We start from the raw sequence: 288,358 nt of genomic DNA on the forward strand, positions 1-288,358 counted from the left end.
CTAAACATGTCCATTTGATTCAACTATTTCAAGTAGATGTCATAAAAATAATGAATATCATAGATGAATTTGAGGATCGACCAAAGCTTTGGTTTAAAGTTTGACCTAATTCTGGCACTAAAAGGCAACTAAATATCACATAATACCATGGTAGTTTCATGCTATCACACTGGACAGACAAGGGAAGGGGTGCTACAAGGGTGGGAGTTGCCCAGTTTTACAGTACAGGAAAGAAACCTGGAGACATCTCATATTATTAGAAATTTGCTAGCTTTTGTTTTTTTCCGATCCCACTTTATTCAAAGCTATGTGTCCCTAAGGGCTGCTACACACTAGAGGATAATTGGACCAGTTTTAGACCCGATTTGCTGCTTCCGACAATGGCAGGGTGTTCCATACTGGAAGTCACTCGGTGCCTATTACCTGAACAAATAATCCTGAAGTGTGAGGGGTTTACAAAGTATTAGGAGCGATTAGGAGAGATGGCATTCATCCAACTTTGGATGGAGCGGCTCTCATATCTAGACATATGACAAAGTTAATTAGACAGTCCACACCATGACAGTCCAGAGTAGAGACCAGGAGGCAGAGTTGGAGCCTTACATGCTTCTCTGCGCTTCTATTAGAGCAGTCACCCTAACAATATCCTATAGAAACTGTATCTGCCCCCGACCACCTAAATTCATTAAATCAAAAGTAAACAGGAGAGGAGTAATACATTCAAACCTAATACAAATTAATACAACCACCATGTCAGTACCAAAAAATAGAAGGATAAAATGTGGTTTATTAAATATCAGGTCACTCAATCCAAAATCCCTACTCATTAATGATCTGATTACTGACCATAGGATCGATTTACTATGTCTAGCTGAAACCTGGCTGCAAAAAGGATTTAAATGAAGTGACACCCCCCACCCATACTAATACTCATATTCCTCGAAGCACAGGCAGAGGTGGAGGGGTCTCAGCAATCTTTAAATCCAACCTATCTATCAACCCTCGACCTAAAGGTAGGTATAACTCATTTGAAAATCTCATCATCAGCCTCAGACATCCAAGCCTGAAATCACATAAACCAGTTCATCTAGTTATCAAACATCGTCCACCTGCCCCTTACTCAGAGTTTTTATCTGAATTCTCAGATTTCTATCTGAGCTAGTTCTTAGGACAAATAAAGTTATTATAGACGTGTTTTCAACATGTAGATGTTGCCAATGACACCATTTAATTCATAAATAAACTCAATCGGTTTTACTCAACATGTGAAACAACCCACTCACTGTTTCAGTCACACTCTTGATCTTGTTCTGACATATGGCATAGACATTGAACATGTAATAATATTTCCCCAAAAACCTATTCTGCCCGACCATGTTTCAATTACATTTGAATTTACAATTATTGTCTACACTGATTCTGGACAGAAATTCTAATAAAGTCTGTGTTTATCTGATAAAACTGAACAAATTTATTTACAAAGAATTGCTTCCTTCTACACTAACCTCACAGCCATGTGTCATTACAATACAGGAAAGTTATCAAAACTTCCCTCATACACTAGTTGATAACTTTGTTAACAGTACAGCAGCCTCATTAAAAACGACCCTTAACACTGTTAAAGGTAAATAAGTAAATAAGAGGAGATTAGCTCCATGGTATAATTTTCAAACACGTGTTTTAAAACAGACACCACGGAAGCTGGAGAGGAAGTGGCATTCCAACAGCCAAGATGAACCTCCTATTATTCTTTATTAATAGAAGAACATAGGAACAACCCCAGGTTCCTCTTCAGCACTGTAGCCAGGCTGACAGAGAGTCACAGCTCGACTGATCCATCTATTCCTTTAAATCTAAGAAGTAATGATTTCATGAACTTCTCTACAAACAAAATTATAACCATTGAGAAAAAAACCTCCTCCCCATGAATAGCACAGATACCTTGTCTAGTACAGAAACCATAGAACCACCCGGAGCACCAGATTTATATTTGGACCCCTTTTCTGAACTGACTTCACTAGTTTCATCCTCTAAACCAAGAACTTGTCTGATAAACCCTGTCCCAACTAGTTTTTCCCCCAATTGAAAGTTTCATATTAAATTAGATGAATATGTATTTGTTAACCAGCTACGTACAGTAGCACAAGCTTTTAAGGTAGCGGTAATTAAACCTCTGCTTAAAAAGCCCACTCTTGATCCAGAGGTTTTAGCTAATTATAGACCATATCAAACCTGCCCTTCATTTCCAAAATCATTAAAAAAGCTGTAACTCAGCAGCTATGTGATTACTTACAAACTAATGGTTTGTTGGAAGACTTTCAGTCAGGATTTAGGATCCATCACAGCACAGAAACAGCACTGTTAAAAGTTACTAATGACCTTTTCATGGCATCAGATAATGGACTTGTCTCAATACTTGTCCTGCAGGATCTTAGTGCAGCATTTGACACCATAGATCATAAGATTCTGTTACAGAGACTGGAACAACATGTAGGGATTAAAGGAACGGCATTAGGCTGATTTAAGTCATATTTATCAAATAGATTTCATTCTGTTAATGTTAACAATTGACTCCTCCATGCACACACAAGTTAGTCATGGAGTTCCACAAGATTCTGTCATTGGACCGATACTCTTCACTTTATATATGCTCCCTTTAGGCAACATCATCAGAAAGCACCATGTACATTTCATAGTCACGCAGACGAAACCCAGCTGTACATATATGAAGCCTGATGAATCTAATCACTAAGTTCAACTTCAGGAATGTCTCAAGAACATCAAGGCCTGGGTGACCCAAAACCTCTTACTTCTAAATTCAGACAAAACTGAGGTAATTGTAATTGGCCCTAAACATCTCAGAGAAACACTGTCTGACCAGATAGTCAGCTTGGATGGTATTAGCTTGGCCCCCAGCTCTACTGTGAAGAACCTTGGAGTTATGTTTGACCCACATATAAAACAAGTCTCTAGGAAAGCTTTCTTCCACCTGCGCAATATTGTGAAAATTAGGAACATAATGTCTCAGAAGGATGCTGAGAAACTAGTCCATGCATTTGTTACCTCTAGACTGGATTACTGTAATTCATTATTATCAGGATGTCCCAGTAAGTCTGTGAAAAGCCTCCAGTTGGTCCCTTTCCCCCCGCCCTCCCATAGTCTCTCTCTGTTTGTCTCTTTCTCTCTCTCTATCTCACTCTCTTTGCAGGTATCTCTGATTTACAGAGCTGGAGGATTCAGACAACAACAATCATTAATAACATCTTTACACTCTTATTGTTTTCATCATAACTACTCAGAACTGAAACCTGATGGTGCACAACTATTGCTGGTCTCTCTCTCGTCTCTCTAATACAAAAATAGTGTTAAAGCATATAAGAAGGCCCTCCACATAGCAAGAGCTGCCTACCACTCCAAATTAATAGAAGAAAATAAAAACAACCCCAGGTTTCTCTTCAGCACTGTAGCCAGGCTGACAGAGAGTCACACCTCCACCGAACCCAGTATTCCTCGATCCCTGAATAGAAATATCTTTATGAACTTCTTTAATGATAAAATTCTAACTATTAGAAATCAACCATCTCCTGCCCTCAAGTGGCACTAATACCCCATCAAGAATAGAAATCTCAGAAACTGCTGAGAATCCTACCGATTATTTAGACAGCTTCTCTCTGATCAGCCTTGATCAGCTGACCAAAATAATCTCATGTTCTAAACCAACAACTTGTATCTTAGATCCCATTCCTACAAAATTACTTAAAGAAATTCTGCCCCTAATTGATAGTACGCTACCGAACACAATCAATCTGTCATTTTCATCAGGATATGTACCACAGTCCTTTAAACTAGCTGTAATCAAACCCCTTCTCAAAAAATCCACCCTAGAGGTTTTAGCCAACTGCAGACAAATATCCAACCTCCCCTTCCTGTCTAAAATCCTTGAAAAAGTTGTAGCCAATCAGCTGTGTGAGTTTCTCCAAGAAAGTAATGTCTATGAAGACCTTCAGTCGGGGTTTAGAGCCAATCACAGCACGGAGACAGCCTTGGCAAAAGTCACTAATGACCTTCTAATAGCTTCAGATCAGGGATTTGTGTCTGTCCTCGTTCTGTTAGATCTTAGTGCAGCATTCAACACTATTGACCATCAAATTTAATGACAGAGACTAGAACAGTGGTGCGCACAGAGTCATCTGTGCGCACCAAAGTTAACCACGGTGTTCCACAGGGCTCTGTGCTTCCACTAGGAAACATTATAAGGACACACTCTGTAAATGTCCACTGCTATGCGGATGACACCCAGTTATACTTGTCAATCAAACCAAAACAGTGTAATCAATTAACTAAACTTCAAGCATGTCTCAAGGACATAAAAACCTGGATGATCTGCAATTTTCTCTTATTAAACTCAGATCAAACAGAGGTTCTAATACTTGGCCCTAAACACCTTAGAGATACATTATCTAACGATATAGCTGCGCTAGACGACATTGCCCTTGCTTCCAATGAAACAGTCAGGAACTTGGGAGTGATCTTTGATCATGATTTGTCCTTTAATTCTCACTTAAAACTAATTTCTAGGACTGCCTTCTTTCACTTGCGTACATCCAGACTTGATTATTGTAATTCCTTATTATCAGGCTCCAGCAGTAAATCGTTAAAGACTCTGCAGCTTGTCCAAAATGTTGCAGCACGTGTCCTGACAAGAACCAAGAAAAGAGACCACATTTCTCCAGTATTAGCTTCACTACACTGGCTTCCGGTTAAATCTAGAATAGAATTTAAAATTCTCCTCCCCACCTTCAAGGCCCTTAATAATATCAATCAATCAATCAATCAAATTTTATTTGTATTGCCCATATTCACAAATCACAATTTGTCTCATAGGGCTTTAACAAGGTGTGACATCCTCTGCCCTTAACCCTCAACAAGAGTAAGGACAAAACTACTAAAAACCCTTTTAACAGGGTAAAAAGAAGGTAGAAACCTCAGAGAGAGCCACATGTGAGGGATCCCTCTCCCAGGACGGACAGAAGTGCAATAGATGCCAAGTGTAAAGGAGAACATCAGCAAGATGAGGGTTTTAGCAGCATTGATTAGGCATTGATCCAGGCTTGTCTTAGACCTGCTCTTAGTTATGCTGCTATAGGTCTAGAATGTCGGGGGACACATGACACATGGAGCTTCTCTTTCCAGCTTCTCCTTCCTCTTCTCCATCCTTATCACATCAAAGAAATTAATCCACAGATCCAGGTCCGCGGCTGCAGCCACATTGTGGATTATGATCTGTGGATCGTGTATAAGAGATCGTGATCATAATGGTGGATCCAGTATGGCGGATTCTGTATCGTGCTAGCTGATCGTGATAATAATGGCGGATCCTGTATCGTGTTGGCATCTGATAACAGTGGTGGACCACGATTGAGGTGGCAGCTGATGGTGGATCCTGATGGTGGCAGTGGACAATGACTGTGGACTATAGTTTTTCCTTACTCTTGTTGAGGGTTAAGGGCAGAGGATGTCACACCTTGTTAAAGCCCTATGAGACAAATTGTGATTTGTGAGTATGGGCTATACAAATATCAATTTGATTGATTGATATTGTTTCACCTTCTGGTCTCCTTGATGCACCACGTCTTCATTAAAATCTTCTGCATAAAACATCAGCTGCTGCCTGAGTTCACCAGCTTCCAGAAAACTTCCATTACAGTACTCACCTGCCCCCACCTGCCCCCTGCCTTTTTAAGGAACACCAGGCACCGCACATCAGCTAGACAAGTCCATTCCTACTGTGAGGTATTGGTGGTAACAGCATCATGTGTTTATCATTGGCAGAAACAGGCAGACTGGTCAGAACTGAAGGAAGTATAAATGCAGCCAACAACAGAAGAGAGAAACAGTACTCCACATCATGACATTAGGAGTGCACATTATTTGACACTGTGTTGATGGTTCACCTGCATTATAATTAGTCACTATATAGCTGAGCAAAAGCCCCATATTGAAACTAAGAATCTGCCCATTCCAGAATGTAGAGACTTACCCAGGAAGGTGGAAGCTGTAACACCTGCCAAAAGTGTTTCTACAGAGAAGGAAATAGTTCTGTCAATTGGTCCATTGATCCAATCCGAGCGGGCAGTTAACATTAGACCCTTACTCTTGTCTGCAGCAGCAGCACTCGCTGAAACAGCTGAAATGGTTTCTGAGTAGACATCACTGAGACTCAGCCATAATGATGTAGTTGAATGTTTCATTAAATAATTAGTAACAATTGGCAATTCATTTTAATAATAAAAAAAATTAAAAAAAACACTACTTACTTCACTTGAGTAGAAAAATGTATATGGTACTTTTACTTCAGTAAAATGTTTTGAGTACTTCATCAACCAATGGCCAGAAGTGTGTGACGTATAATGTGTCTTCGACCCCAGTGCAGAGTTATGAGAGGGAGAAGGCACAGACCTGTGGAGGGGAGACTAAACAAGGGAAGGGGGAAAACAATAGGGTCACAGAGGAGCTGTGACAACGTGTCATTAATGTGGAGGTGTATAGCAGACCCTTGGACTTTCCTATCTGAGACATGAGTTCATGTTCTTACAGCGACATGTTATTCATGTTCACCTTTTTAATCATTACTGTGATCTTTGCCTTACCGTAATTTTGATGGTGGAATCATGGATTCATTGTTTTTCATGTACTGTCATACATCAGTTAATAGCAGCCACCCCCCTTTCAAGAGCACATGGAACTTCAGCTGCTTCATATCATTTATTTGAAATAAAAAACCTTGAAACAAGATTGTTTCTAGTACAAATGCATATCAAGATTTAATATGCCCCATCAACCATATTCTACACAATTTCTCACCACTTTCCTTCGTTTTACCATCACACCTGTTCTGCTTGATTGTTCAGGTGGAGAATTAAACAGCACATTTAGAATGGACACTTTCAAAGAGTTTACCCACTCCAGTAAATCCTCCTTCCTCCTTCCTCCTCTGCATGGTCTACAACAAGCACTGTAGTATTAGTCTAGAGTATTAGTTGGCTGATCATACCCACCTGAAAGGATAACCTGTAGATGTCATTATAGACTTTAAATAGTCTTTTCCCCTGCAGCCTGACATTAGCCAGGAGGAAATTCAGTCCTTTTCCACCCACAGAGACATTCTCTTATGTTAACATGAGACACTTTCTGGCTGGACTAATACTTGTAAATCTCACCTGACATGTTAGCAATGGATGGAAAGGACTGATTCAAAAGTTTAAAAAAAAGTGTTTTTAAACCTGTCCATTGATTTGTGTGTTCGCTTGCTTATTTCATCAAGATTACACAAAAACTACTGAACAGATTTCCACAGAACTGGGATGATGGGACATTGGCCAAAAAAGAACCCATTCAATTCTGTCGCACATCCAGGAATCTTGTATCACTTTCTTTGATGTGGTATGATGTTTTCTTCTTTTTCTTCTTTTTACCTTTTTACCAAATTCCCAGGGAATAATGATTGAATCCTGATGAAAGGACTGATATCTGAGTCTGTGCAATTTGGTGAAGTTTGAATTTAAGTGGACTGTTGGGTATTGGTGGAGGAATTCACTCGACTGATTGCATTGCCTGTGGATTAGATGTCAAAGACTATTTTTCTACTTTATAAATGTGGGTATGCAAATGAATGGTACTTAAAAAACCTTTTGGAATCGTTTGAGTAATGCTGCTACACAGTTGCAGACCTCTGGAAAATGGATGTGTATGTTGACAGACTTTTAGCAAAGAGTTGTGTGGACTTTTGTGGATGTACTGAACGGATTTTAAAAAATGTTGTAAGGACCATTTATTCACAATCACATTCATATCCAAGGGGCCCATCTTCAAAAGGTCTGTAATTCCAATCAGTATAAAGCACTGCTGCAACAAAATGAAAGTTGTGCTTTGACTTTGAAGAAGTGATTATGAAATTGTCGTTGCCATGATGGAGATCTGCACCTGTCACAGGTAAATCTGTCTGACAGTCTGATACGGGGAAATAATAACAAAAAAAAAAATATCGAATTGATTTGGTGGCAATTTTGGCCTGCAGTTTGACCCAGTTTCCGACCATTGCTGTAGTCTATCTGAGGACGTAGAAAAAGACATTTTCAGCTGACAGTAAGCCCACTGCCCCGCCCCCATTAACTACTACAGAGCACATTAAATATATTGTGTGTCCAAATTGCAGTAAAATCTGCACTACACTTACTATGGCAATTGGCATTAGACATGCCAAGTTTTAAGTCGATTAGATTAGTGGTTCTCGAGATATGCCTTCCAGATACAGACAGATAGATGTCTGTGGAATTAGTAGGTAAATGCTCTACTCATTTCCTCTTTTATACATGCTTGAACCCGTGTCCCCTCAGCTGTCTGTACATAGTCTCTCCCGTCTCTGTTCAGAGTATTGCTCTTCCTGCTTAACAAGAAAACAACCAGGCATAAGATGATTATCATCAGAAGATAAATCTCTTTGGCATTTATCACTCTCTTTCTTCTACCTTAGTGTATTTAACTATTCCTCCACCATGACATCCTTTTTTCCAAAGTAACAGATGAAGCCTTTCCCCCCAGTTGACAGTGTCACACTGATGAGCCAAAACATTATGACGAGCATGGTCATGCTTACCTGTGTGCAGCTATGCAGGCTCAGATGCCCTTTTGTGAGTTTTCCGTGGCATAGCAGCCATTCTGTCTGTTTAGGCCTCTGTTGTCCTTGGGCATAATGGACGCAGCGGTTTGTGTTTTTTCCCTCTTCAGGCCAGCATTGATAGTTTTTCACCACTGCTGACCAGGAGCACCCTGTAACCTTTGCCATATTGGCGCACCAACCCAGTCGTCTGGCCGTACGGATTTGACCCTTCTCAAACTTGCTCAGATCTTTAAACATGCACATCCAACACTGTGACTGAGAACCATGTGTTCAATAGTTTTACAAGGCATCATGGACCTTGACATGCACTGTTTTTATGAATAATAAAGATATTCACTTCATCTGTGAGGGCTCATAACGTTTTTGAGGGTCACATAGAAAAGCCTGATGTGAAAGTGACTTGATACATATACATAATGTATAGTTTATATTGAACTCATATTTTGGTTTTGTTCATGTTAAGTTTTTATGGAAAATATTTTTACCAGCAAAAGAATGTGAATGAGGATTTCCTTCTGTATGAACAGGATCAGCAGGAGGCACCATTGGTGACGATTCCTCCCCTGAAATGTCTCCTTCCCTTTGTTTAGCTTCACCTCTCAACAGTGTACTCAACACGTCAGTGTCACACAAACACACGGACAACGTACTGCAGCAGAGAACATCTCTGATTTCATTATGATCATGTACTGTACTGTCTCCTAAAGACTTGCTTGTTCATGTCACATGTCTGTGGTTTTACTTTTCTAATGCAACATGTAAAACTTAAAGTCACTTCTTCAGTGAATATTAAGAATACAGGGATAAGGACTCATCCTCTGGTTCCATAAATGCATCCATCCAATTCCTCGACATTAAAGAAACATTTTTGGTGAGCATGTTTAGTGGACTGAACTAAACCCCAGAATGCAGAGTACCACACTGCAGGAACTAAAGTAAATGTTACATAACGAATATCCATATCCAACGGCTCTGCTTGTGTTTCCACTTAGTGTTAATTAATCAAGCAGATGTGACATCACATCACTGAAAGGATGACTAGAACAAACAAAAACCCTTTCATGTCTGGGATACAACAAAAAGCCAAACATTGTAGAACACAAAAAAAAAAAAAAAAAATTAAAGCAAGAATGTATGACAATAAACAATTGGAATGCTGAAATTCACACAGAGATTCAAAAAAAGTGCCATGCACTGACGCCTTACAAACAGAACATATAAAAAAATCATCCCGTTTTTTGCCCCCTTAGTAGCACACATCAGAAATATTCTGGTGAGCGAGAGCGAAAATGAAGAGGAGTAACTCAGCATCAACATCAAGTCCTGCAGTGAAATAAGCTACGTTTCAGTTTAAGGTTCTACTTCCATTTTGCTTGTTACTGCACAGTGACTTTTCCTTCAGTTCTCATTCCATCTCAACATAGTGTTTTTGGAGCTGTCTCTAGAGTAGGATATACAGTAAGTAGCTCTTGGCAACAGTATGTCCATAATATTCAGCCAGTATCAACTGGCCTACCAACATTCTAACTTGCCAACCAGCTGAAATCCCAGACTAAGGCTGAGTGTATATAAAAAAGCCCCAAATACTCCCAGTTTAGCCAGTCTCATCATCTGACTACTCTAGTTTCTTCAAAACAGAGTCGACGGTATTTGTAGCTCTATTGCCACATCATCGGATTTCAGAATTTCAATGTCAACAACTAACTAAATAAAACCCAAGTTGTGATTTTACATTGCTGTGGGGATGATAGAGATGATGAAGATCTAAAATGTTATATCAGAAATACAATAAACATCATTTTTTGTATTGCCTTTGCATGTATGCATTTACTTTGTTTACTATATGTTAATTATATGAAAATGATAATTTAAAGGACGATTAATTAACCATTTGCATTAAATAACTGGTTTTAATTGCGGCATGATTTCTCCATGCCACAGACCATTTAGTGAAGAGGTGTATTGCATTTTTAGTGTGGTCTAGCAGAGGCCAGCATTTATGTATGCATATACTATGAGGGAGTACAAAGGAAGCTTCATGAAATGTAAAGGAACTGTCAATGGGCTGTGACCATGGGCCAAACTTATCTTCACAGATACAAGCTGATGGCTGCCATGACAGTGTCTGATGTTAACAGTGTTGTGTGGGCCAGCTGTCTGGGGGGAAACTACGACCTGACATTTAGAAACATTCATGGTTGAAATGTTTAATGTGGCATGGAACATTCATGTCACAATGAAAAACAATTGAGTTATCCAAGGCAAAAGGCTAAATAATTCTCCTTTAAACAAGTGTTTTCATTCAGTTGTGGCAAAGTAAATGGAATGGGAACTGCATTTATATCAATGATGTTAAAATTATAGTGGTAGATTACCACACCAATTAATAAGTCATTGTAGTTGTGCTTTCTTAACAGTGCAGGCTGTAAATACAGATGGATGACACACCTCCACTTCCTCTTACCCTGAAAACATGAAGCCTAAAACCATCTTGCATTGGTGATGTCAGAGTCTGTACAGTAGTGATTAAGTGGATTGGTTGGATTGGATTGGATTCCACAGACACACCCACCTATCGCTATCTATCACATCAATCAATCAAGTCGACCTATTTCAGCTGTCAATCATGACGTCTCTGTTTTTATATCATCAAAAAACTAATTCAAACCAAACCCCAAAAAACATGACCAAAAACGACCTTTAAGTTCATTAACACCTTCTCTAAAATCTGTAATTACACAATAAACTGGAACAAATCCAGTATACTCCCACTTCCTGAAGACGCCTGGGACTCTGCTGGACAGAACTCATCCCTTCCACTTCGCACAGGCAATATTAGGTACCTGGGTTTTGAGATTTCCTCCAGGCTGTCAGAGTTGTTTCCCCTTACACTCCATTGTTAAAAACAGTTGAAGCTGACCTTGAACATAGGTCAGTGTGATAAGAACTGCCTTAAATGACAGAAATCATCTTCTGGAAAAATGTATTTCATGTGTACTTTGAATAATCTTGTTCGCTCCATGTCCCATCTGCTAACAGGGAGGGGGCCGGATTTAAGACCTATACTCTAGCCAACCACCAGGGGGCCATCAAGATGTTCTGGCTTCACTTTTGGGAGCTGTCATGCCATCCATCTTTACACACATAATTGATTGGAACCAATAACAAAAGTGTTTTAACGTCAAGCACAGTAGCTCCTGGTGCACAGAGCACTTTTTGCCACAATGTCCGGCTGCAGCTGCACTTACATGCAGACCATGTGAACATGTGACAGGTAGAAAACTTGCTGCAGACTAATCAGAGACGACATCTTTAACAAATGCTGTGAGCAGCTGTAAGGACTTTTTCATGGTAAGACATTTACACTTGTCACAGTAGGAAACAACCTGCTGTTCCTGATAACATTGATAATGGCTGTAATTTTTTCAAGAGTCCCAGTGTTAATTTCATATTTACACCTTTGCTTTTCCTACCATGACAAGTCAAAATATCATCTCTGAAAAAAGCTTGAATTAGAGTTTACAGTCGCCCATTTCTCCATCGACAGTGACATAGTTATTGACAGCAAATAAAATCAGCAAAGCTTTAATACAAAAGTCATTTGTCTGTCTACGAACATTATGTAATTACTTTTGTAAATGGACTGTGCAGTGTTGTCCATGGCACTCACAAAGTTGTGTACAAGCTGATGGGAGATCTGTGGTCCATTACCACTCGTGACATGTAGTTCTAACTGGGAAGTGAGATTTGCAGACTGATGCTGAATATCAGTCAAATAATTGTTATGTTAATTTCCAGTGGACATTCTAACAGAATATAAATCCTTAGTGAAAGTGAGCCTGTGACATGGATGGATTTGTAGTCCTGCTCTGCACGGAGGTTTTCAGAATGGTTTGACATAATCCAAAATGTCACTTTTTCTTACTAAGTAAAGGTGAAGAATATTTCAATGAGTACACAATATACTACCATGCAACGACCACACATGGACACTCTGGGACATGTGCACTGTTCAAATACACAGAGGAGACATCTAAAAGACAGCAAATTAAGGCTAGGATACACGGGTAGCATTTGGTAGCAATGGCGACTGGCAGTTAATGCCAATAAGACAGACATCTTGCAAAACTCTCAAAAGAGTTACGGATAGTTATTACAGTGAGTGTTTCAGTGAGGAATTGTGTTTAACTTCTCACTGACAAATCTGTTTCCATATGTGGGGTAAATCTCGACATATCACAACTAATATTTCAGCTGACTGGTTTCTAAACCTTTCAGATGAAAAGCTAACACATGTGTTTGACTGCCAGCCCCCTGTGTGCCCTGCGTGTCTTATCTCAGTGTAAGGCTCTTTGCCTTATTTGATTGCTTCAAAACGTTACCCGTGTAACAGTGCCTCAAAACTTCATACAACCCCACTTTCACCCCTCAGTAAAACATTATAACAAAGGTACATTTTTCATTTACAGCAACAATAAACTTTTTTTTTAATGAGCAACCTTTTGTGATAGTTCTTGACTGCCAAATGGGATTTTTTTTCCAACCCACTGGAAAGGGCTAAATTCCCTTTGTGATTAAAACCTCTAATCTCTATCATCCATCCATTCTTTGAGTCTTTGTTCTTGCCATTTGTTCATTATCTCTTTTTCTTTCAGCTTTGTTCTCCTGCAGCTTTATTTTCCTGCAAAAACAGATTCAAAAAGATTAAAAGAAATATGGATTATCTGCATTGAATACTAAAATATAATACATTTTATTTATACAGCAACTTTCATACATAAAATGCAATAAAGTGCTTTACAATAAAATCAAAGACATTAAATAAGAGATCAATAAGAACACGTTAGCAATGAAACAAAGGCTCAGAAGAAATAAATAATAATAATAATATAAAATAAAAAAATAAAGTGAGTTGTATCAACAGAAGAAGCTTGTCTGATGTGTGGTGGGAGTTTGTTCCAAACCTTTGGTGCATAGCAAGAGAATGTTACTTCCCCAAACTTTTATAGTTTGTTTTTGGAATATTTAGCAAGCCCACGGTATGGAACATATTCCGATAAACAGTCCGAGATGTATGAGGGTGCTGTACCATTAAGAGACTTCAAAACAAGTCAAATCATTTTGAAATCAACCCTCAGTGAGACTGGAAGCCAGTGTAAAGACGCTAAAACCAGAGTAATGTGATCTCTTTTCCTATTTCTCGTTAAAACCCTGGCTGCTGAATTTTGTACAAGTTGAAGTCCATCAATGGATTTTTTCGGTAATCCTGAATAAAGTGCATTACAGTATTCCAGGAGAGAAAGTATATAAGCATGAGTCAACTTTTTGGCATCTTCTAGAGTGAGGTATGGTCTTTCTCTTGCAAGGTTTCTTAAGCGATAAAAGGCAATCTTTGAGACATTGTTTATGTGAATTAACATCTAGTTCTGAATCAAGTATAACACCCAGGTTCTTTACTTCTGGTTTGTTTGGATGCGGCAGACTTCCAAGTTTGCTAATAATGTTTTGTATCTGATCATCAGTACCAATTAAACACATTTATGTTTTATCTTCGTTTAATTTGAGAAAATTGTTGCTCATCCATTGTTCCACGCTGAAGAGGCAATTTATAACTTGGTTTGGAGCATCAGAGTCATCTGGCGCTACAGATAGATATCATTGAGTATCATCACTGAAATCAGTCGCGTGTTCATGATTCATAACTAGGAATTCATGCAACTGTTTAGATATAGACTTTTCCAGAATATTACTAAGGAAAGGCAGGTTGGAAATGGGTCTGTAGTTGTTCAGTATAGAGGAATTTGTTTGTTTAAGAAGGGGCTTTACCAGAGCTGTTTCAAGTGCATCTGGAAAGATACCTGTTTCTAGTGAGCAATTTAAAATGTCTAAAAGATCGACAATAAAACTGTCTAAAACCTCTTTAAAAAATGTAGTGCATGTACTAGTGCAGCGCTTGTTCAAATTGTTCCTGTCAGTAGCCTGATGGGAGACTAGTGGCAGCAAAGTTGATAACATTATTATTTATGACATCCATTTTTTCTTCACATCAAGCAACATTTAGGGATGTTCTATTAGGACACTTTGCTTCCTGGGTCCTCCGAAATACACCTGCCTAGTTTGAAATTGAACATGTGAGAGAATGATATTTCTGGATTTATTTAAGATACTATGCCGGATTTCCTCCCCCAAAAATGAGTAGATTCAAAAGTGAGCCCTCTCAGTCACCACTCATGGCACAATAGAATTGAGTTGCTGTGTATTTATGTGCCTGTATTTTCCTGTTTTCTCTTTATTTTGCTGTGCTCAGGACTTTTCTGGGCTGCAGCATTTTGCCAGTGGGTGGTAGGTCCCTGGCCAACAACAGCACACAGGGTGAGAGGGTGGGACTTTATAAAAACATAGCAACAAGGTTACATTACTATCACTGTCTCTCACTGCTGTCTAGGTCATGGATTTATAAAGAGCTGCAGGTCAAAGACTTTTTGACAGAGGATTGAGCTACACACATGCAGACGCCACATGCACAGTTGTGAGGAATGTGTGTTTCATCTAAATTGTATGAATTGTTGTTTTCTCTACCCTAGAATGGGCCCTTTATGTTTAAATCATTTATATTTACATCGATAGCGAGTCCTCTCTACAGAGGCTGCCATGTTTGTTACAGTAGCCCAGACCGGACAAACTAAACAGCCTTTAGGTTATGAAAAAATGTAAAATGCAAAAGTCTCTCTGTAGAGCCAATATTTGGTTTGTCCATTCTGGGCTACTGTAGAGACAAGGTGGTGTAACATGGTGGACTTTGTGAACTTACTCTCTATGTAGATATTAAGTGCTCATTCTAAGTAATGAGAACACAACGCTTATTAATTTCAGGTGAAGTACTGAGGTGTAACATTCTAAATAATATTCACTATAATTTGTCAGAATCAAATAATAATATCTAGTGTATGCATGCGTGTGCATGTGCGTGTGTGTGTGCTCACCTGTTAGAGTGGTTCAGGGTAGGCCTGTCTTGGGTCATACGTCATATCTTGCATGTAGGGCTCATGGAGGTCAGGGTCTAGCGGCAGGGTGTCCAGAGGCAGATCCGTGTAGCCATAAGAAGGGTAAGCGCCATCTAATTCTGAGACACAAAGACAGATCTGGTTCAAATAAACATCTTGTGCTGATGCAATTGTGCATTTCACAGTTTGAGTAAATAATTACACCACAACTATAACTGTAACTCCCTGTCAAACCACATTATTTTTTTTACATTTCTGTTTTTAAACAAAAGAGACACACAGAGGCTTTAGAATTGCTGGTATAGCCACACAAGCTGTTTCCCCCTGGTGGCAGACATACATTTTAGAGGAATGTTAGGTGTGTTTTGCCTGTGGGAGGAAGCCGGAGTACCCAGATATGGCAAGAACATGCATACATGGTGAGAACAGGCCAAATCCACGAAGAAAAATCTGTATTAAAACCAACAAACTTCTTGTTGAGACGCGACCTACTACACCACCATCTGACGGCCATCTGTAGACACATCCCTCTATTTGATAGAGCAGAGTTTATTTTTAGGATTTTTTTTATCAGCACAGTAATGAAAATTGAAGGAGTCAGAATAGTTTTACTAATAAGATGGATAGAAACATGCTCACAGCAATATAAAGTCCGGTTTGGTAACCAATATGTAACAAAAATAAATGTGTTTATACGTGGTCAAACTGGCACCATTACAAGTTAAATGAGTTATTTGCATCTCCTAATTGCAGTTTACCCTTAGATGTACAGACAAATGGATGGACATCAAAGATGATAACATCTACAGAGGTGTAAGTGACCCTGAATGATCTCACTGTGTGTTTCATGTGGCTCAAGAGCGAGAGCAGGTTGTCTACAAACCAGATGGTCAGCTTTTTGATCCCCTGCTCTTCCATTCCATGCTGTAGTGTACTTGGGCAAGGCACTGTTGCATTGCACTGTATCAATGTATGTGTGTCAAAGGGTAAATGGCGAAACTGTGCTGAAGTGCTTTGAGTGGTCAGAGCAGAAAAGGGTTATATACATACAGACCATTTACCATGTTTGTGTGTTCAGAGACATCACCTCGCCTCAGCATCTTTCCCTCTCCTGCGCACCCCTCAGGGGCTTTTGTCTTTCTCTTTTGGCTTTGACCAGGAACACTGTTGATACAATCGGGAACGAGGCCAGACTAATAAACCGGCTGTTTTGTGCTTACCCTTTGTGTCTGCCAGCTGAAGACACCACAAGGAATAATGAGATTGGGACTCATATGTTAGGCTACAACCAAAGGCTGAACGGGACATCAGCCATTGTTGTTGAACTATAATTATAGCAAAGGACAAAAATGTAATTCTTTTTTTACCTGACTCTCATGTGTTGAATAAAAATGTATCTTGTAGATATGTAAGTAGAGATAGTGCAACTGAACAAAATGAGACGCTTAATGTCAAACTGATTAGCTACGAACATGCAGTATGTTCTGGTGCACTGGCAGTAGAAATGTATGTAATTTATTTTCTTAAATCTTTCAGCTAGAAGCAAAATAACCCACATTTGGTCAGGTTTTCCATCTTATCCAGAGTACGTATGAACCTGACCTCATTGTGACATATTTTGTGTAGAAGCTGGAGGTGTATGTGGAGGTCTGACTGACACCGAACAAATGAGCTCATTTGGTGCTGACAAGTGCACTAAGAAATCAGCACCTTGCACTGAACTCTATTACAACTACTGATAGTTTGACAGCTTTCTCTCTCTCTCCCTCCCTGTGTGTGTATGTGTGTGAATGAGAGAGAGAGAGAGAGAGAGAGAGAGAGAGAGAGAGAGAGAGAGAGAGAGAGCTGCCAAGCTATAAGTGGTGGAGAGAACTACTGCAGTCGTTTAAGAACCCTTTTTATAATAAGAAGTCCTTATTAGTCCGGCAATGGGGAAATGCAGGCTTTTCCCTCCTCTGTTTAAACAACTTTCCTTCACTTACTTTGTCTTCTCCCCTCTTTCCTATGATCATGTTATTTTTACCTCCTCCATTCCACTCTCTAGCTGTCTCTCTCTCTCTCTCTCTCTCTCTCTCTCTCTCTCTCTCTCTCTCTGATAAATACTTTTTTGATATTGGTTCAGTAAGTGTTTGTAGCATCTCCCTTTCTCTCTCCTGCATGTAGACACTCTGTGTTGTTTTGTCTTAATGACAATGTTGTATTCTGGTTTTAGTCTTAATGTCTACACATTGTGGTTTACCACTCTTTGTCAACTCATGTCTTTGTGAGATTGTGTTTTGTTGGTCCTGCTCTGAACTTAAAGAAATATAGTAAGATCTACATATGATGGTATTTCAATTCAATGTATCAGAGGTACAGGAGGTTCGCCTCCTCAGGAGGGTCCAGACAGTTTCAGGAGAGTGAATGGAGGTGAACAACTATAAACTAGTAATTAAATGAGCTCAGATTGCATTGTCTAAATGTGCAAAACAATACAGTAGTTTTGGTGAATTTTACCTCGTGCCACTATTCCAAAATTAGAAACGAGTCACTGCGTTAGTACAGATCTTCTGTATTTGGCATCCAAATACCTAAGCTAATAAACTTAGGTGAATTTGGGTGAGCAACTTTTAACAAGGTTTGTCTAAGTACCCAAAGTCTCAGACTTTGACAAACCCTGACAAATATCCACTGCATGTTTTATTTTATGCTGCTTTACCTCTCTATGTTGAAACTATTCCTGAGACTAGTTGAGTCAACTGTATTGCATTGACACCTCTCTGAATAATGCAATGGAATTCAAGTGGACCCAATAAATCTGGAATCACATTTCAGCAGCAGCATCTATTTATAAGTAAATAAATATGATTAGCAATGTTATAATAATGTCAAGGGGCTTTGTTTTATGTCTGCTGGAGCTTCCTGATTCAACTGAGATACTCACAAGTCAGAAAGAAATACTACCCCAACGCCTTTTCCCCTATCAAATATGTTCTGCCAAAAAGTGATTATGCAGCATCTTAAAGCTTTATTGCCCAATTTATAAATCATTTATGTATTATTTTTTATTTATTACTGGTACCGATGTGTATATGTGTTTGGTAGCCTATATTTCATATCCTTTTTTAGATTTAAAAGTTATACTGTAATTCATATGATTTTCGGATGGGCTTTATTTAAATATAAAGCAAATAACATTATTACTCTGTATTATTTTACATTATGCCCTAGATTGTAACCAATCCACTTTTCTTTTCTTTTACCAGTTTAGATATCTTTATGGTGCCAATACAACTCCTAAAAGCTGGCATGACACACCCACTTTCCATTGCATCTCTTTAATGGCTCTCTCTCTCTGTGCTTGTCATTTGGGGTTTGCATGAGAGCCTCCCCTCTTGTGCTGGTAACATGACTGCGTCACATAAAACACAAAAGTATCACTTAGATACATTTTTTCCTTGTCTAAGAATAACCAAACAATAGATGTTGATGCTTCATGCATAACTTAAAATGAGCATTTCTTAAATTAAGGGTTAGTTGGTGTTTTTGTGGTAATGTATAAAATAATAATATAGTAATAGTATTAATCAGTGACATTCAAATACAGATTTGGATGTTGAAGCTTTATTTTGTGCATCTTGGAATGATGACAATACTTCATTTGATTGTAAGGATCTTTACTGATGATGATTTCCGTCTTACTCTGTCAGACACACATCATGCAGGTAAGCCCCTTTGCGTTTGTGTGCGCCTGCGCTTTTGGCAGAAATATTAATCCGATCTATCTGTATGTGTGTAGGCTGGGTGACTGTTGTGCATGTTGTTGTCCAGCTTTATTGTAATATTGTTTTTGTTGTTATTTAGTTTGTTGCTGTGGCGACAACACTTTCTCCCCTTGGGATGTCTGTCTAATGCGCCTGCGTGGTGGGTTTGAGGATCTTGCTGTTTATGGTGAAGTTGTGAGGGCTGAGAGAAAAGAAGACGCAGGGGGCCTCTGTTAGAGGAAAATAAGGGAAGCACGTGGAATCTGGCCGGATGGATAACAGCAGTTGTGTTGGGAAACGTAGTAGGTGGTTGCGTATGCTAAATTGTAACATATCCTGCTGAGAGTAGATAGTTAACGTTTTAAGGTCAATTAGCAAGATTCTCAGAATTAGCAGTAACTGTGTCTTTAACTGGGGAAAGTAGCAAACATCCCCAGGGACAGATTATATCCGTTTTAGATTAGGTCATGCTTAATACTTCCAAATAAAAATGGGACTGTTTGTGGTCTATGTTCTCTCTGCACAAAATACAGTTTATAATACATGTATATATTTTATATACAATGATTTTTCCAATGTCTTACCATGATGTTCTCAGGTCGTTACTTGAAGAGAACATTATTTCGATGCCAACTGAAAATGGCAAAAACTATGAACCCAAATAAACAACATTTTCTTTTACTGTTGGTTGTGAAGGGAGATCACCACACCTGACATGGGTCCTGTTCAATGTGTGACGAAGACCCCACCTGAGTGCAATGTTAAGTCTGTGTGTGTGTGATTGTATTAAAACAGTGTTCTAGAAGTACTTTCCTTTAAATCAGAGAACTCACCATCAGTTAGGTAAGTTGGCTCCAAGGGAACTGCAGTATGGGCCTGGAGATAAACAGATAGAAACAGACATGAACAAAATAATGTTCTCACATCGCTATGGCAACAAAGCACACATGTCAATAAAGTAGCGCCACAGGGGACACGGTGGATTGGAGACAGATATATACACACACACACACACACACACACACACACACAAGCAAACCTTGCCAACCAGCAGAGAGCCACAATTAGCTGAACAAGTGAACAATTGCCATAACTCCCACAAGAAAACACATGTGCATGAAAAACTTGGGGCCATTTGATGAAAACTGAAAATGTTGAATCATAGCAAAACCAACAAAGAAATGAATGAATGTCTCTAGACCAAATATAAATGGAAGTTATGAATGAACAAATGAATTAAGAAAAACCTCACTAGTTTGATTTAACTGTTTTACAAAGGGAAACAAACAATCTGGCAGAAACTCAGAGTATGCATGGGTCTAAATTAAGAATATAAATGATGAGGAGATTTTGGGGTCCTGAAGAATTGACCTTTGATCATTCTTATGGGAGCTATAATGACAGAGGAAGGTTTTAAGCCATGATGGTTGAAGGGGATTTTAGAGTACTGTGGTGTCAGGGGGTGTACTGTTTGAGAGGTTATTTGTGCCTTACCTTGAGTGGTTTTTACCTCAGATTATAACAAAAATATATATATATTTTCACAAAACCACTATTGGTACTCAATTATTTTAGTTGAATACAATATAGGCAGCATGGTGGCGCAGCAATCTGAATTGTCACCACACAACAAGAATGTTTTTGGTTGGAATCCAGGTTCAGCCTTTCTGTGTGAAGTATGCATGTTCTCCTGGTGTGTGTCTGGGTCTTCTCTGGGTACTCAGCTTCCTCCCACAGTCCAAAGACATGCACATTGAGGCTAGGTTAATTGGAGATTCTAAACTGGCTGTGGGTGTGAAAGTGTACGTCAGCCCTGTGATACCCTGGCAACCTGACCATGGTGTACTCGCCTCCTGCCCAGTGTCAGGTGGGATTGACTCCAGCTCCCCCACCACTGTTAAAGGGAAAGCATTATACGGTATGAATACAGATAATATAAATGGATTGGTACTATCTCAGGCTTTGGTACAGTCTAACCTTGTCCCAGTCAAGGTTATTCAATTAAGGATTTTTTAGGTCTGCTGTGTTTAGCTCAGTATCAGGATTCATCTGATATTTTACACTGGGCCAAAGGGTCACTTGTCTTAAGCGTACAATGATGCAAAATAGATCAATGTGTGTGTGTGTGTGTGTGTGTGTGTGTGTGTGTGTGTGTGTGTGTGTGTGTGTGTGTGTGTGTGTGTGTGTGTGTGTGTGTGTGTGTGTGTGTGTGTGTGTGTGTGTGTGTGTTAGGTGCCTGATAGAATAGTGAATGTTTGTATATGGGAACAGTCAGTCAGGTTTACAGATGCTGGTCTCTGTGAACAAGTTGTATTGTTAAGTTTTCCTAGTTGGGAAAGGGTTTTGCTGTTTTCCTTTTCTTTTCAGTTATTTAATTATCAGATGAAGGATATAGAAGTTACCTAAGCCCCTACACAATTATGGCTCACCCACGCAGTTGTTTTCACTTGCGTGACTAATTAGACATCTGCTGCCTTCAAATGGCATCGTGCCGTGTCCACAAGAAGACACAATTAACCACTTGAATGCCAAATATACTGTGTACCCAACTTCCCACGTTGTATCTACAGGCTCATAAGTTCCATTTAAAAGCTGCAGTCCCCTCAGAAATATGTGGGTGTTTGGTACTGCTAGTGGCAACAGAACATAGTTAGTGTTTGGCGTCCAGGCTTTGACTTTCTCCAGATATGATTGCATAGATAAAATGGGGAGTGATGAGTAAACATCTTTTAACCCTGTGTCAGAGCCTACAGGGAGATGCTGGAGGTGCTGAATCAGCCAGGCAAACAGGCAGCTAAACCTCTCGATGAGCTTCTGGCTTCATAATCCCCCCTGGTTCATGAACATTTGACAAATGTGCAGACTCAATTGCAGGGATGAGCAGGAGATGGTGAGGCGAGGGGAGGGATGAAGGGGGTTGAAGAAAGGGATGAAAGGGTTCGATTGAAGTTGTGGAGGTTGAGACTCAGGGAAACGGTATCAAAAATCTTGGGGCTGCTCTTGCACCCAATAGTAAGACGGACAGCAAAGTAGTAGGCACCTCTCCAAGAAACACCAAAGAACCACCAGAATTCTGGGTTAATTGGCAGAACCTTAAAGACATTGGTAATGTCACTTTAAGCCAACCAGGCACGGTGGCTGGCAAGATCGATAAGGTTGATGGCGTGGTGTGATGGTTGCGTAATGCATGGAAAAACAGAATAAGAATGTTGATGCTTGGTGTAGTGGGTCCGTGGGGAGAAGACATGTCTATGATTAGTCTCTTCTTTCCGGAGAGTTTCCTGGTGGGGATGATGATGGGGCTGATGCTGTAGACTGGGAAAGGGAGACTAGTGTAAGGACCTATCATAAAGCCATCATTGACTTCTTTGGCTAGGAGCCTGTCCATGATGGAGTGCAAACGTGGTGGATTGACAGATGGCTGCGTCGGAGAGGGGGTGAATATGGATGGGGAAGATTCTAAGACTACTCATTTGGTCGTCGAAAAGTTTGCTGTCTGAGGGGCTGAGAACCAGCTGTCCATGATGAGACAAGTTAGAATGCCTAGAAAGTCTAGGTCGACAGAACTGTGACTGTCGTGAGAACTGAGACAAACGAGAGAGAAGGTTTAGTTACGCTTATGTAGGCATGCACGTGTGAGTTAATAAGGCATATGTGAGTGGATCAGTGAGGAAGAGATGGTGAGCTGTGGTCTTGTTCCTGGAACCTCAATTATAATAACTCCATTTACGGAGAAAGCAGTTGCTGGTAACATGTAATATTCAGAGATTAGATTGGTTTGCTGTAGGCTCCTCTTTCTCTTCGGTTGTTTGGACCAATAAGGACCTCTACTTGGATATTTCTCAGCTGTAGAATAATTTTTATGATCCATTATTTGATATAAGGGATGCTTTTTTTCAAGAAGAAAAGGAGACTTTCGTTATCGGGACAAATATAGCTCTATGGTTTTAAGTGTCATAAGCATAGCAGTGGAAATCAGTACTCTGCCTATTACCCCCTGTGGTAACACATGACGTCCATACAGTGGTTAGCCCAGAACAAAGCCTTGTGGTACTCCTTATGGAATATCTGTTTTGAAATGAGACAAATCAGTTGTCATTGTGTGTCAGGTAGGACTGAAACTATTTTAAGTGTGTGCCTGAGACCTCCACCCTTTTCCCAGTCTGCCATTGTTGTGAATGGTAATTTAGGAGAATGCACCAAGTTCTCAAAAAAATTAAAAAAATTAAATAATAGAAAGTTGTTTTGTATTCACATGAATTTGATATCTGCATACATTTTTTTCCAGAACAGGTTCAGTAGTAGTACATACACAAACACACACAAACACACACACACACACACACACACACACACACACACACACACACACACACACACACACACACACACACACACACACACACAGCCTTCTTACCATTTCCCATGCGGTAGGGTCATGTTTAAAGAGCGAGTGTGTTAGCTCCACAGACACTCTCTTCCTGTAGTCTGAACTCTTGTCCTCTGAAATTCGGAACAGCACTGCTGCAGCATAGGTGGCTACAGGGAGACAGTAACATAACAGCCATATAAGCATAATTCTGTAAACAATTTTTTTTTTTAATATATGTATTTATTTTGCAGAAAAGATGTACTGAAATAAATCTTGTTCTTCATAATGATTATAAAAGTCTGAATCACTTCATGAGGAAAGTTAAATAAATATCCAGCTTTACTTCCAACAAACTAAAATGAAAGAACAGAATGACTTCTTGTCAATAACACATTTTGCTACAAGTAAATGTATTAATGTATTAATAATAACAAAACAGTTTTACAATATATTTTACAAAAAGCAACCCAGGCCAGGTCTTTATGGAAGAGGATGAGGACCACTTGTCAAAGAAATAAGATAATTCTCAGGATTTGGTCTTAAATGACTAACAAACCAAAATTAACAGTTTGGACACAAGGCCTGTCTCACAGTCTGTGCTCGATTTCATCCCAGAGATGCTGGATTACCTCTGTGATGAGATAATCCCTTTCTAAAATACCTTATTTTTAACAATGCATTTAAGATTTGTCTTAATTGGAACTAATGGGCCAATGAAAAACAGCCCATGACCAATTTGTGTTAAAATTCTTGATTTTTTATGAATCCCCCTATCACAAAATCAAGAATTGACTTCTTGGATGTCATGAGACTGCTGTATTAACGTGTCATCTGATTAAAGCCCAGCATTTGGGGTACCCTGCGAAATGTAATGATGCCACTCTGGTGGATTTTCAGGATTACAAATAGTACTCAATTTGTACCCTTTCATACTTGAACTGTGCAGATCGTGTAGAAGTTCTATGAGAGCTGGATTTTCCAATTTCCCTCACTATGACTTCCAGCAGATGGCAGTCACAATTCACCACGATACACCTTCTCAGCTTCACCAGCAGCCACACAGGTGTATCTTTTCATTGAAACTAAAAAGAGAAGTGTGCTTGGCCTCAGAAAAAATAAATAAATATGTATGTCGTTTTAAGTCTCTTCCATTTCAAGCCTCTTTTACTCTGGATCCTGAGTCTTTTATACTCCTAGTTTTTCAAAAAGTGTTTTGTATAAGTTAATACAATTTCTGAAAAATTAAACAGCATTAAAATCCATTTATTGATATATATGCAAAACTATTCAAAATGCATAATAGTGGACAAGCTGTGAGTTGACATGTGATGTACCTATTCCTTCGTTGCTGGAGTGCAGCAGCTCCATGAGTGGTGCTGAAGCTCCCTCTGCATCAATGAGCTCTGCAGACTGTTTGTCCAGAGCCAACTCACACAGGACGCCCGCAGACACTCGTTTCACGTTCTCCACATAGGAGTACAGCAGCTGGGCACACACACACACACACACACACACACACACACACACACACACACACACACACACACACACACACACACACACACGCACACAAACACGCATTCAGATCATTGAAAGCATTTTTAAAAAGATTTCTTTCCTGTCAAAAAACTTTAACAACCACAGTCTCTGTGTTTCAACCAAGCAGGCATCAGGCTCACGTAAAGTTCTGTCTTATTATGCTGTGTTCAATGAGATTACATATGAAGTCAATGCAAAAAATTATGCGATTTCGTGTCGCCTGGCAGGTGACGTGAAATTTATGTATAATGACTCAACGCAACAGATAGAAAGATTCAATATTCACATCATTTGCTTGAGGGCACAGCCACAGACGACAATGTGAAGCAAATGTTTCATCCACTGTCAGCCAACACAGCAATTGAGCCCTGTGATAGCCCTGGTACCTGTCCAGTTTAATGTTTCTCAGTCAGAGCGATAGAGTAGCAGAGTGATATCCTGCAGCTCCCCAACACTCTACGGAGGATATGATTATATGCATGATGGATGGATATAAGTGCAATAGTTAATGCATCTGAACTATGTGTATGTATGGGTCATGCTCTAATGTTCCAAAACTGAGATCTGTGGACAACAGTGGCAGAAAAGCAACAACTCAGTGCTGGGCGTGATGCTTGTTGCAGGACATTTAGCATAGTCTTGTTACTTAAATGTGCTAAAGATGTGGTTAAAGGAATGAAAATGCTGGTTCACTATATTGGATTAATTTGAAACTAGGATGGCCCCTAAACTGATCCCTGCTGTGTGTCTGTGAGGGTGGAAACAAGCTGACTCCTCACTTCCATGGTGCTGATATAACATCAGCAGCCTGGCATTGTCTCATAAGCATTTTGAGTTTACCTGTACAAACAGTGGTATGGTTTGCATGCTGGCGATGTCTCCTCTGTTCATTGGGTCTCTTGCTAGAATGTGGAGTGCTCCTGTGCAGCCCTCAACTATTTCCTCCATGCGAACACCATCCTGGAGACAGAGAGAGACAGAAAGACAGAGGCAGAGATGTCAAGGAGAGAAATAAACCAGTTGATTACCAGTTACCATTCACAAATCTGCTAGATTTAGACTGAAATTGTTCTTTTTCACTCTTTGTTAAAATTTTCACTTCCCCACATGGAGAATAAAACATGCAACCTAATGGCACCTTTATGGCTACAGATCAAATTGCACATAGTTCAAAAGAGTAATTTATGATTTGATGTGTTTTCTGAGCCTGACCTGGAAAAGTCAGTATAGATGAAAACATGACAGGAAACAAAATAGAGATTTACGTGGGATACAAAATACAAGATACATCTTGAGATCACTGGAGAGGCAGTGTAAAAGGCTGCTTTTCCCCTCATTCTTAATTGAGTGTGAGCTTAAAGACATTGATAATGTTTAATCCTAATGGTGTTAATGTATTGTCGCTGTAATTCTGGTTTTATATTCTACACACAGCCTCAACCATTGTAGTCATTATGGTAAATGATCTGTATTTATATGGCGCTTTTCTAGTCTTGACGACCACTTAGGTATCACGAAGCATCAAAAGACTGTTCTCTGTCCCTCCTGATTGAAAAGTCAAATAACTGAAGAGCAAAATATAACTACTTCTGTCTTATCTATACATATTTAAATAGATATGGAGGGATTTCCCTCAGTCATACACAGAAGTGAAGTTATCTACCATTGTCAAAACATCCACAATAATGATTGTGTTTCTCTTTCATATAGTTTAGTTCAGGAGTTTAGCCGTCAGTATCACCATGGCATCATTACCATTTAAATTAGGAAGCAATCACATCATTCACTTTCTTCAGTTCATATATTCCCTTCAGTCTGTTGCAGGTTAAAAACTTTACCCACCCAATGTAGGTCAGCAATGTACATAACATTAATAATAATCTTATCTGCAGTAGAATGTTCACATGGTGATTGCTTGTGTGGCTTTCTGTTACCTCCTGTGCCTCATGGCTGAGCTGACAGGTGAATTTGTGCGTGTGTGTGTGTGTGTGTGTGTGTGTGTGTGTGTGCGTGCGTGTGTGCGTGCGTGCGTGTGTGTGTGTGGACTCCAAACCTGGTATGTCTGCTGTGTCGAGGAGGCGTGTCTCTGCGTGTCCTGGTGAGCCTTCAGTAGCAGGTTGACCAATCGAGGAATAGCACCTGCCTCCCTCAGTGGCGCTTGATTGGCTGGGCACAGTGCCAGGTTCCGGATCAAACCAACTGTGGCCTGGGGAGAGAAGAAGGATCAAAGAGCTCTCTCAACAGGATGTTCCACACTGTATGTGGGTCAGCTTTAAAGGCAACATTGGATGTGGTCCTCCAAACGGCAGTGCTACCTCCTGTTTGGAACCCCAGCAAACTGCACTCATGTTTACCAAACAGTATGTGATGCTTTATATCAAAGGGAAGCACAGGGAGGAGAGGGAAAAGATCCAACCGTTTTCTATGGAGGGAAGCTCACTTGCTGCCTAGGAGACAGCTGGGTCCTCTCCCAGCATATGGGCTGTCTCACTGCTACACCAGCAAAGTGTTCAGAAAAGTTCAGATTTTACTTTTCAAGCACATGCAAAGTCTATAACCCTGCAAATATTTGCAATTTTACTGATGCAGGGAACAGCATCCGTAAAGGGCACACTGAGAAAATTCCTAAAATGTAAATTACAAATGCACTCCTGATGAGAAGGGGTTTATGTGAAGCTTTCTAAACAGTTTCTGGTGCACAGCCTTGTTTTTAGGACCAAATATTCTCATTAATTTACTAGTTACATACTTTCTTCTCTCTCATCCTCATTCTCATTTGCTGAAAACATATCTACATTAAATCAGCGTATACACATTGTTGCATACATGTGCTGTGATGTTGGACACTTTTCATACATAAAATGCAGCTCAAACTGCTTTACAATCAAATCTATAAAATCAAAGACATGAAATAAGAGATCAATAAGCACATGTTAGCAATAAAAAAAAAATACGAAAGAATAAAAATAAAACAGATCAAATTAATTAAAAGCAAGATCTTAGAAATAGGTCTTGAGTTGTTTCTTAGAACTATCAAGAGAAGAAGCTTGTCTGATGTGTGGTGGGAGTTTGTTCCAAACCTTTGGTGCATAGCAAGAGAATGTTGCCCCCCCAAACTTTTATAGTTTGTTTTGGGGATATTTAGCAAGCCCACAGTATGGAACATATTCTGATAAACAGTCCGAGATGTATGAGGGTGCTGTACCATTAAGAGATTTAAAAACAAGTCAAATCATTTTGAAATCAACCCTAATGTGATCTCTTTTCCTATTTCTCGCTAAAAACCCTGGCTGCTGAATTTTGTACAAGTTGTAGTCCATCAATGGATTTTTTCGGTAATCCTGAATAAAGTGCATTACAGTATTCCAGGAGAGAAAGTATATAAGCATGAGTCAACTTTTTGGCATCTTCTAGAGTGAGGTGTGGTCTTACTCTTGCAAGGTTTCTTAAGTGATAAAAGGCAATCTTTGTGACATTGTTTATGTGAATTAACATCTAGTTCTGAATCAAGTGTAACACCCAGGTTCTTTACTTCTGGTTAGTTTGGATGCGGCAGACTTCCAAGTTTGCTAATAATGTTTTGTCTCTGATCATCAGTACCAATTAAACAAATTTATGTTTTATCTTCGTTTAATTTGAGAAAATTGTTGCTCATCCATTGTTCCACGCTCATGTACCGGAGTCTCATGTTGCATATACCTCTGATGTTCTGGATTTTGTTCATTGCATCTTTTATGTATCTTCTGTATGGTTTGTATGTATAAATCTCAGGCGTGTACAATAACAATGTGTGGTGTAACATGTAAGGTTTGTTTTTTGTGACCAGTCTTGTTCTCTTTGACGAGCACCTGGAGGTTTTAGGTGAAAAAAATCTGTATTTATGTTCTTGAGTCAAATTTATTGTTTCCTCATGGGTGATAATTTGGCTGATTTTAGTTTCAGTCCTCCAGTGACACTAATATATCAAAAACTAAATTGTGACTTTTGGATCAACAGCTGCAGCAGTCCAATGATGCCTTAATTCCAAACAACAAAGTTATTTAATAACTTTTGGCCCAAATCCTGTGCTTATACAGTCAGTGAAATTGTTGTAAATGTGTTTGGATGTCCACTCTGCAGCTGCAGGAAGGGTGTCATCTCTGAGAGTTTATGAGTCCATTGAAAAGAATATTGTTATCTGTGGTACCTGAACAAAATCTCAGACATTTATGCTGCTATTGTGAAATTAAAGCAAATATCTGATCCTGGTATTGAATATGTAAAGTTTAAACTGAAGATAGAAAAATAAACATAGGGCTGAAAATGTAATGGTTCATTATCATGACGTGACATCTGGGATGTAAAAAAACATTTTAAACATTATGAAGTAGCAAAACGTCCTGTTTCCCTCACTGCTTCTCCCCCCCCCCCCCAATCTCTCCACCTCTCTCTATAAAGTTCCTTTATAAAGTCACATTCTCCATTTCTCTATTCCACATCATTAAACACCAATACCTCACCTCCTTAATATAATGTGTTGGCAGGTCTGTCTGACTGAGTGGGAGGAATGCGTTTGTGTGTGTGTGCGTGTGTGTGTGTTTATCAGTTCCCACTCTAATCCCACTTCAATGGGAACACGCTTTAAAGGGTCAGTGGTTCGATTCCCAGCTCTTTCAGTCCACATGCTTGAAGTGTCCTTGTGCAAGATAGTGAACCCCAAATTGCTTCTTTTGATTTTAGTCAAGCAATGTGAAGGGAGTCAATTGTCTTTTTTAGCGAATTTACCTGTTTTCAAACCCACATGCAGTATATAAATTATTAATTTTGGTGTAAAAAAGGGATGTGTTGTGTGATGACTACTACTACTTGCCTGCCTGCTTGATTTTCTCTCCTACTTGTTTTGCAGACACCAGCATTTTGCTGGTAGGTGGAGCAGGGTGGGTCATCTGTTCATGTCTGCCCATCAGGTGGGGCAAGAGGCATAAAGGACCGTTTGGGAAATCCACACAGACTCACCAACCTGATATCTTTGTTATAAGAGGTGCTGTCTGATTTTAAATATCTTAGAATCATTCTAGATTCTATTTTAACATTTCAACAGCACATATAAACAGGAGTACTGGAGATGTAGTTCAGGATCTCAAAAAGAAAAAGGAGAAAACTAACAAAGCCAGCAGGAGAATCAGACATTGGAACAAGTTCAACAACGACAGTTCTTTGTTGCTGACATGGCGTTACAATGTGAAAAGTGATTAGCTCAGCCAGGCTCTTGTTGTTTTAAAACACACAAACAACCACCCCATTATGATATAACAGTTAACTTATGAATGGCTTCTAAATAGCCTGTATGTGCCCAGAACATACCAGTGCTCTTGGTGAACTCAGTGATACTGCAACTCCTGGGTTTTTAGGACTTCCCATAGTGGTGTTTGTTCTCTGCCCATCAGGATACTAGACAATGATGATAGCTCACCTCGACCTGTCCTTACACGCAGGATCAAACCAAGGGTGTTTCCACAGATTTGAGATTTTGTCTTACATATAACAAGTTCCATTAACCTATATTCCACCTGAAATTAGATAGACCTTTTAGCTGTGGCTGGCCTCTCTGGTTTGGTATTGTTGGTTAAACAGTGATGGAAACCTTGAGGAAGACTGCAGGTGAAACCAAACTTAAAAGGTCTGAGGACCTAACCTGACCTAATTGGCTTTCCTCAGACACTGAGCTAAAATGGTAGCATTATGACTGGGTCCTTGTGCTGTTTCATATTAGGATCCACTGTAATTCGAAATCTGATGTTAGCATGAAAACCAAGGGTGTTTCCACAGTAAGAGTGTAACCATAATAATAACAAGCTGGATTTGGAGATTTGAGGCACCTAATTAATGACAAAACTAGTTAATCTGCAACTCAGGTTTAAGAGCATGCAAACTTAGTTTCTGTCTCTCTTTTTGCATGATCCAGATAACAACAACAATTATTTTGATTATCAATATTATTATGATTGTGTTAATATTCTTTTTATTAAAGGAATAGTTCACCCCAAAATTATAATTCAGTCATTATCTACTCGCCCCTATGCCGATGGAGGATCGAGAGAAGTGTTAAATTCTCTGTTTTATGTGTTACTCAACTTTTAGTTAAAGTGTCTCTTTTCTTCCCCTCTTTGGATTCTGTTCAGCTCGTTTTCTCTTTCACTTTTTCCCAGATTTCTCCCATTCTGGCAGCCAGACTGTGAGGATTTTGTGGCGATGGTGGTATTGTGGTAAGCATAGCTGCCTTCCAAGCTGTTGACCTTGGTTCGATGCCCAACATTTTGATTGTTGGGATCAATAGATTCATCAGATCTCCTATACAAGTTGCTTTACATGACAATAAACTCTTGAATCTTTTCACAATTTAAGAACATGCATGTTATGCTTAACTGAATCAATGAGGACAAATTCCGAATCCTCCCCCAAGGACTCCTAAGACAAAAGACTCACATAATAGCAGGATGGGTCTTCAAGTCACAAGTATCAACAGCCATTCACACCTTGACTCAAACAAACCACTAACTGGTGGCCTTTGCATTAGTGTTTCAGAACTGAAGCAACATAATGGGTTAGAAGTGAAACGTCTTGAAGAAACACAATCAAGTCCAGATGCCTAAGTTAACTTGCACAACTTATGAAAGTTAGCATAGTACAAAAAGTGTATAGAATTAAATTATGTAAACGATCCACATAGTTGGGTGCAAACTTAGCTAATTTCCACTTTTGGGTTCAATCTCTGGTTGCTACATTATTTCGAAAATAATAGAAAAAATTGCTTTAGTCAAGTTGTCTTGGCCGAGTGGTTAAGGCCATGGACTAGAAATCCATTTGGGTTTCCCCGCGCATGTTCAAATCCTGTCGACAACGGTAGACTGCTTTTCATGTCCATTTCTTTCATTGTTTAGAAACAGCAATCAACCAATGGAGACATGACAATACAGCTGCAACACCTGAGCCGATACGAGACGGTAAGTCTGTTGTTTCAAAGACTCAGTTATTTGCTCCATTGCACTGTACTTCGTCATAGCAAATTCTCATTGCTTCCACTCAGAGTTTATGTAGACATGTGTTCACATTCAATTCTCTGTTTTATGTGTTACAGAACTTGAGGTGGTTTGTATTTAAAATCCAGGTGACGGATGGCTAAAATCCTTAATCTCAATAAATGATATCAGGGTAAAACAACCCTAGTATAAGACGTACAGCGTAAAAAGGTAACTAGAAACTAGATAAAAGTAAGTTTTACAGGAGAGTGACCGGCTGAAAGACATGGGACGCCATCTTGTCATGCTGTGTTCCAGCTCTTTAATACAAAAGAAATTTGTGCATCAAAGGGTTGAATTTAATATTTGTACAGTGATTTAAAGGTGATTAAAAAAATATAGAGATATATATCATGTATCGTGATATAGGCTAGAAAAATCCCGATATTCATTTTAGGCCATATCGACCAGCCCTAGCACAATATCTCGTATTCAACTTTTGTCAGTCAGCCCTGTAAAGACTCAGAAACTGCTGACAGGCAGGCGTCTGAGACTTGTGTCTGGATTACACAGACTGGATACTACAGTTGCACTTATGGGCCTCTAACTCCTCACTTTTAAATGTTACACTTTGTCTCCAAGACACGCTGTCCTCTGTCAATGTCTACTCGGGATGCCTTCAGCCACAGTACAGCTGTGGGCTCAGACGCTGTTTAGCAAAATAAATAATGTTTCATGTTCAATGTTTCATGTTCATGAGGGGGGGGATAAAGAAGACTTCAACTGCTACTGATATGCAGCGACTATCATACATATCTGATCAAATTCATTCTGAAGCATATTTGTAATGTCAGATATGCGTAAGATGGACATTTGGGAAAATGAAACAAAAATATTAGTTGAATCTACGAGATCCTTGAAGAGCTTCAGTCTTCAAGTATTGTTCATTTTACTTGAGTTAAAACCAACCAGCTTTGTATCTACAGTGTCTCTCTAGCTGTCTGTCAGTTTGTCTATCGAGGGACACAGCATGCCAGTGGTTATTGCCGTAGCTAAGGTGTTCTGGGAGTGGAGCATGATGAGGGATGTGTTTTTATGGTGTGGTGCGTGACAATGCATGTCTCTGAGTGCTTTTCTGGCTTTTTGGCCAATCAAATATTTTCCTTTCCTTTTTTCCTTTCCTTCAAACACTCCGAGGCATATTAGACTACAAACCAGTGCCTTCCTCACCTTTACTACAGGCCAGTAGTGTGGCTGCCCCAGCAGCTTGACGACAGCAGGGATACCATAGTGCAGACGCACAGCATTCTGGGCCAGCTCTGCATCTTGGTGTCGGGATGTGAGGTGACGCAGGGCACAGACCGCCGGCTCAGCAACGTCCTCCTTCTCCCCTGCTCGGAGCACAGCATGGATCAGTGCTTCCACACCGCCATACTGAGTCACGAGAGTCTGAGACATAAGAAGAATAAGAAGAAAACAACCTCTTATGTGAAATGCAGCAGAAGTGCTGTGAAGCTTCCTTCATGGCATCGGTGGCACATACATTCATGTCAGAAAACATGGATTAGTGGGAAGACAAGTATATTTAAATGTGCCTGTGTGTGTGTGTGTGTGTGTGTGTGTGTGTGTGTGTGTGTCTGTCAAGACGATAAAGTCCTTATGAGGAGAAAAGGGAAAGCTGAGGTTAGTTGATCGTAAATCATTACCTTAAAAGTTGAAGACATTTTTTAAGGGTTGGTCATAGACAAGTAAGTTCAAGTTAAGGTGAGAGTAAGTCTCCCGGAAATGAGTGTATGGCTTGTGTAATGTTGAATCTAATGTGCTCTGAAGTGATGAAGACCTAACTGAAATCAGAAAGTGTACAAACAGATGCATGTTGTGTGTGTTATCTGTATGGGAAACACGTAAAAACTTTATTTACGAACACAATTTCCCATAAGTCCCAGACCATTGTAGGCTAAACATCCCAGCTCAACAAAAGAATACATTGGTGAGTCAACTGTCTAAACCAGTGGTCGCCAACCCATCTATCGCGATCTACCAGTCCATCTCTAAAACCTTCACTGTCGATCCCCGAACTCTCTGGACTCAGGCTGAGGTTTGGACGCAGATCAGCTGTGTGTCTGTTGTCTGTTGTTCACACGCGCAGTGTGTCCGCTACTGGCAGCGGAGCTGCAGGTTTATCGACTGCATTTCCTTGAATACAAGTTGGATTATGTACTAAACTAAATGTCAGGACCCCACAGTATGAAGACGTGCATCTGTCAATAACAATCAAAGCCAAAGAAGAAATTAATGGATTCAGAAAGTGAAACGCTGGAGTGCTTTTACTTTGAAACGGGTTCTGGAAGTGTTGTAAATACGTTTGTCATAGACAGATAAACATCGTGGTTCACTGCAGAATAAACAGAGAAAATTATCTTTCACCTGAGTTTTAATGTTTGTTTAATGTTTGTCACAAACATAAATGGTTGCAACACTTTCTGTATGCGTTTCAAAATAAAAGCACTCCAGCGTTTCTGTTGACCGAATCCATTCTTTTGTTTAAAAAGGTTTTTTTATTGTGAAATATTTGCAGGAGCAGAAGATGCACAGCTTCATACTGTATAGTACTGGTATTTATTTGAGTACACAGGACTACTTTTATACAAGGAAATAGTTATATTTATTGCCATATTCAAGGCAAAGCCTATATGTAAAAATATTGTGCTGCAGTAGCAGAATATATTGTTGAACTGAAGCTAAATATTGTGCATTGAACAGATGCTGTAAATATAAATTGATATTAATGTGAATATTGTGCATTGAAAAGATAAAGTTGCACAACTGCCTTTCTTTGTGTATATTTATGCTCGTACATTCAGCCTTTAACAGAAAACGTTTGGAATTAAAACGTGATCTTGGGCTCACAAAGTTTGGGGGCCACTGGTGTAAACCTATTTTAAGAGCAGAACAGGAGGACTCTCCAGTCAGCACAGATTACACATTACTTCAGAGTTCAGTGTTGGTGAATAGTCAAAGTTGCAGTAAAAGTACTGATGCATCTGACGCCTCTAATGATGAGCTGTAGTTTTGCGGTCACAAAGTACTTGTACAACTTTTTTTTAATTACACAGTTAGTGCCGATTCTTCCTAGAATACGTCGGCGGTTTAATGCCCATGGTTTAATAATAAAAACATAATTGTGGTTACCTTGTTGCGTGAATTGTTACAGGTGAGGTTGGACAGGATGCCAGTTGCACAGGTCAACATGTTGACATCATCTGAGCCCAGCTGGGTGACTAATATCTGCAGCAGACCATCTAACCCCTCCTTCGCAAAGGGACCAGAAAGAGTAGGTATTAACACAAATCATAACAATGCAATCAGTGTATTTTTTAGATTTTTCAGATGACAAAAATCTGTGAGAGAAAATTTGAAAATTTAATTCAGTTGTCAAAAGTCATGACAGCCTTATTGTGAGCTCTTGCAAAGTGTACTAGTTTTATTATACCTGGTATATACTGCAGAGTGATATAGTGATCAGTATGTAATCATTTCCTTTCCAGAGCAGAACCTTTCAATCTGGTATTGAAGTCATGCTTTTGATATTGATTATTTTGATATTTTTCAGCAGTTCCATGGCAAGGAATTTTACCTTTCCAAATAAATTGAGAGTTGGTTTTGTTTACAGAGTAAAACTCAACATCTTTTCAGATTTTGTAAAACAAACCTGATAGTAAAGTTGATAAGGTATAGTGAAGTGATTCTTTATGCATTTTGGGCTTCTTCTTTTCTGCATTTCCAACAGCTGATCCCGAAGGACCATACATCATAATGGCTGCTTCCATTAATGACAAAAAATTCAATACAAATTCAATATAGCCAACATATATATAAACAGCGACGATACATCTTTCTTTGAATCATTCTTCTCTACACTACAAGAACCAAAAAACATCATAATTGGCGGAGACTTCAATACGGTAATCAATCCCACAATCAACCGTTCAAGCACAACTGGTAATCAAAGAAATTGGCACTCAACAGAATTATTAAAACAACATGAGAGATTTTGGTCTTGGCGACAGTTAGAGAATAAGAAACCCATCATCTCGAGAATATTCATATTTCTCTCCACTACATCAATCATTCTCCTAGATAGACTTCTTTCTGATCAGTAATACACTTATAACCCAGGTATCTGAAACCATCATACATCCAATCATTAGCGACCATGCACCAGTATCCCTCACCCTAAATATGAACTTCCACCACTACAAAACGACCCAGATTTGACTACTTTTATACAGAGGGATTGGGCATCCTTTATGGAATTGAACAACTCCCCAAAGATTAAGTCGTCAGTTCTATAGGAAACAGGCAAAGCAGTAATCTGAGGACAAATTATATAACTCTCAACTAACAAAATAAAAGGAACAGGAATTAGAAAAAGATCTGGAACAAAACAATTGAACAACCCTCACACATGTACTCAAACAATCATTATGAACTAATACAAAACGAGCTACAAGATATCAAATTTCAGTTAGACCAGATTATCAACCAAAAAACACAATTCATGGTCCAACAACTGAAGTATGATCATTTTTAACATCGCAATAAAACAGGTAAATACTGAACTAATCATTTACAACATAAAAAAAGAACAAGCAACAATCCCAGCCATTAAGAAATCAGCAGGTGAAACTACCCAAAACCCACAAGAAATAAATACAATCAACCAGAAATTTTACAGTAATCTATATTCTTCAGACAATGACCCGGACCTGTCAGACATACACTCCTTTTTTCACAACCTCAATTTATCCAAATTATCCCAAAAAGATGCAGATAACCTTGACACCCCATTAACATCAAATGAACTACACAAAGCATTACTTCAGATGCCAAATAATAAATCCCCCGGACCCGACGGCTTCCCACCTGAATTTTATGAACATTTCTGGCACATACTATCCTCACTTTCCTACAGATTAACATTAGAAATACAAAATACAGGCTGAATCCCTTCGACTATGAATACATCCGTCATATCAATTCTACTTAAACCAAATAAGTATCCAACTCAACCTACCAGCTACCGCCCTTATCATTAGTAAATACAGACTTAAAAATCATTACAAAAGCCTTAGACATCAGATTTTAAACAATAATTTCCACTTTAATACATCTGATCAAACAGGTTTTATCAAAAAAAGACACGGATCAGATAACGTACGCAGGCTATTTGATCACAACAAACTCAGATCAAAACAATCATTGTATCACTAGACGCAGAAAAAGCATTCGATCAAGTTAACTGGACATGTTTATTCAGTACACTCCACAAATTTGGCTTTGGGGAGTCGTTCATCCACTGGATAAAGACCTCACCTCACCCAAAGCCAAGGTCACCACAAATGGAATCACCTCAAAGGTTTTCACACTTCACCGGGGCACCAGGCAAGGATGCCCACGCTCTTCTTCATTAGTAGCTCTCTTCATAGAACCACTTGCTGCAGCCATATATCATAACAACAGCATTAAAGGAATCCACACCATTATTACATTACATCACATTTCATTTAGCTGACGCTTTTATCCAAAGCGACTTACAATAAGTTCATTCAACCATGAGGGTACAAACCCAGAACAACAAGAATCAAGAAAGTACATTTTCTTCAAAAAAACCAAAACTACAAAGTGCTATAAGTAAGTGCCATTTAAGTGCTACTAAATTGTTAGTTTAAAAATGTTATTCAAGGTATAGTCGGAAGAGGTGTGTTTTTAGTTTGCGACGGAAGATGTGTAAACTTTCTGCTGTCCTGATGTCAATGGGGAGCTCATTCCACCATTTAGGAGCCAGGACAGCAAACAGTCGTGATTTTGATGAGTGTTTAGCTCGCAGTGAGGGAGCAACAAGCCGATTGGCCGAAGCAGAGCGGAGTGAACATGTTGGGGTGTAACGTTTGACCATGTCCTGGATGTAGACTGGACCCGATCCGTTCGCAGCATGGTACGCAAGTACTAGTGTTTTGAAACGGATGCGGGCAGCCACTGGTAACCAGTGAAGGGAGCGGAGGAGCGGAGTAGTGTGAGTGAATTTAGGTAGGTTAAAGACCACAAACCTCCAACATAAAATCACGCAGATGATATTTGACTGTATTTACAAGACCCTTTACCCTCACTAAAATCCACATTTAAGCTCATGAAGACCTTCTCTAAAATGTCTAATTACACAATAAACTGGAACAAATCCATTATACTCCCACTTTCCGAAGATGCCTGGGATTCTGCAGAACAGGATTCATCACTTCCACTTCCCACTGGCAATATTAGGTACCTGGGTATAGACATTTCCCCCAGGCTGTCAGAGTTGTTTCACCTTAACTACACTCCACTATTAGTAGAAGATGACCCCCGGTACCTCCCACCCTCACAGGACAAACAACTGTCATAATGAAAATACTTCCACACATTAACTATCTTTTCTCAATGCTACCCATCACACCAACACATAAATGGTTCAAATATATTAACTCTCTCATTACACATTTCTATTGGAAAAATAAAAAAGCTAAAATCACAAGACACGTCCCCCCCAGTGTTAAAATACGGTCAAATTGTCCCCCCAAACCAAATGAATTGTAAACTGGCCGATGAATTATAATAATTAAACTGTTGGTGCTGTGACGAAAAGCAAAAAAGCACCGCCGTCCTAAATAGTAACTATGAAACTTTGAATGATTAAGGAATTACGGTGCAGTGCAGCTCATATACTGTTTCTGGCAGCTCTGCATGCGGTTTGTCCAATATGCCTTTTCCACCAACGCAAACCAGGTTCCAGTTCCGGGCTGGTGCTGGTGCTGGTGCTGGTGCTGGTTCGCAGTAGCACTAATAGCGGACATGTCAATTCTGGTGTTCTCTGGTGAATGCCAATCGAGCTGCTTGGTGCTGGGCTGTGAGCACAGGTCCCACTAGAGGACGTCAGGCCCTCATGCCACCCTCATGGAGTCTGTTTCTGAAAGTTTGGTCAGAAACATGCATCATTCTGTAGGGCTCTGGCAGTGCTCCTCCTGTTACTCTTCACAAAGGAGCAGATACTAGTTCTGCAGCTGGGTCGATGCCCTATTCTACGGCCCTGTCCAGCTCTCCTTGTGTAACAGCCTGGTATCTCCACCGTGGTCTTGAGACTGTGCTGGGAGACAAAGCAAACCTTCTTGTGACTGTTCGAATGGATGTGCCATTCTGGAGGAGCTGGACTACCTTGGGGTGCAGGTACCACCTCATGCTACTGTGACAAGGACACTAGCAGAACACAAAACTAGAGAAGAATCAGTCAGGAAGGATGAGGAGAGAGCAATTATCTGTGGCCACCACATGGAAAAACTATTTCCTTTTTGGGGGGTTGTCTTGCTTTTGCCTCTCCATTGCACCTGTTGTCACTCATCACCTATATACAGTATATATACACTCACCGGCCACTTTATTAGGTACACCTTGCTAGTACCGGGTTGGACCCCCTTTTGCCTTCAGAACTGCCTTAATTCTTCGTAGCATAGATTCAACAAGGTGTGGCGTTTAAACGATACTCAATTGGTACTAAGGGGCCCAAGTGTGCCAAGAAAATATCCCCCACACCATTCCACCACCACCACCAGCCTGAACCGTTGATACAAGGCAGGATGGATCCATGCTTTCCTGTTGTTTACGCCAAATTCTGACCCTACGATCTGAATGTCACAGCTGAAATCAAGACTCATCAGACCAGGCAACGTTTTTCCAATCTTCTATTGTCCAATTTTGGTGAGCCTGTGCGAATTGTAGCCTCAGTTTCCTGTTCTTAGCTGACAGGAGTGGCACCCGGTGTGGTCTTCTGCTGCTCTAGCCCATCTGCTTCAAGGTTCGACGTGTTGTGCGTTCAGGGATGGTATTCTGCATACCTTGGTTGTAACGAGTGGTTATTTGAGTTACTGTTGCATTTTTATCATCTCGAACGACTCTGCCCATTCTCCTTTGACATCAACAAGGCATTTTCGTCCACACAACTGCCGCTCACTGGATATTTTCTCTTTTTCGGACCATTCTCTGTAAACCCTAGAGATGGTTGTGTGTGACAATCCCAGTAGATCAGCAGTTTTTGAAATACTCAGACCAGCCCGTCTGGCACCAACAACCATTCCACATTCAAAGTCACTTAAATCCCCTTTCTTCCCCATTCTGATGCTCGGTTTGAACTACAGCAAGTCGTCTTCACCACGTCTAGATGCCTAAATGCATTGAGTTGCTGCCATGTGATTGGCTGATTAGCTATTTGTGTTAATAAGCAATTGAACAGGTGTGCTTAATAAAGTGTCCGGTGAGTGTATATTTTTTTCTATTTTATTGCTGCAATGCTTTATATTGAGCTGAATTGTGCTGAAAGCACCTATATATTAGCCGCACATGTGAACAATCATTTCACTTTATAAAAACATTGACTATAAAATCTTCAGGCAGATGAACCAGATATGATAACTTTCCTAACTTCACTCTGAATCATAGACGATATATAAACAGCTCAGCATACAAATTAAAAAGTGACAGTATATTGTAGAACTGTTTGAGGAGCAATCACTAATGACTAATAATGATTCATAAGTAGCTCCAGAGCATAGTCAATGGCCAAAACATCTGCCTATCCCAAACAGGCAGGTTTATAACAGGCCCTGCCCTAGCTCTAGACATTTTGTGTGATAAAGCTGCTGCCTTTCAACAGGGACACAGTTCCTTGCAGTGCTTGGTTAAACATGAGTCCTGCTTTAGTAAATTATGTTTACCAATCCCTTCCCCTGAGAGTACTCAGAAAGAGAATTTTGTACCACCCCGTAAGCTGTGCTCATATTTACAGTAGCTCCAGAATCTCACCATCAATGCAGGATGAGGAAAATACAAACAGAAGCAGCACTTGTGAGACTAGGTTTTTACATTGGCCGACTGGGAAGTCTCCATGCAGGGAGAGAATGTGATAAAGTCACTACTTCACAGGGGCACTGATGTGCATCATGGTGAGGTGGGCGGCTGCATAAAGGACTGGTGTGTCACGCAAAGATAGAGCAGGATATCACAGGGTGTCGTGGTGCTGGTAGAGGTTGTAGGAGCATTCATTATAGTAGTGGGCAAAGCAATACGTGCCTGTTTAGTCGCAGCATCTGACAGGTTCCGGAGTGTCCATAGACAGTTCTGGATCAGACGCTGACTAGAACCTGTAAGGTGTTGGCCCAAAGCTTGCATTCCACCTGGACACAGATGTAAGAATACAGTTACATACTTTACAAACATCTATACCTGAGGATCTACACTCATGTTCAGTGATGTGGACATACCAGCCTCCACTATGGCTGGCTTGTTGCTGGGACACACAGACAGTACTTTGAGAACACGGCTAGTGGTCCATAGTAGCTTCTCATAGTTGTAGTTCCTCATGATGAACACCAGGCCCTCTGGGCCTCCATTGGCAAGGATGATTAGCTGACAAGAAACAGGAAGTAAGAAGTGTAATTATTAAAAAAATAGTGGACACAACATGGGTTTCCTTCCCAGTGTTAAGGTCCTATCCTCACCTTGCTCTCCTGGTTGCCGTAGGACAGGAGCTGCAGACAGTCAGTGGTGATGGCCAGGAACTTGGGATTGCTCTTTTTTAGTAAGGGAACCATTCTTTGCAGGCCATCAGCCAGACGCAGAGCCATCTTGGCTCCCTCTTGGTGGAGCAGTAGGTTGTGGAGGGTGGTGATGGCGTAAAACAAGACTGATTCCACTGGGGAACTGAAACAGAGAGAGAGAGAGAGAGAGAGAGAGAGAGAGAGAGAGAGAATACAACTTAATTAACAAAATAGACCTAAACCATGGAAATTTCCATAAAAGTATGAGGGAAGAACACCTTTTTGGTATTGACACTATAGAAGGACAAGTCTTGCACCGTGTAATTCTTATTCAATCAAAGGTTTTCTGTCTGATCAATCGACCATTTTGTGTTAGGTTGTGTTATATACATTAGATTAATTACAGTGCAATTTTACAGACATTTGTGATCCCCAGGGGATGAATCCTAACAACTTTGAATTCTTTACTTCTCAGGAGTTTGATATTTGTGATTTTGAGCCTTGGATACTGGATGGATTGGTATGCATTCATGTTCCCCTCAAGATGTTTTAATAACTTCGGTAATCCTCTGGTGACATTTCACCTGGTACCATCCTCAAGTCAACCTTAAAGTTGATTCTGTATTTAAGATTAGAAGAGAAACAAAACTGATATCATTTCAATCAACCTCAGCTGCATGTGTTCAGAGAGTAGGTCAGATAATAACTAATATCCCATTTACACCCAACATTAAAATGTGTTTTGGGGGATTGGACTGCGATCAGATTGAGGTTGATCACATGAGAGTAGGTGTAAATGCAGCCAAATGGATCTAGGGCCTATTTAGATCTCCCAAACCACCACAGGGTGGTCAGGCTCACATTGTGACCATATTGAAAACAAATGTAAATGCATTTGTGTTAACGTTCAAACAACGAGTGGGTGGAAATAATAATGAGCAATGTAGCAGCAGCCGTTAACCAGTAAACACAGGACACAGTCCTCTCCTCAGTTGTCAGCAATTCAAGAAATTGCGGATAAAGCGAAGACGAGACTAATCCAAAAGAAAACACAATAACACAGCTTCACAGATGGTCCACTCGTTGGCTTTTTTCTAGGCTTTACACATTCCCACCAGAAACGTATCTGGACTTACCACAAACAATACAACACCATGAGAGATATAGCTTCACAATTTTTCAAGTCATCAATTCAATTCAATTTGATTCACTGCAGTTTGGTTTGGCTCATGTCTGTGTGTACAGAAAAATGAGACACCCATTTTAAAAAGACAAAGCATCAGATATGTAGAAATAAAATAAAAAGACTGTTGAAAGAATGACTAGAACAAACATCAAGTAAAAAGGCTTCATTATGTAGGAGGTTGCAGAGAGTGACAGTGGCAAAGAACAAATGCAAATGTGCTCAAAAATCAAAGAAGTGGAGACAGAGTGTGGGAGTGAGCATTAACAGGCAGAGGTAAAGAGGAACAGAGGGAGAAAAGCTGATGGCATTAATACAAGTCACACACACTAACCTAGCTGGTTTCTGTGAAGCACTTTTAGGTTTAATTTATTCAATTCTTTCAATTTCTGTGTGAATTAAGCTCCAAATCAATTAGTGGTATGATTTATTCTGTTCTGTTAAGCCCCTGTGTAAGGGATTAACTCTGCCTGCCCGCATGTTTCAAAGGCCCTGAATATAGTGTTTAAAGTGAAGGCTAGACTCTTAGCCTCATTCGTTACTGTTTTCAGATGACCTCTAATTGCCATATCGGAAGCTGAAAGCTTTCAATAGTTTACCATCGGGCAAAACGAAAAGTTTACATTTCTCCTCCACTTCGATCCTCCATATACTTTGATCAGCAACAGAACTCTGCACATGTTTAGAACTTGGCTTATTTACTCTGTCCCCTTCTATCATACCTGTGGCTGCCTAAAAATACAATGTTCCAATAGGTCAAAATAATCTGCTTGTACAGACGACCTATGGGGAGGGGATCTCTTTTTTTTTTTCTGTTCTAAAAATATATTTTCACAACTAACCCCAAAAAAAATACAGTTTATGTAAATATAATCATTATAATTAATATAACAATTATGAACCAGATTATCAGATGAATTTGCAGCACCCTTCAGTATTAGCTCTTTTTTTATCTGTACTAAATTTCTCTATCCTCATCTTCCTTTTAAACTGCATTCATCGGGTAACCAGGAAAACATGAACACTAATGCTTCTCTGTTACTGCTCAGATTTTTATTAACGAGTTTATCAAACCAACTTGTTGATTATATGTTAATGATCGGTTTAGAACATATTTACTACCCCCATCAGCCAAAAATCTATTTTAGTATTTAAGCCATTAGCACGTATATTCTTTATAACAACAAAATACTACTTCCTCACTTTCTACTTCGAGAGAGAGAATTATCAGCCCAATCTGTCATCGAAATGACGTATATCTACCTCAGCATGCGGACCAGTGCAGGTATCCCTCCAGACTTAAATATGGCCAGCAGTCCCTCCCTCTGGTGTGACAAGCTGTGGAGCACGCTGGCTGCACAACGGGCTGTCTCCATGTCAACTGCTGTTGTCATGGCGCGCACCACTGCACCCACCATGGTCGGAGACTGTACTAGAACCCGCCGACTTGCCTCCTTTCGGGTCAGCTGATTGACTATCATGGCCGCCTTGTTCACCACAACCTAGATGTGTGAGACAATAAATTGGTAAGCTCGAATATGGGGGTATGTCAAATTGTGATACAAGTGAGATAGTTGTGGCAGTGTACCGGATCCTCATCTGCCAGCAGCTTGGTGAGCTCTGGCACTGCCCTTGTTGCCAACTCAGCATCATCCTGGTAGTTTATCAGGTGGACGATTGCTGTCTTCAGCAGCTGAGAGGGCTCAGCCAGTCGCTGCACGTTGCTCTGCTGCGACGGATCTGATTGGAGTGGCATGGCTGCCTCTCCCTCCACCAGGGTCTCTGGGAACATTGCGGCCCTGACTCGCTGAGCCCGCGTAAGCGAGTACTGAGCTTCTAGATCTGTCAGAGGGAAAGGGAGACAAAGAGAGAAAGAATCACAAAGTGAGAATGTGTTACTACATCAGTGAGTTTACAGGAAAAAAAACCTTGGAGTGTTAAGAGATGAAATTTGATGTGTGGCTCAACACATCAAACATTCAACAAATGTGATATAATCTGACTATTGCTGAATTTAGTTTAATCTAGACTAAACAAACTGCACATGCTTTAGGAGCAGCAGTAGCTACAAACTGGTTTACAATTTAGAAGTGTCTTTTTTTTTTTTACCTTGTCTCCCAGAGTTTGAATACGTTTTTAGAAACCGTCATTACTAACCCTTCCACTCTGACTATCTCCTTAACGCTCGTTACAAACTAAAATAGTCGATGCACAACGGCTTCATTCATGGAGATTCCAAACAGAATCCTGTCCTGACTCATAAACCTCCCTGTTATATGTGACAGGGAGAAGTTTGGAGAGGTTCCCCTTGCATCACATCTCAAAGAGATAATCACACAATATCTTCTTTTATTTTGTGGCTATTAAAAGTTCAAATAAGTTTAAGATATGATGCAGAAAATTAGGATAACAAGGTATGTATGTAGTGTCTTTAGGCTTTAAAGGTGATAAAGCTTTGGAATAATTGCTAAGATGAATTGAGAAAAATTCATACATCTGCTACTGAACCTGGAGGGTAGGGTGACTTTTATTACTTTCTAACTGGGTGGTAGATGATACGTCTTGTTGAGCCTCAGGTGCTATCACCATTAAAGAGGATTGTAGTCAGCCTAAAGAGGAATATTTGTTTGATAGATGACTCAATGATCTCAGAGCTGGTAAGAGACCTTATTACCCTCAGCCTTAGAGGGGGATAGTACTTGTGTTTGAAGAATGTTTCCCTGCCAGCAACACTATGTGCAGTATTTTGTGTACTCAGATGTCTGTGATTGATCCTAGAATAACGTAGGACTCACACATGCATTTGAGGCTTCAACTGTAAAAAGGAATTATTGTATTGATGATGGCAAATTATTACCACAAAACCATTTGTCCCACTATCCCAGATGAGTTTGTCTTAGCATTTTATTTTGTTGGTTACCATCAACATTTTCTGATTAAATCGAGGTCCATCCTCACACATTACTGTATATGCCACTATATATTCACCCTGTGACTATGAACTATTATGACTCTGGACTCTTTTGACCTTTGCCTCTTTAATGAAGAGTGTTTTCATTTTGATTATAGATTTGTTGTCAGTTTTTGCCTGTACCTTTGTTTCCCTTGTGTTTGGATTTGTGTTTTCTCCCTGAGTTCTGTTTCCTGTTGTATTTGGTAGTTTCTGCTCCTTGTGTGTTTTCCCACCTTTACTTCCTGTCCTGGTCCTGTTTCCTGCCCCTGTGATGGTCTGCACCAGTTCCTCATGTGTTTCACCTGTGCCCGATTCCCCCTGCCTCCTCTGTGTATATAAGTCTCTGTGCTTCCCTTGTCTGTCTTTGTCAGTTCGTCATTATTCATGGTCGCCTCACCACCCGTTGTCATTTCTCCTTCATCACCCCTCGCCTGTAAGTTCCTTCGGTCTCCTAGTGTTCCCTTGCTTTTTCTGTTTAGCCTTTTTTGAGAACTTTGGATTCCAGTGCTTTTCTGTTTATGGACTTTGGGATTTTGTTTGTTCTGTAAGAACCTTGCTTTTTTTTGTTTGTAGAGTTTGTCAACCCTGCCTCTAGTTTTCATGTGCATTTTGGTTTTGTGGATTTTACCTGCATTAAAGGATACTTTTTGCCTCTGCATCTTTGGGTCCACCTGCTTTAACCAAACTTGACAGTTATTATATAATGTATATTACACATTATATCTGTACACCATTTGGAGAGTGGGGCCTTTCTCATTCCACACATACTCCCTTCTCCCTTTACAAGCAGTACCCAGGGTCAGGTTATAGATAAAGGGCCACCTACCAGTACACTGTAGTGTCTATACTCAGGGACTTTCATATCTAACTCGGATGCCTCAGACAAAGAGGTAACACCTTCAACTCTTTTGAGTATTACACCAGTGGCAAGACGTAAGGACACAATGTGATTTAGGAATGCATATTTTAGGCTTAACTATCCAATAAGATGCGAACACCTACATGTAACATAGAGAGTGACAGCAATTCTAGTCATTCATGGATGATGTGCTGTTGGAATGGGTGACACCAGTAGAGGGAGATATATGGGGATGCTGTGGGAGACATGAGGAGACTTGGGGGTGACAATTGCTCATGTTACTCTGTTAGCGTTGTTATACTGTTCCACCTTCTGGTCGCCTTGATGCATCAAGTCTACATTAAAATCTTCTGCATAAGACATCAGCTGCTGCCTGAAAACGTCCATAACGCAGACTATACTTAAGTATTGTCTCCATACAAACTACTAAAGCTATAAGTTAGTTTGTATTGTTTTAAAGGGGACATAGCATGCAAATTCCACTTTGTTAGTGCTTCTACAGGTTAATGTGGGTATCTGGCATGTCTACCAACCCAAAAAGTCTGGGGAAAAAACACTCACGCGTTTTGTTATAGTTCCTCTAAGTCAGAAACGTCATGCTTGAGCGACTCGATTGAGCTTCCTGGGTTTTGTGTCGTAACAAGGTACTGGAAGTCTCCCTACATGGTCTTGGCCCACCCCCCACCTCACCCCCCCGTCCCCCCACACTCGTCATGCCGGGTTTACACCGGAGGCAGCGTGGCTGCGAGGCAGCGCAGCGCCGTTCCCAAGCACGCAGCCGCCTGGCTGTTCACACGGGACGAGCATTTCTCCGCTGGTCAGCCCGCGATTCACTCACATGTGGCATTTGTCTGGATCGTTGGGACTGGGAGGCTGCAGCAGCTGCTCGGGAGCGACCGCTCGCTCTCCCATGCGTGAGCTGGAATTTGTGTCAGCGCCACACAGCCAGCAGTGTGGAAGACTTCCGCAGTGTTCAGCGCTACTGTAACCCCCAAACCCCGACATTCAACGGGAGAAATGCACGTCCCGTGTGAACAGCCAGGCGGCTGCGCACTTGAGAACGGCGCTGCCTCGCAGCGGCCAGCAGTGTGGAAGACTTCCGCAGTGTTCAGCTCTACTGTACGCCGGGTTACAGTAGTTACGCCGGGTTACAGTAGTTACGCCGGGTTAACACCGGACGCGGAAGCGCCGCTGCGAGGCAGCGCAGCGCCGTTCTCAAGCGCGCAGCCGCCTGGCTGTTCACACGGGACAAGCATTTCTCCGCTGGTCAGCCCCATAGACTGTATATATAAGGTCAGCCCGCGATTCTGCTTTCTCCGCTTGTTGTTGTACCCGTTGAATGTCGGGGTTCGGGGGTAAATGATGGTCTTCATAGCCCCCCCCCCACCCCTCTCTTTCTCTCTCTGTCTGTCTGCTTGTGTGCTTGTAGTGGATGGGCAGAGGGGGACATTTAATTATGTGATTGGGAAAATTAAAACTCCAGGACAACAGAAGGGGAATACAAAGTATGGGATGCATATTTGATAATTTATATCATATTAAATATGTAATTTATATCGTTTAAAATCATGGAGGGAGAGGGGGAGGGGGGAGCTGGCTCATTAGCATTTAAAGGAACAGGCACTCAAAACAGGTCACTCTGTGGAGGGCTGTTTTATACAGGGTAAAAAGGGTGCTGTTTTAAATGATCCTTGTGGTATTTTGACCAAAGTATGTTACAGACATTTCATTAAGACCCCAAGGAACCATATCAACTTGTGGTAAAATGGGCATGCTATGTCCCCTTTAAATGAATGCTGGATTTCTTTGTTTTAACGATACCCATCATGCCTTCCCTGGAGCAGTGGAGAGAGGCACTATGTTCTGTTTATTTACATTAACAGTTTGTTTTAGGTAATGATTGAGAGTTTTGTGCTAGCTATGCATGCAATGATAGACACTGTTTTCTCATGAATGCTGTAAATATAATCATTTTGTTGAAGTGCTCTGTTACACACATCTATTTTTTCCCCTCTTGAATGGTTTTGGTGTAGTTTTTCCTCACACTAGTCCAGGGTTAAGGGGAGAGGATGTCCCACCTTGTTAAGCCCTATGAGGGAAATTGTGATTTGTGAATATGGTCTATACAAATCTGATTGATTGTATAAGGCTTGTTTGTAATTACAGTTACCTGTACATTTTTCTAAGAACATGAGACACCGGACTGAAAAGTGTCTTCCTAAATTGATTCTTCCACAAAAGAAGAATGGCTTGCATCCAATGAGACAAACTGTGAACCTATTGTCCCACTTGACAGAGATTGAATTAAACAAACTGACTGACTGTTAACATTTTTATGTCTTTGAAGACACAGAAATTTCACTACCTCCTACAAATTGGCACTAAATCAAAAAATGTTGGCACTGGATGGGAATAGTGAAATTATTCAATATGGACATGACTGAAACAGTCGATCAGACCCAAAAAGCTTAAGCAGTGATTCATATCACCGTTTATTCCATTAACCAGGTCCATGGAAAAACACAGGTGATTGTTAGGCTGATATATTGCTTTTTATCTAGATTTTTAAATTTCTTCAGGTCATAACTTGAAAATGTTACTCTGCAGTGAGCCTAATCTATTGTTTTTCTTTAACTGCAAGTTGTATTGATTCTTCAAATTACTGAGAAATTTGACTTCCCTTTTTTGTTAATGTTTGTAAAATATACTTTTGTTTTTTGTCATTTATAGGAAAAAACACGGTCATTGATATTCCATGAAAAATGACAACATAAATGTGGGGAAGGTGCCCAGCTGTGGGTATTTCTGACAGCATGCTAAAAAGAGATGTTTGGTCAACAATGGCACCAGCAGCCTGTATCAGTTGCAGACAGTGCTCAAGAAATGGATGTTCTGGAATAAGTCTTTCCTCGGGGGGGGGGGGGAATGATTAGAATGTGTCTGGGAAGCAAAGCAAGTAGTCCCCTCTGTCTGGAACAGGGATACAACAGGCTCACCTGTCCTCAAGGTTTAAAATAGCATGTCATTTTGGATTCAACAATGAGGGAAAAGAGACATAGGAAAGCCCAGTTGTCAAGGGTAATCCCACCAGGACTTGTGAGAACATTCAGAGCAACCATGTGTGTTTCTCTCCTAACTTGTAGGCGTGAATGTGAATTGTTCAGTTCCCAGGAGAGGGGAGGGTTATTTTCCCTGACAGCACCATTTCTGACGGTTATACAATCTCTGGAATATTCTGTAGAATGACAGGTGGTTGGCCTTACAATTTATCCAAATGTTTTTTAGGACAGAAACTACTGTACTTCTTTATTCAAACCTGTTTCCGTGTACTGAAGTATAGCAAGCCTCTTAATTGGTCAACAGAAGCCTGAGGCATTGTGAGTTGAAATTATCAGAGGGTTTAGAAAGGAAAAGTTGCACTCTACCACAATCTTTACGGGCCTTGGCTGCTTCCTTACTGCTGATTGAAATGTGGTGCAGTGTTTTTCTGTTCTCCCACAGGTGAACCTCTCCTCCAACATACGCACCTCCAGGGGATTCCTCCTGGAGCGTCGCCCTGCACCGCCCACTGGCTTTAGAATCCAGTGTTCCCCGGTTCTAGCTGGCTCCCTCTGCAGTTTGCCGGCTACCAACTATACGCCTTAGTCTTTGTTGCCGAGAGGATAAGAAACCCTGTGTGATGTTGCCAGGGGCGGCTGGAATTTAATGTGATCAGTCCGTCTTGGTGCTTCTCTTTTATGTTAACTCGACTGTGTGTTTTTTAACGGTTGTTGACTTGATCTTACTGAAATTCTATGAAGGTTAAGTAGCCAGGCACTCGCTCTGTGATCCAAAGGGTTCTTGTTGGGCTATAGTTTAGTTTATTTATTCTCCTTACCTGATTGTGCACCTAGACAGACAGGACTTTACTTTGTTATTTTGTTGTGGAGCGTCAGTCAGGGGAGAAGGGACTGGGCGGGAAGGGGCTTTGCTTTTTAGTTGTACCTGCCGCCCCACTAACCCATTGTTCCTTCAATGCTGGTTAGTATTGCTGTTGTGGATCTTAATTTTCACTATTACAATAAAAGGCTACTTTGCTAGGTAACATGGGCGCTGTGTTGCTTCCCTTACTGGGAACTGCTTACTGGGTTGTAACAACAATAATGCTGGTTTATACTCATTAACTACAAGGGGCTTTTCACACAATTCCTCCTTACAAAGTTTGAATGTCTATATTTCAGACAGTCCATGAGTTAGTCAGTTCATTTCAAGTTTACAGTTTCTTTAAAGACAATTATAAGCTTGCTCACTGATCTGGGGGGGTATTTAGGTCTTTTCTTATTAACAGAAACTCTCACTATGAGGTTTAAGCTTATACCTGCCCTCACTGGCCCTACTCACTCAAGACATCACACTTGATCTAGTTTAATATTTTAGTAAAAGTATAAAATTTACGTTTGTTGGCAAATGACTAACCTGTGAATGTCTGTGTCCAATATGCTGAAAATGTGGAGGCTATTTTGATCTGCAGTTTGACAGAGTTGCCGACCACTTGTGTTGTTTATCCAAGAATATAGAAGAAGACATGTTCAACTTGGTCTGCAGGCCGAAGACCCACTGAGTGCAAGCCACTGTTTTCCTATTTATTCCAATATTGTAATATTGACTATATCGCAAATCAAAATAAAAAAATCACTGCACCTCCTCAGACCATTAAGAATACACATGACAAGTGTGGTGAAGTCAATAAGATAAACAGTTCATGAAATAGATTCCACATACATACATACATACAGACAGACTGACGTTTGTGGAATTAGTGGATTTCAGATGAGCAGTAGTTGCTTGTAACTCAGACCACAGATTACAAACTGTGCTACTTAAAGGCAGGGTTGATCATTTGTTTCAGAAACACATTTTATCTTATCACGTCCTGATAGCCACTAATAATTAAAGTCATCTGAACAAAAAGGCGTTTGTGGACCTCAGGTCAGTGTACCTATCTCTCACTAAACGACCTGCCTGCTACGCGCATACTACCTGTGCTCTCAAAGCACATGACTGGAATCTCAATCAATCACAGTGTACAGCATACACTGCTGTAGCAGAGACAGTAGCCAGAAGTAAGCAAGCGAGTCACAGAAAAGTCTGCTGCTAGCAGATGTCAGACAATGCAATATGGGCGTATGCTGACAATACTCAGATCTATTCACAATGTCTGATTTTGTACATGTAAAAGGTCAGCTAAGTTTTTAAAACGGAAATCTTTCTCTCCTAAAGAAAACACTAGTATTGAAGAGTCTGAAACACCAGCCCCAGTTTTATTTGTAAAGGTGGTTTAGGTCTGTCTGCTGGTTTATCGTCACTTTCAATATCCGACTTTAGAACGGTCATTTCTATGGTAGAACCAACACCTTTGTTACCATGGCTACTGTTGCAGCTACACCTGATAAGGACACCAATGAATGTCCAGGTGCAACTATGATGCTGCGTTGCTTTAAATGTTGACAGCAAAATGAATTGTGGCTGGTTTGGTGTTTCCAAAGCTAAACGAGGTGAGTAAGGAAGCATTGAAGCTCCCTTCCTCTTCATTTAGACAATTCAACCACTTCATATTATGGCGGTCAAACAATCCATTGTAACGCACCCAGAAAAGCGCTGCAATATTGAACAGTATAAAACAAATAATGTGCATTTTCGACATTAAAGCATGTAAACCTGTTTACATGGCAGAAACCAGGCAGAAATTGTTTCAAAACACCGTATAAATCGTGCAATCTTCTTGATAATGGAAGATCTTCTGTGCATGTGAGATTTTGGATTCAGGACTGTCAATTTGCATTATCAGAATATTCTGACATCAAGTACTGGCACCATGGATTAAGACACAGATGAGAACATTTATAGTCTTTATCCTCTCCCAGTTACTTTGACATTTACTAGTGTTGTCAGTTTTATTGCTGGTTTGACAGATGATTTAGTAAGCCTGAGGCAGAATCTTCTTCAACCCAAAATATGATGATGATTTTATTTCATTTTCATTAGAAATTTACTTAAATAGTCCTTTCTTCGGCAGTGTTGATAGGCAGCAGTATAAATAAGCGAATTACACAAATTTATCATCTCTGTGTAGGTTCTGCAGGATGATTGAGAAATTTCAGAGAGAATATTATAGTTATATATTATAGATAGTTCAGTTGTGTGTGTAATGAGCGGTTAGCGGGGAGAGAGAGAGAGAGAGAGCAGGTGCGTGACATGAGACTAGCGACTGGAACAGATCATGAGAAGTTAGCAGTTTAGCAGTGAACTAGCATTGAAATGTGCAGTAGGGTTAGGTTTAGGGTTAGGGTTAGGTACCCTATTGATACCCTAATTGATTAGTGTATCAATTAGCATCTGCCCTAATCCCGAAGCAGCAGCCGCAATAATTTTGCAGCAGGAAGCCGCTATATTGTCCTGGCATTTAGTTGGATACAAAGCCCAACTTTTATTTGAGGAATACAGTCGTTACATAACATTGCAGCTCCTCTGCAGACACGCAGTGAAAGCGATGCCTGTGTGGACAACAGAGAGACTCATCACAAAATGATACGCAGCATAATTTTTTTTCAGATCAATTACTTTTGTTTTCATAGTCGTTGGAAGCTACAATCGTAATTGAAATTCAATTAATCGCCCAGCCCTACTCCACACTTACAGATGACATGTTCAGACTGTATGCTCATAACTTTTGAGCTATAAACAATTGTCTGTAAAACCAACCAAATTATTATGGTTGAAAATGTCTGGTCGCTTTGGCTTTGACTAGGACCAACAGACTGTCCACATTTTGGACCAAAATCATGTTTGAAAGTAGATTGCCTTGGTACAAAGATGAAAAATCCCTGTCAGCTTGACCTATGTCACCTGTGACAATTTAGTGTCATCTAGTAGCCTATCCTGTGTGGACAATCACTACACCAACACTGCAGAGGAGTAGTGTGTGGAAATATTTTGGGTTCCAAACCGCAAACGACAAAGTAAGTAAAGATAAGGCTATGGTTATGCAAAAATGTCAAGTGGTCAAACCGTCTATTGGAGTGGGCTACCTAATGATAAAAGAAGATAATCAGAAACTGGTAGAAGGTTTCCTACAATCTGGAAAGTTTTTCGAAACAAATTACTTATAACTAGTTGATGAAGCATTAAAAATAATCTAACTATGAATATAATCACTAATTACCAATATTTGCACGTGTGTAAAGAGCCCCAAGCTTCCACAGTGACTATTCAGCCGCCCTGGGCTCAAAGACACACCACAAAAATTTGATATGTCTATACCATATCATGTAGAGTGTCATGGTTTTGTCTTCAGACTGTTTATTTCCGCCTCTTTATGAAGAGTGTTTTCAGTTTGATTATTACCTCCTTGTGTTTCATGTATATCCCTGTGTTTATGTTTGTATATGACCTGTTCCTGTGTCTCATGTTTTGCCCTCCCTGTGTTCTGTTTCCTGTTTTATTTTGTAGTTTCTGCTCCTTGTGTGTTTTCTATCTTCACTTCCTGTCTTTGTCCTGTTTCCCGCCCTTGGGATTGTCTGCACCAGTCCTCATGTGTTCCACCTGTGTTCCATTGCCCCTGCCTTCCCTGTGTTTATGAGTGTCTGTGCTTCCCCTTGTCCTTGTCGGTTCTTTAATGCCTCGTCTCTTGTGCTTGTCGTCCTCTGCATCATATCTGTCTCTTGTAAGTTCCTAGTGTTTTCCCCTGTGTGCTCTTTGTTTTTCCAGTGTAGACTTTTTGAGTTCTCTCTGTTAGACATTTTTCCATTAAAAGGACACTTTTTGTTTAAACCTCTGCCTCTGCATCTTGGGTCCACCTGCTCAACCAAACCCTGACACAGAGAGCGAAATGATCAGCAAAACCAAGCACAGGCACATTGTTGTTATCGAGAACAAAGTCATGGCTCCACATGAGAGGAACTGTAGTGAGGCCCTCTGCTGAGTTCGAATATTTGGCTCAGTGAATAATTTGAAAACATGTTCACAGCTGTTATTCCATTCCATTTCATGTCAGTTGTGTATTTTTGTGAAAGTAACATCAAGAAATTTAAGAGAAACACAACAACAATCACAAGTCATGTCTGAGTCAAACCTTCCTCCTAATGGAGCACTGAGAGGCAGCTGTGAAGATCACACCCATTCATTACATGCTTCTTCAGGTGTAATGTCCCCATCCTTCCAACGATGGGCTGTTAGAAGAGTTCAGCTTATTATTAACTAATCTATAACAAACTCCTGGTTTTTCTTTCTGCAATTTATAACAATGTGGCATTTCCCCCCCACTCAGATCAGTTTCATTGACATGCTTTGGCTTTACAGGAGTCGAATCCTCGGCCCTCAGGAGAAACTCATTGATGTGTAGAAGCCGATTAAAGAAATCGATAAGAACCTTTTTCCAACTTGATGATTCCTCAAATTGAATGAGTCAGAAATTAGCATGTTAGAGCTTCTGTTTATTATAATGGAATATATTTAAGTCCTGAGGAAACAGTGGTTTGTGTAATTGTGAGTAATACGAGACACACAGTGTCATATGAGCCGCTGTGAGAACAAGGAGAACAACCTGCATCCAACCCACTTTCATACTCATAATAATGTGCAGTCACTTGTGTCACTTGTATACATAACCTTTGAAAGGCCAATGTAACAACAGGACCTGTAGCTCCTTTAATCCTCAGACTTCATGTCAGTTTGAAGTATTATAACAAGCTTCTTGGATTCAACTTCAGTTACAGTAGGTGTGAAACAGGACAGAACTACATCATGTCTCCCTGTGGGTAGATACTAAACCCTCTTATTCCCTTTTCAGCTCACCTCACAGGTTGATTCTGATAATTCACAAGAAATTGATCCGACACACTCATCATTCATTTAGCATCAGCCAGTCAGGCTTTAGACACTCCAAAATAGATATGTACAGCATACCTATGGCAGCTGGTCAATACGGGGCACTGGGGCACCTACCGCTCCAACATCCTGGGACAAAAAACCCTGTATAAAAATGTTAAACATAATTTTATTATGTAATAATCGTTTACTCGTACGATGCTCCTGGTAGACCGTAAGCGCCTGTGAACATTCAATATAAGTTGTTTTCAAACTGTATTTGGTTAATTTCGGTTTAAGTACATATACTTCCTGGTGTGGAGTGCCGGCCAAATTGAAGTGAATGTGGGTCCCTTTAACTTTTGGCAACCACGGGACCTGAGGCTGAACTTTAATCGGTTGTTGCAGATTTTCCACAGGAAGCAGCTCTCTGCACCCCGGACACTCCCACTTTTATTCACAGCAAATAGCTTTGATTTACATTTTTTTTTTATCGATTTGTCGACCTTCGAAGCCGTCCCAGGAACATCCGCCGTCACTGAGTTACTTTTGCTGCGAGCTGACCGGCAAACATATGGCGACTTCAAGTGGAACTGGGGCCAATCTGGTATTTTCTTTACAAAAACACCCTTTTAAAAGAAAAAGAGGATAAAGGAGCTTGTTTCGGAACGACCCGATTTACAGATTCAGCAGCCGGCAAGTGATGAGGACGAACTTATAGCCGGAGCTTCTCCCACTCTTATGAGAAACAGAGGTGACTAACTGGATGTGGTGTAAGTAATGTCCGTTATTGCCTCACCTGTTTGCTGTTTCAGAGTGTCGGCACACAGGTACTGTGGACAACGACGGGGGCATGAGACCTAAAACATCTCCTTGAAAAATTAAAATGGCATGAAAGTTGCCACAGTCACTTAGACACAATGGGCCTCATTCAGAAACAGTGCATACGCACAAATCTGTGCTGAAACCATGCCTACGAACGTTTGACGCACAAATCTGGGATTTATCACCATGTTCTTACCAAACATTTTTTGCAGAGTACGAACAAATTTCGAACTTCCTCAGAAAAGTGCGTACGCACAAATGAAGGCCCAGTTTTCCTAAAAAAACACATCCCCTTTAAACTTAATGCATATAATATAAACATTTCAATTATTAAGATAAAAAAGGCTTTAATAGACAATTTAATTTACTAATGCATTGACCAAATGTATTAACCATGAAAATTACACACTTTCATCCTCATCATTTGTTGTCATAATACAAATTTTCAACTTTACCATTTAAGATAGTTAGTTTAGAATAGAGTATATAAGAATGTTCATATTGAAATGTTAGTTTGGGCTTTTGTTAAATTGTTTATTGGCCTATAATTGATCGTTCACTCCCAACAATTTCTAGTGCCATGATATTATGCATCTGTAGCTCATTTTAACTGATTAATTGGTAGCATGAAAATGCCTTATTTTTTTATTGAAAATGTATACTGAACAAAGTTCTGAAATAATTCACTTTTCCTTATTAGTTAATCCTAATTTGTCTGAAGCCAATGCCCACACACACACACACACATATTCAGTGCACTTATTTATTTGCAAGGACATCCATCAACTGTTTCAGTAATGTTTTCTATTCCTGTCGTAGTTTCCTTCACTGCATCCAGGAGAGCCAGCTGATTTTGTACAATCTCATCGGTTAGGACACAGGCATGCTGACGAGACTCCAGGAAGGAGGCCTGGGGAGTGGGAGGTCGTTTGGCGTTAGCAACTGGGAGTGAGAGGTCTTCTGCGCGTCAGCCTCTGCTCCTGCGTCATCCATGCCTATAAATGATATTGTTTAGCCCAATTAATTAACTGTTACAAGCAGCAATGCTTTGTTCTGATTTAATTGTATTTGTTAGTTACAAAAGACAAGAAATTGCAAATATCTTCTTAACAATTATGAAATAAAATACCTCTGGGTGACGGTTCTTGGTGGATGTCATCTCATCCCTCATTCCTTGAACAAATTCCACTTAATGATGACTGTCCAATAATAGCTGCAGCCTCTCATCCTGTCAGATCTGATGTTCCTTGTCCTCCTCCTGGTTCCTTATTTTTCTTCTGTTCTGCGATCGTATTTTAGCATCAACTTTGATGTCAAATCCTTTTTTTTTACTTGTGCCACTGACCGAACCTCAGGGGACACAGCATTCAGTGCCTCAGTTATTCCAGCCCAGGCTCCAAAACATCAACACTCCGGAGGACACGCTACAAAACGTGGGATTTTTCTGGCTTCCACCTCCAACACAATTATTTGAATTCCTGCTTGTCACGATGTAGAGAGCAGGTGGACCCAAAAATGCAGATGCCAGGTAGAATAACAGTGTCCTTTAATTAAGGCTAAGGTTCTTAGAAAGAATGACGAGAGGGTGAAAGACGACGAACTGACAAAGGGAGGCACAGAGACTTATATACACAGGGGAAGCAGGGTTGATTGATCACAGGTGAAAGGAGCAATAACAGGGGCAGGAAACAGGACAAAGACAGGAAGTTAAGGCAGAGACACGCAAGGAGTAGAAATTTAGTAGATTGAAACAATTGGACACAAACCTAAACAGAAGAAGACACAGAAAAAGTCGATAAACAAAGAGTCCAAAAACAAAAAAATGGAAATCCAAAAACTCTTGGTCTCAGAGTTAATGTCTAGAGTCGTGACACTTCTTTTGTGAAATTCTTCAGTTTTTTCCTTTTGGGGCCATCTCTTATATCTACAATTTCTCCGTTCAGCACATTGCTCCCTTCATGAGACACCAAACCCATGTGCTTATATGGAGAAATAGGCAGTATGCTAATAGCAGAGAGCGGACATGCACCTGTTCATTTAAAATGATTCTGATTCACAAACATAGGCATGGTGGTGAGAACAAAATTGTCTGGTGCACATGTGTCATGAAAGTTATTTAATGCGGAGAGTAAGAACATTTCTGCGCACATATTAGTGAATGAGGACCAAGAGGCTACATTTTTGTGGCAGGCTTAGCATTGTTCAGCAGCTCAATGAAGGAAACAGGATTTGCAAATTGTGTGTTGTGTTGTCTTTGTTGAGTCTGGCTTCAGTTTGTTCTCCCCCCAAACCAATACAAATAAAAAAAACATGCACACAGTGGGTTAATTCACTTGGTGCCTGCACAAATGAGCAGATGAAACACGGTGAGTGCGGCTGACATTTTGGGCCGCACAGAACATGCATGAGAACATTTACTGGCATAGGAAGACTGTGAAATGTGTTGTATGTTAACCAGACCCTTAGGGCTACAGGGATGCAAGGGAGCGTAAATGGCCTGGCCTAACAATAATCATGATATTTTTGTCACAGAAATCCCATGAAAAATCTAAAACAAACAATGCATTAGTCTCTGGCTCTAATGCATTTGCAGGAACTATTTATCCTCATCTGGTGCTCTGTAGATTTTTTGTGTGTATGTCACTCAGTGCGGCGGGGGGGGGGGGGGGAATCTAATAATTTATGGCAAGGCTTTGACATATAGACACATTACTTGTTACTAGGGTGCATTTATTGTTGTTTCTTGTCTTGTTGTGGATTTGGTTGATAATAAAGAAATTCAACACCCTGCAAGAGTTAGACTTAAACCCTTTGTATATAAAGAGAGCTTTGGGAGCTAACTAGTGCCACCTAAGATGTGGGATGCTGTTGTCAAATTATCATTAGCACCACTCTGTCAAAATAAAGTTTGAAGGGAACATGTCTGTGAAGATCTCTTCCTGTCAGGTGACTAAGAGAAAGCAGAGCATGACAGAGTAAAATGAGCATAAAACACAAAGAGTCTTCATATTTACTGTGATGGATTATCAGGCACTGTGGGAACTGATTTCATAGTGAAGACCTATAAGAGTAGTAGTAGCAGTAAAGGTTTTGCACTGCAGGAGGAAAACAAACCATGCAGAACTAGCTTTACATTACCACTGTGTTAATTACTAATATTTGTATCACACCCTTAAAGCTGCGCTACCAAGTTTTTAACAATTTGATCAAATCAATATCAGATTCATCCAAATCCATTCAGTACTTTCTAGATTAATCGTGTGTGTTGGATATACAAAGAGTTACACCACTCTTCCTGGTCTCCCTCTCTTCTCCTACACCCTCCCCCATTCACACCCATCTCTCCTCTCATCCCAACCTATCCAGGCAGATGGTTGCCAACTCTGAGTCTGGTTCTGCTAACCCGGGCACCAGTAAAGAGAAAGACAGTGGCAAGGACTGACATAAAATAATACAAACTAAAAGACTTTTGGTGGAACGTCTCACCTGAAGGGCTCTCTAGGCCACTAGCTGCTGTGTCCCCTCCTCCTCCAGCAGAGGCAGCGGTGGGGGCAGTGGTTGTGCTGGTTGTTGTACTGCCGCGATACTTCTTACTGCCACTGTACTCTGTGCTGCTCTCATCATCCCGTACTGTGGTGGCTCCTGATTGGATGCCAGAGTCTGAGGCGTAGTATGTCTGCTGCCACTCGGCCACCTTCACCATACTGTCCGCCTCACTCACTGCAGAGAACACCACAGGGCTGATGTCAAACACTGGTGATACGAGAACCACTACTACTGTCACTGCTGCAACTCACACTATGACTGATCAGAGTTTGTAGCAATGCTGCCAGTCCTACCTCTACAACTTCTACTGCTAATTGTACTGGTAGTGCTCATACTGCACATCTGCATGTACTGCTTCTACTGAGTAGTAGTACTACTGCTACAGCTAGAGCTACATCTTAATCTACAATTTCTATTTGTACTTGTAACTATTCCTACTGCGTCAGTACTAATACTCTCACAGTCTGCACTACAACTGATTATTATATTGCTTGTACTAATAATTCTGCTACTTAATTTTAATAATAAAAAGCTAAGTTAACGAAGTAGGGGGCTTATTCTGCCATTGATCTGCCATTAACATATGTGTTCATGTGTCAGAAATGTTTAAAGTAGGTAACAAATAATGCAACACAGCACTCACTTTGCATGGACATCATCTCTGTCCACTGGTACCACTTCCTTCACAGACTTTTGACCTGTAGAGAGAGAGAGGAATCCTTAACTCTGCAAACATGATTGCACTCAAGATTTAGTCTAATAATTTCTGGAGGATTAAGGCTTTGATCAGGGCCTTCAGCTGATCTGTACTCATGGAAAGTATTTTAAGCCTTTTTATTTTACTCATGTAAAGTTATTCTCATATAAGAGATCCTGTATGTCTGTACTAAGCCTCATATGGGTCCAGCAGTACTTTACGATTGAGAAGTATGGGAATTCATACTGTATATTACAGCCAACATGTCCAGTCAGTATGTTCCAGTATGTTGATGTCAGTTGCAGTGTTACTACTGCAGTAATTAAGATAATCATTCAAATGACTGATTATAATTTATTAATAATGAAGTCGTTTAGTGATCTTTGTGGTATTTTAAAGTGTTATTTTTGTCAGTAATCCCTGTACAGTTAGCAGGGTATAACATGTAAAGACCCTCATAAACTTAAAAATGTTTGATAAGAACATCCTCGCTACGGTTTCTGCATTGGGAATAATGTTTTTTTCATGACACCAAAAAGTGCCTGAGCAGCAGCTGCAAGTTGCGAATGTCAGTGATGTGAAGCACAGACAACTCGAGAGAGCACACTTATCTAAGTCCCAGGAGCCAAGGCCACATGATAGGTCAAAGCATCCCATCTTCCCTGCCAAAAGCTCTTCACAGAACTCACTGCCCTCTGGGAATTCACACTAACACTCAGAAAAAGAGGAGGTGTGTGTGTCTGTGTGTGTGTGTGAGTGTACATGTCTGTCTATAGTTATGAGGGCCAATTTTGTTTCAATATCACCATTGTGAGGACATTTTGGCTGGTCCTCACAAATTCAATCGGCTGTTTGAGGGATAAGAGTTAGTTTATGGTTAGGGTTAGAATTAGGTTTAGGTTAGGGTTAGGCATTTAGTTGTGATGGTTCAGTGTGCATGTGTGTGTGTGTGTGTGTGTTTTATATGTGTGTTAATTCATACCAGATAATACAACAAACATCCCACACAACTATCACTTAAACTTACTGAAATAACAGCTCTAACTCAGAATGTAATGTATAGGGCACCACTACACATAAAAGGTACAAACTGGACAAGTTGTCATTCTAAGGGTTCGCATATAGAGACAACAATGAGCAATATGCTAACATTTTCAACAACAACCATTGTTATTGACGATATATTCACACTAGTGCGTGCATGTGTGTGTATGTGGTTTGCCAAATGCGCAGGGTCGCACACCTGTATCAGCGAATGCAATTATGGAAGAGCAATGAGGCCTTCACTGCTCTGTGTGCAAATAAACAGGGACTTTGTGTGGGTGGAGACCTAATGATGTTTTTACTCAGTCTGAGTTTACGGATGTGTCCAATGACACTGTGTGGGTGCGTGTCAGCATGAGAGTCAGAGAGAGGGGAAGAGAGAGAGCGCCGTCAGGAGGGGCCGAGTAAATACATGAATGTGCATATGTGAAGAAAGACTTGACCCATTTAGGAGAAGAATCAGTCATTATGTGGTGATCAGTGTTGATTTTGTGGTGGTGGTGGTGGTAGGAAACAAAACAACTTAAGAAGCATAAAATACATTTGAACTGTACCGTGATGCCAGACCACTCTGCTACTCTGAGGTTCTCTCTCTCTCTGCTGTCCTTTTGTTCAGCGTTTAACTACAGTTAATAATATGCAACACTTCCGGCACAGAAGTTGCCTGATCAACACAGCTCATTAAATTACATGGAATCCTGTGATGTGTCACCTATTTTTATTGAGCATTGACTTTGGGGCCATTATCGAGCGATTAAAAGATGTGAGTGGAGAGTTGTGTATCAATAGGTGTCTGCATATATCATATTGGTAACTGTTAAAAAAATGTGCTAGTGTATAGCGATTCGTTATGTGTAAACAACTCTGACCAGTCAAGTCATCAGTTACCACTCAGATCTGCCTCCCCATTGGCTGTCTCTTGTCGCTCATGTGACATTTAATTCACTTGACCTGCATGTGTTTCAGCCTACTGACCGAAGCACCCACTGTTTTTAACTGCGGTCAAGTTGTTATTTGCTTCTCTGTGGTCGAAACAAGCCCCAACTAAAATTTGAAGAGCACTCTAGTTCTGACCTTTATTTAAAATGTATTGAAATGACCCAGAGCTAGCTTACATGCACGGTTAGCAGCTTTATTCTGTACATTTTCTCACTTTCCAAAGAGTATTGCAGCATTAAAGTCTTACCTGAAGAAAGGCAATGGAATCTTAATTCTACCCAAGCGCAGTATTCTGTGCAGTACAATTTACAAATCCAAAGAAGTTGGATTTGGCCACAGTATGGTCAATTTAACTCTGGCCCTACCATCACCTATTGTCAGATCCTGAATGTTAAAGCCACAAAGTGCTTCTGCTCTACTTTGAACTATTATTGTTTCTCCTGCTCTCCTTATCAGCCAGACATCTGCCCGCCTGCCTGCCTCTCCAGCCACACTCCGCACACCAGTAAGTCCTCACTTCAGCCAGTCCAGTCACCATCATTCACAATTTTACATTGGGACGGCTGTGGCTCAGGGGGTAGAGCAGGTCGTCCTCTAACCACAGTGGTACTGAACCCCAAATTGCCTGTGATGACTGGGCCATTCTCATAGAGACAGTGCTGCACATAATGAATGACAAAAACTGTACTGTAAAGTACGTTGAGTGGTCGTCAAGACAAGAAAAGCGCTATATGAATACAGACCATTTCCAATGCACATCACTTACACACTCTCGACACAGGGGCAATATGGGTTTCAGTTGCCCAAGGACGACCCGCTCTTCTTCCTGAGCCAAGGCTGCCCCAGAGGTGTCAGAGAGAACCAGAATGCTTCATATATCTATTTAAACTGTGAAAACTGTCTTCTCTGGAGAAGAGGCCCCAGGAAAGGTCCAGCTTTACAGCCATAATCCATTTCATTCCACACATGATATTACCCTACACTAAATCAAGAAGGTTAAGCCCAGTGTATAGTTTATATTCATGCATATTTTTGAGGGATGTTGAACCTGATTTACCTCAGGCTGTGCGTTACCTGCATTCATCAAAGGGTGTGGGGACAACTTCTTTGATCTGAAGGTTACGAAAACTAAAGAATTAATTATAGATTACACTGCAAAGATGTAAAAATCGTACAGACATATAGAAACCTTGGGACAGTGTTTGACTCACAACTCAAATTTGCTGAGAACACCGACTGTATTGTCAAGCGGGGACATCAAAGAATTAATTTGCTGAGGAAGCTAAAATCTTTTGGTGTCTGCAAGAACATTTTATGCATTTTTATCAAACTTTTATCGAGAGCCTTTTAACATTTTAATTTTTGTGCTGGTTCCATGGGTTGTCTGTGAAAGACAAAACCTGTTTAAATTCTAAATTACATTGTTACGGTATGCTCCAAGACCACTGTTCTGTTCAGGGAATTCTCTGTATCGCGCTGTATGTGCACATGCACGAAAAACAAATCATTATGGAAATTCCTTCATTCTATCTGCCATGGGGCTACTAGCTGCTGATAGTAGTCAACCTGCAGACATCTAAGTCACCCCGTATATCATGTGAATTGTCTTCTTCCTGAAACTATTGTTCTCACCTGGCTCCTGTTAAACAGAGCACTTCTCACTGACATGTTGATGCTGATGTTGATTCATTGATTGCTCCTGTTTTGTTTTGTAAGTACTGTCCAACTGCAGTGACACATTAACCCCTGTTCCTATGCCCTCTCTGTATCTGAATATTTCAAATGGACCAGGAAAAATGGCAATACAAGTGTAAATGTAGAACAGAACAGAAATCTGAATGGCTCCATTCAAATTGGCTCCATCAGAGCAGAGCACATCAGGACATGGTCTGGTTCACATTTCATTTCTGGAACTTCATGGACAACTTTCATTATAGATACACACATGTAGTATGGGGAGAGACAGAGTCATATAAACTCTAACAAGCTCCCAGCCAGAATTGAACCTGGGCAGTCACATGGTACACATCTTTACCACTAGCGACTTAGAACACATGTGACCGCACTCTTAAGAAAATCTAAATCAAGTCAGATAGTTACAAACAAGTGCTCCCTCTCCCCATTTATAGACACAGTATACTCACTTAAGATTTGTTAATGGAAAAGATACAGATGGGGCTAATACTACAAGCAAAAATGTGGGATTTTAACAGCAGAATTCATACCAAAGATTTATGTTTGATCTCATGCAACATATTAATTTCTATCATGTATGTTGTCTAAATGTGTGCACTTCATTACAAATTCATCATTATCGACTCATAAACATTCATCATGACAAAATGTTTTGACATATTTCTAAATCCTGTGAGGGACACTGACTGCCAGGCGACCACAACTATATTTAAATTGCTCCACTAGCAATGGATAACTTCTTATACTTCAAGTATCCTTAGCCTAGTCGCAGCTCTTAAAAGTAGCCTAGTTGCCTTCATCTCTCTCCGTCTGTCCGTCCCACCATCAGCCAGCACACTGGGGTGTTTTCCGTGAGGACATCGCAAATCACTTTAGACAGCATATTTACAGACAACACCAGTGCAACTTATCGAATCTCCCTATACTAAGACCCAGTCACAATATGCAGGCTCCCTTGTCCAACCAGATAAAGTCAATAAGTGCAGCAACAGTATTGCAGGTCGCCCACATATAAACACAGCCAGTTGTGGAACACACAGGTCAGAGGTACTGATAAAGTAAACTGAGAGGTTTTTTTTGTAAATCTGTAAAATGTGATTTGTGTCAAGTAAAGGTTACCTCACTGGGTTTCTAGCTTTGAAATACACAGACACACCTGCACTTCCTACAGAAGTCTGCACCTAGCAATACAAATTGAGGTGATAGTCAGTATTTATATGGTGCTGAAAAGCCTGTTGTGTTTGGTTGCTTCTTCGTGGCATGTTGTTTAACTAACGTACCGTGATGTTACCATACTGTGCAATTTCACTGGAGGTTGAAGTGAACCACCATGATGTTGTGGCAAAGACAGGGTTTGCTCAGGTTGAAGACTATCTGAACGTTATATGATACAAAGCAAATGTAGTCCTTATTTACTTTAAATGTCACACACTGTTGGTATTATAACATGTTAGTACCACAGAGGATTTGAACTCAATCTCTGTACCTTGACTACTACATCTGTCAGTATGGTACATTGGATGTGTGCTACAGCTGTCAGTTGACTAGATTGGATGCTGTTCACGTATTTTGCACTAAATTGATGTAGTTTCACTGTTAGTCCCTCTGAGGAATAGCACAGAGAAGTGGTCATGGAAGAAAAGGTAGCAAGACAGAGACACATGGCCAAACAGCACTTATTAGTCAGTACACTGCATATCTGCTTAACAACTGATATGCTCTTGTAAACAAGGAACCTAAGTCAAATAACATAATATCATTTTCCCTACTCCCCTTCATATATCTGTTAAAACTGTAAAACATGTCTTCTCTGGAGAACAGATCCCAGTAAAGGTTCAGCTTCACAGCCATAATCCATTTGATTCCACATGTGTTCACAAAACCTTCAATGTGGTGCTCCATGCACCTTCCTTCTTTTCACCAGCCAGCTCCGTAGGACAGTGGGCTGCTTGGCTTCTTGAGCAGCCTGTCAGTGAGGTGTAAATTGGTCTGTGCCTCCATATGTTTGTTGGAGTCCCTGCCTAATTAAAACTGAACAGACTCTGTAGGATGTATGAGGAGTTTAAATGTCATGGAAAGTTTTCTCACGGGATGCTGGAGCATTCCCCCATTGCTGTTTATACAGCAACACTAAGTCTATGAAGGAAAGAACTTTGAGCTGAGGAAAAGGAGAATGCAAGAAGAAGAAAGGAAGGGAGATGGACGAACGGAAACAGGCAATAGTCAGAGAACAGATGATGATGATAATGATGATGTTGATGTCGGAAGGAAGATGAATGAAACAGGTTAAGTAAGAGACAGACGGCAGGTGAAAGTGAAAAAAAACATCCTGTAAGCTATATGTGGGTCTGTATCCATTTGTGTGTGTGTGATACGCTGCATTTGTGGACAAACTAAATACTATTCAATAAAAGATGCCTTGTTGGGGCAAAAGCTGTCTTTGCAATTGGGTAAACAGATGTTTGTGTGAGTGGTTAAAGTCAGGGTTAAGTTTCGGGTTAGGGTAAAGTCAGGGATAGGATCGGTTAAGGGTATGTGTTATGTGTTATAGTAGGGTTACGCTAAGTCAAGGAAATTCATTAAAGTCTATGCAATGTCCCCTCAAAAGTGATGTGCGGCAACTAATGTGTGTGTTTGGTGTGGCTTAATCCCTCATTCTTGTTCTATTAGTGATTTGGCGATATACAAATGAAACCGAACAAATTTAAATAAACTTCAAATAAATGAGCACTTTTTTACTGAAATATATAATATATTATAATATAATTACCAGGTTACGCTGGTTCTTGCTGAGGGGTTAGTGTAGGTAGTTCCTTCTTGATGCACATACACAGGCTAAGAAAGATGATGTGATAATCTGGCCCTTAAATATTAGAAGAAAATAGGTATAAATATGAGATGATCTTAAATTTTGAATGCATAAATCTGTTTCTTTTACATAATTATACTTGGCTGTACAGGAATTTCATATTATATGTCATTGTAATATTGTTACAAATTAGAGTATTTCATTGTATAAAAGGTTATTCTTGAGCTTGGGGTAAGGCCATGTGACAAAATGATCCTAATTTCTTCTCAGCTTTCAAGCACATCTTCATCAGTAAACACAAGTTTCATCATATGAAATAAGTGTGGAAAACTGGTCAGTTGATGAGGGTACTAAAAGCCCTCAACATACTATGAACCCACTCACACAGTTTCAAATCTAAGCATCACTAACAAAATCAGTGGTGAAAACTCTCCAACAGGAAGCACATCTTCTCATTGTGGAGGAGGAAGGGGAGGGAGGTGCAGCAGTTATTTTCTTACATATAAAAATGTTCCTGTTTGAAGTAATCCTACCTGAAGAAAGTCCTCTAAGCTGTGGCTAGCCTCTCTGGTTTGGTATTGTTAGTTTAACAGTGATGGGAACCTGAGGAAGACTGCAATATCAATGGCAATTGTATTTATATAGCACATTTCATTCAAAAGAAACTCGATGTGCTTCACATTGAGAGAATACATTAGGTGAGTAGAGTGGTCGTCCTCCAACCAGACGATTCTGAGGTTCGATCCCAGTCTTCCCCATCTGCATGCTGAAGTGTCCTTATACAGATACTGAACCCCCGAATTTCCCCGCATAGAAAACGTGCTGCCCATAGCTGCACTGTATGAATGTGTGTGTGAATGGGGGAATGGCAAAAAACTGTAATTTAAAGTATTTTGAGGGGTCATCAAGACTAGAAAAGGGCTATATAAATACAAACCATTTAGCATTTTACATTAAAACTAAATAAATAAATGTATATAAAAAAGCAGATGTAAAAGTGTATACTATAGCAAATACAAAAATAGTATACAATAAAGCGAACAACAAATGCATCACACATTCATGAACTAATTAGACATACAACATAACACTCACAACTCACACAGTCTTAACTCACAATTACACAGCAGCTGAACAGGAAACATGCATCACAAATGGACAGAAAGTCAGGCAAAGGTCTGAGAGAACAGAAATGTTTTGAGTTTGATCTTGAAAGTTGACACTGTGGTGAGGGACCTCAGGTCAACAGGCAGCTTGTTCCAGAAAACAGGACCATTCTAACTGAAGGTGCCTTGGCCTGACCTGAATCTGATTCTGGGTACGGTATGACTAAGGGTCATACCTGACTTGATGCGGGTTCAAGAGTTCAGCTTTCCTCTGAGCTAAGATGGTAGCATTGCTCCCATCAGACTGGGTACTTGTGCTGTGTCATACTATGATCCACTGTAATCAGAAGCATGACAATCAAGGATGTTTCCACAGTGTTGCCATAATAACATGCTGGATTTGGAGATATGAGGCACTTTATTAATGACAAAACTAGTTAATCTGCAAGACAAGAGCATTCAAAAACAGATTTATAAACTCAGAACAAGATTTAAACACAAATTCCTCATTGAGTCTGTAAGGCCATGTTGAAATCATAAGGGTGCTTCTTAGCTATAGATCTTACTTAACAATCAAAAGTTTGAGATTTGTATTCACATTACACCTTGTCTTTGATTATGAGAAATGAATTATTTATACCTGTTATTTACCATACATTTTATATATCTATATATAGGAGTTGGGAAGTTGGATTGATAACTGAAGAACATAATATCTTTCCGAGCAGGCACTCTGACTTTCTTGGCGACAGATGGCAAGAAGAGCCAGGTTTAGATATTTGTCCAATAGAGTGGCTCCACATGAAGAATTATGGCATGTGGCCACTGTGACATGGGTAGATTATAATGCTTCTTTTTGCAACGACAGCTGAGACTTGGTGATGGAAATACAACTGTTAAATTGTCAACTTTCTGTACTGCGCATTGGCCTGGTCTCCCTGATGCATCCCATATTAACAATACATACAAGACATCAACCATCTCCAGAAAAAACGTAATTCCTTCACCCACAAATGTACAATACGGTCCACCTGCAGAGCAGCCTCCTGAAACAGCCTCCATGTTAAAGCTCAGACTTTACACACAAGACTGATTAACATACAAAATTGTACCAACAATGTTATCATTAGTTAAGGGTCTAGTGTATTTTGGATAAAGGTACGTCGTTAGCTGGAATTTAAAAGTGGAAAACTAATCTATCATCTGAGTGCAGCAATGGAACATTTTATTGAAATGGAACTTTGAATGTGAAATGATGAGAAGAGAGAAATAAAAAGTGAGGATATTAGTCGTAGTTCAGGAATAAAATCCTGATCCTCCTTGACGGCCCCAGACAGGGCTGTCAGACGGGGACTGGGTGGCAGCAGCTGGTAGTTCAGCCTTTTTCACTAAAGTTAAGCACCTGAGCTTAGGGCATCAGAGCAGCAACAGCAACTAATGGAATGAAACTGCTCTGTGTCTCTCTGCCCCTACGTTTCCATTACCTCCCATTGCAGTTTGTTTTGTGGCTATGTGACTTAGAGACAAGAATGACCCCTAATGCCCACAGCATCTGGCTGTGCCATTTCTCAGCTACGCCTCAGTCAACATTGTAATGTCCACTTTTACCAAAATCAGTTTATTCAGCATAGAAAAGCATGTACACAGAGACACAAGGCCACACAACATGTGGACTGGAGGTATGGGGGGATCAGAAACTAACCTCTGGTTAGAGGTTGAAAAAGCTCTGGTTAGAATATAAACCACACAGAGAGAATGTGAGATGTCTAATTGTAAATTGTTCCTTCTCACATTATGTGTGTGTAAATGGTCTGTATTAATATAGAGCATTTCTAGTCTTTATGACCACTCAAAGCTGCTCTACTTCCTGTGGGTCTGTCTGTCTTTTGATGGTGTATCATTGACACTATGGGGGAAATTATGGAGCAGGTTCCACGCAACATGTTTCCCAACTCTCCCACTTGGCCAGTAGATCAGAGGTTTACAGGCCTCTTCCACATTTTAACAGCTTCAGCAGCCATAAAATAAAAACAAGTCTTTCTCTCTATATAATTTAATAATTACAGTGGCCTGTATTGCTGTCTACACATTTGGCACAAATGGGAACAATAAATTAGTTGCACCTTTTCAGGCACTCTGTGTTTTGGAAGTATCTAACAGCACTATTATCTGATGCCATTCACTGCCCATGATGTCGTCCGCAGATCCAGGGCCGCGGCTGTGGCCACATCATGGATTAGGATCTGTGGATCACGTATCAGAGATCGTAATGGTGGATCCAGTATGGCGGATTCTGCATCGTGCTGGCTGATCGTGATAATAAAGGCAGATCCTTTATCGTGTTGGCATCAGATACTGGTGGTGGACCACGACCGAGGTGGCAGCTGATGATGGATCCTAATGGCGGCAGTGGACAATGACTGTGGACTATAGTGGCATCCGATCTTGATGGTGGATCATGATCTTGCTGGCTGCTGACCATAGACTATGATTACAGCAGGACTGCTCGATACATAGTATTTCTCCTCAGACACTTGACCATTAATGACATTAATCCACCAATTCATTGACCTTCAGTTATACTTCAAAATGTTTACCCTTATCAATGCTGCTAAAACCTTTATCTTGATGATGTTCTCCTTTACACGTGGCATCTATTGCACTTCTGTCCGTCCTGGGAGAGGGATCCCTCACATGTGGCTCTCTGAGGTTTCTACCTTCTTTTTACCCTGTTAAAAGGGTTTTTAGTAGTTTTTCCTTACTCTTGTTGAGGGTTAAGGGCAGAGGATGTCACACCTTGTTAAAGCCCTATGAGACAAATTGTGATTTGTGAATATGGGCTATACAAATAAAATTTGATTGATTGATTGATTGATTGATGATGTCACGTTGCTTGTTGACACTGCTGCCCATGTTGTTTTAATAGAACTCAACAATATTGAACATCAGGACTTTAGTCTCAACACAAGAGACAACTGCCTTTAAAAAGGTGTTCGCCCAATGCAGTTACTGAGCATCCATCTTTTCACAAAGAAGAACATTCTCAAAGAGGAGTGAACTTCTAAAGGATGGATGTGGGATTTGGAATCAGATTTCCATAGTATGTATGTTGAAGGTCTTTCACTGGACTGGACAAACAGTGACTGGTCTATCAAATTGTCCTGCATGTACATTTTCTGGGCCATTGGTTGTGTAAATAATTTTAAAAACTTGATTAAATAAGTAAATTTAGAGGGAAAATAAATTAGGATAAAGTCACATATTAACAAGAATAAAAACGTTTTTGTTGAGGAACCACATCATTTCACCTTTAGAGGTTGTATCAACCACATCACATCGCAGATGCCATTGTTTGCTAGGCCCCTCCCAAAGCTGTGTAATACATGCCCACACTGGATCCGGCTCTGCTGCAGGTGTCTTCCTGTTAAAAGTGAGTTTTTTCTCTCCCCAGTCACCAAGTACCTACTCAATGTGGGAGCTGTTGTGTTCTATTACAGCTTCATTTATTCATTCATTCATTCATTCCTACCATAGTATCCAATTCATTTTTGGAATTGTCAACTACAAAATGCCTGTTAAACATTTTAATGAGAACCTAAATAATGTTGTTAACAACTATTTATCCCAAAAACTTCACCAGAACAGAACACAAATGTTATAATGCAGAGTTTACTAGGATCATAGCAACTGTAAAAGTAAGAAGTATTCCAAAGTGACCTCTTCCTCCTCCCCATGTTCATTTTTTCCTCCTGTTAATCTGTGTTTTTTTGTTAGTTTTTCCCGACTCTCTCTTGCAAAGGATGTTGCACCTTGTTAAGCCCTCTGAGACAAATTGTGATTGATTAATAATATTCTGAGTTCTCTTGCCAGTTGAAAATGCTCAACAAACCTCAGGAGGAAGGCATCCTAATAGGACGCCAAAGCTCCTATCAAATGGACGTAAAAGCAATTCTACTCCCAGCTCCTTCCAGGTGTCTGAACTCCTCATTCTTTCCTTGAAGACAAAATGCAAAGGAACCTTTATCGTAAAAGATATACGGATCATTTCATCTTTGAATTGCTCCTCTCCATCGATACTCAAAACAAGGCACTTATGCACCTTTAGTTTTCTGCCACATATACAGTGCCTTGCATAAGTATTCACCCCCTTTGGACTTTTCTACATTTTGTCATGGTATAACCACAGATTAAAATTTATTTCATCGTGAGTTTATGTAATGGACCAACACAAAATAGTGCATCATTTGGAAGTGGGGGGAAATATTACATGGATTTCACAATTATTTACAAATAAAAATCTGAAAAGTGTTGAGTGCATATGTATTCACCCCCTTTACTGTGAAACCCCTAACAAAGATCTGGTGCGACCAATTGCATTCACAAGTCACATTTGCAAGTCACATAATTAGTAAATAGGGTCCACCTGTCTGCAATTTAATCTCAGTATAAATACACCTGTTCTGTGACGGACTCAGAGTTTGTTGGAGATCATTACTGAACAAACAGCATCATGAAGACCAAGGAGCTCACCAAACAGGTCAGGGATAAAGTTGTGGAGAAATATGAAGCAGGGTTAGGTTATAAAAAAATATCCAGAGCTTTGAACATCTCTCTGAGCACCATAAAATCCATCATAAGAAAATGGAAAGAATATGGCACAACCGCAAACCTACCAAGAGGAGGCCGTCCACCCAAACTGAAGAGTCGGACAAGGAGAAAATTCATCAGAGAAGCAACCAGGAGGCCCATGGTTACTCTGGAGGAGTTGCAGAGATCCACAGCTGAGGTGGGAGAATCTGTCCACAGGACAACTATTAGTCGTCTACTCCACAAATCTGGCCTTTATGGAAGAGTGGCAAGAAGAAAGCCATTGTTGAAAGGGATCCATAAAAAATCCCGTTTGGAGTTTGCCAGAAGCCATGTGGGAGACACAGCAAACATGTGGAAGAAGGTGCTCTGGTCAGATGAGACCAAAATTGAACTTTTTGGCCTCAATGCAAAACGCTATGTGTGGCGAAAACCCAACACTGCCCATCACCCTGAGCACACCATCCCAACAGTGAAATATGGTGGTGGTAGCATCATGCTGTGGGGATGCTTCTCTTCAGCAGGTACAGGGAAACTGGTCAGAATAGAGGGAAAGATGGATGGAGCCAAATACAGGGAAATCCTTGAAGAAAATCTGATGCAGTCTGCAAAAGACTTGAGACTGGGGCGGAGGTTCATCTTCCAGCAGGACAATGACCCTAAACATACAGCCAGAGCTACAAAGGAATGGTTTGGATTAAAGAATGTTAATGTCTTAAAATGGCCCAGTCAAAGCCCAGACCTCAATCCAATAGAGAATCTATGGCAAGACTTGAAGATTGCGGTTCACAGACGGTCTCCATCCAATCTGACTGAGCTTCATCTTTTTTGCCAAGAAGAATGGACAAACCTTTCCATCTCTAGATGTGCAAAGCTGGTAGAGACATACCCCAAAAGACTTGCAGCTGTAATTGCAGCGAAAGGGGGTTCTACCAAGTATTGACACAGGGGGGTGAATACTTATGCACCCAACAGATGTCAACTTTTTTGTTCTCATTATTGTTTGTGTCACAATAAAATTTATTTTGCACCTTCAAAGTACTATGCATGTTTTGTTGATCAAACGGGAAAAAGTTTATTTAAGTCTATTTGAATTCCAGTTAGTAACAGTACATAATGGGAAAAAGTCCAAGGGGGGTGAATACTTATGCAAGGCACTGTACCTGTAAACCAAAGGGCATGCTGGACGTCACATTCTGATGAAGACAGCTACTTTATCATTATGCAGTCCTGACATTATAAATCTCTTTGGTTGACCCTTGTCTTTCACTGTCTGCTATGTACTTTTAAAGGCTGTCCTTTTAACACCCAAGTACTGAAACTAAAAAGGGGCCAGCATTTCTAAAATCTCTTTCCACAAGACTACTGGTACCAGGCATTACTGTGGCAAAAGTAAGGCCTTTTAAAACCACAGTGTGTTAATGTGGATGAAGTGTGCCTTGGTAACAGAGCCCATTCAGCAGTCTTGCCTTCAGGCCTGCTGGGCCCCCATGACAAACCATGGAGCAGCGTTGTGTTATGGGGAGTGTTAAAGTGACACCTGCTGGGCCTGCTTTTTAAAGCTTCGCCTCACGGCTTGCTTCCATCGGAAATCCAGCTTGTTGAAAATTCAAGAGGAGGCTGTTAGAATGACTATTAGCGGCTGGATAATGCAGTAGGAAATGAGCAAGAAACAATGGGAAGTTGTACCAATCAACGTGAACATGCATATTTTGTGGCAGCACGGACAAAAATGACAGCAACCAAAGGTGATCCAAGCAGCCTCACTAATGATGGTGAAGTGGTGCCTTAAATACTGTGCCACTGGTTAACCTAAGTGGAAGTTACCATTACCAGGTGGTCATTAATTCTTAGTATCTGCTAGTTTTTTTTTTCAGAATTTTATAAAGCACTGGAAACATCATATTTACAATAGATATACACTACTGCAGTTAATTCACCCAAAAATGATATCCCCGCATTAAAATACAATAAATAGAAACAAACATCAACTTTAACCACACTTGAACGATATATGTAGCACACATATTTACACAGATGCACACACATTTAACTTTGTTTATCAATTCTGCATATATCAGGGCTCCAGACTGACTTTTTCCTTGGTTGCACTGGTGCGCCTGACTTTTTAATTTTTGGTGCACCGCCACATATTTTAGGTGCACCCAATATTTCACTTTCAGCGTCGCTTCCCATAGACATAGATACATAAATCCATATCTAATTAGGTAAACTATTGTAAGCAGGAGTAAAGGTATAGAACATTTTTTTATTTTAATCACTCAACAAAAACTCAACTTGTTAAAAATTTTGTTAAAAAACCAAACAAATGTAACTCCAGCTAAAGGATGCGGCAGTAGACGATTTCACACTCTTTCGGTGAAATGTCTGTGTCTCCATCAATCATAAATGAAATGTACATGGAATCTGCAATCTTGAGAGACGTCTTTTTTTTGTTTGATGAGTCAGCGATCACTCCGATGAACTGGCAGTGTCGTTGGCGTAGGTCGGTTTGACATTTAACCCGTTCTTTTTAACGAGTATTATCAGTGATTTGAATTTAGTGAAGGCCAACTCCTCTTGCTATATTGTAAGCAGTGATAAATTTGATCGTCATTTCTGATTCCTCACTTGTTTGATTTGCTGCCTGGCGCTGAAACGCTGCTGTGAGAGGAGCTGCTCGGCCAGCGAGGCACCTGCAGGACGACAGCTCGATCACTGGTCAAACCTCTGCACAACAAGTCACAAACAATAAATAATGACTTGATAGAGAAGTGTGCAAATATGCAATGTGCAAAATGTTCTGTGCAAATCCTGCTAATAAAGTGCCAATGCTGTTATGAAAGTGTGAAGTGTCGTATTTATGTGCAGTTAAAATATTTGTTAAAGTGCAATTAGTACAAAACCCCAATTGTGCAACAAGGCATCCGCCTCAAGCTACTAGTAAGGACGTTCCCTTCGTTACAGAGGCTCTTTGATTGGTTTTCCCATTTCCCAGACAAACTTTGACTATTTCTGTCTTGCCACACACACCAGCTAATCACTAATCTGAGTGCCCTACCTCAATCTGTGCTTTTATCTAACCCCCAGCACTGATGTGAATCTCTACCTCACCACCTCCAACATCAAACTCCTCTCAGAAAATACTGCAGTGGGATGCTAATCTGTGGATAATCAATCCTCTTTCAAACAGGGATTCATTCACACAACACAGACGCACAGAAAAACTGTTGCCGTCACTGCAGCATAGAAATGCTGAATTCCAAATAGTGTTTCTGAAAAACACCATTACTATTAGGCACCGTCTCTTTTGTTATTTTGCAGTAAAGTGCTTTATTATGAAAACATCGCAATTCAGTGTGAAATGAAAAGCATCAGAAGGGTGACGCCTACCCTGCGTGTACTCTGCCCCAATCCTGCAATGCTAACTCTTTTCATATTCGCATAATACCATTTCATATTGATGTCATCATGATGATTCAATCTACATAAGCTTAAGGTTGTGTCTATAGTGGGAATACCTGCATCCTAGAGGATATAATACAGTACAGCCTCTGTGCAGCACACATGGTAACAATTTGTAAATGTTGTTTTGATTATGATATATTATATTACGATATGTGAAATTACATGAGTTACATCTACATAAAATTAATGATTCTTCCCCAATGTGACCTATTTCTGGTATCTTATATTTCTCGAACACAAAGTGTGTGTGTGTTGTGTGTTGTGTGTTGTGTGGTGAGTGAGTGAGTGAGAGACGTTCTGTCCTCTGGAAAACTCCGGGTCATAAACCTGCTGAAGTGCAGATGTAACAGGGAATGTCAATGCTTGGATCCTACAATACACATTTTCTTCCTTGTGTCTGAAGACAGGCTTTAGAATTCATGTTTATTAGTCATACATGAACAATTTAATTCAACAAAAGACTAACAAAGCCTATTTCTGCTTTTTGTTTTCTTCAAGGTCAATATGCCTCTCTGTTCTTCTTTGCCTCTCCACACACACAAACACACACACAGAGCAGTGTGAGAGATGTGACTTGACACATGGACCCTGTCAGCTCGATTGTGATGACCCACAACACCTTATGTTTGTTGTTGTCTCTGTGTGAATCATCTGCAGAGCCAAATGGGTTTGCTTTTGAAAGGAGCATGCACAAACGCTAGTGTACACTTGTCAAGTGGTTATTTGTGTGTATATACTGTTCATGCATGTGAGTGTGTGAAAGTACTGATACTAGGGATGTACGATATATGTCGGTCCGATATATTATCAGCTCGATAATTGGAATTTTATATTATTATTTATTTATCCAAATCAGAAAGCCTTACAGATAAAATGTCCGATAAACACAGCGAGCCTGGTCGCGCTCATGATGTCATACATCTGTGCCTGTCCATACCAGCGTGATGTGTTTAGGTCGGAACTGAAAACTGCATCGCCATTGTGGACGTTTTTTCACACTTTCTGAGAGCAACTATAGTATTGCAATTTGCAACAAAAATTTTAAAACTACCACTCTCATAAATCATTCTAGAGTCCGTCATTGCAACGATGATGTATGGCGAGAATACGAGGCGCTTGCATCCAGCATTAGAGAGGGAAAAAAGGCCAAAGCCAGTGTCAGTGCAGCAGGTGGGAGCGGGCCCCGACCGGGCCAGCAGATGCTCCCTCAGCCCCGTCTTCCTCTCCGCCTGCCTCTGGAGAGCCTCCAACCACCGCCTGCTCTCCGCTGCCTGCTCCCAGTACGGGGCTACGAAGTCCTCCGCCAACCGTACCAGCGCCATCTCCGCTTGCCGGTCCACGTCTCTGGCTGTGTGGAGTCCCACATTGGGCGACACTGTGGCAATAGACCATGTCACCGGGGTCCCACACACAGCCAGAAATTTTTTTAATTAACCAGGTGAAAACATAAACTTACAAACTCTTAAACATAAAGCTGCTGGCGACTAGTTTTGCAACTCAGTATTTTGTCTGAATTACAATTTTAAGTAAAAATATTTAATTGAAATTCTTTTGAAGGAGAAATGTCCCTCCTCCACCTAAAGTTGTTTGAAGTTTTCTGATGTACTTCACTAACAAACTAAATGTCGCTCTGAGTCAGAACGGTTTTAGTTGTGTGAACAATGGAATATTAATTCATCCATATTTGCTTACTATATTTTGCAATTTTACCCTCAGGTGTGCACAAACTACAGGCTATGAACTTCTTTTTAAGAAACGTGAAATTATTATAGGTAACGGTATCATATCGACCATGTGAAGCATGAAATTATCGGTATCGGCAGGAAAAATCCATATGGTGCATTCCCTAACGGATACATCGATCTTTGTGACGGTCACTCTTCTCTGGGATAGTGCAAAAATACTGTGAATATCTTTGTCTCAGTGCAAGTTATTGATCATAAAACTACGTAACATCTTCATATATATGTGTGTGCATTTATCGTTTATATCGATCCCTGTTTTGTTTTTTCATTTGTAGACTTTATATGCAATGCATATGTGCCAAGTCTGTTTGAAGATACTGTTGCAGTGTTTGTATATTAAATGCAACACTCAGAGAGACACGCAAAATTCTGTGTAGCTGTGCAATGACAATAAAGGCCTTCTATTCTAAATGGTCTGTATAAAGCTCTTTTCCAGTCTTGATGACCACTCAAAGTGCAGTTTAACCATTTACACATTCACACACACGCTTGTACAGAGCATCTAAGTGTATTACATTCTCTATCATACATCACTCGTACCCGCAGCGCTTTCTGCCACCTCTCCACCCTCACTCTGTTGGACTCAACTCTCAGGGTTCTCTCTTGTCAATCATAATAAACTTGTTAAATGTTCCAGTACCATGTACCAGGGTCCAAATTCATACACTATGACAGAAACATCCTCCTTATACCGATAAAATGACAAGGATAGCTTATAAAAGGTAATTTATGTACTGACGTTAAAACAAATGTTCTTTTGGAGAAGCTTATTTTAGAATGGCTGAACCTTTCGTGCCCCATCTTGCCTCTGATTAGTTTCAGAATGAAGAGTGATGATTTGTTTGCCTTGATGTAAGAATACCATATATACCAGCCCTCCCCATAAAAATGACTTTTGTTACCTTCTGTCTTTATGTGTTAGCAAGCTTCCTTTGTTGTTTTAAATTTTTCCCATTCAGAAACGCTGAGAGGCTATGCTGTATTTTCATGCAAAGCAGCACATGGTAGCATGTAAAAGCTCTAAATCAAACTGATGAAGATTGCTAACATTATCGGGTCATCATATTAAGACTGCTATGTAAGACAGACCATCATTACACCATCTTCTATGTTTTAACACAGCAGCCTCACTGCAACTTACTCACATACTTAAGAGTTGCTGTTAGAACATGTAAACCCATAAATTGTTGTGAATGTATTATATGTACATTCAAAAGCTATCAAGCTCCTCTCCTGTGGAATCATCTCCCAGTTTCAGTTCGGGAGGGAGACACCATCTGTACGTTTAAGAGTAGGCTTAAAACCTTCCTTTACGATAAAGCTTATAGTTAGAGCCGGTCCAGGCTTGTCTTAGACCTGCTCTTAGTTATGCTGCTATAGGTCTAGAAGGTCGGGGGACACATGACACATGGAGCTTCTCTTTCCAGCTTCTCCTTCCTCTTCTCAATCGTTATCACATCAAAGAAATTAATATCTCATCAGTACATGTTACTGACTTGACTTCTTCCCCGGAGTCCCTTTGCCTTATCGTCCGCAGATCCAGGGCCGCAGCTGTGGCCACATCGTAGATTAGGATCTGTGGATCACGTATCAGAGGTCGTAATGGTGGATCCAGTATGGCGGATTCTGCATCGTGCTGGCTGATTGTGATAATAATGGCGGATCCTTTATCGTGTTGGCATCAGATACTGGTAGTGGACCACGACCGAGGTGGCAGCTGATGATGGATCCTAATGGCGGCAGTGGACAATGACTGTGGACTATAGTGGCATCCGATCTTGATGGTGGATCATGATCTTGCTGGCTGCTGACCATAGACTATGATTGCAGCAGGACTGCTCGATACATAGTATTTCTCCTCGGACACTTGACCATTAATGACATTAATCCACCAATTCACTGACCTTCAGTTATACTTCAAAATGTTTACCCTAATCAATGCTGCTAAAACCTTTATCTTGATGATGTTCTCCTTTACACGTGACATCTATTGCACTTCTGTCCGTCCTGGGAGAGGGATCCCTCACATGTGGCTCTCTCTGAGGTTTCTACCTTCTTTTTACCCTGTTAAAAGGGTTTTTAGTAGTTTTTCCTTACTCTTGTTGAGGGTTAAGGGCAGAAGATGTCACACCTTGTTAAAGCCCTATGAGACAAATTGTGATTTGTGAATATTGGCTATACAAATAAAATTTGATTGATTGATTGATTGAAAAGAATTAGTAAATAATAAATCTACAGATAAAAAAAAAAGGCATTAGATACAACTGTATTCTACAGCTCCTAGCTAATGCAATGCTGCGCTCAAACGTTCATGGCAGAAATAATAGGCTTTTACCAGGAACAAACCTGTGACAGTTTCAGGTCGAGAGGCAGCGACTGGCCTTCCTCTTTGATTTTGCATCCGAAGAGAAAGCTGGGCTAAGAGCCTTCAACATTGGACTGACAGAGACGAAAACAGCATGTGATCATTTCTTCATCAGAATCATGGCTGAGCGATTAAGGGAAGCAGAATATCGGCCTGTATCATTGGCAGCGAGACATAAGAGGGTTTCAGACAGACACACAAACACAAACACATGAGGAGATATAAAAGAAATGAATAAGAAGATAACTTAGGGAAGGGCAAATAAAAAGAGAAATAGCTGAAGAATTATTTTTAAAAAAATTTTAAAAAGGGGAAAGGAGAGAAGAAAGAAAATAGTACAACAGTAAATTTACTCTCAGCTACTCCACAATGCTGCTGTCCTGCCTCCTAAAAATTCTGAATACAACTAAAATGTAGAGTGTCGAACATCAGACATGAGACAGACACAATAATCACCTCTTCTTCTTTTCTTTTACATTTCAATTTCCTTTCATTTTTCTCTCCATGCAGTTCATCCTTTCCTCCATCTGTCTTCAGCCCTTCTTTCTCTCTGTAGCACTTTCTCCCATTAGCTCTCCCTTCCCCACTGCAAACAAGGGGAACACATTAAGATGTGCATCGCCACTCTATCATCAAACCACATTAGCACATTTTCACATGTCATTTACCAAGCAAATGATACGACAACTGCTAGTGACACATCACTGCTGTCGTGGAATAAAGCTTCAGTTTTCCATTTTTATAAAACCATGTTTGGAACAGGTTTCTCAGCAAGCCAGAGGTAACATATCATGTAGGTTTCAGTTTACAGCAGCAGAGAAGCAAAATTGCAGCTTTTTTCTGTCACAGCAGCAACACTTCCCCCAAATCCCATCACCTTGCTGAGGAGAGATTTTGATATGTATGCGGGATTCATAACAAAAACTGTGAATAGCTGTGATAGGAAGTCTTGTAGGAGGACTCGGAATTAAAGCTACAGTAACTATATTCTAATATTTTGAAAATGAGATGGTTTGACAAATATATTGTCTATCAGCGATTGGCTGAGTCCATCACTGGTTGTTTTTTGGGGGGAAGGGACATTGTTAAATAATGGTCTGCCTCCTTAAAAAAATCAAAATTGATTTGAATTGATATTCATTCAAACTCCATCATGACTCCTCTTGCTGACTTTTCTCTCTCACTGTCTCACACTGACACACAGACACCAACAGCCGACGTCTCTGACCCACTCAGTTTAAACGTTGTGCTTCTCAGTGACCTTACGTCACTTTGTTTGCTGCCCCTAAATCTTTCTTCAAAGATGCATTCACTCATTTATTCAGCACCTCCTGACTCCGCTTGCTCTATTCCTCTTCCTCTCTCACTCTCGTACTGACACGCAGACATCGAGACACACAAAAATACAGTGTCATCGGACACATCTGTAAACGCAGACTGGGTAAAAACAACATCATTTGGTCCTCACCAACAGCATACAAAGAGGGAGGAAGTAAAATCCAATCATAATTGGTCACAGCTCTTTCATAATTGTATCCCCTTATACTGGCATGCGCCCCTGCGTGCACACACACACACACACACACACACACACACTAGCATGTATAAATTATCCTTTGGTGGCCAATTGGAAAAATTAAGCATATGGCTCAACACTAGTGCATATTGTAGGGTTAGCAAACAAGCTGGACTACTTTCAGTTTTTTGCCTGTGAAAACACCAGTTGTGTAAAATAAAGTAAAAATGTTTGAGTACAATTTTTAGGTACTTACATTTTCTGCAACTTTATATTTTTACTATACTTTATTTATTTAATACTAATTGTAAGTTACATAAAGACTGGACATACAACTAATGGTCGACCAGCTACAGAATTAAAATGCTGCTTACATGTTATTGCATTAGAATAACACAACAATATAATAATATAACACTTTGAGTATGGGTCTTTTATAAGTTAAGAAGTATTTTTTGTCTAGTATTCTACTTTTAGGGTGGGGGCACGATAGGATGCACTTATACTATTATATTATATTATTATATTTAAATCAACAAAAAATGACATGCCAAAAAGTTTTATTAGAGCCAATGAAACTTGTTTCAGCAACACAATGTATTGTATTATGTGCAGGTGTAAATTTCTTGCAGCAAACAGTTGTTGATCAATGTGCAATGTTATTGCTATAGCATGATAATTCTTCAGGGTTCCAAAGTCCTGTAACATAAATAAGGCACTTTAAAAAAAACAAGGTCCTGTGTTAAGCACTTTGCCTTGTTTTAGTCCTTAAGCCTTTTGGCCTTCAGACCAATGGATCTATTAGACAACATCTTGGCTTATTTTTCATATTTTCATCAAAATACTGGCTCTTACTTTGTTGTACCAAAAGCAGGAAGAGATAAGAAAACGATTAATAATTTTGAAAGATTGGTTTTATGCACAGTTAACTCTACAGGTTTGATTAAATATATACCAAAAAAGTTAAATATGTTAGAAATCGATTTCTGACAGTGGATGCACCTTAATCTTAGCAGCAGTTTTCTCAGATTTCACCCAAAGTCTTGTGTAATTCATATGTTTATGATTATTCATTGTTGTGTATAAGCTTCCCCTTACTAAAAGTAAGAATAAACCAAAGTCATTTACAAAAATGTGACCTTCAGGATATTTTTTGAAGGGAGACAAATAAATGTTATGGCATTAATGAAATGTAAAAGCAACAGTATCTCCTTCCATGTCAGTGAGCTGAATTGCTGTTGGACAGGAAGAAAGGATGGAAGGAGACAGTGCTCTAACAAGACATGAAAGCTGGAAAGACTGTGGGGAGGAAGAAAATATCATACTGTAAGGAGGATGCATAAAAGGAGCATCAAAAACATATGAAGTGATGGACGGCAAGATTGATGAAATAAATGATGACTAGAAGGACAGATAGAAATATAAAGGAGGTAAGAGGCTGAAAGAGGGACAATGGAAAAGACAGGGAGCATCACGTCTGTTCAAGATCTTTGGTAACTGGATACTTATCTTGTTTTATTTGAAAGCATTGGCCTATTATTTTTCATATGTAATCATGGTAATTTCTTATCTTATCTTATATTTGGAGTCAAACATAAACACATTGTTCTAATTTTGCAAGAAAAACCCGTTTTTATATCATGCCTCAAAAAGGCATCCAGTCTGGTTGTTGTGATTTGTGATGTGAATCATATGAATGAATCTCAAAACAAGGAATAAGTTAAGATTATGAATAGATTTTATGGCAGTGAGCCGGTGGTCTAAACTTCTACTATCAAAGAATATAGATTGAAAAACCCAAAATTCAATGTGATGTCGAGGTGAAGGTGCAGAGGAAAATCTGGTCAGATATTTTGACTGACATTCATTATGATTGGTTATTTTTTCATCTGAGCTACAAAACTGATTGAAGATTTTTGACATAATTCAAACACACAATAGAACTGCAGACAATTGCATTGTTATAGTTATGGCTCCACTCTAAAAAAAAAAGAAGGTACAGCATTACCAGCTTCCACATATTCACAGACAACCACAGTCTAGAATTGAGTGAGCTAATTAGGAGATGGTGTGTGTGCTTGCATATATGAGTGTGTGATAATAAGTGTGTATCAGTGCATATAGAAGTGACAGCCAATCTGACTTCAGAGCCTCTGTAGTCGAAGCTATCATCACCCACATCAATAAGAATGACAACATCAAAACACGGCTCCTGCAGCTCAAACCTCAGGGCATCTTCTCTCACTAATTAACTTCGCTGTTCAGGGAAAACACTTTGCATCTAAATTCAGCAATGAAGACGGATTATGGATTAACTCATTAGCATTGAGGCACAGGAGAGGGGCTGCTCTGTAACTGTAGACTCCTAGATCTCAAGTCCCTGAAAGGTTATGGATATTTGCTGTGCAGGCTCTTAAACAGCAGGCCTGAAAGCTAAATGTTTATCCTGAGGGTTTTGCTGAGAAAAGCCAAGGCGGTCACTAAAATCAAAGTCGTTTGTTCCAATAAATATGACCAATAAACCGATCAAGAGTTGAATGTGGAATAATAGAGTTACATTTTCAGTGACAAACAAATACAGTTTCAGAGCCAATAAATTCAATGTCATAATGTCACATTCAGTTTCAGTTTTATTGGAAACAATGAATTCAATTCTAAATGATGTTTCCCAGTTTTCAATTAAATTATTCACGTTGAGCAATTCAAATATTATTTCAATTTAGTTTCTAGGAACACATGCCCATAGTTTAAGCCCCATGTTTAGTTTGAAAAGGGAATGGGACTTTGGGAATCTGTCCCATTGGTCTGAAGGTATGTAAAGCAGCTCGTGAACAATTTGCAATTGACTCATCGCAAAGTCAAAAAGGTTTAAATTTTCTTTTATCATTCTCAGCAATGTCAGAGCTGATCCATTCTGACTCTTCAAACCTTGATGTGCACTGCTTCACCAGGTCTTAATGAAAAAGTAATTCGAAGGAAACCTTACATGCAAATGCTATCTAAAAAAGATAGTATCTCAAGTCTGTAAAGCAACAGTTGCAAATGCCACCTTGGTTTTGGAAGTGGACAGATTAAGTTAAACTTGAGCTCGTTGGCCACAATCACAAAAGTTAGTTTTGGGGAGAAGCATTGAGTTAAAAAGAACAGCTCGTCAACTCTTCAGCATAAGATGAAAATATTTTAATTGCTGCAGCCAGTGGCACAGGAAGAATGATAACCACTAAAAATCCGCAAATTCTGGAAGTTTATGTCATGGAGTCATCAAGAAAATGAAAGTGATCCATCGCAGACCTCACAATCAACCACGAAATACAATTAACACAAGATGAAATGCCCTCAGTTCCCTGACTTCAAAATCTGTGGGTAGATCTTAAACATGCTGTGTGTGCAAGACTAAACTAAAAATACCTTACAACTTGAAATGATCAGCAAAACAATTAAAAATCATAAATCAACAAGAAAAAGCTCTGGAAAAGCTCCTACAGAAAGTGTTTTGTAGCTGTCATATCTGAATATCAGATATCTGCATTGACGTAGCATGGTCCAAACCTGTGCACATGCCAGAACTAGTTAGGATATATGACATGAGTAGCTGGAAAAACACCAAGGGCTGAGAAGATGAGCTCAAGAACATGTAGAAAGTGAAGTCAACAGTGGTGCCAATGGTCTTCGGAGCACTCAGCTGTAACTCCCAAAACTGGGAAAGTGTCTCCATCAAATTCCAGGAAGAACATCTGACATCTTAGTCCAGAAGAGCACACTACAAGGAACAGCTATGATACTGTATATATATATATATATATATATATATATATATATGTATGTATGATAAAATACAACATTTCGGTCACGTAGCTCCTTCGTGTATGAACTTACACAAACGAAAAATGTATACAAAAGGCAGGGTTCACAGTGATAAAAACGACAAATATTGAATATGTAAAAGGCTACACCTTGTGGCTTAAGACCCCTAGGGCTGAGGCCTGTCCAGGTTTTTTGCTGACAATTGCGAGCCGCCTCCGTCTAATTTTGTGCCACCTCTGCCTAGTACAGTTGAAACTGCTAATGATCCAGATTTTCGGGGCCAATTTGATGTCTATAAGCAGTGGATTACTATAAAAGAATTGCGTAGTTTCATTATTATAGCTCCAGAACCTGAAGGAAAGATAACGGAGCACACACACACACACACACACTGACTTCCACTGCTCACTTTTCTCTCTCTCTCTCTCTCTCTCTCTCTCTCTCAAAGACTCAGCTAACGTCTCTGACTCGCTACAGTTTAAATGTTGATTTGTTTGAAATGACACCACAATATGAACACTGATCATCACATAATGATCGATTGGAATTTTTCCAATCAAACCATGTTGTTAAAATGGAAATATGCTTTTCATTTATTCAGTGTCTGCGTAGACCACTTACTGTTGGGGGTCTATTTTAGCAGTGAAACAAAAGCAGAAATAATTTAACGCTGTATACTTAAGCACAGGCCTGGGCGATGACTACAAATCAATATTAAGGTTTTACCTTGATTACAATGATGAACAATTATTCTATGCCCCCCCCCCCACATATACACACACTGGATCGTGATCAGACCACCCAACCCCCCCCCCCCCCCACCTATGACGCAGACTATATTTTCACTGTCTCTATAACGTAGAAAATGGAGAGACGCCTGCGAGCTAGTTCAGGCAGCCAACTCGAGCTGCTCTGCTCCAATCATGTGACATACATCATGTGACATACATCATGTGACATACATCATGTGACATACCTCACTCACCACAACCATCTATAATACACACCCACCTTATCAGGTGGTCTATTTAAGCAGAGAGAAATTTCCCATCATCCTCTTTGCTCGCACTGCTGCTGCAGTATTGCTACCAGTTGCTTCAGCCCCTCCACCACCCCAGCATGCACCTGTAGGCTCCGACGGGGGGGGGGTTACAAGTATTTGCTCATCACTCCCATCATTCCTGTGTAATCATATGGGGGAGTGATTAAGTTGGAGCCTAGACGCCAAACACTAAACCTGTTCTACTGCTGCAATAAATGTTGGAACGTGAGTTGTCTGACTGAAATATATTTATTACTTGTTTGCAGAGATTTGCCCCAAAGCGTGTTTTCCCTCCCAACCGATCAAGGGTAACTAGCGGCGTAGCTAGAGCCACCAAACTTTATTATGCCTGTGAGAAAGCACACATGCAGGTGATGAGTTCCAGTACGTTAGGACAAAAGGAAGCTGTGAACGGACGATGCTGCAATTAAACACAACAGTGGCGAATATTTATTTATAAGGATTTGTTCATTTATCACAAGTCATATCGCCATCGCAACATTCAACTACATTATCGCATATCACATGTTTTCATAATATTGTGCAGCCCTAGCCCAAACTGAATACAATTGTGTTTATACATTCTTCCCTGTATATGTAATACACGGGATGCTGTGGCTCAGGAGGTAAAGCGGGCCACCCCCTAGTGGGAAGGTTTCTGGTTCAATTCACATGTCGAAGTGTCCTTAGCCAAAATGCCCATGATGGCTGTGCTGTCAGTGTGTGAATGGGATGTGTGAGTGTGAAACAAAGTGCCAGGTATAGAAAAGGTTGTATGAATGTGTGTGAATCAATGTGAAGTGTGATGTGCAGCGCTTTGAGTGGTCCTTTTAAGACTAAAAAAGTGTCATATAAAATGCAGTCCATTTACCACTAATGTGTGAAGCATTTGAAGTTATGGAAAACATCATATAACAGGTAGCCCCACATCTCACCTCAGATTTTGTCACCTCACAAGTCCAGATAACAGGACAGTGTAAGCAGTTCAAACATGAAGCCAAGTGGTAGGATGCTGTGGCATTACGCATTTATAGTACACTTCAAAGCTAAGACGTGAATCTAAAAACCATAGTGTTTGTGCAGTATTTCAGCCAGACGCAGCAAACAGAACAGCTTCACCAGGATCAACCCAACAAGACACAAAATGGAATATTAGGTTGTACTGAATACTGACAGTATCAAGAAATAACGTTGGCTTGAGCTTCACACTATGTCAAACCAAGGAGCACCTAAAAACCAATGGTGGCATTCTCAGAGCTGACAACCTTACGTAGTCAACACTTATTCACTTATACATGTCAGTCACCTAACACCATATAAGGACCGATTTTCATTTCCCATCAACAGTAAAAGAAGGAAGAACTGAACTGTAACTTATTTGGAACTTGGAAAATGCTCTTGGCTGTACGTTAAGTAATGTTCACTATTTGTAAGGCAGACTCTGAATGGTAATCTTCAGCTTTGGAAATCAGGCAGAGCAGGGGACAATTGTGGACTCCGCAATAAGCAAGAAGTATTTCACTCAAACTATCACTCGTACTTTCAAATGTTGGAAGTAAGAGAAGAACGGCAAACAGTCATCTGACTCAGTAAATCCCTGGAAAATAAATGACTGTTGACACTGAAAATATGTTCCATGTTCACAGGAAGTCTGATGGCTGTGCAGGTTGATCAATAGAGGCAGCCATTGAGGTGACATTAACTGATCATTAGTAATGAATTAATGAGATGTGTCAACCTTCTTCTTTGATTGAATACTGTTACAACGATCAGACAGAAAGCTGATTGGATCTTGTAATTAAAACTAATCTCTACATCATGACATGCATGTAATCTTATAATTATTGCTTTAGCCTGTACAACCAAGTGCCATGACTTGACACACTATGCAGCTGCTACAACAACCGGTGGGAAATATAATCATGATATAATATCTCATGATCCAAGACAAAGATCCCTTTATTATGACAACTATAAAGGGACAACTACAGTCGCGTGAATTCGGATAATCTGGGACATTTGGTAATGTCGGACATGTAAACTTCAGTCTGTTTCCTGTTCCAACAAAATCTCGTCAACAGAACATTAATACAGGTTAGCATGGATATCATGTGACTGAAATCACATGACTTCATGGGGGGTGTCACATAAAGGGGCGGGGGAAATGTCAATCAGAAGAAGAGATGTAGCATATGGTCAGTTGTCAGACAGGAGTTCATGGTAAATACAGTCTGTCCCTCTCTGTCTTAACTAACTAGCACATAATCAGTTAGCTCTCTAGGACAGAGATGATCCAAAAAGCACAGACGAGTCTGTCCTGTGGTCTGCAGCCACTGGTTTCACCATAAGACAATGGGCTGACTGATGATGATGGTGTCTCACCTGAGAGGACTTACAATAACAGTAAAGATAGTAGATTGCTGATGGACTGTTGTTTTGTCCACCTCCACATCCACTGACTATGTAAATCTCAAACGTCACCTTTGTTCCTCTCATGATGTCAGCAGCCACTAGAGGGCTTTGTCACCTGAACGTAAACATATGTTGTTTTGGAGCATTCGATCAAATGCCTGTTGATGTCATTCTTCATGAGAAAGCAATTTGGCTACATGAAATATGTTTACACCATTAAGATCCATATAGTCATGAGATACACATCTCTTCAGTTAAGATCTAGTTATTATGATATAAATATCTACATTTTGAGAGAGCTCTCTCTATGTATGATGTTAAAATCACACAATGCAACTTTAATTATGGGAGCTGGCGCTTACCATCATATCATGAGATCCTTTGTTATGCATGTTTTCTATAACTATAAAATACAGTCATTATCACAAGATTCGGGTCACATAACTAAGATGCTAATTGGTAAATGCAGTGTCCTTCTAGCACAACCACCAGGCCAAAATTCTGACCTCATCATCACCACAGTATTGTAAGAAGTTAAAACTTTGCCACGGATCATCATAGAGTCACAGTAACCACCTGTCTTGCAGTGCTAAACTCTTCATCAGTACAAGGGTTTTAATGGTCATTGTTATGCAAAAGCACCTCTTCATTAGTTCTTAGCTTAATTATCTAATAACAAACATCAGCATGTTGCCATGTTGCCTCAGAGTCACATAGAGTACATCTTATTTTAGAACCTAATCACTGAAGCTGAGAAAAACCCATCAAACATGGTTCAAATAACTCTGGGAAATGTCCATGAGTCTCTGGCCATTTTAGAATGCCACCTATTAAATACCTTTCCTTGAAACCCTTTTTCAATTAAAAGCTAACTGTTGTGTAGCTTAATCAATGGAAGCAACAGGAGGCGAGGATGTGAGCTAATCATTAGCCGATGATTAGGAGCTGACTGGAGACTCTTATGATGACTGATGAAGCTATTAGGAGGATGGATTAACAAGGGTAATATAGGGTGGGGGTTTGGGGTGGGGGGCTATCAGTGTAAAACTGTAAGAGAAAGCACTTCTGTTGATGAAGAACAAGGAGGAGTGGAATGCTTCATGGATAAAGCTGTGCTTAGGACATTGCAAAAATTCACCACCAGAAATTCTCTGCAACTGTATTAAAAGCAGTTGAGGAACGGGTCACAGTAGTGGCGCTCGCTAACCATTGACCAACAGCTGCCATAAATGTTTGTAATACTGTAATAAATATGTAACATATGTAATTCTTAATATTATTGCATATCAACTGACTGCAATAAACCCCCGTCAGGAAAGACAGCAAACTAAATATATGTATGAGGAAGTTGAAAATGTAAAAATTGCCTTTAAGTGCCAGCAAATGTGAGGTAATTATTTCTCGCAGCGGGGGGGTGTGTGTGCGTGTGTGCGTGTGTACGTGTGTGCGTGTGTGTGTGTGCGTGTGTGTGTGTGTGCAGGCATGAGTGAGAGTTTTGACAAATGTATATTATTATTAGCATATACATTAAAATTCAGCTTACCCATCTAAGCATGCACCCAAAGACACACTTAAACACACACACACACACACACACACACACACACACACACACGCACACACACACACTCACAGCTGGCTGTAAGAGCAGACATGGCCTCTGTGTTTATGGAGAGTTTTAATGGACTTCTAATTGTTAGTTTCACAGCGGCCCTATAACGACACGCTCACTGACAACTACAATGACGTGTGTGTGTGTGTGTGTGTGCGTGCACATGTGCGTGCACGTGTGCATGCTTGCCTTCTCTGCCACTTCACATTGCTATCAAACTAAGCTGGAGGCTAGGAGACAATTCAGTTGTGAAGAGCACTGCCAAGTCGTGTGTGTGTGTGTGCGTGTGTGTGCGTGTGTGTGTGTGTGTGTGTGTGTGTGTGTGTGTGTGTGTGTGTGTGTGTACACAACTATAATACAAGCAACTACCTATATACATGGAATCATTTTTACATGCTAACTCACATATACTGTACATTTGTATCTGAGAGAGCAATGAGACATGAAAATGTATCTCATAAACTACTATCTCCTTAAATATGTCTAAATAAATGATGATATATAAATGCAATGTGTAGGGACTCTATGTTCTGATCGTTCCCTGGTCTTTGTAAGACTTAAGAGCATTTAGACATGTAAGAAAATAAACATTGTACACTGTAAACTCTATAATCTTCACCTAAGATTCTAAACCTGCTGTCTCTTTGTGAAGGTTTTTTTGTCATCACAACGTAATGTTTGAACATGAACACTGATAACGTGCACCTTAAAAATAATTTGTATCAGTACTTTATGATAAAAAACACAGGAAAGGATAGGAAAGACATCATGGAAAATATGAATTCTTCTCATGGACACAAAAAATAAACAGTTTTTTTTTTTTAAACTAGAAGAAGTAAAAGAAAGTTCTCCTCTGGCAACATACCCCAATTGTCACACAAGTAGAACCTATTATCCTTATCTCCTTATACAAGTTTTAGTACACAGGGGGACACAACTGCTTTTCTTCAATGCTGAAATTTATACAAGCTGTAGAATAAATATATATATTTTTTTTAAAGCAATGACGTTGGAACCATTTATATCTGATTTAACCTCTTTTCAATAGTAAAGAGCATTCTACAAAACATTCAGGCAACGGTAGCACGTGTTCATGTGCTGACTGTAAGCACCAGGTCACTCAAACAAATAATGAGGGGAAGGTTTGACACTCACTCTAAGTCACATGACCCACATGTCTAGTTAGTTAGTGAATTCCACAATATGACTGAAAGCATTTATTTATTACATTGTGAAATAAGAGCGTCCAGGTGATGTTCCCACAGTGGACAAAATAAAAACTCGTTAAAAATGATCTTGATATTAACTAGTAAATACATTTTTAGCATGTGGCTAAGTTTGGAGTATGGAAGGTGTTGTTAGGATGTTTGCAGTTGTAGGTGAGTCTCTGTGTTTTCTGTGTGTGGTATTCTCCTGTGAGGTCAGCTGATCCCAGGGGAGAGTGAGAAATCCTATTAACACCTATCGGCAGAAAAACACAGGCAAAACCGAGCACCGCGTCTAAGTATAAACACAAGCTCCGCTGAGAGAAAGAGAGACCTGAAGGTGGAAATGGAGACTGGCAGAAGACACAGAGGAGTAAAAGAGTGATACAAAATAAGAGAGCAATAACAGACAAAAGAGAAAGACAACAAATGGCCCTAAACAGGGATGGTAACAGTGATCTGTACATGTCACACTGTGTGGGATGGATGTTGCATTGTTCAATGGACACCTGGTAAACCGTAGTGCTGACGGTGCAATGCGTTAGCCGTTATATTACGTGTCATTTCATGCTGTACTCTGATTGGTTGGTTTGCAGCTGTGTATCATATAGAAGCACTTCCTTCCAGATCGGTTTGAGCTGATGACTGCAGAGTAGGGTTGCCAGGTCTGTGTGCCAAAACCAGCCTGCAATAATTTGTGAGCTCATGTGCTTGGTGCCTGCTTGCTGACAATACTTTCAACCTGCATACTCCTGTTGTCTCATGAAGAAAGTACCTAATGCTGACATCTAAGCACAGTATAGCAAAGAGGACAAAGAAGAATAAATGTAGCCATTTTGCAGTTGAGCGGGCAATTCAGTGTGACAGACGCCAGTCTAAGGAGTGAAAAAGAGAGAGAGAGAGAGAGCGAGAGAGAGAGAGCGAGAGAGAGAGAGAGAGAGAGAGAGAGAGAGAGGACATGACAAGAGACACAGAGCTAGAGAGAAAGAAAAGATAATTACTCACTTTGTCTGGCTGCTATTTTCATCTTTGACAAGGTACAATAACCCCTCTTAACGTGCACACACACACACACACACACACACACACACACACACACACACACACACACACACACACACACACACACACACATACATACAGCCTAACACATACCACACATTGAGAGAGAGAGAGAGAGAGAGAGAGAGAGAGAGAGAGAGAGAGAGAGAGAGAGGCAGCTCAGAGGGAAATGAAACCTCTTTCATCTTCACTGTGGATAATCCTGCACTATTAGTACTGCTGGGTAAGATAGAGAGGAAGAGAGAGGGACGACTGATCCAACAGAAAAAAATTGTACATATATTAATATATATATTTAAAAAGAAATTCTCAGCAACTTCTGTCCCAGTTTTCATCAAACGTCTCCACTGTCACAATATCGTCACCGACAAGAATGTAAATTAGCTCTACTGAAGGATGGTTTAATACATACACAAAACACCATACATTCATGTTCCTCTACATGTGAGATATGTAGTTGGGCATATACTGTATGACTTAAGAAATGTTGTGGAATTCCACCACAGACTGTACGAGCGTCGCCATATGGGCACGCAGGTGGCTTGGAGAACGTGGGCATTTTGGTTTGGCTGTTTTACAGAAAGAAAGCTGAATACGTTTGAGGCTACTATATTGTAAACTGATCATTACCTACACTCATGATTACATGACATTAGATTACATTTCATTTAGCTGACACTTTTATCCAAAGCGACACACAATAACTTCATTCAACTATGAGGTTACAAACCCAGAACAGCAAGAATCAAGTAAGTACACTAGCTTCAAAAAAGCCAAACTACAAGTGCTTTATGTAAGTGCCAAATATAAGTGCATCGTGCAACGATTACAATTTTTCAAAAAGGTGCTGAGTTTGGGGAATTGACTATGGATATGCTTCAACTGTGCGAGAGCCTGAACGTCGTCAAAAGCTTGATCAAAAACTGGCTCAGGTCGCACAGTGGATGTCCAGCATTATTCCTCCCAGGCTTTGTTTTTTGTTCGTAGAGACAGTGAACATGTCATAATGCAGTGAGAGTAATATATATTTACATATAAAGTGAAATTAAATGAGTAGGTATGAGTAAGTGTCAGCATCAAGTTTCAAAGAGCAGGTTTACTGCAGTACCAGGCCAGCACACAATCACTGTTACACCTCTGTTGTCTGCTCCTCTCCCACTGTCACCCTCCAACTCCCTCTCAGTGTCCACCTCGCTCGTCGGGCTCCATCTCTGTTTATCCTTACCTTGCTCTTCTTGAATCTCTTTTAGATTTTTCTCTCTTTTCCTGACTCGTGGTTTCTCTTTCCATTTTACATCATTGCACAAATAATTATTAACTATGAGAGGTCTGCTCTGTCTGCCAACACCCACACAGGGCCAAAGCAATCACAGACACACACACACACACACACCACAAACAGAGAGTTGGATGGATAATCTGTAGCCGACTTTGAAATAACCTACAGCAGGGAAGGCCTGGCATCATTAACATCCACCAGAAACCAACATTTAAGGATATGCTATTACTGCAACCTGAACACAAACACACAAAAAGCAATGTCACCAAAACAGTCTGGAGAACTGATATTAGCTCTGAAAATGTCCAGCGTTCATCTTTTCCACAGCGTGACAGAGAAAATCGAGATGAAAGCATTATCAACCACAACAGGTTTCCAACTTGCAAGGCAGATAACAGTTTACATTCATTGTTTGACTTCCAGGCTTGAGCGAATGCAGCTCAGAAGCCCTAGAGTCTATACAGTAACAACAAAACCTAACCAACTGAGCTCAGACACCTCCATCTGTAACTGTGATAGGTAATGCAGAGCAGCATCCACGGCTTATATGGCAGGGAAATTCATGAATTAATGAAAAAAATCCCCTTTCGTTGGTTTAATATTGGAAATAGTGTTGCTGTGCCTGGTGTATGGTTCAAATCGGTGTGTTTGGTCGTGTAATTAATCATTGGTGTGTTTTGGCTGTAAGACGCATACATCAGAGTACCATTTTCCATTCCCTTTAAATTCCAGGTCAGCTTGCACCTTAGTGGATTATATAATGGTAGTAAGAGGGAACCTGTCTTTTTAGAGGAAATGGTTTCCCTTCTCTGTTTGTGTAAAAAAGCAGAGTACACTTTTTGTTAACCCGTGTATGTAGATGCATATTAAGCAATAATTTCTTTCTCTCTTCTTCTAAAAATAGCAATGCTCCAACAATGCTCCTGACCACACCTTATTTTAAGATACATACTTGAATGAACAGATCGGTATAATGGATTTGCTATTTAAACATCCCGGGAGTTGGACTAGAACATTTCAACTGTGTCGGTATGAAACTAGCAAAGACACTTTGTGCTCTGCATCGGTTTGTGCCAGGTGTATGAGAGGGCCGACCATTCACTTTGAACGGGCTAATGTCATACACTGGCAAACTGCACTGTGGGTCCGTTGCTCACGCTGTGTGTTGAGCAGTCTTACAGAGTCGTGTTAAACAAATACATGTCAATGAAAGGAGGCACAGGCAGCTGGTGAACCTGGTGTGTGTTCATCTGGTTGTGGATCTTATTTCAAGTGTATTTCTCTTTAGCATTGCATTGAGGCGAGCATGGCACATAAGCAAAGAACACGGCTATGTTGTGTCCCAAGCATGAATCTGTGACGGTTTCCGTTGTTACGATCGAGCCACAGTCAAATGTTAACGTCCAGTGTAAATCTGTAAAAACTGCAGCGTCTGTCCAGAAGTCCGAATCAACGTCTATTATTTAACATTTTTGATTAAAAAGCCATTCTGCAAGGTAAATGGTTTTGTATTTATATAGCACTTTTCTAGTCTTGATGACCACTCAAAGCTCTTTACAGTACAGTTTTACATTCACCCATTCACACACACATTCATACAGTGCATCTATTAGCAGCACTTTGTTGTTCTATGAGGAGCAATTCGGGGTTCAGCATCTTGCCCAAGGACACTTCGGCATGCAGATGGGGAAGACTGGGGATCGAACTGCCGACCTTCAGGCTGGCTGGGGGACGACCGCTCTACCCCTCAGCCACAGCCGCCCGGTAACATTACTAAGGTCTGAATATGATGTTGAGTTTGATTAAGCATTTCATCTCGAGCAGGTGTAACAATTTCTTTTGGGCAACTTCAAAATGCAGCTGCCGGAGTTGAAATTTGTTTTGCTGATATGCGTTCTCCATATGGATATGGATTTAGAGCACTCAGTCTGCTGTCTGTGCCTTGGTCAAACACAGCGTGCAGTGGAAGCTACACACCAGACAGTTTTTCTGTATTTTCACACTAATTTACTTACTTATTTCGTTATGGATGATGAAATTACCCTCCTCTGCAAGGCTGGATATTATTTTCACTCGTTTGTGTGTGTGTGTGTGTGTGTGTGTGTGTGTGTGTGTGTGTGTCATGAAAAAGTCACAATGAAGTCAAAAAATAACATCATGCATAGTTCAAAATAAAGCATATTCTTTTAGCTCAAAAATTGATTTATTGTTTATCATAATGAATCATCACACGGTATTAATGACTGCAAAGTCTGAAAATGACATCATACAATGCAGTAAATCATAAAACTTTATGACCAATAAGATAAGTGACCTGCAACCTTCTTAGATTAACCAATCATTCGTGGTATAAATGATGTCACGATGACTTCATAATGAAATTGTGTTATTACAATTAGCATTACCTGATTTGGCTTTATGGACCACATGGTCAAGGAAGCCTAGCGCTCCTGTTATGGTTTCCATTTGTCATGGTTTCTCCGACTCTTCTTTCAGTTTAATTTCTGTATTTCAATTAATCTTTCAGCAGTTAGATTCAAAAGTGAGCAAAACTGAGAGAGATCTGTGGTCGCAGAGAGAAGAGGAAGAGGAAGATGAAAAGGAGAGAAGAGAAGAGCTGGAGGAGGAATGACAACAGAGTTAAAGTGAAAAAGGGCAGATAAAGTGTGAGGAAGGGGATGAGATGAGGGAATAAAAACAACTCAAGGGTTCTGAAAGAGAAGAGCAATAGTTACACAAGCCTCTGATGCACTGAACCGTGTGTGTGTGTGTGTAACCCTAATTTACATAGACATGTATGTAGTAGACATACATGCAAAACAAATATTTTTATTAAATTGTGCTTTCAGTGCATCATGTTTAATGTCAGTGATTAGTATTTGGGGTTATGTGGGTCATTTATTTATTTTGCAAAACATTATGCACTCATCTTCAGATTCAAAATGGTTTTGAATTTAGGGGAAACAATACCATATATATGAGTTACCACTGAGTCAAATACTATAAAGTCTTATATTCAAGCAAATATTTAAATAATCGCATTGCATAGTGGCTGTTCATTGAAAAGGTTAGGTAAATAAATAAGTGGCGGTGTCTGTACGACATTACAAATTTGGTAGCGTGTGATACATATTTCCATAGCATTAATTTAGTCTGAACAGTTATTTTATAATCACTACTCTGCTACTCTCACATTTTCCTTTTCACAGCAAAAAACAACAACACCTTCACTCATCTAGGCTTCTACTTATTCTTTCTTTAAGTGCTGTTAATATACACGAAGGAGGGCAGCCTTCATGGGTCTTCGTGAACCAAAATGAGACGGTCTGGTCTACGGAGGAGAATACGCATGTGTGCAGGAGAGTTTTCTGGATGGGCGGGGGAGTGAGTAGTCTGCTGTGAGAGGGGCATGAGAAGAAAGAAGTGAAACTCAAAGAGAATTTAATGCTGACAGCTTAAAACATTCAATCACGTGACAATTAATACTCGATGGACGCGAAAGTGAGTAATTTTATACATCGGATGTGTTACAAGCCGCAATACATCGGGTATATTCGCTATATCGCCCACCCCTAGTTGGACATACAAGGTTTTAATGCCATTTGGTTTTTAACACGTTTACGATTTGCTGTTCGGTTGAGTTGAAGAGTGATACTGTGGCATCAGAGGTCTCTTTGAAAATGGTTAATCACCAAAGTGCAATGAATCCTAGGATAGGTTGGCCTGAGAAGGATCCACCTGTTGGAGCCTTAGTTTCATGGGGATGGAAGGATGCATTTGTCGGTTGCATTTGGTGGAGCCTTTTAAATGGGACGGTCTAGTCGTGCTACATGGGTCCTCAAATCCCTGAATTTAGACCCAGCTTATGTGCTCACATCAGTGTTATTTGATGTGGCTATGATCTCAATACATCTGAACTAGTACAATTGGTGCTGGGGCTGTCCTTCTGCAGGACAGGGAATGTGGCATTGCACATCCTGTCTGCTTCTTTTAACATAAGTTTAATCGTCACCAGTTAAACTATTCAGTTGTGGAGAAGGAGACACTTGTGTTGATTTGGGCACCGAAGTAATTTAAAGTATATGTGGCCCTATCAACGCCAGTGACGATTTATACAGATCATAACCCTTAACATTCCTGTCAAGTATGCAAAATAGTTATCAGAGACTTATGCGTTGGTTGCTGTTTCTTCAGCAAAACACTCTGGATGTTCCCCATATTAAAGTTCAGGAAAATGTAATCGCAGACGCACTTATTAGAGCACAATGTTGATGTCTGCGAAAGACCTTATTGGTGGGGGTCTTTGTTTTATGGGGGGGTTATGATGGCCTCTGGCCATATGATAGTACTAGTTCGGCCCTGCCTGTGTTTATCTTTCAGAGGCTCTGGTTGCCTGCTCCTCCCTCCTCATTGAGGAATTGGCCTCACCTGCTGGGAGTCTATCTAAGCTGGCAGTTTCAAGATGGCTCCCTCTGTCCCCCTCCTGAAAGGCTACACTTGACTGCTCACACCTGCAGTTACACCCAACACCCAGACCTCACTACTGATTACTGATCAAACCTACTGTGCTTCGCTTAATTTGATTTGATTTCAATAAATCATTGTTCATTTAAATGGTTGCCTGTGTGGACCTGCCTTCTTTGTTGTGCCCTCAAACGAGCTGGGCATAACAAGTGGCATAACAGAACTCGTGTTGAGGGGGAAAGGGCAGAGGATGTCACCCCTTGTTAAAGCCATATGAGACAAATTTTGATTTGGGCTTTACAAATAAAATTTGATTGATTGATTGAACTGTCTTCTATGTGATGTTTTAGTTACAGAGACTATAGTGCCTGTCCTGCCATGTTACAGATGTCAGTAATAACATCAACTTGCTAAATTACTCGTGTGTTTAGTTCATGAGCAGGGATGTTATCAGGCCCAGCAGCTTTTACTTATATTTACCCTGGATATGGACAGTGGCAGCTCCTCTGGAGGTGGAGTCGACTTAACCACAGCTTAACCTTTGTATCGAGTGGGAATAAAATGTGTTAGCTTCGTCAGGCAGTGTGGCCTCAAACATTGTGGGGACACTATTGCTTTTGTAGCCTCTGACAATCTATTGATGTTCTTGCCTGCCACATATCCTTTGTGTTGTAGGTCTGACGTTGTTGTGCGTTGCCTTGTCACTTGACAAAAAGGACCTTTTGGAGCTGTAAAGTCCAAGGTCAACAAAAATAAGAAAAACACTTTTTCCATGATATAGCCAACAATAGAGCTAGAGAGACACTCTGGAGCTCAAAATGATCTTATTCCCCATCATACGATATCATATAAGTAATGCCATGACGCAAACACAAAGATAATGACATCATGCATATATTCAAAAGGTATTCCTGAGATATCTCTATATCCTAGAGCACAATACCCACAGCTTTAAGCTTATATACATCCAAAAATCCTCTGATCATGGAATGACGTCATCATGAAGTCAGAATATGACATCATATAGCTTAATAATGCACTAACTTTTGCAACAAAGAAGATTAGGCACACAATTTACAGCTTAGTTAGATTAACTAATCATTTGTCATCGTATGGTTGAGAGTTAGTATTGCCTGACTGGGGTATATAAAGAGCATGTGCTTTTTATTGGAGTCCTGTTCTCTGTCACCACTCAAAATGGTCCACTCTCACAGCTTGATTTGGGACGTGATGTAGCCGCATATGCATCTGAATTTTTTTAATGAAACTTCACAATTATGTTAGTCAGGTAGTGGAGTGGTGCCTTTTGATATTTTAGATCTGCCTGTGGGATTTGTCATCTGCTGACTCTTGTCTCTTCCTATGACTCAAAATCAGCACGAGGTAGGCTGGGTAGAGACCGAGAGTTCCGAGCTGGCTGTCCTTTTATCCCAGCTCTCATCCCTGCCATTCTGGGTCTGGGTGGTGACATTTGGTCCAACTGTGTTGGCAGCCCGATCAGAAGATACCGTGGGCAGATATGGTCTGAGGGTTTGCTGCATTTTATCCCTGTGCTTCTTTTTCAGACATTGATGAGAGTATTTCTGTCAGCCATAATCATAAGCATAACATGTGCTTCAGTAATTGAGGTGAATAAATAAATAATTTTAACAAAAATGTAGTAAAATTCGAAGGCATTTCAGGGAGCTACCCTGCATCAGCATGAGCCGCTGTCACTATGGTGGGATAACGAGGGGGGGGGGTGTGATGTTAAAAGAAGGAGACAGGCTCTTCAGCCCTCCTACATGCCCATCAGAGCAACTGAAACTGCACACACACACAACCAGAGGCTTAGTGTTTTTCTGAGGCCCATTTGATCATTATGTGATCTGCTTTCACATAACAGCACATGTCTCTCTCACACGTCTCTCTCTCTCTCTCTCTCTCTCTCTCTCTCTCTCTCTCTCTCTCTCTCTAAGATATCTTCCCCTGTTCTCTCCTCCTCAGGCTCTGTTTGTCTAGACCTCTATCTATCTACCTGCCCCCTGTGCTACCTCACATACTCAGTTGTTCATTTACATGAAAGCAGTGGGAGGTCATTTTTTTTTTAAATATGGGTAATTGCTTGACAGTCGTCTATGTTGTTGCTATGCCTTTCAGAACAGCTACAAACAGGAGTTAAAGTGATCCAGAATTAAGCTTCAGTTAATGAATACACCGATCTGATTGGCCTTTTCATACATAATAATGTCAAGTGAGTACATTTTATATTTTCTTCAGGTAAGGAACCGATCTGAAGCTGCTTAGCCTAATGTTTCATCATCAGAAACAACAGGTTGACAGGCGGAAATGCACTGGAGTCCTGGACATTTGAAAAAAGAAGCAAATAGAGCCACATAACTTACCAAAGTTTCTAAAACTGTGTGCACGTCTAGTGATATTGAACCATCCAGAAATTGACACCTTTATTGTGCATGATGGAACTAATGACACTCATCCTGGAATAATACAATGTTCAGATCTGTTATAATGGGAAATCATCCATCTAGTAATTCCAGAATTCTCTTTTTGCCGGTCTTCTTTTTCTGTACGTGGCATGCATATCTCAAGAACTATTAATCTTATCATCTTCACACTTGGCATGTGTATAAGGGCCCATGCAGTGCAGTGTCAAATTGAATGTGATTTAGACACACGATAAGTTTAAAATAATACAACTATTGGAATAGCAGCAGCGGCTGAGACTCATCATCAAGCAAGTGCCTTTGTCGATCAACAATAGTGAGTTCATGACAACAGCTCAAGGGTCCATTCTCAGGCCTCTATTAAATATCTGCTCCTAATCATGCACATGACACACAACTCTCCATTACAGTGTCACCAGGTTACTACAGTCTCTTACAATCACTGAATAAGTCCATTATCCAATGAGTGGATAATGTGTTTTTTAAAAAGACAACCACACTTGTTAAGTCACAGAAATACACATGTATCAACATTAGAGCTGTGTGTTGGCTCTGGCCACTGCTGAACTGCAGCATTTCCACGCTTCGTCAAGATGATTTCTTAACACTTGGCTTCACATCCTAACACTCCTACTACACACACACACAAAGGGACAGAGAGAGAGAGAGAGAGAGAGAGAGAGAGAGAGAGAGAGAGGGAACTCCATCCTGCCCCAAGGGCTACTTCTCTCCTCCATCCTTTTTTTCTGTCTTTCTCCATTTTTAGGCCCCTGCTTACTCCTCTTCAATCTCATCCTCTTACCTCCTCCTCAATTCTCCTGTTTACAAACCGTTATAAGATGCACACACACACACACACACACACACACACACACACACACACACACACACACACACACACACACACACACACTGTAAATAGCAGCAGAGATACTGACTGCATTAAAGAGAATGAGAAGTGGACTGTGCATGGCTGGTGAGTTGGCACAGATAAAGCAAATGGGTAGAGTAGGCCAATCTGACAGCAAGGGCACACACATGCATGTACACTCACAGTGACGAGTGTGTTCAATCAAGAGGAATAATGTGTGTGTTCATACGAACGTATACACACAGGCTTGTGTGTGTGCCTTTCAGCAGGGTGGACGAATGTGTCTCTGTATGTGGTGCACTGAATTTTTCTGAGTGGGATGAGTGCATGTTTGTGTGTTCACGTGAACACTTTAATGAAGAGGAGAGAGGGCTGATCTCTGAAACTCAGAGACAGAAATGATAAGAAAAGAGATAACATTAAAAGAATCTTATGAGAAAGTAGGGCTGTGTTAGGTTAGGCATTTAGTTGTGATGGTTAGGGTTGGGGTAAGGGGCTAGGAAATGCATGATGTCAATGTGTGTCCTCAAAACTATAGAGGGTTAGATGCTGATGTCTATGATTATGTTGTGCATAATTCTTTGTTAAGTGTATTGTCATATGATCATTATTGCTTTAAGTTTTCAGTCTGAAAACAAAACTGTCCGTCGTGATGTTTCACTGTTCATATTGTCATAGGCCAATTCATCACCCACGGAAACACACACACACACACACACATATTGAGGTAGAGCAGAGAGCAAGTGAGCATTGTGAGAAGAGGAAAATCTACCCCATTGTAATTACTCTCTCACCAAGCTTGCTCACATACACACACACCTGCGGCTCAGACCTGCCAAGGTTCACCATGGCAACGAGCAGTGGAACCACTCTGTTGTTTTGGGATAATTTTCTCAGTGGTAAGATCACCGTAAATTTTCAGAACCTTTTTAATGGGACAGCAGAATCTCAGGTCTGGTTTCTTATGTTTGAGCAAAATATAGTGGTACCCTCTCTGTTTACAGTGTGTTTTGTGTGTTTTTGAGTGTAAATTGTTGCTTCAATGCCCTGTAATCATCAGGCTAGGTGCAAAACGACTGTTGTGTGTGGGGGGTTAATAATGTCTGCACTGATGCTCCTGTGGAGGTTTTACGGTGGGGCAGCAGAACACATGATGGATATACCCTAGGTATTTGTATTAGTAGATGTGAGGGAGCACTGCATGGTGGGCAGACACCGGATGTGATGGATTAAGTCCGTCTACCACCTCAAGCAGCCGTATGGGTGCTATTATGACCAGTAAAATTACTGATGCCAGTAACTATATCATAAATTTAGGGGTGGGCGATATATCGAATATTCGATATATCACGGCTTGTTCCACGCGCGATATATAAAATCACTATATCGCGACCATCAAGTATAAATTGCCATGTGAATGTTTTAAGCCGTCAGCGTGAAATTCTCTTTGAGTTTCACTTCTCTCTTGTCATGGCCCTCTCACAGCCCCTCTCACAGCAGACTGCTCCCCCGCCCATCCAGAAAACTCTCCTGCGCACATGCACCTTTGTGTTTCAGGAGAGGAGGGAAGAGACTCAGAGAGCGTGGAGAGAGAGAGAGAGAGAAAGTGAAAAGCCCCAGCGAGTTGACGAGTGTGCAGAGACGTGTTCAGAGACGGGTATTGACAGTTTGTTCATATTCTTTGTGAACCCTGAACTGAAGTTTACAAAGGATGAACGGGAACGGCACTCACTGCAGCTAGAGTGGACGCTTTTGTGTGTCTGTTATGAGATGCAAGGCGTGTTCACGTGAAGCAGCCAGTCAGTGACTTTGTTGAAGAACAATGGAAACAAACAGTGAAAGCAGAGAGTCTCCTCTATGATCCACAGCTGCTCAATGATCAGAAGGTATGCCCCGACATTTATATTCGCCTGGAAACGAGGTCATTGACAACGTGTTTTAAGCCTAACTGTCCGCTGATATCTTCCGACCAGGTGCATACAGGGGCCGCCGGAAATGCTAACGTCCGCTACCTTAGCCACTTCCTGTGGACTTTTATGAATTCAACATTTGTACAGTGATTTAGAGGAGATTTCAAAATATCGAGATATATATCGTGTATCATGATACAGCCTAAAAATATCACTATATTTGTTTCAGGCCATATCGCCCAGCCCTAAGTAGATTCACTAACACAAACACACACACACACATACTGACTACTGTCACTGCTGGAAATCAATATCAGCACTTTGTTAATATTAATTTACAGAGCGGACAACATGACAAACTGTACAAATAACATCCATAACATAAACCGCTAATCAGTCTAATGAGTCATTCATTATCAGCTTTTTCAAACAGTGCCGTAAACTCAGTGATTTCAGGATGAATAAAAATATGTTCAGTTTCTTCTACTGACTTTTCATGTCCTGAATCTTTTCACTTTGTCTCATTCTTACAACTGCACAGCAACAAGGCTCCTTCACAAATTCTCCTTCAGAATAAGGGTTTTCTCATCCTTGTGTAAAGTCCCCTGAAATAATGGATGTTGTGATTACGTGTGATACAAATAAAATTGACTTGAATTGAGTTTAACTTTTTTTGTACACTAGCTTCTATAGTTTCTACATGTGAAGCATTTAATAAGTAATTAGCCAAGTAGCTATATATATATATATATATATATATATATATATATATATATATATATCCACATTTAAAGTAGCAGATACATGTGCATATTGGCAAAGGACACACACTGACACACACAGAACCCCAGACACTTAGCAGTGATGTGGCTTGTCAGCTCATTAGAGGACATGTGTCACTGTCACCCAATCAGAACACTCTGAGCCCTCAGAGACAAGCTTCCCTCCTTTAACCCCAGATTCACAACCACTGCAAATATAGCTAAATTAATAAAATATTATCCACTTGATATGAATATGACACTGTGATATTTCCATTCCCCGTTGCCTTATAAAAATAGCAGCAGCAGAATATGTTTAAATTAAAGCTGCAGTCTGCACTGATCTGACCAGTTCACCATTACACACATCAGGGTTGCTGTTAGAATGTATTTATAAAGCGCTTTACTTTACACTACAAGTCACATTCACCCAGCAATTGTACACACAGCACTTTTTCTATCACACATCCACACACTGTCGTCTCGGGCAGAGCTTTGCACATGTGACACATGGTGAAAACATACATGTTCCTGCACACATCTTGTACATCTTGCATATTGGTGTAGCTTGATATTCCATCCCACAAACTTTCAACACAGTAAAGTTGTAATACATGAGCACCTATATGTACAAATATCCTGTAGTAAACCTAACAGAAAGTCAGCTATTTTAAGAAACTATTACAGATATAATCACATCATAATATATAAAATGGCGAATTTCAATGTTTTCCCCATTGAAAGGTTGTGATAGTGGAATGTCCCTTATGAGCATAGCAGCAGCGACTGAGCTATACAACATTTACATTTTTATTGGCCGTGCATATGGAGCTGCCAAAAAGGCTTAAGTGCTCCCAAGTGCTCCCTACAAAATGTAAAACAAGTAACAGTCCAGATTTGTTTAATTTGCAACAATATGATGTCAACACTGGACAGTGAACAATTGTTTGTTCAAAGCAAACATGGCAGCAGTGGGCTGCTCCTTTAGATTCCTCCTGAAGACCCTCAGGGGAGTACACATCTTTAGGGAGGTGGCCTACATGTTTGTCCAGGCACTTGCCTGACCAACCCTTTCTGAAACCCATGTCCACCACTTCCACCTGTAGCCAGTCCAAAATGCTGATCACACTATATTTTCCCACATCACGTTCACTGCCCTGGTTCTTGTCACACTACATTCAGTTTTAGACTAGAACAGCTTTAGCTCAGGGGATTAAGCGTGTTGTCCACTGACCAGAAGGTCTGTGGTTCGATATCCAATCCCTCGAGTCTGCAATCCAAAGTGTTCTAAATAGCCCCTGAAGACTGTGCAGACGGTATGAATAATGTATGATTGAAAAATCACTGTGTATGGTCGCACTGTAATAAGGTGAATGGGTGAATATGATTTGTACTGTAAAGCGATTTGAGTAGAATTTGAATGGAAAAGTTCTTTCAGTCCATTTACTTGTCTTGGTCAAACTAGGGCAAATCCTGGATGTTCTCTGGACTAGTCCCACAATGGTGGCATTCTCCTTAACTAAAGTCAGGACAGCAGAATAACCACATCTTCCATACATCTATTTTTTTTAAATGCTTGTTTTCACCTTTTATGTTTGACTTGGATGTTGCACTTTCAATTTTTGCTGACATTAAGGTCTCGTTGCTGTTTGGTTGAATAAGTAATACAAATGAATGTCAAGGATGTAATGTTTATTTTAATGTTTGTTCTTAATATATGTATCTAGGCCTCCTTGAAAAGCAGTAGTAAAGCTAGGGCGGGAACCTAACAACAGATGATTTCATTTAATGCAGCTGTCACTTGGTTCTCTGCAGTGCATTCACACAAATACTCTCTCTCTACCGCACGCACACACACACCATTTCATGAATTGAATATTGCATATAATGCCAGTTTTCCAGTCAATATAAAGTAGCTGTCATTTATAACCAACACATTCACAAATAAACACACAAACGGCTGCATTCATATCACCACTTTATCCAAAGTGCAATTTGCCTCTCATTCACCAGTTCAAACATGCACACACTTCCACACTGATGGCATAGAGTTAGCAAGGTGCTGACCAGGGCTCAGGTCACCGTTCAGTGTCTTGTCCACAGACAATCTGGGGAGTGGCATTCCCCTTCCCTGAGAAGTCACAGCCTTGTATCTTCCCTGTACTGCACACATGCACCACATATGCAGGTTTGAATTAGTCAAACAGCCAGTGCCTGTATGTCATCAGAACCGTTTTCCCAAGAGACACACAAATTCTCTCTCACAAACACACATTTAATCCACAGAAAATCACCATCTATATTCCATTCAAACTTTACCGCACACACACACACACACACACACACACACACACACACACACACCCAAGCAGGGGCTGTGCTGTCTGTTATCAGAGCTGCCTCAGGCCTGTGAATCTCTGTGTGTCCTCACAGACTTGGCAGAGCAGCCCACAGTCTCTAGCTCTCTGAGATTCTGTGTTCTTGCCAAGCTGGAAATTGGCATGAACCTCACCTTAAAATGGATTCTAATGTCACACTTTGTGATAACAGTTTCACTTCCAAGTACTTCAACTGGTACTCCGTTATCCCCAACACGGGCTCACACATTATCAGCTGCTAATGTATCCCACATAGATCGCACTCATATTGCTCACAGAGGTATTAAGAAGACCTTGAAAGAAAGCACACATGATGAGACCTTGTGAATCCTGATGCAGCCATTCCTCATGTGTCGGTTTGGGTGTTAACAATTTATCCATATGGCATTATGTTATTTGAGGCTGAGTAAGCATCTCTTCGTGGTTCTTGTACCAGTTTATCACTTTCTCACACAGACAACACAAACACTTTCTTCCTGAAATTCTCTTCTCCATTCTGTGACTTTCAAAAACACCAACCCAGAAAACACACCAGTCACTTACCCACCACACTGCTGCTACAACATATTGTCATACAGTCTGTGACCTATGAACGATACAACTATGCTAACAATGTTAGCCATGCTAAGGAGCTGCTGGAAGCCATACAGGCCTGCTGATGCAATGCTGCACTCAGCGCTGTGAGAGCGAAAACAACAACCTGCTGATTAGACCAGTCTGCACAGCAGCTACCTGGATGGTTGTCTGGTAGACTCTACTGTACACATAGTAACATTATTCAGTAGTGATTGTGTGTTTAGCTGCCACTTTCACTGGGCTTCGAAACACCCCGAGACTGCAGGCAACACTTTGCTAAAAACACAAAGGGAGAAGGAAGTGTGGCAAAGCAGTGATTTTGGTCTGAGATGCTGGTGATCGTGTGACATTTAGTGGTAGTGGATATCGTATATATAAGTTTACCAAGTGCACTGTTTTACGGTGGCCGAGAGAGCTCACGCACTGCAAATTAAGAAACGCTGTGCAAAAAGTTACAGCAGAAGCAAACTCCGAAAACATCTAGATCAATTTGACGACATATGTCCTGCAAGAAGTCACAACACATGCAAATACAGAAGGGCACTGCAAATTGTGTAAACGACAATAGAATTCTTTCCAGGGGACCCAAAAAGCTGATTTCCGTTGTCGTTTTCGCTATGGGCAGCAGGTTTTTTGTATTTGCATGTGTTGTGACTTTTTGCAGCGCATGTGTCGTCAATTTGATGAAGTTGTTTTCTTAATTTCTACGTTTTTTTCTATTTGCATGTGTTTTACTAATTTGCACTTTGCACATATCCACTTACTACAGTATACAGTTTGCCCTTTCTACCTCAAGTCAGCATCACTGCAAGTTAACAGAGTATCCCTGAGCAGCAGCCAGAATTGTTTCATCCATTCTTTTGGTTTTATTCTGGCAGAACTCTCTCAAATAGATGCATTCCATTGGTAGCTCAAGTCAAACAGCGCTGCTACTCATAAGCATTGAATACACCTGAACTGCTCAGTTACCAACCAGTCATAAGAAATAGCAAAGTGATATGAAGATAAAATTAGTCTAGTTCTACAACCTAATTAAGAATCAGAAATAAGTGTATCTTTATTTGGACTTTAAGAGCTGCCTCCTTGTCTTCCACAAAGTAGGACATTGTCTCTTTTCTGCATGCACCTGACAACACTTACTGGTAAACCTGGAGCAGCGAGCACAAACCTTTCCACACTGTAGACTAAAGCTGCTGTGTAAACACATTGTTAGGTGCAGTAAATCTGGGCATATGGCTTCAGAGAAGTGCTGCATGTCAGCTCATGAGAGAAACAGTGATACATAGTACTTTTATTTTAACATTCCACGCACATCCCCACACATACAGTTCCCTAAAAGGAGTGAAAGGAAAGTATCGATATACTATAGTGAGTACACTGTTTTCAATGCTATGATTTCAGAAAATTAGACACATGGACCTAGAGGGACTGGCGTGTGCCAGTTGAGCAGTTCTTATGAGCCACTAACATATTTAACAGCACGGTCTTGTTTTGTGTTAAGCAGTAAAATTAATGCATTATCTTTGCCCCACGGACACATGACAAACTCTATAAATAACTGGGGGGGGGGGGGGGTGTTATAAAATAATCGTTCATTACCTGTAATCGAGGTTGAAGTTTGAAATAATTGTGATATTGATTTGAAGTCATATTGCCCAGCCCTAGTACAGCTAGTTATCTGGATGAGAAGTTGAAGGTGTGCAGCCTGTCACCTGCAGGCCTTTATCTAACAGCTCACTGTGGCTGCCCCTGGACTGTTCCACTTCTCCCTGATCCACTGACAGAGAGACAAAAAGAGAGGGAGATGCTGGTTGAAAACCAAAGGATGAGTAATGTTTTTAAATAAAATTGTCTGACAACAAGTAATGGTGTCGAGCTCTGTACACGCATCTGCACCAAACTCTGCAAAAACATGTTGCATTTCCTGTGGCTGTAATACATGAACACCCTATATGCACAGATTGATGTTTATCCCTGACTTCCAAAATATTGCCAACTGGAGCTCAGTTAATTGTGGCAATGAGTGTTAAAAAGCCCAAAATGCAAACAATGTTTTGCATGTGAATTCATGCTGCACAGACTCCTGTAAACCCCTCATGCTTGAAGGCCACTTTGTACTCTGCACAGTTACAGAGTCCAAATCACTGTAGCCACTCAGCAGCAGGCATAGAACACATGTTGCAACAACCCAATTTCATTTTGGATATTTGTACTATTTACAGATGAAGCAGCTCCACAGTATGTATGTTACCCTCATTGTTGCACAGTATAGTGACTAAAGATTCGATGCCTGGTTGATTTCTTTTTTGAGTGATTATGCAATGCATTGTTCACCCAAAACTATGCGTCCACACTCATTTATCAGCCACAACCGACAGTAACATTGTGACCTAGTTTACCTTAGATAGTTTGTATTTACAGTATATAGCGCTTTTCTTGATGACCACTCAAAGCACTTTACAGTACAGGACTTTACAGTTTTGCCATTCACACACACATATTCATACAGTGCATCTATTAGCAGCAATATTTGTTTTGTTCTATGAGTGGCAATTCGGGGGTTCAGCATCTTGCTGGCCAACCACAGTTTTCTTTGGCTTATTTTACATATTACTATACTGTTGGTTTGTGTACCTTTTTCACATGAGCATGTTTTGATGTTTAGAGAGGAAAATAAAGTGTCATTCATAAAACATTATCATTATTATTAACAACATTAATTTGTGTGGAAATAATACAGCACAGTGACTACGCAGAGAGTAACACCGGGCTTTGTGTGTGGGTGTGTGGAATCATTTCCTCTCTCTCTCTCTCTCTCTCTTTCTTGCTCTCTTTCCTACAACAGTGTCGTTAAGACCTCACCATATGCCACCTCCGGTCGTTTACATTGAACTAATTAATGCTGTGTGATTAAAGATACCATGCTGGTGTTAAGGAATCACATGCATGACATGTAACACAACAGAATTGGCATCCTGTCCTCTCTCTTCACTATAGATTTTGGCTCTATAACTGCTTTTTGCCTCAAAAACACATTCTGTGTTTATACTTTTTTTTTTATACAACGGCAAACCATAATAAAGGCACAACATCCCCGCCTTGAATATGCTTTGTGAAAAGGGTCTCTACCCCTTACTCATACACACACATACATACACACACAAACCCCCACACACACGTACATATACTGATACATAATAATCACATCCAGAGTCTTGGAGATGAGATAGAGAAGACAAATGAATAGAAGATAAAAAAAGATATACAGACCCAAAGCAAGGTCAGTGAGAGGAATAGAAAAATGATTAGTGTAAGACAAACAGGCAGAAAGTCACTACCACTCACACACACTCACACACAAACACACCAGGGTAAATGAGAGCGTAGACTTAGGAGTGGCATCTCTACATCCTCTGCATTGATTTCCATGTCAGCCAGTTAAATATGCTGCAGCTGTACGCTCATTCAACCTGTCCTCTTTGAGAAACACACCGCTCCATCACAGAGTCTGGAGCCATGCCCAGTTTACACATGTGATGTTTAACACCTTTCAGATAGAGAATGAAAATGATTGTTTTGATTTGGAGACATTTTTTTAAGATGTCTAAGACTTATACTCTGCTTTCCTCCACAGAGCTGTTTTCAAATTTCTGAGGCCCTGAAGCGCAATCTGAGCTAAAAATTAAGCAAAAGCTTCCACTGCGGGCGAGACTGTGAACAAATATTTACATTCATATTTCTCACTAACCTGCTGAGGGGCTTAAACACATGTTGAAGGCATTAGTAGCCTGCCTATAAGTGTCAGTAGGATGGACTGCAGGATTGACTCAATGGGGCATCAAAAGTAGTTGTGATCAAACGTTATGGTTGATGGTTAATATTTCAAGAGCAGGGTAGCTAGTGGTTGATATATAATGCAGATATATTGTTGTTTGTAACCTATGAATTTCAACATAACATAACATATGATATAATTAATGCCAGCCAGTAACAGGTCAGTAGAAACGTGGTAAAATAGGTGTTTGAAGCAGGGTGCATGAGAGTTACAGTACAAGGCTCTAAACATAAACGTCCCCCCAACTTCACAAAATTGTCCTGAAGTCATTTTGTTTGTTTATGTGTGTAGATAAATGCAGTTATAAGTAAAAGAGCCAATCTAATTTTGTCAACTTGCATTACACAGCCTGCCTATTTACCAAGTCACTAGAGGAGACAACAATATGAGGAGAGATGCTGTCTAAGGAATACACTACTCGCCTCATCAACTACTGTGCAATGTCGGTTTGGTGTTTTGTGCACTGACACACACACACACACACACACACACACACACACACACACACTGATGGAGCGAGACATGCACACAAAAACGGAAATGTAAATGGTAAATGGTCTGTATTTATACAGTGCTTTTCTAGTCTTGATGATCACTCAAAGTGCTCTACAGTACCGTTTTTTGCCATTCACACACATTCATACAGTGCATCTATGGGCAGTACTTTTTTTTCTATGAGGGGCAATTGGGGGTTCAGTATCTTGCCCAAGAACACTTTGGCATGCAGATGAGGAAGATTTGGATCAAGCTGCCGACCTTCTGACGACCACTCTACCACCTCAGCCACAGCCGCAAATGTTGGACACTCATAATTGGTCCGAGTGACAACTTTAAGAAATTCCCTAAATGACATATCCTCTTCAAGAGGCCCAAAACATGTTTTGTGAGGCCACCATGACCCTGACCTTTGACCACCCAAATCCAATCAGTTAATCTGTGGGTCTAAAGCTGCTTTCAGACATACACTGAACAACACAGCTTCTCCGTGATTTTTTCGGGGGAGGCACATGTTTGAATGCAATTGTCAGAGTGAGATGCCCCACACTTTCTGCAGACTTATTCGGCGCGGTTGTGCATGTGTGAAAGACAAACTCTGGGTAAACTCCGTAGCCAACTCTCGATTTTACACACAGGTCACGTCTGAAAACGGGTATAGTGAACAACTATAAAGAACAACAAATTTGAAATGATTCTCTCGAGGTTTTCTTAAGAAAAATGCAGTCACAAGGCAGAGAAGGGTTTTGTGAGGTCAGAGTGACTTTGACATATGACCACAATCAGGTCTAATCAGGTCATCCTTGAGTAAGTGAATGTCTGTGCTTGCTGAAATGAAATTCCCTACGGGTGTTCATCTGTCAGTCCAAGTAAACATTTGTACCAAATCTGAAGAACTTCCCTTGAGACGTGCTTGAGATATATTGTGAATGGGATGGACGGATGGACATACCAACGTATGTTTTCCTGAATATTCCAAAAGGTGTAAATTAATAATTATCATACCACAACCTCCAAATACACAAGCATGGACCCAGAATTAGGCCACTCAAAAAAAAATCCAAAGAACTAAACAGCAAAAGCTACATCTATAGTGTCAACTCTCAAATGTGGACAGTGCCTATACTAGTGCTCACTACAAACCTAATTAGCTTTAGCTAAAAACTATATAACCTACATTAATTATCAAGACTCAACAATATACCTATTTCAGTCATATGAATATGTTAGAAATAAAGTTGGCCATCGATCACTTTCATACAGACGCACACCAGTCATCACGAAAGGATAGAGAACATCAACAAGCAGCCGTGAGCACCTTCAGACATCTGGCTGCTTTAGAGGAAGGGTTGGCCCATCCTTACAGAGCTTGGATTAGTGTCACATGATTAACGTAGGGCTACTGATAGATTTAGCACGAGAATGAAAACAGGGAGTTTTCCACAGATCATCTAGCTTTTAAATTACTTTACAGTGGTCAAGGCAGGAAACGTCATTTGACCATTTCTTTGGTAACTTTGTAGAATTGTAAAATCCTACATCTTGTAATTATAAACTATAGCACACTGTTTTGGCAGGTGATCAACTTTAGGTAGGGCTCCAAAGTGCACATGCGGCTAAAATATGTGAAGTGCGACAACAATGTAGCTGGTATTATAGTTTAGTTCTATTATAGTTGAGTCATGTTGCTGCCTCATCTCATTTTCACACTCACACACACAGGGCTGGCCCCGCCCCACTAGCTCAGACACTGGCACACGGACAGTGAAGCAGAGATGAGAGGCGGTCAAGGAGCTGGTAAATGTCGAACAGTGGCGACAAAAAGTGTGAATGCAGGGTTTTCATGACGGGCCGCTAATGATTAACGATTAGCCCCACTGATTCAGGATAAGAGCAGAAGCAGCGGTTGGTTTGTACCATGTCAGAGTCTCCTGTCGAGGTGTCCTCCCTCCACACTCTGCTGATCTGCGCTCACTTAGGGTCAATAACTAATCACAAGTTATTAGGACCTGAACAATACTGAAGTTTACTTTGTACTTTGCTTTTCTTCTTCTTCTTCTTCTTCTTCTTCTTCTTCTTCTTCTTCTTCTTCTTCTCTGCCTAATTCCAGTGCAACACCTTTCATTTAAGAGAAGAAACCATCGTGCCACAAGTTTAAAGGGGAAAGGAGTCGTTGACGTCACAGTTGGTGGGCGCAAAGACGAATCCGTCAAGCAGAAACTCAGCTTAATACCTGCAGTTTACATATTCTGAGTCAGACTAGCTGACAGTTAACTGAAAGTTCACATTTAAGGGCCATTAAGCTAAAGAAGGCATGAATAACTCGTGGAGGAATGACTGACTGAATCACACCCTGTGTTTACCTGATATACAGATGTATGGCAATACACTGAAAATACTTTCAGATCCACAAACTTTCATGAAAATCGTTTGAGTAGGTTTCGAGTAACCCTGCTGACTAACAAACACATAACCTCCTCGGTGGAGGTAATAATGGCAGTAACTACTGCATTGATAATAGTAGCTCTTGCAATATTAGCAGTTCTTGTATTAATGATAGCACAGCATGTCCAACAGCCCTGATGAAATAGTTGAGCTGTTTCCACAACACAATGCAACATCATCTGACAGCACACTTCATTGGCAAGTTAAATACATGCAAATTCACATTTCTCTGCTTTGCGACATTCGTTATAAACAGTGGCAGTGAAACCGAATATATTTATATCATAATTCACCTAACAGAGAATATTGTCAGAGTAATGACTTTCCAACTTTTTACTATTATAAACTGGTCTTTTTTTAAACACACTTTAAACTCATAGATCTACAAATGAAAACTTCTATTTCATTTTTTTCTTCTGACCAGTAAGAGTAATAACACAATATGAACTGTTGTTATAAGTCTGAGCGTCTGCCAAACCAGCTTTAGTTCATCACATAAAATCAATCCAACAGTCCTTTTCATTGTCTATATTTGTGTATTCCTGAAGTAAGCTTAACTCAGTTAATAATCAGCATCTTCTAAGTTAACCATGTTGGTAAATAGGCCAAACTATAATAGCTAGAGATGTTCCCATACAGATAACAGAATCAGGAAAGACTCTTACTGGTAAATATACACTGGGTTGGGCTTCGGCGAACATGCATATGTACTGCCACTAGCAAGAACTATATTTATTTAGAGTGGTAAAGAAGTCACTTTTCGTAGTGTGGCGTAAGCAAGAGCAAGTTCAGATAGTTTAGCTAGCTCTAGGTAGCGCTATTTATTTACGTTCTTTTTCAGTTATGAAAGTCAAACTAAATAATATAAAAAGTTCTATGTTATTCATTCTCTGTAGGGCTTGGCAATAAAACGATAAAGATAATCATTACAATATAGCTTTTCCTCGATAGAAATATAAGACATGGTCGATATAACGTCGATAGAACTCATCCCATCCATGTTTTGACAGACAACAGGAACAGCCAATGATAATGAGAATAGCGCTGCGTCATGTGGCTGGAATAGAGTTACAGCCACATCGTTAGGTTGACACCAGGGCTGGGGCGTTGTATGGAAGGTGGCTGCACCTAATCAAAGCATGGATCCACCCGAAAGCTGAAGTGAAAAAAAATCTGCCCATGATCATCTAAAGCAAAGTTCACCAAAGATTTTTTATTACATTTTGACGGAGCATTTCTATTTTAACCTGCGCAGCTTTTCCGTCTTTGCGGTAGTAAATCCTGGCAGCACACGGTAGAGATTTTTTATATGTGAAATGTAGTTAAGAAAAACGAAGAAAAGGGGAAAGTCAAACTACATTAATTTCTTTCAAAAATTAAGCACTTTATTTTAAGATGCCTTTTTCATAAAAAAAAACTTGTTTTACTTGAAACGAGAACAGAAAATTAATTATTGTATTATTTTATTATTAGAGTACCCTCCAGTTCAATGTGAAAATGAATAATAAACATTGTTGAAATACTGTTGAGTCAGTTTTTACTTCATAAAGACATTGATACAACTACCAAATTATATGGCACTGAATCATAACGCATGTTAGACATTATGATGTTTTGGACCTTTGCTTGAGGAAATTCTCTCTAACTGGACCTCTTTGAATTTGAATTGAATACCCCTGATCTAAAGTGTTGGAGTTTTTACTCAGAGACCGGACAACAATATACACAAGCAAGTATGAGGGAAGAAAAGTCTTGCACTAATTGTATTTTGAAGAGATTTTGTTAGGGACTGTAAAAGGCTGATTAGCATTTCAGACTGGGCTAGTTTTTGTAATATTTGTTTACTTAAGAGAAGATTATTAAAGATATATATATCACAGGAGTTTAAGTTTAATTCAATTTTTGCAAAATTTATTATTATATTAATCGAGTAAAAAAAAGAATCGATACGTGCAGCCCTAGTTGATGCACACTGCACAGAGTGTAGGAGCAGCAGCACACGTGCTAATGTACGGGCTGCTGCAGAGAGGTGGATGACTCTGCATCGATGCAGTGACTGAACATAATCGATTCATGTTTTACGCTACATTCATTGTTTTAGTGGTTTCCCAAAACTGAATAATTATAACCAGTGCTGCTTCAGGACAGACGCACATTAAAGGTCCGGTCGTTCTGTGTCGGAGTCTCTGTCGGAGTCTGCTTTCTCCTCACTCCCCCTCTGACCTGCGCTCACTTTACACTTTAACAATAAACACCAGCACTGATCACAGGTTATTAGGACACAAACAGTATTGATGTTTACTTTGTGTTTGTTTGATTCTCTAGAGGTTATGAGACACATGTTTAAACCTGCTACACAACACGAGACATAACGTGACTCGTACAGTCAGGACATCAGGGTTAAAGTGAGCGAAACGATCCGGAGTCATGATTCGACATCATCGATTAATGACTAAACACATGTGATTATCAGTTTTTGGGTGAAGAGACTCTGTATATACAGTGTATGGGCAGAGACGAGCAGACACACACACACACTCCTGCAGACAGAAGTTCTTCCTGCAGATCACGACGTAGAGCAGTGTTTTAACTTCATTGTTGCAGAAGAAGCGACGCCCCGTTTATCCAGGAACATAAATATGAATTCAGCAGGTTTTTATAAAGATCACTTTTACATGTGAGTGATTAGAAAACATCAGAGGAGCAGAGTCCCTGGTTGACCTGCTGAGTAATGCGCCTCAGTGCAGTGGCGCTGATTTGATTTATATCACGAGATATATTGATATGACTGATATGAAAAAAAATGTTTTTTTCCTTATTGCCCAGCCCTAATTCTCTGTGTGTACTTGTTTTGCAAATGGTTTAAGCTGAGCCTGGCCATACGACAATGATAGGGACCATCTCTTCCATTCAGGGTTAGTATTTAGTATTAGGGCTGCAGGATATATCGAAAATCTATTGTCATCGTGATATCAACCTTGCGCGATAGACGTATCGCAAAAGACGGCAAAAACTGCGATAAATGATGTTCCATGCGGCATGCACTCACACTCTGCAAGTCAATATATTTGGCCGATCAGATGGAGCCCTGCTGCCCTAGATGACAAATGAAAGACATTCAGATAGTCAATCATGGTCGGAAGAAGAGAAAACGAGAGAGATTTAACAGAGCAATTTGGCTCAGTCAAATCTTGCTCCGCCTCCTCCTCCTAAATTCTACTGTGGAAACTTGTAGTGATCACATTTGTCCCGGGTCAGATTCATCAATATGAGCTGTTGATTATGAAGCTTATTTGATTCCAGAACCTGAGGGAAGTCTCTCTCTCTCTCTCTCTCTCACCCTCACCCACACACACACACACACACACACACACACACACACACACACACACACACACACACACACACACAGTGCCATCGGACACGTGTGTAAACTCAGTCTGAACACACTTTATGAACTAAGTAAATTTATGGAGCTGGAGGAGGTGGCGGGGAGCGCTCCGTTTGGTTTGACGCAGCGCACAGCGCGAATGACAGAGACACAGAGGATCAGTAAAAAAACTGTACAAATTTACATTTCACCGTCCAAACATGTATGAAAAGACCCAAATTAACAGTGTAAGTGGACTTAGTGGAGCTGTGCATGGCTCCCTCTGTCTGCACCCGACTTGGCGTTGTGACCCGGCTGTGCGCCTTCTCCCGGCCGTGGAGCTGTCCATGGTCTCTACGTCAGTAGCCAGGGGCTGTTTATGTTTATTTATCGCAAATCATATCTTCATTGCGATATTAAACAACGTTAGCGCGTATCGCATGTTTTCCTTATATCATGCAGCCCTAGTATGTACAAGGCTTTGGGCCGATATGTAAAGTCCAGGTATCAGAGTCAGTATTAGGAAGAGAAAAATGGTGTCAGAACATCTCAACCAACAAGTTTCTTTGTGATGTGGTCAAATAAAATCATAAACACCTTGCCAAGCATAACTTTGCTATTCATGTCTTACAATTTGAGTCAGAAAAAAAGCTGGTAAAATACATGTGGTCGATTAAATCAGCAATTATTCATTAGAAAAAATATTAGCCCCTTATGTTATAGGTCGAGTATGTTTGGGTCAGCTTTCTAGAAAATATTGCGGGTTACAGACTGGGCAGGTTAAAAAGTGAAAAAGCAGCACTGAGATAATATTTTTAATAACTTGTAGAAACATTAAATGCAAAACTAGAGATTATTGGTCCACTCTCTCTCTATCTCTTTCGTTATCGCATACACACAAATACGCACATTCAGTAAAGTGGTCATGTCCTCTAATGTTCTGATCTGTATTACTGAAAAAGAAATGAACATGCACGTCTCAACACTCAAAAGGAGGAGCAACAGCATCAGCAGTGTCAGTCCATGTCAGTTCAGTAATGGTAGTATTCAGTCTATGTTCCCATGGAACTGCTCAGGATCCAGCAGTAGCACAGTGTGCATGTACAGTTATTTCCAACTGTGATTATATAAAGTTCTGACAATATGAAGTGAGATTTGAATATATCATAATGGTCACCAAGCCAATCCCTGATAATTATGGATGAGAATACACCTGGAAATTTTCCTTTACACCTTGTCACAAAAGCACAATCTATAATTTATGCTATTACAGCCCCGTAGCTGCAGCATCACCGGTGCAGAAAATGTTCTGTTCCCCACCTGTCAAATGTCCTGTGTGTGTGTGTGTGTGTGTGTGTGTGTGTGTGTGTGTGTGTGTGTGTGTGTGTGTGTGTGTGTGTGTGTGTGTGTGTGTGTTCTTAGACAGCTTGTCTGGATGAATAATACTTTTGTTAGACAGCATTATAGGAATACTCTTGAACTAGAGCCCCCCTTGTTGCTACAAACAGACCTGGAGTGTGCTACTGTCATGAAAGAGGAACTACATCTAATGACCTCAAGGAACCCTATGTGAAAACCTATGAGACACATTATTATACACTATGTGTGTACCAAGATCAACCAGTCTCCAGAGGACTATTCATTCTGAATAGAACTAGAATAGAACTCAGAATCTGGGGAAGAGGAGGCACAACTGCTGAACCTGTAATGGTCAGCAGAGGTCATTTTGATTTGTGTGATTTGTGATTTTATTGCAATGGCAGCATGTTAGAACAGAAGAGAGGCAGATTACTGTCGAGATTACCATGGATTTGCAACATTACTTTGGAGAACTAAAGGAGTACATGTGATGTCAGGTGGAAAAATGTTTGCGTCCATGGTCAAGAATTAGCCACATAAGACAATCCCCAGTACTAGATCAAATGAAGATGTTTTGATTCAAGCTTCTGCAGGGGATCTCTGCAAAACACTGGGAACACCTGTGCTTGAGATGTGACGTGTGATGTATTCTTGCCAGTAGGAAACACATGGCTTCAGAGAAGGCCAACATATCAGTATTTGAAATGTTATATTTAATCTCTTTCATTTTATTTACTATTCTCCTCTAATTCTAATGTAACCTTCATTTCAATCAAGTCTGCTTCAGAAGTGAAAGGGTTACTGTCCTAAAACCATGAAGACAGTTATCCAATCAGATTTTTCTTTTTTGTTGTGTGGGCAGAGAGAGGGTTAGCTGGCTCACTCATTGGTTAGGACTAAATAACATGGGCAGAAGGCTCGAATTCCCCTTTTTATCAAGCAATGTGTGTTGGTTTATAAAGTGACAACTAGTGAATTATACAATCACATTTTAATTTATAGTGGGTGGGACCAAAAATCTTTCCTCTGGCCTTCCTAAGGGCTCAGAGCCAGAGCTCTACCTGTTTTCTGTCTACAGCACAGACCCAAACTGGGAGGTTTAAAACCTGCTTCGACAATGTTTCCATTTTAATCGAGGGTATTAAACTTCAATGCAAAATACTTTATGGCAAATGACCTCTAAATTTGGACAGCGGTTCAGCTAGCTGGCAAGCAACTGTCCAGGGATGTGATTTTTGCCGATTAATGTCGAAAGAAAAGAAGAAAAGGAAGTTTCCCAACAGTCTTCAATGCACTTGACATGACTTTATTCAAAACTTGGAATCCCAGTTATCAGACAGACACGACCTGACATCACCACATCCACCCATTAAAAGACAATTTGGGACAAAATAACATTTTAACTAGCTACAACGATGCAGGGAAACTGATCGAATCCAAGTGATTGTTCTTATAAAACTAACCTGCAACAATAGATACATTTCATAGGAAAAGTAATTGCAGGCTGGATTATGTTTAGAAGTAATGCATTTTATGAAATATAGCCACATCCACTTCAAATTCCAGCCTAAGGTATCCATCTATCTCAAATGAAATGAAAGAATATAGAGTTGCATTATCATATGAACTCAGTGTCCTCAAAATAGAGAATACATTACAATATTTTCAGTGTTATGGTGTCATTTGTCCATGAGATGAATTGTTGTACCATCTTAACTTCACATTCTAACGGAGCCTGAAGGCCGGAGTTCCCTTGGAGGGAAACCGGGCTTCACCTGATGAAATGGTGATAAATCTACTCTCACTCACAAGCACACACGCTGACAGAGCACGACTGGAACCTGCGGGAGGACTGGTGCGAGCCGAGGCTATCAGAAGAACAGGGGACGACTGCTGAGACTGTGTCTGAATTATATAACAGCAATGAAAATAGATTGCAAAGCTTTTACATATTAATGGGCTCTTTAACAGGTGAGAGGCGGTAAAGCTCCGCATTGGTCCTACACAGACAGGTACACAGTGAGCCAGGAGTCACACACACACACACACACACACACACACACACACACACACACACACACACACACACACACACACACACCTACTGCAGTTTTAGTGTCAGATGTTAGGGTGCAACCACCCAACCACATGCACTCTGATGCTGACAAACACAATTGGCTGCTATGCACAGCCGCCAAAGAATGTGAAGTCAACACCACAGACAAGGAGCCAATGTGTGTGTGTGTGTGTGCGTGTGTCTGTGTGTGTGTGTGTGTGTTGGGGGGAGATAATAAATAATAATAATAATAATAAATACCACTGGAGGTAATTACTCTGTCACAGGCTCTTCTCTCTCAACAGACAGATGCATTTTACAATAATCTGCTGGGAATAAGACACATGCTCCAGCTGCTGGTCACGGAAACAAGTGTACGGGGGTGATAGCCAAATATTGATATTTTACCAGTGGATTTGTTTTGTAAGAAATGCAGGTAGAGAGAGAGAGAGAGAGAGAGAGAGAGAGAGAGAGAGAGAGAGAGAGAGAGGAATGTCATGCAGGGAAAGAGAGAGCAGCAAGAGCTGAGATGGAACGACTCACTGGAGGGAGTTGAACCCTTAAATCTCTCTCTCACACCCAGTACACCCAGTACACCCAGTACATGTAGCAGCGCCAAAGCCCTGTTCTGATCGACAGACATCATCCCTCACATCAGCAGCATCCTATAAAAACACCCTTGGAGGATTCACATGACGGTGACACCCACATAATGGAGCTCAGTGTGGACAGGAGTCAGAGTTCATGCGGGATTTGACGGTGAAATGAAATGCCGGAGCCCTCACAGCGGAGATGACCGCCACCCTGAAGTTTAACGGAGGAGAAGCAGTTGACACACACGCAGCTCGTGTGTGACTGTGGTGATGCTGCAGGATGACCACCGACTGGAGGTCACTCCTCCACCTCATTCATCACATCTCCGGTGGCCGTGCGTGCAGATGCGAGCTCGTGATGTGGTCACCGTGCTCAGCGGGTTTCGGTTTACCTTGTGAACTGGACAGCAGTCTGGAGCGGCTCCCTGTCGCGGCAGTGGCGGCTTCAACTTCCCCGTCTTCCCTTCCCTTAAATCCACAGTCCGCGCGGTCCAGGTGCTCACCCGCCGTCCGCTCGCCTTCTCTATCCCCTCAGTGTCGCTGTGTCTGCCGCTGCAGACGGTGTGCAGGACGCAGCCGAGCGGAGTGAGCGAGCGAACCGGCGGCGGCTTGTCTCGGCTGCTACAGCGTCACAGAAGAGGAGGGGAGAGAGGAGAGGTCTCACTCTGATGGCGCGGGGCTTCGCTGTCATGCTCCCGGTCTTACACAGGTAGTGCTGCCGAGCAGCGCAGTGTGGCACGAGGGGTGTAGTGCAGCACCTGCTCAGCTCCATTCATTGGAACCAGTACCACCGCACTGCCTCCCACAGCCCTGGGAGCTAAAGAATGGGAGAGCACAACTGATTGACTCTCCAATCCAGTAGTAGAGTAGAAGCACGTCCAGAGGCTATGTCACACCTTCACCTCCTCACCCTCATCTCCTAATCTCCTCACCTCCTCACCCTCACCTCCACACCCTCACCTCCTCACCCTCATCTCCTCACCTCCTCACCCTCACCCTGACCTCCTCACCTCCACACCCTCACCTCCTCACCCTCACCCTGACCTCCTCACCCTCACCTCCACACCTTTATCTCCTCACCTCCTCACCCTCACCCTGACCTCCTCACCCTCATCTCCTCACCTCTAAACCCTCACCTCCACACCTTCACCTCCTCACCTCCTCACCCTCACCTCCTCACCTCCTTACCCTCGCCTCCACACTTTCACCTCCACACCCTGACCTCCTCACCTTCACCTCCTCACCCTCACCTCCTCACCTCCACACCCTCACCTCCACACCTTGACCTCCTCACCCTGACCTCCTCACCCTCACCTCCACACCTCCACACCCTCACCTCCACAACCTGACCTCCAAACCCTCACCATCCACACCCTGACCTCCACACCCTGACCTCCACACCCTCACCATCCACACCCTGACCTCCACACCCTGACCTCCACACCCTCACCTACACACCCTGACCTCCACACCCTCACCATCCACACCCTGACCTCCACACCCTGACCTCCACACCCTCACCTACACACCCTGACCTCCACACCCTCACCATCCACACCCTGACCTCCACACCCTGACCTCCACACCCTCACCTACACACCCTGACCTCCACACCCTCACCTACACACCCTGACCTCCACACCCTCACCTACACATCCTGACCTCCAAACCCTGACCTCCACACCCTCACCATCCACACCCTGACCTCCACACCCTCACCTACACACCCTGACCTCCACACCCTCACCTACACACCCTGACCTCCTCACCCTCACCTACACACCCTGACCTCCACACCCTCACCTACACATCCTGACCTCCACACCCTGACCTCCACACCCTCACCATCCACACCCTGACCTCCACACCCTCACCTCCACACCCTCACCTACACACCCTGACCTCCACACCCTCACCATCCACATCCTGACCTCCTCCCCCTCACCTCCACAACCTGACCTCCAAACCCTCACCATCCACACCCTGACCTCCACACCCTCACCTACACCATCCACGTTACTCTATGAAGACACACAATGTCCTGCACACTAAATCGTTGGATGTGAACTATGAGGTGCATTCTCATCCAGTATTGACACACAAAGTTTTACTTTACTTTTTTTACTTACTTTTTCTAAGTACAACACCAAGAAGAGACTGAGCCTCATCAATGACAGAGGAAAGAAGCTACTGTTGCAGCCCCAAAGACAGTTAACAGAATTTAAAGTCCCATTCACTCTATCCAGAAACAATGTTATAACATGACGTATATGTGACTCACACTTGTAGACTATTTAAAGCATGAACAAAACCTGTAAAATCATCACTACCAAAAAATGCGTCAGTTGGTTCTTTGATTCTCTGAGTTAAATAGACAAGCCAATGTATCAAAATGTTGACGTAGACCCTGATGACCTACCCCCAGTCAACAATTTAAAAATCTTGAAATGATAAAGAACCATATCATAAACGTGCAATGACTGGCTTGATCTAACTAAGAACCTGGTTTTGTCAATCAGTAATAATAATAATAATAATAATAATAACTATTCAACCAAATTAAAAGCTGACTGTTAAATGTTAAACAACTAGGTGAAGTTCTATTCTATAACTATCAAATGATTAGTTTACCCTAAAACATTTATTGAAGTTGGCACATGTACCACGACAAGTTCATTTGTAATCAGCCACAATCACATCATTTTTCTTTAACTTGACTTTCTGTGGCTGATAAGAGAGAGGCTGGCCTCCTTTCTTTCACACCAGGAGCTGTGCAGCTTGCATTGCCTACCTGAGTGTCTGGCAAGCCGTTTAAGGATTTATTCCATATCCTTGATATCACATGTCAGTCCCCTCCACTAGTTCGTTTTTTGTCAGCACTAGTTGGACATTTGGTCGCACTAGTTCGGCATCTTATCGTACTAGTTTTTCTAACTAGTCACTCTTTTTCAGCAGCTAGTGGCACTTTTGTCCAACTAGTTCCAACAGAAACCTTACTAGTAACTGTGCGCAGCACTAGTAGCACCAAAGTCCCTACTAGTCGGCTTTTTGACGCACTAGTGGCCGTCTGGACCGAACTAGTATAGCTGAAAGTCTTACTAGTTAACTAGTGAGCTGCAAAAGCTCTGACATGTTAACTATTCAAACATGAACTACTGACCTACAATTATCTGCACTAGTTAACTAGTGCAGGCCAAAATACCCACTACGTAACTAGTTAAAGTATATTCTGACCTTACTAGTTAACTAGTGAGGCTCAAAATGTTTACTAGTTAACTAGTGAGGTCCAAATATCCACTAGTTACACTAGTGAGAAACATTTTGACAAAACTAGTCAACTAGTGAGGTCTAAAATGTTCACTAGTTGAACAAGTGGAATCCAAAATGATTAATAGTGTAACGTGTTGTACTAAATGCTAATGAGGAGGCAGGAAGGGGCATAAATTGAACCTTCCTATTGGCTTTCCAGCAAGATTTCCACCCAGTGAAAATGTAGCCCTATAAAGCCTGATGAGCTTTCACTGTTGTGAGCCGCCAGCTCCTTGCTTACTATCCCTACGGAATAAAGCATGAAAATGTGTGTGTGTGCATCAGATTTATTATTTTTTTCCAACAACAATGAAACAAAGAATTGTTTTTCAGTTGTGTAAAATCACTGCCTGATTTTTTTCCTTTTGGGCTTTTTAACAATGAAACACAAAGCTATGTAATAATTTTCTGTTGTGAGTGCGTAAAACAGAAAGCCAGCTCCTCATCTTCATTGCTTGTTCTTTCTTTCCTTTCAACATGGTCACATGAACATTTTATCAATACAAATACCAGAAGAGGAAGTGCCCTCTCTCTAATTCAAATATAGGCCCCCTCCTCATTCTAGTGTTTTTTAGTCCCAGGACTTGGGAGCCTCTGGAGTCGCCAGTGGTCAAAACATGCCTCTTTGACAATCCCACATCAGTAGAGTCCATATCAATTGTATTCTGCTGACATTACAGGCTTCTTTCTCTTTTCTTTCACTGTTGATACAAAAATAATTGATGCGAAGGTGCAGAAATAATCCAAATACATGAATATTCCATTGTAGGCCTACTGAAGGTATTGTGCTATTATTTTATGAACGACTAATCTGACTTATGTTTGGAGGTAAGTGTATGTGGGCTGCTGCCGCATTTACTATCGCCAGTAGGTGGCAGTGCAAAATGACCTGAGTAGCTTTTCTTTACTTTTTTTACTTGTATATGACAAGTGAACACTTGTCATATACAAACAAGGAATAAGGAAATGACTAAATTAGTGATTACACAATTACAAAATATCTGCAAACTTCCAGAACATTATTCGACATATCTAAGGATGTCATCCATTTACTGTATCATAGCAAAATGTCTCTCACTAGTGTAACTGGTGGATATTTGGACCCCACTAGTTAACTAGTAAACATTTTGAGCCTCAGTAGTTAACTAGTAAGGTCAAAAGAGGCTTTAATTAGTTAACCAGTGTGTATTTTGGCCTTCAGCAGTGCAGAACATTGTAGGTCACTAGTTATCTAGTGAGCTGAATCCACATTTGACTAGTTAGCATGTCAGAGCTTTTGCAGCTCACTAGTTAACTAGTAAGACTTTCAGCTGTACTAGTTTGGTCCAGACGGCCACTAGTAGGGACTTTGGTGCTACTAGTGCGGGGCACAGTGTTACTAGTAAGGCTTCTGTTGGAACTAGTTGGAAAAAAGTGCCACTAGCTGCTGAAAAAGAGTGACTAATTAGAGTTTTTGTACAACTAGTACGATAAGATGCCGAACTAGTACGACCAAATTTCCAACTAGTGCTGATAAAGACTGGACTAGATGAGGGGACTGACACGTGATATCAAGGATATGGAATAAATGCTTTACATTACATTTCATTTAGCTGACGCTTTTATCCAAAGCAACCTACAATAAGTTCATTCAACCTTGAGGGTACAAACAAGTATCAAGCAAGTACAATTTTCTTCAAGAAAGCCAAACTACAAAGTGCTATATGCAAGTGCCATATAAGTGCTACTAATGCTCAAACAGCTCTCCATAAGAGTGAGCCTTCTTCTCCGACATACAGCATCTCTGGCGGTGGCAGCGGGCAGTCTCCTCCCTGCGGTCACATGGGTAGAGGAGCAGAAACACCAGTGATGGAGAAAGACGTGTGAAGCCTCAGTGACAGTGTTGTATTAATGTAATGTTCAGAGACGAGGGAATAATACGACATGGCACCGCGCCATGGCACAAACACAGTGTGTAAGCACGACTGTGTGGCGCCAAAGTCAAAAACAAACTAAGCTGAAGGGAGATTACTTTTAGTAACTGCTCATGATTCAGATTCTTTATAATGTGATTATGAAATGATTATTAAATACTTGTATTAATTGATCATCAAGAAACAAAATTAGATTATTTAAGAACAAGATTGGTCTGAAATACATCACTGAAATAACTAAACACTGTGTGCAGCAACAGTAATCGTCCCTACAGCACAGCCACTATTAATCTGGCACAGGAAACAAATCTAAAATGTCACTTATCGGCACAATGTTCCTGAGACAGAAGAACAAAGACATGAGTCATTTTCTGTCCCTCATCCTGTCCTTTGTTGTCCTCCCTCTGCTGATGTGATTCACTTTCTGTAAGTGGGGGGACAGCAGCTTTTGTTTTAGCGTGTGTGTGTGTGTGTGTGTGTGTGTGTGTGTGTGTGTGTGTGTGTGAGTTTGTGTGGGTGTGTCTGTTTGTGCACGAGCGCCACATTTGTTACTGACATGGATCTAGAGATTTGAGGCATTTGAAGCAGCCTCAAGAACACGATGTCCAAGAACTCGTTTTGTAATTCATGTGTGTGTGTGGAGTGTTTTAGTTCCAAACCATCGTTGTGACGACATTTTTGGTCCGTTCTTAACAACGTCAAAAGGCCTAACTAAGGGGATAAGGAATGCGTTGTGCCCTCTTCTTATGTTTACAGAATTTCAATGCTAAATTAAACACCAGCCCCTGTGGCACATTTCACCTATGAAAATTGATGGACATAGAAAGCACATAGACTTTGCCCAAATTTCCCCAAAAAGCTTTTGGAGTCAAACGTGGTCCTATAGGACTATAGTGGGCCCACAGAAATAGTCAGACAACTTTAAAATCAGTGTGTAAGATCTAGAAACATCCATGTTCAAAATTAATTTTAATAATTATTTTCTTTTAAAGGGAAAGTCCATTTGTTTCAAGTGTTTCACTATGAAATAGGAAGTTTAATCTAGTTTAAGTAGTTTGAGTGTTGAAGGTCAGATCTGACCTGTCTTGAAGACATCCATGTGACAATAATACGTCATTGTCCCAGCGCCACCTACCAGGAAAATACTTTTAAAAATGTAATTGTCACTATCATGCATTACCAGCCAATATTGTTCAAATCAAAAACCCCATGAAATTTTGTAATACTACATAGAATTATTTTTATAATAATTTACAAATTTACCTAAACATACATTTCTACCAAGTTTTGTGATTATTGCACAATTTGATATATTAGTGGCACAATTTGGACAACATTATGCCACTCAAAAGAGCATATACCTCCACCAAAGCCCTACATTCTGCTATCTACATATTTGTTTCCTATATGCCAGATTTTTTTTTTTCAACATACATGAATCATTTTTGGTTAGTATGTCAAAAACTACCTCTCATAATGTTGAGAAATTAAGTGAAAAGATCTGCCTTTTTGTCTGGACCTGCATCAGATATTAGTGGGTTCTTTCTAGGTTCACATCCCATCTTTCCAACGATTTTTGTAGAAATACGTTCTGGAAATTTTGTGCTGACAAACAAACTAACAAACAAATAAATGCAGAGGGGCGAAAAACATAACTTCCTTGGCGGAGGCAATATCAATAATTCTAAGAGATGAGAAAACAGTGACATTAAGCCATGACATGTGACAACACTATTATCAAGCAAGCAATTAAACCAACACACTCCCACACTGACGTCCCACAGCTGAGGAGGTAGGACAGGCAATGCACATGACCTCTACCACAGCTGACTCATTTCATCCAACACAGCTCGAGCTAATGATTAATTACATGAATACAGCATATCAATATAAAAAAAATTCAATCCAGACTAGTAATGTCTATAATATTAAAAAACATGACTCTGGGAGGAGCTGGTGCTGAGAGGGCACTTCACACATGATAGAAATCAGCAGTGATTGATGTAGACAGGCGGGAGAGGACAGGTAATGATCCTCTTATTAGGCAGATCTCTGCAGAGAGACACATTAAATGCAGCCTGCATTAGCTACACTGGAAATCTAAGGCACCAGTTTTAGCAGTAATGTTTACTCTACTGTATAATTACTGTCGCTGTGCAGGAGTCAGTGATAGACCACTTGTGCAATAGAACACACTTCATTAATATATGCTGATTTGTTGTAGCTCGTCATTCTGAGAGAAATCTAGTTTACTAGGAGTTGGGGAGACAGAGCTTACATTTAGGGACATGACAGAACATCGTCTAACTGAGTGTTTGAGAGAGTGAGAGAGGAAGTGTGCATTCAGACGAAAAGCAGAGAAAAACAAAGGAACAATGAATTTCATTAACAATTAAATTCAGTCTGAATCACTAACATGTTTGACTGTAACACCAATACTTCTAGCAGTAACTAGTTCTTTGTCAAATAAGGTAACACAATCACAATTAGTGAAATTTAAACGGGCTCCTTTTGGGTTCTTTTTGTACTTTTGTGTGGTGGACAACTGATTACTATACAGCAGACACAAGAGTCACTGACTATCATAAATGAGTGACTCCCACAACAGCTGGAAGTCTGAGTGAAGACAGCTTGTTTTCCTGGAAGTATGTTACTTTATCTCCTTAAAGTCAAAGACAAACATATACTGCTGAAATGTGTATATGTTTGGAAGGTGTAAGGACTCTGTCCACATCAAACTATAGTAGTTCTAATCCTACAAACACTTATTTCAGTACACACTGTCTGAACAGTTTGACTGACTTTGTGATTGATTTGAAGGCTGTTGAGATGACAGTAAACAGGCCTATCGCAGCCTGTCAGTTGTGTTTTATTGTTGCACGACTTACTTCATCACAGTGATGATAGTACAATGTCAGTTGTCTTGCCCATCACTGTCACAGGCTCAGCAACACTAACATGATACAGCTGCTGTGTGTGTGCATTAACAAGACAATTTAAAAGTACCTAAAACCTGTTTTCCCTAGTCTCTGATAATTTGTTATGCTTTTTAACTGTTATGTCTAACTTGCCAAACACTGGATAACAGTGATGGCTGTATAACTAATGGAAAGCGTTTTTAAGAATGACTTGCGCAGTGCCCATTCTAAACAGGCCTGTTTGGAATGGACTGTTTACTTGGCCTATGTTCATGCTCTGGAGCTACTTCAGAATTCTGAGTCCTCCAGATAACGGCCGACAGTCACATTTTATTGTTTGCGTGCTGGACGTTGTGTGCAGAGTTTTTTATAAGCAGTCCAACTTTGTGTTCATCTTACCTGGTATATCTGCTATGGAGATTTTAAAGTAAATGTTTTTCACAAGATAAAACAGAATTTGCTTTATTGCTGTTCACGTGTATGGCCTTTATATAAGACTCAAGTTCACAACTTTTCAAAATAAAAGCTCTGTAATTCAGCATTGCAGCAAAAAAACTAACGCTGAACTTTTACTTTGTAGACAAATTGACAAACAGGAAGTTATTCCACCAATATTACTGCCATGACAGAGATCAGCACCTGTGCTGTGAGTCTGTCTGTGTCTGTTTGTCAATGTGATATGGTGACAGGAAAAAAGGTGACCTGCGGTTTGACCCAGTTGCCAACCGCTGCACAGAGCGCGGGCCCCCTTTTATTAATATTGAATTAATAAAAGGGGGCCCGCGCCTTAACGCATGTCCAAATCACACCAAACTCTGAACTGCACTTTCTCGGGCAATTTACAAAAAAAGGGCGAGATATGCATTCCACATACAAACAGGCGTTTGTGTAATCAGTGGGTAGATGATAGCTTGATTGCGGTCCCCCATGTTCTCAAGAAATGATGGTCTCTTCTAAAGTTCCCCCTCAGTTATTTTGGAACAACAGTACCCTTCTGATTTGTGTCAGCAATTTACATGTACAGTACAGTTGCTAACTGGATCTAGGATGCTTGCATCTGAATCACCTGGCTGGTTTGAACAATACAGAGCAAGGTGGGGAATTCATAGTGCTCCTGTAGACATGGACATTCAGCAGAACAGAGCCTAGTGAGAAAGACAAAACCCCTCAGGTTGCTACAGCAGAGGTAAAGATACTGCAGAGGTGCATCAGTCAGAAATTGTCCTAGTACTCAGAGTCATTTCTGAACACAGACATGAAACATATTGATATCATTCAATGTAATGTACTTTATGATGTTAGGATTATCTCTGATGTCTGTTCAGGAAAAAAAACCTGCAAAAATCTGCTTAGACACTTCAGATCTCTAATGTAAGTGTTCTGTACCTCAATAGGTACACTGCAAACAGGAACTGCCAATAGCTAATCAAGCAACTTTAAATGAGGGCAATTTGACAAAATGTAAACAAACCTGACCTGTAGCTGACATCTTAGGGGTAAAGAATTTCCAACATACGCAGTCAGATAGGGCATCAGTGGTAGGTTGTTAAGGAATGAGCACAATGTCCAAGTGAATCACCAAAGTGTAGAGTAATGCGAGATGAAGTACTGTATGAATGTGAAATGTAATGTAAAGTGATTTGAGTTGTTAAGCTATACATAAAATATAATGCCAAATTATAATAATTACCATATATTTATAGTGGCATACCCTCTGCATTTCCCAAAGGTCCACAATAGAGAGCCTGCAGAGTATATGTGCTATAGACAGCCTATAGGGTCCATAGAGATTCTATAGACAGCCCTCTCAGCCACTCTTTGGTTTGTTACACAGTTATCATACCTAAGACTTGGTGGAGAATTTAGATTCCTGTTGGTTAGTCATGGTCTCGGTGGTTGGGTGAAGACAGTTTAAGCAGTTGGATTACAGGCTTGATTGACACAGTGAATACTCATTTGGCTGCTCTCAGTACACAGGCTTAGAATAAAAGCATCCAGAAAAGGCCACTATTATGCCTAAAGGTTGATGATGAGTGACTGCCTTATAGAGCACCAGCCTACTCTAATGCAATCAAGCCAACATTTACTTTACCATTGCAGCCATTTACATGCTTTTATCCTCTGAAACATAATGGACAGTTTGGGATGTTTAGAGATCATGTCTTATCATTGTTTTTACCACATTAACCATTTGGGGTACAACAAAAGATGATTTCCTTTTTGTGTCACCATCTTATCCCACCCTTAACATTGAATTGTTAGTATTGTGAAACACTCAATTTACTGCAGCTCAGCAGTTCATATGCTTAGCTAGCTGGCTTTGTTACTGATGTGCAATGGATTTTGGGATAGGTTGTCCTGAGCATCCACCTATTGGATTCTTCGTCGCTCGGGATTGGAAGGGCGCATTTCTTTACCCATGTTTGGTGGCATCGTCTGGATGGGGCTGCCTATAATATGTCTTCAAATGCAGCCTCTAAAGGATGCCGCTGCTGAATTGGGCCACAGCTTTTGTGTATTTCCTCTTTTATTCAACAGGAATCCTGCAGGAGCTGTGACACTCCCGATCAGATATCAAATGTCAATTTACCACATTTGTTACTGACATGGATTTAGAGGTTTGTCGCATTTGAACTCAAGAACACGATGTCCAAGAACTCATGTTGTTTTGTAATTTGAGTGTGTGTGTGTGTGTGTGTGTGTGTGTGTGTGTGTGTGTGTGTGTGTGTGACAGAGAGATGTGGTAATGTGATTGTAGTTTCTCTCCTCTTTGGATCTTTGAGAATCAGTCCAATCACAAGCTGCTGATTGGCTGTGATTACTACTGGCTGAGCAAGCGCTGTGATTTTGTATTTATACATGTGAGTGTGTGTGTATGCATGTGAGTTTTTAACATGGTTTTCATGGCAGAAATATCCCTTGTCCGCTCACCTTGCAGCCAACCACTAAGCGGTGACTGAGACTCATCGATGTAAGTGTCGTTATCTGTCACGTCAATTGCACGTTCACTGTCCTGATAATAGCAACCCCAGTTCGGGATACCGAGTGGAGCTTCACCAAACTTTGAATTAAATGTGAACAGCTTTTTGTGCAGCGCTGCTTCTGGATTCTGTGAAAGAGTCCCACAGCCACTTTAGCAATTTCAGAAAGAAAGCTGTAACCAGTAATACCATGGGCAAACAGCACATTCCAAACAGGCAAGTTCCTTTCTTTTCCTTCCAGTAATTTCTTTTTTCCCCACTATATACTCATGGTCTATCTGGTTAATTTCTGTTTAAGTACATGGACTTCCAGGTGTGGGGCACCGGTCAAATGGAAGTGAATGTGGGTCCTTTAACTTTTGGCAACCACGGGACCTGAGGCTGCTCTTTAATTGGTTGTTACAGATTATCCACAGGAAGCAGCCCTCTGCACCCCGGACACCTCCACTTTTATTTACAGCCAACAGGTATTGATTCAAGTTTTTTTTAATCTAATGTGATTGGTCGACCCTCGACGCCGTCTCAGGTATTTCCGCCGTCACTGAGTTACTTCGGCTGTGAGCTGACCGGCAAAGTTATGGTGACCTCAAGTGGAACTGTGGCAAATCCGGTAATTTCTTTACAAAAATGACCTTTACATGAAAACAGAATGATTTACAGATTATCTACAAAGCTCTTTGATCTAATAGAACTAAAACTGAAACGATTTTCCAGCATCAGCTGGAATTAGCATATCATTCATCTCTTTAAAGAGTGATGAATGATATGTTTGACCCTGTCTAACAACAAAGCAGTCAATTGATATTATGTTATTAACCGTGTCTCTGTGGTTCAATTCAAAAGGTTCTTCCTTGGGTGATGCCCCACCGCTCCACAAAACCACGGAAAACATAACCTCCTGGGCAAAGGCAATTAATGTTTTTAATAGTACTGTATATTGATATTTTTATATTTGATTTTTGTAATGGCAGTATGAGCTGGGCAGCACATGGTCAGGACATTCAAATAACTCTCAGACCTGGATCACATTTACACCATTTGCTATAACCAATACTTTTGTGCATGACTCATACTATGAATAACATTTAACCATCTTCCTAAACCACACAAATCTGCTTTCAGATGCTGTTGGAGCAATGGGAGAAGCATAAGACGTAGGTACGCCCCAGGTTCTTTGTCTTTCACCTGGTGAACACATATCAGCTCCCAAAGCCATTCAAACTCACATTCAGCCATGCAGGTACAGGAAGGACACGCAGTCCGAAAAATAAAAAGAAGTTAATAGGCGAAAACTGCAGCTGTTCACAGATCTTAAATTAATTGAATGGAAAGTAAATTTGCACCAGCTTTGCTACTCTCAAGGGACCTCTACTTTCAGTGCTCCTTTCATTTTCTCATTATTCACAGAGGAGAGGACAGAGTGCTGTGTTCCTGATGGAAGTGGGAGATGAGGACACTCAAACCATAAGGTGATAATGGCTGAAAACTTTAACCTGCACCAGACACAGGGAACAAGTTTTCTGTTGTTACATAGCAACAAGGACATTGTCCATTAAGATTTGGCGTTGTGTGATAATGACACTGACAATCGCTGCTAAAGTGAGAAAACTATGCTTGTTGTGAGGAAGCTGTTGTGTACATGAGCTCTGACCTCCTTGCAGAGTATGGGACCAGAAATGGATCAATGTAAAGAAGTGATTATAGAGGGGGCCATGCTGCCTGTTTGGCCTGACTTGGTAAAGCAAAGAAAAGTTCCAAAAAAAACATAAGAGCATTTCCTCATCAGTAACATTTCCGTTTGAAATTTAAACAAGTTTTGGCCCATGTGCCTTAGCCTCAGTTGCTGAGTCAGCTTTCCCAACATCATCTGTTTGGGGCTGTTTCAGCTGTCCATGCTGTTGACTTCTGCCTCTTTACGAGGCTTCCCAGAGCCAACATCAAGTCTCTTCCCGAATCTGTTCCTGAGTCAGCTGTCCTTGCTGACAACCATCCTCCTCCTGAGGCCCAGGTTAACCAGCCTGACTCTGTTGTCGCTACTGATGCTGTCTCTGTTGGCACTGCTAATGACAAATCTGTTCTTGGTGCACTTGAGGCCGTGAGGGTTACCAGCTGAAGAAGCCCCAGCAGATTTTCAGACACCACAGTTGGCAGCTTCTGGTTTTTCGCATATTGCTCCAATGTAACTGGCCACCTACTCTGGAGCTCAGCTCCGTGCTATTCCAGTTGATGTGAACTGGCTTCACCATCAGCTCCCAGCCGTTCCTCCATTGTCCATCCATCACCTGTTTGCCTGTTTTTTATAAATGTATCCATTTAAGGTTCCTTCGCTGCACCTGCTTGTGTGTATGTCTGCGCTTGGGTTGTACTTGGGTTGGGTTGTACAATTTAAATGAGTAAAAAAAGTTTAAGAACAGCAGGAAGAACAAAGGGGCCTTTTGACTTTGGCCCTTCCTATCTTGAGACATTTGGCCATGGGTTCTTGCCAGACCTTTGATTGTATTTTTCATTTTGCAATTAGTTTTTGCCATATTTTAATAATCAGCTTTATTAAAACCCCAATATATCAAGCACCCACAGACATTTGCATGCAAAAACCCACACACTAAACATAGTACACATTACGCTCTTAAACATACACTAATGCCTGTGTTATATTTACAATGTGGAACAAAGATATTTCAAACTGTTGTGAGTTATATACTTAGAGCAAATAAATACGCATGTTGCAGATGAGTGTTAATTGATGTTGCAAAAGGGATACCATTTGATCCAGAGGGTTTAAAATATCCAAATTTACTGTGGTATTACTGGGCTGCACAGCTGAGATCTATTATGACCTCACTCAGACTGTCACCATGGTCTTTACCCTTGAATGATGCCCTCATCTCCCTATCCTCGAGACCATATATCAACAAAGTCCTGTGACTGACCTTAGGAGGCTCGGCTCGCCGCCCATAAAGCTCCCCGGTGAGCACACCTTCTCCTCTTTGCTTCACTCGCATCATCCAAGACCTGCAGGTAAGTGGTATATATTTGGGACTCCACTTTTATCAATCCGTCACTTTTGTGCAGGCGCCTTGTGTCCCTGAGGATTGTATGTGGTTTCCCCCTTTTCTAATAGCGAGGCAGAGGGTTGCACTGCATGTGTTAAACTCTGCTCTTTGTTTCAGGCAGCTTAATTTGTTGCACCTGGCACTAAGTACTTTTGCTTGCAGCTTCGGGTAAGTGTTGTTTATCTCACGCTGTTTGTTTCCATACAGTTTTTCTCTTACAGGAGTAAGTTTAAGTGAAAGTTCGGAAACGTGGTTACCAAATAATCTCTTCCCATTAACTCGATGTTCGCAGTGATTGGGTTTCTTGAACTTAAGCTATCCGTAGCTGTACGCTGTTGCTTAGTTATTTATTAAATCACAAAAAGTATCACAGAAATGACCTAACATTTGTGTTGTTTTTGCTGGGGCATCTGTGATGGCCATCGTGAATGCCCTACTTGTTTGGGCATGGCACATTTGCTGGATGATATTGAGAACCCCTCGCAACTAGTGTGTTCAAAGAGCCAGACGGGTGAAGCAGTCCGTTCGTGCTGGGGCAGTGCAGCCTCCACCAGCCCAACTAAGTGAAAGGGGACGCATCTCAAGGAAATGCTCCCGGAAACACAGCCATGAGCACACCCCTGGGGTGGGCTCGGGCAAAAAGCATGCTCCTCAATCTTCACAGAGCACATTTGGTCAGCAGGATGACACTCAGCTGCAAATTCTAGCTGCCATACGTGGTCTGTCAGAGAGGTTGGGTAGAGTTGAGGCCCCTCCTATCAGGAGGAGAATGTGGTTTTAACCTCTCTATGCTCAAAATTCCTCTTTTGGAAGTGATGACCAGTCTGGTGGTACTGCTTGGCTAGAGCAGCCAAAATCGACACAATGTGATGGGGCGTCCAACCTCAGAAACATGGCTGACAGTCATCTCAAGAGTTACAAGTGCAGCAACAATTGTGGGGCTCAATGTTACAACTGAGGCTCCTGCTCCAGTGGATGGGATTTGGGCAGGCATCACTCAGTTCCAGCAACCAGTTACTGTACCAGTGCCTGGTGACTACCTGTAGATGCTCAGGAAGGCGTGGAACATCCCTGGTGGCGCACCTCAATTCGATGCAGGTTGCCGGAGACTGGCTAAGATCCAGAATGCTCCTGAAACAGGAATGGGGGATATGCCTCCAGTTGAGCGGGAGATGGCCGCCTTAACATCTCTGGGTCCAAAGCAGGTAACGGCTAATCCACATTGTCCACTGAAAGAGTTTGATAAATCGGACCGACTGGTGTGTCGGACTTACAGTATAATGCAGCCACACGAGCAGCCCATTTGGTCAATGTACTCGCCATTTTATTGGCAGCTCTTAGGAGAACTGCCAACCCAGAAGACCAGGACACCATGAGCCTGATAGACTCCTCCCTTGTCACTCCTTCCCAACTTACAAGGGACATTGGTGCAGCTAAGTCATCTGTCATGATGTCAGGCAGATTTTGTTGGCTCGCAAAGAGCCATGGGTGTATGGCACGTGACAGGGTACAGGATTCAAGAACTCTGGGACAGCAGACCAGTCCAGGACTGCCCAGGGCTTCATCTTGGGAACTCCCCTTGGTATTAAGGTCCCTGATGCAGGCTCCTTATGAACCCATAGAGCAATTCAGCCTTAAATTTATATCTCACAAAGCAGCTTTCCTCCTGGCTAAATGTTCTGCCAAAAGAGTGAGTGAGTTACATGCTCTGTCTGTAAGTGAAGATAGTTTAAGATGGAAGGCAGATGACTCAGGTCTGTCTCTCTGGCCAAACCCCTCGTTTTTACCTAAAGTTGTAAACCCTCAGACGGTAAATCAGCTGATTGAAGTCAGCACTTTTCGGCTCTGCTGCAGGAGGAAGCAGGCCGGCCTACTTTGTGCCCAGTAAGGGCACCGAGGGCTGATATTGCATGCACGCAGTCTCTGAGGTGCTCACACTCAGTTATTTGTATTTTTTGGTGGTAAAAAAGCTGGCCTCCCTGTTTCTAAACAGGGAGTTTGTTTTTCCCATTGGATTGTTAACACTATCGCTGAAGCCTATTCTGGACAGAACCTTCCAGTCCTAGATACCTTGGTAGGTCATTCCACCTGGTAGGCTGCTTTGAGGGGGGTTCCTCTTTTTTAGAAATCTGTGCAGCAGCAACATGGAGTCCTCTCTGTACGTTCTACAGATTCTACAGGATCAACGTGGCATCCCCCACACCATTGGGTTCCACGGTAATGCTCTCAGCTGCTGCGCGAGGATGTGAGGCAGTGGAGTCCTCTGTTTGCAGCGACACTGTTGTTACTCGTCATCCAAGGTAAAGAATGTGGTGACGGTCTGAGTGAGGTCGAAATAGATCGTAAGTTATGACTATAACCATGGATCTATGAGACCAAACGTTGACCGTCACCAACTCCACCAATGAGGGCATCGTTCAAGGTAAAGACCGGTCATCGTTTGGTCTCATAGATCCATGGTTAAAGTCATAACTTACGATCTGTTATGTTCTTTTTTCTACAAAAGCTTCTCATCATTAGACTGAAATGGAATCTCATGGTTTTAAATTACCTCTTCCCTTATACATATTCTCAGACACAGAAAGAAAACTCCAGAAACAAACTAAAAACCCAATTGTAAAACCCATGATAAAGATATGGTATGAGGTAGAAAAATATTTAAAGAATCACATTCATTATCACAATATAGTCCAATATGGGGTAATCAGTTCTGCAGGAAGAGCAGATGCAACATTTAAATTATGGGACTCTTCCAGGACCTTTATTTGTCAGATTCAGATATTATGATGTCTTTTGATGAGCTGAGGTCTAATTTCAATCTTGATAAAAAACATGTTTTCAAGTACCTCCAACTTAGAAGCTTTGTTAAAGCAAGTCAAAGAAATGCACTTACCAGACCCCTGCACTCGCCTTTGGAAAGATTGATAAAGGACAGCTTGGGAAAGGGTATCATATCAGAGTTTGACAATTTACTGACATCTTACTCATCTGCAAATTTACAGTATAAGTTGAATGCCTGGAAGGAAAACTAGCAATATGAAATTTCTGATGAAGATTGGAAAGCAGCTTGTGCTGACACTCATACTAAATCTTTAAATACCCGCCTTAGACTAATCCAGTATAAATGGTTATTGCAGACATTATACATTAGAGGAACATTGTTTTAATGTAATTAGCAATGAAGAAGGATTAAAACATTCTGGGAAGATTATTTCAAAACAAGTCTTTCTGGACCTTAAACTTTTTCTGTTATCTTAACTATAGTAAAAATGAACGAGAATTTATAGACCTTAGCTTGCATTGCGCCAAGAAATGTATTGCACTGCTATGGAAACATATTCACAGACCAAGCAGCACTCAATGGATGAGACAGATGTTATCAAGCCTTCCATTAGAAAGGATAACTTACAAAATAAAGGCTAAACAGCATATATTTGAAAGTATATGGAGACCCTTCATTAATTATCTTAAGGATTTGGATTTAATAGATGATCAAGTGAATGACTTCAAATGAGTTTCGGAGCTTGTATAATTTATATTTCTTCTAAATAATCTGTAGTATGCATCTGTTTCAATTAATATACTCACTTTGTATAGATTACCAGTTATTAATACAGCAGGAGCATCTTTGTTTTGAGTGGGTGTTCATTTTTGTTTACTTCTTTCTTTGTTTTGTGTTAATCCAGCAACTGTATATTTTGTGATGTAGTAAATCAATGTAAAAAGCTGTATTTCATGATGTTAAATATTTACATAAAAATATTGTGGAAAAAATAAAAGTGTCCTCAAACAGAGTGGGTCTCACTTATCTGAGGGAATTGCTTGTTTATCAAACTCGGATTAAGGTACTGCTAATCCTTCAACTCCCATATGGTACACACTTTCTGTTATCATCTGGCTGTCTGAGACCACTACGCGTAGATCCAGGAAAGCCAAGTTGGGTGATGTTTGTGTGTTAAAGGTCATCAAACGGCCGACTATTGTTGGAATAAATATATCAATAACTATAATGATATAAGCCAATTTAAATCATTTTTGTTCATAATGTTGTACATCTATCTTCATCAAGAGAGAGAATTGGGTTTAAGATCTCTGAACCTCTAACATCTTTATTCAGAAATATTGATGGTGCTATAGTTTCACACTACCTCTGACAGGTATCACCACGTTGCTTTCATTTGCTGACAGTGATAATATCAACGTAAGTGACATGATATTTTGTGGGTGGAAAATGTAGCTTTTTGAAAGCACCTTCATGTTCTCATCATCCATACTGAAGGATAGCGTGTTCCACACAGAGCTGAGAGCTCAGTGATTATAGTTAAAAATAATTCTGCTGGAGCAAAGAGAGTCACAGATAGAAACTGTTTTTGTGTGGCTGCAACACAACAGCAAAGAAGAAACACTGACCTGAAAGAGGAACACAGCCAAAACTATCACACACACCTCCAGCTGATGCTCATGTACAGCTACGTGGAATTAAAATATTAAGGGAAGTCATTTCAGACACCATACATCAATATACCAAGTTAATCATCACATTTTCACCAAAAATCCAGAGGTAGTCACATTATGTAACGACATCAAAAGAACCTAAACATCAGGATGTATAAGAATGTGAAAATATATATTACAATACAGCTGACGCTTTTATCCAAAGCGACTTCCAATTAGTACATTCAACATCTATGAAGGGGCCACTAGGGGTTAAGCATCTTCGCAAGGACACTTCGGCATGGGCTGGAATTCGAGCTGCCGACATTCTGGTTCGAGGACGACCGCTCTACCACTCAGCTACATCTAAACTAAAAGAGCCAATGTCCTGTTCTGTCCTTGAGTCATTATTTGGTGGCTGTGAATGTATGTACTAAATGTAATTTGTTTGCCACATTTGAGGCGTTCTGACACTAGACAGTTAAGTTTGTGCTGCCATGATGTATTTGGAATAGTTAATAGTTCTACTTTAGCAAGGTTGAGGAACTATAGCAGTAATAATAACAAAATACATTATAATATGTCCGTTCCTCCCTGATATATCATTAAATACTGCAGTCACAAAAAAACAATAATCTGGAAATACCAAACTAAAGATACACACAACTAAACTTTACACAGGGCGATGACATTTCTGCTTGTGTCAAAGTACCTGTCTACACATGTAAATTGATGCAGATGCTGGGATAAAAGTCTAGATTTAGCCATAGTGCCTCAGCAAGGTGCTGTTGAATTTAATGCATAAGGGTACAAGCTGAAACACCCAAAGAATCGGAATGGATCACTTTCTAGCTATTGTTTTGAGTTTAAAAAATAGTCCAGAGTGCATCTGTGAAATGAGCTATAAAGGGACCCAGTCAAATGTCAGTGTTTCAGTTGGTGACTAAATCTTCCTTTATGCAACATATTCAGCAGCACCCTACTGAGGCAGGATTTTATCTCAGTAAGATGCTGTTGAATATGCTGCATGAAGGAAAAGCAGTCCTCAGTTGAAATGCCCAAATGTCAAGTATTCAACTCTCCTTTTAGCTCATTTTTCACGTTTAAAAACAGCGTTCAGAGCATCTGTGAAATGAGTCAGAGTAGCTTTCTCGCTGTTCAAAGCATGCTGCAGGATTTGTGAGTGTCTGTTGTGCCACAAATACACCACATGAAACACTTTTTTTTCCTGTTTCAGTCAAAATAACTTCCATGTGGCTCAAGTGCAGAATATGTCTGTCCGTCGTCTCTTTCTTATTTAAAATAGTAAATCTGGAAAAATAAAAAAAAACACGTAAGGTAACAGAATGCGACATATTGAACAGAGGCTAACTGCTGTGCTGAAATGGCAAGACCTTTTACAGCAGTAGTGTCAAACATCTAAAGTAAAACAAACGGAACTGACATCTCACAATACCTTACATACTATATTACTTGTATTATAAATATTTAATTATTTGTAGAACCCTATTATCACTTCAGAAGTTGTAATGATTAACATGTTCACAGAAGTTGCTGTTCAAAGACACTGGAGACACAGAGCAGCAGCATCATCATCATCATGTCCTCACTGAGCTCCTGCACTTTCCAACCACCTGACCTCCCACCTGTGTCTGAAATCACTCGCGACTCATAGAGCCCACTTAACAGAGTTCACCATTATGTTCTCCTGCCTGATTTTACTGGGGATTATTATACCCTCTGGACTCGCTCTACGAACTATCCCACAATGCATTGTAAAAAGTAGTGTACAACCAATGGTCACTAATCAAGAAATAGAGAGCATCATGCATCGTGCTTTTTGTGAATGAATGAAAAATGGCTGCGAGAAACAGAAAAGACCACCTATTTATTAAATGTAATGTGGCACATTTTAATTGTGTGACAGCAATGACGTTATTAGTGACGCAGAGAAAATGTTGATGAGCTCAGTGTGTAGTCTGCTACATAAACCCCCCCACAGGGTGAATAGGGAGTACATGGAATGATCTCAGACACAAGCCTGGTCTCTTATTTTTTGTAATAACTTCAACCAAGCCAGAGTAATTGTTGAGATCTGGAGCAACAACAAAATGTCCGACACAACAAGAAATGTGAGCAGTCTTTTTGTAAGGAGGTCAGACAACAAGTGATTGCACCTGAAAGACGCCGACTGAACAGGAAAACAGGCCGTGGGTCTTTAAACTGTGATATGAATGTTTGAGAAATAATCATACCGTTTTTTTTCCCCTGCTGACAAAGTCTGACATTTCACCCAATCTCTGTTGTTAACTTCACGATTACAAACTCATCATTATAGAAAACCAAACTAACCTAGTAAATACAATTTTGATATTAGACTTGCATCCCTGTCGCAGCACCTGTCTCATAGTTTATCCGTCTGGACTGCAGGGAGGACGTTACCGCTCACCTGTACATTGTTTGGCTGATCTGTGGTTTTGCTCTAGCAGCAGCAATATGTCTTGCTTTAATTGGTATTCCTGAAACAAAGTCCCAACTAATGAGTCAGAGTTATCAATAGAGCTTGTGCTGATGAGTGGCAAACACACTGCGTCAATCTGCTGCACAGAAAGAGATGGAGAGCAGAGAGGAGCAGTGGGAGAGGCGACAGCCGAGGAGGTGGTTTGTTTTCTCTGCCACAAGGCTGCTGTCAGGAAACACACACACACACACACACACACACACACACACACACACACACACATTTCATCTGTAGGTAATGTGTATGTGCTCATTGTGTATTGTGTGCTTTGCAATTTAACAGAATATAATGTGAACATTATCATTCACTGACTGTATTTGAATTAGTAGAAGGAATTTCAGAAATTCACAGACAATCCAACATTTGTTGAAAAATCTTTCCAGGTGTCACATTAGGAAAAGCAGAACTTAAATCAGGTGAGCCGGTGACAAAGAGCTGGTGTTCTGCATGCTGCAGTTCAAGGAATGGAGACATTATTGTTAATAGAAAGACCTAAACTGTGACGGGTCTGCTGTCAATAGCAGAGCCCTGGAGCTGACAAGCCAAATCCATCCATCATAGACCTTTTGTTGTTAATGTTGATCACACTACAAATCTGTATATAGAACAGAACCTGCTATTCTTATAAACCTGTGCTCATGTCCTAGAGATATTGTCTTTTTTCATTCCGTGTATTCTTCTTCATTGTCAAAATCTGCTAAGACTAAACTATATTAACCACAGTACAACTTAACTACCAACAACTTGGTTTTAGATTCACTTGTGTTATCTCTGAACAGAGACAGAATTTTTGCCCCTTATTTGACTTAGGGTTATTGTGGCAGCAGGCTAAGCATGGAAGCCCATACAGCTCTTCTGCTTAGCCTCCAGCTCCTCCTGGGGGACCTAAAGTCATTCCCAGGCAAGATGAAAAATATAATCCTTCCATTTTGCCTGACTCTGCCCCTGGGTCTCCTCCCAGTTGGACATGGCTCCTTTCAGTGTGAGAGAGCAGCAGTTCTCCTCCGAGCTCCTTCCGGATATCTTAGCTCCTCACCCCGGCCCTAGGGACGACCCCAGACCCCTGCTCAGGAAACTCATTTTGGCAGCAAGAATCTGCACTGTTATTACTTTGGATGATCTCATGACTATCTATGAGCATTAGAATGTTAATCAACCAAAAATGTAAAGGTTTGCCTTTGAGCAAAGCTCCCTCTCCACAACAGGTCAAAGTTCTTCTAATAGACTTTATTAACTCTTTAGTATTTTTTCATGCAAAATAAAAAATAAATTCATGAAAATCAATAAATACAAATGCCTACTACATTTCAGACATAGTTATTTTACAATACATCATCTGGCTCATCCCTCATCTGTCTGAATGCAGCAGTTACGTAGCTGATGGCTCTTTAACAAAAACAACAAAAAAACATGTTGGTAAAAATGAATGACCATGAGAAGGTTTGGATGTCCACACAAGAGCAGTACATTCTAGTGACAATACTACTATATCTTTTGTTTAAACAATGTGGCAGTATCATTCTTATCCCCACACATTTACACCTGCCTGGCCCCTGCCCAGCCATTTTCATCTGGCGAGTCACAGCCAAGGCATCACTTCCTCCCTTCCCCTCTCCAGAGTTCACACCTTTCATATAAGAACAACGCCACTCGCACGCACAATGCTCAAGCTAATTGTTTAGCTCACATGCCAGGTCGCAGAGATAACATCGCTTCAGGGGCAGCTGTGTGAGCTCCCTGAGTCCTAAGCCCATACTGCGTCGGTGCGTTGGTTTTTCTGACCTCACTTCCTTGTGTCTATACAAAACAGCACTAAGGGTTTATATATATATATACAGATTCCAGTGAGGTTTGGCAGTTGAGCCTGAAGTAGAAGTAGGATTTGTCTCAGATTCATTTGTGACCTTTTTTATGTTATCTTGCTTTTGCCTTGAAAGCGATCCTCACCCACAGTCAGTTTGATTCATTTCGTCCCTTTTAATTTTTTAGCGTATTTTTTTTACCTTTTCCTCCATAGCACGGAACCAGCATCGCACGAAGAGCAGTTATGTCTCTTTTTAAACTATAGTATAGATTGTAGTTGTTATACTCTTCTGATGAATAAATTGAATACATTTAATGCTACCAATTTTAATTCTTGTTAAATAAATCCTTGTTATTACTGTTATTGGTGATGGTAGTGATAATACAAATATATAATTTATATAAATAAATAAAGCTGAAGTTGAGGTTGAAATAGGACGTAATGGCAAAGAGCTACATGCACACACACATTATGAAAACATTGTGTCCACCAACATTTTTTTCTTCCATAATCTACATGACAACATAAGATTCAGCTTTTTCTCAGAGCATGTTATCATAGTATACCTTCTAAGTCCATCATTTTCACCACCATGGTCATCCACACAGCACCATCTGTGCTCAAAAACTACACAGGTAAAACTAGCTTACAGATAATTATTTCAACATACACATAAAGAAGGTAGGAGAAAATATTTTGGTTATGTGACCTTAGTGTTTTCATACATCACTTCCTGACGTGGCCCAAATAGCACAAAAAGATTTCGGGCCACCTTTGTCACCTTTGGTTAACATGCGGTGTTGCTATTGCTTACTTGTGGCCCAGATCTGGCAAACAGGAGTGGACCCCCCCCCCCCCCCCCAAGTGCCATGATTCCATGCAGCATGTGATGTGGGCCACATCTGGCCATAAACAATTTGACTATGTCAGTGGACAACCTGAGCAAGGAGCCCATGTAACACAATAATCCAGACTTTTTCAAATCAGAGAGTGGGTTCTCAGTAAGGACAAAGAACTGTAATGCAGGTGCATTAATATTAATAACCTCCCCCTCATTGTGTTTTTATATACACAACCTCACTATATTATTGAGACAACAGTCTATAAAGAAGCAGGGCTACAACCACAGTAGTCTCTCAAAACAAGGCACATTTCTGAAATGTGGGACAATGATATTACCATTCATTTACTCCATTCTCCTCATGCCGTCTATCTTCTCTACCTCTATCTCTCTGTCTCTTTCATCCTCTCCCTTCCTGCTTTTACCGCCTCCAAAGCTCTTCTCCTCACATCCGCTTACCCCTCCCTCTTTACATGTGTACTTTACCTTCATTTTTCCTCTCTTTTGCCCTCCTCTGTGCTTACCTCTCCATTCTTCTGTCCTCTCTGTTTTTTTTACCCCAACCCACCAGTGTGAAGGATTACCCATGGGGCTGAGCTTAGCAGCTTCCAAAGCTTTCATTTCGACTCTTATTTACCCAGGGAAAAGTTTGCTTAAATGAGCGTCCAGAGAGGCCTGGCAAAATCATTTTTCTTTCGTGTTTTTTAACCTTTTCTTACCCTGGCAAGGCTGACTAAACACATACACTTGTTTCCTCAGTAGAGCGCAATTTCAAATCCATGCACATCAGTACATCAACACAGGAGCAGCCCAGGACAGCCAATATGTTAATCACCTAAGTGAAAATATAGCCAGCTATATTTTTGAGGTAGGCTACTAATGCCAAAATACCTGGTTTTATACTGGGCAGTCTGTGGTCATATTGCTGATTGATTTAGTGAAATGGTCTGGTGATAAATATTTTTCTTTAAACCCACAAACCCAGAGAAAACACCAACACCAACAATGCACTGATCCTATTATTAAGTTTATTCTGTTTGGATAGAGCTTTTGATGGAGACTATTATTATTATTCCAAAAAAAAACATGAAGCCATATAAGTGAGTTACACAGTGGCTGATATGAAAGAAATATAAATGTAGTTCTGATTTGTCTTGAAAAAATGTTGATCTTCTAAATTATAATTATCTTCTAAATTATAAGATAAGATAAGATAAGATAATCCTTTATTAGTCCCACAATGGGGAAATTTGCAATATGACAGCAGCAAGAGTCAAAAATAGGCATCAGTAAGTAATAATAAGTAACACGCAAGTGAAAGGAAATATAAAAAACTATAGAATGGAATACGAAAATAATATATACAATGTAAAAAACAAGAAAATAATTATAAAAATGTAATATTCACTAATATCACACAAATCATTGCAATAATCCCATCCATATTCAAACATTCGCATGGCAGGTTAGAACTAGAAATCCTGCCCTGTTGTGTTCAGAAGACCAAACACTTGTTTTGTAAGGTCATAACCACCCAAAACTAATCGGGTCATCCACGAGTCCAAGTGATTGTGCCAGATGCAATTAAATTACCTACAAGTAGTCCTGATATATTAAATTCACAGGAACGTGAGGACACTGTGACCTTGACCTTTGACCTTAATGCACCAAATCTAATCATTTCATCTTTGAGTGAGCATTTGTCCTAAAGCAGAAGAAATTCCCTCAAGCTGATCTTAAGATAATAGGTTCAAGAAAAACTAAAATATTTTGTGAAGCCACCTTGATCTTGACCTCTGGCTACAAAAGTCAAATCCTTGAGTCCAAGTGAATGTTTGTATCGAATGTGAAAGGATTCCCCCAGGTGTTCCGATACTGATATTATGTTCACAAGGCAAAAAATGTGCTTTCAGAGGTCACAGTGACCTTGGCCTTTGAACACCAAAATCTAATCACCTCATCTTTGAGTGCATGGGAATGTTGAACAAATTCCTTCGAGGTATACCTGATATATTGTGTTCATAAGAATGGGATGGACGCACATATGTATGTCCATATGGATGGAAGGACAAACCATACGATAAGTGGAGGAAGGAGTTAGCAAACCTGCAGTCAAAGCCAAGATTACTTTAAAAATGCAGAATGTTCAGCACGGGGAAAAAAACGAGAGGCTCAGAGTAAAAGCTAAAGACTTAAAGGAATCATTGGATCTGGTTAAAATCTCTGTTCATAAGTCGACCATTTAAAGATCAGATCAGATACTACACAACACTACTGGCAAATCTGTTTTGGACTGATTAGATTAAGGTTGAACTGCTTGACAGCAGTTGTTTTGGTTCTGACCTCTGCTATCAAACCTGCGTGTTAAGCTTTTGTCTTGGGATTCTTTTAGGTCCAGTGATTGTAAGTACCGTCATAATTGATAGAATAGATATCGATATTTGTTCAAATGGATTGACTCACTGTTGCTATAGATTGAACTGATTCTGTAGGGGTGAATTGGCATTTTCTCTTGAACTTTTTTCTTTTGCTTTATTCTAGGAAGCCTGGATTCACCCAGGGTTTGTCAGCACTTTTTGAGGAGACAGTTTTCTTTTGTTTGTTGTTTTGGCCTTGGCTCAGCCCGAAGTTATTGCATTTGATTGTGTGTCACTGTCTTTAGTACCAAATTCTTTCACTTTATTGATATATCAGTGTGACGACTTTGGATTGGGGAATGGAGCGGTAACCTCTTTTATGCTTTATATTGCACTCCTACCACTCTAGACAGGGGCATGGTATAGTATAAAGCTGGGGCTGGATTTTTCTTGTACTCATCCTTGATGAATTAGCTTTTTCTTTTCTCTTTTGGTTTTCTATGTATGTGGAGGTGCAATGTGTCCTTTGAGATGGATGAGGTTAATCCCACTTGGTGATTTGTTTTGATTGAGAATTCTCACATGATAATTTCATTTTTTCATTTATTTGTTTATTTGACAGGAACAATGCCAATTAATCAACAGGAAAATGACTGTTAATGAGCCAGAGTTAGCCAAACAGGCACATTTTCAATTTTCATTCATATCTCTGTCCTTTTTTATACACACAATAGAAAGATCAAAAAAGTTGGTCATAGCAGCTTGTGGAGAGGGTTGTAGTTGCATAAAAAGCATCAGATGTTGAGTGCACCTAAAGGCTCATACAGGGAAATGGGAACAGCAGCTGCAATGACCACACAAGTTCTGAGTGGCCGGGTGAAGGCAGGGACAGAGGCTCCTGCTCTGACTCCGGTTCATAGCACTGATGCAATAACTCTGTTGCAGGGTAAGATGTATCTGAAGCTGGATTCTCTGCCCGACAGAGGTGGAGCTCAAAACAAAAACCCACAAGGTGAAACTTCTGCATCTCCATATAAGCACTTTTGAGCTGGATCCTCTGTGACATTACATTTGCCCTTTAAGTACGTGTCTCTCCACTTCTGTCTCTCCACAGACAATGACAAAGCACACCTATGTGCACAAACAAGATTTACACTACAACCACTCTTGTTAAATGCATCAGCATGTACTCATCTAAATAATCCAATGCTGCTGCACAATAACACAAGCATACAATAATACATACAGAGATCAATTATACCCATAGTGGTGATGTTTTAGCAACAGTGAAATTATCTAAATTCGAGCAATACTGTACAAACTAATACAATTTTGGATTATCGATAACAAACAGCCTGTTTGGCTCTGTCATCATGAACAGTTAGAAACAATGTATCTGGGGTCTGGGTTCACAATACAGTTTGGCATGCATTACATTTACAAAATTAACCTCATGGTGGATCTCTGAACCTTCTGAATGACCTTTTTGGACATTGGCTCTCCAATAGGAATGTTTACAACGCTACAGTTGTAACATGGTTAAAATGTGCTTTACACACTTGCTCATCAGCTTTAACTATTGAAATTGCAGATTGAGATTGCTCCACAATCTACCAGCATATCAGGTAGTACTATTAGCACCAGCTGTTTATTCAGAGGGGCTGGAAAAAAGTCAAGTTGTTGCTGCTTGTAATTTAGGATGTTGATTTGAAACATTTATTATTTGGCCTGATTGTGTCTGATAAGCCTAAGTGTGAGTCATTTGTTGTAGAGTTGGTAAACTGATATGTTATATGATGGGTAGCCATCATTTGTGTTGTGGAAAATTCCCAAACACTACACTCCTGCGCCCAATAGCAAGGGTTCACATAGTTGCAACAATTTCCTTTTCTCTGTTTGATGTTATTTTTGTAAGAATGCTGTTCAACCCCCTTGTGAGTCTTGTTATCAGTGATTACATGCTGAACCATCTTGGTAGGACCTGTTCAAGCAACACTCTGCAAGAAAACCTGGTTTCTAACGCCATATTTTTGTTCATTGTTGTTTTCGTTGAGACAATTTGTAAACTGAAGCAGTGTGAGGCTCATTTTCTTCCAGCATTGTCCCATGTTATGATGAATCACCATAGGAACTCCAAGCACTCCTGACACAGTATAACTTGTGAAAAACCACTATGTTGTGAGAAATTGGGTTGCAGCATGGTTGTTGAATTATTGGTCTCGACAACACAAAATAAATGTGTGGTATGATAACACAGCACACACATTCAGATTTTGTTTGTCCTCCCCTTTGTACCTCCTTCCTTCCCTCTCCTCAAGTCGTGTGTTGTACAGCCTCATTGTGTTTGTGAGACAAACAATTTGTCTCACAACCCAAAACTCCATTTGGCAGAGCTGCATTTGTTTCACTCCGCCTATCTTATGTTGTAGGACAGCAGAGGCTTTGCTAGCTAAAGAGAGCAAGGAGCTTTGGACACCAATTTCCTCTGGATTAAATTTGGGACATTTCAATTTTTGCTAATCGTTTTCAAACAGCTTAATTCTCTTATACTGAGTCCTTAGCCCTTCTCCACTTCCTCGCCCTGCTCCTTCACTGTCTTCCTCTTTCTGCCTCCTTCTACCTTCTTTCTCCCTTCCTGTCTACATCAGCCCTCCTCCATGTTTCTAACTGTCTCTCCAACCAGCTTCCTACAGCCAGTATTTTTGATTATCATTTCTTCATGCACACTGTCCTCCATAAAAATAAAAAAACCCTAGATTACCCTCAGTCCTCCATGCTGAACTTGGCATGTGGGAGGGAAAATGTCATGATCTCGACCTCTCTTTCAGTCTCTCTCTGTGTCCCCACCCCCCTTGTCTCCCTGCAGTACTTCAACCTTGGCTTTCCTTCCAGTCTTCGCCCGATCGTTCCGTCTACTACAGTGGTCGCTACGTCTGATTCTAGCCTGATGTTACCTTGCCTGTGCTCGTACCTAACTTCTTGTTTCCTTGTGTTCAGAACCATCCCAGCCTGCCAGCCTGCCATCTCCTGATCAACACCACCTGCTAGCCTGTCCGCTGTCAGCCATCTTCATTGTTCCTCTATCGCCTGCTGAAACCACTGGGTCCCTCACTGCCACTTCAACGCTGTTCTGCCTGCCTCCTGTGAATCCCATCACTCCTCTATTTCAATAAACTGTTAAACTGCATCCTCGAGTCTGTCCTGCATTCTGGGTCCAAATCTCCATTGAACGTAACAGAAAACACTGACACTTCGATGTCAAATACTATAGTAATCTCACATGAAAATAAACTTTCTCCATATAGCTCAGCAGTAAGTTTACTGAGCCAGGAAGTAGATTCCTATACACATGAATTAACCTAAGTAGGTTTGTAAATGAAGACAGTGGACAGATTCCTGAACAGAATAGAATATTGCTTTTGGTGCAGTAGAATATAAGTCACTGTTGTATCCAGTTTGCAGATTGTGAACTATGATCATAAAAAACATGCAGTTAACGGGACACAAATATGACCACAATACAAATAAAAGACAGGAATGACAGGAGGTCAGTGCCGCAGCCATTAGCTCAAATGTTATCACAGTAAACCTACAATGTCTGGAAAAGAAGTTATTGGTGTCATAAACCTCACTATTACATCCTGTATGGTAAACAAAGTTAATGAGAGATTTACTGTAAATAAAATCTAATTTATTTGGATAAAAAGTCTCTGCCAAATTATGTAATGTAATTTAACAATATACATTTTTTTAAGTGATCTCCAGAGCACTATGTGAGTCTGACAGCACAGTCGTGTTCATTGCAGTGATTTTACACACAAACAAAATACTATATGAAAACTGAATATTATTAAAAACTGTAAATTGCTCAATTCTGCAATGCTACAATTTTTTTAATATCTCATACAATTGAAGTTTCCTATGGACCAGTTGTGCACAAGCACAAATAACATTTCTGCTTTAATGTTCATGATAAAGAGAATCAATAATCTGGCTTCCTTTCACCACCTCACGTCTGCATTGTAGCTTTCCCATCTCCAAAATGTTTGTATGGATTTGTCAGAGTTTGTGTACAGGTGCATACTTTCTCCTGTCATGTTTGTTTATATAGATCCGTGGGTACACAATGGTTATAAATGAGACCACTGGTCTCTGTAGCAACGGCTGTTTAGAATTATGGGTTGTGTAGCCTCCCATGATCAAAAACAGAAACAGACCAATAAAAAAACCTTTATTGCTCAGAATTGAAGGAGAAATACTTAAAACGGATGACCATAATATTAACCTATCGCACTTTTGATTTATCAAGGATAATTTTGTATTTTTGTGCTGAGAACTGTTGAAGATATAATTAAAAGAAAACTTTACTAAGGGACCCAACAGTGAAACCCTGTCTCTGAAAAATGACTTTCCCACACCACTAAACTTGTGTTCAAGTGAAGAACACTTTTTCTCCCAGATTACATTTGTTGTTGGTATCACCAATACATTTTTAAACCTATCTTTGCAGTTTATACTCGCTCTGGATCAGGAAGTAAAAGTAAAGTTATCTTCGCTTCCTTTGCCTCTGAGAGGACGTGAAGTTTGTCGGCAACTTCTTGCTGACTGTAGACAGAAGGCGCTGATCCCATAATACTGTTATAACTAATCAGGCTTTAGACAAAGTTGGGCCCAGCTGCATGAATAAATAAATAAATGTTGAAAGGTAGAAATAGGTTAATTAGGGAATAAATAAATGTAGAAATAAATAAATGACTAAATACATGACAATTTGGGAATATAAAACTAAATAAATACATGCAGATATATTGTATGTATGAAAGCTGTATTTAATTATTTAATCATCTATGTGTACTTATCTTGAAATTTACAAGACTTACTGTTGTTCATAAAACTCTTTATGAACTCGTCCTGTCCCATATAAGGTAATGTCATTGTAATTTAAAGGTGATCTATCAGGTTTTCTCTTTTGGCTTTATCCTGCTGAAGGTGTTGCACATGATGTTTTATAAATGTAGTTACTGTCCAGAATGATGAAGTAAATTATTGAGGAGCACAGTTGATATTTCACTCCTCCCCCTCTTTTCCCAGTAATGTTCATCGAAGGTTTTACTCAAGTCAATCAAATTAAATTTGAATTACCCATATTCACAAATCACAATTTGTCTAATAGGGCTTAAAGATGACAACATGAATTTTTCTCATATAAGTGCCCACAGAAATCTCTGCTAAGCCAGTGCTCCTTAATCAAACAGGGTCATCAGTGTGACCAATATTAAACATGACGGGGAGATGCTGCGGCCGGCTGCTTTTCTTTAGCAAGTTTTCAATCATTTGTGTTAATCCTCCTTCCTGTCAGTTTCCGCCCCCTCTCTTACATCTCTTGTTTCTTCCCGCTCCTCGTCCCCATCTCCCTTGATCCCGCCAACTGCCACCATCCTGCTTCCTTCCCTCTCCTCTTCTCCTTCAATCAACTTCTAAACTTCCTAACTTTTCCTAACTTAGTTTCTCTAATCCATCATCCATCTGGCACCCATCCTTTTCCCCATGGACTGAGGTTAATACAAGGGGGTTTCGAAGCACACACACACACACACACACACACACAGAGACACAGAGAGAGATAGAGAATGTATGTGACATCCAAATTTTTCAGCTTTACTTACACAAACTCAAACACTCACAAAGGAACAAGCAAATATGATGTGTGTGTGTGTGTGTGTGTGTGTGTGTGTGTGTGTGTGTGTGTGTGTGTGTGTGTTTGTGGCCTACGGGGAGTTGTATTTTTGCTAAATTTATCAGCTCCAGTTCATCTCCCCAGAGCTGAGGATCCAGGCTAGTGCCTTTGTTAGCTCAACCATGACTCCACGGTGTGTGTGTGTGTGTGTGTGTGTTTGTGGCTAGGGGCTGGACTAGTCATGCACAGCTCCACTATCTCAATTTCTGCCTCTTCTCTCTCTCAATCTCCTTTTCTGTTATTTTACCTTCTCTCCTTCCCTTTCTTCCTTTTCTTTCCTCTCATGGTCTTAGTATCTCCTTCATTTTCCTCTTTCAGGAAAGAAACCTCCAGCAGCAATATTTAATGTTGTCTCCAGAAACCCACCCTTGGCTACAATTACTGTTTTCAGCCAGCCTTCCTGTCATTCAGGGTCACTGCTCCATTTCAACTCAATTTTCAAAGAACAGGAAAACAACGAATAAAGACTGTTCTACCTCTGCATGTTTACAAGGCCTCAGTGAAGGCCATATGAGCTGCAAGAATTTTGTTCATCTTGAAAATAAAAGTGAATTTCTGTTCATCCACTAGACCACATATCTTTTTGAGAGTGGACTGGAACCAATCCCAGCTGACATTAGGCGAGAGGCAGGGGTAAACATTGTTCTAAAAGTAAATAAGTTCAATCAGGAGAGACTTGATTCATGATTTAACAATGTTTATTTGTCAAGTGCACAGAAGTGATGTGATTGTTATAGTTGTGGCAGTTGACCATGCCATGGGGCTCTCACCACAGCAGCCAGAGGAACCATTCCGGTTTTAGCATGTATATTAACATAAATTCAAAAGGCAAACTTAAACCTCCTGAGCTTTTCAGCTCAGTGTCTCTCTCAGTGTCTCTGTGTCCTGTGAGTGTTCTTCTGTCCATGTCCCATGTGTCTGAGTCTCCGAGTGTCTCTGCAGCCCGACTGATAGAGATACGAGATAAAGGTCTGGAGACCAAACAAGTGCGAGACCATAATTGAGAGACATAAAGGTGAGCAGAAAAAACAAATAAAATATTAGTAAATGAAACATAAGTGCAGGAGTGATATGGGGTCTAAAATGTAGAACATAACAAAAGGTCAGCAAGACCGAAATAAAATTAAAGGTCATTCGACCGAATGAAAATTAAGGTCCAAGGACCAATAATAATAAATGCCAACAGAAATTATAAATTGGTACAGCAACCGCAACAGAAGTTAAGTCAGCTTGACGAAAAGAAATTTAGTTCCTCACGACCAAAAATAAAATACCATGCTGACTGCAAGATCTGAATGTAGAACTGAATAAAAGGTTAGCAAGGACCGAACTTAAATAAAAGGTCATCCGACCGAACAGAAATTAAGGTCCAAGACCAAATAATATAAAATACCAACAGAAATTATTAAATTGGTACAGCGACCACAACAGAAATTAGGTCAGCTTGACGAACAGATATTAAGGTCTGCAGGACCAAAAATAAAATACTGTGTGCAACACATGCGTCGCAAGGCCCGTATGGGGTCCGAAGACCATGCAAGGTCACAAATACCGTGTATGCAATGAGCGAGGGGAGTGACCAGGTGTGAAGTTCTGAAAAAAGTGCATGTTTAAATGAGAAGTTACTTACATTGCTAGCATGACCACAATAGTGCACAGATAATACAAAACCACCACCAGTTATATGAAACTAACAAGGTGTGACATCCTCTGCCCTTAACCCTCAACAAGAGTAAGGAAAATTCTCACTTAAAACTAATTTCTAGGACCGCCTTCTTTCACTCGCGTAATATCTTAAAACTCAGACATGTCCTTTCTCAAAAAGATGCAGAAAAACTAGTCCACGCCTTTGTTACATCCAGACTTGATTATTGTAATTCCTTATTATCAGGCTCCAGCAGTAAGTCGTTAACGACTCTGCAGCTTGTCCAAAATGCCGCAGCACGTGTCCTGACAAGAACCAAGAAAAGAGACCACATTTCTCCTGTATTAGCTTCACTACACTGGCTTCCGGTTAAATCTAGAATAGAATTTAAAATTCCTAAAATACCAGAATTCAGGCTTACTTGTCGTCCCTAAAGTCTCTAAAAGTAGAGTAGGAGCCAGAGCTTCCAGCTATCAAGCTCCTCTCTTGTGGAATCATCTCCCACTTTCAGTTCAGGAGGCAGACACCATCTGTACGTTTAAGAGTAGGCTTAAAACCTTCCTTTACGATAAAGCTTATAGTTAGAGCCGGTCCAGGCTTGTCTTAGACCTGATCTTAGTTAGGCTGCTATAGCTCTAGAATGTCAGGGGACACATGACACACGGAGCTTCTCTTCCCAGCTTCTCCTTCCTCTTCTCAATCCTTATCACATCAATGGTTAATTTAGGCATGACATCAGGTAATTTAATAAACAAACATAAAGGGGTTACCTCGGCTGTCTGTAAATTCCCAGGACCCCTAAAGTAGCATCGAATAGCTCTGCGCTCTCCGAGCCTGGCGCATCCCACAAATGACGCGCACAGCCTGGACCGGCTGGAATCGTAACGTGGGTCTGAACCGGAAACGCCACCGGAAAGGGGGGAAGAGAGCTACTTCACTTTATTTAAGATGCGGACACAACGGTGATTGTATAATTATTTACCTGACGCACACAAGAAGAAAAAGTGCATTTCCTGTTACCATCCGGTTACATTTAGGTACTGGGGCATCAGAAGATGATGCAGAGACTCACCTTGATGAGATGCTCAGAAAAGCAAAAACTCTGACAAACGATCTCAACATTGGTATTGTAACACTTTCAATACCATGTAGGTTATTTGCTCAGGGAGTCTATATGGTTTAATATTCTTTACTTAGATTATTTTTTTCTTTTTAGATGAAAAAATAAGAGAAAAGGAAGGTAGGCCAGAATTAAGCAGCGCATCTTCAAACTTGAATAGAACTTACACAAGTGTACGTCTTAATACAACACATCAATTTCTCTTGAGCAAGGTGTTCAGCCTCTTACTCCTCAGTGGCCACTAGGGGTGTAACGGTACATGAATCCAAACTGAAAATTTCCGGTAGTGTCTTTCAGTTCGGTACGCACTTGTACAGTAGTCTAGGCGTGAGATAACAAGAGCCAGAACCTGTGCCGCCTTCTGAGTGACAAGGGGACTTTCATGGCCTCTACATGCAGGGTTCAAGGAAATGAAGTTGGTAGCTCCAGGAAACATCATACATCCACACATAGTTGAAAATCTATGTATTCCCCAGATTGTGATTTCCCACTGCTGTGACTCGAAAATATAGATTACGTGACTGCTGCAGCAGCAGCAATATTTAAGAAGCTTACCCCACACACCCCCACATATGACTTAAAAATGTGCCACAATAAACATTTAAAATAATTGTAATAATCATAAATTGCTGTATGTATGTTACAGCTATGTTCTCTAGTGCTGATGAAGGGGGTTACTGTAGGGTGTGCTTCTCTGCAAAGATGATGAGGTGGCAGCATTTGTGAAAGACATCCAAAGGAGGACCAAGCATGTAAGAGTGTCTGTTTTTAATCACATACATTGTCATTGTACTTTGAATACTGCAAGCCCATTTGATTTTAGATAAGGACTTCCATTTACGAAAGTAAAAACTGACTATGCTTTGTCATTTTTAGGTGCCAGGAAAGAGTGTTTGTGGCAGGTCTCAGCTGAATGCAGCAAAAGAGACAAGTAAGAGGAGTAGCTCCAGCCTTGATGAGCACGTATGTGTTGTAAGAGATTTCTCTTGGAATTACTAATTACAGCAACTAACTCCCAAATAACCATGCTAATTCAGTTGCAAACTTATGTAACTTGTATCAGACTGCATCTATATTATATTAAGATGTATGCCATTTCGTGCGCAGTTTTCTTCTGTTCCTCAGTAGCATTGTTTTACATTTTTCTTTATCGGTATTGAATTTAGGACATTTCCAACCGCCATTGATAACTTTTCAACTATGCAGACAAATGATGCAGACAAATGATGCAGACAAATGATGCAGACAAATGATGTTAAATTAAGTGTACAATTGTTCCACAGGGTGTAGAAGTAGCTCTGTGCCGACATGGCATTGTACTCCGTGCTCTGAATATGTACAGGCATGTTTGATAACCCTCTTACTATTTTCAATTCTATTTATTTTTGAAATGCTCACAGTGTGATACAAATGCCCATGCAACTTAGGCAGCAGACTGCTGTAAGATATACTGCATCTTTTACTAATGCTTTTCCTAAATGTTTCACCATTTCAGCACATGTGCACGATCTACTCATCTATTTATCGTCAACCTTTTTGTGTGCTTATTATGTGTTGTTGACAGGATGTTGTGATGCAATCCTACAGGGGTGAGATCTTATCCAATGTTCCTGCAGAAGGAAGTCTCTGCCATCAGTCCTCCAACCTTCTTTTGCATGGACATTATTTGCAAATATTGACCTTACATCAGCAGAATGTGTGAAGCCTGCCCTGCATATAATCACCTTTCTGCCATGAAACCCTTTTTGTCTGTGCTCCATGCTAAAGCACATGGTATCAAGTGTGAGGTAAATTTACATAGCAATTTTATGTTCATTTGTTAAATTACTCATGGTGGTGCTATGTGAAAAGGGGGTATGATTCCTACATGTTTTGACAAATATGAATGTAAACAATCTCAATTAAAGCTTAAACTATACACTTTAATCTCAGTCATTGTTCTTTTTAAAATCCAGTGTGCTGGATTACAGAGCCAAAACAACAGCGAATGATTCTCTAGCCTTGCTAATGGGCTTCACGGTATCATCCTAAAATGACAGATAACATGGGGAGGAGGACATATATTTATTATAAATCACTGTTCTCAGTTTGAATTTTAAATGAAACATACCGACCCGACTTTATCTGATTTGGGGTTGTAGTTTGGATAGCTTAGAGAAATAAGGTTTCAGATCTTATGTCGTATTATTCGTTTGTTTTAGGAGGGTCAGGGGGCGGCGTCCATACACAATGTAACAGATCCACCCATTCTCCTTAAGAATAGCGTGTATGATTAATTCCCTTATATTCTAAATAAGGCAAATTGTTACAGAGTGGTGGCCCGTACGGGGAAAGCTGAATGATAAAATGAATGTCGATATTGTTGTTTACGGATCATGCTTGCTTGACCTGTTGGGGTGTTTCTTTTTTCTTTCCTTCTGTCTTTTTTTTTTTTGTCAAGTTACATGTAAAATAACGTGGGGCCGAAAGTAAGTTTTGTTACTGGATATGCATGGGACTTCTGGGGTTCATAGTACTGGACTACTTGGATTTAGGCTAAGTATATTATTTAAATAAGCTTCTCTGCTAGAATACTAATGTATCTGCTGTCTTCGGTTAACTAGATTGCTAGTTTGTACTGTTTTGTCTTACCTTGAATTGTACGAGCTGGATTTTGTTTTACTCAAGTGTTTGAGAGTTGAAGAGAACCAGTTAGAGTTAAAGTGCCTGAATTTTATTCCAATTCTGTTAAGGACTAAGTTCTATTTTACTTTCTACCTGTGAGGTAAATAGACTTTGTCCATAATCAGTTTTTGTTACCATTACCGTAACCTTTCCTCTCTTATCTATCCCACCCGTTTCACACATATCCAACACCTTGTCACAGGGGGGCTCTGGAACTGCCAGTCAGCTACCCACAAGACGGATTTCATCTCTGGCTTTGCTACCCAGCAATCACTTGACTTCCTTGCTCTCACTGAGACTTGGATCACACCAGACAACACATCCACCCCAGCTGCTCTCTCCTCTGCCTTCTCTTTCACCCACACACCCAGACCCACTGGTAGGGGTGGTGGTACAGGTTTACTCATCTCCCACAAATGGAGTTTTTCTCTCTACCCACAGCCACATTTTACCCCACTGTCTTTTGAATTTCATGCTGTGACAGTTACTCATCCGGTACAATTAACCATTGTTGTTCTCTACCGTCCACCAGGTACTTTGGGAGATTTCTTGGAAGAATAAGACGTCCTCCTGTCAAACATCCCAGAAAATGTTCCTCCACTTGTCCTTCTGGGTGACTTCAACATCCAGACAGAGAAGTCATCTGACCTATTACTTTTACTTTCTTCCTTTGCTCTTTCACTCAGTCCTTCCCCTCCTACTCACAAAGCTGGTAACCACCTTAACTATATTTTCACCAGACATTGCTTTACATCTAACCTCACTGTAACCCCACTTCATGTCTCTGACCACCTCTTTATCTCTTACTCTCTCCCACTCTCTCAAATTGACAACCCTACCACATCAACAGATTCTTTCCGTCGCAACATTCGCTCCCTCTCTCCCTCCTCTCTGGCCTCCTCTGTTTTATCAGCCCTCCCTTCAACTGACTCTTTCTCACTCATGCATCCTAACTCTGCCACAGACACTCTCCTTTCTACTCTGTCCTCCTCTCTTGATTCTCTCTGTCCTCTTACCTCACGACAGGTCCGCAAGTCCTCCCCAGCTCCAAGGTTGTCTGACTCGTTGCTGCGCCACTATGTGAGCATCAGATAGGAAATGGCGAAAATCTAAACACCCTGACGACCTGCTCACTTATCAATCTCTTCTCTCCTCTTTCTCTGCCTCTATTTCTGCAGCCAAAAGCTTGTTTTACCAAACTAGAATTCAATCCTCATTTTTGAACCCCAAAAAACTGTTCTCCATCTTTTCCTACCTCCTTGACCCCCTATTCATTCCACCCTTTTACCAAGCCACTTTGTCAACTACTTTCCAAAAAAGATAGATGACATACTCTCCTCATTTTCAAATCCACCTTACATTTCCATCTACTTCATCTTCATCCCCTTCACTTTCCTCTTTCACCCCTGTCTCCCAATCAAGTTCTTACCCTGGTAACCTCCGCCTGCCCAACCACCTGCTCCCTTGACCCCATCCCATCTCACATTCTCGTCTATTGCTCCTGACCTTCTTCCTTTTCTCACCCATCTTATCAACACTTCCCTGTCAACTGGGTGTTTCCATAACTCTCTGAAGGAGGCAAGAGTTAACCCTCTCCTGAAGAAACCCACCCTCCACCCGTCTGAAGTAAACAACTACAGACCTGTCTCTCTTCTTCCCTTTCTTTCCAAAACTCTCGAGCGAGCTATATTTAATCAACTCTCCTCCTATCTGCACCATAACAACCTTCTTGACCCTCACCAGTCTGGTTTCAAGGCAGGCCAATCAACTGAGACTGCCCTCCTTGCTGTCTCTGGGCAACTTCACACTGCTAGAGCAGCCTCTCTCTCCTCTGTGGTCATCCTTCTAGACCTTTCTGCTGCATTTGACACAGTGAACCACCAGATCCTTATTTCCTCCCTTCAGGATCTGGGTGTCTCAGGCTCTGCTCTCTCCCTGCTCTCATCCTACCAAAATAGATATATGCTGCATCAGGAGAATACGCCCCCTTCTCACTCAGAAGGCGGCGCAGGTTGTGGTCCAGGCTCTGGTCATCTCACGCCTAGACTACTACAACTCCCTCCTGGCAGGTCTACCTGCTAGTAATATCTGAGCTCTGCAGCTCATCCAGAATGCAGCAGCTCGACTGGTCTTTAACCTACCTAAATTCACTCACACTACTCCGCTCCTCCACTCCCTTCACTGGTTACCGGTGGCTGCCCGCATCCGTTTCAAAACACAAGTACTTGCGTACCGTGCTGCGAACGGATCGGGTCCAGTCTACATCCAGGACATGGTCAAACCTTACAACCTAGCCCGTTCATGCTGAGCTAAACACTCATCAAAATCACGACTGTTTGCTGTCCTGGCTCCTAAATGGTGGAACGAGCTCCAATGACATCAGGACAGCAGAAAGTTTACACATCTTCCACCGCAGACTGAAGACACATCTCTTCCGACTATACCTTGAATTAAAACAAATTATAAAAGTAGCGCTTTAGTAGCACTTATATGGCACTTACATATAGCACTTTGTAGTTTGGCTTTCTGGAAGAAAATTGCACTTTCTTGATTCTTGTTGTTCTGGGTTTGTACCCTCATGATTGAATGCACTTATTGTAAGTTGCTTTGGATAAAAGCGCTAGCTAAATGAAATTTTATGTAATGTAATGTAATGTAATGAAATACCCGGTATCACTGAAGTTTCAGTGGTAACAAAAATCTGCTTCGACTACATAGATGAACAACAACAAGGAGTGTTATACCGAGGTGTACCATCGAAATATGGTGGATTTAATTACCAGATGGTTGTTCTGGCTGTACTGGTGCCAGAGTTTCTGGCTTATTTTCATAACAGCCCTTATGGAGGACATCTGGGGAGGATGAAGACTCTGCTAAATCCTGGAGGTGTCGTGGTGGCCAACGGTCCGTAAAGATGTATGGAGCCATGTCCAAAGCATGTCCTGTTTGCCGGAAGTACAAGGCCTCTAATGATAAACCAGCTGGACAACTCCAGACCACAGAGGTCAAGGTTCCGTGGGAAATGATAGAAGTGGTCTTCATGGGACCCCTACCACTCTCAAAGCCCGAAAATTCAGTGTTGATGGTAGTCGTGGATTATTACAATTTTGGGGGAGCTTTGCCCTGAAGGATGCTAAGACTCCAAAGGTCTGTCAGGTCCGGAAAAATGAAATTTTCACTCTCTGGGGGATTCCCAACTACCTGGTGACAGACCGAGGCCCCCAATTCACAAGCCAGCTAATGTCCAGTCTTTGTCAATCTTGGAGCATAACCCAAAAGCTCACTACGGCCTAACATCCCCGGACCAATCTGACAGAGAGGGTTAATAGGACACTGAAGACCATGATCGCCTCTTTTGTTGGAGACCACCATCAGGACTGGGACCCGTGGCTGCCTGAATTTAGGTTGGCTATCAAGATGGCAGTGCACGAGACCACTGGTGTAACCCCTGCTGTGATAGCTCTAGAACGCAACCTCAAAGGCCCACTTGAGTGTCTCATACACAAATCCCCTGCACCTAGCACACCTGCATACCACACTCTACACTCCCACACACAATTGCTCAAGGAGGTTGAAAGACATGTTGGTGTGGCCAAAGCCAGACAAGCCAAGTATTACAATGGAGATCTGGTCTGGGTTAGGGCACACCCATTGTCTAAAGTCTCAGCCAAATTCTCTGTCCCTCTCCCGCGCTCCTGCATCCACTTCAACTTCAGATAATATTCTGACGACCACCCTGCAGTCCCTGGCCCTCACCATGCAGAACATTGATACTCGTCTAAAAACCCTTGAAAACACTGCAGCCTTCGCTTTGTGCCCAGTGAACATCAGTGCCCTGCCTCCTTTGTGAAACCAGCCAGGCACAGGTTCACTCAGCCGGCCCAGCTCTGGCAATATGTAGGCCTTACACACCTCAGTCTGCTGATATTTCCGCACAGCTCAGATAGAAATTATTATAAGGCAAAGACATTAATCTAATCAGCCTCTGCCCAAAAGAAGACAAGAACTTGATGCTATCTGGCGTTAATCGGTGATCTATTCTATCAGTCAGTCTTCAGCAATGGCACACTATATATAGCGCACTTCAATACACACCTGAATTGGTCAGAATTACTCGCGATGATGAGGCTCTCAAACCATCTCCTGTGAATCCTGCAGCAGGTCACACATCTGTCCCACAGTGACATTCTTAATTCTCAAACCATAACCCCTCTGTCTCCTCAGTGCAGGTCGCCAGGTGCATCAATTAAAAGTTTCCAATTTGAAATAATTTGAATCTGAAAATCCTACAGCACATTTGCGACATCTCAAAATCCTCCCGTGCAGTTAAAAACCTAAGAAAGCAGCAGCTGCTCTCGTCCTCAGCACCTTAACTTTGCGATGCGCATCATCCCTCACGGCGCTCCTTCATTCCCATGGATTGGACATGTCATCTAGTGCCAAATTTACATATATTATCGTTTGATAAAAGGTGCCGATCCGACCTTCGTTTCTGGTCCCATCTGCACGATCACTGTAATGATCTCACTTTCTTCTACGAAGAGCTGGGGCATCCCTCTGATTATTTATTCACAGATGCTGCTCCATCTGTAGGGTTGGGAACCAAAGCTCAGTTCCAAATTAGAACCGAATCCAAAATGCCAAGTAGTGTATTTTGGTTCTGCTTATCGGTTCCCAAGCGTGATAACCGTTTATTATTGCAAACAAAGGCTACATGTCTGCCATAGTAATCTTCCTACGTCACACACCATGCAGCAGCCTGTCTATTTGTTTAGATGCGACCTAGCATGCATGGTTAAAGTCACAACACTGTGAAAGATGGGCCACGATAAACAGTCAAAAGTCAGGTTGCACATCAATTCTCACCAATCATTTAAAGGGCCCATATTGTGTAAAACACATTTTGTGGGCTTTTACTATCCATAATTACTTGAAGGTGGTCAGTAGGTACCTTAATGTATGAAAACAGTCAGTTTCGTACTTCCTCCCCCGTATGCAGGGGCGGCTCCTGGCATAGGCGACATAGGCGGTTGCCTAGGGCACAAAATGCCGAGAGGGCGCCACAAGAGGCTGATTTATCATGACGTGATACATGGATTGTTAACCAATGCAGTAACGTCACACCATCATCGAAGCACCTAGAAAACTGTCCGCCTCATTTCTGCGCCCATGTTATCAATTGGGCTGTTCACACCGTCAGCGAAGTGCCGGGAAGCGCCGGGAAGCGCCGTGGCCGGCTTGCGATCTGCAGGGATGGTTCCGGGGTCTGTTCTATTTTTTTTTCGCTCGCCGCGAGCGAATCGGGCCAGAATAGACACCGAAAATCAATATTAAACGATATAAGTGATATATTATATATTATATAAATCATTAAATATGCATCCCATACTTTTGATTTCCCCACTGTTCTCCTGGAGTTTCAATTTCCCTCCACATGATGAAATTAAATTACAATACATTTGTCGTGTATTGGTAGCGTCCCCTCCTTTATTCGCCCCGACATTACCCTGTCCATTCAAATCAAAGTTCATACATATAACTGGTGGTGGTTTACTATATTATCTGCTCACTGGCTCTGGTCGTGCTAACTCCTCCCTTGAGTGTGCAGTCCTGGCACCTGGCGCGAGTCCCACACCTGGGCTCAATCACCTCATCAGCCGCCCTACAAGAACGGTCTTCTCTCCACTCATCACCAGATTGTTCCGTCACTTCAGTGGTACCCGCTCTCGTCTGATCTAAAGACGACTTCTAGTGGAAATTATTTTGTATGCTTCTCGTGAATCCTCCTAATGCTTGTTTCTCTTTTTGCCTCAGGATCGACAGAGCCAACCTGCCTGCCTTATCTCCAGCTCACAGGATCACAGGCTCAGTCTCAGCCAGCACCCAGCTTGTTACCTGCCTGCGTCTGCACTTTATTAAAAGACTCTTTGTTCACTCACAAACCCATTCCTCTCTGTGTCTGGGTCCAGTTCAGAGACAGAACGTCACATTCATGACCCCATGGTCTTCGGACCCCATATGGTCTTTGCGACGTATATATTATCAATCAATCAAATTTTATTTGTATAGCCCATATTCACAAATCACAATTTGTTTTATAGGGCTTTAACAAGGTGTGACATCCTCTGCCCTTAACCCTCAACAAGAGTAAGGAAAAACTACTTTGTAGCATAATGGAAGGTCACGACTTATATTTAATGAAAGATTTCCATTAAATATCTGAGGAAAAGTAAACAAAATTTGCACAAATATCATTAGAAATGACCATAGCATGACTTTTATTACATTTTATGAAAACTTTGATTCAGTTTTTCCACTTTTCCTCCAGGCTGGAACTGAATGATGTTTTGAGCAACAAATCTCTCTCTCACCCTAATTTGTTTTTGCCTGTTTGCAACATTGTTGTTGTGGCTGTGTTGGTGAAGTCAGGCCATAGCTGATTGTCTGACTTATCTCTGACCAGGGAACAGTCAATAATACGAATAATCAAACACATCCCTAGTAAATGAATTTTACTCTGGAAGCATTAGTATATTCAATATACTGTATATTCTCAATACACAGGGATGGATATTTTCCACCAGGGTAAAATTGCTGATACTTGTATTTAGATCTCTATTGGAAGACCTGTATATAGTGTATTATTATACATTATGACAAGAGAATTTCAAGAGGAAAAATAATCTAAAATATATATACAGCTCTGAAAAAAATAAGAGACCACTCCAAATTTTTCTTAAATCAGCATCTCTACGTGATTTAAAGGGGACATAGCATGCCCATTTTACCACAAGTTGATATGGTTCCTTGGGGTCTTAATGAAATGTCTGTAACATACTTTGGTCAAAATACCACAAGGATCATATAAAACAGCACCCTTTTTACCCTGTCTAAAACAGCCCTCCACAGAGTGACCTGTTTTGAGTGCCTGTTCCTTTAAATGCTAATGAGCCAGCTCCCCCCTCCCCCCTCTCCCCCCATGATTTTAAACGATATAAATTACATATTTTATATGATATAAATTATCAAATATGCATCCCATACTTTGTATTCCCCTTCTGTTGTCCTGGAGTTTTAATTTTCCCAATCACATAATTAAATGTCCCCCTCTGCCCATCCACTACAAGCACACAAGCAGACAGACAGAGAGAGAAAGAGAGGTGGGGGGGGCTATGAAGACCATCATTTACCCCCGAACCCCGACATTCAACGGGTACAACAACAAGCGGAGAAAGCAGAATCGCGGGCTGACCTTATATATACAGTCTATGGGGCTGACCAGCGGAGAAATGCTCGTCCCGTGTGAACAGCCAGGCGGCTGAGTGCTTGGGAACGGCGCTGCGCTGCCTCCGGTGTAAACCCGGAAGTAACGAGTGTGGGGGGACGGGGGGGGGTGGGCCAAGACCATGTAGGGAGACTTCCAGTACCTTGTTACGACACAAAACCCAGGAAGCTCAATCGAGTCGCTCAAGCATGACGTTTCTGACTTAGAGGAACTATAACAAAACGCGCGAGTGTTTTTTTCCCAGAGTTTTTGGGTTGGTAGACATGCCAGATACCCACATTAACCTGTAGAAGCACTAACAAAGTGGAATTTGCATGCTATGTCCCCTTTAAAAAACATTAAATGTATACAATAAACAAGATGAATAATGGTAGGGAGAGCCATAACTTCAGTTATGTACAGACTGTCCAATGCAGGTGAAAAAAAATGATAAATTGGGAGGCATCAATGGAAAGACATTATTATTATTTGAATCCATCACAAGAATCTCTCTAACATATCCTCTCACAGCCAGTGTCTGCACTTGAGCAGGGGGTAATAGTAGAGATAGTAGCAATAAATATATCCCCAAAAAATTGTATTTACCACAAGAAAGGGAAATGAAATATGGAACTATTAAATTGCTTTATTACAGGATACAATAATTTGATAGTAACAACCCAATGTGATGTTAATAGTGTATTCAGCCTTTTCTGTCAATTTTGGTTTTGGTGCCTTTCCTCTCACAGCCACACAGTCCTTGCTTGAGACTCGTCTTGCACTGATTTAAAATTGTATTTCTTGTGCTTTTGACATCATGTCCACAGTCTTGCACCCATGACTTTTTTTTTTCTCTCAATTATCAAAATGCAAATGTCAACCATGCTCCCGTAAAATTGAAATCCTTTTAGTAAAGAACAGAAACAAAAAATGTTGTAACCATGAAGGCTTTAGAAATATAATGCCACTTGGGTCTTCATACACTGGGTCTCCTGCCCAGTGTATGAAGGTAATAAATCTTTGACAAAGTTTCCTACAGTCGCATTTCATTGACTAGTCAGAGGAATATAAATATCTGTAGTTAGCCACTAGTCCAAATGCCATATCTAGATCTAACTTGATATGGTATTTGCTTAACTTTGTTAAAAATGTGAAATGAAAATCTGGAAAATACAAAATGGAATAGTGATTAAATCATACCTTTGTGCCTCTTTTGCTGCCACCTATGGGAGTTGGGGGATAAGGAAAATGTTGGAGAACCAACATGTAAAAGAATGTTATTAAAAATATTTTCATGGTTACACTTATTAATACTTAAATGTATCTGCCAGGCACAGAAATACACAACTAGGGCAGTACATTCTGTTTCCCATAGGCATGTGAAAAAGCATACTTTCAAAGTCAACTGTCCTATAAGTTTAATAACAACTTCTTTGCATCACTACAAATTGGATCAGTTGCTGAAAACTGAAAAAGTTGCCAGTGTTGCTTGTCTCTTACAGGGTTTATTTACAGGGTCTGGATACCTTGTTGCAGCCCTTATTGGTGTGTGAGTGTGGGGGAGATAAAGGTTGGGGAACTTGGTCCAGGAGGTGGATGGGATGTGGGTGGTGCCGTGGTAGGAGCTGGAGGTGCAGGGTCCAGTGTACAGTTGGGCAAGAGAGAATAAACATTAATGACAAGGAAAATACATTTTGATGTATTCTGGGTGTTGACTGAAAGTAACATGAATGTTAGATAGATTAGACTTATATTAGACATTTGTTTGGAACACCAAAGATTCTTGAAATAAGAAGGATCATTTGTAGGACTTGAATGTGAGTATGAGTATGGGGATACCCAATACTTCCACTTCACCTCACACTGTAGAGTCTCTCTGCCATTCTCAGTGGCTGTGATTGCTTTGAGCAAATCTTGGCATTTGGGTGAGTGCAGTGTGACGGAAATACTGTCAAATGATGCAAGGAAAACTCCCGCTGGTGGAGTTTGCTGAGCATGAGATCTACGGGCAGAAAGGTTTGAGAAATGTTCCTTATATTTTTATAACGACTTCTCACACACACACACACACACAGTTGCCCTAGACCTGATTTTAACCTGACCCCTTAAACCAAATAACCTCAAACAGACCTTTGAAGTTGTGAGGACCATTCAAATGCATGGTACTGTATTCACATACCACCTAACATTTCAAACTCTAGTCATCAAGTCAGAACCCTGAGGATATGCTGGCTGCTCCTCACTGGGCCAAGACACACACACACATTTGACATTTTTACATCCGTAGACTTACAACTGCGAGATAACACAAAACCCTCAGTACAGTTGGAGAGCTTGAAGTAAGTGCTAAATGTCTTCAATAACAAAGAACAACGTGTGGGAGATCAGGTGACATGTCAGTAACATAGTCAGTAACATGTTGGGGTTATGGGGGGGGGGGCATTCTCAGAAGAGCTGAGTCTTTAGGCCATTGTTGAAGACAGAGAGGGACTCCCTAATCAGCTAGCATTTTGCAGGTCTTCCCACCATCATAGAACTACAAACGAGAACAGTTTGGACTGTGATTACCTTGTGTGCAGGTAGAGGTAATGATGTCTGATCTACTGAGCGGGCCACATGGCTTTCACAGGGCTGCCATACAAGCCAGTAGCCAGTCAAATCTACCTTTAGCCTCAGCGTACCATCAAGTTCGGCCTTTATCGTTATTCACAAGACCAAAGCACAACTGAAGTTATGTCCCTAACATCCGCTGGTGGCCACTAACACCTGCTAACATCTACTGGTAGTTGGAAACCTAAATTGTGCAGAAGACCTTCAGACGTACAAGGGATATTAAACATCTTGCCCTGTATTCTAAAGAAAAGCCTGTATGATTGAGTTCTATGAGTGACATCACACTGTATTACCTCATCAAGCCCCAGTTTATTAATACAAGCCACTTTTCCATTGCAATTTGCCAGATTGACAGTGTTGCTGAGATGGCACTATGGTTATTCCTACCTGAGTCATTACTCCTCTTCCTTGTTACTGTGCGTATTCCTTGAGCATTTTACATGGAACTGGTGTTTACACTAATTTATTTTACCTGCTTTCTTCTAAACCTGATGTTTGATGACCTGTCTGTTTCTATTACCTGTAAAATGACCTGTGTTTATCCATCTGCACCATTATGCAACTATTTGATACCAAAATAACAGTTTTAATATCATTTCGATGGAACACTGACTGATAACAAGAAGAATGGTGCTTCTTTCATTCCCACTACGCTCCTAGAATGTTGGATCTTGTGCTATGTCATTTTGTTGTTGTGCTTTTTCTATTTCTCCTCTGATATTTTGCAAAATGAGTGATGTTCAGTAGCTTGAGCTGCCATAATGAGATCAATAATGCCAAACGTTTTGGGCTTATTAACTGAAAATTAAAAAATGTTTCCACAGCTTCAGTAAAGTAAAGATCATAACTAAATAGTCTTGTCGTTTATTGGTGTAACAAATGACAATAATGAGAGTTGTATATTTTGTGTGCTTGTAACCCATAACTCATTCGGACAAACCCTTTAAAGAATGCCTCCTTAAAACACACTAATGTGACATGTCATAATGTTTGTCAGCAGAAATGAGATGAGTTGAGAGCTGGCTTTTTAGAAGAATTGAATTGCTAGATAATTTATACCTGAGGCAATGTTCATCTTAATGGTCTTCCATCAGTTGGAAAACCATTATATCTCTTCCCCCTTTTTTCGGATGTTTCGTTACAATGATACTGTGTCTCAAAATAAAGACTCAATTGACAACAGCCCGGAGGAAATGATACAGTATGATCATTTCCCTCAGCAGTAATTTGCAGGAGAGTGGTATTTATTGTAATTATGAGTATTATCATTAAACAGGATCAGACAGTTGGCTTCACTTGATGTTGCTGCTTAGCTGCCCAGATGTTCAGCTTCTATGAAGAGCCATTTTACATCACTGAAAATGTTAACCTCTCAAACTCAAAACTATCAAAAACATCAACTGTAGAGGGCAGTCTGCTCAAATAAAGGTAATATTAAGGTACATTGATAAGAAGTAAAAGGTTAAAGTAAAAAGATATATAGAATAAAGTAAAAAGTTCAAACTAAAGTTAAATATAATGTAGAGCTTATTTCTGAGTAAACCTTGATAACCATCTAATGGAGACTGTTCTGTTATTACAATACTAAAATTCAGCAACATTTAAATTATGGGGGGGGGGAATTGGGGTAATCTGGGTCATTGGCTAAAGTGGGACACTTTAGTTATAGTCTGTTTATTTCATGTTCTAACAAAATCTAGTCAACATGACATACTCTAGGTTAGCACGGATATTGGAATGTGACGGATGATGACTTTGTGGGGATGATGTCACAGAAAGGGGAGGGGCCAGAGTCAATCAGAAGCCCACACCTTGCAATTGCAGGACAAGTTCAATGATATAAGATTCTGATACAAGATTAATGTTGAGGACAAATAAGACAATGTTCCTTATTGTTATCAAATTATGTTTGTGATGTATTCAAGCAACAAAATATGCATAGAGTTGTTGAAGATGTGTTTTAGTTTTTTTTTTCAAACATTTTGTATCTTTCCCACTCTTCAAACATGATTGATAATATGGGACAACATGCTTTGGGTAATCTGGGACATCTAAGTTCTCTAGATGGGGGAATATTCTTTTAGGGAGTTCCTGAAGTAAAAAAAAGACAAGCCAAAGAGATGTAGAATATGATCTGCAGTTGTCAGACAGGAGTTCATTGTAAACACAGTCTGTCCCTCTCTGTTTTAACTAACGAGCACATGATCAGTTAGTTCTCTAAAACAGAGATGATCCAAAAAGCACAGAAGAGTCTGTCCTGTGGTCTGCAGCCACTGGGTTCACCAAACATGTGGAGAAGACAATGGGCTGATCGATGATGATGGTCTCTCACCTGCAAGGACTGTTTGCTCCCTGAGAAGCCCCAGTAGAATGGTGGGTTTTTTATTAATTCATTTAATTATTAATGAATAATCTTTTATTGTTTCTTGCTGTTGATTGAATTTAAATTATAGTTTTTTATGTAAAACACCCTTAATATAATTTTTTTAATGAATTTGATAGTTTCTTTATTAAGGCTAAAATCTACATTTACATGTTAATATGAATTAATGACATTTCTATTAATAATTTTAACTTTCTTGTTCACAATCATAGTAATTTTTTCACAATGCTTTTAAATAATTGGTAATATTGAGCTTGGCATGCATAAAGCAAGATGATGTACTTTTTTTTTTTTAAAGCTGTGTCATATCTCTTCTGAGGATGATATCTCAATTCTTTCTTCTGGTGTGGTTAGAAAACATTTTAAGGATTACAGAAAGGGATACTTTCTAGATCTAATGGATAAAACAGATATCGGAATAAATTGTAGAAGTCAAAATTGCAAAAAATATCCCAGATTCCCCAAATTCACCCTATATATTACCTTGGGTCATCGGAGCCTGGTCAATAGAGTAAGTGGAGCAAATGCAATCCAAATTCTTCCTTTAGAGGAATTATGGTTCTGGTTTTGCTGCCCCATTTTTTTCTCTTTTAAAAACTGTGCTTATCATCATACTGTCTCCACAGTCAGTGATTTTATTTGAGCAACCTATGTCAATGATCATTTCACTGTTTTCAGCATCATAACAAGGCAACCCATTTTCAGACCTTCCTTTGAGTTGGTTCACTGATAGATCAGAACAGACTGACAGTGAGACGGACAGAGTGCAGCTCCTTTTGACAGCTCCACTTCTACAAAAAAAGGAATGTTCAGTAACTTATTTCCACTTGTAATGACTTTGTTTAAGTTTCACCTTTAGTCCGACATTGAATCGAATTATTTTTAAATACGAGGGCACATTGCTCCGTATATTGATCCTTTCATCCAGCTGCTTTCATTATTATGATTAAGCTCTTATTTTATAATAAATGAGAAGCACAGGTTCACTCTTAATCCAGTTGTAATTATTCAAACCACATGGGGATGTGTTGTGATATTTTAATTTATATATATTGTTTGTCCTTTTCTAACATTGACAATGGCCTTGTATCCTATAACCTACTTTCATTTTAGGCAGCGTATCATCATCAAAATCATTACCTGTCCTGATCCACCCAGTTATGAACTGTTACTGAAGCAAAACTATGAGACAAATTAGGATTTGTGAATATGGGCTTTACAAATAGTTTTGATTGATTGATACACACACATCAAGAACACATTCATGATGCCACTGAGGTATTGATGCCTCAACCCTATTTAACATATGTACATAGTATTCTCATCTAGTATTAATTGCAGAGTGATATGATGAGGACCTTGTAGTATTTTAGCCTCTTGGGTGGCACCATTAGAGAAAGAATGAGTCTCAGTGGTTTCCTGGGCCTTGTGAAGCAGCAATATGAAAACAAAATGGCAATTGTAAAAGACTTTTGTTTAGTCTCAATTTAACCTTACTCCATCTGCATCTAATGATTGACAGCCAAATGTAAATCTGGCCGATTTAGCAGCTGCTAACTCGTAATGTCATTAATACCTGTATTCCTGTCACGCACCCCAGGCTTTTTATGGCAGTCACCTGAAACTGTTGTGCGAGTGCACTGAATAAAAGTAATTTTCAAGTAATTTACTTGATTTCCCTGTTAAACAGTAACGCTCCACAATGATCATGATGTGGCAAACTGACATAATTTCATATTATTTATCAGTTACTGAAAAGCTATCATGTAATGTCCAGGGTTCCAATTTCAATATTTAATGCTAAAATTTCCCAAAGGTATTATCTAACTTTAAAGCAATTTTATTATGTCCCTGGGACCTGAATTAGGTTTGTAGTTACTTCTTAAGTTACATTAATTCTATCCAAATGTATTGTAGACCTTCATTTTACTTTTAAATGCATGCAAAAACTAAATCATTAAAATACATGATTAACATTAACATAAAAGGCAAAGGGTTGTAGAACCTTTTACAGAAAATAAAAAAACAGCAAACACAACTTGTTACATAACTTTTGTGTTACTCTGCAATATCGCCTGTAATGCACTGTCATAGTTTCTATGAATTAAACTAAACCAAAATAATTACTAAGAGCACGTCACAGACAAACTGTGAAAATTAAGGGGGGCAATGACAATGGGCCATAACTGCCTCAAAACTATCAATGTATAACAATAACAGTACTAAGCTGCTTTTAGTCATGCACCGAACTACAAAGACCCTCCAGACATTCTCCTGTGTAAAAACCCTGGATGATGTCAGAATGAGCCGATGTGAGATCATCTTCAGAATTAACCGTGAGCGAGTGGGTGTGATGATGATTTTGGTTTGGTTCCTGTGGTTTTTATGAGTTTGGGATAATTTGAATTATACCTATGTTTACAGATACATGCAGCCACCATGACTGTGAGGTGTGGTGTCTGTGATCGTGTCCAGTCACTGTACCTATCCTCAACATCCTCACGTACAATTATGATGTGTATGAGATGCAAATATTTATAGAGTCCTCATGTTATCATCTCCCATACCAGTTAGTCATGATACGTCACATCTTGTCTGCCTAAGAGGAGCGCTATATTATTTATGTGTGAAAGGCAGACTCACATCAGTCTGAAGAGCATAGTAACAGCTGATGCTATATTATCCAGATCTTGCAACACCTTGATGCCTTCAAGAGAAATTCCAATGTTACCAGGTTCATAATTCGAAGCATGAAGAGAATCAATCCCAACAGTGGTGTGTTCAATGGCCTTACCAGTCCACGTCCTGTAAAACAGACAAATGTAGGTCAATAAAGAAGTTACATATGACCCATCGAGAAAAGAATAAATAAATATGTAATTTACAAAGTGACAGTATATAAACCCTTGATTAATCACAAGTTAAAACACAGCACTAGTGTTTACATTTATTATAAAACAACTACATATGTTGGAATTTCTACTAACATAACTTCCGGTTGATTTCTGAATTAGAATTTCTTGGTTTGATGAGTAATAAAGTCTGAGAAAGGGCTTGGAATTGCTGTCATCCATAATCAATTCTAGACTTAACTAACAGGGAACAACAACATTACAAAGCCTGCTCCAAAGTTATTGTAAATGGCTTGTAAATGTCAGCAATTGTTAGCATCTCACCCAAATAAACAGTGAGAGGGCTATTTAAGAATCTAAATGACACAGAGAAAGTGAACCGTCCCTTTTCAGATTCTTGGTTGAATCAGATAACGTCAAATAATACGCTGGCCCTTCTTTACAATACACCTTCTTGTCACATTTAGCAAATATAGTGTAACAAAGGCCTTGTTAATCAAATACAAACTCACTGATAACCAACAAAATGTGATGTAGCTTCATGTGACTGCATGTCAACAATATATACTCCGTCTTGGCAGGACATTATATCCATTTGAGTTATTTATGCTGCTTTCCACAAGGACTTTCAATGATGAGTGGGTTTAGTATATTTCTAAATCACTTTGAATGTGCTTGTTGGTTTATCCTGCTCTCCTACGGTTGAAAGAGAATATATATCTGAGCAGAACTTCATTATCATGCAGAGCAGAATAGATCAGATGAATAGATCAAAACCACTGGTGTGAGGTAAGTGATGATTGTGTGTTTAGCTTGTCCTGGCTCCAGTAGGTCACGTGTAACCTGTCATCTTATCCCCTTTAATCTGAGCTCTGTGCCCATTCTCATCTTTTTGCTACCTGCCTGCTCCTGTCTCAAGGGACAGCTGCACAGACCATCAAATATCTGCAGGGTTAGAGGTTTAGCCCTGACATCAAGTCAAGTAGGATGTTAAAGCCTGGCTGGTGAATCACATTTGTGAAGTCTCGTGGAAAATGTTCAATACTCAAGCACACTGAAAAGTACAGCTAACTGAAAAGTACAGCTAACAGAGGGGAAATGAAATACATTAATATATCAATAAAACATCATTCTTTTTTAAATTTTCTTTTTGGTTGTACTACAGCCCTGGACAAAAGTACTACTGACATAGTTTTTTTTATCATGTCCTGCTCTGGATCAGGTAAAAGATGAGGTTCTGTTCTTTTTCTGAATATACACCATACTATTTGACAATAAGGGTCACATATGGCATATTTATCTTTTTTGTATCAACAGCAAATAAAATATAGAGCGAAAAACACAAAAGATACAACAACATGCAATAGAACACGACTGCATCACTGATGGCAATAATTGAGCAAAATTATCAGCGACACAAACAAGGGGCCCACGCTATATTAGTGTGTCAGTGACCAGGTAAGATGGATACAAACTCTGCATGTATGTAGATTATCCATCCTCCTTCCATATGATGGTTTGAACTATGAATTGCACAATAAATTGTTTATATAATAGGTAACATATCACTACAATTTGACACGATGGGAATTAAGATTTGAAGGTAAATAAAAATGCAGTACTCTATTATATACCCTGTAGTAGTACCCTAACCCTGACCAGCTGCTGGAACATCTGGCTCCATCATTGGTTTTTGTCCTTCCACAAGACAACACCAGCAGGGGAATCCTTGGCATTTCTGGAGGGGACTGAGGTGACAGTGGCGGCCTGCAGCTGAATGGCGACAGAATGTGCTTAGGTCCAGCCGTCACTTTACCCCTCCTCTCCAGTCGGTGGTGTAGCTGATGGGGGGGGGGGGGGGGGGGGGGGGGTCAGGCCGGTTGGTTTCCCAGAGTCCGATGATTGGGCTAGCTGCACAAGGGTGACCAGCATAGCTAAATTCAGTTAGCTAATCACTCCCCCGGTTAAATGTGGCCGGGAGAGAGTTGCAACACGGAGATACATGCACACACTGACAGAGACAGATAGAGAGCTGCCACCAGCAAGAGTTTATGTGCTTGAGAGAAGCCAGGCGGATTCATGTTTGATTTATTGAATTTACGCTTGTTGTTTTGATTTGATGGAATAATGACATTTACTGGTGAGCAGCTGTGATCTGGTTGAGTTTTGGTGGACCCATGGAGGCAGGTGACTTTGCCACACTCATCTTATTTTCATAAAAACTCTGTTGTTTCATGCTGTGGTGGTGGATTTGATCTGTTTCATACAGATTACAGGGCTGCAAGTGATACCAGTAGTTCGATGTTATAATGAGACAGTAGACCAGTACCACCTGCATTGGTGTCGATTATGCCAATTATACCATGGCTACTTTTAGTGATGAAATATAACAACGCTGAGTATTGCATATACACTGAGAGCTGGGGAAACAGATGGCCTAGTTCTGTCCTAAGTGAAATCATACTGCTCTGGAGTTTATATATTATATGATGTAACCAGATGTGGTTAAAAGTGTTGGTACTGTTACACCTTGAAGCGATGCTCTGTTTGTCTGTTCGTATATACCTGGGCCACATGTGCATCACTTTGAACAGGAGAAAAAAAGAGGGAAAGCACGGCCAAAGTAAAGCATGGCCTAAGTAAAGGCTATAACACTGTCTCCAAGCAGCTCATTGTTCCTGTGACCACAGCTGCTAAAGGTTTAAGATCTATGGGACAGTAGTCAACCTCCCTGAAAATGGCCATGAGAGGGAAGTTTTCGATTGAACTGAGGGACAGTTCGAAAAGACCAAAGAATTTAAAACTGACCCCAAAGATCAAGGTACACCAGTGTCCAGTCACACCTATCATTGCTTTCTGAATGAAAGTGGAATCGATGGAAAACCAAAGAAAATGGGGGATGAAATTAAAATAGAGCCTTTTGTCTAATAATGTCCACCTTCATAGAACAGAACGTAAAGTTTTCAAAGAAAAGAAGCCCAACCTCTCTGTGAAACACGGAGGAGGCTTAGTTATGACGTTGCTTCTCTGAATATGGCACAAGTTGACTTGAATCTGCAGACTACAATGAAATCTGGCCTCCTCCAGGGAGGTTTTGGTCCCTGTTTGCTGGTTTCAGAACAAAACAGTGGTCTTTTTCGCATCAAGCACCCATATTGTGTGATAGGATATACCCATCTGTGCACCCATGGGTGAATTGATCTTAAAATAAGGCATTGGTCAGTGGCTTGTGTGTGGTGTGAAACCGTTCCATCTGCAGGGAAGCATTCTCTCTTACAAACTGACAATTAATAATCATAATACTTGACTCACAGCTTTGAACCACACACCTGACATGTGGATTTGGACCCAAATTAAATCAACTTGAACCATGACCATAGACGGTTCAAATTGATTCTATAGTGTCTCTACGCAGGTCTTGGTTCTTCCAGCAGGACAATGATTGCAAAAAGAGATAAAAGAAAACATTGGACTGTTCTGATTTCAAATGCAATGAGTCCTGATCCTCAACCAGCCGGACATCTATGGGATGATCTGAAAATTACACTCAGAAGAAAGCATCCATCTGTCCTGAGTGAACTGGAGCAGTCTTCCCAAGAAGAGTGGGACAAACCAGGAACTAAGGAAGTGTCTTATTAAGAGCTAAAAAAAGAGCTCGATAGTCTCAAAGGCTACAAAATATTAGGATAAAAGTACTTTATACATTTTTTGATTCATTGTGTCATTTAAAATGTTACATTTGAAATCAGTGTCTGCTTTCTTAATTATACAGATATACTTAAATATAAAAACATCAACAATACCCATACTTTTCGAGTAACATGAGCAGAAATATACAAATGACCATGGACAGCGGATGAGGATATTGAAGGCTAATATTTGACTAACTGTTGTACTACTACAGACAAAGTTATCATTCATAATGGCAATTCTATGCACTGATCACAAATATTATCCTACAATGCTGATCATAAGCAACACATGGCAATTAATGCAACACAGTAAAATAAGGCAGTCTACTGTATATGCTGTAACCACAATCCAGTGTCATATTGTTATCATCAGACAATGAGCACAACAAAATTATGTTAATACCTTCGATTTTATGAGCTGATGCCAAATAACAACACATAGCAGTCGCAAACATACAGCACCGATCCAACATAACAAGCAGATTATAATACAACATAGTAAAAGTAGGCCAACTACTACATATGCTGTAACCACAGTATAACAGCAATATTTCATATGTATCTGCAGTTGGTTTTATTTTTTTTATTTTTTTTCCACCCTGAAAAGACCTGCTCCACTGATTGGCTAATCTTACCCTCATCCTAACATAACCAATGATGAAGGGAACAGCAATAGTGTATTTTATTATTTAATTCAACCACTATGTAGTGCAGGCTGCACAGCCCTTGTCCCCGGCTCGTCTGTTCATCACATCGATCTTGTTGTGTTACTATCAGTGAGCGCAGGTTAATGATTTTGTATCTGTACACAAACAAAGAACAGAACAGAACTCATCTCAGGATAAGATAAACATGAGAGTCAAAGTCATCCTGTAGTGGTCAGTGGAAGAACTGCAGCTCATGGGCCTGGTCACACGGGCAAGTATCAAGAGCAATGTAATGTCCCTCATGGATTGGATTGTAGGGATAACGTCAATCTGTGCAGGGCTTTTGTGAATAATTCAATACTGGTGATCTCTGACAAGCATATTTGTGCCCACAACTTTGACAGTGTTCAAGGGTTATGTTTTCCAACTATGTTAACATACTGGTTACTACATTGGTTCAGAGTGGTACACTGTACTCATACCAAGGTCCCAGCAGCACTTGGAAGCAAAAATAAATGTAGATGCACAGCATGTATCCACAAACTGGCATCTGTTCTCAGCCCTTACTGCCCTAAAATGTGATGTATTGTTCAATGCCCCACTGGGCTTCTATGTGCTGCTGTTCTCTGCCTGGTGCTCATCTGTCGCATGATTCCTTCCATTTGGTACATTTGTGTTTCTCTTTCTTACAGTGTGCAGTTGCCTTCTACTCTCCTCCTTCCTGTTCTGCTTTAGTTGTGTTTTTGGCTGTGGCAGGTTAATAAGAGCCTTTAGGGTATCATGAATAAAATATAATCCAGATCTCCCTGCCAGTCTCCAATACAATGATACATTGTTGTGTGTGTGTGTGTGTGTGTGAGAGGCAGATTAAGAGCTTTACCAGCAACTGACAAACTATCCTTCCATACACAGTAAGTAATCCATTTCCCTTCCTCAGTCAGACGAACATTTTGAAAGTGTTGGTAATATGTCCGTTTAGCTACAACCTTTAACTATGACTTTGCCAATGTCATATTCTAGTTGCGTTTTATATTTGATTTGCATTTGTCAGCAACATGATGAATAAATAAGTTTGCACATGCCCACTCCTCTGCACATACTGTAGACCAACACACACGTGTGTACCACAACATGTGAATTGTTGCACACAGAGCCATAATGTTTGCACACAAATACATACTCATACTAAGATTTGCCTACTACAGTAGCACTAAACTGTAGGTACACCTTAGACTGATGGAAATAATGCTCCAGGTATTCGGTCATAAACAAGTGGTAATGTTTCTACTGTCTCCTGTTGTAAAAATGTCAGTAAAGCCAGCATGTGCATTTGTTTTGGAAGCAAAAGTGAAGTGAAAAAAAGATACACTGGGGTTTGCAGGATGTATAGCCATGAGGAAATCTGTCTTTTTGTTGCTGTATGATTGGTATCATTATTTTCTCTGGTTAAAAATTCACATTTTTATGACGTATGGGCATGACCAGTTTGAGATCTGCATGATTGAAGCCCCCTGCTACAATGATCACACCGTCTGGGTGAGCCGTCAGCTGTTTGTTGATGATGTCATTCAGCTTTTCAAGCGCTACCTGAGCCTTAGCTTGTGGGGGAATGTATGCTACCATATTTTTATTGTTGTGAATTCCCTTGGAAGAAATAAAGGTCTGCAGCTTACCATGAGGAGCTCTAGAGGCCTAAATGAAGCAGGATTTGCGGTTATCGTGGTAACTTCCGGTTTAGTTCATGTTTACGTGCTCATTGTACCACAGACTGTCATTTTTCTATGGTTCTTTACTTAAGTTACTCATATAGATTTACTGTGTGTGTTAGTGATGACCAGACATAGCACCAAATACGCACAGTCATGTTATATATATTACATAGGTCCATATGTGTTTAGTGACATGTAGTTGCAAACATTTCCACCAGTGTCCTCAGAATCAGCGTAGACAGTGTGTGTCAAACTGAAGCCCATTATAAAGGCTACATCATGTCCTTCAGTCAGTGTTTCATCTCTCATCAAGAGTCTTCTTCAGTTTGGTTCCACAGGTCTTAGTAAAGAACAGATTCCCATCTTCTGGCCTCTGTTAACAGAGCGAGCCGAATGAGGAGGAGGTGTGTGTCTTTACGTCAACAACAGTGGTGCACAGCCACGGACATTGTTTACAATCACTGCTGCCCAGACCTGGGGCCTGTACTATGAAGCGTGTTCAACATAACCTGGATATCTTTCCGAGATTCAGCTGAACTTAACCTAACAATCGCAATCAGGCTAAACGATCACAACTGGTTAAGTTAACCCAGGTTTTCCTAAAGTAGCAGGCCCATCAACCAAATAGACATAGCGCACCTAATAGCACTCTTGGGAATTAGGTTTACAATTTATGTATGAAACATAATGAGGTCTTTACTCCTGAGGATTTTAAACTTCTAAACTAAAATAAGTGTGCCAGAGATTTGTGATTCCCATCATACGTGTACGTGTTTGATTGATTTGAGCGAGATTACCAGCATACACATGTCCCAATGTGTCTTGTAATCCTGCAACTGTCGCTAATCTGTCATAATCAGGGGTCAGAAGAACAAAGAAGATCAAAAGGCTGATGACATGTTCATTTTATTTGCAAGGGCAGATCAGGAATTGAACCTCGACAAACGTCTCAGACCACTGCTGGCAGAATAATTAAAGTTTTAATGTGATTATAAAGTCTGGTTTTAAGGTGACAGTGTCTGGCCCTGGAGATCACTGGCGAGGTCGTCATGCTGCCACGGTGTGGCCGTGACGTGACACGTTGTGGGACAGAGCTCAGCGGTGAGACAGCAGGTGAAGCCCGGTGGCTTCGACAGGAAACAGGCAGAACAGGCTGGCAGGCAGGGCATTATTAGGCAGGGAATGAGATTATTCTGAGGGAATAATCTGGACCAGTTGAGGTAAAACTAAAGTTGCCTAAACCTGCCAATCACACTGACACACACACATGCCACACTAACCAGAAAAACACACAAATTCATTCATACTCAATCATACACTCACACACACACACAGAGGAGTGAGGGGTGGCCTCGGAGCAGTCCATGGCAATTTTAAAGTTTAGTTTTTTACTTTTGTAACAATTGTGTCTAAACTATGCTGTGGGTTCGACCTGCAACCCCCATTTTCCCCTTGTCCTATGTTTCACTACATGTAGAGTGCGGGGAAGTTTCTCAGAACCACAAACAAAACATCTACAAGGTGAATACAAAGGTTCAGTCTTTGTAATTTATTGCAAAATACACGTGATAATAAAATAAAATCCATTAGTCTAAAGTCCATTCATCTGCTATTGAGATTGAGGCTAATGCTGAGGCTGAGGTCAATGACCGTATCTGCTGTCACCTTTATGTGTCATGCCTGCCACACTTATAAAAAATGTTCCCACCCTCAGGAGGGGAAGAGGGCACATGCTTACAAACACAAATAAAAACAACAATAAATAATGTTAATATAAATAAACTCAGATCCTACACTTACAATGGATGGATGGATGGATGGATGGAGAGGTCCATGTGTTTGTAGACAGAGAGATACAAATTTAATGTTGAAAATTGCTGGATGAAGGGTCCATTCTCAATTGGGCAACAATGTTCTGAATATGTTCATATGGTGAGAAAGATTCAGTTCCTGAGCATTGCTAGTTCAAATCCTCTCTGTGAACTTTGAACTTTAAAGGACAGACACACTAGCCAGCTAATGCATAACGAGTCTACGGTCTAATTCTGTTCCATGAAGTACCGATTTACAAAGCCTCCATGCACTAACTTCATATTGTATATACAGGGGTGCAGGCAGTGAGTATGTGTGAGAGCTGGTATCAGCAGCAGCCCCCTCGCGTGTGTGTGTGTGTGTGTGATAAAGACATTGGAAAGTGGATGACAAAGGCAGAGGAGGAATTAGGGCAGCCAGAAGAGAGATGAAAGAGACAACAGGCGAGCAAAGAGCGCAGAGATAATGGACACAAAGAAAAATAAGTAGGACAGCAGGATGTGTGTGTGTGTGTGTGTGTGTGTGTGTGTGTGTGTGTGTGTGTGTGTGTGTGTGTGACACTGATGGTCATATACTTGGTAATTACACAGGTATATGAACAGCAGTTTGAGAAAAACAGTACCCAGTTGTCACAACAATCAATCAGGTAGATGTAGGAGACATGGATGAACCCTGTGAGAAATGATTGTCTCTATGTTAAACCTGTGAGGTGCTCTCAGTGTGAGCCACAATAGTCACAATCATGCCAATGTTAGAACTTGACTTAGTGTAGCGTTGAGTGCTAAAGAGGCTATACAAGGCTCCTTCACTGCAGGTGAGCTGTGAGTGCAGGGAGACAAAATTACGGATTACCACCCAGAACCTTGTAGTTTAAGATTTACTATTAGACTCTTTTTTGTTTTTAAAATACTGGACTAAATGTACATGATTATAAAATAGTTTGAATGTTTTGTATGTTATTAATGTTCATTAATGTATACTCCTAAAGATATACATATGTGCTATACATGACATTATACCTAAAATAGCTGGGATTTAACATATCATCATGTTACTTTAGGGCACACATAGAGTGTGTTCACTATTTGTATGTGGGAGGGAGTCTGTGGCAAGTATGTGTCCAGGACCCGATATAAGATCCCAGTCATGAAATGAGGAAGGAAGATTCGACACAAATGTAAGGCAATGAGGGGAATCATTTAATGACACACCTTCTGATCGTGTAATTCTGAGGAACAGAAAATAGTTTTTCGGGGATGTAATAAGCTGCTGGAATGAGACTTTAATTAGTTTGCCCTTTTTGCTAAATGTCAGTCATTTCTGTTGAGGGCATTGGTAGAAAGACTAAAAGAGAGTGTCCATGTGTGATGGCCTGACTTCCCTCAGCCACCTATGGTCTGTTAGAAAACATGCTTCCTTCTTTTCTGTCTTTATTTTGGGTGAATACATGCTTTCAGACCAAGCCAGTCTGGAGTCTTAAAGATAACCTCTCTCTCTTTATTTCTCTCCATTTTCTGTTCTTTTACCCTGGCTAAGCTGCAGGGAGCTGCAAAATGGCTTTGGCTGATTTGGCCATATTTGTTTGATGTTTGTAAATGTTTGCTGATGTGTGTGTGTGTGTGTGTGTGCTTAGCCTGAGCATTTGGCACAAAGCAACATGCCACCTCAACAGGACAAAAGGAAACATTAAAAACAAGAAAACAAGAAAACAAGAAAAGAGGTGGGGGGGAAAGGGAATATGAGCAGTAGAACCACTTGGAGGGGGAGGAGACAGAGGAGAAAGGAAGAAGAGCGAGGACGCTGGTAAGGAGAGGTGAAGTTAGGGTTGTGTAAAAGAAAGGATATATGATCTTTAAAGGACCCACCCTCCCAAAAACAGGACATACCTTTACTTCTAATTTATAAAGACAAATATTGTCACAGCTCCTCTGAGCCCCCTAGTGTTTTTCCCCTTCCTTTGTTTTGTCTCCCCCCCCCCGCAGGTGTATGCCATCTACTATACCTCAGATGACTCTGCAGAGGCATCGCCAGTTCGTCTTCCACGCTACAGTGGTAGACGCTCGTTCTCGTCCACTCTGCATTGTGTATTCAGAGTTAGTTTCCACGTGTTACTCAAGACTGTATTCTCACCGTTCTTTTCCTTGTGCCTCCAGGCCTTCCCTCACCGCTGGCGACATCACGGAGATACTTCCTTCTCCCTCCGCCATCTATACCGCATCCTCGATCTAGCTTTATTTGGAGAAATAAACGTGAACTTTCCATACCGCGTTGTGCTCGGTGTTCTGTCTCTGCGCTGGGGTCGGAGACACATTATATGTCACAAAACTTGCTGCACTACACAAATCAAAGTTCCACCAATGGAACATTTTGAAGATATACATCTACAGTTTTTTCAGCTGCTACATTTCCAAACCACATTTACCAGGATGGAAAACATAGACCTGGCAACAGCTTCCCTCTTTTGAGCAAACAGTGATGCTCCTCGTCCTTACAACAAAACTCCAACAGCGTATCTTCAAAGGCTCTGAGGTACAACAGGGATAAAACTTCTAACTTCTAACTCTGGCGTCAGCTCTCTCTTCATCCCACCATGGACATTAGGGAATCACACTGGACCCCACATCTCGCCATTTCTGGATCCCTGTTGTCTACATGACTGACTTGAAAACTGGGGCGTATAATAAGCAATGAATGATCCTCGGCCCCATTCCACATGTCTAATTCAATTTTATCTTTATAGCACCAAATAACAACATACATTATCTCAAGGCACTTAACATAGTAGTCTCAAGTCATCAATGGAGTCAACCTCCAGTCATCTCTGGAGCCCATTGCATTTCCCTACACCCTATCCCATCGAATCTCATCCCCTAACTTGAACTTCCAAAGCCCTGTCAACACTGTAGCCCCTAAAACCAACTGGCTCTTCTCCTCAGGAGAAGATTTCTTGTCATAATAGCAAAAAAATACAGTGTCCTTGTGTTACATCACTGATGTTGCATCCATAATTTATGAAATAGAAAGATTTGTAAAAACAATAAAACCTACACTTGTTTAACTCAGCTCTCATATAAACGTATTCTCCATTTGGTTAAATATGTTGCTGTGTAGGAAATCTGTTTTAATTGTTTTGCATAGTTCTTATAGATAAACATGAGCTTTCACTGTCTGTCTTAAGGACAGCTGAATATGGATAGAATAGCCATGTTATGAGAGAGCAACTCTGTGGTCTAAATCTGTGTTGCTTTGAAAAAATAACCTGCATAGTCACAAATGACTTATGTGTATGTGTATGTGTATGTATGTGTGTGTGTGTGTGTGTGTGTGTGTGTGTGTGTGTGTGTGTGAGTGACCTGGAGCAAGATTGCCTCTGAGTGATGTTTGTGCTGTTTGGAAACTGTAACAGGCTGAACAGTGGTGGCAGTGCAAGCACCTGGCTGTTCCCCAAATATTTTAATTAGAAATTAGAGTTTTGGCTGTAGGCAACCAAGTCAACAGCTGCAAGATGACTCTACAGTACAAGTGTTAGTGCTGTGGTTCAGGAAGTATTTAATTGCCTTTAATTAAATATAATAAATATTTTTTTATTTGTAGTTTTTCCTTAAGGGCAGAAGATGTCACACCTTGTTAAACTTTATGACACAAATTGTGATTTGTGAATATGGGCTATCCAAATAAAATGTGTTGATTGATTCTTTGGCTGATTGCAATACCTTTCAACACAATATGACCAGTTTTAGACCAGGGTTGACCATTTTCAATGGTGCCCCATAGGCTGAACAGTCTTTTGAAAAAAAAATATATATATATATACTAAAACAATGGTCCTCCTCTTCTCTCTGTTCTCCCCCACAGAGCTAATATGAAGTGTTGGGCCACAGATGATTCAGCTTTGTGCATTCCACAGCCATGTTTGACATGTAGCCTTTTTATTTACACCTGACAGCAGATTCCCAGTGATGTAACTGCTGTAGAGAACTGTGACCTCTGACTGTGTGAGTAAGGAGGGAGATTAAGAGTAACTGAAGGAGAGATTGGGATGCTACCCTTCAAGAATGAGTACAAAAGGAACTGACCTCTAGCATGACAGCATATATGTGTATGTTCTTTGATGTGTGTGTGTGTTTGTGTGTAAGTGCCTTTATATGTGTTTGCACGCCATCTCACTGTGATACGTCTCTTTTCCATGCCCCATAAAGTCGCCTTATTGCCTCATCTATCTGCTATCAATCTCTCCTGTGTGTGTGTGCATGTGTTTGTGCATGTAGTCATGTGGATTCACATCAGTGTGCAAGTGTACGTGTGCAAGGGACAAGTGAGAGTGAGTTTGTGTTCCAGTGTGAGGCAGTAGTACCATCTATGTGTGTCTCTGGATGTATTTATAAGACTCTGCATGCGTTTATTCATGTGTGTGTGTATCCCCTGCATGGCTGCACACTTGTGTGACTTGTGTGCAATGTGCTTATAGTTGAGTGTGTGTCCGGACCTAAGGCTATTTGTTCTTCAGTCTCCATTCTGCATTCCTTTTATCTGCAGCGCTCAGAGAATGAAGGAGTGGTTTTCTTTGTCATAGAGCTGCAGCAGCTCCTGTATCTGATTCAACCTCACCACTCCATTTGTACAGCAGCTAGCCTTTATGCTGTTTAACTCCTCCAAGCGGCCAAATACAAACCATGATTAGATGTGAGGGGCGGTAGGTAGGAGGGAGCTAATATCACTGGGGTCATCAGATGGGCACCTCCTCTTCAGCACCATGGACAGTTCACATTACAGTAGAAACTCTTTACAGTTGTGAACATACATTTCTTCCTGCTTCTGTTTCGGCAAACAGGTGTAAATATGAAGACCCTTTGTTAGCAATACTCTCAGCTGTCTTCTGGTCGAGTCACTAAAGCTGGAGCTCAGTCTTGAGTCCCCAGTGTTTGAGTGAAAGAATCAACTCCAAAGGTGAATATGTTGTGGGGTTGTTTATGGGTCCAGCTGAGAACTAGGATTAATGGCCAGACTTGAGACCCCTATGGGTTCAGTTTCATGTTTCCTACAGTCAAACAGGTCTTTGGAGCCGTTCTACTGTCTATTTAAATGTGTAGATGCGAGGAGACATGGCCAAGATGAGACAGCCTTATGATAATGGCAGTGCTGAGAGTAACTGCGAGCCAACTGCAAAGTGCCTCTGTGGACAGAAGGTGGTACCAAGTGACCTGAGTGTGCGCCCCTATCAGGAGGTGAAGTGTCAGTACACACAGCAAAAAGATTCTCTCTAGCACAAACATACACAATATATTTAACCAACTTTCATGGCAAGGAGTGTGGATTTTAAGCACCACAGCCTAGAAGTGAGGTCTCATAACCTTATCAGACAAGACAAAGTTTTGTTTTTATACTTTGACAACAATTAATGTGAACTTGTTAAAAGCAATGCACTTTGAAATGAGTGCTTATCGTTTCTGAGCGTTAAAGATATTTGTTTTTCACTCTCAGTCCGGGCCCCATCAGTCGTCAGTGTACAGGTGATGTGACTGGAAAGGAGTAGACAGATACTAAAAGACATAATTAAAAACGATGTTGGAAGTCAACCAACCCAGAATTCTCTCTGATGTTGCACAGATGAACAGAATCCTGAACTTGTGTCTGTGGAGAAATAAACACACTGGAAGAATTAGTTTTCATCTCAGTGAGAAGGGAGGGAGGAGGAAAAAAACAGATGCATGTCACCTTCCATGTTGCTATGGGTTCATTATGCAGATGATGACTGAGGCCTTGCTTCCTCATCAACTTTTTCTTTTCTGCCTTTTTAGAACAATTACCTCAAGGATGCAGAAAACCGTTTTAGTGAATCAGTTGATGCAAAAAATTTGTTTCTGTTAGACAAACAGCTCCCAATGCTGCTTCAACCTCACCAATGTAGGAAAAATGGATATATAATGGATAATGGACACACAAAATGTCAAACATGGCCCGATTCTTAAGGTATAATTCATTGTTATTTTGTTTCTGGGTGTCTTCATTCCTAAATTTCTTCCATGTATGGTGAGGGTGGTCCTTTATCCTTTTCAAAAGAAGGATGGCCAGAATCAGTCCTTGCAGGGCGTGATACTCTGTCAAGGCGAGAGGAGGAAACAAACACATTTTTATGAGTTAATACAAACTCGTCGGCTTTAGACAGGGAAGTGACCTTTTGCTCATTCAGGAATATCACCATCTTCTCTGGCAAATCGCTTTTAAAATCTTCTAGCAGCATTAACTGCCGAAAGGATTCAAAACTATACTTTACCTCATTAGCTGCACACCATTTGTTAAAGAGAACCCAGGTTTCTCGGGCGAACTCCACGAAGGTCTGACCACCAGTCTTGAAATTCTGTCTGTAGGCTTCTGGCACAAGTTCATAGGCACGCAATATTGACTTTTAGCACTCTATATTTCAGACTTTCCTCTAATGAAAGAGAAGACACCACCTCCTGTGCTTTGCCTACGAGCTTGCACTGAAGTAGGCCACATGTCCCTAGGCCAGTCCAATGCAGTAGCAATTCTTTCGAAATGCACTGAAATAGGAGACAACCTCCGACTCTCGAAATGTTGGCAATAGGGCAATATTTTTGCTGACATCAAACCGCTTTTTGTAAGTGACAGTCTGTGAAGGTGCTGATGTCTCAGAGTGACGTGTAAAAGAGATTATTTTACACGTCCAAAAGAGATTATTTTAGCTTCTACTTCAAGTTCCTTTAATTTTATCCCTTTCTCAGCCTCCATCTCCAGCCTGCGAATCTGTAATTTGAGGTCATTCTCAGCTTTATGCACCATCTCTTTTTCCTGCACCTCTAGTTGAAGGCGGGCTAAGCGAACCTTCAGTCTGGCATCCACACTGGACCCATGAAGTTCTGGGGAAAAAGGCTCAAAACGAGGCAAAGTTGCAGGAGGATCTTCACTTTCAACCTTGTCCTTTACAGGTGTAGCCACTGTGGCAGGTTTCTTTTCTTTATCTGGAACAGATGAAGCATTGGTCCCACAGGAGAACCATCATCAAGACAAGTCTCTGCTTGTTTACTATACTTGTTTACAACAATGTTAAAGTGTGCTGCAATAACCAATAAATCCTTTAAATCAACAGGTTATTTTACACCTTAGGAAAAAAGATCCCGGACGAGCCCCCAATTGTGTTAGGTCCCCTGGGTGGAACTAGGAGAAAAGGAGGACGGTAACACACAACAACCAATAAACTGATGGAGTCAGAGCAGATGTGACAAATAGGGTGTCTTTTATTTTAATTATAAATTATAAATCAAGTGCAAATGTAACTCAGAATCACAGAATGCAGGGGAAGAAGGAACAAAGGAAGTTGCCCAAGAAATGAAATAAATACAACAAAACAAGGCCTGACTATTCACTACCTCTTAAACAAAAACAAAAGGCCTACAAAGAAATAAATACAAGGGTGGCAACAACCAAACTGACTAGTGTTTCTAAACAAAAGAGAGTACCTACGTGAGTGAGTGTATAGGGTATCCAAATAACCTAGTCCTTCCTGCCCATCACATCTACCATTGCTCTTTAAACAAGTTGGTTCTAATAACAATACAACAAAATGCTCAGGGTGCTGCAAACAGGCTGAGGTCAGAGAGAACTAAGAAAAGAAGGAGACTCTCAGGTTTGCTCCTTTTGTAGATCCCCCTCACTGCTGGTTGGACAAGCTCTCATTAGTGGAGGAAGGAGCCACTCCCATCTCACCTGTAGAGAAAACAGGGGGAGAAGCAGAGACAGCAGGAAGGGAAAGAACACACACACACACACACACACACACACATACACACACACACACACACAGCACTATGCCAGCAACGTTACACACAAACTACTGGATGGATTGCCATGAAATTTGGTGGAAGAATTTTGTATGGGTCAGGGAAGGAGCAACATAATTTTGGTGCAGAGGGGCTGGATCCAGGATTTTCTTTGTGTTGTGGGTGTTTTTTTTACATTTTCACCGTTTTCCTATGAAATAATTAATGTCAAGCGATTTTGCAAACTTTGCATGCTCTTTAAACAGTATCTCATTCTTTCAATTTGAGACTCATTTGCAAAAAAACTCAGCACATACTGAAATGACTAGAATATTTACTCTGATTTTATTTTTGTTGCATGTCACTGACAGAATTAAGTAAGTTGGTGATGGGGCTTGTAATTACAGCTTTATAACTGACCCCCAACATGGTAAAACATGTATTGCATGAAATGCACTAATTACATGCATTATTGAGATTTTTTCCTTGAGAAATTTAGCTAATCTGCATTATCATAACATTCATTCTTTTGAAGATTACATACACATCCTGGCACTATATTAACACAATAATAATAATATGTAATAGAGCCGTAGTATCCAACCTTTTCAAAGCCAAGATCACTACTCACTTCTAAATGTAGGCCATGATCTACTGTTCAGAAATATAAGAAATTAAAATCCACATTATTCAAATAATAAATAATCATGTCTCTTTTATTTTTTTACAAACGGTACAATAACAATTTTAATTCTGACAATATCCTTTGTCAAGGCACAGTATGAGCTGAAATATATTTACCTTCTCTAAACATCAGCCAAGAAAGCCAAGATTGATGACTGCAGTACATAAGAGTGCAACATAAATCTTACCACAGGTGCAACATGCACATGTCAACAAAAGGGTTTAATGTTTAAACACTTTTTTAATGTTTAACAAGAACTGGAATCAGACACTGAGACAGAGTGAGATTCAATGAATAATAGAATATTTATATATATATAGATGTGGGAAACTGTCTAGATAAACACAAATTCCTGGATCCTGTAAATGTAATGGATTCATTCCTGACCCACACATACATCCTTCCACCAAGTTTTGCATTCTGCTAACTAACAGACAGAAACATAACCTCCTTGGTGGAGGGTTAGGGTTAGAGTTAACCCTGACATGATGTCTAGACGTGTTATCTGCTCCCTCCTATGTGGTATCATACTGAGATGTTTGGTGTTGCTGGGTGCATGTGAGCTGTAATCTTGTTTCTCAACAGATCTGTATAATAATAAATTCAAATATTCAAGTAACAACTGAGCCCCATTTGAACACATATTCACTTCTCTAAATGCCACCAAGAAGATCAACCATTCTCATTTAACAACTTATTTGTTTTAGTCCATTCAGTACTTTGTATTGGATTTAGGATTATCACATTAATAACTGTGCACTCTCCTGCCCTCTTATGAACCAAAATGATTTGAATGTTTCCTATCTACAGTTAAGTAACAGAGTTCAACCTCAGGGCAGTTTTACCAAAAAACCAAAAAACCCTTTAATTGAAAACCAATCTCATGATTAAAAAATGCATAAGGGAAAGAAAGGTGAGGTGAGGAGAAACACTCAACCTCTGTCTCTTAATCACACTCCATTCCACACTCGCAGCTTGTTGCACCTGAGGCTTATTTAACTCTATCACCCTATTCGGTTTTATTTCCTGTTTTATTATGTTTTTTGTTTTTTTTGAATTCGCAAACTGTTATTTTGATTGGGTGCTGAACAAAGTATTTGTAAGGGTACTGACTGAATTCCCAAACTACTGATGATGATAAATGGTCTGTAATTATATAGCAGTTTGATTGATCTTGATGACCACTGTCAGACATGCACTGAAAGCAGCTTTAGAAAAAGGCTTAAAAAAGAGTTCAATCAGGAGAGACATGATTCACAATTTAACAATGTTTATTTGACAAGTGCACACAGTAATGTGAATGTTTTAGTCTTTGGCATTTTAGACCCCTGTGTGATGTCATCAGGTTTAGAAAGGGGGTGAAGCAGAGCGCAGAACAAAAAAAGAGAAGAGAAGACAAAGAAAGTAAAGAAGGTGGATGATTTTTGGAGAAGTGAGATTATAATGAGTCTTACCTCATAATGTAGTATCTAGGCAAAATAATTCATTCTTTGGTAAGAATAGACAATAATTGTAACATTTATCAGATATACTTATTTATCGGATAGATATATAGAGATTATAGTCTTGTTAGAATCCATCTGCAGCCCGAGTGATAATGATACAAGATAAAGGTCTGGAGATCAACAAGTAAGACATCATAATAAAGAGACGTGAGTTGAGCAGAAAAAACAAATAAAATATTTGTAAATCATGATTGGAGTGATATGGGTTCTAAAATGTAGAACATTACAAAGGTCAGCAAGGCCGAACGAAAATTAAGGTCCAAGACCAAATAATATAAAATGCAGGGAGAAATTATAAAATTGGTAGAGCAACTACAACAGAAATTAAGTCGCTTGACAAACAGAAATTAAGGTCCGCTGGACCGAAAGTATAATAACATGAATGTGTTGGATGGGGGGCCAGAATGTAGAAAAAAGTGAAAGGTCAGCGAGGACCGAACTTAAATAAAAGGTCATTCGGCCGAACGAAAAAATTGAGGTCCAAGACCAAATAATATAAAAGGGCAACAGAAAATATAAAATTGGCACAATGACCGCAATTTATTATCGACATTATCGACCGCCTAGGTCTAATTATGCCTCGTAGTTAGAGAGAGAGACTCTGGTGGCATGAGACTATTCACGCTGCTACAGGACCGGCAGAGAGGTCGGAAATTCATTGGTTTTCTCCCGAATATGTGGGATCCGGGATGGGATCGAGCGCCTGGACTGACGTGTGAGTGTCTTGTGGCCGTTAAGAAACTAACTGTTTGGATGTACAAGCTTTCAAATTCAATGATTTCAAATTGGAAACTTGTTGAATGATGCACCTGTGGCCTGTCGGAGCGCTGAGGACACGAGGGGATCGATTTGAGAATTGAAATGTCACTAAAGCTGGAGATACACCCGCTGCTTAAACACGCGTCCGCGTAGACAACCAGCTGCGTAGCGAACGTAGTTGTTCACATACTTGCCAATGTACTACGCATGTTACCGGATGATACCACTAGAGGGCACAACGGAGAAATCTGACCGTATAGGACTTCTGGATTTGCATGACGTAAACAATAAACATGGCTACACTCGAGGAGGTTACTGTTTTGTTAATTCTAAGATCACAGCAGAAAAAGAGACAGCTGCGCCATTGTGGATGGTCTGTAAGGCCCTTAAATCAAGTACAGCTCGACAATGGCGAGTATGTTTCTCTCGTTCTGCCAATGCGAGAAATTGATGAACCCAGTATTGTCGAATGTCCGCCAGGACGTTTGATTATTTGCTCCGCCGGATTAGCCCGCTAATATTAACTGAACTTATGCTAAGCTTCAGTTTACGCTCAGCTTAACCAGGTGACAAAAATGAGCCTTATTATTTCTATTACTTCGTGGTCTTAAGTAAAACAGGGGGGATTTGACACATTTTCAACCTTTCCCCTCTTATATCTATCATGAAAAGTCAGTTTCACATCTTCACCATAATGCATTTACTCTGGTAATTGTATCACATCCATCAATGTAAAGGACATACATTTCTATGCCCCTATTATTCCCAAATACAGGAAATTCCTGAGGAGGAGCCCTGTGTCCACACATCCGTTTACCCGTAAATATGTTATTCTCTTTCCCTATGCACATACTCCAAATGCATGAAATGGCTCTTGTGCCATTAGGCAGGTGGTGCAGGAGTCTTGTGTTACCTGCTCAAACAGATTGTGATGGCTTCCTCCAAACCCAGCATAGCTCCCCGCTCATTGGAGCTTGTGCGACATCTGTTGCTGTTGTTTGTTTCCATTCATTCAGGGAAAACCTCCCTCATACGAGTCTGCGTTCAGTCAAAGTGCTATATACTCCAAGCAAGCAATAAGGATGCAGGTATAATGTGCCAGTGGGGTCCATGACCGAGCAAATGGAGTCTGAATTCCATTTTCACCCAGATATTTCCATGAGTTCATAGGAGAAACCTCAGGGTGGACACTTTTTCTCATCACCCATGACCCAACGTCTCACCGTCTTCCCTCCTGTCTCTTATCAACGGTACCTGGTTGTCCCACAGTGCACGAGCACGCCATGGTTCCTCCACAATCCAACTGTGGTCTGGCCAACCATTGTAGATCCTGTAGCCCAGAGATGCTTTCTCATAAGTCGCTTATTCAATTCAACATTTTAACATAATAGGCCAGCACCTGTGGGCTTAGCCTCTGATCGGGAGCGTTTGGAAAGCTTAGGTTTATGCCCCACAATTATACAAACTATTCGTATTACAGTCTTACACATCAAAATGATCCGCCCTGCTGTTCTGGTGTGGAGAGAGGCACGGATACCACATCGTGTGCCTTATCGCAGGTGTTGGTAGACAGGAATCTAGCTCTGTTTATCTTTTTCTGCAATGGTTGTTTTGGAGAGACATCTGTTTGGGTTGGTTCAATGTTTTCTAAAGTGAGTCAAAAGACAGTGATCTGTGATGCGTGCAATGGCACCTAAAGGGAATAATCCCTTGTTTTACATGCTCTGGGTAAAAAATCTTCCATTCGAGCCAATATCACAACATTTCTTACGGGGTTTTGCCCTTTAAAACAGTCCTTAACTTCATCTGTGCTCTCTGTCTCACCATCAAACCTGAGAAAACATGAGAGCAGCAAGTTTGAGGCCAAGTCTTGCATTCATGCTTAAAACCATAACATCCTCCTCCTTTAGATCATAGTGATTTCTGAGCAACAGTTTTTTCCTCCGCCTCATAGAAACAAGATGGAGGAAGCATATCATCATTTCTGCCATCAGACAATTCAAGCAGCTGTTTGGGCATTACAGGGAACAATCTCTGGGGAACCTTCTGACTAAACAACTGCTCTCTCACTGGTGGTGCGAAGCCATTACTCAGACATATGTTGCTGCAGGGAAAGATCCTCCACACGACACTTACACTCACTGTACGAGAGGCTTGTCCTCACGCACAGCGGAGAGATCCGATTACAAGAGGACGACGTTAGGTTTGTCTGTTCACACCTGGTATTAAAATGTGTCCTGAATGTGTCTTCTGTGACCGCTTAAGATCGAATCCCACTTCCCTGTTTTATATGCAAATAGCCACGAATGTCATTGGTGTTCGCGGAGAACAAATGATTTTGTTTTAACCCAGAGAGAGAGAGAGAAAGAATGGAGTCATGGACTGAACAAATGAATGAGCACAGTTATGCAGAAAGATTTTACCAATTTAAGAAAAGTATCAGTCAATATGTGCTGATCAGTGTAAATGTTGTGGTGGTTGCTCCAAACAACATCCTCTGTTCTTAACCCTTAAGTAAGGATAAACTACCCAAAACAACACTGTTAACAGGGGGGGGGGGGGGTGTAGAGACCAAAACGTGTAGAACTAAACTTAGTTCTGACAACTTGAGATCGGATCACTCAGGAGGAATGTTATTATCAGTTCAGTGAGTTGTCAAGTTCCCAGTTGTTATCAAAAGTTGGCGTCCCGCTTGAACACATCCATGACCAACAAACATTCGGTTGTGTTTCAAAACACAATCCATGCTTGATTGGGACAGGTTCTGTCAGGAACATAAATGCTAAATAACAACATACAACAGGTGTTGTCATTGTTCATTTGCATGGAAACATCTAAAATCCATCTTTTAGTAAGTTATGTTTAAAAAGTAGTATTTACATGTATAAAAGAGAGGGTAGGAGGCAATTAAGGGAAGGAGAAATAATTCCCCCTTTAACCACCCCATCTCAAGTCCTCCACCGAAGCAGAAATGCCATAAAAATAAATCTGTTCTCTCTGGATATAAAAATACAACCAGTTATATTCTCACTGCCGGGGTAATGGCTTCCTTATCTAGGCTCTGAGTAGTCTGGAATTAAAGGAAAGTAAAATACAAGCATGCAGAAATGTACAACCTCTGGACACGCTCATTTTGAATGCAAGAACAAGCATATAGCCAACATACACTGACAGACTCACACAGACACATACACACACAAAAACAGCCTCAAAACAAGTTCATACCCAAATTACTTGAAATGAAAATTTACACACACACACACACGCACACACACGCACACGCACACACACACACACACACACACACACACACACACCACTGTCAACAACAAGATAAAGCCAGTTAATGGGAAGCTAATTATTTGTGCAGCAGCAATCTGGTTCCCTGCCATTCCAACCTAAGGCATTCTCCATCCAACAAGTCATATCCTGACTTATTAACAAGACACCCCAAGCTCCTGTGAACCATGTGATTGGGTCTGAGCATTGGTCCTGCCAGACTGCACCGCAATTGGTCTATGTCAGCTGTAAGAGTTTAGGCAATTAAAGAAGAAACCTTTATTTACACATCAGAATAAAAATATTACAATTAAATGAGCTGTGGTGATTCATCTAAATAACTACAGGCTGAAGGGGATTCTATTAATCCTAGCCAGATACATTTTAAATCTATCAAACTCTTACAAAATAAATCAATAAATATGTATATATAGAGGTTAAAATGGTGTCAGTCTAGCAAACCCCTAAATATCATGTATAAGTATACTAAATAATGTGTTACTGGTTTCTAGTACTGAGGACTTGGACATTGACCGATTGGCCTGAGAGTGCTGGCCTACCAAATTAGGTGACCAGGTTATGGTCATCAGTCTATGGTCGATTGATCTTGTATGAAGTGTATCATGTATTAAATGCAGTTTAATTCTTGGTTAGTTGTATTCTCGCGTCTGTCTGTTCTTACCAACAAGTTGAAAATGTACAAAACTACATCAATTTGCATCCTTGTATAATTTTGCCAATATATTTTATTACAACACCTTTCAATATGGAATTGAATGCTTGGTTATTAGACTAAGAAATGCAAACATTTTTGTTGACTTTATTATTTATTTGATACAAAATTCTGGTTTTAGTACCCACAGAAATGTTATTACAAACTATACCCCGACATGACATGTCTTCATTTCCTGATGAACACACAAATGTTGGTGAACAGGTTGCAAACAGTTATTGAAAGCCTGTCAAATCTTAGTGTAAAACATTTCACAATATACAGCAGCTTTGACATCATTTGACGACGGTGACATTTTACTCCCATAAAGAAAACTAAATGAAATCCTCTAATTTTCAGAATATTTTTTTAAGATGTAATCTTGAAAACCCCCCAGAGGGGAGAGGCTCCGTAAAGACATGGTCAGGAGCTTTGTTCACAGAGCCTTCACTTTCTGTTCAACAGCCTTGTCCTGATAAATTAAAAAATGTGCAAACGTGCATAGAACCACTGGGGTGAAAAAAACAAAACATTTATTCAAAGAAGCTATTGTATAATTGTTCAAATAAAACTGACAATGACTTAGTAAAGACAGATAATTGTATAAAAAGTCCATTGAGATATCAGGAAAACTCACTGAAAACTCACACTGCAACTGTCACTTGAAACTGAAATGTGTACTTTACCTTTGAGTTGTTCTTACTTTTTTTCAATGGATATTATGTATTTGTATCATAATATATGGCTGTGAAACAGTTGCATTTGAATTTGATCAATTCTAAGAACATTAGTATTAGACTACCTCTGTGCTGTTCTATCATTGTTATAGTAATTCCTTTTTTCACTAACTTTTGTGCTGCTTTTACTGAAAAGTACATATGAATCCTTCCATTGCAAAAGAGTATAATGCCTAGTGAAACTGAGGAGATTTAGCTGTGCATGTATTACACATCAATCGAAAACTTGAATAATTATACATACCAATCAGAAGTTATATTAGCAAGCACTGACTGGTTAGACAAACAACCAGTTAATGCTAGCTGACATTAATCTGTTGGAAACATGGATGTATAGTGGTCACATCTACAGTAAAGCTGTTTTCAGACATGACTTGCTGGTAAAATCTGAAGAATTGGCTCCTGAGTTCACCCACCGTTTGCCTTTTACACATGCACAATGCATCGGGAGATTCTCTGCACAAACGTGTTCACAGCATCAAATCCTCACAATTATTCAGACGAGAGGTGGAGCAGCTGGGTGCAGTACACAGAGGCAGGAAGTGACATATTAACTCTACAGCGTGGATCACGTGATTTTCTTGACAACACACAGACACCAGTGTCAGCTCTTATCACAACAAACTCTCTATACTTCGGTGTCTTCTATATGTATGACACCGGTTTTTCATTTGGAGAAGTTATTTCTCTTTTTGTTTTTTTCATTTTTGCATCTGTTGCACGATAGAAGCATCATCAACCCCCCGAATTGCTCGCTGTGAATCCAGCGTGGGATCACCTGCTGTGTTCACACATTGATTTCTCCAGGATTTCTACGGACTTTATGCTAGGAGGCCAAGCGGAGAAGGTCCACAGAGACTTCGGAGCATCTCACTCAGACATTTGCGTTCACAAGTGCACCTGCAGAAAATCCTGAGGGACTGCAGAGTTTAGTGCATGTCTGAAAGCAGCCACAGTTTTCCAACCTGTATGTGGAGCTTATAATATAAATCATTTCATTCAGCTTATAAGTAAGACAGTAAATAGTGATTTTTTTTGTTTTTGTTTTTCTTTAATCAAACTGTTTACTCAACCCCCCCCACAACCTGGTCTTTCTTTGTCCTCACGCTGGCATAGTTGTGTAACAGTATACTGTAGGCCTGCACTAAATGTTTAGCGACATTTATTATCATTTAAAGTGAATATATATTTCTAGAATCCTTTTTATTAATTCACTAATCTAGGGCATTAATGTATTTTCCTGAAAATACTTGGGTTATACGACAGCTACATTTGACATAGAAATTCTGTAGTATTATGGAATTACTTCTTCTATGTGTACGGCTCCAATTAGTGCATTCTATCATTCATCCAATCAGGTTAAGCATCTTGCCCAGCATCTTCGGCATTGGCTGGGATTCCAGCTGCCGACTTTCTGATTGGAGGACGACCACTCTACCCCTCAGCCACAGCCACCAATCATCAGCCCAATGCATGACTCAGCTCCAAACCTGAATGAAGCATATATCTGTGGAGAACAGGGCAAAATAAACTGAGTAATAACACTAGACAACTTTAAAATGGAAGTGCCATATACTGATGCTCTTCAATATCTTATATATAACATTCAAGATCAATTTCTCAGGAAATAAAATTACATTTTCTTGCCCAGTAATGATTTATGATGGAGAATCCAATATGATTTTAGCCCAAAAATCTGCTTCAAATTGAGTCTTTTACCTGTAACTATACAAATTAAATTAAATTTAACGTGATATCAACGATTTTAACATTTAATATGTTACCTCACAGAAAATGATCTTCATTGTTGGTTGCTGTTGGCGTTTGTATAAATACATTTACTGTTTCAAGCTCCATGACTTGCTAGCATAGCATTAGTAAAATCATACTAATGTGCTTGTTCTCAGAGCCCAGAGGCATGATGGGAGTAAGACTAACATTGTATATTCAAATTCTTTCTGACCATGTGCCAGGTGGGCAATTCCAATCCAACTGAATGGGTGGAGTTTTTAGTCTGGTATCCAGAACTTAAAATACATCTATGACCAAAACTCAAATATATTGATGACTGACATTGAAAAACAATGACAAGTGAGTCCCTGCTAAGGACAGAGGCTGACATTGACTGACATTGTTAGTCACTCCAGTCTATTGTTTGACATTTTTGTAGTCGGCTTTACTTTGTCCTCTACTGTCAGTGCTTTCTTTCCTCTTGTCATTTTTCTCCATCGGTTGTCATTCAGTCTTTCTTTCCCATTCGGTAACATTGAAAGCATTTGACAGAAGCTGGCATGACATCATTCGCTCGTGTTTCCTTGTGTTTGTCGTCTGTCTTTTCACAGTCATCCAATTTCAGCCTGTTCCATCTTTAGGGTTCCTCTCTTTGTCCTTCTTACTCTCCTTTCCCTGAGGTCGCTGGTGGGGATTATAGTTTATTGGAGGAGTGTGCCATTTTAAGATTCACTTATTATACATTCCATGGAATTGAATGTAACAGCCCAATCAAGACTGAGCTGACACGTTAAGTGTTCTCTTCTTGATAAGTTTAAACTCAGTGTGAAGTCAATTTTGTCTAAAGGTGTCCAGGCAGGGGATTGTTAAGTTGGGCTGCGAAAAATGAGGGACCAGACTAAGAGGCATTTTGTTTGGTACAAGGTAGAGCACAAAAACAAAATACATTTCATTGCATTTGGCTTTAACAAAAACATGAAAAATACCGTAAGCTTGTTGAATTCCCACTTAAATTGTTCTCTTCAATTGAACTGTTAACTGAGCGGGTTGTCCACGTGGCAGTGCCATCCCAGGCTTCTCTGTTTTGCATGCCGAAGTGTCATTGGGCAAGATACTGAACACTAAACTGCCCCTGGCTGTGCTGGCAGTGTGTGAGTGATGTGTGATGGAGGAAGAGCAGCATATAGATGCACTGTATGAATGTGTGGGGGAATGTGTAAATGGGAAAACTGTAGTGTTTAACACTTGATGAGAGGTCATGAAGACCAAACATGCTTGAAATAAGTACAGACCATTTACCGTTTATCATTTTGCCTGGTCTGAAATCTAAATGAGCCAGTTTGAATCAGAAGTACCAAAACATAATATAGACACTATTTCTTTTTAAAACAACATGCACCAGCCTAATTAAAAACTGGCCATTTTGTTCATCTGGGAGGGAAATTAACCAGATAAAAAAAAGAAAAAATCTGTAAAAGATTAAATGATTACAATTGTCATAACTTTCCAGAGCTGGAAAGTCCCATGTGTATTTCCATTCTGCAGTGATTTGGCATCTGATAAATATTCTAACTTGACTCCCTGGATGATATTTCATCCCTCCCTGGTACCTGAAACAATACCTCCAACACAGCTCCTTGCCTTTTCATGTAGGGCTGTTTTCCGTGTGACTGCCTGTAGAGTATAACCCAGCTTCAGATGAGTGGCACACGATGAAAAGATGGGTGGAGTTGTTAGTTCGATTTTTTTTTGTTGCTAGTCTGTGTTTTACAAGAACAAAAGTTTAGTAAATGGTCCTGTTCAACAGGATGAGTCAGTGAACTCTATGACAGTGTTTCGAACCCGACCAAAGCATGATGTAGTTAATGTAAGTTTCACTTAGAATTCACTGAATTTGTGTTACTCTGTCCCTCACAAACATGGTTATTGCTTTTTATGGATAAGCTTATTGAGTTTTACTTTGAACTGTGCACGAAGTATGCTGATGTAGTATTACTGCTTCATAGGCATGGTTTTATAGACAAAAAGTGTTTCGCAACAGAAACATAATCTCAAGGGCGGCTGTGGCTGAGGGGTAGAGTGGTTGTTCTCCAACCTGAAGGTCGGCAGTTCGATTTCCCCAGTAATCCTCATCTGCATGCCAACGTGTCCTTGGGCAAGATGCTGAACCCCGAAATGGCCCTCATAGAACAAAAAGTGCTGCTAATAGATGCACTGTATGAATGTAAAACTGTACTGTAAAGAGCTTTGAGTGGTCATCAAGACTAGAAAAGAGCTTTGAGTGGTCATCAAGACTAGAAAAGTGCTATATAAATACAAAACCATTTACCATATTAGTTTTCCTGAAGGTCCAGTGTGTAAATATAAAATAATCCTAGTGATGTTTTCATCTAAATTATACAAATTGTTGTTTTATTTACTCTTTATATTGAAATACTTTATATTTACATGGGGGGGGTTCCTCTCTATGGAGGCATGTTTCTTGTAGTAGCCCAGACTGGACAAACTAAACACCCTTTGAGTTATTATGAAAACTGAAGGTTACCACAGGTTCTCTTCTTATGTTTGGAAGGGGAGGGTGAGGTGAGGGGTATTCAGCTGCTACATGCAACTTCACCACTTTATGTCACTAAATTCTACACACTGCAACTTTAATTGTGAGTTTCTGTCCTGTGTCTTTCCGTCCTATTGTCTGTTTACCGTTGCCTTTCCTTCAAAATTGGATAAATCAGAGGTTAACAGGCCATGTTCAAGTTTTATTAAGGACCTTCTTTGTTTTTTCACATTAATTTCTTATTCTTCCCTCTATTCTGCTTCTTTTTGTATCATTATGTTATCTCTCTTGCTTAGCACCATCCCTACATTCCCTCTATTGCTATCTCTCCCTGCCTCTGTTTTCCCATCCACTATAGAGAGCCCAAGGCTTACACAGACAGTTGTTCAGGGCCCATGACCCCCAAGAGCCCTCAAATGAGCAAATAATCAATGTCCCACTATACATTTTCGGGACTATTTAAGTGACAGTTGTGTTTTTGTGCTATTTTCACATTTGAATTGTTAGTGCAAAAGAAAAGCTTATTCCATCCCTGGCCTATGTTTTTGTCTCTCATCTCTTGCTTCCTCATTTCTCAGAAACCATTTCCTCTCTCCCAGCACGCTTTCAGAATAATGTGGGACTGTTATCAATCTGTCTCGCTGAGTGTGCCCTATATAATGTGAGAAGCGCTTATCAATCTGTCCGTCTTAGAGTGAGTGTCTGAGTAATATGAAAATGAATGCTCCTCCATTAAATAGTTCTTATTACCTTCTCCCTTCAGCAGACTCGGACTGAAGTCATCACCAGAAACAAAGACGGGCGGCAGATAAATTAAAGATCAGCAGTGAGCTCCTCAGCCTCAGGGACAAAATAGAAAAAGACCTTGTTATCTCACTTTTCTCTGTGTTTCTAAAAATCCAAGCAGCCTCCCACCCCCCGACACAGGCCCATTACAATTCGTTCCATGGTGAGTGTAATTTTGTGAAATGTCACATATCCATTTGAGGCAGGAAAAACTCCCCCACGAGTCATTCAGTATCTCCGAAATCTGCAAAAGATTGAGAAAAGTGATATCATTGTCTCCTTCTGACTTAAATCACTTGCAGTCCTTTTCTGAAATGTGAGTAAATTTAGCTCTCAATCATTTTTGTAACAGTAGATGTGAGTTTTCTTCAGTAGGTGTGTGTGTGAGAGAGAGAGAGAGAGAGAGAGAGAGAGAGAGAGAGACTGAGCAATTCCAATCAGACCTGTGACAGAGCAATGCCTAAATCAATGTTGTGGTGATAATGGCCACACAGGTGATGATCATAACAGTACAGCAATAATATGTGATGATGTGCTGTTAAAGTGAGGTGCCTTTTTAAAAAGGTATAAAACGTGACAAACATACATTTCTTTGAATAACAGTTTTAGAAGTTTACAGATCCAATGGTCTGGGTTTTTCAGAGTGACTTCCCCAAGGTGCTGAGGTTTGATGATGGTGAAAAGTACAGAGACATTGGAGTCAGTTTCATCTCTGACAATATTCAGACATGGGAAGCTACGTTCCATCCATCTCCAAGTTATTCCCCACCAAGCGAGGGCAGAGTGATATGAGTGACAGCTTCCCACAGTACAGTCAAGCCTAAAACTTCTTCAACACTGTCACCAAGTGGTGGAGCTCTGTAGTGTCAACAGACTACATAGAAAGAACCCAAAACATACACAGTGCACATTTCTGGAAGAATGGCAACAAAGAAACTGTACTGTAAAGAGCTTTGAGTGATCATCAAGACTGATGCGCTATATAAATACACACCATTTACCACTTCTCTTTAGCTAGTGTCCAAGGGTGGTAAAACCATCCTTGTTAGTAGACATGAGTAAAAGGCTATGAATAACATGTAAACATTTTTATAATTATGTAGTCTCCACAAACCAAAATCAACTTCCCTTTTTCTTTAGAACGCCTGAGATGAGCACTACAGAAAGCACAACATGCATCTAGTTTCCTCAGGGCGCTTGTTATTCATTAACCAGTATGTATCATGTAAAGTGAAAAACAAACTAGACCTTCCAGGTGGATCTGCTGGCCATTTCCAGACTACATATCTGTGCAACATGCTCCACTAAGTATCCTACTGAAATAAATGCAGTACAAAGGGTTTCAGCTAATTTGCTGGATTCATTTTTATTCTCCTGCACTCGCCAGCCATTCACGTTGACATTTCAGACTTCAACAGCAAGGCAATGAGTTTACTAAAATAAATTTAAGAAAAAATTATTTTTCTCAAGCAACATTTAGAGAGTAAGATTGTAGTAGGCCAACATCCAACCATTGTTTTTGTGGTATTCATTTTCATTTTAGAACATTTTAGTGGTAGTATTCGGTTAGATAAACCCCAAAAATAAATCTCAGATTCATTCAATGGTACTTAAGAGAAGTTTGCTGTGTTTAAATGTTGTAAAACTGACATAACATTTTTTGACCATCCAAATTAATAAAAATGTATCATCCAGCGTCCCTGTCACTTTGTCTTTGAAATGACAAACATGTATATTTCCATATCGAGCGGGGGAGTGAGATCTGGTGGTTGCTGGAGACACATTGTAATGTCAGGTTTGAACTGAAGCCAGCACTGAACACTGCAGGTGATCGGATCTCTTCAGACAGATGTTAACATCAGGTCTGAACAGGGCACGTGGTACGAAGCTGGTAACTGATGCTGCCCCTCTGACCTGCTCCACAGCAGGTGAACTTCAGACAGTCAACAGCCCAATACTCAACTGGTAAAAAGCAGCACCATCATCCAGATCTCATGTTGAGGGTCAGAGGTCAATCACCTCATTCTCCTGAGACCACTGTCTCCCCATCCCACAGAAAGATCCAGATCAAATGGAGCTGCTGGTTCTTTTCCCCAGTTAAAACAATGATAAACATTATCTATATATTATATTAGACAGTAAGTCTTTAACAAAGACACTATTTAATGTTAATTTGATTAATTACTGATTTAGACAACTCTCTCTCTCTCACACACACACACACACACACACACACACACAGAGAGAGAGTCCTGTGATTACCTGTAAATGCAGAGTGGAGGAGCCACAGGAACTAAAAGTGTTCTATCAGTTGCTTCAGACTCTATTTTGAGTTGCACGGAGCAAGAGCAGGGGAACTGAAGGCCTAGGGGAGTTCTAAAACAACATGATGATTATTTTAATATCAGTCTTTGAGCCAGATTTCTCCCTGTAGAGCATCAAGTGACGGAGAAGAGAAGAGATGAAAGAAAAGGAGGAGATAATATCATGTGTGACGTTTGCTCTGTTTTTGGGTGTGACTCTTGAGCAGAATTGTCCTGATTATTGTGTCTTTGGGTTCACAGTCGCTGTCACTGTTTTCTCAGACTGACTGAAAAAGATGAGTGATGTGTGGAGGAAGAGGAGGACAGAGCAAAGTCTACAGGATCCAGTCATCTGTCTGTGAAGAGTGACTGGTCAATAGGATCTGCTACAAACCTGAGAGCCTCCAAACTGGGCTCTAACCGTGTTTAGTGTGTGGACGTCATCGGCTGCAACAGAAGATTAGCTCCTCCTGTTTCTTCTGTGTGATCGTACATACTGAAGGAACTTTTTCACTTTTTTGTCTCCATGTTTTCGGTACAGCTGATTAAAACGACAGCAATTGTTACAAGGTAGAAGACTCGAGTGCAACACTCGGACAGAGGGTAGAAGTTCAAAAACAGACTGAACTTCACTTGACTACACAGGAGGTCAAAACACGATGAGACTAGAGGGAGGTCAAAAAACAAAGCTTGGTCACTCTAGGAATTGCTGGTACACTTACTGCAGAACTGACAAAGATCATCTGGCACTGAAGTGAGGGAAACGTTGGGTATAAATACACAAACAAACAAGACACAGTTGAGAACAGCAAACAAACCGCAAACAGGAAGTAACTGAAAATGTGCAAGACTTGAAAAAAATCACTTAACTAAGGGAACAGTCGTAAACGACATGAGTATTAAAGGCCTGTGTCGGACCAGAGACGCAGCCACAGAGGAAGTTTCTCCACTGTTCTGGGCAACCTTGAAACTCTGTGATCTAACAGTGTTTGCATCTCTTTGCAGGATTACTTCACAGCCTGATTGATGAGTGCCGCATGTCAGAGCTTCCCTGTAAACATTGTTAGAGCATCTGAACAGCAGGAAACACACAGGAGTGTTAAGCTTGAAGGCCGAGTGGGATGGTTTTCACAGGACAAAAAGACACACTCAATGTGAATCACAGCCTGATGTTTCTTATTTCTCTGAGCCATCTGAACTGATGTACTGGGTGACATGTTCTTTCATCCCCATGAAAACACACTGTGGTTTGTTCAGCAACTGTCCTGCTGCTACAAATATATTTACTCATTTATTTATTCATCAAACGTTTATATCAAGAGAGTTGAGCGATGGCACTGAAGCTTCAGGACGGTCTGTTCAATGAGATAAAAAGGTTGTTAGGTGAGGAGGTGCTTTCAGGACATGAGTCTTCAGGAGGTTCTTGAAGATAGATAGATTCACTGAGAGCATGTGGCAGCTCGTCCCACCATCGAGGAACCAATTCAGTTCAATTCAATTTATTTTATTTGTATAGCACCAAATCAGAATATACATTATCTCAAGGCACATTACAAAGAAGGTCAAAAAAAAAATTATAGAGACACCCAACATACAAGACCAGTCTGGACTATTATTGGCTCGTGTCCATGGATGGAAACAGCACCAGACGACTGTCGAGGATCAACAAGCATATTTCATTAGAAGAACTCTGAGACCTGTTTGAAAAAATGCTTTTTCAGTAGCTTTAGATTAGAATGAAAGTAAAGAGACCAGTTTATATTTTGCAAATGAGCATGTTGGAGAGAAAGCTTTTTGAGCAGCAGCAAATTTAGATTAATCTGCTACTGAAATTAGTCCAATTCATGCTTAACACAATTTCACATGTTTGATGAAAACTACAGTGACGAGCTGCTGCAGGAATTTAATAAGGTTTTTTAAAGAAATGAAAAAATATAAATCAGTGGGGTGTTTTAAAAGATTTTCATTTTCAGGAACCATCGTGCTGAGAGCTGAGAAACACAGACAGAGGAGCGAGGTCAGAGGGTTGAAGCGAAATGTAGAATGAGAACCAGAAGAATAATTCAGTTGCACACAAGCCTGTCTTTACCATCACTGATATTAACACAAATTGGACACTGCCAAACTGTGTGTAATTGGTGTGTATTTATATAGCGCTTTTCTAGTCTCATAGAGGATGAGATCTCTTTGTTACTGTAGCAGGTCTGCCACTGTGGTTTACTGTTTATGGCTCTACAGTTAAGTCAGTACTTGGAAAATTCAATATTCACTAGACCAGATCATCTAAATTGTAAGAATTTTTGTTTTCTCTACCCTAGAATGAGCCCTTTATATTTAAATACTTTATGTTTACATTTGTCTTTGGTCACAGTAGGAGAGAAGGCAGTATTTGGGGTTTATGTGGAATAATTTGTACTTAAGATCAACCAACATATTTCAAATCTTCTATCTAAAATATATTAACAATCTTAAGCAATGTGGAGCTTTACTTCAACATTGTTCAATTAAACAAATCTACTCAATTACAAAATACGTGGAGAACATCCCCTTAGATACAATCAAGCTTTATTAATAAAGCCAACAAAATAATGAAGACGATGAAATCATAACCATTGAGAAAGAATGGTTTACATTTATTTGTTCATTTATTTGATTGGACAGTGCCCAATTATAATAATTATAATAATAGTCAATGGACAAAATGGGTTAAATGAGACAGAGATAGCTGTACAGGCTAATTTTCAAATAGATTCATAATATGCCAGATTTTTTTTTCAACCAAGGTTCATGCATTACTCCCTGGGATGTCAGTGGGTTTCTTGGCCTATGTCACAGCCTTACACCAAGATTCCTGGAAATCCATGTTCTTTTTTTAATCCTGCTGACAATCACAGGTGAAATTATTAGCTCCTTGGCAAAGAATGAACAGATTTTTAGTCTATCATGTCTGATTTGCTATTTATCTTCCAGTCACAGCGGCATGTTATGAACCTGTGTTGACATGCACAGCTATTTGAATGTTGTGCTGAAATTATGATTCACACAAAGACTCTTTATTTTAGAGAACAGCTCATTGCTTCGGACACATCTGACTGATTATTAATGATTTCATCAACGTCAGGTTGAGGGGCTGCTGTTTGTCAGCGATCAGCTGTGCATCTCTGGCCTCAGCTCTGAACTCGAGCCTCTCCATTCAGAGAAGAACTGGACCTGAGCCACAAAGAGCTGCAGGATTCAGGAGTGAAAGAGCTGTGTGGTTTTCTGCAGAGTCCAAGCTGTCGCCTGGAGACTCTGAGGTCAGTTCACTGTCTGTTACTGTTGTAGATGTCATAGTTGTATGGATATTTCTTTAAGACACCCCAGCTTGCCTGGCCACAGCCATGTTTTACCTATAAATTCCTGTGTTGGCATATACAAATGTACAGTATTTACATACCAACCAGGTCAAAGCCCAACAATACAAAAACACAAAGCCAGAGAGGCAGAAGGGCTTCATAGGTTATTCAGCAAGACACAAAACTGACCCAAGGAGACAAGACACAGAGGCCAAACCTGTCAACAGGATGGCCACTCTGGACAGCTTGCATGACCTGACTGAGAGTCACACCCAGCAACCGCTCAGGAGGGGCTGGCTGCAACATGTAGCCGGTAGAATCTTTGAATGTAAACTGAGATGACCATGTGCCTGCTGCACATACAGAAGTGGGATGGGCCCTGAATTCTGTCCAAAACCAAATCTAGGCTACAGTACAGGGCTAACCAGTTTACAGGGAGTGGAGGAAATGAAGAACTGATCTTTCTCCCTGATGCCCTGTGCACTGGATGCACTGCACCATGGCACTGACAGGGCACAGCACAGACTGGTGCTGCTTTAGAAGAGGTGAGTGACCTCAGTCAACCCAGTCTCATCAGAAAATGTGTAGTACCTACGTTGGTCCACTTGGAAAAATACTTTTTGTCTGCCCATTGTTTTGCATTGGCCTGTGCCCACATCACATGACTCTCAAGTTCCCGTCTGCGAAAACAAAAACATGGCGGACATTCCTTATATTTTCAGATAAAAATGTCATTTTATAATATAGTTTGGGCATTAAAATACATTCTGACACCATTTCTAGCGAGAAATATGCTCTTTGCTTCCACAATCTTCAGCCAGTTCATGCTCACGATCTATATTTTATTAGTTATCACGAATATTTTTCAGATCTCGCCAGAAAAATCGTAGTAATGTAACGTTTTTATCGTTGCTATGGTGGTTGCTGTGAACACTGCCATGCTGTAAACCACGTCGTAGCGTGCTGTTTGAATCATCGTCCGTGCGTTGTGTCGTTCAGTGAGTGTGAATGTTATTCACGTTATTTGATATTAATATTTGATGATAGATTACACCTCTAATTCGAAGGATCTAAGAATTGTAAATAGAGATGAACTGTTTTTTCGCATTAGAATTTTTTCTCGGTTTGTTTTGCTCACATCCCTCCTGTGCTGTCCAAGGCTTCAACACTGGATTAACCTTCAGTGTTGAGCCTTTGTAAGCTCTATTTTTTTGCAGTTTTGAATGTTTTAGCACATTGACTAGACTACAAATTGTACATCATGCTTTCCTGCTCACCATTTTTAAGGTAATCACATTTTTTGGTCAGCCATGGGGTTCAATTCATACCATGTTTTTTGTATCATTTACTAAATTTAAATTAAGGCAATGTGGTTATTTTCATTCATTTAAATCTCAGACACCGATCAATTACGAGCTCATGAGTGAAATCCAGTATCTACTCCAGAAATGTTGAAACTCGTGGTTAGCAGTAAAGTTTGTGAATAATGGGCTAACATTTGCAAAAAAAAACCCTCACCAGTTTTTTCCTTTAATTTAAAGCAGACCAATCATGCTACACTGGATTGTATAAATCTAGGATGTGTTTACTAAAAATAGCAAATCAGTCTGCATGTTTTGGTTCCAAAGGTGCAGTAGCTGTCATGTTATGTGAGCGCGCGTGAGTGTGTGTGATGGTTTGAAACTGAAATGTGACGGAAATGGGAGAATTTGAGGGACTGATGTTCTTACAAGTGAGTTGTTGCTTCCTTTTTTTTTTATTAAAATGTTTTGACCTGATGAAAACGTCTTCAGTTGTATTTTTTTCGCCCCACCAAACGAAACACGTGAATCGACATTAGGCCTTTGAGTTGTACATTTGTGTCTTTCAGGTGTTAATAATTAGAACTTTTCTTCTTCTTCTCCGAGCTCTGACCGTTTAACAGCATGTAAGCTCAGATGTATTGCTCAAATATAAATGTATCATCTATATGTTAAGGATAATTAAGATATAAAACCTTTTCATTATACCTATTCGAAACAATGAATGGTGGAAAGTTTACTTTAAATTGCAACGTGAGGTCACCTGCAGCTTTTTTGACTTTAAATGCAGGATGCTTGCCTTGTATTATTTTATGAAGACAGATTTGTTCATTAAAGGCGAGTGGTGGTGGAGTGATCTACTACTTTTTTCACCCCCCTCTGTGCTTAATTGACCTGTGAAAATGTCGTATGTACACTATAAGTTTTCTTCCAAACTGGACTACAAGACAGTCACTTTCCATGGGCTGCATATCACCCTCAAGGAGCTAAAAAGGAAGATTATGGGCCGGAAGCACCTCAAGGCCACAAAAGGTGACCTGCAGATCACCAATGAGCAGACTGGTGAAGGTAAGTTGTCAGCTGATGCCTTTACTCATGTGTGACACATCTGACATTATTTTGAGGGGGTTACCGTAAATGATAGACAGACTTTTACTCCTCAGAGAGACAGAGAGAAGAGGGGAAGTGCTCAGTGGATGATGGGAGTTCCCCCAGCATTCTAGACCTGTAACAGCATTAATAAGTGATGGTTCAGGACTCACCTGATCCAGCCCCAACTATAGGCTTTATCAAAAAGGAGCGTTTTAAGTTTAACCTTAAATGTAGAGATGGTGTCTGCCTCCTGAACCCAGAGTGGGAGCTGGTTCCACAGGAGAGGAGCCTGGTAGCTGAAGGCTCTATCTCCCATTCTGCTCTTACAGATTCTTGGAACCACAAGGGAGCCTGTGTTTTGGGAGCAAAGTGATCTATTTGGACAATACATTAAAACACATTTATGATGTCACCACATTAAGGCAATGAATGGATCCTTCATTACTCGCCATTCAACAGCAAAATAATCAGCAATTCGTAGGCCCGGCGTAACGAGTGGGGGGGCTCTGTGTGTTTGTGCCAGTGTTACAGTAGTGCTGAACACTGCGGAAGTCTTCCACACTGCTGGCTGTGTGGCGTTGACACAAATTCCAGCTCACGCATGGGAGAGCGAGCGGTCGCTCCCGAGCAACTGCTGCAGCCTCCCAGTCCCAACGATCCAGACAAATGCCACATGTGAGTGAATCGCGGGCTGACCAGCGGAGAAATGCTCGTCCCGTGTGAACAGCCAGGCGGCTGCGCGCTTGGGAACGGCGCTGCGCTGCCTCGCAGCCTCGCTGCGTCCGGTGTAAACCCGGCGTAACGAGTGGGGGGGGGGCAAGACCATGTAGGGAGACTTCCAGTTCCTTGTTACGACACAAAACCCAGGAAGCTCAATCGAGTCACTCAAGCATGACGTTTCTGACTTTAAAAAAATTTAAATTCAAGTAGACAGCAGATTTGTTTTTATTCATCGCTATTACAGAGCACATGAAGATTAACAGTATGTACAAACAACTCTTTACATAGCAGAAATACAAATACAAAGTTATAAGAAAAAAGTAAAGATAAAAAATGTATAAATGAAATACGAAAAATAATCTTAATGTTCATCATCAGTCCATATCAAATTTATCAAATACACAATAGGCATATATACTGTAAAAATGTGCACTCGCCATACTAAGCCGTCCAAGATGACAGGTCCGTTCACGCATGCACACTCGGGCCCGCCTCGGTATGAATGTAGTTGCGGGGACTTCTTAGATCCTTCGAATTAGAGGTGTAATCTATCATCAAATATTAATATCAAAGAACGTGAATAACATTCATGCTCACTGAATGACACAACGCACGGACGATGATTCAAACAGCAGGAACTCAGACAGAACAGAAGGCAAGAATACTTCACTCAACCCAACCCCTGCAACAGTCACTGTGTACCGACAGTGCTTGGAGCTCACTTATCCTCCAGAAGTGCAGTTTACGATTAAATAGCAGAGTTGCAGAAGCGATTAATTAATAGCTTTTAATAACATCTTCTAAAATTGGGCATATATCACAAAGTACAACTTCAATTTTCATTCAACTTTCTGTGTGAAATCACTGAACAGCACATGACTGTGTTGTCGGGCACAATGGAGACCACTTAAAAATTTAAATAAATAATGTTCAACTTCAAACTTCCATTTCCAAATGTCCTAAGGTGGATGTTAGGACATCACTGATTGTGATCAATTTGTTAAGGTGTGAAGTAATCAGTCAGATTGCTGTAAACATAAATACTGCGGTGACACTCATCATCAGCACTATGTTTAGCTTTTTGCCTTAAGCCTCTTTTGGGATCAATGTAGATTATATAGTAATATTATAATATCCCTGACCTATAGAATCAAACATAATTTTGTTTGATTCTACAGGGAGGGATATATCCTAACTGTCCTTGAGTTTAATATTCCTGCAGTTTTGGACGGGATTAGTAAACTTTCATCAAATTCTAACTGTGACAACATTAACTGCAGCAGCAACACGTTTTATTTGTAAAATCTCTGCTGTGGCCACCAACAAGGTCTTTCTTCACCTCTGCCTCACTCACAAGCTCTTTGCTCTTACTGTCCGAAAGGTTGGTCTCCTTCTCGCTTGGTGCTGTGAGTCACCATCAAAAACATTGATCATCAGGGTCATTTGTACCCGTCAATATTCATGGGGTACTTTGCATTGACCATTATGAATGTGGGCGTGTAGATTGGCAGATCCACTTATGCATGTTTCAAGATGGACTGTGATTTATAAAGGGAACATTGCCTTCATGCGTGTGTGCACAGTTTCATAAATCTGGTTATTTGTTGTGCAGTCCATTTTAGTTTTTTGTGCACAATTAGACTTTTAGTATGAATGCTATGCACTGTTGTGAGTCCCCTGAATCTCTGCTGGATCCAGTATTGGTGTACATGTGGCTTCACTAACAGCCTCCATGTTTATTTGACAGGTGATATTTCAGAATCAGGTAGGATATCAGTCAACACCCAGAGACCTTTTTAAATGGAACATTAGTTCATCTGCAACAGACGTAAATCCCCCCCTGAAGTGTCTGCACATTATATAAACAGTGATGACTCAGCACTTATATGTGCAGAGGAAACAGATTTGATTCTAAAAGTCTCTCCAGCTCTCAGCATGCTCACTCCAACAAGTGAATATGAAGCTGCTCTGCTGCACAGCTGCTCCACCTCCGCTCTGAACACGACTGATGTCCCTGCTCTTTGTACTGAATGTACTGCATCACTGACTCCGAGCTGAATAAAGTGAGTCTCTGTGGACACTGACAGTCTTTGTGAATACTGACCCTCAGTACTTTCAACCTGGAGAAAGACATCCATGCCCTCATACCCTCACGCCTTGATTACTGCAATTCGTTATATTTTGGCATCACTTAGTCTTCTTCATCCTGTCTCCAACTGGTTAAAAATGCAGCAGCAAGTATTTCTACACGGGTTGCCTGTCAGCTACAGGATTGATTTTTAAATTCTTATGTTTGTGTACAAGGCACTAATTGGTCTTGCCCCGTCCTACATCTCAGGGCTCCTGTCCCCATCACACTGTCAGAACATTGAGATCATCTGACCAGAGACCGCTGTCTGTCCCCAGATCAAGGACAGAGTTTTGGGGACAGGGCCTTTTCCACCGCTGCCCCAAAACTCTGGAACTCTCTCCCTTCCATCATCCGATTCTCCTCCTCAAAAGAAATTTTCAAAAATGATCTGAAAACACATTTTTAATCATTAGCCTTTCAATTTGCCTAAATTGTTGTGTTGTTAGTATTGTTGTTATTGATATTATTGTTTATTACTGTCATTGATGATGGTAGAGATAATTATAATGACTATATTTGTATGCTGTAAATCACTTTGGATCAACAATGGTGTGTTTAAAGAGCAATATATATATATAAAGATCTCCTCAGTTGTCTGTCTTCTCTCCACAGATGGAAGTGATGATCTTTACAAAGGTGAGAGTGAAGAGGACACTCTGTGTGTTTTGACAGAAAATGAGCTGTGACCAGAGAGCATGTTCTACAAATCCAGGATATGTCTGAGTTATCAGGCTTCACTGAGCCCAACATGATGTACCCTGATATATCATGTAGCCTGTTATCAACTGGCTCATTTAACTCTGGTTTATGTGGAAGAGGCAGGATTGTTAATTAAAGTCACATGGTCAGAAGCATAAAGTTATTGGTATAATATGATCACATGAAGAGAATAGATAAGAACCAGTAGAAATGAGGATATATACTTCATATATACTGTACATAATTTTTCACAATGTCTAACAGGTCATTTGTTTGTTTCATGAAGATAAAGAAGCCAGCATTTGGTTCCAAAATACACTTTTGTCAGGAAATGTTGTGAGGTTGAACCTGTTCATGTCAGGATTTACTGCTGCCAGCTCTGCAGTGGAGGCCTGATTGTAGATTTTGGTCAACTTGCATGTTGCTGCAGGCATCTGCCTATGTGGCGCCAAAAGTTAGTTGTATTGTAAGATAGACTCTTAGAGAGTTATCCCTTAAATAAATACAGAAATGGTTGTATGGATCTTCTTCTTCTTCTTCTTCTTCTTCTTCTTCTTCTTCTTCTTCTTCTTCTTCTTCTTCTTCTTCTTAAATTCACCTCTGGTCACTAATCTTTTTTATTTCTGCACAGTCATCACACCATTTTCCTCCATATTCCACATGTCCCCTGGTCCCAGTGAATGTCGACGTAAACCACTCTCCGGGTTGTCAAAGAAAACCTTGTTAAAAGCTTGCTTCCACTGGCTTTCTATGAGAGACAGTTTAGGGTGGGGCTTTAGGGAGTGTGTCTTTCTTCTGCTGGCTTTTTCACCTCAGTTAGTGACACACCAAAATGGTATTGAGCCAGTGTACAGTACTTAATAATCCCTCGCTGTAATCCCTATTGATTTATTGGCTCACTTTACCTGCCTCATGTCAGGGGGTTTGCCACTATTTTCTGTTTTTATTTCATAAGTCCTGAATATCGCTTCCTTCATTCCTTCCTTCCCTTCCTTAAAAACATATTCCCAAAATATAAAATGACTATGACAAGTTGACAAGCAGACTTTATCTCACATGATCGTCTGAGCTCCGGATTTCTTCTGTGTCACAATTGTCCAGTCAGGAGTCACAGTCAACAACTTATAGTTCACAATATCATGATCAGATCTAAATGCAAATGTAAAAGTAATTTCAGTAAATGATAAATGCACAAAATAATCCCCACCTAACAAATACATAAGAAGTTCAAAGGTAAATCTGTATACCCATGTCTGAATATCATTTACTCTGACCCCTTGCTCATTTTTAATATCTATTTTATTATTTCCTGTCAGGAACTAATGGTTAAATGTTTCCTCTGTATAATCGCAAAACATCTTTTATTAGAAGGCGTCATTCTGCTTTGGAGGCAACTTGAATTGTAGGCGTACAGCACAGAATGTATCACTATACTGTACATATCCTCGGTTATAAATAAAGTTGTTTAACAAAAAGGCTGAGTGTAAGTACATTTTCTTCCCACGGCGGTTCTCTTTTCCTACCCACTTAGGGCTTCTACTGTAAGTCTTTCCTTGACCTCATGATCTTTTTCCATTGGGGTCATGGAATTGTGGTTAGGAAAGGAGATAGTTTTTTTGTAACTTTTCGACTGCTATGTGTTTTTACCATTTGTTTATCTTTAAGCTGCTTTTTGAAGGTATTGTCTTTGGAGCCCCTCTGGTGACATTCGGGGAATAACTTGTGGCCACACTACATTGAATCTGTTCTTCACTACTACTGAACTGAAGAAGCCTCTTGGATAAGAGAAGAAACGTTTCACTTAATCACATGATGTAGCCTCTATAATGGGATTTATTTTGACACACACTGTCTGCACTGACTTTGAGTGAGGCCACACTGTGGTGGAAGCGTTTGCAATTACTATCAGTAATAACATAGAGCCCTGTTTTCATGCGACATGGCGCACCGTGCAAAGTGTAGTTAAATGTCCACTGCACAGGGAGCATGACTGCAATCATTTGGTATTTTGGTGACAAGATGCGGCTGGTGCATCTAAAAACAGGGAGAGATTGAGATCTACTGGGTGTTAATTGTTAATAAAGAACAGATTCATATCATGTGGCTGTGAGTTATTTGTCAAGTTCAAATTACTTATTAACTTGTTCCCACTTTTCATTTTTAACAAATGTCTCAGGCTCTGTATTTATTGCTTGTATTGGTCATGTATATCTATTAATATGACTCTGTCCTACCTTCCATCTCCATTCATCTTTTAATACTTGGAAAATTCCAACCCCTATTTGGAACCGCTATTTAACAAGATTCTGTGCTTCAGTTAGTGTTTGTCTATTATCCTGTTCATATCTTCATATCTAAGCTCTTTTATCTGTCTGCTTTCCACCGACTCTGCTGTTATTCCAGCACCATTCTCTCCAAGTCCAGCAGCTGTTCCCATCCTAGACACATCTGTAGCTGCTGTCAATTATCTATCACCTCTGACTGTATGTACATGTCCCTCGGCTCATTTAACTCCATGTCCATTTACCATTTTGACAACTTGTCAGATAGAACTGGACACGTGTGCCTTCAATGTAGCAAAGATGAGCCATTGGATGATGTCATTACTTGTGTTTCGGGGGTGGAAGCGGTCTATGATGAGATGATGATGATTATGTGTTTACTTGTATACTTTAACATTAACCTATATATTTTGTAATCAGTACCTTAAGGTTAATGATCACTTCAACAACAATAAACACATCTAAGTATATTTGATAAAAACACATGGCTGGACATTGAAGTAGTTCTACTCTGCATGAGTGGAGATTCCTCTGTGTGATGATGAAGATGATGATGATGATGATGATGATGCTCTCATCACGTATCACCCATGCAGCGTGAACGTGAAGATCCTCACGTAGGCACAGAGCGGCAGGACTCAGGTTATTAAAGCCCTCAGCTCTGCCTTACAGGCTACACGCACTTCATTTGCAACTGGTGACAGAGTTGAGCTGTTGTTTAACAGCCAGCAGTCTGTTCAGTGTGAGGCCTCTCACATTAGTTGGTGAAATAAATGGACATGCTTGAATATGTTTACTGCTGCCATGAGCAACCGGTCAAAAAATAAAATATAAAATTATAAGTAACACTGATTTACGGAGGGACCTACAGTATTGGGCAATTAGCTGAGAGCTCTCAGAAATCTTGCATGGAAAAACTAGCTTACCCCAGAGAGGTCTGGAGAAGCTCTCATCAAAATATATAGTACAACAAGATATTTACTTCTGCAACTGCGATTCTACTGTAATCTTCCAGGTTGTGTAACACCATGTAACACAGCAATATGAAAACACGATTTTTTTTCATTTAATGTTTTTTCTGGGTTTGTGAATGTTTGTGAATAGAGACAAACATCCATGGTTTAAGGCCAGCCCCAAAAGGCCAATCATGTAATGTCATATAACCTCACATGAAAAGATTAAAACAAATAATTGAGGTTCTCTGCTAGCAATCACATGTATTCCTCACACCCTTTTTGTCTGTGGTGTTTGCTGCCATGTTCTCCTTCTGAAAAATGATACACATTTAAATCCTGGGATAGGTTGGCCCCAGAAGGATCCATTAGATCCAGTGATGCTCTGGAATGGAAGGACACACTTCTTGGCCACGTTTGAATGAACCCTTTCAAATGGGACAGTGTAGTCAGGTAGCTGAAGGATGGGCCCCTGAGTAGGGACACAGCAAGAGAATCTCTGACCGTCCCTTTAGTTCAGACCTTGACTTAGTTAACGGCTTCTCTCCCTTTCATATTGGTCTGTTTTAAAGAAGATCCACACTAAACCCTGACGAAGCTCTCTAGAATTCTCTTAAGGCAAACAGAAGAACTCTTCAGAGCTACAACTGTGCAGCTGCTCCAGTCGTTACCTGTAAGACAAGGATGAGGGTTAACAAGCCTTACTTGACTCTCAGCATCACCGTCAGAGCCGGACGACACAACCACGACGTGCTCCGACTGGATAAGGCTGTGCGTCAACCCTGGTGAAGCTGCGTTCTGATTGGAGGAGATCCACCGCGGCCCCGCCCCTTCTCTCTTATCCTGTTCCTTCATGTCATATATGTGAGATCTGTCACAGCAGCTGTTTCCTGCATCTCTGCCTCCAACATCTGGTGAGTCCTGCTCTCTCTATCCAGCCACAATTCAAACATGACATCTTACCAGGCTGACAAGTCTTCTCATTCACTTTGGATCATTTCTGCGGTTACTGTTGTGTTGTGAAATAACAGATTAATGTGACTGAACAAACAGGGTAGGTTGTTCCTGGAGTTTGAGTGGAAACTCCCAGTAGAACTCCAAGTCATTCACAAAGGCTGAACGAGGAAGTGCCGTCATGTGGCTAATTCTATTATTACAATTGTACTGAATCTGAAGTACAAGTTCACTTCTAAAAGTCCATCAGTGAAACAGGACGACGACAGTACAAAAGTTCCCACGGTAAAATACTCTGAAAGAAAGTTTTTGTTAGTAGTGTGTGAGCGTGTGAGTGTGCGCGTGTGCGCGTGCGTGCGTGTGATTCTTATATATAGCAGCAGTGTTGAAGTCTGTTCTATGGTGTCTCTTGAGTAATTGTCACTATACTGTCTTTTCCTTTTTTGTCTCTATTTTTCAATATAGGCAAAATGTCTACAAAATAATCTCAAAAACTGACAGTAATGTGAAAAGCAGCTTCAGAAACAGTCCACAGTAGTGGAATACATTTCAATACACCTCATTACTTTTCTCTCTGAATTAGAAATACTTTTTACTGGTATCCATGAATTATACTTAAGTGTATTCCTTGATAATAGTTATATTTACTGTTTATTCCTATACATAATTTTATAATGTAAAGGGTATAGTTACATTATAGTGGTAGTGATATATATATATACACTCAGACTATAGAAAAAAGTTGTGGACTCTCTCCTGACATTTCCTTTGCAGAAGTGGAGGATACAGTTGAGACACCTTGTGGCTTGATTTTTGTAAGACTGCACTATCCTGTGTCCATTTCCTCAGAAGTACATCAGTATTGCTTTTCTTTCTCGTCTTGTCTCCAGTCAACATGACTCATGCGTATCCCTTCCTGAGGACTGAGCAAAAGAAGGAGCTCAGTGACATCGCTCAGAGGATCATAGCCCCTGGGAAAGGCATCCTGGCGGCAGATGAATCCACAGGTACAGCAGCAGCAGGCACAGACACACTGTGTGAGCTGCTGAGGAGGAGGAAACAGTCCTCCTGTTCACCACAGTCCAGTTCTCATTTCTCATACTCAGTAATCACACTAGAAATGGTCAGAATCAGAAACTGTTGGCAGGATGTTTTCGACTGAACATATTTGTCAATTAACCTGAAGTGTTCAAAGTAATCTGCTAGAGATGTAAAAGGCACTTACAGTTAAACTTCTCTTGTCCTTGGGCATATAGGTACAGACCATTTAAAGAAAAAGAGGCCAAGTTTCACAACCTGTGTGTGTCAAACCATCTATGTGACCGTTTTTTCTGTCTTCTTGAATTTTGGGACATAGTTGTGTCATGTTTTATTGACACTCCCTTTTCTAGCTACGCAACCAAATGATCACAGTGACTTGTAAAGGACAAAACTTTACTGTGTTTGTCTGTGTCTTAACCCGGATTTCCTCTAATGAACACTAGGGGAAAGAGCTTTAAAAATCGGGTCACCTGCTCCCAGCTGATAGAAGTAACCTGTGACAGGGTCAGCATGATTCAAAGTGTAGCAGCAGAGGTGTACATAAGCCACTTTCAGACATGAACCTGGGGTAAAAGAGAGACCTGCAGACCTGGAGAAAGTCTGCAGAAACTGTCAGACATCTGCAGAGTTAGGTGGATGTCTGAAAGCAGCTATAAACTACACTTCCCACAATGCAACTTGATAGTATTTTTTGTTCGACCCTCACAGGCTGGTAAATGTCAATGTCGTTTAATGTAGGAGTTCCAAAAATGTTTAGCCCCTGGCCCCCAAAATAACAGTGACCTGTGAACCCCACTGATTATAATATGGTCTGTATGGTCTGTATTTCTAAAGAGAGGACATTGATTTGAGCTACAAACGTGAACATGTCACAATGTTTCCTGTGTTGCTGTAAACTAAGCTGCTGCAACTGAGGCTGTTGCTAAACTGTTGCTATTTCCTCAAATTGAAAGGCAGATTTATTTAGGGTATTATTAATTTATATTTGTGAGAATGTGCTGTTTTTTTATTGTTATAAAATTTGATTAGATTTCTGGAAATCATCACAGGACCCCACATGAATGTCTCCTGACCCCAACAACCCTAATTGTAGTTAACTATAGTGTGTGAAGTGGCTTCTCCATCTGAAACCTTCTCCCTGTCTCCTGGCTCCTCCAGGCAGCATGGCCAAGCGCTTCCAAAGCATCAGTGTAGAGAACACAGAGGAGAACAGGCGGCTCTACCGTCAACTCCTCTTCACTGCTGACAGCAAGGTCAACCCCTGCATCGGCGGAGTTATCTTCTTCCATGAGACGCTCTACCAAAAGACAGACGACGGCAAGCCCTTCCCCGAGCTGGTCAAAGAGAAGGGCATGGTGGTGGGCATCAAAGTGGACAAGGGCGTGGTTCCCCTGGCCGGCACTAATGGAGAGACCACAACTCAAGGTACAAAAGGGCTCCTCACTACAGTGAAAGCAAGACAAACACTGGCATCACAAGTTGTTTTGTTGTTCTGGCACATTCGTGACCTCAGCATAGGTTATTGATTGCTGATTGGTTTTACTGTCAGCAGAATGCTCACATTCACACCTACGTTTAATCTAGAGTCTCAAGTCAACCTCAGAGGAAGCCCTCTTGCTGTGAGGCGTCAGTGCTCACCACTGCACCAATGTGCCGCCAGTGTTTCTCTACCTTTTAAAATGCATTGCTAACATGTAGTGACCGATTGAAACTACTTCAGTCTGCAGGCGGATGTCTGCTCTGTATCTCGCTTCTTGCCTCATGAATGTCACCACTGAGACCCGCCCTTTGTGCTCTGTTTCCTTCAGGTCTGGACGGGCTCTATGAGCGATGTGCTGAGTACAAGAAGCACGGTGCTGACTTCGCCAAGTGGCGCTGTGTGTTAAAGATCACCCAAACCACCCCTTCCCAGCTGGCTATCATGGAGAACGCCAATGTGCTGGCCCGCTACGCCAGCATCTGCCAGATGGTGAGACACACACACACACACATACACTCGCACACATTGACATTTCAATCTCCACAGCTCAGTCAGAGAAGCTGCATTCTCAATGCAGTGATGTAACACTATCAGCAGTTGCACAGCTCCAACTAACCGTGTAACAGTTGGTATGCAAGGCACCACCCCAAGAGAGGAAGTGCAGTTGTCATGAAACTGGTTTACTTTGTTCTCTCTTTCTCAATCCAATGCTTGACCCCCCTCTCCCAGCATGGCATTGTGCCCATTGTGGAGCCTGAGATTCTCCCAGACGGCGACCATGACCTGCAGCGCTGCCAGTATGTGACCGAGAAGGTGAGTGATGAGGAGGTTTGACAGATCCAGCAGAGGAAGAGGAGGAGGAGGAGGAGGAGGAGGACTAACTATAAAGTGCTGCCCTTAGATGCACTAAATGCACTGCATGAATGTGTGTGTGTGAATGGATGAATGGCAAAAAACTGTACTGTAAAGAGCTTTGGGGGTTCATCAAGACTAGAAAAGTGCTTTATAAATACAAACCATTTAACTGCTGACAGCTGAGACAGACTTAGCTAATGCAGGACAGTGTCTCTCAACCACTCTTAATTTAGTGTGTTCTCTAATGTTGCACCATCTCTGATTGGTTAAGTCGATCCCTGCCCCCTCCCTCATGGCACATGAAAATAGGTCCATATGTTTTTATTGACTAGTAATTGCAAACGTATCCACAACAGTGTGGCCTCAGAGTCAGTGCAAACAAACTAAAGCCCATTTTAGAGGCTACATCATGTGAATAAGTTAAACGTTTCATCTCTCATCCTAGAGGCTTCTTCAGTTCAGTTTGACAGGTCTTGTTGGTAAAGAACAGATTTATATCTCGTGGCCCCGACTTATTTATCCCGTTCCGAGTCGTGGCGACACAATATTTTTTTCCCCAAATGTCCCCAGAGGGGCTCCGTGATTATGCAAATACATGTTACCATTTCAATTTTCCAAAAAAACTCTACTTTAAATAAATGTGAGTTTAATTAAGACCAGCCTTCTGAAGTGTAATGTGTTACCATATTATCACCAGTAGAGGCGGAGTGGAACGTTCATGTGGGTGCGGGTTTCTAAATGGGAGAAAATAATTCCTTTGAGTGGGTGATGGGTGGATGAGTCAAGCATACGTGCAGATTCGGATGTCATCAGAGCCTGCCAATACTCTGCCTGCAGCTAGTTGTCCATGTCATGTAAGAACTTGTGTTGTGCATGTTTTCACTGGTATTTCCTTGTTGTTTTGAGGATTGTGTAAGTTATATCTGCTCTTTTATCAATGTGGATGTTTTCAAAGGTATTTAAGAGGCTTCTCCACATGAAGAGATTTTGGAAGAGGGCAGAAGGAAGCACTGAAAAAAAACACCCTTTATTTGCTAAACTTAAGCAACCTATCAAACACAAAGATAGATGGATGATCTTTCTATCCACCTGGATATGGACCCTGAGATCAGTTTAATACCAGAGTAGATCCGTGGTGTCTTAGTTTAGATTCAGTCCTTCCTTGAAATAAATACTTACTAATATCAGCAATAAAGCATGTGCTGAGGGAATCTTTTTCTTGGCCTTAGAATGGTTCACATCCTGCTGCTTCTCTTCTGCATTTTTACGCAACACCTCGATGTCAAGTTCATGCTTCTTCCTCAACTCTGATGTTACCAATAAGCTATGCAAAAACTCCAAACTGTTGTGACTGTTATGATAACTGAAGATGCATGTAAAGTAAACTAAATTATCCGCTTAGGGCAAAGTTTTTTTTTTACCATTCGGCTGTTGTGAAATGTTCCAACTGTAGGTAAATGTGATATTACAACATGATTTGTCATATCCATGTCAAACTAAGCTTTAAAAAATCCTAAATTTTGAACTTAAAAGCTGCCTGGTAAGAAAAAATATCTTGAAAAAACAATGTGCTCCTGTCACACTGCAACTGACTGTTATAGACCTGCAGTTTACCATAAAGAACACAAAGAAGTAGTTTCAAGGTCCAGTGTGTACGATTTAGGTGAAAGGGATCCTTTGGCAGAAATTGAATATAAAAATAATCCTAGTGATATTTTCACTTGTGTGTTTCATCTAAATTGTAAGAATTGTTGTTTTCTTTACCCTAGAATGGGCCGTTTATATTTAAATATCAAATATTTACATCGGGGGCGGGTCCTCTCTACAGAGGCCGCAATGTTTTTTAAAGTAGCCCAAATTGGACAAACTAAACACCTTTTGACTTTTAATGACAACTGAAGGTTTCCATAGGTTCTCTTTAATGTTTGGAAGGGGAGTGTGAGGTGAGGGGTATTTAGCTGCAACATACAACTTTACCACTAGATGTCACTATATTCTACACATTGAACCATTAATCTCAGTCATATTTCATGGAGATGAGGGACTGGTAGTCAAGTACATGTCTGTTACAGCGGTCGTCCTTCGGCACAATGTGAATCTGTGACTGTGTTTATGGAATGTGTTCCGCTCTGTGTCAGGTGCTGGCAGCTGTCTATAAGGCACTGTCTGACCACCATGTCTACCTGGAAGGGACGCTGCTCAAGCCCAACATGGTAACTGCTGGACACTCCTGCCCAAAAAAGTTCAGCCCTCAAGAGGTTGCCCTGGCAACTGTCACCGCCCTGCGTCGCTCTGTACCCCCGGCCGTGCCAGGTGAAATGGATACACAGTATGTACACATGGTACACAAATATATCTTATTTTCTCCTGACCCTCCTTCTGTACGTCTTTCTCCCCCAGGTGTGACCTTTCTGTCTGGAGGCCAGAGTGAGGAGGAGGCCACCATTAACCTAAATGCAATCAACCAGTGTCCCCTTCCCCGGCCCTGGGCCCTCACCTTCTCCTTCGGCCGGGCCCTGCAGGCCTCAGCATTGAAGGCCTGGGGAGGCAAGGAGAAAAACGGCAAAGCCTGCCAGGATGAGTACATCAAGAGAGCCCTGGTAAGGAGGGGGAGGGGGGAGGAGATTTAAAGATGGCAGTCAGGCAGAGATGACAGATACAGGAGGAAATCAGTGAATTGACACTGTATCTGATGAATTTGGGACTTGGTCACTCGTTCTCTCTCTCTGCGATTGTCTCTTGTGTCACTAAGTGACTGCTTTAGAGGGTTTCCAGTCCACACAAGTGTCACAGGTCGTGGCTCAGTGCTGGTGACCACTGTGGCAAGAGGACCGCAGTGAGGGAGTGTCTTTAAATTTGGCACAAATTTTCACTCAAAGATTAGAATTAAATGGTCAAAGATTAAGGATCGAAGTGTCATTTTCAGCTGTTTTCAGACATGAACTCTGGCGGAGAATGTCCGCAGAATTTTTATTAAAAGAAAATACAGTGATCATACCAGAAATACCAATACTCACATTGCAGCTCCGCAGCAGACACGCATGTGTGAACAACAGACAACCGTGACACAGAGCAGAACCGTGGTGCAGCCATCATGCTATGACCACACAGGCAATTTGGCCTCAGGCATTAATAACAGAACTTGATTGGCTGGTGGAGGCAAACAAAAAGTGATTCTACTTAATATACTCCAAATAGGCAAGTAAGAGTATGTCAAAATTGTACTTAAGTACAACACTTGGCTAATGTAGACTTCTCTCCCAGTGGTGACATGTATCCTGGTAACCAGTGTTTTTCAGTCATGCACGAGTTCCGAGCTATTTGTGTAAAATCCTGGCAGAGAAATGAACTGAGCTTTGCTTCGTGTTTCCACACAGAACAACAGCCAGGCAGCTCTGGGAAATTATTTGTCCTCTGGAAAGAAAGGAGCAGCAGCTCAGGAGTCTCTGTTTGTAGCAGACCACGCCTACTGAAGTCAGCCAAGCTGGCCCCACCAAACACACTTCATCCACATTCCCACCATCATCAAGGAAGAACAGGCTGAGAGTCAGTTAATATCCAACATTTGTGACGGGAGCCTAACAAGTCCCTGTGCATAATGATTTGAAAAAGATGACTACAAAAGCCAAAGATGTTTCCTACCTTTTAACTTGACCTGAGTGTGATGTGACTATTGTGTTTGTAAACAGAAAGCGTTCCTCTGCAGTGTTGTCCTTCTCCTGTGGTTCCTGACTTTGTCTTACAAGTGCCTTCATTTCTCAACTGAAGCCACGACTGAACGAACATTGCAGAGGATCTTATGATAAGAGGTTCACATTAAAAGATTAACCCACTAACTGCATCCTGTGTTGTTTGTCTGACTTTGTGTAAATTGATTTCAGTTATGTTTTTCTTAGTGATTCTTACATACTGAGGCCATGATGCCCTGTTCTCTGATCCTTTACAATAGCAGTCATATTTACAATATAAATTAACACATATTTCACCTGTGAAAGACACTGACGATAACGACCAACGTATTAAAACTGTATAAAAGTGAGAAATGTTGTGATGCAGTTACATCTTTGATCTTCTGTTTGTGACACTGGGCTTTGGTTTAGGTTTAGGACAGGTTTAAACCTGAAACCAGCATCAAACAGCAGTTTCAACTTTCACTTCTTTCAAAATAAGATTCATCTTAAGGGCAACTTTATCAGATTCACTATGAAGTTACTGTACAAGGTCTGCTCCACAATGAGTCAAAGGAAATATCAGTCAGAGACTTGTGACCTCCACCAATCCTGGAGGTGATTGGATCAAAGGATATTGATTTGATAACTGTTATATGCCATTTCTAATTCAATCAAAAGTAAGTGTTAATCATATTTCAGAACAATTAGGCCCACTTTTTGCCTTTACAGCTTCTTCAATGTCTTGAATATCTTGAATATCTTAGCTCATACTGGTTTCAGTGGGAACTAGCATGGCACTCAGTGGACCGCATATATTGCCACAGTCCAACCGTCTCTTGAATTCAATCAAGCTGCACCAAATTGCACACTTTCATAGATGTGAGTTCCTTAAATGTGCCTGATATTTTTATAAAGAGTTTTCCCTTGGAAAACTGCCTTTCTGAAAGAGAAAAAAATACTAGATCCCACCTGATCCGGAGTTCTAACCTGATCCATGCCACATCCATCAAGTTTTGTGGAAATCCATTCAGTTTTTTGTAATCTTGCTTACAAACCAACAAACAAGCAAACAGGTAAAAACATTACCTCCTTGGCTAAGTAATCAGCCTACGATGTGGTTCTTCTTTCTGACTGAACAGTTCAGGTCACACCTGCCAACATCATGCAAGAAGTATTCTCCTTCAAGGTGTTGCACTCCTACATATGTTTAATAACAAATTATCTAAGACAAAAGCTGTGAGTTAGTATCATATGCTATTCATACAATATATGAACTTACTGGTTAAAATGGACTTAGGGCAGATGTGACACCTTTTAAATGTAGTTACACACTTACAGTACGTGGTAATGTTACTCTATATAACAATGCTTGGTGAAAATCTGAACTTTTTATGATTGAGCGGCAGAAATCTGTCTATACTGACCTGTCAGTTGGAGCATTTTTAAAGGGCCCATATTTTACACATTTCTGGGATTTAATTTGAAGTAATGGTACCACTTAGATGATATATCAGTGTTTTAAAGTCGAAAAACTGCTACAATGTATTTGCTTGTCCTCTCCTCTGCCTCTCTCTGGAGCTGCAGACAGAACAGGCTGTTTTCGCCTGCCTCTTGAGCCCCTCCTCTGATTGGCTGCCTGCACTTTGAGTGACACGCGACCAGGCCTATCACCGGTCGCATTCACGCTGGTAAACACAGCTGAAATTCAAGTTATGTTTGCAGCTATAGAAGACCAGCCACATATACAGCTGGGTGATCCCGAATGACATCATACGGGGGAGGAAGTACGAAACAAGATGTTTCGATATCATATTTCTTAGAATGGACTGAGTGAAAAACTCTGCGAAGTGACTGTTTTCACACTTTCAGGGTCCCTACTGACCCCTTTCAAGATATTACGAATAGTAAAAGCCCAGAAAATCTATTTTACACAATATGGGATCTTTAAAGAAAACCTCCAACAGTTACGACGAGGTGATTTCTACAGAAGCAGTTTGGGCTGTAGTGGGAAACTCACAGCAGCAGCACTGAAGACACCGTGTTTAAACCATAGAATTAAATGTTGCTTCAAGCTTACACTGTACCTAACAGGTCTGACAGAGCCACAGTACATACAGTGGATACAATGGGGCATCATCCTACCTCACTTTTGTCCCAAATCACTAAGTTCCAGCAATTGGCAAAACTGACAATGGAGTCAACACGTAAAAACGACAGAAGTGTACATTTCGGCAGGCGTTTTTATTTTAAAACCATGTTTGTGTTAATGAGGCCTCCAACGTGTGTGAGCAGAACAAAGTGCTTAGCCTACCAGTAAACCTGCAGCATAAGTACTGCACTTTCATCAAAAACATTTTCATCTTGTCCAAAACCTCCACAACATCACACTAACAAAAGGTTTCATTCCCTGTATCTTCATACAGGGACAAAAGATCAACAGAGAACTATAGAGTCTTTATATTGTGTCGCTTCTGTCTTCAGCTGAGAAACTGAGGATGGGGTGGTTGGTGTTTGGGTGATTCCTCTCATTCAGCAGAGTCAGCGTGCAGACGATGAAGAGGACATCCTCTTCACATGTTGGTGCTCATCCTGGTCTGGCTATTGGCTGGTGTCAGCTCCCCCTGGCTGCCTTCTCTGGGTGGAGACTGAGGAAGAGAGACGATAGGAGTGAGGCACTCAAACATTTGTTTGTTATTTAGTGTCTGCTGTGTCACAGAGTTTCTACTCAAAGATGCTGCATTTATCAGTAGTTATCATCAATATGGTTGTTAAAGTGACAGGGGTTTTTGTATTTTTCATATAATATGGATTCATGTGGAGCAGACTGAGGCTTCATCCACACTAATGCATTTTAGTAGTAAATCACAACACTGCTGCTATGTTTACGCCTGGTGTAAGTTTAATCAAATTTTATTTATATAGGCCATATTCACAAATCACAATTTGTTTCAACAAGGTGTGACATCTCCTGTACTTAACCCTCAACAGGAGTAAGGAAAAACTACCTAAAAAAAACCCTTTAAACAGGGGAAAGAACATAGATTCTTCAGAGAGAGCCACATGTGAGGGATCCCACATAGATGCCATGTGTAACTGAACACATCAACAAAATAACCGTATTTACAACTTTGATTAGAAAAACTATTTGGAACATAATTGAGAAGTGTGTCAATGTTTAAAGTATTTAAAAACTTGTCATTATTATTTATTTAATCATCTTGTCTTAAGTACAAACAAATATGACATTAAACTAAGTAGGCACTGCAAGGCATTATTCCACAAGAAAAACTAGCCCAGCCTTTTACAGTCCCTTACAAAATCTTTTCAAAATAAATTGAGTGCAAGTGCCTGTTCGATACAAGGAAAAGATATATATCAATCTACATTAAGCTGTCCAACACCTAAATAAATAAAAAATGGTCTCTGACTACTTTAGATCAGAGGTACTCAATTAAAATTCAAAGAGGTCCAGTTAGAGAGAATTTCCTCAAGCAAAGGTCTGAAACATCCTAATGTCTAACATGCGTTATGATTCAGTGCAATATAATTTGGAGTAGCCTAGTAGTTGTATCAATGTCTGTATGAAGTAAAAACGGACAGTCAAATAAAATAAAGAAAGTACAATTCAATATTATTTCAACAATGTTTATTATTAATTTTCCCATTGAACTGGAGGGTACTCTAATAATTAAATAATAAATGTAGGTTCTTTTCTCATTTCAAGTAAAATAAGGTTTGCATTTAAAAACAAAATAAAGAGCTTAATTTTAATAAATAAATGAAAAGATGTAGTTCGAGTTTCCCCTTAGCTTATCTACATTTCACATCTCAACAAATTTAAACAACTTCACAGCTTTAACACTCCTTTTCTCTTTGTTTCCCACTTTCTCTTGTTCAGTGAGAGAAGTAAACTCTACTGTGTGCTGCCAGGATTTACTACCGTAGAGACAAAAAAGCTGCACAGGTTAAAATAAGACTACAGACGACTAAATGCGAGAAAAGTTGCGCAGGATAAAATAGAAATGCTCCTATCAAAATAGGTCTAGGTCCGTATAGAACGGTGTCTCTGTCCGGATCTGGACCGCGGTCCGCCTATTGGTGACCTGTGCTTTAGATGATCAAGGCTGTTTTTTTTCCGCTTCAGGTGAATCGGGTGAATCCATGCTTTAACAGTGAGCAGCCACCTTCCTTACAAGGTGTCGATGCACATTAAGCAAATCAATGTTTTAGGCCCCAGCCCTATACACAAATATGACTCAGGGTCAGAAAATGTTGGAGCCATGTTAGAAAATTCTATCAATGAATTAGTATGAATGCAGTATTTTAGGATTCATTTAGATTTTTTCATTTGAATTGTGAAATATTAAATGGCTGATGAAATGTTTTCCTAGTACTCGCCTGGGTAGGTTAAATGACGTGTGCTGATTGTGTGACAAGGTACTGCTGTGATCTCCTCTATCATTCTATATGTAGGTCAGTTTTTTGGTCAGATTTGTTGTCCTGTTAGATCCCAGAGGGCAACAATTGTCTGACCGTGCACACTTTATAATCTTTTGGTTTCATTAAAAAGTCAACTGGAATATTATTTCATAATATATGAAGTTATTTAAAAGTTTATCAGCTATCTACACCTAATCACTGGAGGTTAAAATAAGGCTACATCCACAATACTACGTTTTTTCGTGTGAAAATACATAAACTCTGCTACAGATACACTTGGCATCCACACTAATCCAGAGTTTTAGAGCCGCTAAAACCGAGAAGTTTGGAAACTGGTGGCCCTGTTTTTTGTTTACCTTGACATGGATCTGGTTGCGCAGCACAGCAGCTCGGAGGATCATGGCTTTGGCTCGTCTCTGGAACTCTTTGCCCATGTGCAGTGACTTCTCAAACGTGGTGCTCCTCTGGTCCACGTCCCTCGCATACAGAATCTATCCAAATGAAATAGCACCGGTTTATAGGGACTTCTATAAGAAGTGACTAATTTAAAAAATGTTCATATGTGTGGGTTCTCTACCTTGCTGTGGGAGTCGATCCGTGCATTGATTAGCCCCTCCAGTATGAGCTGGGTGAGCTCGTCCTCCAGAGCTGCTACTGTGGTGTTGAAGGCCTGAGCCATCTTAGTCATGTCTGCTGACACGTAGGGGCTGAAATACTGAAAACACACACACACACACACACACACACACACACACACACACACACACACACACACACACACACACACACACACACACACACACACACACACACACACACACACACACACACACACACACACACACACACACACACACACACACGTTTGTCTTTCTGTGGTTATGAGGACACTCACTGACATAATGCATTCCTTCTTAGCCCTTTACCCTAATATAACCAATCAGAACTAAATGTCTAACTCTAAACCCTAGAGCCAAGTCTTAACCCTCAAAAAGCCCTGGTCAGTTGTGAGGACCAGGCAAAATGTCCGCAAAACAATGTACACACACCTGACACGTCTGGCATGTTAGTAAACAGTAGTAAAATATTCGATATCAGACAAACCCTGAATCAAAGAAGAATGAAGAAGCGTCATCATTTTTAAAAGATGATAATAATACTGCCATGTGGATGTGATCTACCCTCTCATGTACTAAAGTGATCTCCTCTCTGTTTTATAGGTAGGAAAGCAGAGTCTGTCTCACCTGAATGAGGGCTCTGTTCCTGATCTGGCTGTACAGTGTCTTGACATGCGGGGCCAGGTACATGTCCAGGAGGAGGTTATCCTGGAGGAAACATCACAGTCACTCATCTCAATACATACTTTATCACAAAATGTACTGCCATGTGATGTGCTCCCAAAACCTCTGTACAGACTAAACAAATTGACACTTTGTTGTGTCATAACTACACTGTGTGTAGTCTCAACACAGAGTTTTCAGCTCCAACCTTCATTTCATCCAGCAGCTTCAGGCAAGACGCGTACTTCGACTCATAGAACTTGAAGATGATGTCACGGATCTGAGGTTCCAACTCTAGAAATAACTTAAAGGAGCTGAGGACAGAAACAAAACATTTTTTTTATTACATGCACAGAGATATGTTTAAGTTGCCATCTACTAAACTGCCAGCTCCTACCTGCTGGAGATGACGTTGCGCTGGAGCTCCTGTCTGTCAAACGTGGCCAAAGCACACAAACCCCCATACACGGCAACATTACTGGGTGAGAGGAGCTGCAAGGCACACACACACATGCACACGTTTAATCAGGTTTTTAACAGTGCATTGAATAAGTTTATTAAGTGAATATTATCCTGGTTTGACAGCAATAGCATTTCAGGATGAAAATTGGTCGTATCAAGCTACACAACATGTTGTGCAGAATAATACAAGGTGAACTGAGTTAAGTAAAGAAAATAAAAAAATCTAATAAAAAACATAGAAACAACAGTACTATGAGTAAGTAGTGTAAGGTGTAAAGAAACAATAATTGTGCCATTTCCTCAGTTAAATAAGCCTTTTCCAGTGAGTAGTCACAAATACATCTCCAGTGCATGACCAACTATCCTCTTGCTTTAAACATTACATTATCCACAGGAAAAACAATTCCAAACACAGTGGAACATCCACATTACACCTTTGTGAGTTCATAGATCAGATCTACTGTATCTTATGTGATGCTTTACAAGAAAGTACAAGTATCTTAAAACTATTTACAGTACACTATGGCCTCACATACTGTACAATGATTATTTCACCCGCCTATGCTGCAACACCAGTGTAGTCATCAGGGCTGTAGAACAGTCTCAACATTAACTACCCCAACTGAACTAAAGCCAATTCTCAACTAGAGCCAGACCAATGTGGCCTTTTGGGGGACGATAAAGATACTAATAGGGGGTGAACATTTTCATATACTGATATATGAGTAAGAATGTGTTCATTATTCCTAGGATGTCGTTGTCAAACCCTTATGACAAAGAAATGTATTTAAAGCTTGATATTTTACAGTTTGACCATACATTTTATTATAATTACACGGAAAGTGATTTTTACATAAAATGTAAACCTAAACGCACCTCTTTTCTACACGGTTTACTCTGTAAAATAAGTTTTAAACACAGACACTTAAATGTCTGTGAAAGGTTCATATTGGTCCATTTCCATTCGACCAGCTGATAAATCTGGCTCGGGCACATTGTGTAGCCTCCAACTTTACTACTCCACCTACTGGCCTAGATTTTGACTTTCACCTGCTCCTGACCAGCTACAACATTTATGCCTGCTCTTAGCAAGAAGTAGCCTTAAACTTGGATGGTGCAACTGACCTAACTATGCACAGTCCTCGCTCTAGGCAAACTTCAGCAGTCTGATTTACCACATATAAAATTGATATTTAACAGCCTATTTAGTGGGAAGTTGGCTGCTGAAACCTCAAACTTCAGTTAAACTCTTGAGTATTTTAGCACTAAGCTGTCCACACTACAACTGAGTTTTCGAGTCTCTAAAACAGAAACTTTTGGAAATGCTGCTGGTTTTAATTTGGAAACTCCAGAGAGTGAGTTATAGACAAGAGGAACAGAGACTTTGGAAACAATGACATTTCTTTCACACATTTTTTTGTCGTACCATTGGACCCACTGGCTGACCGCAACTCACCTCTGGACAGTCACAGTGGTCAAAGGACGCCTGCAGAAAGCACTTGGCAGCTGGTTTGTATTTTCTTGAGGCCAATTCTGCAAGGCCTGACACACATGAAAAACAGGATAAGACTTCAAAATAATAAAATAATATATACAACTATATCTTACCAAAATTATTAATAACTGCTAAATAGACTGAGCAGCTGTTACACTCTCACAAGCGTTTTATGACATTCAGGTTGTACTGGGTGAGCATAACGCTGTCTTACCTGCAGCGCACTTTAATTTGGTGAGGACTGCTTGATTTTGGCTATCTCGCTCTCCTCTTTGCTAAAGAAGAAGAAACAGAAATGGCATCAACTCAAGGTATGCACTCTAACTCACGCATCACACTAATAAGCTCTTTAAGGCTGGAATGAAAACTTCAGTTTCTCTTTTACTGTCAAAAATGTATCAATCGAGTTTTTCTATGTTGTGGTAACATTAAATGCTGCACTGTGCACATGAAATATGGTCTGGCCAGTGGGAGGGTAGTGCTCACCTCTGCTATCTCTGGCGTGGATTCTGCCTTGTTGACGTAGCTCAGTACATGGGACCAGTTCTGGAGGTAAACACTAACCTGTGGGACCAGAGGGGAGATTTACTTGTTCAGATATTCAGTCTTCTACCCCACTTTGCTTACCTGTACATAAATCCACTGTACTACACCTGTACACACAATGGGTTTAACTCATGATATCCATCCAAAGCTTGTACATAACAGATAATGGTAAGGTCTGACATGCTTGTATAGGCATTGATCCAGTAAACCATAAGAAACCTTCATAACTCCACCACTAATGGTTACAGTTACTGCCATATGACATGAATGCAGCAGATGAGTGTTGTGGTTGCATCCTGCTATACCTTGATGACATTCAAACACATGTTAATGACATGTTTAGCACTGGTGCAGTAGTCTCTGGCTCGGGAGTAGCACTTGAGGGCGTTACTGAGGTCACCACAGTCCAGGTAGTGGTCCCCCAAGTCATCATGGCCCCTCCTGGGGAGGAAATACAGAGAGAGAGAGAGAGAGAGTCACTTCAGGACAACACTGAAGTGTTATAAGTCAGGCTCTCCAAGCAGTTTCTAATGACCAACGAGAGATGGGTATCTTTAAGACACTACTAACACACTTACTAATCTGGTACTTCAACAGTAATCATATCGTTTATTATCAGCAGAGGTACTTAAAGTGTGAGTAGATACAGGCGATTATAAACTGCTGAAAACTTAATTATGAATGCAATCTTCCACTTCTGCTTAAAGACTTGCCCCCAATCCTATAAACTGAGCTTTTGAATAAAAGCTTGAAAGCAGGATTTCTTTTTAATGTGCATTAGTTAGCCCAAAATCCCTATATTCACCCCTGCTCCGACTGAATTATGTCTCTGTTTGTGTGTGTGTGTGTGTGTGTGCGTGTGCATTAGAGACCTCTTCTAGATAGTGAAATGTGAAAATACATTATAGAAGAATGTCTCAATCAGAAACAGATTTGGATGGATAAAATTTGCAAGATAAATTTTATGTTGCAGTGACAAAACAGGAAATGCATTTTCTCTATTTATCCAATATCCAGAGCAGAACCAATAGCACTGAATCTAATCAATAATAAAATCTTTCATACTTTGTTACCAGGGCCTGTTATACTAGTATCTTTGATGGTGTAAGGCCCAGATAGTGTTTGCTAGCTACAACATATACCATTGTAGTCTCAGAACAGCTGCTTCTCGTCTGAACACAAACACAGTGACTAAGTGGTGGTGAAATGGTCATTTACTGTTGCTCATCTAACCCCACTTTGACTTCAATCTTCCATGTATGGCTGTAGTCCATAAACAATTATTAACTTGATTGAACTTCTTCTCGTTGAATAGACTTTGAAAAACCTTTCTGGTTTGCACTGAGGCTAATGAACTGTGAACACCAGGGCTTCTGCCATCATACCTGATGCTCTCTTTAATGGAATTTCCCTTGTAGTTCTTAAGATCTGTATCCAGCTTCTCCAGTTTAAGCAGAGCCTTTTTCCGTGTAGACTCGGCCCATGCTGAATCTAAGGGAGGAGGAACAACCCCGCCTTCAGGCACTGTGTCCGGCACACCTTGTACCTCCCTGTATGTAAAAAAAGAAAATCACAAATTTATTTATTTATAAGTGACAATTTATTTATAAGTGACAAAGCAATGCAAAGTATTGGCCATCAGACTGTGGTGCCATACTGTATATTGGAACTCCCCCTAGATTACACATTCACTTTTTCACATTCCCATAGCACTGAGCTGAGGCTTGTCAGATGACAACAAAGATGATCTTTTTTTTTTTTATACCAGATGATACTGATACAGTGTAATCTTAGATAAACGTTTTTAAAAAATAAAGAGGATTACAAGAAAAAAGTTATTATTATTTTTGTTATTATAAGTAAAAAGTAAACAGATTTAGAACCTAAAAGCGTGATATAAGCTGCAAAATGTTAAATCTTTTCAATTTCAATTAATTCTTTAAAATAAACAGTTTGGTCATTATAAATCTATGAATGGAACAGTAGGAAAATATTACACCCCGTTCATGCTGTTATGTTTATTGGACTGGATAATCTACACTTTCACTTGTGCAGATCAACACCTTGTCTTCTGCTATTACCAAGCAACAGGTGGTTATTTAGGCCTGATATTTCACAGTTTAACCATAAACTTTACTATAAATAATTAAAGAAAAAGAAAAAAAACACGAATATGTAGAACTTTGATTTAGAAAATAAACATGTAATTAGGATTTGTTTATTTATGTGAAATGCATATATAAATGCAAATTTTATCAGCATGGTTAATTCTGTAAAATAAAAGTTTTCATATCTGCTAATATATTAGCTGAGTCTATGAAAGGCTCAGTAGTGTACTCTTATCACTGTGCATAGTTTAGTTTACATAGACAAAAGCAGAAATACACAGAAAAACTTGGTTGCAGCAAAATCCAATATTATTGAAGTAACTGGTGACCGATTCTTCAAACCAGAAAAAAAAGAAGAAAAAAAGAAAATGCCTCCACACTGCTTCTGTGGTGACATCCAAGTGTCCTGAAGCCCCGAAAGTCAAATTTGACTCGAAACGGCGTCATTTTCACCATGTTTTTAGCCTAAATGTCCGCCGTCATCCTCAGCCCGGAGCCGCGTTCACCATACACATCGCACGCGCCTCTATGCTCTCGCCAAAGGGGCACGTGACAACATCCGCGAGTTACTGCAGCAGTAACTGCCGCTATGCAGCGAGGCTTCTGGAACTGGCGATGCTACCGCTTCTTAACGCAAGTTTTCGCTTGTCTCACGCACCCCTTGGGCGAGAGCTTGTGTGCGGTGTTTGCTTGCGAAAGTGAACACAGCTCCAGGCAGGAGGATAACAACGGACATTTAGGCTAAAGGAGTATGGAGGCAGTTTTTTTTCTGTTGTATTTTTACATTATAAGAAGTGGTCTCCAGTTTACCCCTGATACTCCAAAAGTGTATTGTGGACTCACACACTTCACCCACCCCTCCATCAGCATTTGGTAAGACTTCATTACCTTTGCTAGCATGCTCTGTTTACGCTTGCACTAAAAAGAGGCTCTCTCTCATCAACTACAATACCTTGTGGCCTCGGTGAGTTTGCGGTGAATCTCTTCATATGTGTCAACGTTGAAGGTCCTCTGGACGAAGGTGAGGGCCATCTTCAGGGCTTCGACCCGTAGCTGAGGGCAATGCTCAGCGATGAACTGAAGCCTCTCAATGCGCATTAATCCACTGTAGCTGGTTGCATACTGCTCTAGATCCTACACAAAATGAGACGCATTAAAACTATGTCAAAACCACTCCACTAAAAAGTCCAGGTGACATTATAATTTGTCAGAAGCAGAGAACATCACATCAATGAGTTTTTTTTGTAACACTGGCCTCTGTTTACATCACAGTTGTTGTTTGTGGTTGTGTCTCTTTGAAACAGGCTTAAAAGTTTGCAGCTGAAAAACTGAACACACAGCTTTATACCTTAGTGACGATTGAATCTTTTAACAACATGTCTTCACATCATTGCCACTAAGGTTTCATGTAAATCATGACAGTAAGTACAAACGTCACTGGTGTACTGCCATTATGGTTTAGTGTAAGTTGTGTATGTGAAAGTCTGTCAAGTTCATACCAGTGTTGGGTTCTCCACTATGTAGTTGGCGTCTGGAGCATTCTGCTGGTCCTCCTGGGGGTCTGCATCAATCTGCATCGGCTCCACAGACCCCTGACAGAAACACAGAAACAGTGTTTAGCAGACGTCACAGTGCAACATCTGATCCCCATTCAAATAAAATTACAACATATAATACTGTAGTAAATTTAGTGAGAACTGAGAACATGTATGTAAATCATTCTGGTTTGCTCTGATGGTGTAAGAAGAAACGAGGATTTTATACAGTCAACCAGTTGAATATTTACAACCAAAACGAAGAGCACTCAGCAGCCTGTGCCAGCAGCTGAGCTTTGTAACTATTACAAAGCTTGTAAAGATTAACTTCTGTTGTTCAAGGTGATGCTGGCTTCTCAAATAAGTAACCTTAAACTAGATCTGGGGCTTTAGCACCGGGCAAGTTCAACTTAGGCTAGCAAGCTTCACTGAGCCTAACATCGGCCATCCTGAATAGTGAAGCTGGTTATCAACTTAACTGTCCATGTTATCTGCAGGGATTTTTTAAAACTGGGCTACAAACAAAATCATGTGAAAGAAGCAGGGTCGTTACCGACAAGCAACATCGCAAGAATCATGAATAAAGGAACTAATATGACATGAGTGGAAACTGCGATACCTGGGGTAAGATCAGTTACAGCGATAGGAGAAAGTGACATTCAACAAGATGAACTGTGAAAAATATAATCATACCTCATCATAAGAATAGAATAAGTGTTCTGTAGTTCAACACAAGACTTGTATTTTCCTCTGGAACTATTTAAATGAATTAAAAGAAGCCTGAGGATTTAAATATACACACAGGAACATGTTTGTATGTTGACAAAGAAATTATTCTGAGTATGTGATGCACATAAAAAAAAGTTTAGAGCGATGAGACAGTGCATTTAGTGTGTGGATTATTTTTCTGATAAAAGACAGCGTTTAACCAAGTCTTTGTGTTACTCTGAGCTGCAGTGACAGAATATGAGTGTAAAAGTACAGATACTGACAGTACTCGTGTTGAGAATGAAAGACTCTTTGCACAGTTAAAATTAAGCTATGATGTCATGTTTTAGTTAATTGTACTGGCAAACACTTGCTCTGTGTGTAACAAGCAAATGTACGACCTGCAACAGCCAAACAGTTATACTCATCACAACATCTATTGCTCTTTATTATTTGTCCACACCCTGTAGGAATGCTGATTTCCGTTTTCCCGGGAATGTGATTTACTAGTCGTTGGTGTCTGCTCAGGAGGAGGACAACTAGGCAGCATGGGTTATCATGATCTACCCCAGTTAAAAGGTGAGACAGCTTCATGACGCCAAAAAACTTGATATGCTCAAAGAGGGCTGCATTTCCCACTGATCTCACTCTGGAGTAGGCCCCAGCAGCTGTACGTCAAGTCTCAGTGTCAGGTGGAACACAGGGCTTCACATCAGCAGTGGTACATGTATCACGATCACTGGAGCTTAGAGTAATACCGAATTCATTTCAAATGCTATCAAATACAGCCTGTCGCTACTGAATAACTGCACCAAGAGCTGGTTTACATCGCTGTTAGTGGTCATCAGCTTTGTGGCAAATGTGGTATTGGGAAGCTTGTGCTGCTCATGGATATAAAGTGCATGCAAATGTCACCAGTGAACAACAGTCCGTCACACCAGCTCGTCAGTCTTGTCCTACACTGGACACACTGTTGGCAGCAGTAAAGCTACCATGTCCCTGCTGTTGTCCTGAAGGGACGTTAGCAGGAGTTAGCTTCTTAGCGCGCTAACCTGCTGGTAAAGTGTAGGGCGACACATTCATACTTTGGTTACTGACAGTGAAATAGCATTAGCTTGAGTGACGGAAACGTCTTGCAGAAGTAGTGCTAATGGCTACATATGTGGCAGCACTAGCTAGTATTCGAGGCTAATATAACTGTCTGCTATTAACGGGTATGTAGCTTGGTAACGCTAGCTGCAGATGACGGCAGTTGCAAATGTTCGTCTTGGTGTTTAGCATTGGCTGAAAAAACATTTCTTGCTTCACATCCGACAGCTAACTACACGAGTTATTTGTTGTTTAGCCTGTGTGCGGTACCATTACAACATCTCGGTTAGCCTCACTGTTGATGTTATTGTCCACCAGAGGCCTTCACCTCGCCGTTAGCCTTCAGCTGACAAATCCATTCAGATAGTCGGTGAAGTTTGAAAATGCTTGGCTTCTCGGCTGACACACGGTCATTTAAAACGTCTTCATGAAAACGCGAGGGACGTTCTTCCGTTTGTTAGAATCTAATGCTCCAAACAGGAGTCACAAATTAAGTATCACATTCATTTGCTAGTCCTTACATTCATTTCACCAAGATGCACCGTGACTGGGATCGGGCCGCGGCTTTAGAATGAGGGCCACTAGAAGGTGACTAGTGGAAATGAATTCACACGACTGGTAGAAAACGAGAAACTACTGACGCGGTGTGATCTCGAACCGCAACCGCCGTAGTTCTCGATAGCTTAAACTAGCTAGCTAACTGCAAGCTAACTTAGCTAACTCCATTGGTGCTGATTAGCACGTCCAGTTCCCAGCGACCTTCGCTGATACGCGGCGGTGGCAGAAACTTACCTGGAAGTTAAACACCTGAACGGGAAGAGGCATCTTGTTTGGTGGTGAGATCAGTGTGGGTATCGTCCTGTGGCGGATGAGGGTGTCAGTGGGCAGCACGCACTCCTCCTGCAGCAGTAGCAGCAGTAGCAGCAGCTGGTGGGTTGGTCTGAACTCACACTGCTGCTGGGAGGAAGCAGTTCGCCCTCCACACCACAAGGTGCTGGTTATGCACTGGGACGTTGGCCCATGTTGCAGTGTCTTTCTATAATACAGTAATGTCAATAAAAAATATCCCACGTGATTAAGTGATAATGATGTGTAACCCTCCAGTTTAGTGCCGCTCCATCCTGACAGTGATAGTACAACAAGGCACATGTGGACTTTGACTTCTAAGACTTGGTGTGAATGTTGTATTGTCTCAATTCAATTCAATGCCTTTATTGTCATTGTACAGTGCACAACGAAATGAAATGTCTCCAGTGGATCACACATCAAAAACAGTGGATAACATACACACATATAAAACAGACATGTAAGTACTATATAAATAAGTAAAAAGTCAAGAGTTAAAAATGTAATTGGACATGTTCTGTATTGCACTATAGAACATGTGCAATTGAATTTTCATCCCCACTGTCTGAGAATAAAATGATGAATTACTGAATGTACTTGGCGGCCTGGTAGGAAATGACATGTATGAGTTGCATGAAAAATGTTTTATGCTGTGAGTTATCAATCACAGAACCACATATATTTACAGCCATTCTTAGAGATGGGTTGAAACATGTTTTTACCACATTCAGAGGTGTTTCACTTTGGATACAAATTGTGGGACTGCACCAAGACGTTCCTTACACCTCAAATATTATGAGGGAACAATGGCCCTGATTCCTGCTTGTTATTAGAACCCTGGCTGATAAGTAAATACAAATATGGGTGAAGTCCTTGAAAGTCTTTGTGAAAACTGATCATTTCAATCTCTCTCTCTCTCTCTCTCTCTCTCTCTCTCTCTCTTTCCGTCTCCTATCCTGTGGATGCTGACCAGGCATCTCATTATCCTTTGCTGCGCGTCACAGCTCACAATCCCAATTAATAATGCTATTAATAGCAATAACCTTTCAATGGTTATTTACAGTCATCTACAGCTATATACAAGTATTCAGATCGTTGATTTGAGTGTGTTATTGTTATTTAATCATAACTGTGTGTTTTATCATTTTATCAGTTAATCATTGTCATTGCTGCAGTAACATACAGTATAGGTTAAGCTGTGTACACTCTCATGACAGTTTATAAGACACATCTAGATCAAACTAATACAGTCCTGTTGTAGAAACCAACATCTTTTCAATTCCACGTTTTGCAGGACATTTGCATCTCAAAATAGCTGATGATAATGTAATCCATTCATCCATAATCATTCAATGCTTGTCAACTTAAAAGAGCCCATGGTTGTTGTGTTACCACAAGGTTTGAAGTTGCACAATTTATTGCCATCTGCACCCTCACCACTAGATGCCAGTAAATCCTACATCATTCTGGAACTAATTATGGCCTAATAAACAGAGATTTAAACATATAAGGTGACGAATTTAACTCATGGTTTAGCATTTGAAAAATAACTAAGTAATCCTAATAAATAATAATAGACCCTGACTTAATGGCACAGTTCTGACTCATCTTTGAGACTCATATGATTCTCAGTGGATTTATCATGTTGGGACTATAAATAAATAAATGAAAATAATTCATCTCACAGTCTGACTTGTTTGTAGTCCTTTTATATCACCATCCCACCACGCGAACTAATGTGAGCGCGTGCGCGTAAAATGTCACGCGTATCAGTTGCGGCAGAAGCGCGTGCGTCACAGAGAGGAGGCGGATTCACGTGTGGATCTAAATGCGTGTCAGTCACTTTCCCTCCATGTCAGTGGATCTTCGTTTCTGACCGACTGCACCGGCACAGACACAACCGGGCGGCTGCAGTGGATAGACCGTGTTGGCGCGCACGCAGAAGTGTCAGCGCTGGTTTGACGGACTGCGGTAAAACCGCTCGGTCGGTCACGAGCTTCGGAAACTAATACATCTGAGTGAGTGAGTGGATTTGCGCGTGCCGGTGTGACAGGGTGAAACGGACACGCAGATTAATCCCACGCGAGCTCGTCTGAGCCACATCCATCCACCCACCCGGGACCAGCCCCGCTCTGCCCCCCCCCCCGGTCTGCGTCCCCCTCCCCGGTGTGAGGCAGCGGTCCGCTCTTCTCGGCGCTGACTCTGTTATGCTCGGCTGTGACACTACCGGCCGATCAGCACCGACCACCGGCTCTCTCTCTTTCACATGGGCGGAGACGAGGAGGGGTTCAGCGCCCGGAGAAACCGCGGAGGGAACGAGGGGAGCGGAGAGTGCGCAGCGTCCCTGGACCCGGACAGAGAGAGGAGATATGCGGAGCTGTTCGAGCAGCTGGACTTGAATAAAGATGGCAGAGTAGACGTCAGCGAGCTGAGGACCGGACTGGCAGCCCGTGGTTTACACCGGGGAGAGGCAGAGGAGGTGAGGGGACCAGAGGGGTTTTTTACTCCGGGACAGTGACACAGGCTGATGCTGTAGGTCAGGTGCACATGCAGGGTAAACTGAGGCAGCTGTAGCCTAGTAACATCAGCCTGTTGCAAACCGGGAGGATCAGCTCATTACACTATCCTCTGTACATATTGTATGAAGGGGGGAGGGTCTGTGTAGTGGCTTCATCCACATGTTGATCAGCCACTTGTGTCATTGAAGTATCAGCTTGTCTTCTGATTGGGGACAGAATGTCTCTTTTATTGCCATGCAGCAACAACCTGAGGTTTTATTTTGAAAAGCTCGATGTCGCAGTCTGATCGTTGGATTTAAACTTTTACATAGCATAATAAAGAAAAAGGATAGAAATCATTGAGTGTAAATCAACAGTTTGAACTGTACAAGGTTGCCTGCTGCCTGCAGGGTTCAACAACTACTTGACCACATTTAAGATGAAGTGGGGGATAAATCATTAACAGTTCTTGTTATCAGATGCCAAGCAACAACTTGTAAGAACACAAGTTTAACCATCTGAACACCAAAGCATATTGTGAACTCCACTTCCCATATGAAGAACATAGGTTTTAAGGTAATGGCTGGCAGTGATCACAATCTGCCATCAAATATATCCTCATATAGAGACTACATAAACAATCACTGTCATTTATATCATAACATAAAGGGATAGTTCACGGAAAAATGTGAGTCCACATACACTTTTGGAGTCTCAGGGGTAAACAGTGTTGCAGCCAAATCCAAAATAATATTACAACTATAACAATAAATATTACTTGGGGTGTTAGAAACGCAGCAGACCAAGGTCTAGGCTCTACCATGAACATGACATGTTACGATGGTAACAAAAAAGGAAAATTAGGCCTTTATAACAATGAAGGTAATCCTCGTAAAGTCATCCTAAATTTGCCTTGGATTAATTCTTCCTGTTTTATTTTTTGTTTCGTGCTGCGCTGTTACTGTAGATTTGACGCCTTGCACTCGTCTCACACCTACTGTGCACTGTGTAAGGAATGTGAATTGTTATTTTAATACAACAAAATCATCTAAATTAAGCCTTTCTGTAATGTGAACAATTCACATTCCTGTTCCCTTCCACCTTACTTTGCTTCTTACAATAAGAAACAATGAGTAGTTTCGAGGAAGAAAGAAAGAATGTTGGCGGCTGTGGCTGAGGGGTAGAGCGGTCGTCTACCAGAATGTCGGCAGTTCCATCCTCAATCTTCCCCATCTGCATGCCGAAGTGTCCTTGGGCAAGATGCGGAACCCCGATTCACCCCTCATAGAAAAAGAAAGTGTTGTATGAATGTGTGAACGGCAAACTGTACTGTAAAGCACTTTGAGTGGTCATCAAGACCAGAAAAGCGCTACATAAATACAAACCATAACCGTTACCAATTACAATTGAAGTAAGATTTGAATTCTAACCTGTGTATGAAATCAAATCACTCAGACAGGATTCTGGAGAATTAGAGTTGGCATTGCAATGTCTGATTTCTCTTCATAAATAATGATCCTTCGATAAAGTCAAACAAAATAGTTCCATTCCAGTCTTTTAATTCTTGCATTGAGATTTCATACCAAAATTCATTTCATCATTATCCATGGGGCTTCGAGTTCTCAGCCTCACGACCATGTGTATGGAAGGCACACTTGGAAAGGAGAAGACTAATGGATGAAAATAAAGTCACAAAGTTTAAATTTGAAAAAACTTGAGTGATTATGTCATAGTTTAGACTTCCCATACCTCATAATATCACTTACTTATCAAAATGATGTTGAATACTTAGTGTCTTACACTTGATTTTGATTTTAAAAGATATATAAATAATGATTACATAATATCGAAAATATGACTATCTTCAAATAAACAAAAGTGCAGTCACTTTCCACTGCCTCAAATTGCAAAGTGCTCGACCACACCTCACTATTAGACCAACACAGCCACAGGCGTACAGGTTCTTGGAGTGCATTTGCCATTGAAACAACTGCGTCATTCTGAAACTGGCACAGATGGTTGCGTTGTGCTTGGCGCCATTTTGCACCGGGTGTAAGATAGAAGGTTAGAAAAGTCCAGTGACTGACTGTGTGGTCACAGTAAGCAATGACAATGAGGAAGAGTGTGCATGAACAATCCCGGGCATCCTTCATTTTATTTTAAACTATTATTACTACTATATATTTAGTCTTTGTCTGTATGCAGACACATTTAACATTGTTCATGTAGTTTATATATGATCATATTAACTGTGGCAATGATTCTTCAAATTAGCATATAGTGCAGCATTATCATTACACAATATCGTATTTAAAATGCTGAGAATCCTTCATTATTACTTATGACGCCACAGTGATGTAAGGAATTTTAAGGGCTTTTAATTCTAGTGTGAAAAAACCAAACAGTGCCGTCAAGTCTCAGACTTTGGGGCGACTGCCATTCCAAGTCATTAATCTCTGTGAGACTAATTTCTGTGGCCTGGTTTTAAGACCATATAAAGACAACCTGTTCCAGTTTGCAGAGGAATCGAACCCTCTGTGGATGAATATTTTAACAGTCTGTAACAATCTGCTCCCCTGCTGACCTTAGCTGTCAACTGATTTGTCAGTCTAGCTCTCCCATCACTTCACTGGATCTCTGACTGGATGTATGTGACTGACTGACTGGTGAGGCTACACCATTTTTCAGCTTTATGCATAAAAATACAGCCAGCTGAGTGATGTTGTTTCTCCGTTGGCTGTTACTCTTTCAAAATGAACTGGCACAAGTTACAACATCAAGCCTCGTGTACAGAAATGTTCTCATTCAGTTGACTGCAGAGAAGCCGATGTAGATGTGATCTAGTCGACTCTAGTCTACTCTGACCGATCAGTAAATCAGTGGCTGAAATCCCAGAACAGCTGATGTCTTTAACTTATGTGTGTGGTTGGAAATGACAGTGAAGTGGCAGCTGGTTAACATGTCATCTTAATGGCTCATGTTTTAGTCACCGTTTCATACTTGATCCATTATCTGACACAGAAACAGCAAAACATGAAAATGAGAATCTGTATTAGAATACTGTATAGGTGAGCACAGAACGGAGGACAGAAGCAAACAGATAAGGGATGAAATTAGCTGACGACAGTGTTGTGCATGAACGAGTTCAAAAGAACGCGTTCATTGAACACGTTCATTTTTATGAGAACGATGAACTGAACGCAACTTAATGACAAATAATGAATTTGAACGGTGAACACGTTCATATTATCTGAGGTCTAGCTGAAACGTTACGGAATGTTTTCCTTCTCCTGAGGAGAGACGCTGTCTAAATCGAATGCTTGCACCATGTCGTTGCTCAGTGCCCGTACAATGTCCGCGATGTAGCCTAACCGAAACCAACTAACTCGACTTCGCACTACGTTACCCATGATTCATCGCACACACATGTAGTCCAAACAAGCAACGTATTCCAAGACAACAGCTCTCGGCCTCATATAAAAATGGCAAGTGAAAGCAGAGACGCAGACTCAGCGACTACATCCGATGCACCTTATTATTATTTGCGGGATTTTTACACACTGTCTGATAAAGATTCCGACAGTAAAAATCTCACCTTTCTGTGCAAATTGTGTCGTCCTGCGCTGAAAAAGCAAGTCCCGACGTCAGCCTCATCCGCATCTAATTTAAAACGGCATGTGGAGCTGAAGCATCCAGCTAGCCTAAAAAGTTATCTCCAAGTAATTGAAAGTCAAAAAAAGACCAAGACCCCCTGCCAACAGCCCCAAATGACCCAAACCACATTGTCTGCAGCCTTCAAGGGTATGATTTCCCAGCAACAGGTAGACAAACTTGTGCAGGGTATGAATAAATAATTAAAAAAAACATTTCTTTTAGGAATTGATACATATGAAGTACAGTTTAAGGCAAGGGGTAGTGATGGATAAAGGTTTCTTTAAAAAACAAGTTAAGTCTTTCATTCTCACTTTCCACCTTAAAACTATGAAATGAACTGAACTATGAACTAGTTCAGAATTTAAATGGTGAACTATGAACGTGAACTATTCATGTTTACTTGTATGAACTGAACTTTGAACTAGTTCATGAGAGGTGTGAACTTGCACAACACTGGCTGACGATAGGTAGAATGCATATGTGATGTAATTATGTCATGGATATGCGAATTCTGTCATCTACCAACAAAGCAGGTTTTCAAGCAGGATGTAGCAACGTAGTAGTAGTAGTTGTTTCTATAGGTTTTGGTAGTCGTCATGACTTTCTATGTTGAGCTGCTAGCTACTATAGGCTACTTCACTATGCCAGTCAATAGAATGTAGATTGTTCTAAAAAGAAATGTCCTTGTTTGTTATTGTTGTTATTGTCCCATGATCTGTACTGTTTGCTATAGGTGTTGCTCTGTTGTTTCATGGGACATGACTTGTATGGGTATAATAGGTCAATAAATAGCACTCTAACTTATTCTTCTAAAATTACGACTTTATTCTCGCAAGATTACTATTTAATTATCGTATTAATACAACTTTATTCTTGTAAAATTATGAATTATTCTCGTAATATTAGCCTATACGACTTTTCTGATAATATTATGACTTTGTTCTCGTAAGATTACTACTTTATAATTTCCACTGTTTTTTGTGCTATATGGCCAATTCTTCCTCTATATTTCACTGCAAGTTTTGATGACAGGTTTTCAGTATCCTGGTAACAAAGACAGAGATTTAGAGCAGAAGATGAATGAAATATTCATTTTGTACTATCGTGTCCATATTTTAATATGAAATAATACTTGTAATTCCTCTTTTTGTAAGTATTGCCTTTGCTGGATAGGTTACAGCAGAGCTGCAGACCCTATGTTTGTGGAGGTCACAGACAGTCACAGATCAGCACCCCTTATTAGGGGGTGCTTTGCCTGCTTGGTTCTCACTGCTTGCTTTTCATCAGACTCATCCTCTTCTCACAAGAAAATGTTTGTGGCAGAGGCACCTGCACACACCGCAATCCACAATCATAACCACAGTTTATGTTTCTTTAGTTTTGTGTCCTTCATTTTGCATGATGAAAAGTCCATCAAACAGAAACTTTGAATGTGATTACTGCAGGCTAGTGCAGGCTCCATTACCAGGAAAATAGACTGTAACATTCATCTCAGCTAATCCGATTACAGTACAACTCCTGAGAGTACAGGTTTGAAAGTACCCCAAACCCAATGAGATTGGATCACTCAGACCACATTTGGCCACATTCCTTTATCAGTGGCACTGTTCAGACCTTAACATCCGTCCTGAGAGATGTGATCCTAATTGGACAGTTCTAAGTTCTTCTGTTCACACCTGACATTAGTATGCATCTTGAAACTGTCTCTTGTGACCACTTGTCATCTGATCTCAAATCCTTGATTTATATGCAAATACACATGGATGCCATATCTGTCCACATAAACCAAATTATGTTGTTTTTACCCAGTCTAGGTTTAAACTCAGTTTTGTGTATTTTTTGCGTAATCCTGCTAACAAACAAAACTAACAAACAGCAATGAAAATACAAGAAGTAATTGAATGTTTTATTTCTAGTTAGAATAGAAGTACACAAATGTGTTTTCCACCTCTCTTTGCCCAATAACAAGTCTTGTGTCCTCTTACTTTCTGTGTCCCGATCAAGAGAGGAGAGATTATGTTCGCAGCCAGGTAGGACGTGCTTTACGTCTTTACTCTCACAGGGAGCACAGTGGCTTGTCCTCACGCTCTACTCCCCCACCACCACCACCACCACCGCCACCCCCAGCTCCCTTTACCCCGGTGTAATCCCTGCTGAGCGACTGACGGTCTGTCTCTGTGATCCCAGATCGTCCTCGAGAGCGACATCAACCATGATGGTCTGCTGGACTTCCAGGAGTTCTCTCAGTACCTGCGGGCTCACGAGAAAAGGCTGCAGCTCATGTTTCACAGCCTTGACCGCAACAATGATGGTGTGGGCACGCTAAACACGCACAAAGAGACACATATTTTACTTCTCCACCAATTCATCCTCACGTTTTTTTCAGTAATACATGTGAAATACACTGATTATCTTCTTTAAATATCTGAACTTTAAATCTTTCTGTTTTGCTCTGCCCGGTAGGTCGGATTGACGTGGGGGAGATCCAGCACTCTCTGCACAAACTTGGAGTTGAGGTCACCACACAGCAGGCCTCCAGAATACTGCAGAGGTGCATTGTTTGTGTGTGAGAAGAGGAAACAGTACAATATCAGACAGAAAATAATCCTAAAAATAAATTACTGCAGGTGCCCTACTCCTGAAGCCAGGAGCATCCCTTTAATCCTACTTTTATAATACTGGTTTTGTTTAATTTATTGAGATTTGCCCACTATGTGGCTGAAAGATGACTGTCCATGTATTTTATATCCGTGATGTTGACAGAACATTTAACTCACCACCACTGCTTCCTACCGCTCCCAGATCTTAAAGTTGTCCGTTTGATTTAATATTAGAGTTTTGTTCAGAAAAGGTTGAAGTTCCAAACATAATGTCACTGTCTAAGTTAAGGTGTTGTTGTCTCTGAATAGTTTTTGGCAAGAGAAAGAAGAACAATGCATTTATTCATGAATAGTCATAGTATACTTCAGTTAACACTTACATACTGTTCGGGTCAAATTTGATCAACTTTGACATTTGACAGCAGTAAAAATACCCTAAATGTCGTTGTTTTAGCCAGAAATTTGAAGATTTTTTCTAAAGTGACCCAAAATACCCCCAAAATTTAAATATTTTAAAATGTTATACTTTAATTGCTGTTTTAGGGAATCTTGAAACTGTGAAACTGCACATGACATGTCTGTGTGTATTTTTTATGGAACAGTGGTGACAGAGACCTTGACACTGTCAGGAGAGCTGTCTGTGCTCCCACCACATTTGCCCAGGTTCCTGCAGAGACAGGCACCTGCTGGTCTTTGAAGGGTCATGGGGAAATCTTGAAAGAGTAAAACAGCATAGGAATGATCATATATGGTGCACATAAGGAACAGAAGCACAAGAATGCCGAAGTGTCCTTGGGCAAGATACTGAACCCAAAATTGCCCCTTCTCATAGAGAAAAGTGCTGCACATAGATTCACTGTGTAAATGGGTGAATGTAAAACTGTACTCAAGACTAGGAAAGCATATATAATTACGTTATGTTTTCACATCTTAGGTAAAACATGATATTGTATGATAGTATATATTTTTCTCCAAAAATGATCGGTGCATTAATTAAGGATTAATCATCGATTTATTAATGTTAGATAGGCTATTTATACATTCTAAATAGATCTGTAGTTCAAAATTCGCTATAGACAGTGTAATTCTGAGGGAATTCTTGGCCTGGGTCATCATTTGAGTCACTGAAACGTTCATGGTACCATGTAATGAAGCAAAAGTGGGGAGTAATCTGCTGATAGCCCTGTCCTGTATGCTCTCCCCCAGTATGGACAGGGATGGGACTACGACCATCGACTGGAATGAATGGCGAGATCACTTCCTGTTTAACCCCTTCCACAACATGGAGGAGATTGTCCACCACTGGAAGCACTCCCATGTGAGTAACTGGGCTCCATTGATAGTAATGTAATGACAGTGATGACATCCTGACAGTATGTATACTTTTTATACGTCTGAGAACATAAGCAGGACGTAGCACTATTTATCAAAGTGTAACAAAAAAACCAAGCAGGTGATTGGGCACAAAAGTGGTTCAACAACACTGCTGTGTTTATCAATAATTATAAAGACAGATAAAGATTAAATAGTCTGAGGTAGTTTGATATAGTAAAATGAGTTCTTTTATGTTTTTTTACTATCTTTATTCAAGAGCATGGACTTTTAGATTGATAGCAGGACTAGATTGAATGTTCAGATTTTGTAATGCTTTCACTCAAAACCCTGCACTTGTACTCAAACAGCTCCTGGTTGTGTTTAGATTTGGTAATGGAATTTGGAAAGACTTGTTTCAAAAACAACTCCAAGCACAGAAGAAAAAATCCTTGAGCGGAGGAGAAATGAGCAGCAGACGTTTCACGAGAGAAGAGCTCAAACTGGAGCGCAGGAAATCTGTCCAAGCAACAAAATATCTGAGTGCAAGTGCACAATTTGAGCACAAGCAGAGCAAATCTAAGCAAAAACAGTGTATATTTGAGTGCAAGTGCAGGGTTTTGAGTGAAAGCATTACAAAATCAGATCATGGAATCAATCAAATCTCAAACTGAAAGGCTGAATAAAGATAGGCAATACCCATATTCTATATACTTAAGGGTCTACTAACAAATAAAGATTGGGCATTTGATTTCTAATGTTGCAATAGATGTTTGACATTGGGGAACATCTGACAGTGCCCGATGAGTTCTCAGCGCGGGAGCGGCGGTCAGGTCTAGTGTGGAGGCAGCTGGTGGCTGGAGCCATGGCAGGGGCAGTGTCCCGGACAGGAACCGCTCCTCTGGATCGCCTCAAAGTCTTCCTGCAGGTCAGTCATCTCACATCCACCAACCAGATACAAAGACTCAACGCTCAGGGATAGACAGGCTTGTTAAGTATTGAGTAATGTAATGGAAACCATACTTTATATTTTACAGTATGTGTGGTTGTGTCTCAAGCTGCTTATTATTTTTGCAAAGAAGCATGTTGCATGTTCCCCACTTTACCCTAATCTTTGTATTTAAATTGTAAAATAATATATTGGTTTTGTAAAAAAACTGAGTGAAAACTCTGTGTATAATGAAAGTGATACTACACATTTGTGTGTGCATGTAGCAAAATGTTTTTCAAGGCTGAAGCCCACTGTGTTTTTCACTTCGCTTAGAGAAATGAAATAAAGCACATGGTGGGTAGTTTGGGTGGGTGGTTTAAGCGTTCTTAGCAAAAACACAGAGAAAGGTTTGCTCTGCCCATGTTAAAAATGATCACAAACCATTTAGATACTGTAACAGAGGAATAACACTGATCAGCACCTGCAAACCTCCTACTCATTTATTAAAGTCGAATAAGAAACTCTGTGATTACTGATAAAAGGTTGAAACCTAATAACCAATGTCTCTCTACACAGCAGTAGTTCAGTGTTGAAGCAGCTATAATTGATATTTCAATATCAATAATCGGGCAGAAGACTATATGTGAAACGGGTACTCTGCAGTACTGCAGTTTTATAACATCGTTTAGCTCACTGTTGTTTTCCAACGTGCAATTGTAAAGAAAACTGATAAGTGCTACAGTACAAAGGTGATTTCAGTGAAAGAGCGCTGATAAACTTAATATCCACTACCTGCTCCCTAGCACACTTAGAGACCTAGCTAGAGAACAGCTGGTGAGCACAGAGGAGTACTTAACGGCTACAGAGTCAGATATGTCCCTTAGCCGTTTGTGGTGGAGTAGTAGTATTCAATCCTGAACTATATCGCTCTCTGAGTGCCAGAGCGTAAGATCACCCCAATAAAATACTTATTTTGATTCACAATATCCGGTTCATTATCGATATTAGCACTTTTCTTATGCTTCATTTTTTTAGATTACTACATTATTTCTTGAGAAATTTACCAATTTCCTTAGGCCATAGCCCACCCTTCCACCAAGTTTCAAAAAATGTGTTAATTAGTTTTTGCATAATCCTGCTAAACAGCAGCCTAAGGATTTCTGTTTCTTGAATTACATTTTCGGGAGCTTCCAAGCTTCTGGTACAACATCTCCTTTTCCTTCCTGTTCAGTTTTTTCTCTCGTACCTGTTGGAAATACCTACTATCCACCTTCTTTGCCTTATCACAAAGGCCATTCTGCCTACAGGGACATTTTAAATATTTGTAACTTGCAGGTCGTAATGACATGACTGATATGCACTTGTTGGTGTGTCCAGGTACACGGCTCTGCGTCTCGAGGGATTAATCTGTGGTCTGGACTGAGGGGAATGGTCAAAGAGGGAGGCGTCGTGTCACTCTGGAGGGGAAATGGTATCAATGTCCTCAAGATTGCCCCTGAATCTGCCATTAAGTTTATGGCGTATGAGCAGGTCAGCACATTCATATCAATCACTAAAGTGGGAATCTGACAGCTAGCATTGACAGTTTGCTTTAGTCATTGTAGAAATAAAAAAAGGAAATCATGTCAGGATGATAAAATGATGTGGATGCCTTTGCACTAACTTCATCTCATGCTGCAAATTCCAATATTACCACCTCTTGACTGTGCATTATGTCATCTCCTCCTCCTTTCCTTCCTCTTCTCTTACTCCAGATCAAGTGGGTGATCCGGGGCAGTAAAGAGGGGGGCAGTTTGAGGGTACAGGAGAGGTTCATTGCTGGCTCTCTGGCAGGAGCTACTGCCCAGACCATCATCTACCCAATGGAGGTCAGTTTAAAAATTGGGTAGATTTCTCAGTCTTTCCCCCTTCAGGATTAGTTTCTTTAATTTTTCCCTTTTTCTATTTCTTTTCTCTGTATGTTATGTATATTCCCAATCTTTAATTGTAGGGTTCCTCTCAACTAAGATATGATGTTGTCATTGAATTACATGTTTAAAAGATTAGGACCCCAGTTTTGATATGAATAAACTCCCCAAAGTTGTATTGTGTCAGTGACACATTTTAGCATGAATGCAGAGTTTTTATTAAGACTGGATCCCATGAGTATTAATAAAGTAAGTAAAGTTTATTCAATGGAGCAAGTGCTTCACAAGAGTACAGTTGTTAAAGTTAAAGAATAAAAGAAACAGACAAAGCATTTGCACACGTTAAAAAAAAGAGGAAAGTTTGGCAAATTTTGAATAAATTACTTTTTAACTTATTTTGGATGGATCCACAGAGACTGCAGATCTTATGTCAATATGAAGGGTATAGAATGAGTGAGATGTGGGTCGTCTTGCTGGATCCAGTCAGTAGCCTTTCAGCAGTCATCTTGTCCATTTGTAGGCGGTCCAGAGACGATTAGGTAAGGCAGGTATGACAATTACTGTAGTCAAGTCTGGGAGATATAAGAGCATGAATTATCATCTCCAGTTCAGATTTGGAGACGATAGGCTTCAGTTAGGAAGTTAAGGAGATGTATAGGGTTAGAGCCGTATGAATACCAGGCAGGACCAGAGATCCAGCCACGAGTGATTTCTTTTTCTTTCTGTAAATGAAAACTAGAAGTGGGTAAAGATTAGTGAATATCAGTGACAATGAGTGGAGGATGCAAGCGGAACCACATTTAGGATACGATGTATGTGAACTGAATGAACAATATGAAAATATGAATTGGAACTGACAGTTGAAGTAAAATAGGCATTCTGGTAGATGAAAGTTACTGCTTGGCCATGTCAATCAACTCTCCCCTCGTCATGTGATAAGCCTGCACTACTTTGATACATGAAAATGAACCAAATGGGTTTCATCTCTATGAAAAATGGAATAGGCTGAATTTCAGATTCAGACCTCTTTTGGCTGAAAGGCTTCTTTGGCTATTTGGAGGAGATTTTCTGGGATGTGGATAAATAAACACTGTTTCTGCATGGATTACGATATGTGCCACTGGCAAGTGTTGGATAGAATGCCAGATCAGCGGAAGATTCATCAGAATCCAACAGTCTGAAGGTGGGCGAGTCAAAAAATCAGGCAGAAAAACTGTATAATTTCTTACATTATTTGCAAAGTTGTGAGCAATGTAGCCTGCAACAAAAACAGGCTCACTTAATAATTGCATTATTTCTTCTTCTTCCTCCTCTCCTGTCCCCCTCTGCTGGGTAGGTGCTGAAGACTCGTCTTACATTAAGGAAGACGGGACAATACTCAGGTTTAGCTGATTGTGCCCGACAGATCCTGAAGAAAGAGGGGGTCCGAGCTTTCTACAGGGGCTACCTGCCAAACACCCTGGGCATCATCCCCTATGCTGGCATTGACTTGGCTGTATATGAGGTATGTGTCTGAACCTGTAATGCGTGTGTAAGGGAACAGGCCTCTAACTGGTGTTGGAACTAAAATGTACAGTAATAAAAAGGTTGTAATCTAGGCCAAAGACTTTAAGAGGTTTGTTAAATTCTCAGCAGTTGTGTGAGATAAAAGAGTGACAGTTAAAACTTTACAAAAAGAGTTTATTTGACATACTGTGCCACTCTCTGATATCATTTGATGAGAGAATAGACACACTGAATACAGCAATGCTTTAGATTTGGATATTGACATTTCTAACCATTACATTTCTTAATTAAAGCAACATAACAATAATATTATATCCAATGACATTTGATAAGTCTATTGTGAGAGAGCCTTGTTGTGTTGTAGTGGTGATCCCAGAGCAAATGATCATCAACTACACAGTTCCCCTCAGCTCTACTGAGCTTTGTAGTCATTTGTCCTGACAGTTACTTGGTTATGGCCTTAAATTCAAATTCCCGGTCTCAATTGGCCGTGATTAATTACAAAGTCTCGTTTAGATCTGCTCCCATTCACTCTGATTCTCTGTCCTCTGCTCCTGGGGTAGAGCTGCATATGCACACACACGCACACACACACACACACACACACACACACACACACACACACACACACACACACACACACACACACACACACACACACCCATGCAGCGGTCAAGAGGTGAAGTGGCGTTGGAGTTGAGGGGGTCAATTATCAAAGCCCCTGTTCAACACACATGTAGAACAGCATTATTAAGAAGCTCAAATTAAAGCTGTCTGTCTGTATAGTCTGAGTGATTATGTTAGTTTAGAGTGAATCTGGTAAACTCCCCCACCCCACCAGTGCTACCCACAGTGAATCACAGCAGCTGCAGAGAGAGGAGAGGACAGAGGACAGGAGGAACGGCTGAGTCGGACTCTTGCTTCATGTCGCTCCCCTGCGAACAGTATTTAATTGTCTTGTCTTGTTAGATTCTCCAAATCATGTTTTACACAGTAAATATGATGGAATGGAACTTCCTGCAGTAACATATATATCATCATAGTTTTTCTGCACATCATACATTTTATTGATGGTTTAAATTTCTGTTTCCTAATTCACTACAAGTTAACAACCAGTTAGAAGAACTCAGTAAAACATAAATATAAAATGATTTAGTAAATGAAGGAATACAAGGTTTAGATAACGAATTACATTCTTTGCTTACTACACTCACACATATGCATTGGAGGCTTTAACGGAAATGCTTCTCATTAACTTTGAACGTGGTGACATCATGTGTTGCCAAACTGCATTGTGATTCCATTGCTTGTCTTTGCTAGTGTTGTGTGTGGTAAAAGTGTATGGGACATTACTGGGAAAAGGAAACCAGGGTTCTATTTTATAATCCAGTCCCTCCAGTGTTACCGATAAAGAATCTTTGGTGAGTCCACTGAGGTAACACTCTTGAAACGAGTGATTTGCGGCACTGACTGATGTGTGGCACGGATGACCTCTTATGACTTCACCACTCTTCTCCTTTATTTTTCCACACTCTCCCTGCTCATGCTGTAAGACTTTGAAGAACGCCTGGCTCCAGAGGTACTGTGTAAATTCAGCAGATCCAGGAGTTTTGGTCCTGCTGGGCTGTGGCACCATCTCCAGCACTTGTGGTCAGCTGGCATCCTATCCTCTCGCTCTCATCCGCACACGCATGCAGGCGCAAGGTAGCCTATTCTGACTTATTACAAACATGCTGAGCATGAACAGCAATGGATTGGTTCCTTCTGAGAACCATTGTAACCTCTGTTGCTTCTCTTCTTGCAGCCACTGATGAGGGTAAACCCAAGCTGACGATGGCGGGCCAGTTCAAGTACATCATATCTCATGAAGGTGTACAGGGCCTGTATCGCGGCATCACCCCCAACTTCCTCAAAGTCATTCCTGCAGTCAGCATCTCCTACGTTGTGTATGAGCACATGAAGAAAGTCCTCGGTGTGGGTAACTAGACTGAAACAAGAAAAAAAGGACAGAAATGGCAAAGACTCGTTACACAAGTGAGAAGCAGAGCAGAGGTGATGGTGCAGCTTCTCAGACTGAAGATGAACTGGAGGAAATGGCTGGACGTCTAGGAATAGGAGAGGAGAAAGGAGGCATTTTTCAGATTGGGATGGTTCTGCTAGAGTGTACACTGCACTTTCTGTTAACACATTCAGGTTCCAGCTTGTGTAACTTGCTGGCCATCTGCCTGTAGATCATATTTCTTTGTGTCATTTGGAAATATGACTGAAATTAATGTTTGTCCTCTCTAACACTATTTTACCACATGCATACATACAATGCATTAACTTCAAGTATATTTTAAATTACACCCTGGTCCAGTGCACACATCTTAACAATAGAGGAATTTTAACAGACTGCGGTCTAATAAAATGCTGGATGTGACTATCTTAGATTTTTTAGTAATGCGTTATTTGTTATTTCAGATTTTGTTTGCTGCCTCCGTTCATATCCAGCTGAGGTTGTTGGGCACAGGGAGAAGAGATGCCGCTGTCATGAAAACAGCTGGTTGAGCTGATGATGGCTGAAGCTTTTTGTTAAGATAATTTAGTAATATGAACAACTTTGGCACCACAATGTGGGTCAGTGAACATTGTTTTTCATCCAGTTTGGGATAATGAAGAAGGTCTCCTACAACCAAAACCAAACATTGAGCAGTGAATGACTAAGTCTCTTATTTTCTTAGTCTTACAGTCTTTCTTAGTCCTGCGAAAAATGCACTGTGGTAAGATACTATGCTTCCTAAACAAGACCTCAGGTACTTTGCACATTACAATCTCCTGCATATCTGAGATGTTCCCTGTAGTTAACCATAGTGTGGTTTTCAAATGAGAATGCATGAAACCTATTCTTTTATGTAGACCCTGTGGGAACACAGTATTACCAAACGGCCAGAACATTTCAATGCATGAAAGTGCTTGGAGACAGTTGTAGAAAGACATGAAATCTGATGTGGGTGCCTGATGGAATCCCTGTATCTAACCTGCAGACTTTTCTAGACAAACCTTTACTATGCAGAAGAGAGTTTACAGTGTATGTTTGATCTGACGGTGCTGCTCCTGTCTTCCTGTGTACAACCCCCAACAACCAGGGGTGATCAAACCTTGATCAAACACAGGACTGTGTTGTGGCATCATTAGTCTGGGAGGAGTTTAGGTATTTAAACAGCAAAAGACTTGTGTCTGGTATCAGGGACTTAATCATGTGACTGTAAAATGATACAAATGTTTGTGGCTGAAGAGGCATTCCTTGTATCTATTGTTGTGCATATGATACCTTAAGCGTGACACCATTAAATGGTGTGCCTTTGGGCATTCAATAAATTTGAATATTAATATTGAAAATATTAATATTAAATAATAACTTGAATTGATTAAAGTTACCTCGGGGCACCACCCTTCAAAGGAAGGGAAAAGATAGCCAATTTATTGATTAAGTCTCATGAAAGTACTAATTACAAATGTGGAACTCTGATTAATAATTAAATTTATAACTATAACCGTGTTGCTGTCCTAATACTTAAACACATGAGGTAAAAATAAGCAGCCTCTAGTTTCATGGTTGTGTGGTACAGAGGTGTATGCACAGCCAGCAGTCAAGAGAGAACGGTTGTGTCAACAACAGTTACCAACTCCTCACAGTTTAACTGGGACGTATCTGGATAATGTGAGATCTATATGACACAACATCATCTCTCTCAGTGCGTCATTCAGCCTCGTCAGAGTTTGAATAAAACAATCGCAACTTAAAGTCCACTAAATAGCTTTTTCTGCAGCGTTCAATTGTATCAAGCAGTCATAATCAGCAGATGTAGTTTGCTCAGTTGTCATGGAGATGGCACTGCTGAGATGCAGCACAATCCTATGCACTTATAGGACTTTTCATCCGTGTCTGCTCAAAGGTCAGGTCTGAAAGTTCTTGAGAATGGAAATGGTCGTTTAAATGAAACAATTCCATCTTAAAGTCCACTTCCATGCATTTTGATATTTCAACCAGAGAAGAATGCTTTTCTACTGACAAAAAGGAGCTGGCACATCCTGCTCTGTTACTGGCTAGATCCAATTGTTTACCACCACCAAATCAGAGGCCACGAATGCTCTGTGTCGTTCATGTGTATGTGCAGGCAGATTCTAAACCATATGGTTTTCAGTATATTTTATAAACATATTAAGCTATTTTCTATACCTTGTTCTCTGCACTGAAGCTTCAGCCAAAAACCTCAACCTTAACTGCAAGTGTCGAAATGTGAGGCTTGGCCTCAACTGCAATTTTATGAGAAAGAGGTAAAGAGGTGACTGGGTGTGTAACTGTGCATGGTTTCTAAAATTATATTTTGGTCTAACTTGAATATGAACTGCATTAAAAGTAGTTGGTTGGTGCAGTTCTGAAGCAATTGCATGTAAAGGGGGTGGTGATACACTCCTGTAGACTTTGAATGTCATTATTTGCATTGCAGGCAAATAGTTCTATCATCTGTATTATTATGCTTGAATGCCTAATTCCTTTCGGAACAGTTTTTTTTTAAATGTTTTTTCCTGCAAGTAAATTTGAAATGATGAATGCTTGTTGCCACCGGGGCCTTGCAAGCATTACATATAGTATTTTAAAAGCATGAGTGCATGTTTCTAAGCCTTTTGTGAAAGTCTAGCTGGCTGACATTGCCTTTCGTCTATGGGATATTTTAACCCTCAAAAAGAAAAAAAACAGAGCAGCAACAAGAGCTTTCTAGTTTTGATAAACAGTCTGTGTCAGTTGAATGTGTATGTGCACTTTACATGGCTCGATGATGGAATTAAATATGTGACACTGGACAAAGAAGAGGGCTCTGACTGTTCAATAACAAATGATGTGTTAACACCACGAGCTGCTTCTGTTTGTGCAACTGCGTCTTTATCGTTAAAGCTGCACCTATTCATTTTTGGCCACTTGGGGGCAGTGGAAGATGCTGAAAATACAACACACAGACACATTGGGCCTGATCTACTGAGATCCCAAATAAAGAGTGCTTAATTGCGTGTGCATTATAACAGATTGCACGTTGGGATTGTGGGCGTTTTGCGGGTGATCTTCTAAAAATAATTGCGCTAATGATAACAGGTGCAAACGCGGTAGAGGCAGTTGTATTTAAATGAGTGTTTTGCGTGTGTTACTGGTTTCCGCCATGGAGCATTACAGAGAGCAGTGTGATCACAAGCGCAAAGCGAAATTTAATGCCATAGAATTGGAGGTGTTAGTGGAAGAGGCAAACAAACTTCTGTCAATCCAAACATGCTAACACGAGCAGAAGAAACCTGTTCTCTCCGTCTTCCATGCCATCTCCTCCTCACCACAATAACTGCAGCCATCTGTGCCGATGGGCAGCTGCTTTTCAAATGTACTAAATTTAAACGCAGTCACAACCACCGCAATTATTTTCAGGCTTTGTAAATCACATTGCGTGTGCTAAATTAAAGTATTTGCATCTATTACTCCCAATATTTTGGGGGTGGAAACGCTGGAAATGCTGATAATGCATATTCATTAAGGCAAAAATACAAAATGGACAGTGTATGTTATTCTGCACGCAATCCTCTGTGTGCACCGTTAGTAGATCAGCTTGCATGTTTTTTTGCGGGTGAAATCAAGTTTGCAGACTTTTTTACAGGCGTAAACCTTTAGTAGATCAGGCCCATTATCATCTTATAAAGTTATGTCGAACATGTCAGCAAACATCCGTCTATTTACACATCCAGCAGTCTTAGGGACATATTAGCAATGAATGGAAGTTTAGTTTCTGTCCACCTGCCAGTCCAATTCAAATAGTAGCTGGGGTGGAGTTGTGTATTGTGTTTAGTCATTCACCTGAATCTTCTGGAGGTTTTTTTGCAAGCGAAGAATCTCCCCCCGTGTGAAAGGCAAACTCTGGAGAAAGTCTGGACCCAATTCGCAAGAGTTCCATCTAGGTCATGTCTGAAAACGGCTTAAGATAAGGGGAAAGAAATATAACTCACACTTGAAAAAAAAAAGTGAAACATAAGATTCCACTCTAGTTCCCATCATGGTAACGTTCTCATAGTCCGTAAACACTCCCCCATGTTCACCAGCTGGTGTTGACTACTGTCACCTGTGCTGACCAGGTAGTGGACAGCAGGTTTATCTGAACGTCTTCACTGACAACTGGTGGATGACAGTGGCATGTGTGCAGTAAGAAATACATAATTCTTTATAGTTTCTTTATCTAAGATAGATTTCTTTATGAAAAAAATGTCAGTATGAATTATTTAATTTTAGACATTTATGTGAACAATATACATTTTCTTATTCAGCTATCTGTCCTTTTTGCATAATGCTTTTTAAATATTACAATTTTGGATCCCAGATTACCAAGTTACCTGTCCTATGATCAAATTCAGACATAATTTTCTTTTTTGGCACAAAGAACTCTAAAAGCTGTGTCATGTCTCCCTTCTTTCTTCTAGTGTGGTTAGAAAACATCAGGATTACAGAAAGGTATAATATGTTGACTAATGTGTAAAACAGATACTGGAATATGTCACAAAAGTCAATATTGCAAAATATTTCCCAGATTACCCGAATTCAAAGTGGTTTTGCTTCACTGTGGGATTTTGCCCCTTTACAGTATCAATACAAGTAATGTTGGATCTAAATGAATCTTAATGCTTTTGGCCCTCTGTCTGCCACCACAATAAGTGGTGCAGTGTCACTGTGGTAAAACCTGCCAACACTGCTTCCTAATCTGACAAACACGTCCCCATAAAATCTACACATTCCTGCTGCCTGTGTTATGTGTTAGTTAGATTAGATTAGATAGAACTTTATTTATCCAAACATTGGGGAAATGTACTTGTTACAGCAGCAGGCAGGTCAGAAAGAGGTAGACAGGAGAATAAAGAACTATGAAAAAAAGGAAAATACAATAAAAATAAAGAATTTAAAAGTATACAAAAAATAGAAAAAAATGCTGAATAAGAACATTCTGTAAACACAGGAGTAAGACGATAGTAAAAAAAAAACAAGGGTGCAAACAGTTCCTTTCACTTAAAAATAGTGCAAAAAAATTTAAATTGTGCAAATAGTGTAAGTAAAACACGACCAAAGCAGCAACTATTTAAACATTCTGGACGGTGTTGTACAGTCTAACAGCAGTGGGAATGAAGGTCCTGCGCAAGCGTTCCTTCATGCACCGTGGGTGGAGCAGTCGGTTGCTGAAAGAGCTGCTAAGGGCCCCCACGGTGTCATGTAGGGGGTGAGACGTGTTGTCTCAGAGAACTTCTGGATATGACAGTACAGTCCGATGTATATATGTTGAACAGGAAAGGAGAAATCGCTGTTCCTTGAGGGGCTCCTGTGCTGCAAACTACTACAAACGACACACAGTCACGGAGCCTCACATACTGTGGTTTGTCGGTGAGGTAGTTGATGGTCCATGCAGCCAGGTGGCAGTCCACTCCAGCTCCTTCCACCTTTTCCAACCCTTTTCATATTAATGACCCTAAGACCACCTTCACCACAGTTACAATTTAAGCTTCACTGCTCACTACTACATTTACTCATGTCATATATTACAATTCATTTTTTTATGTACCTGTATTTTTTTTTTTTTTATCAAATACATTTCACACAAGTAGTTTATTTTACAGATTCCATAATTTCTGAATTAGTTTGGAAATAAATGTGGCTATTATTTACACACTTTTTACAAAATCCTTTTTAGCAGAGCTGCACAAGTTCTTGGATCATTTACTCAGCAATAGGGCAGCTTGTCTCCGTGGATTCATGCTGTTGCCTAATCACAGGTCAAAGGTCAAAGGACACAATGACCTCATATGAGAAAAAGTATGTAGACAAAAACTGCACAGGTTGGCAGAGGCATACAACCGCAGGGTGTTTGTCATGTCTATGAACTCATTGACTGTGGACTCTCTATTATTCTGGACTTTTGCCTTCTAAAATGAAGTGTTTTCATTTTGATTGATTCCTTGTTTATTTTGCCTTTTCCGGTGTCTCCTTGTGTTTATGTTTGTGTTTGGATTTATGTTTTCTCCCTGAGTTCTGTTTCCTGTTTTATTTTGTAGTTTCTGCTCCTTATGTGTTTTCCCACCTATACTTCCTGTCTTGGTCCTGTTTCCTGCCCCTGTGATGGTCTGCACCAGTTCCTCATGTGTTTCACGTGTGCCCGATTCCCCCTGCCTCCCCTGTGTACATATGACCAGTGCTTTTTTGTTCATGGACTTTTTGGATTTTGTTTTGTCGTGCTTTTCTGTTTGAGGATTTTTGTCAGCCCTGCCTCTTGTTTCCCTTTGCTTTTTGGTTTGTGGATGTTTTGCCTCATTAAAGGACACTTTCAGTTAGAGTTTTTGTCTCTGCAACTTGGGTCCTCCTGCTTCAACCCTATCCTGACAGTACGAACTGACAAAGGGAAGCACAGAGACTTTACACAGGGGAGGCAGGGGGAATTGGGCACAGGTGAAACGCAGGAGGAACTGGTGCAGACCATCACAGGGGCAGGAAACGGGACAAGGAAAGGAAGTAAAGGTGGGAAAACACACAAGGAGCAAAAACTACAAAATAAAACAGGAAACAGAACTCAGGGAGAAAACATAAATCCAAACACATACATAAACACAATGAGACACCGGAAAAGGCAAAAATAAACAAGGAATCAATAATCAAAATGAAAACACTGGCAAAAGTCCAGAATAATATAGAGTCCACAGTCAATGAGTTCATAGACATCACAGTGGTACATTTAGTTTGTAATATGATGGTCACACAATTGCAGCATATTTATTCATAGAAATTGAAGGGGAACAGATCAAATTTTTGCACACCAGGGTTCATCCATGTGGAGAGCTGGAGCCAATCCCCACTGACATTGGGCGAGAGGTGGGGTTCACCCTCGCACTCCCTCACATGGCCAACATACAGAGACAAACAACCTCTCACATTCATACCTATGGACAATTTAGAGTCTCCAGTTAACCTAATGCCAATCAGTGGGAGGAACCCACGCAGACACAGGGAGAACATGCTAACTCCACACAAAACCAAAATACCAACAGGGAAGCTTCTTGCTGTGAGGCAGTGGTGCTAACCACCACACCAATTAAAGATGAACCTCATTAGAAGTTATTTAAGCTTGATTGTAGATTCTCCTGTGATGCATATTTAGGAGACCTACATCTATTGATATGTGATATTTGGTGTGGAGCCAAATATGACTAGTTACTTTAAATGTGGTTTTATTAGGGTGCATTTCTAATAGTCTGAGTTGTGAGAGTTGTTGTAATGACTTGATTTAATTAAATTAATGGTAAAATGTTTGCAAATGTCTACAGCACTACAGCTCTTACTTTACATTTATCACACCATGGTTTACTCATGATATTTTGCAAAAATGTACTTTGGTTGAAAATTATGCAAAAAACAGTCACTTAAGGGGGACATAGCATGCAAATTCCACTTTGTTAGTGCTTCTACAGGTTAATGTGGGTATCTGGCATGTCTACCAACCCAAAAACTCTGGGAAAAAAACACTCACGCGTTTTGTTATAGTTCCTCTAAGTCAGAAACGTCATGCTTGAGCGACTCGATTGAGCTTCCTGGGTTTTGTGTCGTAACAAGGAACTGGAAGTCTCCCTACATGGCCTTGGCCCACCCGTCCCCCCACACTCGTCACGCCAGGTTTACACCGGAGGCAGCGAGGCTGCGAGGCAGCGCAGCGCCGTTCCCAAGCACGCAGCCGGGCTGTTCACACGGGACGAGCATTTCTCCGCTGGTCAGCCCGCGATTCACTCACATGTGGCATTTGTCTGGATCGTTGGGACTGGGAGGCTGCAGCAGCTGCTCGGGAGCGACCGCTCGCTCTCCCATGCGTGAGCTGGAATTTGTGTCAGCGCCACACAGCCAGCAGTGTGGAAGACTTCCGCAGTGTTCAGCGCTACTGTAACCCCCGAACCCCGACATTCAACGGGTACAACAACAAGCGGAGAAAGCAGAATCGCGGGCTGACCTTATATATACAGGCTATGGGGCTGACCAGCGGAGAAATGCACGTCCCGTGTGAACAGCCAGGCGGCTGCGTGCTTGAGAACGGCGCTGCGCTGCCTCGCAGCGGTCTTCCACACTGCCAGCTGTGTGGAAGACTTCCGCAGTGTTCAGCTCTACTGTACGCCGGGTTACAGTAGTTACGCCGGGTTACAGTAGTTACGCCGGGTTAACACCGGACGCGGAAGCGCCGCTGCGAGGCAGCGCAGCGCCGTTCTCAAGCGCGCAGCCGCCTGGCTGTTCACACGGGACGTGCATTTCTCCGCGCTGGTCAGCCCCATAGACTGTATATATAAGGTCAGCCCGCGATTCTGCTTTCTCCGCTTGTTGTTGTACCCGTTGAATGTCGGGGTTCGGGGGTAAATGATGGTCTTCATAGCCCCCCCCCACCCCTCTCTTTCTCTCTCTGTCTGTCTGCTTGTGTGCTTGTAGTGGATGGGCAGAGGGGGACATTTAATTATGTGATTGGGAAAATTAAAACTCCAGGACAACAGAAGGGGAATACAAAGTATGGGATGCATATTTGATAATTTATATCATATAAAATATGTAATTTATATCGTTTAAAATCATGAGGGGGGAGGGGGGAGCTGGCTCATTAGCATTTAAAGGAACAGGCACTCAAAACAGGTCACTCTGTGGAGGGCTGTTTTATACAGGGTAAAAAGGGTGTTGTTTTATATGATCCTTGTGGTATTTTGACCAAAGTATGTTACAGACATTTCATTAAGACCCCAAGGAACCATATCAACTTGTGGTAAAATGGGCATGCTATGTCCCCTTTAATATTTGCTGCTTTTAGCCATTATGTTTACCGTGTAAGTTCAAAAAGAGGAGTCCGGCTCATATGGTGTTCACAACCTCTGAATTTTCTCAAACATCGGAGTTCATGAGTTGTAACATGTTTTCTGAAGTTCATTTTTTGGATGATAGGTCAATACTGTATATTGTAATTTTATTCATATGCAGCTTTTCTTCAGAAATTAAAAATACGTCAGAGGAAAATGATATTCCAAACAGTCATCTTTTTCTTAAATTTCTATTTCCTTCATTAAATTACCCACTTGCCTACTTCCTAGATGGTTTTCTAGATGCAACAGTAGAGCACATATGAACATCCATATTGCCGTTGCCCAGCAGCTATGTTCTCACATGCTCATCACACTTTTTATTTGGTGTGCAGTAGGCCTATAGTAACCTTATAACAAATGCAGAGAGAGAGACAAAAATAGGAATCATCTACGCTGACAGATGTGCGGAGCTGAGCTCCAGCCTCGAAGACAGAGCACTGTGCTGTAACCTTTGTGAATAAGGCCTCTGTACTGAAAGGCCTCTGGGCTACATAGTACTGGATTCTGCTGGTGTTGCTGTTCTTCCCCAGTTGTCCTCAATAGCCAAGAGACTGACCCGAGGACCAGAGAACCAGTGGCAGTGAACCCAGACAGGTGGATGCAGGACACATGAGCCCCTTGCTCATTTTACTTGGACTCTCCAGACTCTTTCTACTCCTGGATTTTCATTGTCTTGTATAAGTTGACTTTTATAAATTAGTGAAACAACTGAACAACAATTAAAAAAACGTAATCTCACTTCTGTATGTCATGGTTAAATGTGGATATTACTCCTCCCTAACGTTAATTATCATTGTGTATACATATCATACACATTGCACAGGTAAATTGAAATACTGCTGACAATAATTGCAATCAATTTTTTTTCCTTAAATCATCTCAGCCCAAAATGACAGTATCAATCAAATTTTATTTGCAAAACGGCAACAGATGTCGTGTGTAACAGATTAAGTCTACAAATTGACAGTGATTGATCACCCATGAAAAAAGACAAAAGAAAAAGTGGCGTATCGGTGTTTATATGGAAAAACATTGTGGGAAGCTGGTGTAAGACATAAGGGAAATGCAGACTCAATTAATCAATTATAAGATCATTCATATAGAAATTACCAGACCCCCTGTAAAATGGCAAGCTTGAAGCTACGGGATTCTGACATGGTGGAGGTGTGAAAGGAACAGAGGCACACTCATTTACATGTCACCTAAATGCAAAACTGGGAAAGTATTATCACATTCCTTAACAAAGTACTTGGTATAAAGTTGGCAAAATATAAAAAAGGATGGGATTGTGTGTTCAGCAGATTCTATAGTGCAGACTGGCCCTTATCACAAGCTGCAGGATTGATCTCAGACACTGGAAAACTAAAGAAAACACTCCCTTTAACAAGTGGTGGGGAGAAATGATTAACTATGAACAATTCATTTTTAAATTAAACAACAGACAGGGGGTATTTTGCAAATGATGGTGCAGTTGCATAAACTGATTCTGAATAGTTGAGAGTGGGGTAAATTATCTGTGTTGACATATGACGGATGTTACAATCATGGTCTGTGGGAAATGACCTGTTTTGTCTGCAAAATGTCATCAGTGTATATATTGTCAACTGTGTGTTGTGATTGTAAGTGAGAGGAATTTTTCACATTTGAAATATCTTGCTGAAATAATGTATTTTTTTATTTTAAACTGAAGGGCCTTACACGCGGACACGTAGGGCAGGTGTAGGAAACGCCTACTGCTCTCAATGCTCACGCCTCAAGTTTATTAGGGTCCGAGCACCTCCGGTGGAAGGCCCTATTGTATTTCGAAGGATTTGTATTTCCCTTTTGGGCTTTTTCAGGGCCTAGACATGCTCAAATTGTTACCAAAGTTTGCAGGGAATTCAAAACCCCAAAAAGTAATTGTATTCTGGAGTAATTTGGAATGGGCGTGGAAAAATGGCTCAACAGCGCCATCTAAGGAAAAGCCCCTCAGTTAGCTTTCACCAATCTTCACAAAAATCGTAGCCCAGGTGTATCATGACCAGACAAACAAAAAAGGTCAGAGGTGCAATTGGAAAAAAGCAATAGGAAGCCCGCCATTTTGACTTTAGTGGCCATATTGGCCATTTCCCACATTTTTACTTTGATGTACTTTGATGTACTCCCAGGGCTTTCATCAGATCAACTTCATATGGAGATGTGTGTCATCACAACAAGATGGAGATGAAAACTACCTCAAAGATCAATTTTTCGTCACACAGTGTGACCGTAGTGTGGCGTCTAAGTTTGATTACACGCCATCAAAACACGAGGTTCTGTATCTCAGACATATTTGGTCCAATCGAGTCCAAACTAGACATGTAAGACAAGATTCCCGGCCTGATGACATCTACACAGAAATCATGACTTAAAATAACAGCGCCCCCTGGTGGAAACAGGAAATGTCTTGTTTTTGGAACGTCTTACACTTGGAAGTATTCCTCCTCATCCACTGACCGCAACCATATCAAACTGTATCAAAAGGGTCTCAAGACATTGATAATGTAGGCATAAGATTACTGTGACCTTTCGTCAAACACCATAATAGTGGCGTGGCGTTAAATTTCAACAACTCGCCGCGACACACGAAAAATTGCTGTAACTTCAGTGTTCATGCTTCAGTCTCCCTCAAACTACATTTGTGTATCAACACCCCCCCCTGAAAATATTCATATGGTTTTAAGGAATGGGCGTGGCAAAATAACTGACTAGCGCCCCCTAAAGGACAGCCCCGGCACCACGAGTGGAGGACATGTACAAAAAATCGTTAGGGACATGTGTCTTTTCATAACAAACAATAAAGTGCTCTCTCTGTTCTCTGTGTACTACCCCTACCATACACTGATCAACAAGGACAAAGGAGATATCAGAGATGAGATTATAGCACACACCAAAGAGAACTCACACAACAAAGAGAACACACACACCAAAGAGAACACACACATCAAAGATAACTAAGCAGCTAGTCTGACATCATAGCACCAGGCTTTCCAACAAGCCACGCCCCCAAATATTGACTGTTGCTGTAGCAGCGGTAGCTACCATGGGTTATTTTGACTTCATGTGACTCTGCACCGCACTGATTTAACGTGATGCATGCTGGTTAGAAATTTTGTCTGACTTTTACCAGCGCTGCAAAACATCACCATGTCACATGACCTTAAAATATTGTGGGAGCGAGTCAGCTGCAATCAGACCGTGCAGTTGTTCTCCTTCAGCTGCAGCACCTGGGAACCACAGTCTATGGAACCAGCCCTGTGACAACATAACTTTGTCCTGATTGGCTGAACACATGAAGTATCTTACGTTATATTCTTACACATTCAGAACAATTACCTGCTGCCTATTTTTCTCCAAAGAGGATGAGATGTCTTTGATCTCTACCTGACAGTTTTCTATTTACACTTTATTATTATTTTTTAAATTTTTTTTTCAGGCAAATGATTTGGCTTTTTGAGGGCTTTAACATGCTCAAATTCTTACCAAAATTTGCAGAAAATTAGAAAGTGGTGAAAATTTACGTATTCTGGAGTAATTTTAAATGGGCGTGGCAAAATGGCTCAACGGCGCCCCCCGAGCCCCCCGGAACGCGTTCACATTGAACGATCTTCACAAAAATCGATACACAGGTGTATCATGACCAGACAAACAAAAAAGTCTGAGGTGCAATTTGAAAAACGCAACAGGAAGCCCGCCATTTTGCATTCAGTGGCCATTTTGGCCATATTACACATTTTTACTTTGAGGTACTTGTCCCAGGGCTTACATCAGATCAACTTCAAATTGAGAGTGTCATCTCAACAAGATGGAGATACAAACTAACTCAAAGATCGATTTTTCGTCACACGTTGTGACCGTGGCGTGGCGTCAAAGTTTGATTACACGCCATCAAAACACGATGTTCTGTATCTCGGACATACATGGACCATGAATCCTTTGATGCTGAGCCGTCAACCAACAACTCCACTCCTGCATTATCAGCATCAAAGGATTCAACAACAAATTAAAGCCCTCAAATTCTCACCAAGCATGTGCTCGGGCCAGTTATTATTATTATAATAATAATAATATTTTTTTATTAATTATTATTAAATACTCCTACCGATGGTGGGAGGCCCTATTGAAATTGAAAGGATTTTTATTATTATTATTAGGGTCCGAGCACCTCCGGTGGAAGGCCCTATTGTATTTCGAAGGATTTGTATTTCCCTTTTGGGGCTTTTTCAGGGCCTAGACATGCTCAAATTGTTACCAAAGTTTGCAGGGAATTCAAAACCCCAAAAAGTAATTGTATTCTGGAGTAATTTGAAATGGGCGTGGAAAAATGGCTCAACAGCGCCATCTAAGGAAAAGCCCCTCAGTTAGCTTTCACCGATCTTCACAAAAATCATAGCCCAGGTGTATCATGACCAGACAAACAAAAAAGGTCAGAGGTGCATTTGGAAAAAAGCAACAGGAAGCCCGCCATTTTGACTTTAATGGCCATTTTGCCCATTTTCCACATTTTTTTTTTCCACAAGTACTTGTCCCAGGGCTTTCATCCGATCAACTTCAACTTCTGGGAATGTCATCTCAACATGATGGAGATATAAACTACCATGGTATATTTGATTTCGTCACACGGTGTGACCGTGGCATCAAAGTTTGATTACACGCCATCAAAACATGAGGTTCGCTATCTCAGACATATTTGGTCCAATCGAGTCCAAACTAGACATGTAAGACAAGTGTCCCGGCCTGATGACATCTACACAGAAATCATGACTTAAAATCACAGCGCCACCTGCTGGCTACAGGAAGTGACATGTTTTATACTTTGATGAACTGCTCCTGGCTGCTTTACAATATACAGCTCAAAAGAGCTCAATCAAGTCATTGGATCATGGTCAGAATTGTGACATTTCCTCAAACCGTGTAAACATTGAGGTGCGGCGAAGGTTCATCCTTCGCCAAAGGAGACGATGTTGTCATAAGTCCAGTGTGCATTGTCCTATCAATGCCAAACTTCTGTCTCCTGATCAGAGACCAAGCCTGAACAGCTCCATGTGTCAATATTTCCTCAGTGTCATAGCGCCACCTACTGATTCGCCATGAAACATGAAGTACTTTGTGAATCCACTCTGCATTATCCAACCGGCCCCCAAATGCTGACCTATGATCACAATCCTGACCTGCACAGCTCCATATATTAATATTAGTGCAGGGTCATAGCGCCACCTACTGATCAGTGTGATAATTAAGTTGTTTTAACATTGTCCAATTGACACAAAATTGCTCACGCTACATCAGAGCCCCGACTTGAACAGATCTATTAGTCTGTATGTAATAATAGTGATGGCGCCACCTATTGGCAACAGGAAGTAAGCTTTGTTTTACAACTATCACTTGATTTATATAAAATGTTCACAGTGTGATGTGCAATTGATAGCGTGGACCGTAATGGGCAATTAGCAGGCAAGGATCGACATTGCGTGACGGACGCAGGAAGTGAAGCGTTTGTCCTTGCTGCAGTGCGCAAAACGCATGCAACGCGGAGACGTGCGATTGGTCATTGATCGCTGTCTCCACTTCATCACATCAACTTCAAATTTGATTGATGTCATTTCAACAAGATGGAGATATAAACTACCTCGGTTTATACGATTTCATCACATGGCCTGACCGTGGCGTGGCACCAAAGTTTGATAAGTCAAATATAGATGATTGAGTTGTAGACCATGTTTTAATCACTAGAGGGCAGTGTGAGACCAGAACTTGCCCTTTGGACAAAGCTTCCTCCTCACTGCTGTAATGATTTATTTCAATTACAGTTGTATTTCAGGCTTTAAATGTGTTGGAAACTTTATTAAACGTACTGCTGTGTGTCAATTAATGTTGAGAGACAACTTTAGTTCACGATTAAGTGTAAAATGAGCTGTGAAAGACTATTTTGTGTTTCGCATTACTACTTCATATACTTTATCCATTCACATGTGATGTATTCACATAATACATCACTCACAACACAAATGTGCATGACAAACATTCTGACATTTGTGTAGTAGAAAATCAATGTTACATACATAAATCACATTTGCCTCAGTAAGACTTACAACTGGCACTTTCTGCTATTCAACAAAAGACCATATTGTATTAATATTTTTTATCATAAGACTTCTTCCTGCCTCATCTCCTACTGAAGGATTGTACCTTCAAATACTGCATCAATCATCAAGTCAATCAATCAAATTTCATTTGCATTGCTCAAATTCACAAATGTGATTTATCTCTGTGGGGTTTTAAAATCTTTCTTAAAGGACACAAATATTCACATAATACATCATACAACAATTTTGACTTAAATTCACTGCATCATTTACTGGCACTGCATGCTTTCTCTTACTGAGTTATGAACAAAGTGTCCTTCAATTCATATTGACAGGATTGGCAGTGACCGGATTACGACATAAAAGTTCACACCTGTGCGCCCATTCTAGTTCTTCGACCGTTTCTGTTCTACCTTCCTGTTTCAAAATACTAGTCAGAAGGTTCTTCCACCGCATATCAGCACAGGAAAATGAGGCGAACCACGTAGGAATACCAAGTTGACGAACACAAGCCAACAGTTCACGTTGTGCTCCCTGCCAAAAAGATGGGGTACCTCTAATAGGTTTAAGAAAACGAAACCCATCATCATATTCCAACAACCTCTTCAAACCCTCCTCATTATTCAATACATCTCCACTAACTTTTTTAAATTTGCCACCTCGTCTTTTCCTCAATGCTATAGATACACACGACACAACTTGTTCTACCTCTGACATATACGAAGCAAAAAAGATATACTCCACATTCTGCGCAAAACGACCATCGGCATGTAAGATGCGATTATTAAAATAGCGTGACAATGTCAACCGATGTTGACGAAAATCTCGATATGTAGGGCTTCCTTTTGGAAACAAAACAGGGAAACATTTGGCCTCATTTGTATCATCAGATAACAGTCGAACAGGATTGTTCCCTTCTGCTGGAGCCAAGTTCAATATATTGTCAAAAGACTGATCCAGTGCTTCCTGACCTATGTCCACTGGCATCAGACATGTGTCCTGATACATACTGCTGCTGTCTGTCATGCAGGAGCTCATCCTCACCATTATCAACAGATATTTCAACACCATCTCCACTGCAACCAGTGTCCTTTTCTGACACATCACAATTTGTTTCTTTACAAAACTCATTCAACCAACCCTCATTGAACACCACATCTTTATAGTGCACATTAGTTTCTTTTAAAAACTGCAATGCCTGTTGTATATGCATTGTGTCAACAAACTGATACTCGTAATGACCTTTATAAGTAAGCTTTTGCTTAAATTTCACTGGCAACAATGATCCTTCCATACTAGAACGTGGCAACAAATTGCTAGTTTGCACAATATTTGCTGGAACACACGTTACAGGACCATGGACTCCATTTTGCCCACCTTTAGGTAACGCCAACATCTTCATGAACGGAATATGTAAAGCGATTAAATGTTGCCCTAACCTATTCAAACACGCCAACTCAGCCGGAATAGGATCAACAACCATATTATTCATTGCACATTCAGGAGGCAATACACCTTTGTTAATCTTACCATGACAAGTGGAAGAGATCCACAACTGACTTCTAGGTGTATCCATCAACCGACATGGCAATACACAGTCATTACTGCATTTGTGCAAATACTTCTCACTGATACATTTATCTGCAAGAGAAGCTATTGCAGTACTCTTATTATAGTCATCTCTTTTACAATGTAAAACTTGATGACAAAATAACATTCTATGGCAGACACAACACACAAAATCTGGTCCGTCTTTCACTGTCAGGGTGCAGTGAAGCAGTAGGACCCAGAGTATTAACAAAAAGTGAGACACACACACACACACACACACACACGAAAGAAAACACACAAGGAACAGAGACTACAAAATAAAGCAGGAAACAGAACACGGAGTGTGAAAACATGAAACACAGACACAACTCACAAACAGGGATAAACATGAGACAAGAGGCGGTAGTAATAATTAAACTGAAGACACTTCTTCAAAAAGAGGTGGAAACTAAACATTGACAAATACCAAACCCTGACAGAACCCCCCCCTCAAGGGCCGGATTCTAAACGGCCCAAAACGCGAACTGAGAAGGGAGGGAGGAGGGGGGATCCGGAGGAGGGAATCTGGGACGGAGCACAGGGGCTCCGGTGGGCAGCGCGGAGGATGCTCAGGGGCAGAGAACAAAGATTCGGGCAGACGGCACCGTGGCCGCTCAGGGACAGAGTACAGGGGCTCGGGAGGACGGCACCGTGGCCAATCAGGAACAGAGTACAGAGTCTCGGGCGGGCGGCCGCTCAGGGACAGAGTACAAGGGCTCAGGTGGACGGCCTGGAGGCCAGTCAGGGACGAAGCACTGGGACTCAGGCGGACGGCCCGGAGGCTGGTCAGGGACGAAGCACTGGGACTCAGGCGGACGGCCCGGAGGCTGGTCAGGGACGAGGCACTGGGACTCCGGCGGACGGCCCGGAGGCCGATCAGGGGCAGAGAACAAAGATTCGGGCAGACGGCACCGTGGCCGCTCAGGGACAGAGTACAAGGGCTCAGGTGGACGGCCTGGAGGCCAGTCAGGGACGAAGCACTGGGACTCAGGCGGACGGCCCGGAGGCTGGTCAGGGACGAGGCACTGGGACTCCGGCGGACGGCCCGGAGGCCGATCAGGGGCAGAGAACAAAGACTCGGGCGGACGGCACCGTGGCCGCTCAGGAACAGAGAACAAGGGCTCAGGCGGACGGCCCGGAGGCCGGTCAGGGACGGAGCACGGGACCTTAGGAGATGACAGCCGCTTCTGCTGCTGTCCCGAAACATGAAGGGGCGCAGACCTCAGCCCCGGACGTGGGGCAGGAACCGGAGTCGCAGCTGCCGGGACGCCGGAACAGGTGTGACGTCTGCCGGGACCCCCGACGCCGGAACTGGAGTGACGTCAGCCGGGACCCCCGACGCCGGAACAGGGACTGGAATGTTTGCTGCCGGGACCCCCGACGCCGGAACAGGAGTGGCGTCTGCCGGAACCCTCCGGCGCGGAACAGGGACTGGAGTAGACGCTGCCGGGACCCCCGACGCCGGAACAGGAGTGGCGTCTGCCGGAACAGGAGTGGCGTCTGCCGGAACCCTCCGGCGCGGAACAGGGACTGGAGTAGACGCTGCCGGGACCCCCGACGCCGGAACAGGAGTGGCATCTGCCGGGACCCTCCGGCGCGGAACAGGAATGGGAGTGGTCCATGCCGGGACCCCCGACGCCGGAACAGGAGTGGCGTCAGCCGGGACCTTCCTGTGGCTCAGGAGACACAGGATACGAAAAAACACAGGAGATCAGGACATAACGACGCTTAGACCAGAGAACACAACTCACATACGACAACGATCCGACAAGGACAAAGGGAAGCACAGAGGCTTAAATACACACACAGGGAAGGCAGGGGCAATTGGGCACAGGTGTAACACATGAGGACTGGTGCAGACAATCACAGACAGGAAGTGAAGAAAGAAAACACACAAGGAACAGAGACTACAAAATAAAGCAGGAAACAGAACACGGAGTGTGAAAACATGAAACACAGACACAACTCACAAACAAACATAAACAGGGATAAACATGAGACAAGAGGCGGTAGTAATAATTAAACTGAAGACACTTCTTCAAAAAGAGGTGGAAACTAAACATTGACAAATACCAAACCCTGACATTCTCCAAAAACTGCTCCATAACAAAGTCAAGTTCTTCTGACTTAACTTTATTTTCTTGCCTTTTACATTTGTTACCTGCTATAACACGCACCTTATGGTCACAACTACCATGGTACTTGTTTTTACTCAGGGCTTTTACATTCTGCCTGTGCAGTAGATTTACACAATATTTTCTTATACTCATTGCTTTAACGTTTTGCCTATGATCAACATTTTTGTTATATTTCCCTATGCTCATCTCCTTTACCCTCTGCTTATAAAGCAGATTTTGCTTATATCTCTCTATGCCTCTCTGATTTAATTTCTCTCTAACCAAAACACTTTCCTTATATTTCTTTCCATTTCTTTCCATTACTTTTTGCCTAAACCAATCATTTAGATGATATGAACTTGTATTTTGAAAGTACCTTTTCCTCCTCAAGTATTTTGACATACAATATTTTACATTAGCTCTACAATTTGAACTAGTATCTTTCTCTAATTTTACATTTCTTGTACACATGTATTTTGTCTCAGAAGTATTCACTTTGCACAATCCACAGCAAACCAGCTGCTCTTTATTTTGTACAAAAACCACTTGCTCAAAATGATTACCATCACACTGCTTCAAATATATCCCTTCATCTGACACTTTACTTTTACAACTAAATTTCTGCCATCCTTCACCGCTATAACTATATATATCCACTCCAAAAGCATTTGCCGTAGCCTGAATTTCCACATTCGTGGCACTATATCCAACATACTTCATTTGCGATTTGCTAATATAATCAGACATTGACATATATTCTTTACCCACTAACTTCATGAGCTCTCCACCATCCTTCTCCATATGCCTTATTACAGCAAGCCTTATCATCAAATGACGCTTCTGAGAGCAACTAATAACTTGTGTTACTGCCCTAAAAAAAAACTATTACCGTCTTTAACAATACTCTCTGTCTTACAAACAACACCTAAATACCCAGACACTTTGGGTCCTTGTACATCCTGCTTTTCAAAATCAATATTACACTTGTTGCATAATGTTCTTGCAACTTTTAGGGACAACGGCTTAAAATTTAAAACAATATTGTCACTGGTAGACAATGTAGTATGTACCTGTTGTTCTATCACATCCTCAGTATCAACTGCATCTATAACTATACAACTTGAAGGTGAAACTGTAGTCAAATGCTCACCATCTAAACAAACACCTTTATCCTTACCCTGCTGCCTTAAATTATAGCCTCTGTGACAAGACATGCCCACTTTGCAGTAGCCATAACAACTTTGCCCATGAAGCTGTCGAACACAAACAACTGTCTCAAAGTGATTACCATTACAATTCTCCAAATAAATCCCCTGATTTGACAACACATTATACCTGCAACTATATTCAAGCCAGCGCCCTTCATTATATGGGAAAACATTTACTCCTAAACAATCTGCTGCTGCTTGAATCTCAATTTCTGTGGCCCAACTACCAACATACTTCATTCTAGAGATGCTGAGGTACATTGAAGAATACTCGCTTCTCATGACACTGTCGTATTTCCCAACATGTTTTTGCAACTGCTTAAACACAGAAGACCGTCGTTTTTTATGATGTTGCTGTGTACCACACACAGCTTGACTAACTGCCCGAAAGAAGCAATTACCATCAGCAACAATTTTATCATTTTTGCAAGGAACACCTAGCCCGCCAACTTGTAAAGATACTACATCAACTTTCTCTGATTCTACATTTAACTTTTTACACAGAAGTTGTGCAACGTCACTACAAAGATTGAACTGCAGAGTTCTACCTGTGACATCAGTGACAAAAACAACATCTGAATCAACGTCAACAACAACATTAACATCACTGATTTTCACCTTCTTAGATTCAAAACTTAACCCCGGTGCAATCTTTCGCTTTACCCTTTTCTTAATACTACTGGAGACAACAGTAGTCTTCTGAGATAAACTACAAGCTAGCTCATTCCCTTTGGTTTCAAGATTAAGTCTTGGACCCAAGGACATGCAAAGCTCCTCAGTTGAGCCTTTACTACTGACACAAACACCTGCAATCTCAAACAGCTTCCGCCCTTTGGGTATAGCTTTTGAAAACTGACATATGTGATCAAACAAAGGATCTAGACAACCAAAGTATACAACAACACTCTGCCCATTCTCATCTACCATCCCATCCACACTGCGTGCATGGGGGTCAATCACTGCATAACGTCCATCTTGACCAATGATTGCACATGTACTAGCACCTAATGTCAAAAAGCATGTGTCATATTTCATACACATCTTTTCTAGTCCACATTTTAAACTGCTGTGCACACCTGCCGCAATAAGCTCTCCCGCAACAACATCAACATCTCCAGATACATAGTCGCCATAAACAAACTCAACATTGTGTCCATCAACAACAAACTGTGTGGGAAGATCTGGAACACACAACAGTTCAAACTTACCACTAATCAACTTGCCATCCCTCAAACATGTATAAAGCTTGTCACCTAAAACCACAACCTTGTCCAGATTGTAAGACCTCCATGAAAACACGCTCTCAAATGTATGTGTTGCTATTCCTACCAAACTTATAGCCATACACTGTTGTCTGCCATATTTGAAACGCTTGTCACCCTGATGAAATGTTCCCCTGACAGAACTTACATGACTTTCAGGGCTGACAAAACTACAATCCTCTATAACCTGAGCTGCAACACTGATGTCAACATCACTGTCTCCACAAACTGTAGCACTCTCTGTGTCGACTGTAACATCATCTGTCTTCACAGAAATACTAATAATATCATACCACTGAGCACCTAAAGACTTTTTTAAAGCCACGATATGGAGCATCAGGTCATTAAGGCATGTATTAAAAACAGCCACACACCTGCCATACCTACATGCCAACCCAGACGCATTACGTGCTCCACAATCAACTACCACAAAATAGTCATGGTGATGAATAACAGCAACAGGTGAACCCTGAAGGTCCAATAGACACATGCCATCCCTCAACAATATTTCTTGCAGCTCCTGATACAACTCACTCTCCTTTCCCATGTCAAAATACCTTACCTGTGGGGGACCAATACATACACTCCACATCCTGCCAAACACACTTTGCTGTTCAATTAACATGCACAACTCCTTACGTTTAGCAGCACTTTCCTGCCACGACTCAACAACAAATCTACTCAACTTAATCCCTTCAACTTGTACCTCATCTACATCAGTTTCATCCCACGTGCACACAGGAACAGAAACATGTTTTAAAGCAGCCACAACACTACAAACAAGAGAAGCGCTCACATTACCAGTTGATGCTGTTGCTGCTCCAACACCAGTCCCAGTTACAACAGCCAGTTGAAACTTCTCAGAACATCTGCAATCAAAAGGGTTAGCAATTACCTGACCATTGGTGGATCTTGGTTTGCGTCGCTTACGAACACCCATCTCTGGCACCTGCAATAAAGGGACACTACAATTGAATAAATCCATCATGACAATCATATATACAATACACAGTCTGGGGGCAAATGACACAATCAAGCCCACCACAATTGCTGCAGTTGCATATATTCAATCAAATCCTTTTTTTATTGAACTTAATGTGTTCCCAACACTTATTTAAGTGTGATAAACTGAAAACAAAACATTTTTGCTTTACACAGGCTTTAAGTACATGCATGGCAATACAAGTTCTTTTCGTGCCGCATAGAAAAAACACACACTTCCCACAACCTCAAACTTACCTCATCCACCACAGCAGAGACAACAGCAGACACAGGGGCTGCCACAGCAGACACAGGCTCCACCTCCAGAGAAACCGCCAGGTTCGATGTACGTGCCATCTAAAGAAATAACAATTATATGCACTGCAGAGACAATTACAATATTTGTTTTTATGCCTGATTTCCCAAATTACTACAATTAAATTAAATTAAACAAAATAGTTGTTACAACCACACCAAGCAGAGCACCATATGTCTATTTTAGCCTTTAGTGAATACTTATTCAGATGCTATAACTAGCAGATCTGATTTGCATGCAATTTACCTTTGAAACATGTGGAACATCTGTACAGGAAGGGCTGGAAAGATGGGATGGAACCACATGATCCATTGCATCAAGCACAGCACTGCTGAACCTGCGCGGGTTCAACAGTATGGAACACTCCTCCACACCTGAAGATGTGTTTACCTGTGAAATGACAGAACCACTATCAGTTAAAATGCATCTTATTCAAAAGCTGACCATGCAAATAACAATCAATAAAGAGCTACAGTTAACTATGACACATACCTGCTGCTCATCCATCCCACGCTTTCTCTTCATTGCACAAATGGACTGCTGTAATGACAATATTATAAATAGTATTAAACAACTGATGATTAATAAGAAACATCTTAAAAAACATGACTTTTCAGAGACTATTCAATGTGAAACTATTACCTTGCTGTCGTTCCCAACAACCGTCCACTCAAAAGGATTTGACCGGCGTGGAACGCTGACCTTCCCCTTAACAACCAGTCTAGGAACGATGCTGGAAATAGGAGGAGATGATGCCCTTGGGGAAACCTGTGGCTTTGGTGCAGGTGGCATCGATGGTCAGACGTGGAGGAAAGTCCAAGACAAACACCTAAAGACAACAGTGGTTGTTAATAAAACAGTTTTATTTTACTTCATGACAAAATGTACTTACCAAAGCCAACAAAACTAATAATATTAGGAATAATAATGACTGATATATATTTTTTAATGAACATACCTCTGGCCAGCGACTGCGAACAGCACCCAAGTACATGCCGAACTCGACACCTGCCTCACAAGGTGTCTTGCTGGCTGTCAACTTGTTGCTAGGAGCCAGTACACACACAACATCAGGGGTCCGAGGCACTACAGCATGGTGAGCTCGACCAGGCAGTCCATGTAGGCTCTGAAGCGATTACGTTGTTTCCTGGTCTCTTTTTTCACGAGACCATCCTTTTCTCTCAGCTGCTCCTGCAGCTGCTCCACCTGCTCCTTCAGAGACGAGGTTCCATCTTTGAGGGCCTTTATCTCACCCTTAATCTCACCCACCTCACCCTTAATCTCACCCACCTCTGTCAGACTCTTCTTCAGCTCCTGTTCTTTAGCCGTGAGCACGGCCAGGCAGTCAATGTAAGCGTTGGTATGAGCTCTCCTTTTTTTGGTTTCACTCATGATGAGCTGGTTCTTGGTCATGAGCTCATCCTCCAGCCTACTCTGTCCAACCTTCAGCAGGTTGACCTGCTCCTTCAGAGCCTGGTTCTCCTTGTCCACCTCCTCCTCTCTACTCCAGCTCGTCTCTGCCTCCACCTCTCTGCAGCTCAGTCTCTCAGATCGAGTCTGCTGCAGCTTCACTTCGAGCGTCTCTGCCCGACTCTTCTTCAGCTCCTTTTCTTTAGCCGTGAGCACGGCGAGGCAGTCAATGTAAGCGTTGGTTTGAGCTCTTTTTTCCTTAGAAGCACTCACGATGAGCTGGTTCTTGTGTATCAGCTCATCCTCCAGTCTCCTCTGTCCGACCTTCAGCAGGTCGACCTCCTCCTTCAGAACCTGGTTCTCCTTCTCCACCTCTACCTCTCTGCTCCAGCTCGTCTCGGGCTGAGGTGGCTCCTGGTGCAGACTTGCCTCCAGTCTCCCACACTTGGCCTGACACTCAGTGAGCTCGAACAGGCAGTCCATGTAGGCTCTGAAGCGATTACGTCGTTTCCTGGTCTCTTTTTTCACGAGACCATCCTTTTCTCTCAGCTGCTCCTGCAGCTGCTCCACCTGCTCCTTCAGAGACGAGGTTCCATCTTTGAGAGCCTTTATCTCATCCATGGCTCGGATGAGTTCGGCTTTGAGGCTCGTCACAGTGTCTTCTTGTTGCATATTTCACAACGGAGACAAGAACTTCTTCTTGATTAAGCACGGAAAAAACTTGAGTTCAAAGAGTTGATTCAGTTTCCTCTCGTCTGTTTGGTTGGTTGTTGACTTCTTGTCGAATAGTAGTTGTCGAGGATTTGTTCTCGCAAGAATATTCTGCTCTCGTCTGGATCTTGGCGGCAAAAAACAGTTGTCTGCAGGTGACAACATGAAATAGTGTTGAAGATTTAGGTGAAATTGATCTATTGACAGACATTCAATATAAAATAATTGGCACAGAGAGAGAGACACACAGAGAGAGAGAGAGAGAGAGAGAGAGAGAGAGAGAGAGAGAGAGAGAGGCAAAACTTCCCTCATCAGTCACCATGGCAACCAGATGCTTCTATTTGAATGTGAATCTGAATTTGATTGGCAGTGGCAGCTGTTGTCTTTTTGACTTTGCCTTAAATACTGTAGTTAGAGTTAGCATCACGCTATCACGTATCACTCATTCATTTAAATAGCAACATTAAATGACAAGAATACCACAGGAATCAATATAAGCAGCAGAAAACACAAGACAAGCCGTCAACAATGTTCCCTCATTTGTCATGAAAGCAACCAACCTCTTGAAAACCAGTTGGTGCAACTCAAGGGGTTTATCCCATTTGAATAAATACATTTCACAACAACCAGCACAGAAACCAGCACATTATCAACATTTAACAGCAGCAGCTTCATATTTTACAGTAGCATCATTTCAAACTTGAATTATGAGGCTGAATTGTAGAGGTTAGCATGCTGGATAAATACAGAGTTCAAGAGAGGGAGACATGACTTACCTCACACAAGGTCAGAGTGCAATAAGAAACTTTCTTCAACTTTAACAGCATTAAAGGCAGAGTCAAAAAGACAACAGCCAATCAGAGATCTCCTGTGGAAGGTGTCCAATCAGATTCGTCCTGTTGTCACAGCCCCAGTGGAATTATTTGTATATGATATTTATGTATATATTTATCTATTTATTTATTTGTTTATTTGCCAATTCCCCCGTTTAATGATAACAAAGCAAATCGAAGCTCAACAAAATGTATATAACATAATACAATGTACAATTTAAAAAAATAAATCTTACGTCGTCGTCATGGTGACCGGTCAGGCTCTGTGACAGAGCGTGACGTCAACGCTGCCAGCGTGGAACCCACGTAGCGCGTCAGTCCAGGAAGTGCAGTGTCCGGTATGTTGACGGTGCAGCAGCCGCAGCAGTAAATACGTGTCAGTCCCAACCTGCAGGAACCTGCTGAAGATACTCCATCACATTCTGTCTCTTCAGATCCACCTCGGTGAGGCTGTCAACTGTGTGTGTGTGTGTGTTTGAGAGAGAGAGAGAGAGAGAGAGAGAGAGAGAGAGCTCTGTCAGCTCTGTCAGCTGTTTGTAGCTGTGTGTGTAGCTATGTGAAGCTGAGTGTTGCTATGTGAAGCTGAGTGTTGCTATGTGAAGCTGAGTGTTGCTATGTGAAGCTGAGTGTTGCTGTGTGTAGCTGTTTTGTAGCTGTGAGTGAAGCTGAGTCAAGCTGTTTGTAGCTGTGTGTAGTTGTGTGACGCTGTGTGTAGCTGTGAGTGAAGCTGAGTCAAGCTGTTTGTAGCTGTGTGTAGTTGTGTGACGCTGTGTGACGTTGCGTGTAGCTGTGTGACGTTGCGTGAAGCTGTGTGACGTTGCGTGAAGCTGTGTGACGCTGCGTGTAGCTTTGTGACGCTGCGTGCGTGTAGCTGTGTGACGTTGTGCGAAGTTGTGTACTATGTAGCTGTGTGACGTTGTGTGTCCGCAGATAGCTAGCCTCTGTCTTTTTCTCTGATAGCCATCTATTTCATTGCAGCCGCTCTTGACTCAATGTATTGAAAGTCAGTTGGGACACATTTACGTGAGTTGTAAAGGAAAAAAAATAAAGGCAATGTAGTGGCTGATGATGCCAGGGAGCTTTCCACTCACCACTCCAACACCTTCATCACCTCAGTCAAGACAAGTCAAGTCCTTGAGTCAGTTTCGAACTGAGCTGTTTTCACACATGAACTCCAAACAATGTCCAAAGATGTGGGTCTGGACTTTCTCTGGAGTTTGCCCTCCACACATGAACCCCACAGCAGGAGGTTCTCTGCTCAGGCGTGTTCAGGCGAGGGGTGGGGCAGCAGGCAGAGCAGGATGTAACTAATTGATTCTGCTGTGCAGATCACATGTTTTTGGCCGGAGAAACGGAGAATGTCCAACTCTCACTTGGACATTTGCGTTTTCACATACAGCCCCTCCTGAGAATGTCAGCGGATTCTCCTGAGTTCAGTGCATGTCTTTACAGTTTAGTCTGGTTTACGAATAAATACTAATGATTAATAACACAAACAGATTAAAACATTGGCCACACATGGAATGCCATTTGCACAAATAACATCAGCAGTGGGAATGAAGGCCCTGCAGAAGCATTCCTTCTTGCTCTGTGTGTGCAAGAGCTGCTAAGGGTCCCCACAGTGTCGTGTAGGGGTGAGAGGTGTTGTCCATGATGTAATTATGCTTTGCTAACATCCTCCTCTCACTCACTTCCTCCGTGGAATCCAGTTCAAGACCAAGCTGGGTCTCCAAACCAGTTTATTTAGTCTTTTTCTGTCCCTCTCAGTACATCCGCACCCCCAGCAGACAATGACGTAAACACTGCAGAAGCCGCCACAATGTCGTAGAAAGTCCTTAATAGTGTCCTGCTGACTCTGAAGGACCTCAGTCTCCTCAGCAGATGGCACCTCTTGTACAGGACGTCTGTGTTGGTGGACCAGTCCAGTTTGTTGTTGAGGTGAACACCCAGGTATGTGTAGTCCCCTACGATCTCAATGTCCACATCCGGGATGTTCTTCCATGTAGTCTGGGCCGACTTCCTATGAAAGTCTGTCACCATCTCGATTGTCTTGATGGCATTGTTGTGAGGGCAATTTAGTTAAAACCATTGGAAAAAGTCAGTGATGACCCCCCCTGTACTGCAGTTTGTTTCCCTCTGTTACACGACCGACAATGGATGTGTCATTGCTCCCTGCGTCAGGGCGCGGGGACAGAATCAAATCTGTTAAAAAACGAATTCTGCTCAACTGCCCACTCCTTGTCTCCAAAATTCTGGGCCCCTCCCACCGTCCTTGCTGTGGCCGGAGAGGATTTTGAGGTCTCTCCACACCTCTCTTGTGTTGTTCTACTGGTGGCTTTCCTCCAACTTCCTCCTGTACCCATCCTTGCCCTTCCTTATCTCCTACCTTAGGTCCCTCTGTACCCACTTCAGTTCCTCTTTATCCCCTGCTTTCCCCTTTTTCTTGTTCAGTAGGGCCTTTAGTGCATGGGTCACCCAGGGTTTGTCGTTGGAGAAGCACGATACCATCCGGGTGGGCACAGTGTTCTCCATGCAGAAGTTTATGTAGTCAGCTATGCAATGGTTGGATTGTCAATGGCCCACACAGCACTTCCCAGTCCGTGGCCTCAAAACAGTCCCTTGGTGCCAGGCTGGTCTCCTAAGACCATTTCCTCATATACCTTTTGGTTGGGGGTTGTTTATTCAACGTTATGTAGGCAGGGAGCAGACGAACTAGGTTTTCCATCCATGGCATTTGCATACATGTAAGTCCAGTGTTTTATTGTCCCTGGTGTGGCATTCAACATACTGGGTGAAGGTAGGGAGATTGGAAGACAGGGAAGCATGGTTGAAATCTCCAGAGATGAGGAAGAGTGACTGGAGGTGCGACGTCTGCAGCTGTGATACAACAGTGTGTATTGCAGCATCGGCCGACGGGGGGATGTAGACAGTTATCGCGAGAACTCCCGCGGCAGGTAATATGGCTGAATGCTAACAACTAGCAGCTCAAATGCTAAATGTTCTAAGCCTTCTATGTGGTACTTGAGTATTGCGTATACCTGCAAGGCTGTGTACTAAATGTAGACTTATACAGTCAAAATCCAAAAGGAAGATGCCTTTCTACTGTTTAACACATTATGCAAGTGCTGGATTTGTGAGATAAGTTTCAAGTCAATACTGTGTGCCTTTCTAAAATTGGGTATTTGGGCATTGATTACAATGCTGCCATCTGGACGATTGGTTGGCCGCAATAGTAGGTAGCATAATAACATTTTTCTGTGAACTATCTCTCTCAGGACAATCACAAAGTGGCTCAGCCAGTTTTAAATAGCGGGTCATGTCTCGATTGTTATTGTACCACTGTCCAAAGTCAATACAGTGAATGTGTTTACAGCAGCAGAGCCTCAAAGCCTTAAATTCCAGTCCATCAAGTTTGGAAACCTGTTCAGCTTTTATTTGCCAGTGTAATGAGGAGATGAGGTTTGTAATTATGAGAAATTGAAAACATTTGTAATTTGTATACACTTTTAATTTTCCTTGTGGTTATCATCAGCTCTCTTAATAGCTCTCATAGAACAAAAAAGTGCTGCTAATAGATGCACTGTATGAATGTGTGTGTGAATGGGTGAATGGCAAACTGTACTGTAAAGCCCTTTGAGTGGTCATTAAGACTAGGAAAGGGTTGTATACTGTAAATACAGACCATTTAGTAGCATTAACGCAGAAGGCAGAAGACTTTGAACTGCTGGTGAACACACTCACTGCACCAAGAGATTCACCATTAATTCACAATAACAGATACAGAACTTAACCAAGTTTTAGCCTCTGCTAGAAGTGTCTTCCAGTTAATGAGGGAGTTTTTCTCTCCACAGTCGCCAAAGTGCTGCTCATTGTGGGAACTGTTGGGTTTCTCTATATTTTTTAACGTCGCTACCTTCTATGTAAAGTGACTTGAAGTAATGTATATTATGATTTGGCCCGAAACAAATACAATTTAATTGAAAGTAAGGGATAACAGTAGATTCATTTCACAGCCATTCTGGGGACCAGCTCCACATTATAGTCTCAAACACATAAGGAATTGAAGTGTTGAGTTTTGTGTTGTTGATAAACATGTACAATACTGAGCAAAGTTTCGGGCACAAACAGAGAAACAGAGCATTATCAAATCAATATTTGCAGTGACCAGATTTAGTCATACAATGATGTGAAAACTGAAGACTATATGAAACTGCTATGAGTGAAAGATAGGTGATTAGCCTTTTACTCCCACTCACACACAAACACTTGTGTATTTTGAGGTTTTCTGCACAGAAATATTACATAGAAAGTTTATTTTACCTTTGTTTTAAGAGGAAGGGGTTGTCAACCTTCTCTCAGTCTTTATGACACAAGGTAGTGTACTGCTACTTGTCTGTTCTCATTTCATCTCATATTACTCTATACAATGGAAAAGGTCCAGAGGGATGGATTCAACTGGGGCCTGAAGGGGACAGTGTATCACAGGTCTAATGTGTTTCCTTTAAGTGACGGTAACAGACAATTGAGTTTGGCTTTGAATGGGATACAACAGCTTTATTTTGGTCTTTTTATGGCTTAATTTTGTCTCCTGTTTATTGACCTGCATATAAACTTGTAAATAAACACACATTTTAGATTTTTACACGTAGATGTATGCTGTCAATACAATGCCAGTGTGTCTAAATATTTAAATGTGTGTGTGTATATTCACTGTAAACTGATTTTAAAATGATTGTCCTAATATTCTCTTTACTTCTCTCCTAGCACGCACACACACACACACACGCACACACACACACACACACACACACACACACACACACACACACACACACACACACACACACACACACACACACACACACACACCTTAGATGATGGTGGACTTCACACTGGCTCAAGTGGGCAAGAATCTGAGTGAAGCCATGAGGCTTCTGGGAGATGGACAGAGGTAAGATTAGACGCTGCTGTCTACAAATCTCACAGTAGGGAAATGAACAACAAGAAGAACAAGTTACACAAATGACTTTCTGATGATCCTGTGAATCTTAGATCATAGACTCACTTTGACCATGCTGCCTCTGTTAGTCTTCTTGATAATGGATATTCAATTTTTTTCAGCTAGAACAACCAAAGAGAATATTTGAAAAATGAATGGCATCCAATTTTGAATTTCTAGCTAAGAAGCACATGAATTCAACATTATATAATGTTCTAGATTGTACTTTAGATCTCTATGTGTCTGTGGTGTTGATTTATTTAGAGAGTTGGAGACGGGAACAGAAATCCGACGTTTCAGCAGAACCAGCATCCCTGGACCCCTGCAGGGAGAGTAAGACACACACACACAAACACATACACACAAACACAAACACACATTTACAAACAAACAGGCCAGCATGGAATTTAAAGTTATTCACAGCCAGACTGTAGCCCTCTGACTCTGATTCATTAGTGTTTATTCTAATCAATGCTGAAAATACCCTTATCTTTCTGATGTTCTCCATTACACATGGCATCTATTGCACTTCTGTCCGTCCTGGGAGAGGGATCCCTCACATGTGGCTCTCTCTGAGGTTACTACGTACTTTTTACCCTGTTAAAGGTTTTAAGTAGTTTTTCCTTACTCTCACTCTCTTAAGGGCAGAGGATGTCACACCGTGTTAAAACTCTATGAGACAATTTGTGATTTGTGAATATGGGCTATACAAATAAAATTTGATTGATTGATTGATTGATTGATTCACTTGGTAATATGAGACATTTTAGACCATTAAAAAGACCTGAAAAGCCTTCAGAGATTAAAATGGTGACAGCGTGGACCTGGCAGCTGTATCAGAATGTAGGCTATTTGAAGGGTAAACAGACACTTCAGGACACAAAGGTAAATATTCATGTAGGCCAAGGGCGTGTACACACTTTTTCGTTTTCTTTATTACCTTCTCTTTTTTTACAAGTAAACATATGGGAGGTGACAGCATGGTGAAAAAGCAGCCACTCCAGTATGGTGCATGGCACCTGCTCTCTCGAAAAGAAAACTAAAAAGTAGAACAGCGTTTATACAGTGGTGTACCAATAGTTGAGCCGGGTGGCCCTATATACTCACTATTCAAGTTAAGTGCCGCACCCTTTTAAGTAAAACTAGAATGGCACTCAATAGAGCACAGACTTCTGCCAAGACCCAATCAGTCAATCAATTAAATGCAATCAACCTGCACCAAATTGCGCAAAATCATAGATATCAGTCCCT

The 288,358-nt window shown here is 40.8% G+C and overlaps 5 protein-coding genes and 1 non-coding gene across 17 annotated transcripts in view; 4 read left to right on the plus strand and 2 right to left on the minus strand.

Moving 5' to 3' along the window:
* Positions 1-12,252: 12,252 nt before the first annotated feature.
* jupb (junction plakoglobin b) lies at positions 12,253-122,889 on the minus strand. Of its 2 annotated transcripts, XM_034594510.1 has the most exons (17): positions 122,506-122,889; positions 60,813-60,867; positions 60,110-60,343; positions 44,731-44,984; positions 44,406-44,644; positions 41,921-42,122; positions 41,684-41,828; positions 41,493-41,596; positions 35,529-35,648; positions 33,567-33,785; positions 27,392-27,544; positions 26,179-26,298; positions 25,134-25,284; positions 23,845-23,966; positions 20,261-20,303; positions 15,664-15,803; positions 12,253-13,361 (listed from the first exon to the last, which is right to left on the minus strand). In XM_034594510.1, the coding sequence occupies exons 2-16, from the start codon at positions 60,826-60,828 to the stop codon at positions 15,667-15,669; spliced, it is 2,259 nt and encodes a 752-aa protein (XP_034450401.1). In that variant the 5' UTR covers positions 60,829-60,867; positions 122,506-122,889; the 3' UTR covers positions 12,253-13,361; positions 15,664-15,666. The 2 variants fall into 2 exon arrangements, with proteins under 2 accessions (XP_034450401.1, XP_034450402.1); XM_034594511.1 differs by lacking the exons at positions 60,110-60,343; positions 60,813-60,867.
* trnas-aga lies at positions 32,139-32,220 on the plus strand. The gene has a single exon. It is a non-coding gene; the product is annotated as a tRNA-Ser (tRNA).
* Positions 122,890-218,598: 95,709 nt separating the features above from the next.
* LOC117766328 (fructose-bisphosphate aldolase A-like) lies at positions 218,599-225,889 on the plus strand. Of its 2 annotated transcripts, none has more exons than XM_034593252.1 (8): positions 218,599-218,638; positions 219,562-219,685; positions 220,878-221,144; positions 221,528-221,688; positions 221,929-222,012; positions 224,193-224,367; positions 224,455-224,654; positions 225,432-225,889. In XM_034593252.1, the coding sequence occupies exons 2-8, from the start codon at positions 219,574-219,576 to the stop codon at positions 225,525-225,527; spliced, it is 1,095 nt and encodes a 364-aa protein (XP_034449143.1). In that variant the 5' UTR covers positions 218,599-218,638; positions 219,562-219,573; the 3' UTR covers positions 225,528-225,889. The 2 variants fall into 2 exon arrangements, with proteins under 2 accessions (XP_034449143.1, XP_034449144.1); XM_034593253.1 differs by lacking the exon at positions 218,599-218,638 and adding an exon at positions 218,789-218,963.
* Positions 225,890-227,947: 2,058 nt separating this feature from the next.
* On the minus strand, positions 227,948-240,335 carry gps1 (G protein pathway suppressor 1). 4 transcript variants are annotated; one of them, XM_034593244.1, is made up of 15 exons: positions 240,317-240,335; positions 240,181-240,277; positions 237,556-237,648; positions 237,009-237,190; positions 235,334-235,498; positions 234,254-234,389; positions 233,889-233,966; positions 233,617-233,677; positions 233,334-233,449; positions 231,843-231,937; positions 231,654-231,759; positions 231,410-231,490; positions 230,743-230,880; positions 230,522-230,656; positions 227,950-228,370 (listed from the first exon to the last, which is right to left on the minus strand). In XM_034593244.1, the coding sequence occupies exons 2-15, from the start codon at positions 240,211-240,213 to the stop codon at positions 228,296-228,298; spliced, it is 1,494 nt and encodes a 497-aa protein (XP_034449135.1). In that variant the 5' UTR covers positions 240,214-240,277; positions 240,317-240,335; the 3' UTR covers positions 227,950-228,295. The 4 variants fall into 4 exon arrangements, with proteins under 4 accessions (XP_034449136.1, XP_034449135.1, XP_034449139.1 ...); XM_034593245.1 differs by lacking the exon at positions 240,317-240,335 and having other exon boundaries at positions 227,948-228,370; positions 240,181-240,271; XM_034593248.1 differs by lacking the exon at positions 240,317-240,335 and having other exon boundaries at positions 227,955-228,370; positions 233,364-233,449; positions 240,181-240,271.
* Positions 240,336-242,300: 1,965 nt separating this feature from the next.
* slc25a23b (solute carrier family 25 member 23b) lies at positions 242,301-257,408 on the plus strand. 3 transcript variants are annotated; one of them, XM_034593249.1, is made up of 10 exons: positions 242,301-242,713; positions 248,574-248,697; positions 248,850-248,937; positions 250,193-250,304; positions 251,067-251,225; positions 252,606-252,758; positions 252,983-253,096; positions 254,472-254,639; positions 256,195-256,345; positions 256,446-257,408. In XM_034593249.1, the coding sequence occupies exons 1-10, from the start codon at positions 242,501-242,503 to the stop codon at positions 256,625-256,627; spliced, it is 1,464 nt and encodes a 487-aa protein (XP_034449140.1). In that variant the 5' UTR covers positions 242,301-242,500; the 3' UTR covers positions 256,628-257,408. The 3 variants fall into 3 exon arrangements, with proteins under 3 accessions (XP_034449140.1, XP_034449141.1, XP_034449142.1); XM_034593250.1 differs by lacking the exons at positions 242,301-242,713; positions 248,574-248,697 and adding an exon at positions 248,698-248,716; XM_034593251.1 differs by lacking the exons at positions 242,301-242,713; positions 248,574-248,697; positions 248,850-248,937 and having other exon boundaries at positions 250,201-250,304; positions 251,095-251,225.
* A 25,012-nt stretch (positions 257,409-282,420) lies between these two features.
* The window catches only part of pdxdc1 (pyridoxal-dependent decarboxylase domain containing 1), a 29,690-nt gene continuing 23,752 nt past the window's right edge, over positions 282,421-288,358 (plus strand). For 2 of the 5 annotated variants that reach the window (XM_034593208.1, XM_034593213.1), the window contains exons 1-3: positions 282,423-282,552; positions 286,951-287,059; positions 287,372-287,440. In XM_034593208.1, coding sequence (XP_034449099.1) covers positions 286,983-287,059; positions 287,372-287,440 — 146 coding nt within the window. In that variant the 5' untranslated portion in view covers positions 282,423-282,552; positions 286,951-286,982. Of the gene's footprint in view, positions 282,553-286,872; positions 287,060-287,371; positions 287,441-288,358 lie in introns of all 5 variants that reach the window. The other 3 variants (XM_034593209.1, XM_034593210.1, XM_034593212.1) reach the window with 3 other exon arrangements.

The sequence above is a fragment of the Hippoglossus hippoglossus genome, chromosome 8 (assembly GCF_009819705.1).
Source record: "Hippoglossus hippoglossus isolate fHipHip1 chromosome 8, fHipHip1.pri, whole genome shotgun sequence".
In the NCBI taxonomy this organism is placed as follows: Eukaryota; Metazoa; Chordata; class Actinopteri; order Pleuronectiformes; family Pleuronectidae; genus Hippoglossus; species Hippoglossus hippoglossus.

Bases quoted from the DNA above. Each gene is read 5' to 3' on its own strand.
- jupb (XM_034594510.1), bottom strand. The intron at 42,123-44,405 runs GTAGATATACGT...TCTCTGTTTCAG, and splicing joins GCACTGGTCCGCATGCTGAG to TTCCCCAGTGGAATCAGTCT. The intron at 15,804-20,260 runs GTGAGTTCTCTG...TTTGTGTCTCAG, and splicing joins GCCAACTTACCTAACTGATG to AATTAGATGGCGCTTACCCT.
- LOC117766328 (XM_034593252.1), top strand. From the start codon at position 219,574: ATGACTCATGCGTATCCCTTCCTGAGGACTGAGCAAAAGAAGGAGCTC. The intron at 221,145-221,527 runs GTACAAAAGGGC...TGTTTCCTTCAG, and splicing joins TGGAGAGACCACAACTCAAG to GTCTGGACGGGCTCTATGAG. The intron at 222,013-224,192 runs GTGAGTGATGAG...GCTCTGTGTCAG, and splicing joins GCCAGTATGTGACCGAGAAG to GTGCTGGCAGCTGTCTATAA.
- gps1 (XM_034593245.1), bottom strand. From the start codon at position 240,213: ATGCCTCTTCCCGTTCAGGTGTTTAACTTCCAG. The intron at 237,649-240,180 runs GTAAGTTTCTGC...TGTTTCTGTCAG, and splicing joins TTCAGGTGTTTAACTTCCAG to GGGTCTGTGGAGCCGATGCA. The intron at 233,450-233,616 runs GTAAGACAGCGT...CATGTGTGTCAG, and splicing joins CAAATTAAAGTGCGCTGCAG to GCCTTGCAGAATTGGCCTCA.
- slc25a23b (XM_034593249.1), top strand. From the start codon at position 242,501: ATGGGCGGAGACGAGGAGGGGTTCAGCGCCCGGAGAAACCGCGGAGGG. The intron at 252,759-252,982 runs GTCAGCACATTC...CTCTTACTCCAG, and splicing joins AGTTTATGGCGTATGAGCAG to ATCAAGTGGGTGATCCGGGG. The intron at 256,346-256,445 runs GTAGCCTATTCT...CTCTTCTTGCAG, and splicing joins CACACGCATGCAGGCGCAAG to CCACTGATGAGGGTAAACCC.